Source organism: Balearica regulorum, chromosome 19 (assembly GCF_011004875.1).
Source record: "Balearica regulorum gibbericeps isolate bBalReg1 chromosome 19, bBalReg1.pri, whole genome shotgun sequence".
NCBI classification, from domain to species: Eukaryota; Metazoa; Chordata; class Aves; order Gruiformes; family Gruidae; genus Balearica; species Balearica regulorum.
In genome coordinates this window covers 3491840-3722158 of record NC_046202.1, presented here as the reverse complement: position 1 = coordinate 3722158, position 230319 = coordinate 3491840, and the positions used below count along the sequence as shown (strand labels likewise).

The 230319-nt window shown below is 38.0% G+C and overlaps 8 protein-coding genes and 2 long non-coding RNA genes across 19 annotated transcripts; 5 read left to right on the top strand and 5 right to left on the bottom strand.

The window, feature by feature from the left end:
* Positions 1-7964: 7964 nt before the first annotated feature.
* Positions 7965-15926, bottom strand: TUBD1 (tubulin delta 1). Of its 3 annotated transcripts, none has more exons than XM_075771620.1 (9): positions 15771-15926; positions 14223-14417; positions 13481-13628; positions 12816-13032; positions 12046-12277; positions 11064-11228; positions 10226-10366; positions 9512-9695; positions 7965-8460 (listed from the first exon to the last, which is right to left on the bottom strand). In XM_075771620.1, exons 2-9 carry the CDS (start codon positions 14392-14394, stop codon positions 8358-8360), a joined length of 1362 nt encoding a protein of 453 aa, XP_075627735.1. In that variant the 5' UTR covers positions 14395-14417; positions 15771-15926; the 3' UTR covers positions 7965-8357. The 3 variants fall into 3 exon arrangements, with proteins under 3 accessions (XP_075627735.1, XP_075627736.1, XP_010307714.2); XM_075771621.1 differs by having other exon boundaries at positions 15823-15919; XM_010309412.2 differs by lacking the exon at positions 15771-15926 and having other exon boundaries at positions 14223-14509.
* A 201-nt stretch (positions 15927-16127) lies between these two features.
* RPS6KB1 (ribosomal protein S6 kinase B1) lies at positions 16128-32986 on the top strand. 2 transcript variants are annotated; one of them, XM_075771619.1, is made up of 16 exons: positions 16128-16375; positions 17404-17516; positions 19628-19677; positions 20758-20878; positions 21242-21310; positions 21726-21873; positions 22545-22602; positions 23583-23683; positions 24588-24678; positions 24881-24971; positions 25274-25381; positions 25677-25739; positions 26550-26627; positions 28261-28368; positions 28966-29078; positions 29640-32986. In XM_075771619.1, exons 2-16 carry the CDS (start codon positions 17463-17465, stop codon positions 29875-29877), a joined length of 1491 nt encoding a protein of 496 aa, XP_075627734.1. In that variant the 5' UTR covers positions 16128-16375; positions 17404-17462; the 3' UTR covers positions 29878-32986. The 2 variants fall into 2 exon arrangements, with proteins under 2 accessions (XP_075627734.1, XP_075627733.1); XM_075771618.1 differs by lacking the exon at positions 17404-17516.
* Positions 32987-36643: 3657 nt separating this feature from the next.
* RNFT1 (ring finger protein, transmembrane 1) lies at positions 36644-45989 on the bottom strand. The gene is given in 10 exon segments (XM_075771637.1): positions 36644-37636; positions 37821-37922; positions 38797-38862; positions 39711-39869; positions 41526-41679; positions 42340-42440; positions 43072-43148; positions 43476-43853; positions 43856-43893; positions 45891-45989. Coding segments are annotated over 10 exon segments (1215 nt in total). The 5' UTR covers positions 45896-45989; the 3' UTR covers positions 36644-37501.
* On the top strand, positions 45495-71763 carry LOC142604541 (uncharacterized). 4 transcript variants are annotated; one of them, XR_012838407.1, is made up of 6 exons: positions 45495-45975; positions 46847-46885; positions 47636-47676; positions 63175-63397; positions 66909-69747; positions 71657-71763. It is a non-coding gene; the product is annotated as an uncharacterized LOC142604541 (long non-coding RNA). The 4 variants fall into 4 exon arrangements; XR_012838405.1 differs by lacking the exon at positions 71657-71763 and having other exon boundaries at positions 66909-66966; positions 67188-68882; XR_012838408.1 differs by lacking the exon at positions 71657-71763 and having other exon boundaries at positions 66909-67344; positions 67728-68882.
* On the bottom strand, positions 63312-71773 carry LOC142604542 (uncharacterized). The gene is made up of 3 exons (XR_012838409.1): positions 71648-71773; positions 69000-69108; positions 63312-63536 (listed from the first exon to the last, which is right to left on the bottom strand). It is a non-coding gene; the product is annotated as an uncharacterized LOC142604542 (long non-coding RNA).
* Positions 71774-78990: 7217 nt separating this feature from the next.
* Positions 78991-135163, top strand: MED13 (mediator complex subunit 13). The gene is made up of 30 exons (XM_010309105.2): positions 78991-79209; positions 81172-81406; positions 90936-91104; positions 105401-105546; positions 106619-106816; positions 107755-107949; positions 108891-109053; positions 109361-109471; positions 111476-112159; positions 116060-116276; positions 117213-117297; positions 117655-117776; positions 118949-119039; positions 119211-119425; positions 119861-120057; positions 121258-122174; positions 123583-123750; positions 124864-125087; positions 125616-125805; positions 126322-126787; positions 127463-127682; positions 128320-128511; positions 128655-128878; positions 129333-129475; positions 129701-129859; positions 130047-130232; positions 130427-130575; positions 130819-130992; positions 132193-132293; positions 132971-135163. Exons 1-30 carry the CDS (start codon positions 79144-79146, stop codon positions 133101-133103), a joined length of 6540 nt encoding a protein of 2179 aa, XP_010307407.2. The 5' UTR covers positions 78991-79143; the 3' UTR covers positions 133104-135163.
* Positions 135164-137133: 1970 nt separating this feature from the next.
* On the top strand, positions 137134-155409 carry INTS2 (integrator complex subunit 2). Of its 2 annotated transcripts, none has more exons than XM_075771710.1 (24): positions 137134-137476; positions 137939-138077; positions 138793-138895; positions 139122-139235; positions 139930-140060; positions 140151-140324; positions 140849-141075; positions 141873-141998; positions 142574-142645; positions 142741-142855; positions 143518-143586; positions 144015-144149; positions 144636-144812; positions 145511-145619; positions 146605-146709; positions 147185-147349; positions 147569-147770; positions 148393-148518; positions 150066-150255; positions 151176-151418; positions 152403-152510; positions 153878-153983; positions 154162-154338; positions 155101-155409. In XM_075771710.1, the coding sequence occupies exons 1-24, from the start codon at positions 137169-137171 to the stop codon at positions 155268-155270; spliced, it is 3591 nt and encodes a 1196-aa protein (XP_075627825.1). In that variant the 5' UTR covers positions 137134-137168; the 3' UTR covers positions 155271-155409. The 2 variants fall into 2 exon arrangements, with proteins under 2 accessions (XP_075627825.1, XP_075627824.1); XM_075771709.1 differs by having other exon boundaries at positions 145442-145619.
* A 1832-nt stretch (positions 155410-157241) lies between these two features.
* LOC142604578 (endogenous retrovirus group V member 1 Env polyprotein-like) lies at positions 157242-158480 on the bottom strand. Its single transcript, XM_075771918.1, is given in 1 exon segment — positions 157242-158480. A coding segment is annotated over 1 exon segment (1239 nt).
* A 1055-nt stretch (positions 158481-159535) lies between these two features.
* Positions 159536-160705, bottom strand: LOC142604577 (uncharacterized). The gene has a single exon (XM_075771917.1). It carries the CDS (start codon positions 160703-160705, stop codon positions 159536-159538), a length of 1170 nt encoding a protein of 389 aa, XP_075628032.1.
* A 4920-nt stretch (positions 160706-165625) lies between these two features.
* On the top strand, positions 165626-228320 carry BRIP1 (BRCA1 interacting DNA helicase 1). Of its 3 annotated transcripts, none has more exons than XM_075771141.1 (20): positions 165626-165673; positions 167198-167327; positions 168089-168200; positions 168694-168888; positions 169186-169313; positions 170213-170350; positions 176701-176994; positions 177492-177713; positions 178223-178422; positions 181878-182010; positions 182523-182674; positions 183336-183507; positions 183625-183762; positions 184167-184328; positions 207914-208073; positions 208824-208945; positions 221238-221350; positions 223732-223814; positions 225503-225826; positions 226551-228320. In XM_075771141.1, exons 2-20 carry the CDS (start codon positions 167235-167237, stop codon positions 227420-227422), a joined length of 3813 nt encoding a protein of 1270 aa, XP_075627256.1. In that variant the 5' UTR covers positions 165626-165673; positions 167198-167234; the 3' UTR covers positions 227423-228320. The 3 variants fall into 3 exon arrangements, with proteins under 3 accessions (XP_075627256.1, XP_075627257.1, XP_075627255.1); XM_075771142.1 differs by having other exon boundaries at positions 165665-165803; positions 170216-170350; XM_075771140.1 differs by having other exon boundaries at positions 165665-165803.
* Positions 228321-230319: the final 1999 nt, after the last annotated feature.

Sequence of the window (230319 nt, the reverse complement as noted above, 5' to 3'; positions counted from 1 at the left end):
CTGTTCAGATATGGATAAGTAAGTGTGCTGCGTTCAGGGGAGTTACTCCCAGCTTAATTGTTCTCCTGGTTTCCCAAGAAGCTTAAATGAGTTGCCCAGGCAGCTGGTAATAAGGAAACTAGCTGCTATTTCCTGATGAAAGGCAAGAGATAGGACTTGTCAGCTCAGTGTATTGTTCCCTGCTCTGATAACTGCCCTGCCAGCCGCGCCCTTCTCCCATGGCCTCAGAAACTGCTTTTCTGTCCTTGTAAAAACTGCGAGCTGCTGTCTTTTCTCTTGTGTCTGCTGCGCTGTTCCTGCTTGAGGGGTCCTACAAGGGAATGGCTGTGTGTTTAGTACATGTGATTTAAGGCATAATCCACCGGGTTTGTTTTCTTTAATGCTAATGTGAGAGAGCAGGCCATGCAGGCCTGGTTCTGCCTCCTAAGAGGAGTTGGAGTTTTTTGTTTCCTTGTGGCCTTTGTAGTGTCATTCAGCTGCTTTTTTGCTATAGGGAGTGTTGCACTTATCTCAAAGATATCTCAGATCTAGGCAAATTCTACAAACTACACTGAAGTGTTCGTTAGCCTGGTTTTACACAAGACTGTGACCACAGTTATGATTGATGGCATCAGTCTGTAGGTAGCACCTATTAGCTTACTTACGTCCCAGCTGATCTGCGTGATATTTCTAAGGTCTAAAGCCTTTTCACTGGAAGGTGGCATCAGTTTGGTGGAAGATGTCAGCTAGAGCTCTAAGCTACTTGAGCACAGGCACAACCCATGCTCAGTGTGCCTGGGAAGGTTAAACTCTGCCTTGAACCATTTGACAAAGTATAAGAAATTCTTTAAGAGGTTAGATATATTTCCCAAAGCTTGTTCCATCTGCAAGCAATGACCTTGTGGGTACCTCTATTTTCCTTCCATGTTGTCAGGAAAGAAACTGGCAGTTCTCTTGCAGAAGCTGCTGCTAACTAAACCACATAAATATTTCATTTGAGGTTCACACTTACATGTAGAAACTGTGAATTCTAAGGCCTGTGTGCATCTTTCCTGAGAGTGCAGGTTTCTTAAGCTCTATCTTTGACAAGGCTTGAAAAAGCAGGTTTGTATGCTCAGCATTTCTCTTCTGTCTCTGAAGGAACTGGACCTGTATAAAAAGAAAGTACACATTTAGATTTACAGTATCATACAAATCTAGCCATGTTCACAAAATCTCTTGGGTCTGTTTAGAAACCATGCTTCTCTCAGTGCTTCTCGCTTGCTGCAACTGTTTTCTTGAGAGCTGTAATATTTAGGATATTTTCATAACAACAGATTTCATTCCTCGATTCCTTGATTTTTGTGTCTCACCTCAGTCTAGCTGACCTCTTGTGACATACAGTCGCAGGCATCCACGTGTATTGCATAAGACTCTAGGTGGGGAGCAGCAGGAAGAGAGAAGCTTTTAAGATGCCTGAAGCTCGTATTTAGTTAAGCTCAAAGTAATGGATGCCAAAGAAAAATTTCAAAGCAGTATTTCTACTAGATCTGTGCTAATGCAATTGGTGATTTTAATTCTGTCGCCTCCCTTTTATATAAACCTGTCTTAAGCACTTCTGTGTATGCACAGCCACCACGTGGCAATTCACACTGAAGCATTTGTGCATGAACTGGAATTGTTATGGCTGCCCAGGAGGAGCCTGGTGTTTTTAACTGAAGTGTGGAAATCTGCTGTGCTATCCTTTGGCAAAACATTTCAGCTGTGACTGGGAGTATCGTTCCAATTAAGTGAATAAAGAAAGTGTTTTAAGTGGTGTTTGGCAGACCTGATCCTGAGAGTCCCAGCTTAAAACTGTCGCTGATGTCTCTTCTCCTCTCAGTGCTTCTTGCAGCCCTGTCTGTCCTTGGTGCTTAATGATTTTTGGACATGTTCAGGCCTGTTGACTGGAGTTTTGTTCAGATTGAACAGGACCCCCTGAGTACTAAAGTAAGTTCAGGTTTCTTTTATAATGTCATTGAAGAATAAGCTCCCCTTTGACAGCACACATGAGGTTTATATCTATTTTTTTATAGGAGTAATTCACTGTGAAAATACCGGCTTTATGGAGAAGCCTGACTGAATCTTCACAGAGGAAAATAATGTGAAAACCTGAGTTAATGTCTGGTAGAGAGGGAATGGAAGCTTTTTCTTGGGAGAAGAGTATTTAATTGGATTTATGTTCATCAGTTGCCAAATTTATGTTTTTAACTGTTTTATCAGTTGCATTAGGTTTCTTTACCAAAATTTGGCCTAAGAAGGAGAAATTGCTAGTTTACAACATCAAATAACTACGGAAATACAATTGCTGACTAGATGACTCAGAATCAGGTAGTAATACAGGCTGAAGTTGCCTAAAGTGGGGTTGGGAAGAAATTTCCCAATGTTTTCTTTGCAAGTGGCAGAAATGCATAACAGCCAGCAGCAAGCCGTTGTACATGGAAGTACGTATTCTTGAACTCAGTATTGTTCTGAGCCATCTGGAGAGCAGTAGCTCTGAACTATTGCCCAGCTCTCACCATACTTATTGAGGATATTATAATGAACAGCTACAGCCGCCCTTGCCAACCAAGTACAGAGTCAGTATTTTATTACACCTTCAGCGTGTGGGATAAGGCTGCTTTCCATTTGGCTCCTTCAGCAGTGTTCTGCTTACATGCTCCTGTAAATGATCTATTACATATTGGAGACTGCTGGGCAAAAGTTCAAATTAAATCATGCCATCTGACCACAATTACACCATTCTCAGGCAACTGAAGTGTATTTTTGTGAGCCTTTAAATAAACATTACACTGTACATGTAACCAAATATGTACAATAATCATTTTTGCAGAACGCACCCATTTAAATACAAATATACCATATAAGATGGTATTTATTTCTCATCACATATAACTAGTGAAACAAAAGCTCATAGCTCACTGAAGCTCAAGCAATGTTTATTCGGTTTTTTTTTTTTAATTAACCATGGCTTATTTTAGTTAGTTTCTCTACTTGTTCTAACTTTAAGAATAGGAATCTTGACCTAGAGAGAGTCCTCATTTTACTTATTTGTCTATCTTATGGTGTAGTATTCCATATTTTAAAAATTTTGCTTTTAAGACTAGCAGACAAGTTTTCTGCAACCTGATTCACACAGATAAGTACAGAGGCCTGTGCCTTTGTTTTATACCGCTAAACTCTCTTAGAAGTCATCGTTGAATCTCTCAGGCTTCTGTGAACCACGGGGTTAAGGTTTAGACTTCTTTCATGATCTTTATCATGGAACATATTTATACCTCTAAAAATTGCCTTTAAATTTCCTATTTCTTAATGAGCAGAAGCAGCCTCTCTAATGTCTTACCTCAGGCTATCTTCGCCTTTGCCAGTGTGCTCCCTGTGCTTGGCAATAACCTTTAGCTGAAACACCACCCTCTTCACAGCTGCTGGGGCTTCTGGGAAAGGGTTAAGCAGGTTCTGCTGATTCACTGAGGTAGGTGACTCATTACCCCACCCGGATAAAGGGGAAGTGGCTGTCTAGAGGGAGAGGATTCATACAATGTGAAATCAGAAGGGACCATTGTGAACTTTCAGAGTTTGACTGAAAGAGCCGGAAAGGCTCTATAGTTAAAATTCAGGATTATCAACTCAACATCCAGGCAAGTTAAGAGCTGTCTGAGTGTCCAGGCTGCGCTTTTGGAGCATGGGCAGAGGTGGGGTAGGAAGCCAGAGGCGGGAGGCTTGAGGAAGCCTGCACTGGAATTTGCTGCCTCGGTAAAGCAGTGGAGGGAAGGCAGCAGCTCAATTCCTTTTGGAAGTTTTTTGTACCGTATCAGATCCATGAATCACATTCCTGATGATTCTTGTGCAGTTTTGTAAGTGGTGTCCAGACTTCTTTAAAGTACACTTTGATATTTGAGAATATTTGCTTTTGGATGTTTGGCCCCTCATTTCATAATATTTATACTAAATTTATTAACAAATGGAGAAGGAAATGAATTATTCATTCAATATCCTTTTGTACCTTAATAATTTCCCAGTAGTGCATCAGCTGGTAATTTGAACATAACTTACTTCCTTCTTATTGATAAAATCCTAGTTGTTGTGGAAACCACAGATTTTTGCCCTTAATCTTGAGCTGTTTGGTAAATCTGTGCAGGTAATTCTCTTAAAACCTCCTTATATATTTACACTAAGATTCTATCCTTTCTGTACTGGTAGTCAGACTAACCTTCTAAGCACCAATATATACTTAAGTCCACATACATTTTATCTATAACTACGTTAAACCCCTGTCACTTGCCAAACAGTTACTATGTTTAAAGTATTTGTAACAGGTTCCTGGGGTTTTTTTGTGGCTAAATAAAAGTTACCCTATTCATTAAATATATCTGCTATAGCTAGAGTCCTTGAAGCAACTTCCAAGTGAGCTGCACCTGTCCATTACAAAAAACAATTGTGAGATTTGATGCATTGTTCCTTGGTTTATGGACATCCTGTGGGTAGTTTGCCTAAAACTAGCTAGGTCAAGGCCACCGATTCTATTGTCCCTGCCTCAGTGAGCAACCGGCTTGTGCTGACCTTTGATCTACCTCATTAATTTTAATTTTGAATGAAATAAAGGCCCTCTGCCAGGCTCAGACTATTTACATAATTAATTTTTGCAATAAAATAGAAAATGACTACTCTGCCTTCTAATATAATTGTAGATGATTAAAATTTGATAATAGCTATTAACTTCCTGTCACTTTGACCCTCTCCTCTCCCCATCCTGGGGAAAAAAATGGAGGAGTCCAGCCATAGATCAAAAAATGAAGACTTCGTTTGGGAAAGGGTGTGAGAATTTCAGAACTGAGGTCAGCAGTGAAAAACACTAACAGGAAGAAGGCCAGAGATGCCTAAAACAATTCCTGTCAATCTCTTCTCCAGAGCAATGAACGGGATTATAACAGCTAATACAACAGCTACACTTTTGTCTTCACCTTTTTTTTTTTTTTTTTTTTGTAGTTTTGAGGAATCTGTGTTGTCAAAATTTGGTTGATGGTTGTGATTGCTGCTTTGAAAAACTTTGTTTTCCCATGGAAGTAGGAATGTTTTCCCTGAATCCTAACTGTGAACAAGTTCTTACAGAAGTATCCTTGTTAAGCATAATGAACCTGTTGGCCTAGCTCTGTCTTTGAGCTGCTGAATCTTTCCTCTATGTTTTCATATGCTTTAACTAGGGATTAAATAAGGTAATTTTTATTTTTGCTTAGGGTTATACATCTTAGCTGTGTGCTGTGTTTCCCGAAGTGGCCCAAATTCTGCCATCAAACATAAACAAAGCAAGCCCCCAAATATCCTGTTCCATTAACTAAAAGTGACATAAGCTGTAAATAATAAATGTACTTGTAAAGAATGGATAATGGATCTATGTCATTCATAGCTGCAATAAGCGCCTGCTGTATTTGCTTTATGCTCAGAATTATAAATACATAGAGATAACGTAAGGTTATTTCTGCAATAAAGTTACTTATTGATGTAGCAGTACAGTAACCCATTGCTCTCTTCCTTATTTAAGAGAGGACTTATCTGTCCTTAGCTTTTTAAAAATCTCTTTTAACTGTCCTGTGGAACAATGAGGAAGAGTATGCTTTCCTGGGACTTAGTCATTTTTTCAGACACAGGGTTACCTATTCTCAGTTTTGATACTGGAAGAAGTTCTCAACCTGATGTTTGTTGAAAACACTAGAGAAAATTATTTCTATGTTGCTAAACATCCTGTGGCTGTTGCAGGAGGGAGGATGGAGAACCTCACCATACTGTCTCCTTTCCTGACCCTTTGTTCCTTGCAAACTTGAATTGCCTGTGCTGTTTATCTTAACTGCTTGTGCAATCTTTCCTCCAGTTTCTTCTGTGAAAGTTCCCGAGTTAAAGACAATGGCTGAAACGGACAAAAACACACCAGCAGAAAAGCCCTTTTGATCAGAACAGTCCCCCAGCTCTGAGCTGCCAGGAAGTGATTTAGTGAAAAAAAAAATAAAATTAAATATCACAAATAATATTCTATAACAAAAGTTATATGTAGTTTCAAACTTCCAAACAACTCAAATTCTACTGAGCAGTACAGGGCTTGAAGTATGGCTGGATAGTTGGAACTATGATTATTGTGTCTTCCCCTTTTGAGAGGGAGTTCCTAAAACAGGAATTAGAGCAGCTGCGTGAAAACAGAAAGCAAACCAGAATGAGTTGTTGGATTATGTGCTGTGGTCTGCAAGGAGAGTATTGTCAAAATGTTCTGTCATAAAGGTCAAGTGTCTTTTTAAAGGAAAAGTTATTTGGTATATTTACCCTACCTGCTTTCTCCTCTTTGCCTTCCCTCTTGTGTTCTCCCCACCCATCCCACAAATGATTCTTATTCCCCTGTATATTTAATGATTTAGCTATTGAATTGAAGCACCAATATAGCTCTTAATGTACACAGGTAATTTTTCTGCATGGACTAGGACTAGACTCGACTCTAATGTGGGCTGAGAGTTGCCCTACTACTAGCAGGCAGCTGAAACTTTTAAGGCATGAGAGATTAACATTGCTTGTCTATAAGCTACCGTGAAATTTCTCAGAATCCATTGAGGCTTGCATTGACACAACCACACTGGTGATCAGCTACTACTATGGGTGTACTTGAGCAATTGAGAACTTAGCATCAGTACTTACTTATTTTCTTCAGATTCAATCGTATGGTTACTTGAATCTTGTCAAGAAGTCTGTTTGCCATTCCAGGTGTCGTGTGCCAGAGCTGCTTTGAGAACAGGTGCTCCGGGGTGGATTTTAGTGCTTCTGTACCTGGCCTGAACAAAAGTGAAGAGGTAAATGCAACTAGGAAAAAAGGAAATAGAGTAATACAGAGCGTCTGCTGTGCACTAACTGAAGCCTAGCAGAATTACAAGGTCACTTCTGCATCTACCGCTGTGTTAATTCATTAAAGATTTAAAATCTAAATGAGAATTGCTACTAGGGTAAGATTTCTATGTGGGCATTGTTAGCCATATTGCAAACATCTTTAACATATTTAGCATCATACTATGTGCTTGTTTATCTTTTAGCTCAGAGGCCTGGCACAAAACAGCACTAAAACCTAAAGGGAAATGACGAGATTTGTCCACTTGTCAAGGGAAAAATCCTTGAAACGGATTTTTAAAATTTTTATTTTTGGCATACCTATTTAATAGTGAGTGGGATTATTTCTATGGGAGAACAGTGTGACATGGGGGGAGAAATGGCAAGAATTCCAAAAGCTTTCCCTACCATTAAGTGACAAGCTAAGAAAGGCAGAATAAAGCTCGGTGTTACAACATAATCCTTACACCTCCTGTACTCTTTTATTTTATAAGCATCCAGTCTGTGCCGCCAGGAGCTATGGCAATCCCCTCCTGCCAGGCTGGTGCAGCTGAGCGTTTGCAGGCTGCGGCTTCATAGGGGCACCACCTTGTGGTCGTGTAAAATGTGTGCGAAAAAGAGCCCATTTCTTAAATCGACTTTTGAAATTATGCAATCTCTTTATTCTATTATATTCCAGGCTCTTACATCTGCAATCTACCGCAATTCTCCTCCCAACTCTGTTTAAATAAATAACAAATCAGTTAAAAAGCTACCTGTTTCTAACTTATAGGAAGAAGAGCAAGAGTTGTAGTTTTGCCTAAACCTATGGTTCGCCTGTAACAAATAGCCAAGACCTCTGATGTGCTATAGGGATTTTTTTTTTTCTTCCCCCAGTTGGTAGGTAACACCACTTGAAATGGCCAGAAAAGCATATAATTCATTGTAATCTCTTATAACTTGAGGATGACAGGAAAATGAAGAACCCTACATACCTTTTTTTGAAAGATGGTTCAAAACTTCTGCCATTTTGACAAGGTTAAGGTTCTTAAAATAGAATTTTACTTTGCTTTAAAGGAACTGATGGCACACTGTTGTATCTTGAATGATACCCAGGAATGCCTTACTACTGTAGTCAAGCACACATTTAATTTTTATCACACATTACTTCATGATAGTTTAGATGCTTACAGTTTAGCCTGGAGAAAAATCCTTCTGTATAGACATTCTTTATGAAAAATATCCAAATGCCAAAAATTATGTTCAAAGACTTAGCTACAGCACATAGCAAATGTATTGAAAAATAGCTCTTTATTAGATATCTTAAATATGAATAATACCTGCCCGTATGAATATATTCAGTTCTTACTATTCTAACACATGCACACACTGCTTACAAGACTGAAAAATAGCTACAGTCCAGTAATTGATATACTTCAGGACGTTGATGGAAGGCTTTCCAGTGCTAGGTTCTTTCAGGAAAGTTCTATTTCAGACCATTAAAAAAAAAATTAAAAAAAAAATCAAAGGTTGCTGTAACTGGAGATAACTTGTTCCAGAGCTGTGAAGCTGTCCAGGAAATCTTCCTCTTCAATTCCGAATTTAGTGTACTGGTGAATATAGGCTCTATGTGTGGAAGTCACAGTAGGAAAATAGGTAAGACATTAGAAATCAGTGAAGAATCTGACACATGAAATCAGATTGTACAGTTATTGTAAAAACTTAAATGAAGATCGGTTTCCACCCAATAACCATGCTGGTTAGTTTCTACTGTACTCTTTTGAACTCATTTTGTGATTCATACTCATTGATAAGTCATGACTTGTTTCTAGTAGGTTTTATAATGTAGTGTATTGCTTAAGGATACAAAATTGCAGCTAAGAAAATTGAGCTAACTGGGAAATGGAAGGAAAAGCAATTATTAAATGAGAAAAGTAATTTCATAGAATATCCTCAGTTGAATAGATTTATAGATTTGAGATGCAAAGCCTAAACCTGTGTGTGCAGGATAGCTTGCTTCTCATTGCTTGTGTTTTTGTAACAGGTGGTAAAACTAGGAGCACAGCTAGTGGAAGCACTTTTCCTGCTTTGGCTTTTAATTGCAGAATTTCTGTGCCAGAAACTCATGTTTAACAGACATCTGCTGTGACATGCAGTAACCTTGGCTTCATGATGACCAAAACAAAGAGGCAATTATTTTCTAGATTTCTTGGTTCTAATGAAAAATCAAACTAACAGCATGGGAGCCTTAGTAAACACACAAATCCCCTAAATGCTTCTGCACTGAGCCAGAAACTTGTTTCCCGGACCGTGCAGCATGTCTGTACACACTTTAGAAACTATATGATCAGTAAAAGAGTTTCTATGTGTTATTTTTTAGAATGGTCACATTGGAATGCACTAAATTTGGGGAGGTTTAGTACCTAGAAAATAGTCAAATTGACAGCACTAGAATATGTGGTCTCACTTAGCCACAGAACATAAGCGCTGCTCTGTGTTCCTTACCCTGCCATCATGTTTCAAGCATAAAAATGTTTCCATTAAAGTGTGGGAACAGTCTTCATGCTTATTCACTTATTATTACTTTGCTGAAAGACCAAGCTGTATTTACAACGATTTTGCTACTGAAGATATTGGCAGTTATAAATGAAGTATCAGCATAATTATTTTCACTTACTTGGAAGCAAACATATTCCAAGCTTTTCCTACAACACTGTCAAGAGGTTTCAGCAGGAACTGGCTATTGCTGACCAAAGCAGCAGACTTTTCATACTTGTTAAATGCTCTTGGTGTTTTCCATGCATTAAAAGCGTCCTGAGGGTTTAGCCATGATGTATATAATGAGGGATCTCGGAAACTTCCTGCAGCAGAAATAAGACAGCCCTTTTGACAAATGTAAAGCTACAAGCTCCTATATCTCAATCTCAGTAGTCCTGTGTGACCTAATCAATGCTCAGCAGATCAATTCAGGCCTTGGAAAAAATCTGCAGTGGTCAGCCTGTTGCAAATATAACTGTTTTAAAGAGATTCCTCAGATTATCTAGAAGCATACTCATATTGGTACTTCATCTGCAAGCTATGCTTATTACTCCAGAAGCAGCTCAATATATTTTCAGACAATATAGTCAAGAATCCTATCATATATATGGACTTCAGTCTTCCTCTTCCTCTGAAGTGCTTCTGGAAACACCGAAGTCTCAGTTGTAAACACAACAGCCCTAAGCAATTAGACAACGTGGCCTTGGACATTAAAATGTTTCTAGAGGGAATATTGACCTTACTAGTCAAATATGTGGCCTTGGGGTTTTTTCACTTTCATCAGATATGGTTGCAAAGAAAACAGTGAGATGTGAAACAAGAATCACCAAGGTATTGTGTTTTTCCTTCTTACCTAAGTCTACGCTGTGCGTATCTTTTCCTCGTAGGATAACCAGGTTGGCAATGGAAGTATTGAAATGCAGTGGCTTGTTTGTGGAATGACTGGAGGGGATGGAGGAGCCCAGACATGGTGGTCGTACTTGCCAATCAATACCTTATGAGATTTTTGGCAAAAAAGATAAAAGACAGTTAATGTTTCATGAAATATGGATTCAGACTAGCTGAAGAGTCAGAGGGTAACTAACACTGTGCCCCAAGCTGGCACAGAGTTTGTAGCGTCTGCACGTTAGTTAAGCAGCAATTACAAGATTCTTGGAGGAAAAAGGTGCTAATCCAGCAGTATTTGCCTGGTAGTCACTAGTCTTACCAGAGAAAATGGATACTTCTTTCTATACTTAGCAATTTGCCAGCCCATTCTCTGCATAACTGGAAGCTATACCGAATTCCCGATGTAAATGATACGGGAAAGCTAAGAATTATTTTTATTAGTAGAAGGTGTAAAAAGAAAAAACATAGCAGAACTATCCAAGGAATGTTCCAAATGAATCATGTAAATTAAGTGCACAGCCAAAAACTGTTGGTTTGTTTTGCATATTTTCAATAGTTATAATTAACTGAGATGTCTGGGAGCAAAAACAGGAGCAAGCCAGGAGCTGCTGTGGCAGCTGAGTGAATAGTTAAAGGAGCAGCTGGCTATGTAGAGGCAAATTCCTGCTGTCTGAGGGCAGCAACTCGTTTCTGAACTGACTAAAGCCAGTCAGCGAGCTCCACAAAACAATAAGCTTTATTTAATCTGTAAAAATAAATGCTTAAAGGGTGATGGATACTGAAGATGAGTGAATGCTTTTTACCTTCCTCCATTTTAGCATTAGCAATGAGCATCTGCCTTAAATGTTTGATGAGTCCAGGCCAACTGAATGCGCTATAAGCGAGGAAGCTTTCAGGCATCTGAGGTATGTTACGAAGACCCAACATCTTGAATTCGGGATGTGGAACTAACGTCTCCATTAAGTCTCCTGAAAGAAGAAATTAACACCTGCTCGTTCGATAAAAATATCACATAGGCTAGCTAAAATAGGAAAAGAGAGTGAGGAATTTTACAAAGATTTGGTGATTTAAGGTAAGAAGCAAAGCAGGATATATAAAGTTTTCATTTGACAAATATATGGACATACATCAAAGTAATGCAAATTTGCTACATACTACAGAGTTCTATACAAGTGTGTTAGTAGCTCTTATTTTACAGTTTAGACTTGTCTCTCTTTATAGTCTGGCTCCAAATCTCAAAGACCCTATGCACTGCTAAAGAGGTTGACAGACAGATGTGAAAGTTTAATTTTATAAGCAAAATTCTTGGCAATATGGGTAACTTTCTCTAATCTCTTAAAGATACAAACATCAGCCTGTTGCTAGTTGCTACCAAGTTGTATGCTAGCCTGTATTCTGCCTGAAAAAAACACAAAACTTTCATTTTGTTTCAGTTTATACAAACTTCTAACCTAAGGTGCGATGTAAAACTCCATCCAAAATTACTCTCCACAAATTTCCTCTGAAATGTAAATAGATATAAGGGTGTCTGTAGGCACTTGAAAAAGGAGAAACAGGGTTCTTTTGGTAAAGAATGAAACCAGAAGCTGGGGGATCTGTTTTTGACTCTGCTACAAAATTGGGATTGAACTGCTAATTTAGTCTTTTGCTTCACTTTTTCTATCTTAAAACTTGGGATATATCCGAATACTTGAGTAAGGAGACTGAAGAGCCTAAATTCACAACAGGAATGATTGCAGCAATATGTGTGAGAATGCATTAGGCAGCTATATTGTAGATAGATACCTAATGGGTTTCTGCTGTAGTGTAAGCCACCTTCTGCTGTGTAAGTGGGCTGGAAAACACTCCCCAGCTGATGTGCAATGACTTGATTTACATCCCTGAAGGAGATCTGTTTAATATTCATCAGCTGAGCACAGATCTTGTGGATGACATCATTTTCATGAACAAGAAGAGCATCTGATGACTGATACAGATGTGACAGAGTCAAAACAGAGTTGTAGTTTTGAACAATGACCTGGAAACAAACAAACAAACAATAGACACAAATGAGATCAAACAACTTAATCTCTAGTTTATAATCCTCTGGCTACTGTCATTTCCTCAGTTATGATTTAGGAAGTGATTCATTTTCTTTGCCAAAGTGCAGAATGAGGTCAGGAGCTAGCAGAGCTTTTTCACAGGAAGAGAGCAAGACCTGTGAAAACCATGTTATCCTTCTCAGTTCATACAAACACGCTAGAATAAGATCTGTCTGGGAACGGATTATAATGCTGAGATACTATCCTAACAAGAGATTTCTAGTTAGCTAATAGAGCTTCTCAAGAAACTGCATTATACTTTAGTGCTTACATTTGCAAGAATTTTTTTGGGGGGGTGAAAGGACATGTACCAAATATTAGGCAAACAGTTCATTAGCTCTGTTACTTTCTGTCCCGTTAAACTTTTTAAAAATGTATTTCTCTTCTAGTTTATTTCAGTTGCAAATATTTTATGTTTAAAAGTAAACAGTGATTACAAACTTGCAGAATGTCTCTGGGAAATAGGACATTCACCTCACCAGTGCCGTAGGGCCAGATAACATGGTTTAGTATAAATGAGCTTGGAAAAGCATCTCTTAAGCACTGGGTCACAAATGCTCCCAAGCCAGATCCTGTACCACCAGCCATGCTCATTATTGTGAAAAATCCACCGAGTCGATCACATTTCTCTGCTTCTTTTTGTACCAGATCCATTATTACTTCTTTGTGTTTAGGCCCGTGAACAGAATAACTGTTGAATAAAAGACAAAACAGTGAGACATGGCAGGTTGTATAAAAATAAAAGCAGTCAGGTGAAGCTATTCATAAAGGATACTTTCCTTATTATTATTTATATAACCTGGCATTATGTCACCCATTCTATCTGCAATAAACAATCCTCAGCTGTGACATTTATTTTGCCAAACAGCTGTTTATAAACTGTGCTTACTGTTTCCTGTTCTTAAATATATTCACTCTATTCTAAAATGTTACATTTTCACTGTAATACCAACTTCACCTTGCAAAAAGCACTTTAGAAATTCCACTGCTACATATAAGGCTACTTTAACTTAAAAATAAATCAAGTTAATGTTACATACTCTGTACCTCACACAGCTGCAATAGCAGCACTCCTAGAGTCTAGACAGCTCATTAGCCTCTACAGTTCCCTTGGTGAAGCTTGAACCAATTGTTCATACCCATTTGCCCAGTTGTTCCCAGACCCTTGCTTCTGACAGAAGTGTGACCGACCATCATATTTCCAGTAGCCAGACCTGGCAGCTGTTGATAAGGTTTGGCTGATTACTTTAGGTTCCATGTCAACAAGCACAGCTCGGGCAACAGGTACTGGATAGGAAGAAAAAAAACCAAAACCCTAAGAATAACATGACAATATTAGAACTTTTTTGTTATATAAGACGGACAGACTTGCACCACAGCCCAAATTATATTCCTCCCACCCACAAAAGCTGAACTATTAATTTAATGGGACGGTACAGACAGGTACAGAGAGGAGGACTTGGCAATGCCATGGATTTCTAGAGAACCTTCTTTTATTCCAAAGACAAATATGAATTCTAGAGACCATGGATCTTTCAGGAAAGAAACCACCTAATGCATTTGGTAACACCAAATTCAGATAGTCTGGGTCCTACTCCATGGTATGATCTATCTACAGTAGAAAATGCAGATGTTTGGAAAAAAGATTATTTGTGTACATATGCTCAGTTTCCAGCTGTGTTACTGGCAGGCTTGCTCTGCGGCCTCAGACACTTCACTGCGCTGGGATTGTGCTTCCATGGTTGTTATCGGTATCGTGAAGGCAGAGGGTTGTGACAATTCTTCAAGACTGAAGGTAAAAGACTTTTATTATTTCTGTACTCTTAACTATTAGGCTGGCGACCAGACCCTCTGTGGGAAAGACACACTTATATACTGTACCTTCAGATTCCTCCTCTCTGAAAAAACGTTCTTTGCAAGCATCATGGTAGGATTCATTCTCCTTCTTGGAACACAACCCATGCGTGCCATGGACATCACCGCAGATAGCATTAAACACCTCATGACCAATCTGATTACCACACTGACCAAGCTGGACTGTGACTATTGACATTCTTATTCACTTTGTATTTAAACCTAAAAAAACAGAAGCACGCCTTTAGTAACTGTGGAAAAGAGAGGGGGGAAGAAAGTTCTGCCAAGTAGATTTCTTACCAGTTTTCCAACTTTTGAGAATGTCTAGTGAGAAGGAAAAGGCTATGCTACAACCACTGGTTATTTCTGGGGGAAAACGGACTATCAGCACTTTCTCCTGAATGTCAGAAGAACGCAGATGGCAACTTACAGGAAATCAGTCCGTTTACTGTTGCTATACATTTGAATGGGGCTGAAACCAACAATACAGCAAGTACAGTCTCCATTTTATTACTTCTGCTTAGTAAGGCAGGATAGAAACAAATAATTGTATCTCCAACAAAGTTATAGGATTAGGCTGCAAAAGCATAATAGGCTTAATAAAAAAGTACCATGTGCCTTTACAAATGTGAAGCCTGTTCAAAAATCTAGCTGATTTCCAGTTCTGTACTGCAATGGGCCTGATGCCAAAAATCTGCTGAGGTGACACAAGGATTCCCTGTAGTATTCCCCTTACTTCCACCACAGAGAGCAAAGTTTTTGATTCAGTACCAGTATGTTTTGACATTTTTCCCCCACTCAGCATTTTGCAGTAGCTCCGGTTTCTCCCTTTTACGTTCTCCTTTCACAGAAACAAGGTCATTTTATTTATTTTTTTTTAAAACTCACTTCATTATTTTGGGCTGCTATTTTTCATTATCATCCCAGCTGTGCCGCAGCACTTCTGCAAGAGCATTCTTTGGATAACTGCCCGCGCCTGTAACTCGATCCTGCCGCATTTTGCAGGCAGGTACGTGCTATTTTTGACTCCTGTGCGCTGCTGCCAGTCTGCACCTCACGGCCTAAGGCCAGCTTAGGCGTTGCAGCAAAGCCGCGTTATTCCTTACCGCGGAAAATAAATAAATCTGTAAATGATTTTCAGAAAAGGCTGATGTCCAACCCACGCGCGATACCGACCCTCCCGCGCCTACCACTGGTGGGCTCTGCGCACGTCACGCGGAGCAGGCAGCTGTCGCCTGCGCCCTCCTCCCTGCTGCCCGCCTGCGTGGGGACACCCACTCGGGCTCCGCCGTGCCGACAGGGCCCGGCCAAGGGCCGCTCGCCCGGCGACCTCTCGCCCATCCTCCGGGGCCGCCATGTTGGCGGTGCTGCCCGCTACCCGGCCCTCACGTCGGTCGGCCACCTCCCCGCTCTTCCAGAGCCTTTTTACTCGCTGGCTCCCTCCCACCCGGGCCTCCTCGCCGGTACGGCTGCCCTCCCAGTGAGCTTACTGCCCTCCCGGGGTGCCTGCCCCACGCACGGGCAGCGCCGGCCGCCCTCCGCCCCGCTCGCCACCGGCCCCTCCTCAGGGCTGACCTCGACGCCCCCAGTTGAGGCGCTCAGGCGCCGACGGCGCATGCGCAGCCACCTGATTCCCCGCGATCCCCTTCCCCGCCGGTTCGGACCGAAACGCGCCTTCGAACAGCCCGCTTCGCGCATGCTGAGAAGGGACTCCGGGCAAGACGGGAACAAGCGGCAAGTCCTCTGGGCTTCAGAAACGGTTATGCGCATGCTCCCTCCGAGCGGCTTCGCTGTGCCCTCTGCGCACGCTCTGTGCCAGCAGCAAGGCAGGTGGGCGCGCACTGCGCACGCTCAGACTCAGCCCCACGCCCGTCCGCCGCGCAGTGTCCTCGCCGCGCATGCCCAGTACGGCCCCGGCCAATGCCGGAAGGGTTTGTGCGCCTGCGCGGCGCCCGGAGTCGGGGCGGGGGCGCAGGCGCGCTGAGGCCGGGCGGCCGGTGATGGCGTCCGTGGCGGAGTTGGGGGGTGCGGGCCCATGAGGCGGCCCAGGCCCCGTGCTCCCAGCACAGCCAGGAAGGGGCGGCGGCGCCGCGGCTCACACCCGCGCCATGGCGGGCGTGTTCGACATCGATCTGGACCAGCCTGAGGACGCGGGTTCGGACGAGGAGCTGGAGGAGGGGGTGAGAGGGGGGAACCCGAGCCGGCGCGGCGCGGGGAGGGAGCGGGAGGCCGCAGCGGGGAGCAGCGCCAGGGGCAGGCCCGAGGGGAGGGAGCGGGAGGCGGCCCGCGGGCCCGCGCCGGGAGGCGGGGGGGGGCATCCCGCCGGCGGCCGGCCTGGCAGGGGGCGCGGCGGAGGCGGGCAGGGGCCGCGGTTGCGGCGGGGCGGGAGCCGGGCGAGGCGGAGCGCGGTGGCGGCGGCCGCCGCCCTGGCCCCGCGCAGGTGAGGCGGCCCGGACCGCGCCCTGCCCGGCGAGAGCCCGTCCCCGACAGCTGCGCCGGGGGAGGCAGCGCTGCGGTGGCGGCGGGCTCCGCGCTCGGCCCGGCCTCGTAGCGCCCCGGGAGGCTGCCGGGGAATTACGATCCGCGCGAAGGAAGCGGCGTCGCGCCCTCGGCCCGGAGCGGGTTTTGGGCAGCTGGCGAGCGGGGCTTCCCCGCCCAGGGCGGCCGGCGGTTGCGCTCCGGCTGGGGGGGGGGGGGGGGGGGGCTGCGCCAAACTTGCGGGAGCTTTTTCCCTTGGAAGTTTTGCCTTGGATTTCCTAGCACAAGTGCCGCAGCGGGGTGGTTTGTTTTTTTTTTTTTCTTTTTTTTTTCCCCCCCTGTCTTGTCACATGTTTTAATGTCAGTGCAGAAATGGTAATCTTTCTGGAACTGTATGAAGTCGCTCTAGCGCCAAAATTAAAAGCAAAGCTTAAAAATGCAGTGTTAGACGTCTGTATGGATCAACGTGCATCTCCATCTCACGCTTTCATAAACGGTTCACCCTGTAATCTGTAGTTTGTCATTTTGTAATGGTCGTATAGATTCTGTTAAGGCTTCGGAGGCGGTTTATTACAAGATCTCTGTTTATATCTTCCTAGTGCAACTGTTGTTTTTTTATATTGTTTTGTATATTAAACATTTGCTATTGCTTAAACTGCTACTGCATTTATTTTTTGCTATTTGAATACTAATGACATTCTTTGAGATAACCAGATACTCTGTATCACAGTTGGAATGCCCACACTGCATATAAACTGTAGAGACATTGTTTGACAGCTGAAGGCTTGAATGCTTCTCAACCTGCAGGAAAAAGCACCGTCTGTCATCTCAACAATCAATAAAGTACTTGGCTTAAAAAAATGTCGCTTGCATCACACCGTTAATGTTGCCAAGAACAGGTTTTAAGGGGGGGTGGCAAGAAAGTTGAATTTGTTCTTTCTCATGTTCCAATAATTTGGTCGCAGGGAACAATTTAAAAATTCATTAGTTATTGTGGATTTAAAAAAATTGCTATGACTGAAATTTTTATGGCACAACTGTGGACATGAGTGCGCATTGACGACCTAATTTGGTTCTCAGGAGCCTTTTGGAGGGTGAGAATGGACTTGCAGTTAAAATAGAAGTGAAAAGCGGGGATTATAAGAGCAGGAAAGAAGGGGAAGCGTCAGGAACGTGTAAGGGGGAAAAAAGTTTCATGGAAAATTATCTCTGTAGGTGTTGTGCATGTCTTACAAGGATCAGGAGGACACTACAGTCACAGCAGTTGAGATCATTAAACTGGAAGTGAGCGAGGTGTGAAGTCTGGACTATCTTGTGTAATCTCTGTGGTGCTGGTCCCTGGTACCTCCTGAAAGCTGTGAGCTTTGGTCGTAGCAAGAACAGATCAGCTGTAGCTTTGAATAGGCGCAGTCATTCTAGAAAATCTGAAGAACTGTTTAAATGGAGAGTTTACTCATAAGCCATATGGTTGTTTGCATTAATTATTATGGTGAAAAAACCAGCCTTAATTTTTGTGTTTGTAATAAAGGAAACGTTAAGCATAGGCTGAAGGACTGCTAGCTTTCCAGCCAGAACACCGTTGCATTTCTTGGTTGTGCAAAACGAGAGGAAAACCTGAATATAGCACAATGGTATTCAAAGTGAATTTTGTTCAAGTTAATACTGAGAATGAAAACCATAGTTCACAGGGGCAGGAGGAGCATGCGTAAACTTTGCCGGAACCATGGGGTAACTTGAGAAGTTGTTCTAGGAACATGATGGGTGTGTATTGTCCCTGTTTGTTGAATTTTTTTTAATTTGTTTGTTGGCATCTAACAGTAGGGTCAAGGGCAGTTGTAGTGGGTTTTATTGTGAAACAGATGTCAATAAGCTGGATTTCTCTAATAAATGTTATCAAGAGGACAGGAGCTGGAAACAAACTTGAACTTTTGGACTCCGTAATTGCTTGTGGTGCTAGTAGGTGGAACCAGGCGTTAAATTCCCCTCTAGATCACCCACCAAAATAAACCGACCTCTGTAAACTTTAATGTTTAAATGGTTTGGAAGCCGTTGAAAGTTTCTGATTTTCTTCGGTTAGTGTTTTCACTTACATAATATTTTAAAATGCGCTCCTTGGCTTGGTCTTGGAAGCTTATCCATTAAGTTCTATTTGTATTCATTCCAGCTGTCTGCTTGGTTTGCACTTCTTTTGCCATGTAGAGCCACAATTATAGGGAAGTATTATCTTGCATAAAGGATCAAGTTGAAAATTCGTTGAATAAAATATCTCTTCAAAATTGACCTGCATTCTTTAATGGTGATTAGTTCTGATGTTGAAGTGCTTGAACCTTCTTTAGTAATATTTGCATGCATTAATCTATCTGAATGATTATTGGTCAGAAAAGGTATTTAACATCAGAGTAAAGCTTAATTCTTTCACTGCTATTGGGATTTGATTATTACCAATGTAAAATAATAAAACCTTCTCAGTAGATTATGTGTTTCTAGTGCATATGAATCCCAGTTCATGTATTCACATAATCTTTACTATTGTTCTAATTTGCATAGTACTGTAATAGAATTTTAAAATTTGTATACAGAGCAACTATAAAGAAAAATGCAGTACCTTAAGATTTTTCAAATTTACCTGGGGGTGTGTGAAATTGTTACCTCTAATATTTAAGTGATCGAGTATTGTTACTCAGTCAGGTAAAACAGTGGTTCCCTGTGTCACTGTTTGAGCTGTGTGGAAGTATTGCAAATCTTGCACAGAATTTTGTAGATTTCTTATCTTCTGCTGATAATTTATTATTCCTGACATTTAAACTTGTTTAATTATATGAATTATAATTATAGAATTATTTTTTATATATATATAATTTAAGAAGTTGTAAAACACATCAGTGCATTTATTTTTAACGCTGCTTTTTTTCTTTTGTTATAATTAATCTTCCTTTTACCCCTCCCATCCCCAGGGTCAGTTAAGTGAGAGCATGGACCATGGAGGAGTTGGCCAATATGACCTGTAAGTTGCTGCTAGAAAATGTTCTGTATCATTCATGCCAACTACATATAACTTCTAATTTTGTTACATTGTTAAGTTAAATAGAAAATTCTGTCATTCTTGTTCAGTTTTGAGTTGTTTCTAGTTGTTTCAGTATTTCTTCACGTTAAAATTTGTGAATTGTATCTTGAAATAAAATAATAATAATAAAAAAAATTCTGGCGAAACTTGCTGTTTGTCTTTTAATCCTTGTTTCTCCTAAGATATCTCTTGTACTTGAATAATATTTCTAATACAAATATAATGCACTGTCTGCAGAACATAGCATGTTCTGTTCATTTTACAAAGGCTCCAGTTGCAGATCTGCACAGCAGTCTGAAGCAGATGAGAATTCAGAAGTTCTGATTTGACGTTCAGGAGACAGCTACCTTTAGCGTTACTGCCTTTATAGCCTTCCAGATTGTTTCAGCATACTGTGTTGTGAGAAGAAAGACAGTGATAGTTAAAACAGTTCAGTTACATTTACTTTAGCAGGATCAATCTGTTAGTCTTTTGCAGAACTGTAGCATAATTTATAGAAGCATCACTAAATTATGGATCAGTCTTTTGTGGCATGTTCAGAGTTGTGAGACTTTTTTTTTTTTTTACAGCTTTTTTTGCAAGGTATTGGTGTTATAGAAGTCTCACCATGACTGTTGGGGCTGCTGAATGTGATCTGAAACTTAAACACACCTTACAGCCTTGCCTTTACTTGAGGTCTTGTAGGAATAGCTAAGTCAGTTTGAGGCTTCGGTCTTTTAAACTTAATTCTGGTGCAATACAGAGATTTATTATGCATTAAAATGAAGGAATCTGAAGGAAATCTTGATACTATAAATCCCCAAAATTTGCGGGTAATCTTTTCTGTGCAAGTTGCAGCTTACTGCTTTGCACATGCCTAAATAAAATTTCTGACGCAGAGAATTCTCCAAATCTCCAAAGCAGTCATTTGGTTATGTCAGATACAGTGTATGCTTTTCAGAAAGTAATATGCTTACTTACTTTCATTTGATCGTTTTTGAGTATCAGGTAGTCTTATATTCTTGTTTCGGTTTTATCCAGTGTCATGGAACATTGTGAAAAATTTGAGATTTCAGAGACTAGTGTAAACAGAGGTCCAGAAAAGATCCGACCAGAGTGCTTTGAGTTACTACGCGTGCTTGGCAAAGGTGGCTATGGAAAGGTAAGGAACTCTCTTCTACAGAAGTAAATCCATTACACCAAAGGCAGTTAAAGTGCTCCCTTGCTGCCTTTGGCAAGGTCTAATCTTCCCATCCTGTTTTCTGAAAAGTTTATTCTACCAGAAAGTAACCTTAGGGCTGCCAAGGTTGGTGTAGTGGGAGCGAGGTCACTGGCAGAGCCTCACCGGCTGGTGGCAGTAGAAAATGTCCTAAACTGGTTCTGGTTCAAATCAGTAGCTCTTCTCCCGCAGGCAGCGTTGCAGTTTGTGGATGATCTCATCTCTCTTTCACAAAACTTTGTTGTTTAATTTATGACGGCTAATGCGGTCGTAATACGTGATCGCTTTTGTGTTGGTGTTGTATAGGTGTTTCAAGTACGAAAAGTTACTGGAGCAAACACCGGGAAAATATTTGCCATGAAAGTTCTTAAAAAGGTAACCTGAATGTTCACATTTCATTACTATCTGAATCTAAAAAAAAAAAAAATTATCCCTCCATTTAGCTGTTACAATTATCTAATTATTTAATATACCTAAAAATAAACTTTGTCAGTTTACAGTTGTTATTCAAGTACAGTTGGAAGTAGAATTAAACTTTAAATTGTGCTGTCTGTGTAGTTAGTAGCTAGTTTAAATAGGTCAGGAGGTCCCTTCCGGCTTAAATTATTGTGTACTTCTTTGAAATAAATAAAAACTTAAACTTCCCTAAGAAACCTCTCATGTTATGTATATATTGTGGTGAAATTTTCTTCTTTTGTTATGTTGCTGAGTCATATGTAGTGTTGTGATGAATGTGAGTGCCTGCCTTGTTTAGCATGTTCTTGTGCTCACATATCTCTGCTTTTTGTAGGCAATGATCGTAAGGAATGCAAAGGATACAGCTCATACAAAAGCAGAGCGGAATATACTGGAGGAAGTGAAACATCCCTTCATCGTAGACTTAATTTATGCCTTTCAGACTGGTGGAAAACTCTACCTCATCCTTGAGTATCTCAGTGGTCAGTATATGAAATTTTGTTACCTGCTTCTTGGTATCTCACGTAATCAAGAATTTGAGTTTCTTACTTTACTTATAAAAGGCCAGCTAGCTATTGGCACGGTGTCTTAAAAATGTACAATAGATTAGTATTAAAAATACCTAGAATAACATAAATAAAGCTTCTAATTCAATGCAGTAAAGATGAATGAAACATAAAATAGTTAGTTTTCATGACAGCACAGGAGAGGAGGGGTTTTAATACCTTTTCTGCCATCAGGCTTGGGATTCCTGTATGTTACGCTTAGATTCTCTGCAGTGATACGGAGTACCTGAGGTTTTAGTCTTTGCAGGTTCTTTGTGAAACAGAAAAGTGTTATCTTTATTTCACAGATAGGGAAACAGATTAGAAACAATTCGCTCAAGCTATAACAATAGAAAATACAGGGACAGAAACACTGTTGGTTTTTTTCAGTAGGCTCTTTTGTTTTGTTTTGTTTTTTTTTTTGCATTTCTTTAGGTTGCTAGAATTCTGAGAATAACAGAATAGTAAGTTCTCAGTTGTTTATTGTGAAACAACTTTTTGTAGAGCAGGACAGAATACCTGTTGCTCATAGTTTTTCTAGAAAATAGACTTTTGACTGACTAAAAATGATACTTTCATAGTGTATAATCTCATTTTTCTCATGACAGGAGGAGAACTATTTATGCAGTTAGAGAGAGAAGGGATATTTATGGAAGACACAGCTTGGTAAGTGAAACTATTTTGGTAAATTGATAGTTTTGGGGGTTTTATTGAGTGCTTAAACTGTATGCTCTGACTTGAAAAACTATATATAACTACTCATTCATTTTCACAGTCTAAGGAGCAGTTAACTGGATTTTGGGAAGATGTTTGTGTTGCGTACTTACCAGTTGTGCTGGTGTAACTCCAGTTGTACTACAGAAGCGGGTCCATTGCTGGTTGCTGAATGAGGCTGTATTCCATAGGGTTGTGATAAAGGAGGTGTTTAGGGTGTTGGAGAAAAGACTTGCTGTAAATGTAATTATTTTTCTTTTTTTTTTTTTTTTTTTTTCCTTCATCCACACACAATTTTACCAGCCAGTTACAGCATTTCCAAGTCACTGTAATGGCTGGATTCTAACAATTAGATGTGTGAAGTGATACAGGTAATTATTCTACTGAAGGAGAAAAAGCCTTTTGAGTAGTGGTATTTTATATATAACAAGTTGAAGTTATCCCTTATTGATTACGCTTCACACAACTGGATACAGTTGTATCTTCCCACAGTGCCTGCTGATAATGCCTTAGAAAGGCTTTGATGTACCTATGGGGCTGTAATCCTGTCCTGCAGCTAGACTCTGACTGCTGCTGGTTACCTTCTTAGCTTCATTTTTTTTTTCTTCAGCTTTGCCATCTAGATGTGGTAATACAGATTGAAGCATATTTTAACCAGTAACTGGTTAATTCAGATTTCTCCAAATATATTCATGACAAGATAGCTACTGCAGAGATAAACCTAATGCTAATGGCGTGATTTTGTAGTTCATCTTGGAGTCTGTATGCCTTTTGGCAAACCAACTTCAAAGGCATCGTTTCTGTCATTTATTCTCTCGTACACTTCTAATGATACTTTCAAGGAACTGTTGCTATGTACGTAATACTCTTAGTGCTTAAGATGCTTTGCATGATTGAATATGTCTAATTGTGTGGCATATGTTTCCTTTCAGCTTTTACTTGGCAGAAATCTCAATGGCACTGGGGCACTTGCATCAAAAAGGAATCATCTATCGTGATCTGAAGCCAGAAAATATCATGCTTAATCATCAAGGTAGAAATCCAGTGACAGTTATGCTGCCAGTCATTTGAAAACAATTCTTCAAAGGTCACAACGCTTCGCTCTTACATGGATTTCCTTAGAACAATGGCATGTTCATTATCACTCCTGGTATAATTGAGGAATTGCCAAAGCTAATTGCTTGCCCTTATACATGGCTTCTTCAGCTGTAGGCCACAGCGAGCTCCAAGTTTCATGTCTATAGAAACATGCATTTTTTGAATGGTTGACTTGCTATTTCTGCAGCTTTGAAATCTTTCTTCTACTGGGTCATTGTACATAAAGATCTGTGTCTTCAGTGTAGCATCAGTGACATTTTAGTAATGGGGATGACTGAAGACGTTAGTTAGGAAAGGCAGTTTAGGTAGGATGCCAAATCTTCCGTAGCTGAAATTACTTACCTAGCTGTTACGTTGACTATGTGATACTGATTAGTCTGGCAGTCTGTACCATCCAGTATTTTCATGTTACCTTAAACAACTTATTTACTTAGTAGTCTAAGTCTTTGTACTGAATTATTCAGGGCGCTTTACAATTTGTTGAAGGCTGTTCTCTAAACTTTGAAGCAAGCAGTAAAATTAAATAGCCTACTTTCTTACCTGAATGATGCTCTACAATCTTTATGTTTAAATACATTTGTCTGTGAATAAGTTTTGGTAGTTTGTCTTGTTTCTGTTCACTAAGTGGCAACACTTTCTTATGCAGGTAGAACACAGAGGTTTTATCTGTGATTACCTCATTCTGTTTTACAGCTTTATTGCTTTGTCAGACCACTGAAGAGATCTGGAAGTAGTTCAGAGTTATTGCATATCCATGTTAAAAATTCCTATTTTTTAAATGTTACTTATACAAATGTCAGAATTCTGGCAAGTCTTAAATTTTATATATTTAATTTCAGGTCATGTAAAATTGACTGACTTCGGATTATGTAAAGAATCTATTCACGATGGAACAGTCACGCACACGTTCTGTGGAACAATTGAATACATGTGAGCTGCATGATGAAATAGAAAAGTATTACTCTGGTGTGGGGGTAATGGCTACATTTTGCCTTTTTTAACTGACGGTTCATATGTTCAGTCAGTTACGGAAATTTTACTTGGTAAATGTGGTTTTGTTTGAAAAGTAGTAGTCAGAATTAGTATTAAGCTTGTTAAAATACTTCCATATTTTCAATTTTTCTGATTATAGGGCCCCTGAAATCTTGATGAGGAGTGGGCATAATCGCGCTGTGGACTGGTGGAGTTTGGGGGCATTAATGTATGACATGCTGACTGGAGCAGTAGGTGCACAGTTATAATTGCATGTATTTCTCTTCATAGCTTATGTAGTATTCTAATTCAGATGCATGTATAAATACGTATATATTTGTATATATACAAACTGTGACTAAGAAATATAACTAAAATACAGCTACACTTATGTTGACTACAGTCATGAGCTGCTGTCATCCAAACAGTTATTTGCAAGTCCCATTTGCAGTAATTTTATCTGCTTTATAAATTACTGAAGTGAGTTCTGTGTACACAAGTAAGAGACCTGAACAAGTCCTGTTTTTCCTCCCATTACAATGGTGCTTTCTAGCCTCCTTTCACTGGGGAGAACAGAAAGAAAACAATTGACAAGATTCTCAAGTGTAAACTCAACTTGCCTCCCTACCTCACACAAGAAGCCAGAGATCTGCTTAAAAAGGTAGAATTTTAATGAATGTCAGTACTACATGCGCATGTAGAAAATAGAAATATAACGATACCAGTATGGCTATTCAGTCCAAGCTTGTTTTATTACTAAATAAATTGGTCTTGTTTTGCATGGTACAGAAAGTGATTTTCCTTGGAAATGCAATTGTTTTCTGACGAATGCAGATTTTTCTGATTGTTCTTGTTCATTCTGCATGGTATTCATTCAAATGATGATTCGCGTCAGAACTAGTCTAGTTAAAATGGTATAACTAATTTTTCTTTTTTGGATGTTATTTCTCCTTAAGCTGCTAAAAAGAAATGCTGCCTCACGTCTAGGAGCTGGTCCTGGAGATGCTGGAGAAGTTCAGGTAACATTTGCTTAACTCAGAAATTCTTAAATTACCTCACTGAAAATAAAACAGCTTTGAGGGTACATCAAGGAAGTAGAGTTTGTCTGTCTTGAGCAAAAAGGCAGCCACACTTGACAACCGATGAAAATGTGAATGCTTAAAGCTTAATGAAAGCAGCTGTCTACCTATTTGATAATTTGAGATTTGGAAAATAACTCATTCTTTAGCTCTGTCTTCCAGAAGTTGCACATGCTAATTGTACCATCAGCCACATAAGAGCAATGATACTCTAGCAGTCTGACGAAAAACCTGCTAGCCCTTGCATTTAGTGCAGCTCTTTCAAGGGAAAACGTTGTTAGTTTGCATTCAATGCTGTGCTGTTAAAAGTTAAGGCAGAGGCCTAGTTCCTGTTGCTTCTAGCTTGACTTTTTTTGTGGTGAGATTAACAACGTATAGAGAGTCCTTCTTATGTCACAGTTCTGATAATTTGTCATTAATACAGTGTTTTGACATTATTTTTAGATATCTAACTTTTTAAATTTGAAAGACATAGAGGTATTTTGCATGTCAACTGACTTTTTCTAATACTTTCAAAGAAAACACAATAGGGACATATGTTGTCCGCCTTGGAGGTATGGTATCTATTTTCAGCTCTTCAGCTACTCTGATGTAGTGCTGCAGAAAACATTACTCCAGACCCATGTGTGATTTTGGAAAGAAAGACACTGCAGAGAGGGTCTGAAAAGAACACGCTTATTAATTCCTAAATTTCTGTGATTGATACCTAGAAGGTGGATTATGACTCTGTGCTGTTGCTAACTCTTGTAGGCTCACCCGTTCTTCAGACACATTAACTGGGATGAGCTGTTGGCACGAAAGGTGGAACCTCCTTTTAAACCCTTATTGGTATGTACCCAGAACGTTGTGAGATACTCCTTGTACGCCTTTAGGAAAGTTCTTAAACAATGTGGAATTTAAAAGTTAAAAAAGCTCATTCTTACAAACTGGAGTGCCATTGATTTCTGGTATTTTAAATAGTTAAATGCATCAACTGAGATTACTGGTTCTCAGATTCGCTGTTGTCAAATTAAAGAGAGAAACTACCTGATGCAGATTTTTTTTTTTCCCTGAGAACTGATGCTGTATCAACATTTTAAAAAAAACCCTCTTTACGTCTCCACACAGCATGAAATACCGGCTGTCATGAGTGTGCTGTTCTGTCTTATTAGTCTGTGGTCATGGTACTCATCCATCACTGGAATAGGATCTTGCTTTTTTTTATGTGAGAAGGAGGGAAAAAATCAGCTAAGAGCTAATTTATCCTACTGTTCAGTCTCCTGGAGGAAGAAGGTTCTGCTTCAGTTTTAATTCCTCCTGCTTCTAATCTGTAGGTTAAACAGACTTGCAAGTGCAGGTATCTCTGAATTTCTGCTTTTAAACATTATACAGTAAGTCAGTACTTAGTTGAAACTCAGATGATAAATAGTTACTAAGCAAAAGTAAATGAAGTCACCTAATTACGCATTTTGTATGTTTGCTTATTAATATTTACAATGCATCTTGTGCATTATAGGCAGTAATTAAAGTTTACCTCAAACCAGTGATGTGATGAATAAGCCGCTGTTATCCTACCTTATATTTTGATGGTGTGAGGCATTCATCTTTTTCCCCTCTGGGTACAATTAGCTACAGCAGCAATGGGTATTGTTGCCCCAATAGTTCCTCACTACTAAAAAATCTCACTTTAAACTGACTTAGGCATCACTGACGTTGAGCATACTACAGCATGGGGACTCCAGACTTTTTTTCCCCTCACCCTTTTGAATGAAATTCAGAATGACCCAAGACTGATATTTCCAAACGAATTATCTGAAGATAGTTTTGGGTTTTTCTGTTACTAGCAAATTTTATGGAAGTTAGTTGTACAAACCAGATGGCTTTTGAAAACGTGCTTCCATGGTTGCCATGAAGGCCCGTACAAATGAATAGGTACTGCCTTTTCAGTTACACCTACGAATGAGGGAGGGGATCTTGGAATTAAGTCTGCTGCTCTTTGACCGAATTAAACAATATTTTTCATAGTCATTTATTCCAGAGCTGTCATCTATCCCTCACAATAGAAACGCTTCTGTATCTGCAAAAATAGGATGAAATTATCTGGAGAGACTTCCAAAAACTAATAGTTGCAACTGTTCTATACTGGTTGTGACGAGGGCTAAACTTGCAAGAAACTGGCGTTGTATTTCTAAAAGTTTTTGTTTGTAATTTGAGAATTTTTTTAAAGGCATCTTTTTAATTTGTGTTCCTTTTTGATCCATAATTTTTGCCCCTCCCCCTTGCCTTTATTTCTCAGTGTCAGTGCCCATAGTGACCTCCCACTGGCAGCGACAGGATTCCGACACCACTCCAGGGTTTTACTACAGCAGAGCTCTGCCAAAAACCTATGGAATGAACTCCATCCAGAGGCTACACTCATCACCGCTAAGCCATTTGGTTGATATCTGTAATATAAACCCTTAACCATTTTGTTTTTGCAAAGCAATCTGAAGAGGATGTGAGCCAGTTTGATTCAAAGTTTACACGTCAGACACCTGTTGATAGCCCAGATGACTCTACTCTCAGTGAAAGTGCCAACCAGGTCTTTCTGGTAAGTGAGCCAGGGACGAGCGCGTAATGACTGCGGAGAGGTACGTTGTGTTAATTGGAGACAGCAGGGCATTTCAGACAAAGTACTTCCATTGAATCTTAACACCTGATGCCTGGAGCAAACTGTCATAGTTTTAAACACACGTTCTGCTACAGGTTTGAAATGTTTAAAGGCTTTGAAAATAATTATTTTGATTATTGCTGACGTTTTCTTTATATAGATAAACCAGCCAACAAATGTTGCTTGCTTTCTGAAATGTTAGCATTCTGATTTGTAGTTGCATTATGAACCCTGGACACATGATTGCTTTCACAGTCATGCAGAGAGAATAATGTCCATTCTATAGATCAAAATGAATTAAATTGAGCATGCCTGTGGGAATCTGTGATCTGAGTAGAAATAGCTGGGGTGTGCAGGCACTCGGGTGAGGAACTCCCGAAAGTCCTGCTGTTTGCTTCAGGAAGGGAATAGAAGTTCATATGTCTACTCTCCTTTTTATAATTTTCATTTACTATTTGATGCTAATCATAACTGCACAAGTGCTCATAAATGTAAATTTTGCCTGTAAGTTACAGCACATTCATTCCTGTTTTGCAGGGTTTTACGTATGTGGCTCCATCTGTACTTGAAAGCGTAAAAGAGAAATTTTCTTTTGAACCAAAAATTCGATCACCTCGCAGAGTCATAGGTAGCCCTAGGACACCAGTCAGGTATCTTTTTTTTTTTTTCCTCCTTTTTTTGTAATACGCTTTTTGGCAAGTAGTTGAAATAGATCTGCACTAGAAATTAAACCCGCAGCCTTTCTTCTCAGTAAGCCCATCACTTCCACTAGAGGTACAGCACCGATCCTATTTCACAAACCACATGATTAGAGACAAATCTATGGTGTTTGGCAGCACAAGGAGTACTAATTTGTGTGCTGTTCAACACTGATACAGCCTCACAGTCCGGTGACTTTGGTACCCTGTTCCTCTAGAACTGTTTCAGAACATCCTAAGTACTTATGTGCCGCTAAAGATTCATGGTAGTACAGAAAATTCCTTCTGCAATCATCTAGAAATATATCCTCACTACTCAAATGAGAGAATTTTACTTTATAAGAGACCATGGTAGAAGCTAGACATGGAAACTTTCTCAAACTTCTGGAAGTGGAAGGAAGAATTATAAATGCTTCTCAATAGGCATTTGAGTTCAGCTTCCTGCAGAGTAAAGGACATACCTTGGTACTGTATATATCTTCGTCTCTGATTTTTATATTTCTTGTTTTAAAGCCCTGTAAAGTTTTCCCCTGGGGAATTCTGGGGAAGAGGTGCTTCTGCCAGCGCATCAAATACTCAGACACCTGTGGAATATCCAATGGAGACAAGCGGAATAGAGCAAATGGATGTGACAGTCTGTGGAGAGGCCTCAGCACCACTTCCAATCCGGCAACCAAACTCTGGGCCATATAAAAAACAAGCTTTTCCCATGATTTCCAAACGACCAGAGCACTTGCGCATGAATCTATGACAACACAATTTTTTTAAGCCTTTGAAGGTGGAAAACAAAGAACGGACATAAGCCCCTTTGAAGTTGAAATATGAGGGCTTGTATGGTTTACTTTTAAAAAGTGACAGTATCAAAGAGTCAGTCATTGCACAGAGCGACTTGGAAAGCAAAGAAAAATGGATTTTTTTTTTTTCTGTCAATCAATGGTGCATAAAAAACTTTAGAAAATGGTATTGCAGAACTCTAGGCACATCATCTAACTGATTCGCAGTGACATCTTCTCACCTTATCAAGGATTTTTCAGCTTGATAGCTTGAAACTGACAGTATTAAGGGTCAGGATGTTGCTTCAGAATCACTGGTCTAGTCGTGAATGTGTCAAGGAGGGTTAGCCCTTTCACTAGGCAACGTATGAAATGCCTATATTGCTTGCATCTGAGGAATAATTAGCATGCAAGCTTGATTAAGCTGTTTCCTACAATGGGGTGGAATCAAAGATGAAAGATAAAATTAATTGGTATTTCACATTCGAAACATGAGTTTTTTATATATATAAAAATATATATTTTTCAAATAGATTTTTTGATTCAGCTCATTATGGAAAGTATCCCAAAATTAAAAATGCAAAACAATTGGTTGCTGTGAAGAAAGTAAAGGCTCTAGTTCTGATTCTTCTCCTCATGAAACAACAAATCAGTAAGCGAATCGCTCGATTACCAGCTTGGCAATGTGGGGTGGGAGAGAACTGTTTCACTTGCTTACCCAGCTGAAATACCTGTTCCTGCAAAGACAAACGGATCTAATCAAATGGTAATGCTGCTATGTTCTCGGCTTAACTGGAAGCCATGGGCTCACATACACGTCCTGCTTATTTCATCCTTGTCCTCAGCAGACATTTCACTGGGAAATATCACTTTTGTACAGGCTAGTCCTTAGATGGAGACAGCTGAATATGGTCAGATTCTTACCCATATAAAAGATCAGAAAAAAGTGCATCGGAATACAAGGTCAGTAGAAACACATAGGAAACACCACAGGAAACAGATATAAATTCTACAGAGTATAAGGAAATAAACTTTTTTTCTAACCAGTGGGTAAGAATCTGAGGATTTTTTTTTTTTTAAATAAAATTTTGCTTATGGGAATTCCCTGCCATTATACATTTCTAAATTTCTCAACATTTTTTTCTATGCTGGGGCAATAAATTTGCTGATTGTATGAGAAAAGTGTTAAATGGCCTTTCAGTGAATGTCTTCCACAGTGGGTCAGAACTTTAGCAACTTAATTTAGGAAACATGTTCTAAGGACACTATTTATGTTTTTGAAATTGTCACAATCTGTACAAACGACTTACAGGTACAAAGAATAAAATAAAGGTAACTTTACCTTACTTAAATACTTCCTGCCTTAAAGAAAGCATTTCCATGAACATAGCTGGTGAAAGGGTTAATATCTGCAGAGCTTTACACTAGTTAGAGTGTGTATGGTGTGTGCGTGTGTGTGTATATGATCATGCAACTGCATACAAGTCCTGTCACTTTTTGCCTGCCACACGTTGCATTATCTTTAGTCAAACTGTGCAAAGTCTACTTCTAGCGTTTCACAACAGTAGGGATTTTTTTATAGATTCTGCTTACTCTGTGTATACTGAATCTCTTTGAGCCATAGGATCCAAGCCATAAAACTAAGCATGTTGAATCCAATCAGAGTGCTGTTTTCTAACATTTGCAAGTCAGAAGGATTCATGGATGTCTTGTTGATACTGACAAAGAACCAACAAAAAAGATGGTTATGATTGAGTAAAAATTAGTATTTTTTTCTTCCTGATAAGCCTTTTGTTGGAATTTTTTTTTTTTTTTTTTTTAAGATTTATAAGGAAAATCAAGTTACCTTCTAGTGACATAAATTGTACGGGAAGATTGCCATTTTTCAGTTGGTATTACGGCTACTGGTGGCATGTTTGTGAAACTGAAATCAGAGTGCTCATGTGTGTTTGTATTATGCATATTTGCAAATACACACCACTTCAATCAGTGCCTCTCTGTGCCACTTGTTAACATAGGTTTCCTAACATGTTTACTGAATATAAAGAAACTTAGTTTAAAAAAAAAACAAAACTTTTTTTTTTTTTGAGGCAGATCTCTCTTGGTCCCAGTTACAGCTAACAGTTGCTTTTTGGTTGGCTGGATATAATTGTCCAGTAGAATTGGTTTAATATGGCTGGCAAGAATGGCAAGAGTTGTTTGTCTGAGTTCACTGATTAATTACAGATACAATTAATGGCTTTTAAAATTAAATTTCATGTACTGTCAATGTTTCATCCCATAGATTATAAGTTTAATTCCCTACCATAACTGTGAAACTTCTGGAGTGTGACTCAGACAGCAAGCACACACTATGCAATATGGTTTATCCTGTATTTATTTGTAAAAATATCAGACATAGATCCTCTATATATATATAATAGTATCAAAATTACTAGTTGTGAACTAAGGGGAGTGGAGTTCTAGCTCCTGTCTGGCTATTTCAGATAAATGCAGAATGCATTGAATATTGGAGAGCTTAACAAGTGCTTTCTTTTGTTCATTTAAAAATGTCTTAAATTTTTCATTAGAGTATAGAATCTTATTTTTTTTATTTTGTACAAGCTGCGCTTTTTTAATTATAATCACTGAAAAATTCACTATAATTTGATTTTATAGGATTTTTGTAGCATTACAAAAATATAGTAAAACTGAGGTTAATACCTGTTGTGGCTAACCATATAAAAGTATTAAATCTTAAACTTGAACAAAAGTCATATTTTTTTTTACTAGATGTTAAATAGGGGAATATTTTGTTCTGCAGGTCATTATCACAAAAGGTTTATAGGTCAGCTGTGTTACCAGCAGTTTTTCTTTTCCCATTTGATGCAGAAACTATTCTGGTATAAGATATTCAGAATTTCATAATTTTTCTCTGTGGGAGTGATGCATACATTTGATGCCATTCGTGTACTAAATTGTAATTTTGGGAATGCTGGAATAATTCCTACCAAGACTGTCTTAATTGTGCCATCTGACATTTGAATGTCATCCTGATATTAGCTCATAATAAAAGATAAAAATAAATGAGTCAATTGTTCTTTTGAATATCCCTTTTTTTTGGTCTTGCTATCTAAAAGCTGAACTGCTGGAGAACATTTAATATTTGAGTCCACTCTAACTATACCATGGCTGTTTCCTTTGGGTCTGCTCTCTTCTTAGTATTAACTCCCAACCTGCTCTCACTGTTAATGATTAAGTACATCAAACGTTGAGGGAGACTACTGTTGTTCTTAGGACAGATGCTTGGATTTTGGTTGTTTTGTTGGTTTTTTTTTTTAAATTCTGTCTCTACAGCAGGATAGTTGCTGTTTCATTTTCCTAGTTTAGAGGGAAATCCTTTACCCCTTGGGGTAAAGGAAGAGGAGAAGTTATTAAGAACAAGGCAAATTACTTGAATATTTTTCCTGCAGATCCTTGATGATATACTGTATGCAGTTCCTGTATATGAACTTCTACAGATTGTTCTCTTCTAGATTAACTTGGCTTTGTAGCTGTCTTCAAGAAACAAACTTGAGCTGCCTTAGTAGAAATAAAGGTAATCCCTATTCTGTTTTTCATCTTTCACAGTTTACTGGAACTAAATATACTCAACCGCTGAATAAGATGGATGTGAATAGCAATTAAGTGCAAATTTAAACATATGCTAATCCAAGTGACCTATTTTTATTTTTGTTAAGGAAGTAGGTAGGCCCTAAGTATGACTGTGGAACTAAATCATTGTCTTTCATGACAGCTTTGAGGGGAAAGGGAGGGAGGAGGAATTCCGCTTCGAACTTAAAGGACCTGACAGATGCTAGTTCTGATCGGCCTGTCTTACCAAGGGCTGGTGCGTTCACCTTGGTTCTTGGGCTGTTAGAAAGTGGCTACCGATTGCCATTTGTCATCCTCTGTTCTGTCTCCTGCAGAGTCAGACGTGTGCTGGGTGTCTGTGTGTCTGTGTGTCTGTGTGTGTGGAAAGCAGGGCAGCTACCCTGGCCTGAGTGGGCTTGGTAAGGAAGAGTTGCATCTTAATAGCATGATGCTGACAAGCGGATCAGAGAGGATGTCATTCGTGGATGTAAGTTACTCGCTTTTTTTCCTCTCTGTAACTAAGATGAGAATGACTTGTTTCATTTCTGAAGTGTAAATCTAAACTGATTGATCAAAATCTCTTTTTAGTTCTTGTTTTTTAATAAAATGTGTTTGATAATATTACTGGGTTTGGATAATTTTCACTCATTAAACTCATCAACAGAGAGAATAAAAGACAAATGTTTCCTGGTCCTATCTCTGACCAATATCCACCCTTATTCTAGTAAGGTGGTGCTATTGCTATGTGGTAGACAAAGACCAAAGCATCAACACCAATCCAGGGTTGACCTGAAGCACTGACCCCACGTTTTGTTGTGCTCCATAAACCAGTCTTGGTGAGCTGCACAGGCCAGGTGACACTGTCAAGTTCGTGTGTTTTGGGGTTTTTTTCCCTTAACCACAAGTGTAATACTTGTGCATTAGTTCCGTGCTTTTAGTAATAATGCTGGCCTTGCATACAGTCCTTGATGCCTTAATTCCTCAAGGTCTCAGATACTGAACTACCTGTTGAGGTAAGCAGTTTAGAAATACTTCTATAGCAAAAGAATATTTAGTTCAGGTTAATTTCTTTCAAATTGCCCTGCATACTTTGAATGTATATGTGTAAAGCAGCGTGTTTCTTGGTCTGTAACTACCTTCCTCGTTCATCTTAGGTCTACCAGTCCAAGCTGTTGGTCCTGACGGGCCACTTCAGCTTTGCGCTGTCATAGAATCATAGATGAGTTATAGATGATTCTGTGATTCTATTCTATGATGGAACAGCAAGCATAAACAACAGGGCTGCGATTTACTCATCTTGGGGATAAGACAGTAAGAAAGCATACTTGTTTCTCAGATCGTGTCCCTTCATCAGCAGGGTGGTGGCTCTGCTTTCAGGACAACTGTTTGTATTAAGCAGCTGGTGCATCTCAGAACTGGTACCTTCCCAATTAATATTCCTGGAATGGACTTGGTGATTTAGACCAATTGTTGTAAAAAGATTTTGGAAAGTCTGTCACAGATTATTGGAATGCTGCTGAATGGCTACCTATTACTGGTAGACAATTAATTTCATCAATACTCAGGTATTACGAAGTGCATTTCCTTGCTCTAACATCATGTCCAAGTCTAATGAATTTTAGTTTATAGTTTCTCTGAGAGGATTTTTGAATTAAGAAGTGATTAAGCTGTTGGTATTAGTATTTCAGGAAAAGCTAATCCAGGGTAGGTTACAATTTTTATTTTGCCCAGTATTTTAGAAAGAGTTGGTTATTACATCTGCCCTTATTAACCGTGTACAGGCTTAGTCACACATTTTACACAAGCAAAGCTTTTTTTAAAGGTGCTATTTGTTGACTACAATATAGCACTGATTGTTTACACAGTACTCACACAATACCTGTATGAAGAAAAAGAAAAAAAAAAGCAGCCTTAAAACACTCTTTAGCTAAAGTGTATGTTTATGATGACGTTTGGGAAAGTCTAAATATGATTGTGTAACCAAATGAGCTGCCAAAGTCTCTGTGGGCCCATCAGAGATTCAGAATCCAACCTTAGGTTCCCCCTACTCCTTTTTGTTCCTTGACTGATTCAGTTCTTGTCTCAAGGGAAGTTCCGCTGCAGCAGCAGTCTGAATATCAGCACTGATGAAATTTAAATAACAGACAGTTCTGCTCTTGTATGAACCTCAAATGCAAGCTAAGGCATAGCTAGATCTCTCTGAGGAAACAAAGAGCAGTTTGTTCTACAATACTGGAGGTACAGGCACAAGGCGGTTACAGCAGAACTCTGGCTGTGGCCAAGCTCTAATTCTTCCCTGCCACCCTCAGGATTGCTCTAACACCGTTCAGCTGCACATTCTCCACACTAAATACCTCACCTGCTGGGAAAGGCTTCCATGAGAACCAGTCTCTTCTACTCCCATAAGTTTCCAATTACTGACTTAGAAGCTTTTGCCTGTTTTCTTTAAGCTGGAGTCTTTTTCCCCAGTCACTCAGATACCACGGTGGAACAATCATAGGCCACATTTACTCTCAACTGCAGTAAACTTCAAACAAAAAAATACAATTAGCAAATATACAGCATGCTATCGCAAAACCCAGGTTGAGCATAAAATTATACCTCTTAGCTTGAATCCTCCATCTCATTAGATTTTTACTCAGACTACTAAATTCTACTAGTATTAAACTTTTGGCTGTGCCTTTAAGGACACTCTCCCATCATGCCCTGTCAGCCCTATAAATCTGGCTGTGTCAGCTGCAAGTTTATAGTACTCACTCTGCCTGGTCATTTGAGTTGCTACATCATTCATCAAGTAAGTGTTTAACTTTTTAATTCTGTTTTTTCCCTAATTTAGAAGTTTCCTAAAGGTGTTCAGTTAAGCTTAAGTTAATGGCAACTCAATTTAACTTTGCTGTAACAGAATAATTTGAGTGGGTTTTTTTTAGTCTTATCTGAATAGCAAAAGACAAGCAGGAAAAAAAAAGGTGAGATTGTACATAAGCTAACTCTATAATTAGCATAAAGACTGGTCATGAGTAAGTTGTAGTGTTTGGAAGTTTTTTGTTTTTTAGAGACGTTAGTTTAACAGGACAATTATACCTAGCAGTGAGCTGTTATGTGCTTACATATAAGTTAATACTGAAACAGTAATGAATCTTGTTTCTTTATTCAACATGCACCAAACAAATAGATTTAAATGCATTTATTCTCTCTGATTTTTATGCATACTACAAATTGCAAATATAGTAGTATAAAATAGATTCTCCCCTGTAAGAAAATCTGGTTCCTGTTATGACAAAAATAGAGTATTAAAGATTTGTTTTAAAAATACCAACTTTATAAAATGCTAAGTAAAAAACTAACATCAGTGGTTGGGTTATGTATTAAGCCAGAGATCCACAAGAAGTCTACAAGAACCTAAAGGGGAAATGTCTTATTCTTGTGGCTTACCTCCAGGTACAGTGAGAAATAGTTGCTGTGGTACAGGTACATGAATAAGAAGCTAATTTCTCATCCGTTGGGCAAGCATTAAAGGATCTTTAATGCCAAGTGTGACAAGTAGCTCTAATTCTCACTGTAGTCCAGAGTATAAAATTTGCTCATAATCTTAGTAAAACAGTAGGTTGACCTTTTGGGTTGAGTCATGTTAGAAGGATAAATACAATTTAGTACAGTCTGGAAGTCTACTTAAATTTTTAAATAAAATGTTGAATTAAGAAGCTGCTGCAAGAAGTAGTACAGCATTTTTCAAGGACTTGATTGTTTCCTACAAGAATCACAAGAGAAGCAATGCTGGCTTGTCTGCATTCATTCTGAAAACTTACTTTTCTATATGTAAGAAGGTCAAGTTAACACTTCTGCACTGTTTTAAATACTGAAACATTTCATAGAAGCATGATACCTAGAATTTGGAAACTCTTTCCTTGTGCCACCTACAATTTAATCTGCAGTAAACTGAAAAACCTTAGCTTGAACAAACAAACTGTAAAACAAGCTGTTTGACATGCTTTAGAAAATCTGTAGATGCATAGATGTAGCTCCATCCTTCCACTTGTTAACATGGTCTGAAATAACAGTTCTGCAGAGTGGACACGTTTTTTCTCTATTAAACCATAAAGAGATGCATTCTTCACAAAATGTGTGCTGTAATGAAAAGAATGAGAACTTAGAGCTTCTAAGCTCTTCCATTTATAAGACGGAATATTACTTGCATAGCTTGATTTCTAATAATCAGAAGACATACACTCACTAATCTATATTGTTTTGTTTGCCAGTTGCTTAAAATATTCTTCAGTTTGCAAAAAACAATTCTGATTATGTGCATTACCTGACAGATAAGCAGAATAGGCTTCTGAAATTCAGCTTGGCAGATTGAACAAATATCATCTGATTCGGAACACTGTCTCTTGCTAGCTGTCACCCCGTAGTGCTGTGAAACAAGATATTTTCAGTAGATATTAGTTTGTAGGAAGGGAGGAGCTAAAACAAAACACAAAAATGCCAGGACAGAAAGAAATTGGGAATAAGGGCTGCTATGTCAGGAAGACTATTCAATCCCTAATCCTATGAAATATTGCTAAGTTTTTTTAGTAGTTGTCTTGGGGCCTAAAGCTTATATGCTCCTGCTTACCATGCTGTCCAGTTAGCATCTTCCCCTGATCAGTTACTGGAAAAATCTGTAGCAGTTTTATTTTAACAGTAACCTCTGAGCAAAGCACCATGTGAAGTTTGACCAAGATAGCACTTAGAAAATGAGAAGTGCTTTATTATTCTTTTAGTTCAATGACACTGTGCTCCAAAATGTTCTGTATATTTTACTGCATGAATAACCAACTCTAAACAATACCACTTAGTACTAGAGAAAGATTATCTAGAACCGGGCAGTTGTAACAGAAGTTACTTGCATGTCAATTTGGCAAGCTTCAGTTCTCACTATATTTCAGCATAAAGCTCTGCCTGCATCCAACCAATATTTATTCCAGTTAAAAAGCAGAAAGCAGGACATAAAGGGTATGCTATTTCATCTACATTTATCTGAAGAGACATGGAGAATAGATTTTTTTTGGGGGGGGGGGGTGGTGGTGGTTTGGTTTGTTGGGTTTTTTGTTGTTGTTCAGATGAAAATGTAATCATGTAGCCAAGGAATTCAGACCATGAAATGGGAGACCAAGTATACAGGCTTTACTTTAAAAATGCAGTTGTCTAGTGTTAGAACACTGCAAAGTAATATAGAAATGAGGTATTTAAAGTATTTTCATGTAAATTGGGTTTATAGTTTTGTCATAAGAGAATTCAGTACTCACTGGTCGCGTACAAAATATCCGTAAGACCTGCCTGAAGCTTCTCAATTGTCCAAAAAAGCTCAAAAGCTGAAATGGGAAAGAAAACCCAAGTTATGCTTAGTATTTGTGAATTAAAAAGCTTCCGAGCGCTTGCTCGGATTCCAACACTAGAAGTCTCACTGCTTGTTTGACATTGGCAAGAACATAAGCAAAGCTATACTTCAGACTGACCCTATTTTAGTTGCTTAATATGTAACCAAGCTAAGAATTTAGCCTGAAGTTTTTTCCCCAGTAGGTGTCTGTTCTTTAGAAGAAAAATAGTGTTGAGGTTCTGAAATGAAGCACACAAGTGCAAATACATCAGCATTATTATCATATATGCAATAGTCTTTAGTCTTGTCATAAAGAGAGCATAGCATTATAAAGTATTTGTCATGTTCAAAGCCAAACTTGTACTGAGTCTGGTTATATTTAGGGCAGATTAGCTCTTAGGGGAAGTAGACAGCCAGTATGAACACTTATGTTTATCTTGTTTAACATCACACAGGATACTCTAGCAGAGACAAAATCTAGTTTCCTGGAAAACGCTGATTCTTTTAGCCATGAATTTTACCTTTATTTTTGCAAACTCTTTTTCTCAGTATTTGATAACAGTCTGATCAGTGTCAGATGTGAGGGGACCTATAGGAGCAGTGTTCTTTGCTATGCCACCCCAACCCTTTCCCAGAACAGGTGCAGGAAAAAGAAAAAAGATTTAGTGTCCTGAGCCAGTTTTCCCATCGGTTTTGAAAGGCTGGATCAGTTAAAATGAATCACCAACTTGCAAATCGGTTCAAACACAGGGGAACTTTCAGAAATGTGTTAGTTTGTGTGTGTCTAACCCTCCATTAATAATTACTGCAAAATAGTTTGAGAGGAATATAAAGCTTACATACTTTTAGGATGAGGTAGAGAAGGCCCAGCAATATCCCAAGGGTCCATCCTAGGACACTGTCCAGCTCCCCATAGCCAATAAGATAACGGAACCAAACTGGTATGGGGACAAACATACGGTAATACTGGCAGAGTTCTTCTAACAGCATGTACCAGTAGCCCTAAGCAAGACATGCAAAGGAATCGCTCAAGATTTAAAACACAAAGGATTTTTTTAAAAAATAGAGTAAAGATGTGTTGTTATTCTTTTGAGTAACTTCCTCTCATAATATCTTGAAACAGTTGAAACAGCGTGAAAAAGAATGGAGCCCAGATGATGAGTCTCACCACGAGTGTACAAATAGCAATAACACAATTGATTGCTGTACTGCAGAAAATCAAATTAATAGGCTCAAAGAGGATGGCTTTGTCAGATGCCTACCTACTTAACAATGATATCAGACTTAATGCTTACAAAATTAAAAAAAGAAAATAAACGTTACAGGAAAAAGGAAAACAAGACAAATTTAGTCAGTTTGTCATTAGCAGAGTTGTGTCCTGCATTCAGGATTGAAAAAATGAGAGCAAGGCCCATTCTTTTATTAACAAACATAAGTTGCAAACTGTTTTCCTGTAAACATTATTTCATGCCTGTGTAAGAAGCCTTATCTTGTGATAATTATGGGGTGGTAAGAAATTGGAGGGCCAGGAACAAAGCATAGGGTAACTGGACTGAACAGGTAAACACCCTAAAAATTACTAAATAACAAAGCTCAAGTGTCCTGCACAGAGCACTCTGTGTGTGTCTGCATGTATAATCATAGATATTTAGCTTAGCTCTTACTTTATTTCCTTAAGTTTGTCTTTAAAACTGTATTTGTAATAGGCAAGAAGTACTCTTTCTATAATGTACACTGGATAATGCCATTATTGACCAGATTCCTCCTTTAATTTAGCCACAATTTAGGTCATAGTTGGTGTAATGGAATTTTCGGTAACTATTTTTTTGATGTTATATCACTAGCTGTAGAAAAAAAGAAATAGAGATCTTGATTATAAACTGGTATTTAGAGAAATCCGTTGTACCTGAGAAAAACTTTTTCTGGTATATTTTAAGAGATAAAACCTACCAAAACATCCTATTCAAATGCCACCACATATGAACTGGACTTGTTGTTTGGTTTTTGTGGTGGTTTTTGTTCTGTGGTTTGTTTTTTTTTTTTTTAATCCAGTACTAGTTGTTTGCTATTTTGACATAAAATTTAATTGGTTTTGCCTGTCTCACCTTGGGAAGCAGATAAATACCCCACCAACTAGTGTATGCTTCTGTGAAAATTATTAAACTTCATTGGTTTGATTCATAGCTTAATTCCTCAAATTAATTAATCTGAAGCAAATACTGCTTTATTAACAAAAAGAAAATTCAGATTATTTTTGAAGAGACAGAAAACCCAGCTGTTTACGTGTGCAGATCTTAAAATCATCCCATGTCAGTTACTGTCAAGCATGTAAAAAATTCACTGTGCTTCAGCTGCTCCATACTAACCGCCTGTATACGCATTCTTACATTGCAGCAAATAAAAGGTTTCTTCATCCCCCCCACTTAGAGACAGATGACATAATACAAGCAATTGTTTCAGATCAGACTGTAAACCTTCCCTAGCACCAAGCAGGGAAGAACATGAAATCCACAGGGTTTTTTCACCCATAGTGTAGTGGTGGATTATATACGGACCTTTAATTAAAAAGACTTTTCTCTGGGTAGAATTTAGTAATTAGCTAATTTTACTGTTAAAAGGATCTTCATGAGGAAGGAAAAATACAGATTGTTTCCTTACCTTGGATTTAAAGGACATCATAAAAGAAGGCACCAAGAGAACAAAGCACTTGAAGCCCATGAAGAGGAATTTCAAAATAAAGTCTGTGACTCCCACAATCCAAAGTACCTCCCAGAAGTTCATAAAATCCACAGTAGGGTTTAAAAAGATTAAGCTACAAAAAGAATTAACAGAAGTTACTGGAGCACCCTATTTAGAGGAAAGCATGACCAGAGATTATCATGGCAGGTTTAATTAACAAAGGAAACCTGGTTTACATAAAGGAAAAATATTTGCTAAGAAAATTAACTCTTTATTGCAAACTGATCACTTATGATCTCTGACAACCTTTCAATTTTTGAACCTTCCCTCCTGTATCTTCACCACAACCCCCATCCTCTAGAGACAGGCTTTCTTCCCCATTTTAGCAATACAGCCTTTGACCAATTTACAGCCAGGACTGGAGCTACAGAACAGTAATGGAAAAAAAAAATAAACTGGAGACATAAACTCCACAAAGCCCCAGAATGCTGTATTCGGTATTCCAAAGGCAAGGTGGTAGGGTCAGAGCTACGAATCAAACCCAGGTATGTTTCCTGTGGTACAATAGTGCCTTTAAGTTGAGGATGGGGTCTAATCTTGCAAATTCCAACACACTGTTTTTAAGGACAGTGCCTGTTCAATTTGGCAGAAGAGGAGGAGGAATGGAGATTAAAATGAAAGAGAAACCAATGGCACACTTAAAGAAAAACAGTAGCAGCCCAGATAAAGTGTTCCCAGTTAATATTTAATTTTGAGTAATTTATGATGTGAGTAGAGATGTTCCTCTACTTACCTATAATACAGTGACTGAGAACGAAAGGTGTAGTACAAGAGGAGAGATGATCCAGATAGGTATACTAGTAACCAAGTACATTGCAACTTGGAGCACCGTTCCTGTAAGATAATCATAAAGACATATTACAGTCCTTACCTCAGTATCAATGTCTTAAATATTTTATCTCCAAAGTGCTGTCTGTTGCACCTGAACAGAGTTACTACTAGAGGATTTTATCGTAGTGGTTTTGGGCCAAATAAAATAGAACTCAATGGAAAGGTACAGCTGTAATTTTAATGTTTTCAACATACCAGTTTCTATGTGTATCAAGTTGGGTTTTTTTCTAAAAACACAAGCAAAACCCACCCTACTGAAGAAACAACAGATTTTCCTTTGAGAGTGAACAGAGACAGCTGAAAGTTTAAATCAATTGCTATTTGATTCCACAAATATAGTTAAGAAATTCTTCCATAAATTCCAAAAAGCTTTTATCAGTTGAAGCGATTTCAATATTCGAAGTCGGGGGGGGGGGGGGGGGGGGGGAACCTCTTTTTGAATTTTGCAAACCTTACTTATCTGAGAAGCTCTACGCTGTACAGGAGTATAAAGACTTTACTTCCAACTTAAAACCATAACACCTAATACTATTAGGTAAATAAAACAGTATCTCCATTTACATTTCTTTAAAAAAATTGATGGATAAAGGTCTTGATTAACTTACAGAATTTTGTTGCATAGGGTGATACTTACTCTTAGAAAAACCTGATTTACTATGCTTTTGTTTGCATACATATAAGTTGTTAGCAGCCCAATTCCAAGAGAAATGCCTATTAGGAAAAAAGGGTCAGTTATACACAAGAAAATTAAAAAAAAATTACTGAACTGGGTTAAAAAACTAGTCATTTCTAATATGTCTTTGTAATTACAATTAATAGCTCAGACTATCAAGGCAGAATAATTAAGCACATTGTACATATGCCAGCAAAGGAAACAGAAGCCGCTGAAATGTAGTTTAGTAAATCTCTCTTACTGATGAATAAAGCAAATAAAAATAAAGCTAAAAATAAATTGAATTATATTTCAGGCATGGTTATTAGTATATCTCTTTGGAGGGGAGGGTCTGTTCCCTCAGACCTTATTTTGTTATACTCTACCAATTATATGCTGCATGATCAATTTGACACACAGAATCAAGATATACGGCAGACTTTTGTGCAGCCACTGGAGGAGGTATCTGAGCTCTGAGAGGGAGCTGCTGCTGTGTTCCTCTGAGTCTGGAGTGGAATCGTTGAGCCCCCCTGCTTCGCTGTGGGCATGTCCGTGTGAGCGACTTTGGGAACCTGGTCTCGAATGCTGGGAACTCGTGTTTTCTCTGGCTTCTCCCACAGCAGAGTTTAGCTGTATGCGAACATCTCCACTATGGTGGCACGAGCTCTCTCCTGACAACCTCACTGCGTGGGCACTCTGAGAAGATGAAGAGTCATCACTGCTCCCTTGGATGTTGTGGAGATGACTGCAATTTGGTTGCATGGTGGGTTTTTTTTCTGGTCCAGATTCCTGCTACTTTGTCTCCTATAGCAGGATATAAAAAGTCACAGTTGAAAGAAGAGTATAACTAGTTCAGGGGGGGAAAAAACCAACTAAAACCTCAATGCAAAAATACAATAGATTGTACTGAGTGATTGACTGCATAAGCAAAGGAAAGGTTTTCTTTCTGATAGATACTGTCTGTGTTCTGAAAGCTGCCATGCTGGCTTTGCACCCCGTCTCCATGGGGCAGCTTTCTGTGTGCTATATTAAATTACTTCCTTTCATTCACATGCAGATTCTCTAGCCTGCAGTGAACCTGGCTGCCTTAGTAAAATCTGAAGTTGCTTCAGTGCAAATCAGAACACCAAAGCTGCCGAATAGGAGACCAATACTTGTACAGAAGAGACCTAACTTAGAAGTGCTGCATAACTTCACAGAAATAGTAACAGTAGTAGCCCAAAGAAGGAACAAACAGTGATGGGAAAGAAGCATTTACATGCATCCATAAAACAGTAAGCATTTGCTCAGACAAGTCTAGTGCATGCTCAAAACTGAGGGCTATTATGGGATTAACAAGATTATCCTGTCTGGGTAAGTGAGTAGAACCAGGTTAGTCCATTTTGTAAGAAGCATTTAAAAGCACGTGGACCATCTGGTCTAGGTGAAAAAAGGAAATGCAGCCACCAAGCAGGAACCTAGCAGTGAGACCACCCAAATGAGGTTTTATTTCTTTCCTCTGACATCCTTCTATTGTCTTCCACAGTTTTTTACTTCTGTGTCAGACTTTGCATTGGTGAAGCAGTGTTAAATGTACTTTTCTGGACTGCTCTCATGTGAGAGGAATGATTTTGTAGAATGCTTTGAAGCCGAATTTGACACAATACTTGTCACTATCAAATAACATTATTGAAACATTGGGAATTTGGTTATAATCCTTTTTCAATACTCCAAACTCTTCCAGATTCCTCTTTGAAATTATTTTTTCCAAAGCTTAGCATATATACACAGCTAGTTTCACTGGGGATACAAAAAGATTAAAGCAAAATTGGGTTTGCACTGCAAGAAGTTCTTTATATTTGTACACACCTAGAATTCTTCAGCCTTTAAAGTGCAGGTTAGATTAGAAGAATAAATGGCATGAGTTTAAATAATATCTGAATAGGGGAACTTACTACCATTTAGAAATGCTGCTGCTGCTACTACTGTATTTTTCTTGGCCAAAGATTACATCATACTTCAGTCCAGCCAAAATTCATATTCTGTAATTTTACGCACGTGACTAAAGCCAATAAACTGGCAATAGTATTGACTTGTGTGAACAGCACTACTCTGTGTCTGCAGGATCAGCCACGAATGCTGTTTCTGAAAGGAGGGGGAATAATAAAAAATAAAAGTCTCATTCGCACTCCTCAGTTAGTGGTTTAGGGCCTGCCTCTGCAAAAACTGACAGTCCGGTGTTAAAAGGAGTGAGTGATCCCATTGTTGGAGTAATGCAGCTTCTCCTGGCTCTCTGCCTACCAAACTTTCAAATAACTAAGTTGTTAAATGGGATTTCAAAGCGTAAGACATCCGTAAGCAGCGGACGGCTTCCAGAATTTATTCCCCCCTAATGAGATAAAATAAGCTCTTTGATACAGGCTTTTCTCCCCGAACATTCCCCATCTCTTCCTGGCCGTTGCCTCCCACCGCACTCAGGGAAGCGGCTTCACGCCGCTGCTCGCTCCCGCCGGCCGCTGGGCCGCGGCGGCCTCGCCCGCGCCCCTCACAGGGCCGCGCCGCCGCCGCCGGAACTGCACCGCCAGCCCCCTCGGAGGCGGCGGGAGGGTGTGTGCCGCTGAGGGCAGCGCCGGGGGTCCCGCCGGCCTCCACAGAAGCCCCGGCGTAGGGAGGAGGGTGACCCTTGAGGCGCGTCCCCGCTTCCTTCCCCCTACCCCCCTCCCCGCCCCGGGCTCTGAGGGGGAGCGGCCGCCGGGAGCCCCTTGCCCGCCCTCCCCTGGACGAGCCCGGCGAGGCGCCGACCCGCGGCCCGGCGGCGGTACCTCATCAGGCGGCCGGCGCCTCCCGCCCGGCGCCGCTGCCCAGGCCGCGGCCGCCCATCGCCTCCATCGCCGCCGCCGAGGCCGAGTGGGTGGGAGAGGGCGCGGCGGGGGGAGGAAGAGGAGGAGCCGTGAGGGGAGGAGGAGAAGGAGGAAGGCCCCGAGCTGGGCGTTGCTCTGGCAACGAACGGCCGCGGCTAGTTGAGGCCTTCGCCCCGTCAGGGGACGGGGAGGCGGCTGGGGGGGTTCCGTGTGGGGCAGTGAGGGGGGCCTTGCCTCGGCCTCAGGACCGGGGACAGGCCGCAGTCTGGGCCTGCCAAACGGGTGGGGGTTTAGTGGTTCCTGTTGCTTTTTATTTAAAGCCTCAATTAAAATTAATCTGGGAAGGCAATAATAACGAAGGAAATTAAGAAATATATAAATATATATATGTACTGTGGTATCATTATTTCTCGATAGTGATTAGCACTCACTGCAGGGAAGTCCTGCTGTCTGGAAATTGGCTTTGCCTCCTAGGAAACCTGAGGAAAATGCTGCCCTAGTTAATGCTGCTGTAGCTCTTAGGAGAAGCTTGAAATTAAATAGATACAGGGTTTTCTTTCAAAATATGCTCTTGAATAAATTAGTTTGCATCCAGAAATGGCATCTGTTTTTCTTGGCTCAGATATTTTTCAAAAAGTCTTTAGGTATGCAGCTCACACTGAAACTGGTGCCTAATATCTCAGCAGTTTGAAAATCAGTCCTGTGTTGCTTTGAATTAAAACAGGAATACTGTTTTAATTTGAAATTTTACATACAGAAATACTGTGGGGTCAGTAACCCTGCAAGGTGTAAAGGACGAGCACTTAGACATCAGATCTTATGAGGTGAAAAACTAAGTGTTTAGAAGAGCAAAGTGGCCTGGCGTTTAGTAACACGTAGCATCTAACCATAAACCTTCTCTTTTATATTTGAGGAAGAAGCTGAAAACACTGGACACATCTCTGTTTCTGTTGGAGGTAGGTTTTAAGGAGGCATCTGCAGCAATTCGGTCTACTTTTATGTTGTTTTTGGAATCTGTATCAAGAATTTCTTGACTGGAAATTTCAGCCCTCATATCCTCTGCATTTCACTTGGGCCATGGCTGGTGTATTGGAAGAAGCGTGGGCTAGTTACTAGAGGTACACTTAAGTATTAAGCAAGCCCACAAGCCTCCTGTTCCTGTAGGCCCTCTGAACTAAGATGACCTTCTAATTTGTATAGTACTTCTGCCTAATTATCGCAGTACTGCTCAGTAGCAGCACCAATGTGGATTTCAGATGCTCAGCTGGAAACACTCAAAGAATTATATGGTTATATGCCCATCCTTCCAAGGATAACACAAAACTGTTGTGTTTGACTTATGCTATGCCATATTGTTCATTCTCTTACTCTTTGCTCAGTTAGTCATTTGCGTAGTGTTTGGATTATGAAGGACAATGTGAAAAATCTTAATTTGACTCTCAAATCAGGAAAAGCAATTATAAATCTTTTATTTTTAAATAGTATTTTATGGTTGCAAATTATGCATGCCTTCTGTACATTGCTTGTAAATGTATAAATATAAAAGCCTCGTTCAGCTGTTACTTTTTTGTAATTATAAAATGCATTAATGTACAAATGTAGTTTTAAATCAAAGTTGTTCTCAAACTGTTTCTCATTGTTACATGCCCTGGAAATATGAAATTAATTCATGACAACTTACTAATCAATAATGTTTGCTCATGCAGGTCACTTGCTGATTTATCTCCAATTCACAGCTCATTAGAAGGTATGTAACTCTTCAGTGATGTTGTTATTTAACAGGTATATTTTCATGGTGCTCTTAATGACCTCTGGTTTAGTAACTCTTGACACAAGAAAGATTTCAGAGATTATTAACGTAAAATTGGAAGTCTTTTCCCATGTGTATTGCGCTCATTAAGTCATGTAATACCTACCAATAAATTTACCAATCTGTACTTTGAACTTTCCTCCTAGGATGCCCATAAATTTCATACAGACAGCTGAACTGGTGTCCAGGAATGTTTTCAGGTGTATATACACACTCAGATATAAGTATCCAAGACTTTCTCATCCTCCTGGGTATAGGTGGTACCTCCTTAATTGATGCTATCAGCAGATTTCGTCAGCGTATACCTGCTTTTCCTGTGGTTGTTAAATACATGAGACAATATTGGAACAAACACTGATCCTCGTGGAACTCTGCTGTTGGGTGATGCCCTGGCAGCGCAATACTTACCTTTTCAATACTTACCTTTTCAATACTTACCTTTTCAATACTTACCTTTTCAATACTTACCTTTTCAATACTTACCTTTTCAATACTTACACTGTACTAAAAGTTGCTGGGAGCTGTTTCTATACATAGAAATATTAGAAAAAAGTATTTTGTATCCTAGTTCTAATTCCTGAAGGAGGTCTGCAGAAGTCTTCCTGCATAGAGCAAGTTAAGGGTTTACAATCTTAATCTCTTTTTTCTTCCTTGTAATAAACTGTAATATCAGTATTTTTTCATCAGAAGGTGTGGAAGGAACTAGTCCTTTAAAATTAGATGTAGAGCATACATCTTTGGTGAAATTTAAAGGAACTGATCTCAGATATGTGGAAAGGAATTGTAGTTAATTATATGATAAAAAACTGTTTCCTAGCAGGAGTCTGTAAAATAGCAGAATGTCCTGAATATTCAAAGGCTTTATTGGTTGTCTTCATTCTACACAAAATATTACTTGAGTATGGAAGACTTTTTGCAAAATTAAGAGGATTTAGTTTAAATTATTTGAAGGATTTGAAAGTCTTGCCAAGAGGCTCAAATGACCTTTGAATGCTTCCTGAGCTTTCAATGCTCAATCTTTTTAAAACTAGCCTCTGCAATTATACTACCTTTACTTCAGTTTGAATTTTGAACACAAGAAAGCAACTCCTGTGCTCCCATATTTAGGGCACTGAAGAATAGAGACCAGTTTTGAAAACTCATCACTGGAGTGATGGCAGAGGAGCCAGAATTTCACTGTTGAAGTCTGATCATGTAAGCTTTGTCAAGCGGACTTGCAAAGAATTTGAACAGATATTTTTATAATGCAATGACATCATCTTGTTCCCTGAGGTTTCCAGAAATCTTACTAGCTCTCTGTGTACAGCAGTGTGCTTGTCTCTGTTAAGTCATTCTAAACTGAGAGTAGTTCCACTGAAATGGTGTCATATAATTGCTATAAAACTGGTGAATTAGATCCTGGAGTCTTGGGTTTTGTGTATAGATAGAGCCTTGAATAAAAATTAGATAGCGGAGCCACAAAGGGCAGTTGTAATTTTTACTCACTGCACAGGAGGGTGCTCAGCCTCTGTCTTTATCTGCAAGAAAGAGCGATTCCCATGGTCATTAGAATGAAGTGGAGAAGCTGTTTTCTGAACCGGTCTTTTCTTGTAGTGACATTGAAGGATCTGTTAAATACAATTACTCACAAAATATTCAGCTGTTAAGGAATTTTAGAAGGTGTGTGTTAATTGCTGTTGTAAGACCATTACAAAGGTATTTAGGTCAGAAGATGTACCATAATGATAATCCACTGTGCAAGACGTTGGTATTCTCTAATGGGTGTGCTTAAAGGTGCCAGAATTTTCAATAGAATCTTTGAAGTTTCTCAAAATTATTTTTTTTTTTTCAATCTAATGTGTTAATCTGAATGTGTGAATCGTTCTATTGAATAATGACTTCTCATGTATGCCAAAACCTACCCTGAGTAGATTTACTAGGAAGGAGTAGATAGGTTTCTTAATTTATATTTGATCTGTAGTACTTGCTTATAGTTATATCCTTAATTGTTCTTTGTATTCCTTGGTAAATAGTAATATATTTCAGGTTCAAAAACCAAATTAATGTTCTAACATAACTCATAAACCAGAAATGTTTAAAAGTTATGTTGGTTTATTAATTTAGGTTAGTTTGTGTTTTGTAGTGGGAAAGGGTTTCATTGGGGGCGGGGGGGACTTTTGTGGCACATAGGGGCGAACGCTGTTTTACTGAAGCTGGTTCTGTTGGTACCTCAGGTTGAGGTATTGCTTCCTGTAAGTACTAGTGAAACTGCTCTCTGTGTGTCCTGATTTCGTGGCAGCCTTTAACTCACAGAAGGAAAAAAGTCTACTTTTTGTAATTATTTGTAATAATTCTTTGTAATTATTAAGATTGTCTGCCAGAAAAAGTTTTCTTTGACTGCCTATAGCCTGAACAAATGATGAGATAAAGAATCTTCTGGCATTAGTTACCATGACACGTGTAAGAAAAGTTTAGGTTTACGAGTGGCTGAAATTTGACCAACTTTCTGCTTGCCTTTTTAGAGCTCAGTTAAACTGAGGTCTTGGATATTGTTATCTGGTCAGATTTTAGTGAGTGAGTTAACACATTCTGTCTGAAAACAATTTGTTAAGCCTCTGTCTTGTCCAAGGTCAAAATATTCTGGCCCTCTGAATACATATCCATTTTAGGGAAAAACCATTGTTTTTTAAAAGCATTACCATTGTAGACAGATTGCCAGATATTTCCTTTCAGAACTTTCAGAAAAATACAAACACAGAAATATAGTAGGCAAAATCTTGTTTGTGGTGTTGAACGGGATTTGTCCCATTAACGTCAGCACATAAATATTTGCTTCACTTCAGTCAATATTTACCTCACTGGTCACTAAAACTTGTTTTGCAATTCACAAAGTTAATATTTGCTTACTGTTTTTAGTTTGGTGACAATATATAAAATTCTCTGTTTCTAACAATATGGAGGGCTTTTTTGCTTCTTTTCTAACAAAAAAGATTTTGTATTAACAGATGTGTGTTAGTTTATTAGAAGTCTTATCCATAAGTAAGACTATGTTCATCATGTAATAAAATTATCCAGATTATGCCTATAACGTTTTACAAGTATGGAAAGGATAATTTAAAAAAAAAAAGTAAAATTACTACATATATTATTGAATTTAAAAATAATTGTATAAGACTGTAAAATGTGAATTCCTCATCAGTTATTTTCTGTCCTTGTTTTGTGCCACTCAAGTTCTCTGGTAAAGAAAAATGTGCCATTATTCATTAAATGGTGATTTGGTACTTCAGTTTTTAATGTTCCTTGCATAAGATAAAATAATTAGACTGAAGGAGGACCTCAGAACCAACATGTAGATAGTTAAATTTGGATAAATTGCCAACATGTCTTAAGGAAATGTCATCTAGATCCAGTACATAATTTCTTGCATATCCCAGCTTCCCATGAAAGAACCATAGAACCCTACTGTGGGTTTTGGGTTTGTTGGGGGTTTTTTGGTTGGGATTTTTTTGGTGTTGGCATTTTAAAAATTTGTACTTCATGGTCAAATATATTAAAAGAAGAAAAAGAAACAGGGTGGGGGGAGAGAGAGGGGAAGGAAAAAACTTTAAAGTCGTCTGTGGTAGTTTGCCTTTCCATGAAAAAAAATGTAACACTAAAAGATTTTTTCCAACCCTGGGAAGCCAACATATTCTGCTAGTTATGATTTATAATAATGGGAGGCTCAAGCATTAATAACTGTAAAAAATGGCATTAGAAGAAACTTTCCAACTCTCTGAGGACAAGATAGTCCTCTTCTATGTGTTGATGGGAAAAGCTATCGCTAGATTAGAATAAAAGCAGGCATAGCCTGCTGAATAGGATTTTCGTGGGCCAGACCTACTAACAATGAAGTTGTCTGGCAGTGGCGTACATGAGGAGGCAGCCTGAAAAACAAATGCTGAGTGAAGGTGCTTAACCTAGTCTTAAAAATGAATAAACAAACAAATAAATAAAAAGGCTGACAGGCTTTTAATTCAAGTAATCCATCCATTCAGAAAAGGAGCATATATTAGTGAAGAAATTGGACATGGATTTTCAAATGTAAATATTTGGGGGGGGGGAATTCTTTTTATACAACTTTATTGTATTCATTCACAACAAATATATCTCTAAGACAAATTTCTAGCCATGTCTGACTACTTTCTGTTACAAAGCATTCACTGTAGAATCTTTGTGCCCACCAGAGTTTATAGAAGTGGCAGGAACTATAATATCAGTTATTTCCTGTGCCCCTAGTTACTACAAAATCGGGTATAGACTTCAACAGCTTGGTGAAAAGGCAGCACATTTCTGAACTAAATACTGCATATGAAACTTGTATTGTTTAAGCAGTTGTTCATACTTCCCCATGCTTAACCATGCAAATGATTTGGTTGTAAAAATTAGGATGCAGATGTTAATTCAGAAGGCAAAGGTTTCTGGAATAAAATTAGACTGCTCTTCCTCCTAATTTGAAAAATAATTTTGTTTTGGAAAGCAAGTACAAACTTAGCCATTTTTCAGTTAAGTCAGAGTAGGTACAGTGGTCACACTTATATCGTTTAGGAGTGAATGCATAGATGACCTTTTGATCCTTATAGTTGGCTAATCCACATTTCCAAATGTGACACTTCATTTCCACAGAAGAATTTTTCCGCCATGCATTTCATATATATATATGTATCATACTTGGCTGTATGCTTATTTTTCAGTGGTTTAGTTATATTATAAGTGGATATATGATAGTACAAGGTGTTCGATTTTCAACCTGCCAGAGGCTTTGTCTGCAGCATATGGTTAAGAGATAGTGCCATCTACTTGGAGTCTGGTCAAAGGAGATAACACTGTTGTTTGTTAAGCAAGACACATTTTCTATCTTGCTGTAATGTACGCTTTTCTTCCAGTGCCATACTTAAAACCAGTTCCGAGTAGGTAGAGAAAATTCTGAATGTTTGTACTTAGGTCATGAAACAAAACTAGTGTCTTTTTGCAAGCATCTCCAATTCTGTCCCTTTGAGTGCTGATTTTATGATTTATACAATAAGAGATAAGTGAGGCTATTTAATTAATTTAATTTTATAGTCTGAGTCTTCAGTTGAACTAAAGTCTCTGAACTAAATCACAGCACACCCATACCCCTCAAACTGTCAAATAAAACATCTGTTTATGGTAATGATTATCTTAACAATGAGTTCTAGCTTACTCAGTACCTTTCTTCATTAATAGAATTAATGGAAGACTACTTACAAGTGTACTTACTACTTAACTAAGAACTACTTAGGAAGTAGAGCACTGGTGAAGAAGTATTGGAATTCATCTTAGGCTCATATATAACTTCTTTCAGAAGATGTTATAAGGATTAAGCATGTAAGCTTGCATGATTCAGTCTGGCATTGTCTTCCCTGTTTTCAGTAGAAACTGATGTCTTGTCCATCAGTTTCAGCCAGGTCTCTGACTGCTCATAGATCAAAAGTACAAACAAAAAGTTTGCTGAAGGCCATTCAGGCTCCAGCAAGTTAACAGACTTATTTTTATTGACGCGGCAGCTTAAGTGCCAAAGTTTATAAATGAAAATTGTAGGACTTGATTGCCTGAAGTTAGGCAAGAAATCCGTAGATAAGTACCTAAATAAAAAGCCTTCTTCAAGTGATGCAGAAAGTCCTAGTAACTGGGAGGCCTGAGCATGTCTGGTGAAAAACAGGCTTCCTCATACGTGTAAATAAGGATCTGGATGTGTAACTCCAGGCATTCAAATGTGAAAAGTTTTGTCTACCATTCCGTAATTTCTGCTTTAGATGCAGAGTTCATCACACCACACTGCTTGGGGGTGTGTGTGTTTGTTTTGCAATCATTACAGTTATAATTTTCACAGTAGCTTCCTAAAAAAGACCAAATGGAGATGTCAACTGTGTGAGCAGGGGCTGTGGACAGGGAACATGCGGTTGAGTATATACAGACCAACAAAAGATTCTCTTCAGCCCAGTGAAAGGGAAGAGAGCTAGAGAACAACAGCATGAGGAGAGGCGGACAGATACAGGTAAATTAAGCTCTACGTTAAATATGTCATAGCACTGTTAGGACTTCAGCTATAATCTAATAGATGCCCAAAACTTCTGCGTATGTGTATGGATGTGTGCATACCTAGTTTTCCAAACTTCCCAGTTGTGCATCCCATCTTACAGAACTTCTCTGTACAGAGGATACTTCTTTGTGCCTCTTGTCAGAAAGGGCCTGCAGAATGTCTTCTGCACAGTCTTCACTGAGGCCAACATTGTGTTCGGTGCTTATGGAAAAACAGCTAATTCAAGGCTTGCAGAAGAGTTGGCATGTTTATTTAAATTTCTTAAATGTGTCACAGTGATAACAGCAGCTGAATAGCATTTGTTGTGTGTGTATTTCTGTGTGCAATAGAACGTTTTTTTTTTTCTTTTAACATACAAGAAAATATGAAACACTACAAGAAAATAATATCTGTGAATCATGCCCAGGGTCACTCAGATATCCATCTAACATTTTATGGTACATTCAGGGAAATATATGAAAGCAGATAAAAGACATTAAGCAATGAAATTATGGTCAATGGAAATGTTTTATATTTTTCATTGTTTAGATCCTGATATAGTAATTGTTCTCTATCACGCATTATTGCCACAATTGTTAAAATATAATTGTAAAATTATACTCTTTGATCCATAATTTGAACCTTTATACAGGTCACGTAATTGACTACAAACAGAACTACTTGTCTGTGACTATTTAACAGGTACACATAATTCATGTCTGTTCTTTAAGCTGGTTAAGTTCTGTTGAACTTAACCAAGTTAACCATTTTTCAGCCTCCAGTGCTGCAGTAAAAATGTACTTCCTTAAATCTAGTTTGCTTGCAGACAGTCTGACACAGTAGATTTAGTACAGCTGCAGTATTAACGTTCAAAACTCCCATGCTGCACAGTTTTCCCACATGCTACATAAAAATGCTGTACAGTTTCTTTCTCCAAGGCTCCTCTCTTAGGGCATTAACTGACTGTATGCCTCCCGTTTGGTTAATGTTTTCATTTATATATAATACAGTTTTTCAGATTCACCCAAATTACTATTCATTGCACAATAAGTACGGTAAAATAATAATTTTACCCAATATTGGCTTAACGTTAATTTTCAAACTGTGAAAGTCACTGGAAAATAAATCTGGGAGAGGACTGGTGAAATGAAAGATGCAGAATCATGGAATAAATTACTTGCTAGAGAATTAACTTGTGCTTGTATGTATTAACTAGTTGTAAGAAAATATAATGGAAATATAGTAGGAAGTGGGGAAAAAACCTCAAGAATCTGGGTCATTGCTTTTATCATCTCCCATCACAACCTTGAGTTTTGTTAACTCAATTTCAGCAGGGCTGCTTTTCCATGGTTTTGGTGGTTTTTGAGGAAGGTGTAATGGCTTCAGAATGTACCTGTGAGTTTTTGAAGGTAGGCTTGTAAGTTATGTTTCAAAATGTGGTGGAAGGAAACGTGGGTTTCTTTGAAGGCATGAACTGTAGAACCCAGATGGTTTGGATGTTGATGAGTTTTTGGTCAAGAACAAAATAGACCAAAACAGATTTCAGTCTTTGATCTTTCCTTCTGCTCGTATGTGATAGGACTGTGTGCTTTCACAGCTTGATATCAATTTGGCCTCTACGTCATTTAATCCTTAAAGGCAGTGAATGGCTTCAGTGCCTGTTTACTTTTCCAAAGTTGAGAGTAGTCCACCGCACTGAACAAAGCGTTTGAATTCATGCTTCAAGTTAAATTGCTTGTCTGCAAGGTGTGCATTTGACAGACTGGATTTCATCCAGGAAGATTTTTTGAAATATAAGTCATTGGGTTTATGGAGTAGATGGATTTGAGAGCCCTGTGATAGGTAAATAACAACAGGAGTACAGCCCCCTCCTTTTCTGTTCATGTCAAAAGTTCTAGTATTTTTATATGCTAAAGAAATATTTCTTAATCTTTATTTTACCAAGGGTCCTTTTTAGCAACCAGCTAATTTTTTTGGACCTTGATCAATTTTTCAGTCCAGGTTTGGAAATCACTCCTCCCCTCTTTACTCAGCCTCTAGTGGTCCTTCCCCTCCAGAAAAATCTCAGCTTTGATTTCTTATGAGGTCAGCAGCAGAGGGTAGGGAGCAGTACACCATTCTTGCTGGTGCTGCTGCTGTGTCTCCCAACAGGAGTGCAGAGTCTCACAGCCAGCAGAGCCCTGGAGGAGAAAATAGCATAAGCATTCTTCATAAAGCAGAGAAAATAGGTGCAGGCACATATTTTAAATTGAACTATAATGAAATTATTGTTTATGGCCCAACTTCTCCCTTACATCTAGAATCTGTCATTTAGGTGATTGGGCCAGCAGGTGGCAAATATAATTGAATTCAAGAAAATAAATAAGAAAGTAGGCTGGGGATTGTTTGCTAAAAAGATGACATCTAGTTTACTAATTAGGAGGATTTATAGGATGCTGTACTTAAAAATAGATGATTATTGATAGCTCATCTTAATCACGCTAAGTTTCCGTTTCCTACAACCAACGTGGCTGCCGCAGTCAGCCGTGTGATTACAACGTGCATCGGGAAGCTAACCCCGTGTTAATCCACCTGGCGTGGACAGCAATGTCTCAGAAACTGAGGGCAGGGGTTGTAGACTGTGCTGCAGCTTTAAGAGGTGCAGCCCGAGTGCGTGTGTGCGTTGGGTCACACTTCTTACTGCGATGTAGACATAGGTGTAGAAAAGAAAGAATTGTATCTCGTTCTGTGTTAGCAATACCCAGAAACAAAAGACCCACTGCACTAGACACTGTTATTGTCATCTGGAAACTTTATGAAAGGCTGCACAGAAACAATGCTCTTAATTTAGAGAGGAGGTAGCAACAGATATGGTATATTGCATCTGTCTTTGAATTAGGTAGAAAGAGAAAAGAAGTTGGAATTCTTTTCAATTAATCATAAGAGAGTGTAAAAATCATAGGACAATAGAAAACTAAGATGGAGATTGCTTTTGAAATTCTCACATATCTAAGTAGCAATCTAAAGGTATTTTAAGTGGAAATCAGAAGTAGATATTAAACTAAAATATTTGTCATTGGAGACTGCTGAAGTGGAAGTTAAATTAATTTTTTAAAGGAAGTAGTGGTGATAACACTGGCATTTAGGTGACTATCGTCTCATTAAAGTTGTTTTAATGTTCAAAGCTCTATCATTTACTGGTGAGCTCATCATGGCAGCCATGTATGGATTACACATTTCCCTATGCCCTTATCTAATTCATTTCTCTGTGCGACACTTTGGAATAATTTGAATATGAAGTATATCAGGAAAACAGTGTTGTTTTGTTCTAAGTGGAGAACTCAAGCAGAACTATTGCTCACAAAAAGTAACAAACATCCAGAGTGAATTATCATGAAGGAGATTGCAGCTGAGATTGTAAATATTATTTTGAGAGACTTAGATTTCCTTCCAAAAGGAAAAAGCATTAAGGGATATTTTGATAATGTAGAAGGGGAATAATAACAAAAAAACCCCGTAAGATAAATTTGGCTTACAAGCCTTTTTTCTATTTCGTGTCTAACATTCGTTTTGGAGATAGAACAGTTGTATCAAGCTGAGGCTAGTTTAGTTTTATGTGCCTGTTAAAATGGAGTTGATTCGCAACAATCTGGTCCATTCTCTTCTGTCACCTAATATTTCTATTACTATGTCTGTACATTATTTCAACCAACCAAATACATTTTTTAACAATTCGGAGAAAAAGAAAGCTTCAAAGTAAATATTTTTATATTCATTCTCATTCATTCAGTTGTTCTATAGAGCTTCGTTATTGCATATATCTCCAAGTAATTTGTAGCAATAAAATGTTATGCTGAAGTAAAATAGTTAATTAAAATTTAGATTGGAAATAGATTGGTTTCATTTGGCATTTCAGAGAGTTATGATTTAAGCTTTTCTTGTGCCCAGCAACAAATAAATTAATAGTCAAAGATTATGAAAGCCATGCACTTCAGTGTTGAGGCAAACGCTCATTAGGAGCTATGGAATAAGGGAGTTCTTTAATACAGAAGAGTTGTGCTCTGCATTTGACAGAGCTGTTCTGAGCAGGGGCTTATAATACCCCAGGAGACTGGATTTTACTTGATTTGATAGGAACCAATAGGTCTAGAGATGTCTTGATCTATTTGCCACTCCTCAGTTGCCTCGGGAAGCACACCTTTTTGTTACTGGAACTTTGCTCTGGGTGCAGACTTCTCTCCTAAAAGACTCATCTGTCTCACGGACAATGCAACTTAGTAGAAAAATTATTTTCTTTTATTTATGATTTAAATGCAAAATTATTCAGACTGTGTGTATTTTATAGGTGAGTAATACAAATTTAGACTTTAGTATTTGTGCTACCTGATTTTTGTGTGTTTGTGTTTAATGCAGCTGAAGGATATTATGTAAAATGGGTTAGTTTGAATCTTTAAAGGAACTGCCAACATGCATTTGCCTGAGTTACTTCAGCAGTGGAGAAGAGAGAAAGAATTCCAAACACGTCATGCTGATTTCACAAGTCTGCAGAGATCTCCAAAGTAGACTTACCCATCTGCGTTAGGTAGTAAATAGCACTCTACTTTTGTTACATACAAATGCCTGCATATGCGCACTCCGTCTCTGTACACATGTAATCTGTAGATCTTTATCTGTCTAGACATGTGTACATAACTTTCTGAACTTAAGTCACTAAACACTAAGGATAATTGTGTATAAAGTATCTGAGGGTTTATACAAGTGTACAAGATACAGAGAAAATGAATTATTTTTAATTTTGAAATAATGCAAATAGGGAGTAATGCTTGAGAAAACAAACTTACCGATTAGTTTTTGTTTTAGTTCACCATGTTTTTACATGGCTCTTGAAAACTGATTAGAGGAAGAATGCAGTGATAAATATGGAATGACAATCCATCTTGTTTTCATTAAGTGACCAGTTTCTTACTCCATTGATGAAGTAGATGTCTTTATTTGCATTCAGCTATAAATATTCCTTATTCTCAAAAGTAATTCAGTGTGACGAGTCAGGGTTGCAACTCTTACTAAAGGTGAGCACTATTTTCTAGTATTCAGATGTTAATATGACTTTTGGTCTTAATAGCAATTACTATGCTTATTATCACTATATAACTTTTGACATTTTTAGCAGCATTTCTTAATGATATTGATGGGACTGCAAACTCTGCCTTATTTAGAGTGCCAGTTATCTTTTTTCTCTTTTTTGAGCGTGCAATGTGTTTAGTAGACCCTTTGTAGACCCTGCCTATGTAGATGAATCACCACGGTCTTGGTCCTGTATGCGTGATCTCTGAGCCTTATACCTACAAATAACCACTTCAGTGCATGCATAGGGTGGAGTCAAGCAAACGTGAAGTAGCAGGGTGCAGAGAATGCGCCATGGCTCCAGCTTATGGTTAATGCAGACAGACACAGCTGGAAGGATACCTTGTTTGAGACATCATGTCCCATCGCTAAAATTTAAATGTAGCTACAAATCTGGCATTTTAGAAGGAAAACTATGGGAAAGAATCTCTTTCAGAGATTGTGCATCCACAACTATGTAAACATATTGATAGACCTCAGCAACTAAAATCTCAGATGAACCTGTGTTTCCTGAGCCTGTTCCAGCTGTCATAGTTCCTTCCTGTAATTGAACCGTGCAGTGTACCATCCCAGGCAATAAAGGTGAAACTAGACTTTACATTTAATGATGCTTTCATGTTGAGAGCCCAATTAGTAACTGAATGTTGAAGAGCGTGGCTTTATATAATTTAACCTTTCATTGCACCAGAACTTCATGGTAGAAGTAGTGATCATATTCAGTTCCCTAAGTAGTATTCATCCACCTTAATCATGAAACTTTATCTTCTTTTGTTTTCCTTTTCTATTCATTACACTCTTCTTTTTTTTTTTTTAAATTTATGAACAAATGAAGGCAGTGTGCTATAAATAATTGACTTAATTAGATAACCATGATTTAGTTCCAGTGCATAGCTTGTATTGCAAGGTATATGAAACATGGTGGCCAAATGCTGCATAGTGCAGTACAGCACTGGGTTAAGAGTGTTTGTAAGCGTAGGCAGTTGATGTGATTCCACCACTAGAAGTCATGTTATAATGCCTGTCTTCTGTTGCTTGCATCATGAAGTCATAGTTCATCTGTCTGTCGTCCTCTTATCCTTCCTCGGTGGGTGTAATTCTGTAATTGCTCGATCTGACAAAAAGCATTCTAAGTTGAAATGAGTGACATCTTTCCTTGAACATACAAGAGTTTTCTCTGGCACAGCAGATAATTGTATTTGTATTTACAGTAGTACCTTGGATCTATTTAAGTAGTGGGAAATGTTTCTGTATTTGTACGGTCCTGTACAGTTGGCAAAAATGGACAGTTGAGTTATAATCACCCTGCAAACCCTGGTTGTAGCGCAGGTGCAGAACTTGCCTTCTCTCTAACTTTCCTTCAAAACAGAAAAATTATTGCACGTGAACATTACCAGTTCACTAAATGCTCAGAATACTTAGCTCATAACTATAGGCATTCTTCCCAAAAATCTATTTTTTCCTGTTTTCACCCATCCTGAAGTGACAAAAGGTAGGAGAGAGGGGAAAAAGGAAAGGGAGGCTTGGCTTGCTCAAATCTTGACTTCAGAAATAATGATGAAGAAAGCAACCCTTGTGTCTGGGTTTCAAAACCAAGGCACCAAGATAGCCATCTGGTGATGATTTCTGAGTGACTGTAGTGGATATTGTTCACAATTCTCTGCTTTGACAGTATTTAAACTTTGTTGTTCAATTTTGTGCTTAGATCCACTGTCATCATCCTCATCATGGGAGAGCATTTCCCCTTCTAAAGAGTTTCTGTGGAATCTCCTGCAGCACACAGAAATTGTGCCATACCTTTCAACTGGGTCCTACAAATTAAAGCCTCCTGGTGTAGCAAAAACACATTCTCTTCGTTGTTGTTTCACATTGTGTACCCATGAAGGGTCCTTCTGGACTTAGTTCTAAAGGAATAATTATACTATTTAAATATTAAACATCAAAGTTCTTCTTTTATTGTTAAACCAATATTAAAGTAGGACAAAACTGATTTACAGTTTATGGAATTGCATTCCAGAATTGCTGGCGTTGCAGCTGATGTCCTGTTTCAGCAATATTGGCACTGCCAGGAGGCTCAGAAATGTAGATTTTAATCAAAAACTTTATTTTGAGATACACTTCAGTTAAATGATAAATTAATCTTTCCTTGTGAATGTCCAAGCTGTTAAAAAGGGCAAATGGTTGCAGCTTCCTTTGAAACAGTTCAAAAACCTGCTTTTTGTCAGTATATGATTTCAGTATAATGGAATTGAAAGTTGTGTGCCTTTTTCTCACAGATTGTTATTTAATCACTATATATTAGCTTTCATTGCCCTTTTGATATATTTAAGCTCATAAACTTCTCATTGAATAGATTGAATTTACCATTATGTTGTTACTTTTTATGAATAGAATAAATCAATATCAGATATGTTGGTTTGCACAGAATTGTTTATTTTAAGGGATGTTTAAACTTTACTGAAAGAAAATGGAAAGTCTGATGCCCAGTCCTCCACTTTCAAACTCATTATCTGGTAACACTTTGAGACACAACCTGCCTCAACCAGCAAGTGCTATACATGTTGTCCAGAGATGTGAGGCTAATCAATTTTCCTAACATTCTTTGAAATGTAATATATTTTGCAGTATTTCCAGTCTATAACATTTAAATACTTGCAAGTTGTTTTCTTGTTGTAATAGAAAGCTTTCATTTCATTATTAGGGAAATATTCCTGAGTAAGATCAGTTGTTGTTTTTTCCACTGAAAATACCAACTCTGTGTTGAAAACATCTGTCTGATATCTCCTCATATATCTTATAAAAATCTTCCATAAAACCTAGTCTTTCTCATTCAGAAATCAAATGCAAGCAGGTTAATGTGAACTGCTTTCTAAAATGCATTGCTCAGTTCTTAATATTTATGATACCCACAAAACTTGAAAACATCTGTTCTGCAGAGAAGTAGCTATTAAAATACACTTAAGCAGGAAGAGCTGTCTCTGAATTAAGAGTCAGAACTTTGCTTTACAGGGGTTACTTGAGCAGCCAGGATTCCAAAAAAGTGGTGAACATTTTTACTTCTTTTGATTATGATGAAATAGTAACTTATTTCACTTTAAGGCTGTAGTCCTCAAATAATTTGTACAAACCAGCTGACTTCATCTATGAATTTAAAGCACAGTGTTAAGAAATATCATTGGGTTCATTTTATCATTGAATTTTAGGGATGCTGTTTCTTGCTTTTTGTTGTTTGTTTAATCAATACTTATTATTACTAATCAGGCGAAGTTCCACATAGTTGCAAAAGTATATATAGTGGATATAAAAACTTGAGAATTATTACCTCAGTGTGACCATGTAATAACAGCCCAGGCTTTGTGCTTGACAGAGGTGTTTTATTTAGATCCAGTGTTGCTTCTGCAGTCTTTTCCTCACCAATTATGTATGCATCTTTATTATTGTATTAAGTAGCTAATTAAATCTGGTCAGGTTAACCTTTCTTGATGATTAGAAGTAGGCATCTCATCCGGTGAAAAAGCTAATCATTTTGGGTGGAACATCTTGTTCTTGTTTGAATAATTATCTTTGTTTACATTCACACAGCATTAATCACTTGAACCAGACATCTTTGGGAAAAAAAGGAGGAACCTGCCCATAGCAGGTTTTCAAATGCTGTATGTATAAGTTAGAAAGGAGGAGGTATTTCCCTTCATTCCTCTCTATGAGCAAAATGGGAAGACATTTTGAATTCCTAATCCAGAATAAAAGCTGTATTTGCAAAGTACACAATGAAATCTAATTTGTTTTCAAATAACTTAAAAGCAAGTCCTCCAGGCTGATCAGCTGAACTAAGTTTTGTTTCCTTGGTGAAAATTCTTCAGCAGTAGCATTGCAGTATTTTCCTGGTAGAGTGTTTTTCATTCTTTTCCAATTATTACTGTTATTTTTTATAACTCTATTTATTTGTCTTTGTTCTGTGGTCTGTTCTTTTTTTTCAATGCTAGTGTCCTTCCCCTCAGTTTGATTTTTTCTTTTTTCTCTTTTTTCTTTTTTCTTTTTTCTTTTTTCTTTTTTCTTTTTTCTTTTTTCTTTTTTCTTTTTTCTTTTTTCTTTTTTCTTTTTTCTTTTTTCTTTTTTCTTTTTTCTTTTTTCTTTTTTCTTTTTTCTTTTTTCTTTTTTCTTTTTTCTTTTCTTTTTTTTCTTTTTTCTTTTTTATTTTTTGTTTTTTGTTTTATTTTTTTTTGTTTTTTCTTTTTTCTTTTTTCTTTTCTTTTTTTTTTTTTTATTTAAATTGCAAGATCTTGCCTTGGTACAACTGTTGCCTTCATCATTCATGGGAGGAGTGTGTTCCTAACTAATGATCCATATGTTGTGGCTTCTGTCATCAAGGTTGGAAAGACCTAAAGGAGAGACTGCAAAGCAACCTTCTGGCAGATTTCCTCTGCTCCCTCCACCTTGCACCTGAGGCTCAGGAGCTCTTCTGGTCTTTCTTTGGGAAGGACTCAATAGCTCAGTCGAAAGGTGTTCATATTGAAGACTGTTTTATTTTAATAATGAAATATTGTGATGGTTATAAACTATTGCTTCTTAGTAACAGAACTGTGGGATTATAGGAGATGTGTTAGCTCAATGCTGTGTGGTCCAGAGAGCAAGTAGGATGCTAGGAATTATTAGAAAAGAAATAGAGAAAAAACACGAGAAACTTTTTGATACCACTATAAAACCATCATGTATCTGCATCTTGAGTACTGTGTGTATTAAAAAGGATATGTTAAAACAGCAAAAGCTGTAGAGAAAGGCAACAAATACAATCAAAGATATGGCAGATGTGGTGATTGTGAACCATATTCCTGTGTTCCTTCTACAAAAGGCCTTGAAGTAATTTAAAGATATAGCTTTTATGCTATTCCTTTTCTGATTAAAATTGCCTTCTGTAAGTGATTTTATGATACATATAAATATTATGGTTATCAGTCTTCATGGTTAAAATAAGGCTTTTCTCTTTGGCAAGAGGAAGGCTATACATGCAAATTCAGATTCCTAATGTTTTTCTGCTAACGTTGCCCTTATGTTCCGACAGAATTAGGAAAAAAACTGTATGTTGCATATCTGCTTTATTATCTGTTTCTTTATGTATCTTTTATTCTTTGATTCTCACTTTATTTCTTGTTTCCTTATCTTTCCTGTTCTTTTACTTTTTTGTGGGTACATTTCTGTTTTATTTTTCTCTTTTTATTTACTTCATCTTGAACTTTCTCCCAAATCCTTCAATTTTCCTCTTTTTAGCTAGACCTGAGTGTACACATTGAATTATCATTTTTCTCTCCTTCCATTTCCACTTCCTTTCCTCTTCTACTCCAGTATTTATATTTTCCCCTTTCCTCCCTAATGTTACCATTTTTTCCTCACCATTTGTTGATGTCTCTCTTTCCCATGTACTTCACTGTTGTTTTCTCATTATTTTGTACTTTAGCTCAGAAGGAGAGACTGAACGGGGATTTGGGCTTGGAGGTTTTTTTTAATACTGCAAAACCGAGTAGAAACTACCTTAAAATTTTGGGGGGCAAGGTATCTCCTAACTGACCTGTGGCATGAGGATGACTGAGAGAAAATAAATTCATGTTTAGCAAATTTAACTTCTCCTAAAAATTCAGGCTCCATCCTTCCAGCTGGAAACAAGATAATATAATGAGTTGTTACAAGCTGTTAAAATTTGAGACCAAAGAGGGGAAATAGGCTGAAGTTATTCTATGAATTGTTCCGTTCTTTGTGGGAGGCTGTTAAAATAAAGCAACAATATAAAAGATGAATTATATACAATTTAATGTAAAGCTGTTTGATGTCATTATGATATTTCTTCCTTGATTGTCTAACATTTGTGTACTTTTAAAAAGTTTTACATTTTTTGGTTCTTTCTGAACATTATGAAAATTGTACTGAGAGGAGTAAATTCATCTGCATAAAATTGACTGCAAAGAGCAATTAGTCCTTCATTAATATGCAAATTTGGTCCAGCGCAAATTCATCTATATATGAGGCTTAAATATGCAAGTCAGTGTTGCTGTGCGAGAAGCCCAGATGCTTTTATTTACTTTGAAATTGAGGGATTTGGTTAATGATGTTGTTGACAGGAAAACTTGAATAAATTTGATGATCACCATCTTTCATATTAGACGAGGCTCACGGAAAAAAATTACCAAGTAAAATACCAATTTTATTTGGTAATTTCCTATTACCAATCTAGTAATAAAATGTAAGATACAAAGTAATAGAGTTAGATTTCCTAATGTAGTTATCCTGAGACTTAAACTGTTCCCCAAAGATAAAACCATTTTTCTTAAACTTTGTTTTTCCAGAGGGTAAAGACATCTACATAAGCTGTATGAATAACATACTGCCTAGAGATTTAATATTGGAAAGTTAGCTCTGGTGCTTGTTTCATTAGGAGAGAGTATATAAGCCTGGGAACTAAAAAGCAGGAGCTTTGGAAATGGCCATCATCGTCATTTTTTGTTAATTATCTGTATAGTCTTCTCAAGATTTAGTGTGGAGGCCTTTGCTGTGAATCTATGGAGCCAGACTGGAAGCTGGAACCCATGGCCAATTATATTTGGATCACCTAAGCTAATTAATAAACATTTTCTTATATATCTTTAAATCTTTACAGCCCTCAGTAACATAACTTTCTTACTGCTCTCACTCTACGTGGACTGGCTCAGAGAAGCAGGATTTTTTTCTTTCCAGTAAATCTGAGATGTGATGTGTCTTGCCCCTCTCCTTGCCCCCTCGCTTCTCCCTCAGTGTGCCATGGCTCTTCTGGCACGTCCAGGATTTCCCTGGTTTTGTCCATTAATGTGACAGCAGCCATCACTCAGTCATGTGTGGACAGGGTTCCCTTTGCATTTGTTAGTCTTGGTTCATTTGCAAGGAGAGAGTGCCATACGCTATTCCTCCTTTTTCTTTCTCTGTAGTTCTCTTAGACCTAAATTTAGCTTTGGCTTAAGCAATCTGGTCTTTGACTTCAATCATGCACACTTTTTCCTGGACTAAATTTGGTCTGCTGTCTTGCCTGTGTGGGACATTGACACTTTTAAAATAACAGAGAAATGTAGTTTAAATGGACTGGGGTCTGTGGCAATTTATAAAGCTCTAGTTGTAATTACCCGCAGACAAGTTAATAGATTATGCCATTTGATTCCTCTGACTTCTTGGCACAGCTGTTTGGGATATAAATCCTCACAGTGGTGAACAGTTAGTTTCCAAATCCTTAATGCGCTGTACTAGGCAAAAAGTTTGTAGAACGATGCTAAGGAAAGAAAAAATTTAATGAGATGTGAAAATTGATGTGGTTGCTCACCACATGGTGTAGTCTTGCAGGTGAATCCAAAAGCAGGAAAAGAGACAGAATTGAGTATTTGCGGGGAGCATGGGAGGGGTCTGTTAGTCTTGTAAAGGCTCTGCTTATCCTACAAGGGAATCTGTCCTTTCTTACCACCAGAATTGACACCTGTGACACCACATTGACACCTGTCGGAAGGCATTGTATAGACGCTGTATTTGCAGTCCTTAATAGTTTAGGAGGTTACAAATTGATTAAAAGGTGAAAGTTTAAAAACGCAGCATCTTCTGAAACTTAAACAGCCTTTGCCCTTGAGAACACATAGTTGCTGGATGGTTTCTAGTATCGTTCAATACCATCTACAGCAATCTTGGCTTTCTGATCTAGCTCCCAAAAGAAGGAAAATACTAATTTTCAAATATATAAACAATAGGCATCTCAGTGCAACCTGAGGTTGTCTCCTATCAACTATATAATCTTTATATTCTAGATTAATAAACAGTTCAGCCTTGGAGTTTATTAGTTCAAAATATATTTATTACCTCATAAATTCAAACCCCCTCCAGTTATCATCTAATTAAACTGCAGTACTGTGCATGCTATCTTTGGGGATGTATTAATAATGAAATTATCTTGTGAAACAGTAATTACATACTTTGTGCATTCTTTTCTATGCTTTTTTTTTTTTTCCAGAGTTTATGTGATGACTGGGGCACACAGTGCTCCATTGTTTTCAGCTCCTCCAAACTCTGTAAGTATCCAAGGATAAGCAGATTTTTTTTTTTCCTCTTAGTAAAAGAGGGAGAAAAGTTTGTGCGTTTTTGTACCTGGGAAAGGGAAGGGCCAATACCACTTGGCTAGGAACAGTTATGAAACATGATTGTGCAAATAACTTTAGCTCACGTTTTCTCCTCACTCTTGAGGAGATTGCTCACAGAAATAAAACCTACTTACAGGATCTTTTTTTGTAAGGCAATTCTTACTGCAGTCACCAAAAAGTGAAGATGACCACTTGGTTTGCAAGAGAATACTCATTTACGGGACTTCACTGGTGATGTAGATTTGGAAAAAGGAAAATAGTCTTAAAGCCTTCTTCAGGAGAGAGATTTACTTACAATGTTTTTCAGTGGTAAGTGTACTTACTATATTCTAATTTATATATGTATTGGTTTTATCTGTGCTTGTGCTTTACCAACGTTGTCCTCCCATCTTCTCTTCATATGCTGGATGATTGTGTACTGACAAGATTTCTTTTGCTCTGGTTTGCCTTTTTTTTTTTTTTTTTACTTCAGAATAAGGTATTCTGAATCCTGACTAGTGTGCACTTCCCCTACAGTGAAAGAGGCACAAGAGGCAAAACAGTTTGCACATACCTTCCATGTATTTTTAAGTAGTTTATCTCTCTAGTTCAAGTACCTATGTTGAGCAATAATATGAGCACATGGTTCTTGTTCATATAGACTCCTGCTCTACCTGACCAAAGTGGGGTTTTACTCTCTGTTGTTCTTCCAGATGCTGTAATCCAGAAGTTTGTGTTTTCAGGATCCGTATGTCGGTGGGATGTCCTGCTCTATGACTGCCATTTTGTCTTGTCATTTGTATGGCCTTTTGGTTTTTTCACTGTGATTACTGTGGCTATGCAGGTACCTGCATTTAGAGGAAGGGCATTTCCATCAGTTTCTTTGCTGAATCTTTTAGGTCTTTCCTGCATGAGAAGTGTTTTGCCTTCTCCCTAGTTTTCTGCTCTACAATGTCTGCAGCTTTATTTGAATTACATTGCAAAGTTACACTTTTGTGAAATATGCTAATATTCAGATCATATCCAGTACTTAACAAACATCAATCAATCTTCCAGAAAGTTATTTATTTAAAGACGGCCTTTTTTTGACTAAGTGTGCTAGAACTTTTGATATCTGAACAAATAGAACCCAGTTTTATACTGGTCAGATAATAGAATTCTGGGGGGGGTTGTATGATATTAAGTAGTGGTCATTCACTTCATACAAAGGGATTTGATTCAACTTCCATCTCAAACTCCATCTCCACTCCTATATTGCAATTGCAACTTAATGCTTTACTTGCATTTTGCAGTTAATTTCGGCCAAGTTTTCAAGTCTTCCACATTTGGACTCTTTTCTGTTTCCCTGTAGAATCCCACAAGCCTTCTGCGAACAGAAAGGCCCACTGTGTTTGAAAGCAGATAGCGTTTCTAGTACATGTCTTTTAAACCTGCTTGGTTTTGCGTATCTAACTAATAAGAGTGACTCAAAGCTTTAGCTTCCTGAGCATGTGAAAGCTTAGGACTTCAGAGGAATAATGGGCGTCCTATTAAGCCATTGTTACAGTACTTTCCCTTCTGACCTAGTGATGGGTAGTCAGTCCTTTCTGAGACAAATATGAGTGAATTAGCCAACAAAGACCATAACATAGGTACAGTTATTACTTTCCTGCCTGTTACTGTAAAGCTTTACTTTCACACTCTGTTGTATATTTGACTTCCAGGAGGTTGCAAAACAAGTCACAGAAGATATTCTGATTTCTGTGTTTCCAATAAGATCCTATTTCCTTTATCCAGTAATTTTTATATGCAAGCAATCACAGTGATTTAAATTGGACTGTTTACATGGATGAGTGTTATTCTTTGAAAATAAAGAGTGCATGACAAGCTTCTGTATTTTTGTGAATAGATTATTGTAAACAACAAAATAAAATGTAATTATTATATGACACACCTATATTACAAAATCTCAAATGACTTTTGCAGCCTAATGTCAAGGAATTTACCTTTTGAGATGGAACAGTCTTGTGCTCATCGTCTTCATACAAATGGTGCTTGATACCACTGAGCCAGATGGAAGAAAACATTCTTTCCATTGTATTAAATAGCAAACATCTGTGAAGAATAATTATGTTTATGAGATATTGCTCAAACATACTTTTTATTTATTATTGCTCAGGATTTATTACTGGTTTGATAAAACCTGCTGACTTCAAAACTTTTGGCAGTCTAACATTTCTTGTACCTATTGATGAAAAAGGCAGTCTGTGCATCCAGAAAACGGTAGAATGGTTCAAGGTTGTGTCTTGCCTATGCTGTCACACTAAATTGTTTGTCATTGGTGTCTAATTTGCAAACTTTAAAATTAGACACCTTTCTACTGTGTCTTTCCTGATGTGAATAAATTCACTACAGAATACTCACAGAGAAAGAGATGCTTGTTGTCAAGCAGTTATATCAGATGAAAGATACAGAAAGGTAATATTATAGTCTGAAAATATTTTAGCTAATTTATAGGCATGAAATCTGAAGATGAATTCTGGGAATTTAGGGAAGGGAAAAGACAGTTTTTTGGTTTCCTTAATTTTTTTTTTCCTTCTTGTCCTCTGTATTTTGCAGTAACTGTTTTTAGCCTGTAAGCTTTTGAAAAACATGGCTGAAGGTATAAAGAAGATGACATTAAAGCTTTTGTCCACTTAGGGCAATTACTCTGGAGACAAATACAACTTAGAAGACAAATGTTATGAGCTACCTGTAAGTTCTGGTTCACAAAACAGATAAGGAGCCAGAGATACTTCTGAACCTGCAAATGAAATTTATTCTCAATGTAATGGTTGAACTCATTATCTGCTGCTCTTTCTAAATGTGAAGGAAGGAGTGAAATACTCATATATTCTATATATAACAGCTGCCATGTTTTCTGCGTTCCTCTGTTTGCCTAAAAAGTCATGGATAATCAACTTAATTTAATGCGCAAAGTATAATGGATGGATGAATTCTGATACCTATCACTTGCAATGTCTGTGCTGTTAAGAAAGTCAAAAACTTCCAGAAAAGAAACAGCAATGAAAATCTTCTTGATAATTTTCTCATCAGTTTTTCTCCAAGGACATATCTGTAGGTGGATTCTACAGACAAGGTTTGGGTTGTTTTCCCCCTGAATGGCTGGTTCTGTATGTGTCAGTTATTTTCTCACGGTCTTTCTTGCCGTATTAGGTATCAAACCTACCTTATCACTTCAGGTGTTCAGTCCCTACAATCTTAACCAGGAAAAGCTAACCCAAAACATTTAATTTTCAGGCTTTTTATTATTTAAATGTATGTTTGAAATAATTTAAATTCCCTACATGTATTACAGATAACTCCCCGTGTTATTACTGTTGTGAAGCAGAGCAGGCAGGAACCAGTAGCAGACAAATGTGATTGTAACAGGTTAGCGTTTTATAAGTAATGGCCTGGGTGTAATGAGACTTAATGGTCTTAATTAACACTTCAAATGTTTTTAACACAACTGAAATAAGTAAGTTTAACATCTAATTTACTTGTCCTAAGCCTATCAGTTTACTTTTTGTCTTCCTTATTTTGGATGACAGAAACCAAAATTTTTTCTTATTTTTAGAGAATTTCTCAGAGAATAGAGTATCTATAGGTCTAGCAAAAAGGGACATTTGTATGGGTAAAAAGGATGAGTGATAGTCCTGATCGGGTGGGGAAAAAAGAAATATCTGTGAGATTTGATTTAATTCTATATTAGCCTATTCCTTTCTTGGAAATCTATTCTTTTGCCAGAATATCCATCAGCATTATGTAGACTGACAAAATTTGGTCATAGTATTTTATATAGTTGGTGTATCCTTTTGCTGGAGAGAAACAGCTGGATATTTTCTGTCATAATGTGACCAATCCACCTCTGTTGTTGTCATTTTAATTCCTGTGGCTGTTTTTTTAAGTCCTCTACAGAAGGTCTTTGTAGTGACAAGCAAAGAGTTTACGCTTCATAAGCAAACATAAAGAATGCTGCTGCTAATTGGAGAGGGAGTAATGCAGTTATGATTCCATCAACATTTAAGTTACATTGTTAAAGGACACATTTTGGTCGTGTTTATGTTGCCACATAAAATTTTACTCAGGGTGAATTTGGTGGGGAAGATTTCATAACAGAAAAGACTAATTCTAGGATTAGGGGGAAGGAAGGAAGAGTTAGAAATTAAATTTTTCTGACCCATATATACAGTATTAAAGATCAGCATTTTATTATTCTCTTTTTTATTATAACTCTTAATTGCTGGCTTGTGGAATAGCTTGTCTGTGAAAATGGAAAGACTGTCGCAGCCTCAAAAAAGCTCACTTTACCCTGCCCTGAAGAACTGTAGCCACAGTGTTTCATGTTGAAGAGGACTCTTTGCAAGTCACCAGTTTCCCAAAGGAAGAAGGTTATTATTCAGTAATCTAGTCTTTTGGGTTTTTTCCTAGGTATTCTGCATATTGTATCTGTAGACCTCCCAGCTTCTAAAAGTCTGAAGGACCTTGTTTTAAACCTTCCTGGTTTCATAAATTACATTTCCATGGAATACTTGGCTATGGATCAATAGTTTTACAGTTACATGCCCAAAGTTGTTTCCTGTTAATGCTAATTTACTTTTTTTCTACTTACATCTCTCAGGTGACAGTATGTCTGGAGCCTCATCTTGAATAGCCTCGGGAGGGCCAAAGGTGCTTCCTTTTCCAGTTCATTGGCTAGCTTGTTGGGTTGTAGAAGACAATTTTTTAGCATCTAAACAGGGATGCTATGAGAAGAATCATAGAGATGACAGGGCTTCCCCCCCAGAATACTCTCTGTGTAATTGCTGAAGACATTCCAAGCCACTCTAACGAGAGTACTGTCTGCCAGTCATTATGCTCTTCTTGGAAGGCCATCTGTTGCACTTCAAATATGTAAAGGTCTGCTATCACTTATTGCACCAAACAAATCCGTTTCTTTGTCTGACATGCTGTAACTCGTGAATGTGGACTAAAGGTAGTTTCAGTTGCAAAGCGCAGGATATTCTCTTTTGTTGCATTATAAATGAAAGGTACTCATTCATCTCACATTTCAGAAGACAAACATACTGATTAAGCTAATTTCAATGCTTTTGAATAATTGCAATTTATTTGGCAACAAATTGTTACAACAACAAAAAAATTTTGAAATATATTTTCTCTTAACTCAGCTGGAAACACATTGCAAGATTTTTGCTTCTGGTGAACGAACTTTCCATTGTAGTGGTATCCAGATCTGATATATACTGACATCTAAATTAAAATTATCTTATTTTAACAAAATTCTTTAATTAGCTTATTTTTATCTGAAACTAGTAATTCAAAGAAACTTTCAGTGGTAAAAAATAGAGTCAGCAGCTAGAAATGCTAGACCCTTTCTTCTGATAAGCATGCATCCTTTACAAGGATGTAATACTTGGCTGTACAGCCTTTATTTATAGGACTTAACTAGGATCCTTCCCATGAATAAAAGGTGCAAGATCAGGCATTGAATGATGCTTTGTTTTGTTTTTCCTGCTGCAGATTTAAAGAGTATGTACAGTCATTCATCTCAGACTGGAGAAAATAAGCATTGCATTTTCACAGCAGAGATTTCTAACTAGAGAAATAGATAAAAATTTCTGTCTGATTAGGGAGTGGTCCTATCTTTTCCTCTTTCCCTTCTTCTTACTGCATAGCAGCTAATGTTCTGGTCAGAAGTAATAAGATGTTAGATCTTGAATGTCAGTAGCCCCAGAGATTCTGACAAGACTATTCATGTGCATTCATACGTCTTAACCAAAGCTGACACTAAAGAGAGCAAGAATTCTTATATTCCTCTTTTTATTGCTGTGCATTAAACTCAAATCTTCTCTTGGAGACCTCTGCTAAAAATGACATATTCGCCATTTGAAAAAAGCATTCTTGTGAAATCTAAACAAAGCAGCTGAACATCAATATGGCATAGAGCAGAGTCTCCTGTGAAAACTCTCAGTGCAAATCTAAATTATGTTTTACACCACAATTATGGACACCTTACAAATGCTCTAAGATAAAGACTAACAGGAAATAAAGAGTCCCCCTAATCTTAGCTCTTATGGGGGCTTTGCTATTGTCATTTTTAATTAAAAAGTAAGTGGTCTTCTAATTTCTTGAAACTACATGGCATGCCCTTATAGGAATACTTGGATTCCAGTAACTTGAGCTGCTTGTTTTCCGAGAAACACACACGGTGTAAATACTCTGCTACACCTTTTACTTTGGACATGTTTATATACATACTTGTAGTATGGTGTACAGTACAGGTTTGGGTAACTTTGCAGTGATCTGATGTTCTTGTTGAAGCTGGATAGACATTTCTTTACAGCAGTGATATTTTTAATCTTTTTAAAATTGTTTGGTAGTAGTGACTAATGCAGACTAGGTGGCTCTGGGCATCTAGCCATTTTTAGGTAGTTTAATTTGTTAAAAATTATCTTTCTTCCCACCCAAATCCCCTTGAAACCATTTGGAGAAGAGAACTGTTGAACAGTTGCCAATAATAAGTCCTGCTGAGACCTCTGTATCCTCCTGATAGAACTGTCGGTGCCAACTGGAGACTGACTGGCATGAGTTTGAACTCTATACTACTCGATATATTTGCCTCACATGGACCTATTACAATAATTACCACCTCTGTAGCTGAAGTTTAAGCATTCAGTCTGCACTTCATATCTCAGGTTGTTGGCAATATGCTCAATCCTATAATCTCAGTTTTCTTTGAACTAATTAAGTAGAAAATAAATACTTTGAAAAATTAGGAGATAGTCTGAATGGAAATCGAATGCTAAATAATGTCATTGTTTTTCATGTTGCTATTGCTCTTAAGCTGCATTTCTTTCTTTTTAGTCTTTACTTCTACAAGGTAGCATCTTCTTTTAAGTTCATCTACGGAGATTTGCTAGGAGATGCTGTAGTCCATTGACTTTTTATGTTCAACAGTGGAGTATCTTTTAATGTGAATGAAAAAGCAATATGAAATCCTACTTTTTGTTCTGATGTTTTTGAAAATATAATTATACCTTTCAAAAGAAAGACTTTTGTCTAAAGGGGAAAATCACCCCTCCCTTTCTACTTTTGGCTAAATATTGCATGAGACTATGTGAGAGTGTAAGGATATGATCGCAGGATGAGTGACTAGCGTTAACTGCCCAGTTCCTAACAATTCCATGGGTTTAAATCTGATGCAGTGGGGATCATCTCACCCTGCCCCCACTCCCGTTGTCTTTCCAAAAGACTAGTTAATTTTTAAATTGGATTGGCAGCATTTTTTTTATCAGTTAAAGTTCATATTACAAAGATGAACCTAAGATCCAGCAGAAACTTACTTGACTGTCTTTCCTAATATGAATGCACTGCACAGTGTATATACTAAAATTTATATTAAAATTTCTTCATGCAGTTTCCCTCTAGGGAGAGGAAGAGGGAAGGAAAAGGCTGCATATGACAGATGCTAATTATGCAGCTTAATGCACTTCTGGAAGTTGCAGAGATGAGAACTGTATAAGAACCTATCTAAATGACAAAAAGCATATTTTCAATAACAGTTTTTCCACAATTTTTTTTTTTTTAATCTGCCTCCTCCCCACTTTTTAAGGATACTTTATTTCCCAAATAGCACATGCAGTATGCAAAAGGGCAAGCGATGTCTCAAGTCCAAAATTTACCCAACATGGATGTGACTTATGTTATCCTGTGTGTCTTACTGTTATTCAGTGCTGTACGTGTAACTGGGAAGGCTGGTGGCTTGTAGGTTCTGTAATTTGGATACAAAGCAGGAAGGGAATGACTCAAAAAATCTCTAGTTGATGTGTTAGTTTTCTTTCCTCTTTTGTCAATATTTTATTAATTCTTTAACCTGTATTTTTGTTTTCTGGAAAAATTATGTTCTGCACTTGACTGTGCTGGGATGCTATGTAAGTATTTAGTGTGACTAATATGTAAGTACTAATGAACAGGATTGCAAAATGCCTTTTAGAGATAAGTAAACTGAGACAAAGAAGCTAGGTTCCTCCAAACTGTGAAGTGAATCAATGCCAAAACCAGTGTTAGACACTAGATTAATCCTCTTTTCCAGATGTTGAGCTATGCTGTTTCAGGCAAAAGAAATGGGTTCTCAGCTGGTGAAAATTTGATGTCATCCTGAAATCAGTGGGGAAATGCAAGAGTACATTCGCTGTGCATCAGGCCCACGCTGAGTCATCTTACTGGATTTCCGTTCCCTTTTCCAAAGGATACTTTTTCCTCTTCTGAGGGAAAGCCATACCAGTTCTTGTCTACTAATGCTGAATGCTGCTTTCTTTTATTTCCTTCAAAGCATTGGATTTCTCCTTTGGGAGGCGTGATTTAACATCTCTCCGTGCGGTGAGCTAATTGCTGTAACGACCAAAGCGGTGCACTGAAACTTTGGAGGGCCTTTGCATGCCCCTTCGCGCCCACGGCAGCATGGAGGAGCAGGTTCTGAGCGCCGGCGCAGAGCAAATCCTCCTCACGCCGCGGTCCTCGTCTGCAGTCACCGCAGAGAAAACCATCTGTTCCACTTGGAAAGGGGTTTGGTTCCACACACCCTCCCCCCGCATCCCGGCTCTGTCCCCAGCTGCTGTGTTTCGATGAGCAGTGAGGGAATGAATCTCCTGCGTTAAAAATACTCTGGTTCTATTTAGATAAAAAGAAGAATCTTGCTTGCCTACACTGACATACAAAAATAGTCCTAGTGTGAGTAAATCTTCAAAGTTTCTCCTGGTGAAAATATCTAGCCTCACTTTTTTTTTAACTTATGATATAAATTTATTTATAGAGTGTCCTTCTTTCCTCCTACTCTATCAAGACATTTGCAGAAGGTTGCCACTCGTCTTGTTCATGAGTCCTGAAATAATTTGCAGAGCCTTTGAAACATCATCATGTTGCATAGTTGTGATGCAATGTGCTGCTGTTGCATGAACGTATCATATTTTAATGTGAATGTCACGTTAGCGGAGACATTTGAGTCTCTCTTTAGGCAGTTTACACTGGTTTGTATTTTCACTTTAACTTTGCAGTCAAAAAATTCTGTACATAGTAACTAAAAATTTTACATTCTGCATGCAAACCATTGCACAGAAAACTAATATGTAATATGAGAGGATGAACAAAATGCATATACTTTCCAAACTTCTCTTAAAAATAGCTTTCAATGTCCCTGTAGCATCTTAATTCTGAATAATCTCAAAGTCCTTCTGCAAATCTGTGCATATAGTAACAGAGGAACCACCTACTTCATCCTCACAAACTGCACAATCTGTATGCATGGAAAAAAATAGAATTTTGGAGTACAGTTCTGCTCCAGCATATATATGTCTGCGGGACTACTGAAAGCATTAGTGCTTGTATGAAATATTAACACAAGCTTTCCGAATACTTGCATATCTTTTTAAAAAGGCTTTGAGAACCTTAGCCTTTTTAAAATTTGCTCCATGGTGCAAAGTGCCAACAAGGTATGCCACAGATCTTGGGAAACCTCTGCCAAGAGGTGGAATTTGTGGAACAGGAGCCAGGACAAGCATTTTTGCTGCTGGTGGGACTTTGGCCCCTGGGCTGACCAGCAGTGGTGGGTGCATGAGAAACGCCTCTCGTACAGCCCCGGGGTGATACAGGGGCAGGGGGGCACAGTAGCACCCGGGGGACAGGGAGCTCCAGGCCCCACGGCGGGGCCCAGCAGCCGCGGGCTTGGTGGGGGCGCCGGGACTCGAACACTCGACCGCGCTGCTACTGCGCCCCCGAACCTGCGGCGCAACCCGCTGCGCCACGGCCTAGCGCGGCCGCTAGATGGCGGCCTCCCAACGAGGAAGGCGGGCGGCTCTCTAGCGCCGAGGACGCGCCTGGCGGCCGCTGCACCCTCCTTCCCCCAGCAGCGACGGCGGCCATCGCTGTGCAGGCCCACGTGACGGCGCGCCGGCCAATGAGAGCGCGGCAGGGGGGCCCCGACTCTCGTCCCTGTGGCCGCCATTAAAGAAAAAGGGGCTCGGAATTAAACGGGAGAAGAATCCTCCCCCCCCTCCCCGCTCCGGCCGCGACGCGACATGGGGGAGACTCGCTGAGGGGGAGCTGGCTGGCCAGGATGCCGCGGCCGGGCAGCCGCCGACAGAGGCACCGCTGAGGGGAAACGAGGAGACCCGCCGGCGGGGGCTTCGGGGCACCGACTCCGCCAGCAGCAACAGCATCGGCGGCCGTCGCGTCCCTCTGTCTCGGCGCACGGCGGCGGGGCCGGGAATTGTGGGGTTCCGACCCCTTCCCCCGCGGCCCTTCCGGCTGAGGAGAGCCTGGGGCTCGGCCGCCGCCTCCCCGCCCTCCCGAGGAGACCTCGGGGAGGGGGCCCTCCGCCCACTGCCCCCGCGGGGACGCCGCAGCGGGGCGGCGCGGAGCCTTCCCGCGGCAGCCGCCGGCTCGCCGGCCCTCCCGGAGACCCCTCACCTGAGGAGAGCGGGGGCCCCCACCCCGCCGGGGGGTCTCGAGGCTCGCTCCTCTCCCTCCGCAGAAGAGACCGCTCCGTTTGAAGACTATCATTTTATATTTTTCTCCCCCTCTTCCCCCCCCCCCCTTTTTTTTTTCTTTATTTTTTTAAGGGACCAGCCTCACAGCTGGGCTGGTCCCTCCCCGCCTCACCTCCCCCCCACGCTCGAGGGGGTCTTGCGGGGTTTGGCGCGGTGGAGGGGGCCCTCCCTGCCCCGGATCCCCCCCCTTCCTCCGGCTCTCGGCGGTAACTTGGCGGGGTCCGGGCTCCCCTGAAGAGACCCGCCCAGCCGTGTGGACTTTGTGGGGCTCCCTCGGCCCTGGAGGACAGCTGGCGGGGGGGCGAGCCTCCCTGAAGACACTGCGATTTATCCCTTCCTCCTCCCCCCCGAAAAGACTGGGGATCGGCCTCTGGGAGACTCCTCCATCCTTCCCCGAAGAGACTTCGAGGGTCACCCGCAGTTTCCTCCTTCCACCCCTCTCCCCCTCCCTCCTTTCCCCACGGAAGGATTTTTACCCAACGGAGGATATTTTGGTGTCGCCCTCTCTGCGAAGAGTATTTCGTTTTGGGGAGGGGGGGGTTTCCACAGGGGAATTTAATCCCCCGCTGGGCTGCTAAGGAGACTTCTGCGGCCTTTCTCTCTCAAGGAATACCTTCCCCCCTCCCCTGCCCCCGCAGATGTTTTTTTGGGGTACACCCCAGGAAATTTTTCTTGTCCTGCCTTTACGAATTCTTCAGACTCGCCTTGCTTCTGGCCCCTGAAGTTTGTTTTTATGATTTTAAATTTTAATTTATTTGGAATATTTTTGGAGCAGGGGAGAAGAATCCGACACCCCCCCCAGTTGCCCTCGGACTCTGAAGAGACGAGCCTGGATTTTTCTCTCTCCCACAGCCAATCCTTCCCAGTCATTCCACAATTTGCCCCTTTCTCATCTGATGACTAAAGAAACAGGAGGAAGAGGAGGGAGGTTTCTGGATTAATTGCCCCCACTGGATTATTTATTTTTTCCTACTTCTCTTGCTTGGCATCTGAGAAGAGAAGAAGGAGCGATGTCAACTGATTTTTACCCCTAGCCCCCCTGGATTAATTACCCCATTTTTATTCTCTTGTTGGATCAATTACCCCTTCACCTTACCTCCTCTCCCTCCCCTCCCTATGCGAATGAGAAGACAAGAGGAACAGGGAGGATTTTGATCTTAATCTCCCGTCGTTGGATTACTTACCACCTCCCTCTTTCTGTTCTCCCCTTCCACGGTGGCTTTACACCCCCCCCCACCCCCCCGCTTGATATCCAGAAGAAGAGAAAACGTTCCGAGTTTCTCTTAATTTTTTTTTAATTATTATTATTTTTTAATATATTTTTTTTACCCCCCTCTCCGATACCACTCTCCTCCTGGGTTATTTATCCTGCCACTATTTCGCGTGCGTGTGTGTCTGTATGTAAATCCCTTATTTAATTGTATTATTATTTGTGCGTGTGCAGAGTCCCCCCTCCCCCCTTTCCCTCTCGGTGTCTGTCTCCCTCTCTCTCTCTCTCTCTGTCTGTCTCTTTCTTTCTTGTCGGAGGCTGTGGGATAATGGCGTGTGGGTTGTGGCTGTGAGGATGAGTTCCTGCTTCGTGCCGAACGGGGCCAGCCTGGAGGATTGCCATTCCAACCTCTTCTGCCTGGTAAGTGTCGGCCACCGGCACACACACGCACGATAGACATAGAGTGAAAGAGAGAGGAGGTTTGGGGGAGGGGAGGAAGGGGTAGTGGAAGCAAAGCAGCCATTTTTAGCATAGCTTCTGTTGGATGAGTCCTCAGAGTAGGCCCTGCCTGGAGCCAGCCAACTCTCCCATGCCCCTCTGGTTCCCCCTCCATCGCTGTCTGTCTCGCCTTGCCCCTCCCTCCGCTTTCTTCCTGGATAGTATCCTCCCTGCAACTCGCCTTTTCCTTCGCTTTCCTTCCCTGCAACTTTTCCTCCTTTCTCCCTATCTTCCTATCTCTGCTTCTGAACGTGATCTTTCTCGCAGGAGGTAAGGAGATCTGCTGCTCCTTCTTCTTTCTGCCCCGCATCTCGTGGAACTTTCTTTTCTTCCCCCTTTGTGACATCCCAGGCAAATCTGAGCTGAAACCTTCCTTCTTCCTTGCTTTTAAAGTGGTCTCTTTTACTGCTTGCTTTTATTCTGGAGGTCTGCTTTTGGTGATGTGCTCCCTGTGAAGCGGTGGTATCTTATGTTTTGTTGTGCACCATTTTGTAGTTTGTTTTTTTTTTTTTTAACCCAAGTATGAAGTCGTTCAAATTGTTGATTTTGGTAGCTCCCAAAGTAAATTTGATTTAACTGGACTGTGATGCAATTTTTGGTGGCTGTGCTGAGCTGTTTCAGCTGCTTTTTTAATGCAAATGAGCTAGTCTTAGCTGACTGCCTGATATTTATTATTCTAGACATTGTTGTAAGGAAAAACCTGTGCCAAGCTATGGTACTAATATTTTTGGATGGAGGGGATTCTGGACAGCCTGGATGTGTCTGCAGCCTGCATTAGGCCTGCAGCTCCATAATAGTAGTGTATTTTAAAATTCTAAAGTCTTTTGGAAGTATCAACTGTTGCAGACTCCCTACCTTTCATCTAAATTGCTTCTTCTCCTGAAGGTAGGAAGGCTGCCATGTTAGGTTTAAATGTTGCAGTAATCTTTTGTGTGTTGTCATGTTGGGAAGAAAAAACATTAGTGACTTCTTAGCAAATGCCAGCCTACCTTGTTCTCCCCTTTCAAAGGGAACCAGGGGTAATGCCTCCCCTACGTGCCTTAAGGTGACTGTGCTCAAGTGAAAAAAACTTAGCGCTAAAACTGGGTATGGTATTGTATTGTAGCTAGTCCAGGAATTGTCTGTTTCCCCTTACATATAGTAGTAACTCTTTTACTTCATGAAGCCAAATGAATATTTGCCTAGAAGGGCATTTAGTGGATTATAACCAACGTGGACGCAAGCCTGACATGTAATTTAATGGTAAAAATAGGATTTAAATTCTTAAAATGTGGTGTGAGAAATGAAAAGTGTGATATCTCTAGGTAAAATAAGCATACTTGAGAGGCTTCCTGGGTGAGATATAGAGAATATTTTACAACGGAGGAACTTGTGCGATTTTCCGAAGTAGCAGATGACTGGAAGAATGTATGCTTGAGTTAGATTTACTATATTATCTATTTCCTTAGCGTACTCTTGGAATTAAAAGGTAGTGTATGCATAAGTAAGCAAAAAGAAAGACATTCTTTGCTAAGGCAAATGTTTAATAGATTGGACAGTTGCAGTCTGCAAATAATTACATTATTCACTTGTCTTTCACTTTTTAAATTTTTAAATCAAATCTGACAGTTCACTGTAACCTTAAAGCTGCAGTGAAAATGAACAGCTCTTGTTTTCCTGCAGTTATTAAAGGAAATTTTAAAACAGAGTGCCTGATTATTGCCATTTTATCTTCTAAGGTACATAAAACTTACAAGTATGGTTTCTGTTAAATTTTGTTGGATCAAGCCTTCCTTTCTTCCTTCCACTCGCCTCTTTCTGTGCCATCTTCTTGTTACAGCAGGATGTTTCTGTTGAGGATGTACCTACCCTGGTGTCCGACAGCTGTTCTTTTCCTTCCCTTAGGCTGATCTAACTGGGATTAAATGGAAGCGATATGTATGGCAGGGTCCAACATCTGCCCCAATTCTCTTTCCGGTCACGGAAGAGGACCCTATTTTGAGCAGTTTCAGTCGCTGTCTGAAGGCGGATGTACTCAGTGTTTGGCGCCGAGACCAGAGACCTGGACGCAGGGAGCTATGGATATTTTGGTGGGGTGATGACCCCAACTTTGCTGACCTTATTCATCATGATCTCTCAGGTAGGAGGAAATTAATACCTTCTTTTGGTCAGTGAAAGGATGCTGTTACACAGGGCTGTCTTCTGCCAGCCCTTAGAAAAACTGTACTAGATGGACTGTTGTCTATAGATCAGGTAAATTTATTGCTACAATCTACACCAAATTATTACGGCAGTGCAGTGATCAAACAGCTGCTGTCTGGATTTAGGTCGTCTTGGGCTGCTAGATTTTCAAGAAGCAAGTTTTTGCTCCCCACTTGTTTCTTTTGAAAAAAAGAAAAACAAACCAAAAAAGCCTATGAATTTTGGCAGCTTCTTCACAAGAAAGCTGTGCCTAAAGCTGTGCCTGTGATTCAGAAGTGATGCCTTAAACATGTTTTGATAAGATCCCTTTTGTTGGGCAATTGGAACTTTCAAATTCAAGTAGTAAACCTCATTTAATTATGTGATAAGAATTGTAGAGATCTGGGCAACTCTTGAACCGTATGGAGTTGTTCTGATTGGAAGTCAGATCATCACTGAGAAGCCCTCAAAAGAAGGCATCTGAAACTAGCTTGCTGTTTTGTGCAAGAATCTCTAAACCTTCTATTTTTATGATTTCTCTCTCCCCCTTTCCCAGTGCTCTGAACCTATACCTGCTTTCAAACTTAGGCCTTTGAAATGCTGACAATGTATATACTTCTGAGTAATGTTGTACTTAAATTTGATGCCTTGTTTTGAACATGTTTACTTGTTGATCTCAATTCCCAAAGTAGATGGCTTTCCAGTTGCTTATTAGTAAGGTGATGAAGTTAAGTTTTTAAACTCTGTAAGTCTGGTGGCGAGACTACGCTAATTCTAGGAAAAAACCATCGCATCACTCCAATTTCCTTTCAAATAATGTACAGTATTCAGATTACTGAAGTGTAAAATGAGACCAAGGTTTGGTGACCTGGTAACCAGAAATTGTTAATGCTGTCTGTGTTTGTGGATAAGCTGAAGAACAAATATGAGTTTGAAGTGCCACTGAAGAAGTTGACTTGAAACAATTAATGATATGTGGAATTTTCATACAAAAATAATAGGATCTGAAAAACAATTGATGCACTAAAATGATGTTTATCTCTTTGAATAATTTACTTCAAAGATTGGGATGTTGCTTGTATTCTCATCTGTCCTGGAATCAGAAACTTTGCCATTTAAGATGCACTTACATTGTAAGTTGTTTGATATTTTAGTGTATTTAAGGCTTCCTTATTTTGCCCTATGAATAACTTCAGTCTTGACCTGCAGGGAACATCCTTTGTATGACTGAGATGTAACTTAGACGAAATGCTATTTTTGGCCTGGGCCTGCCCTGAGCAAAGACCAACACTTGTGCGAAAGTATCTATGTAAATTTTGTATGCTGTTAGCTGATGGGATTAAATTGAGACAAATATGTTACATTATTTTGTGAGTAGGAGATCAAATAAAAGTTAAGCCATCTGGAGAGTGCATTTCTGCACTAGCTGGCCATCAAAGTTATTTGCTTGAGCAACTTTCTTGGCATTCTCTCATTAATCTATCTACTAGTGATATAGTGTAGAGGTACCTTTCAAAAATAGTGTTTTGCAGCTGAACTCTTAGATCAGCATGTAATCATGCTTTTATGGAGTTACACTTTTGCGCAGGTAGATAAGCACGTATCTTCCTAGGTACTTACCAACTCTTAACCTCTCTTGGGGTATAAGAGATAGTGGAAGATTAGAGTCTCCCAGCCATGTCTTTGCAGTTGTTTTGGGTATTTGCTATGTTCAGGTCACTTGTGGATGTCTGCATTTTGCTGGAGAGGCTATTCTGTTCGTGTTGCTGTTAGGTATTTTTCTACGTAAATGCTTGTCACTCATGAGACTGTTATCTATGTCTATGTGTAGATGTATCTGATGTCTTGGTTTTTGAAGACATGTTTTTGTCTCCTTTTAATTTAAAAAGGAGACGTTATAATCTCTTAGAGTGCGTTAGTCTGCTTGGCTCTACTGAGCAGAAGTTGATAAAGATATTAATCAGGTAGATTGTAGAGGAGATGGCTGAGGAGTGCCTGCACCTGCATTTTTTTCTCTTACCCGTTACACAAAATCTTAATGGGAACTTCACATAAGAAAGAATTATGGCTGAACTCAAACAATGTTATCTGAACTTTGTTGTAGACCTAATGGATTTCTTTTATTGGTGGACAATTTCTCGTGGTAGTTCACATTGCCCAGTTCTCCCAATGATTGCTTGTTACATTTTCAATGGGAAAGATAAATTACTTCCTAGCAGAGGCTTGTTACCTGCAAAATTGATTGGAAATTGTTTGCTGCTGGTGGTTAAGGTGCTGCCTCATTTAGAACTTTCCTACTCGGTAGGAGATGAATGGTTCTGAAGAATGGGGTGAAGGAGGAAGAGAGGGACTAAGCCGGCTGCTGCTGCTAGCCAGTCCTCTATCCACCGTGGACGGACTTCTCTTGGGGAAGTGTCCTTGAAAGAGCTGTGGTTAGAAATACGCCAGAGCAATGTTAATAAACATTGAATCTGGCTTCTTTTGGTATGAAACTATGCCTGTTAAGGAAAGGTTAATATTTTGACAATTTTTGACTTTTTTTGGTGATTTGTAGTTTCAAGGAACAATGGACATTCGGTGTCCGGAATGCATTTTGGTTATCAGCCCTCGGGGGTTTGAAATATGGTGGCCTTCAAGAATCCTTTTGTCCCCCACAAAGTGCCTTCCCAAGATCACTTCAAGAGGGAATGTAGAGTTTTGTGGGTGTACATCTATGCATATCAGGTTAAAAAAAATAAATCATATCTTTCTCTGTCTTCAGTCTATACATTCTAGAAGTTCCTTCTTTGCCCTGGAGATACATTTGAATGCCTGCTACTGGCTATATCTGAATTCTCGTATCAAGCCTTGGGTAACTGTCTTGTTGATGGTCAGGATTTGTTGTTGCCTGGGGGCATGTCAAAAGGAGACTTGTTCAGAGATGCTGATTGATCAGTAATATTGAGTTCACTCAATCTTTTTTTCTTCCTTCCCCAGGAAGCTAGTTACTGTATGTAATACCAAAAAACTCCATAAGTCTATTTCTACCCCAACATAGCTAGAGGCAGACAGAAGTTAGTGAAATGTTATTTTATCCTCTAACAGCCTCAAAAGGTTATGTTTTTGTTGTGACAGTGAGGCTTGATTATAGTAATTTCTGCAACTCAAACCTTAAAGTAGGGCATTTCTTCACATTTCAGAAGGCAATGGTCTCTCACTGGTCTGATCAGCAGTTATTTTGTCAGTTTCTTTCCTGGTTTAAAGTGGCTACTTATACGCCTGGATTAAAAATTGGCGGTAGATGGTTTCAAACCTCAGAACAGTTGGGTATGAATTATGTACAAGACATAGTCCCAAGGAAATGGTTATAATTTGATTAATGCTTGGAGAGGGGAATGCTTTTATATGCCTTTGACCTTCAAATTGCATCTTTTAAAGGTGAGCTATAAGATGCATCTTTTTCATTCTGGCATCTATTAAATCTTGTTAATTTAATTAAAAAATTAAAGAGTTTTCCTTGTACCTGTCATATATCGGGTTAATCAGTTTTTGTTTGCTGAACAGTCTTCCTCATGCTTCTGCGAGGAATAAATATATAAAAATAATGCTGGTCTTAGCTCCTTGCTGGGTTTGTAGGAGAGCTTGAAAGAATAAAGAGAAAGGTCTGTGTACTGATGCTTGTCTGTTGATACTGTGTGGTAAAACCAGCAACAGTCACGGCAGCAAAGACTTCTGTGTTTTGTGTAGTTCTCAATATATGTGCATTATAGATCAAATCCCTGTCTCCAAACAAATCTATGAATTGGTTTGTGCTGATGTCAGCATTGAGTCTCATTACTTCTAATAGAATGGAACCCAGAGTACGAGCCAGGTATCATACCGAGGGTTCTGCAAAAAAGCCTGCCAGTTGCAAGGAGTTGGCAAAGTGAGCTTTGAAAATAGTTCAGCTAGTGGCTTGCATTTTTTTAAAATACCATTTGCTTCCTCAGACTTTTTAACTCTTACAGAAAAAGAAAAGGATACTTTCTTAAAAATTTTGCCCCTAATGTCACTGTGGTGAATATGTATGTTCCCGTGTATGTAATAAGAAGGCGTTGCAAATATTCCTTGCCGTGTGGTGTGTTGATGCTTTAGTGTTTCTTCAGTCCTCCATGTTAGAGATGTGTCCACTTATGCAAAACTGCTGCTCAGTATCATGCAAAAATTACTGAAGCAGTCTTTGCAAAACTTCTGTGACTTGGTGTAAGCACCAGGTTGAAGGTGATGTTTGACTTTTTTCCTTTTTTCTTTTCTCCTGACTGGCATGCATGTGAAATATCTGTGGAGTAAGGTGAAAAATACTTTGTCACAGTAAATGAGGATTTTGCATCATATTATGTTGGTTGTATGTACAAGGTCATGTGCATAATATACCTGTATAAATAAGAGCAATGACTCCATGGGCACTAAGAGAAAGATTTAACAATATAAGTAAAATATATCTGCATATGGAATTACTTAGAGACAGTGAGGAGGAGGATATTGGAACGTTTAGCTAGAAAGTTTTTCAGCTTTGCTTTTATTGTGGCTGTGCAGACCAGACCAGCCAAACTTACACCCAACAACTAGTGAAGGAAAGCTGTTACCTTGTTATCCTTATGAACAGGCATAGGCTACACACACAAAAAGGTCATACTTTTTAAATATTTAGAAAAATATTCTGCTGGGTAGAGAAAGCATAAAACCTATATATGTGGTGTTGGTAAAGGGCTAGCGTTACAAAAACTAACTAGTAATGGTGCTGAGTATTTTGAGGGTGGTATTTTGCATAGTAACTCGTGTTTTGGATTCCTTCTCAGTTGCTGAAATTTTCCAACTAGTTTGGATATCTAGAGTGTTATATCTAGACTCTTTTCAGTGAATGAAGATACAGATACAACTCTACTAGAAACAAACTTAAGTTGTCTTAGTTAGATTCTTAAGTTGGTATTTTTAAGATGTATTCAGCCCCTATTTTCACACAAAATCTGTTGCTTCTCACTTATTTCATAAGGGATATAGGCCCTCAAAATTATTTTTCAGTAGGTTAACTGGATAATTCTTGCTTTAAGACTAAATAAAATTGCTCAAAGTATTTGAATTTAAAAATCTGTTTTTTAAATGAAAACTTTACTTGAAGTGTTTCCATCGTATTATTACAATGTTGTATACAGCAGCAATTTCACACTACTTTGCTTATTATACTTCCTTTGTAATCTGAAGCTTATATAGGAAGTTTGGTTGTATAAATCAGTTTGGCATCAGTCTATTTCTATAACTGGCATACTGTCAAATGACGACAGAAAGGAGGCCTATGAAGGTAAGCAGTACTTTTAAAAGACGCACCTCAGTCGTGATACTAAGGAATGGATTTTTTTCCTCTGTGTAATTGAAGTAACTGGGGTGAGGGAGTTGTAGTCCAAAGAGGAGGCTTGAGTGTGGTTTAGTTTCTTTGCATAGTTTATTTTAGAGGTTCACTGAGCATAAGGAAGATATTTTTGATGGTATGGTAAACATTTTCAGACTTTTCAAGACTTGATGCTTACTGGTGTTTTGCTGATGATACATTAAGCAAAGATCTGTTTATTTGTTAGCAACCTTTGATTAATACATTTAATAATTTATAATAATAATTTAATAATCAGTAAAAATGAACTGTTTCATGTGAAATGTATGAAGAATGTAAAGTAGAACATAAAAGTATTGAAAGCAAATAGCCTCCTACAGCTGTTTCATTAAAATTGGATGGTGGTAGTATCAAGGAGGTGTTGACTGAGAAAAGTTTGTTATTTATGTGTAGTGTGAAAATTGTTTCCGTTAATTCTTCATTTCCTGGTAGTTTTTGGCTTCATTTAAGGGAAACTCTGTTTAATACATGGTGTATAGAGGAAGGGAACAAAATTCATCGTTGTGGGATGATATGTGTATATGTATTTGTTTAATGGATTGACATCAAAGTATGTCGCAGAGGAGTTGAGTGGTTTGGGCAGCTAAGAGAACTAATAAAAAATAAAATGTTTGTAACCTTCAGGTTGTCAGAGCAATTCAGTGGATAACACTTGTCTGAAGTGAAATTGCGGCTTAACACCTTCTTAAAATGAGTCAGCAACTTATTTTGGTTTATTAGCACTATCAGATTGAACATTTGAAGTTATTGTGTTTAAGAAAGATTAGAAGACAAAAATGCTTCTTCCTCTCCCTCTTTTAAAAAATGGTTTACTTTGTACAATTTCTGTTAAGTAGGAGGATTTTTCTGATGTTGAGAAACAACAATTTGAATGAAGATGAAAATTAGTTGGAAGATGTGAGCACATGTCGTATTTCTCTCCTTCCATCCGCCACTCTAAAAAGGGGGGAGGAGGGGAATGACTAAATAGACTTCAAAAAGACACAGAAAACTTACTGCTATTTTTTTTTTTTCATGAATTTGAATAATGTTCTGAAATGAGGGTATCTTTAACTGTCATCTTATTTAACCTTCCCTTTCTATAGCAAGATGCACTTCAGTTTGAACAGGTGGTCTTATTTTGGGTACCAGACGTTCTTCCTGATCAGTAGGCATGTTTACGGCATGTGCTGTCTTTTCAAATATTAGAGTTTTAACTGTAACTTCCATCCAATGCCTTACATTTTCCCCACATAATATGCTCATCTAAGAGCTCTCTGTTTCAGCAATAAACTAAGAGAGTTAGGAGAGCTCTTAAGAATTACAATCTTGTGGCAAGTTCTTGCATGCAAAGTTTTGTTCATAACTTGGTTGTCAGCACAACTATTAATGTTAAATGAAATACCTTGCACTTTGTAGTGTCTTCAGAGAATTGAAGTGTCTCCTCTGTGTCTATAGTATGACCATCAAAATACAAACTTGAATTAGACTTGTGTATCTTTGAGATTTCAGCATCCATCTTCTCACTGATGCACTAATATGTCAAAACAAAATTAGGCATAAAGGCTGGAAATAGCTCTTTCTACTTCCTCTTATAATAGGTAATTGATGCAGGGGATGTTCATAGAGTGATTTTTTTAAATTATGAGAGCCATATGGAAACAAACTATTTAACCTTTGAAATGGTGTGGAGTTTATTGTGCAGTTAAAGTCCAATATCATTAAGCTTTGTAGTTAATGTTTGCTCTATTGAGCTGCTTGTTTGCCACCAGTGGAGCAGTATGTGCTGAACAGCAAAGCTGCCTGTAGGATAGAGCTGCTCAGTTGTGTACGTCTACAAATCTTTGAGCTGGGGAAAAATGTGTCCTCTTGGCACAAACATTTTATGCCCTTTGACTTTGGACCTTTGTTGCTTTTTGTTACAAGCTCTTGTACAATGTTTCTTTGGCCAGTTACTGTATTATCTTGTAGCTTTATGGTTTTTAAAAACAAGTTTTTGTTGAACTTCAAAACTGGAATAGGGTGATGGGGTGGGAAACTCATGGTGAGGTCTCTTATTTAGGAAATGTGGTTCCTTGCTTTTCCTTGTCTTTACCAGAAAATTATTTCATGTAATGATTCATCTGTAGTGATGCACGCCACCTCATTTATAAATTATGGGGCAGGTCTATTTACTCTTATTCAGTCCCTCAGAGAAGGATACTGGGAGTAATTTTCTTTAACTCACAATAGTGCTCTCAAGTGGAAATGTACTTTTACTTGTGTGGAATCTAGCAATATACAAATATTGCCACCACGTTCTGGTTGCGACAGTATCTTGAAATTCTTTTCTCTGTCATTTTTGTCTTACAGATTATTACAATAAACAATATTTAAGTTTTTTTGTAAGTAAAACTCTTAAGTATCTGGTTTTCTACACGCTGTCTAATTTAAGGATATTGAGACTTCAGTTAATACTATTGCAACCTTTTAAGCTTGTAAGTGGCTTCCATATAAAGGTGAAGGGGCTTATTTCAAAGGGAGATTTAAAATGCAAGGACTTGGCTGTATTACTGAGGTTTTCTGACCATCGAGCAAAGCAGTGGAAAGCTGTTTGAACCAAAATCCTGTGTGAAGGAGAGGTGAACAGACAGGTCGCTATTGTAAGACCTGTTGTACGGGACTAAACCTGAACCCAAGTGTCGTTTCTTGGAGGTGTGCAGAGATGGCATGAGGGGCAATGAATGTGAGAGATGAGCAACCTGTTCTAACTTTGAACTCTGGGTGGGGGATGGAGCAGATGACCTCCCCAGCTCCCTTTCAACCTAAATTATTCCATGACTATCCAGAGACTGCAGTAAAAATACGTCTCCTTATCTATGTCAGACAGTCTTCTAGTCTCTGCTGCTACCTGGAGTATAAAAGCAATGGCATTGTAAGAATAACTATGCTAGGTTGGTCCAAGGTGACCAGTAGCAGATCCTATAGGGATATATGTATGATAGACAAGGAATTGTAGGCATAAAGGTAAGACCTGATGGCTGGTAACTTAAGGACAAGATCTCAAGTTTTCTCATATTGTCCTACAAATTAGTGTGTTGTTGGGAATGAATGATATCGCATATATACTGAGAGATACTAAAGGAACTTTTAAATGTCCCTCATTTGACCTGTGTAACGTAATTGTAATGCCATTGTAATTCTTTGGACCAGTGCTTATATTTCTAGGGCCTGTAAACTATGTTCAAACACTGATCATGAGCCAGAGTGGTTGAAGAGATTACAGCTTCTTGTAATGAGTCTTGCTTTCTGATTTGGCAAATCACCTTGGCTTGTATAAGTTGTATTCCATGACTGTGATTTGTGGGGCGTGTAAGACCTCAGTGTTTCATTTCAGAATCCTGTCACTATGAACTGGGCTTTGTCTTTCCGCTTGCTGTTTTTCTCTTCTGTTCTATGTATAGATCAGAAAGTGGGACTAGCCTGCTTAAATATTTCTTTTTTATTTTGGATTAAAAAGAAAAATTTGGATTAAAAGAAAAATTCTTCTGGGGAGAATCAGATTGCTCTTGACAGTTTTCTGAATCTAGGTTTTGGGGGTTTTTTTTCCCCCCACTTCTAGTAAATTGATGCATATAGAGGGTCAGATGATCAATGATATTTGTGCCCAGCTTTCCTCAGTCAGTGGTGGCTAAAGACACTAGGCTATATTAAAAGTTTGGCTTTAGGCAATTTATTTTTAAGCATAATTGTCAGCTAACTCTTCAGTGTAAGTAATTCATACTACCCAAAACATGAGCCACCTTGCAGACAGATCAGTCTACAGTGATCTTACAGGCTGAAATATGTATTGTATTGGTGCTAGTTGTTTCCTTTTGTGTACAAATAGCTGTTGAATTGTCTTTTCTTGTTGGAGATGAGATATTGTTATAGCTGATTCCTTTTAGCAGTTATACTATTCTAATGTGAGCAGAGTTATTATCTGACTGTAACAGGCTTTTTTTGGTTGCATGTTATTCTGTGACTGTCTTAAAAGCTTGTGGGAGAGAAAAGGATATTGTGATATGTGCATGGAAATAATAGGATGGAATTCAATACTAATTTATTTTTTCCCTTTACCTTATAGAAGAGGAAGATGGTGTTTGGGAGAACGGACTTTCTTATGAATGTCGCACTCTACTTTTCAAAGCTGTTCACAACCTGCTGGAGAGGTGTTTAATGAATCGGAATTTTGTACGCATTGGGAAATGGTTTGTGAAGCCTTACGAGAAAGATGAAAAACCTATAAACAAAAGGTAGGAAGTTTTATTTTGGTTTATTAAAGAAGTTATAGGGTTTATTTAAGCTCCATGCTAGAAGAAACATTTAATTAAGAGCACTGTGTTTATGGTTTGTTTGGGAATCTGGATCTCTGATCTTTCTTGTTTTGCTACCTTTTTGGAGTTCTTCAAAACTTCCTTATGATGAAAGGAAGTAATACTAAAGGTAGTAGGCAGTCTCTTCTGTACTGGTACTTATATACAGAGCATGGATAATAGGGATGTTGGAAAAGAAGCTAGAGTCTTCTGGAAAGGAAGACAAGAATACCTGTGTGAAGAGCTACCTGCTCTGACTTGCCATTATAGTGACTGGGACTAATTCTACTTGTAAATACTAAGACTCATTCTTTGAGCAAGCGGGATCTAGAGAGCTATTTACAGGTACCATGTGAGGTTTGGATAAATCGCATCTTATAGGAGATGTTGAGAAGAGAGTTTGAAATGTCAGCTCCTGGTCAGAAAGAAGGTTGTATCTGGGAACACTGGTGTATAAAGAATACGTGTGGCCCCCACATGGAGGGTGAGGAGGGCGAGAAGAGAAATTTTGATCTAAATTGGAAGGACGACTTCTCATGGTTCTAACGTGGTTTGACACGGTCTATGTTGCCTAGCAATAAATAATGAAATGAATAAAAACTAGGTTAGCTGGAACAAGTTTAATCGCTGTTCCCAAATCAGCTTTTAAAATCCAAAGTAATTTAAAGCTTAGATGATGGATTTTTTTGTGTGTGGGGGGTTGTTTGTGTATGTGTGTGATGTGTTAAATCTTGCACACAGGAAATTTTGAGATCAGTGGCTTTGCTTTTTGGATGTGCTGTTGGCCATTTTTGGCGTCTTCTGCAATAAATTTAAACTTGAAAGAAAATTAGAGCTGGTTTGGAGCAAAAGCAGAAGCACATGTTTGTGTGTGTTTCTGTTAGTAGCTGTGAACTGCTGCTTTTAATTTGTGTATAAACTTATCCTTTAGTTCTAGGCATCTCTTTCTCCACCCTGGTCAGGGCAAATGTTTCCTCTCTGGGGTGTCTTTGTCCATCCATTTCTTCTGTGTGTTGTTGCTATAAATCAATAGTAAAGAGTTTACTTTTAACTATTTAGGCCAATATTGTATTGGCACAGTCTAGGCTTTCCCCATTTGAGGAACTGGTTTTCCAAATTGCCATTTGAAACTAGCATTAGTTACGGCATGGCATCTCTTACAGTAATTCTATAAAGCTCTCTGCAGCAGCTGGAAAAGCTGATGAAAGCTTTTAAAATAAAATAGCAGTGTTTGTTTAATTTGGAGACTCTAATTCTTTTTTTAAAGAAGGTCAGAAGGTCAGCATGCTTGATGAAAATAACTAAAGCAATTGTATGCTTACCCACACAACTACTTCATCGTAAGTAGTCCGGAACTACTGGAAAAATATGTAGAAAGATTAGTCAGATCTGTGTAAGACAACCTCATGGTAGAGAAATATCAATGTGTCCTAACAGATAGTTCAATACCACATGATATTCTGAGTACTGGCTTTTTTGAAATTAGGTGAGGGGAACGGTTAACAGATATGCAAACTCTTGGCATATTTGGCTCATCCCTTCTAGGAATATCTGTAATTTGGATAATCTATGCTCTCTGGAAAGTTAGGCTCTTCAGAGGTATCCGTTCGGGCCTCTACTGCTCCCAGCAACTTCCTGTGGAAGAAACCCAAATGATTGAAATAGGTGCTTTGTGATACCACCTTTGTAGCTAGAAAGTGTGTCACTCTGTGGCCAAAGAGGAAAAGTCAAGTGGAATGGTTTGAGTGGATTTTAGTGTCTTGTATAAATTGGAATACTCTTCTAGTCGAAAGGGGCGTTTCTCTCTTACCAAATGTTAAGCGTGACACCGCAGCAGACTCAACATAAAAGGACTTGCAGCCTGCTTAGAAAACGCTCTGAATCTTGCACCCAGGGTGCTAATGTGTTTCTTACCAGACAACTGGTATTAAGGTTTAGTTTTTGTTAATTCTGGACAACTTTTGTATATTTTTCCTTCCTCAGGATCCATTTAATCAGCAAGACCTATACTAAGTTTATCTTTTTTTTGTAAGTGTGGCTGAATTAAAAACCAATACAAACGACCACCAACCACTCCCCAAACCCATTCTTCTCTCCATGATTATGGATGCACATGTATTAAGAATCAGAACAGTTTTGAAGCTATATTTTTGTCTTTTGGGTATTTTCACCATATTTCAAGTAATAGGAATATTACTATTCCTAATGCTAATCTCAAAAGCGTGTCCTACTAGCCTCTTTAGGAAGAATAGAATCTTTTTCAGAAGACTTTCTGTTTCTTCCTCTGTTAAAAATACACATATCTCCTTGAAAAGTAGTGCTTCTCCTATGTAGACATGGCCACAGATGCCTGTGGCAGGTATTGCATCTGTCATAGGGAGTAAAGCATTTCTGTTCAGGAATATTGTAATTACTTCTCTATATTGCTTGTGTTGATTAAATATATATCTCATTCTTAAGGAAGAAAGAAGTTACTTATGACAGTGTTGATACATTTTTATTCATCCTTTCCTTCTTAGAAAACATTGAATAGTGGGAGAAGTACAGGAAGAAACTGCATGTATCCAAAAATAGGAAGATTTTGCCCCACTCCTCTGGTATCCCTGCATGAGTGTTGTCTTGCTTCGTTTTAGACCTCGTTACAGTTATCTTTAGTGCCTAATTCCATCCCATATTGTTATGTATGCTTTGCTTTCCTTGGGACTGTTCTTTGCATTAACATTCAGAAACCATGAGATAGAATTCATGTGACTGTATAATTTAAAGGCACTTGCTATACTGGGTATATGAAATCTACTACCAGTTTGCTTCAGATCATAGTTTATACTGCCCTGCACTTTGGGGCTCGGCCGGCTGCTAGATAGGCTTGTTCTCTGTGTATTACAACTACAGATTTCGATAAGGTTGGTTGTTCTTCCTGGCAATCTTTAGTTTCAAAGACTTTGATTAGAAACTGAGTAGTCAGTGCTCTTGATGGTGGAGGTAACTTCTTAACATGTGCTTTCTGGAGTTATGGTTGAGTGATGTGTAGTTCTTTAGTCCACTTTTTCACTTTCTTTCTCTTTGAAGGATGTGTGGATAGAGCTATTTCTTTCATTTGAAGCTGATCCCATCTGTTTTTTTTCTGAGTTCTGTTTGAATGCGTGTGGTTCCAGAATATGTGAGATTTTCTGTTATCTGGTCTCCCAACAATAGAAGTCAGTTGTGTTGTGCTTTTCTTATGTCTGTTGCACCACCACATACATAAGGCTGTGATTTCTATTAGGTGTTTGGCTGTGGTGACAGATCCTCAGGCAGCCACGGCTTCCTGTCTGTTGCTCTGTTATTCTTCCTCTTTGTGTAAGGTTATATTAAAAAAAAAAAAAAAGCCATTTCATCATTGTGTTGCATACATTTTAATTTTAAGAGGACAGTCCTTAATGTTCATAAACTGATGCCACTGCGGCATGTGAATAGATGACCAAGAAAATAAGAATTAGATGGTTTTAAGTCTTTGCTGTTTAATTATGTTTAATGATGTGACTGCTAAACCAAACAAACTTATTAAACTAACCTCATATTATTGTTTAATATCTCTTAAAAAATTTCCTGTGGAAAAAGTAAAAAAAACTCAGATGTTTGCATTGTGCTGTCACATGCTGCATGTTGACAAGGCTGCAAGGTAATAACCATGACCTGCTCTTCCCTCCCTCCCCCTGCTTCTTCCCAGCCTAAAACCAGCATTGAGAAAAGTGAGACAGTCATGTATTTGGTGATATTTGATCTGTTAGAACAAGTCATGATTACCATGCCTGAGGAAACTGTCTGAGGTTTTCAAGTATGCTAGTTCCACTTCTGTTTATAGATAGGGCAAGAATGGAGTAGCTAACTCCCTAAAGTGTATGTGGTGGGTTTTTGTTGCTTCTGTCTAAGTAGGCGATTTTCAATTTTCAGGAGTGGGTGATGGGGGTCAACAGGAAAACAACAGTAGAATAAAAGACTAAAGAGAAGGTTTTGCTAATAATCTTAGTTGTAACCAAACAGGAAAAAACCTCATTGCCTTGGTATTTGTCACAACCTTTTTCAATTGCCTAAAGCAAGGTAGATTAGAGAATAGCACCCTATTGTGCTTTTATTGCCACGTTCAGAAATATGGTTGTGTACGCTTTATTCAAAAATCCACCCTATAAATGTATGAGATGGAGATTGTGATCTGCTGCATCCGATCTGCTGTCAACCTTTTCTGGTTCAACTGCTCAAACAGCCGCCTTTGGGTGAGACTTTTCCTCTTGCGACTGGATGCTAAAATAGTAGTGTATACCTGGAATAAATATGATTGGGAAACTTGTCAGAGTAAGCACTATTTTAGATATAATTCCTTAATGAAGATTAAATCTGACGCTGCTAATGAAACAACAGTATGAAGTGCTTATGTGGAGGATATCTCCTGAAGTCTTGGTAATAAGGACAACTTGCTAAACTTTAACATAATTAAAATACCAGTAAGCAAATAATTGAGTAATCCTGATTTTGTGGGAGGATCTGAGAGACAACTGAAAATCTAGTGTACTAAAAGGTACTATATTACTAGTATGGGTGGTTTTTTGTTGTTGTTGGTTTTTCCCCTTGTAAATAGGAAATAATATAACCAATTGCAGTGGGCGGCAAACCAGAACTTGTGCCTGACAAGTTCACTTAAACCACCAAAAAAACCCCCAACCACACACCCAAAACAAACAAACAAAAAATACACCCCAAAAACCCACTTGGAAAATCATAAGTGATAAGCTTATCATAGCTTACAAAATGAAACTTGTTGCACAGGTTTTGCAGGTAATGCTGCTTAATGTTAGTCTGGGTACAGGATTTTATAATGCTGGGTTTGTTTTTTTTTTAATGGAAATACTATTTTATCTACCTGTTGTAAATGAGTATATGGCTTCATGGGAAATGACTGGTGAAAAATATTCTAGATATAAATTTGGTTTTGTTATAAGCCCTTGTACATGTAGTTATCTTGATTTGAAGGTCTGCTTATCATAGTTCAGACTACGTGTATTTTTTTCTCTACCTCATCTTGCTTGGAAGAAGAGGCAAGACTAGCCACGATGGATGCAATTCCTGAGTTTGGTGCAAGTGTGTTGGACAATCTGCAGTCTTGAATGGCCATGGCTGTGGGGAGGGTGGGTTATTTTTTCAATTGGGCCATGGGAATGGTCTTGCTGCCTACCTCAGAAATGTTTGTATTGATAACGTAACAGCGTGAATGAGATCAGCTGTTGTCTGTTTGGTATTCACTGCCCTTAAGACAAAGGGAATGTCTGTGCCTTTGATCCTGAGCCCACATTTCTGCCTTACCCCCCTGTTTGGCTACCTTTTTCCCGTTTCCCATGGGCCCTCTTTCCATGGGAACGGAGCAGTTTGCTTCTTGATCCCTCTAGAATGATACTGTGAATTATTATTAAGGAACAGAATGAGGAGATTGCTGGATGCTAAAGCTCAAAAACCTCTTCGTACTTGAGAGAGTTAACTATGTAAGAACAACATGTAGCCACAGGTTTTGAATTTATTTCTATATATTTAATTATAGCTGAAACTACAGGGCTCTTCCTTGATATTGTTGGAATAATTTCTAGTAAGTCTGCTCAACTCTTTTTGCAGCATAAATTTCCTCCCTATGTTAATCTTTAAATCAAACAATGTCAACATTTTTTTACAACAGCTCTAATGAGGCTGTTCTGGCATCATGTACCGGCAGGAGAGCAGGTGATGTTTTTCCTTTTACTGTAGACAGCTGGAATTGAGAGCTGCTGTAAGTAGGACAGTGCAGGATAAACAGCAGGAGCTGAGAGCATTGATCACATGATTGTCTCTTTGGAATATTGGGTTGCTACAGAGACTACAAGCAGACAAATTTAGCGCTTTACATCACAAAGCAGTTTTCGCTTATTTAGCTTAAGTTACAGTGGTAGTTGGTTCATCAGGACAAAACAAGAAAATGATATGACTCTTGGTTTGTAGCTTTCAACAGTAAATCTATGCTCGTTTTGTACACTGAACAATAAGATAATACAAAAACCATACAGATACTTCAGATTTTGTTAAATGAAAATTTTATAATGCATTTCAATTTTGAACTCTGAAAAAAATCTGGCTTAACAAGATGTTTGTAAATGTTTCAGAATGGGAAAGAGCAATACATTGAAAGCTGTTACAGTGTCTTTGAAATAGAGTAATGTCTAGCTATTATCTGTTTTCCAAATATGTTCTGGATTCTTATTCTTTATAGCACATGTATATTTCATTATGAAAGCTCAAGTTCAGATAATTGAGATTTGCATCCCTCAATAATTAAAGAATGCTAAAATATAAGATGACAGCTTTATTAGTCTCATTTAAGTTCTGATTTACATGAGCAAACTCTTTTTTTAGTATTGCTTGTAATTGTTGTATCTGGAGAAATAGATACTTTTTGTGTGTGTGTATGTATAAAATTCTGGTTGCATTCTGAAAAAATCAGTTTTGCTTCTCTGTAAGATGCCGTGTTATAGTTTTAGTAGTGTACACTACTAAAATCTTTTTGTTTCAACCTTGTTTTTATTGGGATGAAGCTAAGCTCATTAATAATGAAGTTAATTTAAAACATGGAAGTATTTAGGGTGAATATGTCTTATTCTGGAATACAGGTCAATTACTACAGTTGTATTTGGTTTAGTGCATATAACTTGGTTGTGGAATAAATATTTTTAACTCATAGGTCTAACTAAAATCAAAACATCCTCAGCTATGTGAAAAATATTTTGGAGAGCCTTTTGACAGTAGCCATTAGTGATGTGCTTTGAACTGGAAGGTTTTTTCTACTTTGCTATTAGCTATGTTTTTTTTGCTTTGTGTTATCATCAAAATCAGCTTTCTGCTATATTTACCTTCATGACCATAGGGAGTTACTCAGAGATACTTAGAAAAATGCCTGCTGTTCTGTCTTTTTGTCAGTATACAGAGAAACATCTGCGTTTTGAGATCTTATTACTTCATGTTAAGATACAGAACACGTAACTTGCTAGAAAATGTAGATGTGCATTTGTTTAGATTTCTTTGCGCTCTCGTGTTAAGGATATTAATGCCACTGCATCCACTTGAAGCACAGACCTTGTGATAGGGCTGATACAAACTCTGATGTTATAGGGGAACTTCTAGCCAAGGGCAAGAAAGGCATGCTTGTGAATTGATTAATGATGATTCAAACTCCTATCATAAATAGTAGTACGGCAATGTAATGAGTATGTATGATAGCATGTTCTTCCTAGAGAACTAGGAACTAATTTGTCTTATCCTCTTATTCCCCCAGTGCTTAAAAAGCAAAACAGCCCTCCCCCAAATAACTGAAAGAAAACCAAAGAAAGCTTCTGAAGTATTTAATAATTGAAACAATTTGTGTACTTGTCTTGTGGTGGTATTTTTTTTTCTTTCTTTTTCTTTCTCTTCAATTTCTTAAATCAAGAAAACTAAAATTTTTTCCTGGCAATTGTTTTTGGTGCTGTGTTAATATAACAATCTGATTGTAGCATTTTACTTACTTCACATTTGGCTTATTACAGCAAATGCATACTTAATTTCCTGTTCCTTTCTAGTCTGAACTAAGATTGTGGAGTTTTGTAATTCAGGATTATGGATGTTGAGTGGAAATTGAAGATGCCATGTTTAAAATAAGATTGGCTGTTGAAGCAGCATAGGTGTGAAGGGGGCTGCGTAGAAAGCTTCTCTTCATTAGTGCGTTGCACTGTTACGGCTATACCTGAACATGTATATAGTCACAAAGAACTATTCTGAACAAGCACTTACAAAGAAAAGGTGGTAGATGGGTTGTCTTGAGGGAGTTGCTTCTGCTTTTCTTCTGTTAGCTCAGAAAACCTCAAGTGGCTTCGCAGCTTCGCTCTTTCTTCTCCATGATGAAAAGCCCTAGAGGGTTGCCTGACAAAGAACAAAGCGTATAGTGTAATGTATCGTAGAATAGAGATGATATTGAGCATGTGGTCAGGTATGTAATTCCTCAAGACTTATTCTTTGCAGTTATGTTTTGTTTTCTATCCAATGCTGATTGCTATAGTGTTGTGTCTCAACCTGGTTAAAGAAAAAAATCAACAAACAACTGAGTATGAAGGGTCTTAGGGCTTAATGATGTGTGTGTGTCACCTTTAAACTTTTTTTCTATTTAATTTTTCAGTTCCAGAAGAACCTATTTAATTGTAAGACTCTGTCCTTCAGCCCAAGAATTTACTATAGAGAGCAAGTGCACCTTTTAAAAAGGAAATTTTTTGATATTTGGGTTTATTTAAGTGGCATACTGAAATAGTCTGTATTTGAGAATAACTATTTGGAGATGCTTCTATTTGGGCAGCCGTGATGCATCAGCTGGGAACTCTCAGGTCTATTGCTGCTGCTGCTAATTGTTGTCAGCCAGTCATGATATATTGATTCTTGGTCAAAATGCTCCAAAGGATTCTGGGTGCTGGCCAATATGTACCAATTTTTGGCAAACATTTTATAAGAGTCTGAAATAATGATGCATATTAATTAGAGACTTAAAACTGTACCTGATGTGTTTGTCCTCCTAAACAAGGTGTGTTCTACCCCATTGAAAGCGAAATGGTAGAATCCTAATTGTGACAACTGTTAGTTCTGGGACAGTAATTTTACTTTGTAATGTCAGTTTTCCTCATCTAGGAAATGGCAGTAGAAAATACATAGTTTATAAGGATATGGTAAACGTTTTGGTAGGGTTAGCAATGCTTTGGCATAGTAAGCTGCTCTTGGTTCAACTCAGAAGTAATTTATGAAGACAATCTAGGAAAATATGAGATGGTAATTATAAAACAAACAAAATATCTCTCAGTTGAAACATTTGGATACTTTTTTGAATTTACTATTAAATGTGCTATAGGGTTTTTTAGTTGGAGACTGCCTTGTTGCTTCTGATGTTGTCGCAGTCTCCTTGCCTTTCAGCAGTAGCGTGGTGGTGATTTGAAGTATGCAATCTAGTGTAAAGTGTGGATTAGTGAGGTTCTAACGCAGCTAATGTTTGTGAAGCACTTTGAGGATATAAAGCTCTACGTAAGTACTAATGTGGAGGAAAAAACAGACCTAATTACCTTTTTATCAAGGAGGTATTTTCAGATTTACTAATGGAGATGTAGAAATCTCATGTATATGTAAATTTTAGTGTGCTTTCCCTCCTTCTCTTCAGTTTCTCTTACAAAGGCAGATGTAGAAATTGTGTTGAAATTGTCCACATCAGTTTCCATTTGTTTTCACATAGAATCATAATCTTGTGTCTCTGAAACGAAAGCATCTTTATTTCTTATGATTAGAGTGAAGAGGAAGAATGGTGGAATCAAAATTGGTTTTTTTTTATACAAATGTGTTTTAATGGAGTGTAGATAAGGACTGAAGGTTGCTTGAAATAGCATTACTTCCAAAGAGTGTCTCTCTATTTTATTTTTAAAGTTGCTTTCAATATTGGAACTCATTCTGACTGAATTCTGGTGTGTTCAGATCAAAATTGATAAAGAATGCTTGTTCTGATGACACTTCATAGCATCTGTATTCAGAGATCAGTTGGAAACTGGATTATTGATATTCAAGGTCTGTGATTAGGACTTTAATGACATTAAGTTAATTAGAAATATTAATGGAGTTACTTCATATTCAGGGTCAGGTGAGAAAATGAGTTTTTTGGGAGAACTAGGATTTTTTTTTTCTTCAGAATTTTCTGTTAGAATTCTGTCTTCTGCTCTTACATTTTATATATGCACATGTAACAATACCTGATTATAAAAGAACAAAAAAAGGGGGGGAGGAACAACAATAGTAGCTTTAAGACAAGCTTTTTTTTTTTTTTTTTTTTTTTGCTATATCTGCACCTTAAGAACTTCACTGATCCTGCATGCAGGACAAAAGTTGTGAGCATTGAGGTATAGATATTTTTTTCTTATATTTCAGTCATAAGATGCTCTGCACAAATTATCTAATCATCTTCTAAGCTACTTAAAAAAGGTCTGCAAATAAAAGCATAGGATGAACTCTGCATTAGCAGGCAGGAAACCACCAGCTTGCTTTCTGTTATTGTGTCCTTAACTGAATTTTAAAGGTAATTTGCCTATTTGCCCCAAAGTGATAAGTATGTAAATTTTTTGCTTGATTAGGATTTTTGGCTGTGAGGTGAGCTATTGAGAATAGAAGAGGAAGACTTGGAGAAATAGTGGAGATTATATATTTTAATAGGTTATGGTAAGGTTTGAGAAGGTTCCTGTTAAGCTGAGGTTGAGGTGGCATTGTGTACTAGTAATCAGTCTCTGGAAACCTAAGGAATTGGAGAATGTACAACTGTATTAATTTAAAAAAACAATAAAAAAGCATGCACATTTAGAGAGTTTCTTGCTAAGTCCCTAAAACGGTGTATGTAGGGGCATCCAATAACTTAAAGCTGTGGTTCTTTTGTTTTCCTTCCTCCTTTTTTCCGCTCCCCTGCAAAGAGCTTTAGTATGGTTTTGATTTTTCTTTCTTTCTTTTTTTTTTTTTTTAAATTTAGGAGTCTTCATTGTGTTTTTTGTAACTTTTTAACATATATTTATATTTCCTAAAGTTTTGTAACCTAACAGAAATGATGATGATAAATGTGAAGAAACAATTTTTGAGCATGACTAGCTAGGAAGAAGTGTAATGATATGTTTGAGTACCTAAAGTGTTAGTTTTGCCTTTCATGTTAACCTTTAGTTTAAAGTCTTATATTTTCAGGAGATACTGTGTGTACCATGTGAAATTTGTTTCCCTTAACTTGAGTTTAAGGACAGCACTGTTTTTACTATGTATTTCTGCTATGAAACTATATTATCCTATTGTGCATAAAATAACTTCGCTGCACCTCAACCTCTGCAAGTACTGAAACAAAAACCTGAGGTGGTGTGTATCACTTTGCTGTTTAACACTTGAATTTATAACCAGAATTAGTGAATATTTTATAATGCTTGGATTTTCTAGAATGAATCGAACCATAGCAGATCTGCTCTCCCTGCCGTACAAGTAGTGTGCTTGCAGCTTGCATGACAACGCTGGTTGAATGATGTCAGTGACAACAATGGCTACTCTCTTACTTCGTTATTTTGTTGGAAACTTCTCCCCTGCTGAGTTGGGGGAAAAAAGAGTTCTAATTTGGGGGGGGGGAGTGTGTGTGTGGTTTTTTTGGTGTTTTGTTTTGTTTTGGTTTTTTTTAATTTGGCTTTTGCATGATGACCTTGAATTTTCCTTGCTACTTAGGACTAGGTTTGCAGTGTAATGAATTGAACTGCTTCTGTTATCATGCTGATGCTTCTCTTTGTCTTGGTTTATTTGAATTCCATCAGATTATGCGACAATTGTCTGCCCTTCCTCTGTGTAATAATGTGGTATTTACAAGAGACATAGCTTAATTGCATTTAAAGTGTATTTAAAGAATATGTGCTTTTATTTTTAAAATTTTGCCTCACTTATATTAAGCTTCTAAATTGTTACCTGTCACTCAGAACCAAAACCACTATCTACTCTTTCACCTTAAACTATCCAACACAACTTAAAAATAAAATTCAATTTGAAAATCAGTCTTCAACTATTTACATAAGGATTAAAGTTTAATCAGACTTCCATATGGGAATTTAGCGGTGTTTGCTAACCATGTGACTTCACTTGAACTTGAAATCATCAACAAGATGCTTAGCTCCATCATCACTGCATTTTGGAAACTAACTTTACTGGGACTCCTGAGCAGTATGTTATTTCATCTGCAGGGAGTGTTCTGTCTAGAGTTGGATTACCGAAGCAGTTGTGCTATGGAGTTGTCAATGAGTAGTGATAATTGACTCATATATGTGGATCCTGGGGTTTTTTTGTTCCTAAAACACAATTAAAATTGTGCAGACTTGATGAGCCTTAAACTGTTATGTTTCAGTCAGGGCCAGCCACTTAGAGCAGTTCCTCACTGAATTTACTTCATTGCCTGCTTTAAGTTACTGTAATAAAAAATGTGCTGTGTTTCCTGTTCCTCCTTGAACGGTTTGTGGGTTCTCTCATCCTTGAAGTGCTTTAGGTCCCTAATTTTAAATCTGCTGGTAGGCAAAGCCATGTGTTTAACACTGTAGCCTTCTTTCTTCTCATTGTAGTGACTACCCTGGTGGCTGCTCTTTGAGTCTTTGGGGTGAGACTCAGTGAACCAATTTATCTCTGTTTTCATAGATTGAATGGACTGTGCCAGTTCCAGAAACTTTTTTTTCCTTACTGTTTCCTGTCCCACCATGTACCTGCTAGTGGAGGAAAGAAACATCTTGGAGATGACAGTAAAGACATACCCAGTAACTGCATCTGTGGAGGTTGCGTTTTAATAGAGTTACTCAGGTGCTTGGAGTCTGTCAGTTCTTCATGCCCCGGAGTGCTCTTTGTGTCTTTTCAGGAACACAAAACTTGCTTTGCGTTCTCATGCTGTAGAGTAAGAAATGCAAGCATTTCATGAGCTCAAAGAGCATGCACGCCATCCCGGGTGTTAGTTGATGAGGTCTAATTTTTTTTTGGGGGGTGGGGGGGTGGGGGGTGGGAACAACAGTGGTGTTGCATTCATACAGTCATTTTATGCTACAGTAGTTCATGGAGTGTCTTTTCCATTTGACCTTGCACAAAATGCACTAGTATCTGCTATTTTGACTGACTTAATTTAGTCTGTTTCCCTTGACTTGTTTGGGTTTTGTTGTTTTGTTTTTTTTTACCCTGAGACTGATCAGGTGCTTGATGCTACCCTCCTCAGAGAGGATTTATTTTCTGTTCAGTAGTTTATGAAGTGCTTTTTAAGGTTCTCCTTGACTTTCACACTTGTATTACTGAGGTGGTGAGCCTAATTTAATGTCCAATGTGAATAGCATCTTCTTGCTTTTAAACATCTGTTCTTTTCCTATGGGAGTGTATTAGTCTGGCAGACACTTGAGATAACTTGTAGCTAATGTAACTGAAAATTGCTGTGCCTGTACAACTTCTTTAAAAAGAAAAAAAAAAAGTTTTTTCAGATAGAACTGGGTATGAAGATGTACTGCTGCTGCAGTGTCCTGGCAGGGATCTGCTTTTTTTTTTTTTTTTGCCTTCCTGCTCTATTCCTGCCCTTTAATTAAAATTGATAAAATGTATTTCACATAAACCATTGAATCGATTTGGATGCAACATAAAATATTTTGATAATTGTACTTGCAGGGGTTTATCTGTATTTCTGTAACAAAACAACAGCTAGCAGAGCTGCAAAAATTGGGAAGTCTCTGAAGTATGATCTTGGGAGGTAGAAGATTTCATGGAGTTGCTAACTAGTAACTATGTACAGCACTGTGAAAACAGCATTTAATTCAGAGTTATATGAGGCAGATGTTTATTGTTGGGGTGGTTTTAGATGTACAGGATTCTTTCCTTCCTAAAACGCTCTGGATTGAGAGAAGCTATCAGTGAAGCATCTGATATTAAACGTTGATAGTTGCTTTAAAGGCTTTAACAATAACTTAAGTTTTGGGTTGTTTTGGTTTTTTTTTTCCCATTGATTGTATCTTCCCTTTTGTGTGTAGGTATGAGATTTAATTTTTAGTTACTTTTGTGGCTTCAGGAGCATGAAGATAAGATTCAGTTTATCACCACCAAACCAACACTTCTCAAAGCTGTTGCCGTTCTTCTTCCTCCTTTTAAATGAATGACCTGTTGGCTAATATTAAATATGAATTTTAAAATGTGAATTCTACATAGTGAATTTGTGATAGGAGAACCTAGATGTGACCTCATTAAAATTAATCTATGTTCAAAAATATTTTTATAGATTTTAAATAAATATTTAAGCAATAAAAGTATTAAGTTGTAGTTTTCTTTGTCATACAAAAAATTGTGTTTTAAACTTCCTCCAGACCTCAAAATATAAAGCATCAGTCTAAAGAGACTGAAAGCTTAGTGTCTGTTGTTTTCTAAATGATTGATCTTTGGTTTTGTCTCTCATGCTGGAATAGTTTTGTAAATGCTCCAAGGGAACATGTAATTAGTATTGTCTTGCTATTTAGATAAACAGATTTTTGATTACTTCATTAATGAATATTTTGGGAGGAAATGCCTTCAAAGTAGTGAGAAAGCCATCAACTTACTTGAAGTTCTATATTTAGGAGTTTTTCTTTCTCTCCCTTCCAACCCCCTGCACCCTCCCCACTTCTCTCCCCAGCGAGCACTTGTCCTGCTCATTCACCTTCTTCTTACATGGAGACAGCAATGTTTGCACCAGCGTGGAAATCAGTCAACACCAACCTGTGTACCTGCTTAGTGAAGAACACCTCACTCTCGCCCAGCAGTCTAACAGCCCTTTTCAAGGTAGGTTTTGCCAGTCAGTAGGGAGTATTAAAGTGAATCAATTCTTTGTGTTGCTCAGAATGAGGACTTCTGGCAAAGACTGGCGGTGGGAGCAGAGGCATTATCTGTTTTGTGTTGATTACACGTTCTCCCCACATGTCCCCTGTCATGACATAGTCAGAAGCCAGTTGGTGTGTCTCAGCTCTTGTGCAGGTGGATGATTTCCATGTACATCTCTTGGCATGTAGCCAAATAATTGGTCTTAATTTCCAAGTACTGTCCTACTGGTGACATAAATATTTTGCATTTATACAAGCTTTATAACCCCAATGTATCTTCATCAACCCCTCTTTTAGAAATCCATTTCTGACTCACTATACTTAACCTATTCGCTCCCCCTACCTCTTTTTATTTGGTTTTTCCTTGCCTGTAAATTCCTTTGGTTCCACCGGCAGATGCAGGCTATGCTCTTGAAGACAAAGGAGCTATGGGGCCTGAGTCTGGTTAGTGGGCTGTTTGATCGTGCCTGTCTTAGACACACTTGCGTTGCCTGTAGAAATCGGTTCTCCTGCATGACCACACACTGCCCTTGTTTATTAATGCTCAGTGTCCAAACTTGCTTTTTTTTTGAATGCAATTTAACAGCAGCTGTGCTTTCCTAATATGGACAAGAATAAACATGAAAGGGATTATTTCCCTGTATATACATTGTTGTTGTAACTGTACCAACCAGAATGAAAGGATGAGGAAACACCTTAACTCTTGTCAGAATTTGAAATAGAGTTTCTTTATCCCACCTGTATGTTAAAGACTCCTTGCTAGCCAAGATGAAAACTTGCTTGATGCTTGTTTAAATAGATTGATTTGTAATTGTTATTGTGGTACCTTGATTCTTACAATACACATACATTTAACAATCTATACCTATTACCAAAAACTTGTGCAGTATAGTAAAATGTGATTAGGGTGCATTTTAACTTACCGATGCCAAGTTATTTATTTGGTGTAGCTGAAAGAGCAATGCTATTTCAGTGGTAAAGAGTGAATTTTGGCTAGATACTAATCTCCAACATATTTTTATTTCTCTTTTTAGTTATTCTAAGTCCCTTTGGATTAAATGGCACGCTCACAGGCCAGTCATTCAAGCTTTCTGATTCATCAACAAAAAAGCTTATTGGTGAATGGAAACAATTCTATCCTGTCACATCTAACTTGAAGGAGGGATCTGAGGAAAAACAAGAGGAAATGGATTGGGAGGACGATTCTTTAGCTGCTGTTGAAGTCCTTGTTGGTGAGCGCACTGATTACCTTTTAATTACCGAAATAAACTGGCCTGTTAGGCCCGCAAAATTCTAAATGCAAAAGTGACCCCATTTTATTCCTTTTGCAACCATTTGCAACTGCTGTTGGTCTTTTGTTTTTCTGTTTAATGCTCAGGCCTATTTAAAATGAGTTGCTGCTTAAAGTGCGTTTTGCAGACCTGTTAGTAGGAGGTGTTTTTCTTTATGTGCCCTGAGAAGCAAGATCATTTAAAAAAATACGTAAATAAAAAAAGATAATTAAAAAAAACCCAAACCCTAAACTATCACTGTTGACACCTGAGATACATCAAAAGCATGTTGTACTGTTTCAGATTCTGTGCAAATTCAAATGGAACAGACGTGCCTTTCAGGGATGCCTTCAAACCCACAATCCTGGAGAACTTAATGTACTCAGGCACTGCATTTATCTGCTGCTGTTCCTAAAATCTGAGTCTTTGGGATGCAGTAGTTTGTTCCTCTGCTGTGGGCTATTGACCTTTGATTTGCCAGCTAATATAGTCATTTCTCCGTAATGAGTGTTACAAGCTTGTATTGCAGTGATGGCTGGAGACCCTGATGATGATGGGGAGGGGAATATTGTCAGTTTTACATGATACTAAGAAGTATGTTCTCGGTCATCTTTATAAACGAAAATGATAGAAGCAAGCAGTAGCATATGGATGCCAGGGCTGTATCTGCCTGCATATACAAAGCCTTTTTTATTCATTCACCCAAATCTTCTGTATAAAGCAAATCATAAAGTAACAATGAGGGTGACAACAGAGACTTTTTGTCCAAGGATAATGCTGTACTAGGTAGAAAGGATAGGTAAACTTATGAGTGACTGGTAACAGGATTCATTTGTTGATGATTTTTAAACACAAGTTTTTGGTAAACATCTGTAAAATCAACTTGTTCTTTTTTTCAGCTGGTGTGCGAATGGTATACCCAGCATGCTTCGTTCTAGTTCCTCAGACAGACATTCCTGCTCCTAGTACTGTAGGGGCATCTCACTGTTCAACTACTTGCTTGGGTGTCCACCAAGTGCCTGCTTCCACAAGAGATCCTGCCATGTCTTCGGTAACTCTGACTCCGCCGACATCCCCAGAGGAAGTTCAAACAGGTATAATAAAGTCAGCTTCTGCATGTAGGAAATTCTTTGGATGGCTTCTCCTTTAAATCTAGCAGTGTTTGGAGGGGATTCAGATGTTCTCTGTACAGCTGACTGCTTACCAAAAAATCATGTTTCTTTAGTCATACGTCTGTTGTAGTAAAACTGTTTTTTATTGTTCAGTGGTGGGCAAATTAACTTGAATGCTGTTTTAAGTTGCTGAAATGAGGACTGCTTTTGTACCTGATGTTGTTACCCAGTACTTTAAATTACCGTGGTCAAGTTTTTGGCTTTGTTTTTTCCCCTCTCCGCATGTGTGTGCGTGTATGTGTTCTGGCATAGCTTTACAAACATCACTGTGCATCTCAGTCATTAGTGAGCAAGGTGATGTTCTCAGCTTGTCACAGTCCAAGGAAGATTTTCTAGTTAAGTTTCCAGTAAGGCTGCGTGCCCCTGATCTGTGTGTGAGTAGTGGTTATGGTAAATCACTTTAAGTCAACGCGTGTAAGGCTCACTGGCAGTTCAGATGGCTTTACATACAGCTCCTCTTGTGCAGAAGAGGTTTTAGTTGGTTTTTTCCATCCAAGGTCTTCTGTTAACGTAGTTTGACCCCTTTTTTTAATAATACTGTTAAATTTGCTAACAGGTAGCTTTGCTCAAGTAATTTTCTTTTTCAGGTCTATAGTTTCTTGGAAGATAAAAAAGAGCCAGCCCAGTTATAACATAAACACATATGGTGGTGCTTTTTAATTTTTTTATTCCTCTGAGAGGGAATCATGTTATAAAAATTGGCTACTATACCTAAATTTTCTATCTGTTTTTATTTCCTAACATTGAGTTAAGAAAATACTTTTCTTCCTAAGATATTCCTGTGGTGGCTGAATTGGAGTAATAGTGGTTATGAGAGTATCGTCTCATTGCCTAAAACTGTTTCCTCTGGTGCTGCTTTTCAGTTGATGCTCAATCTGCCCAGAAGTGGGTGAAGTTTTCTTCAGTTTCTGATGGATTTATCTCTGACAGTACTAGCCATCATGGTGGCAAAATACCTAGAAAGCTAGCCAATCAAGTGGTGGACAGAGTTTGGCAAGAATGCAATATGAACAGAGCGCAGAACAAGTATGTACTCATTTTGTGAAGCTAAAAATACCCTTGGTATCTTGTGTGTTTGTCTCAGAAAGTAGTTCTGTTAAAGATGCTGTGACTGCTAGTAGAAGGTGCTTTACTCTTAGTAATAAAACATTTTAAAGGAGTTATTTTGTTCCTAACTAGTAGTTTATTTAGTTCTCAGTTTAATAAGTTAGTAAAAGGCTATTTATAATTTCTTTGCTGAATCCTGTGTCACAAAGCTGCTCTTGAGGTTTGACAGAAGATAAGGAAAGAACGTATGTTGATCCCAAATAACTCTCCCGATATTGAATCACAGGAGGAAGTATTCTGCTACGTCAAATGGCTTGTGTGATGAAGAGACAGCTGACAAGGTAGCATCCTGGGATTTTGTTGAAGCCACGCAGAGGACAAATTGCAATTGTTCAAGGTACAGTACTTGGCAAACCCGCAGTCCAACAATGTACACTGAGATTGAAGTACTCAGGAGAGGGCTTGTGATGACTCCTCTAGGAGTAATTAAGCAATAGCTGCTTGTAGGAAAGCTGTAACAAAATTTGTATCTTGTATCCTAAATGTCATTGTAGGTCTTGAAACTCTGCACAATAAGATAATGCAGAGGTTTTAGTCAAATGAATCATCTGAGTGGAGCTACTGGCATTTCAGTGACAATTCCTGAGTCTTGGGCTGGAATTCCTTAGGCCTGTAGATAGGTAGAAACAATCTTATGGACAACTTCTCGGGTTGCAATGGAAAGGGAATCCCTATTTATTTAGGATTGAAGAACCTTTTCTAGGGGGCTGTGGCATTAGCCTTGAAGGGAGAATTCTGTTAATCAACAGCAAGCTCATTATAGCATTGTGTCATGGTGAATATGAAAAAGAAACCCAAATCTGCTTTACTTTTTGGGAAATACAGCATTCCATGGGTGGCTGTGTATAAAACTGCTTTTCTGTGAGTTGATTGCCAGTGTATGTTTTTTATATTAGCTGGGGGGAAAAAAGGATCAAAACACAGGGGGAAAGTCTGAATTTAACTTCCAATTTTTGTTATGACTTTTGTTTTGAAACTATGCAATGGTACAGACTGTTAATACAGGTGTTTAAAATAAATGAAACACTAATTTCAGTGAATTCTCAATTTCTGTACTTATGGTAGAATACTAATCTTTAGGTGACTGAAGTGTTGCAAAGGTTTAAATGCTTTGTCTAGTTTAAATTTTACACTGATTACCTTGCGATGAATATTGGAATCTTAAAAAAAATTAATGTCTGGAGGATGTAGCATTTCGAAAGAAATGCCCCTCTCTTTTTTTTTTCCTTCCTTTATTGAAATGGTTGGCTTAAGATCTGTGGAAATACTTGTGTCCTGAGAAGAGCTGGGAGATGGAGGAGGATTAAATATTCTGGTAAAGGAGAATTGAGATATGATAGCACTAGTTAAGAGAAAACAAGCAATTAACTGTGTGAGGTGTGTATTAGAAATATGCAGTCGCCTAAAGAGAAACTGCAAAGGCTCAAAACCCCTTATTGTCCTCTACAGCGAAACAACGTGTGTATGCGTATGAGAGTTTAAAGTAAAAGTAGCTTTTGATACCTCTTTCTTTTTATTCCTGTCTAATTTTGTTGGTTTTAATACAAGTTGCATACTCCTTAACTTTCCTAATGGAACAGTGACAAAGAATACCCAGGCACTAAGGATGTACATGCAGTTCAATAGCTTAATCATAAACATTTCATTTTAGACTTCAGTATTTCATGTCTCTCATTCTGTCAGGTGATCTAGAAAGTTGGCATTGTGAACCTCAAATGAAATGTTTAAGCTCAAGTGCACTTGTACTGGAAAAAAACTAGCTGTATTAATGCAGTTGAGACATTTGAGGGGTTTTTTTCTCCACGCTTGCTAAATTTGTAGGTAAATAACTACAAAAGCTTCAAAATAGCTTTTGTACGACTGAGCTTGGCTTCTAGATTCTTGATGTTAACTTTCCACTCCTTAACCCGTAGAGACTCGGACAGCACTATTGGTTAGTATTGATGCTTGAATTCAAGAAGTCATTCAGTAATTCATATGTTCTACTGATTCATCAGTGTTGGCAGAAGCTAAAAGTGCCACTGTGTTCATGTGACTATTTCTGATAAAAGCAGTTATAAAATAGTGTCTTCAGTTATGAGGATTATGTGTGTGTTTTGCTTGTAGGACAGCTTTTCCAGGTTTTTAAAATGGTATTCTAAAATCTTGCAATGCCACTCAAGTCATTTAAATTAAGTTATGGTCAGAAAGAGGCAGCTTCACTTCAGAATGGTATCAGTTTCAGACTTCTATAATTGGCTGTTTAATGGCTTAGAAGTGGGTTCTTCTCTAGTGAAAAAGAACATGATAGACATATTTGAAAGATTAATGTGAAGTATTTTTCCCTATGTTAATTCTGCAGGCACAAAAATCTCAAACCAAGGAATTCAGGTCAACAGGGGCAGCCACCACCTGTGGGCCAACAACAGCAAGCAGCTCCAAAGCACAAGACAAATGAGAAGCAAGACAAAGGGGATAAGCCACAGAAACGCCCTTTGACTCCTTTTCATCATCGTGTATCTATCAGTGATGATGTTGCCATGGAGGCAGATTCAGCGAGTCAGAGGCTTGTGATGACTGCACCAGACAGTCAAGTGAGATTTTCAAATATCCGAACTAATGATGTAGCAAAGACTCCTCAGATGCATAATGCTGAAATGGCAAATTCACCTCAGCCACCACCACTTAGTCCTCACCCATGTGATGTAGTTGATGAAGGGGTAGCTAAAGCGCCTTCTACTCCTCAGAGTCAACATTTCTACCAGATGCCAACACCAGACCCCTTGGTTCCCACAAAAACAATGGAAGACAGACTCGATGGCTTGTCTCAGCCTTTTCCAGCTCAATTTCCTGAAGTTATAGAGCCTACAATCTATGTTGGTACTGCAGTGAATTTGGAGGAAGATGAAGCTGATACTACTTGGAAGTATTATAAAGTTCCAAAGAAAAAGGATGTGGAATTCTTACCACCTCAGCTTCCAAATGATAAGTTGAGAGATGATCCAGTAATACCTGCTGGACAGGAAAATGTAACATCAGTTACAGAGTAAGTAGTGCTTAATACTCTAGTAATAACCTGAGAAAGTGAGGAAACTGAAAGGCCAAAGGCAGTAGTTTCTCATTACCACCAAGCTTGTTGCTAAAGCATGATGTTGTTCTCGTCAGCTCAAGCAGTAATGCCGAGTGTGTGAGCGTAACTATCTGTCCGTATACAAGAAGATAATACTTGTGAAACATAAGAGGCACAGTCAAATATGTAGTAAGACTTTCCAGCTTTTTCTCATTAGAACTCTGATTTAGCAGATGGCAATGAAGTGTATATTTCTACTATAAAATTAATCTGTAGCCAAATTATGCTTATTTGGGACTTAGTGGTATGTCCGCCTGTCCGCCCCTTCCTCCCCCCCAAAAAAAAGAAAGAAAATTCTCATTTCAATATTTGCTTTTGACATTATTTGAAGAAAGCATGGACGGTCTCTGTTCTGCTCTTGTCTTTATTGAAAGAACTGGTATTTAAATGGCTGATGGGAACAATGAGGAAGATAATCTGGTTTCCTGGAAGATGTTAACTTTAATGTAGGCTGCAACTGCTTTCTAATATCAGAAATTTCTCTTTGGAATAAGTAACATAAACTGGCGTTCTCGCACAGGGTGCATTCTCTCCGTGGTGGTGTTCAAAAGGCTGAAGGATTCGAGGTTATCCTTCAAAGAAAACAAGTGACTGGTGTGTCTACTGTTACTGTTGGACCTCAGATCATATGGGAAACCCTCGTTCATTAAACAAACCTTGTCTAACTTGAAATATTGAGACAGACTAGATCCTTGTTACAATCTCAGTTGCAGGAAATGCATTTGAGAACACTTATTTATTTATTTTATCATAAACTAGTATTGTCTTGAAATAAAGGATATGTAGTCTATTTAAAAATTTTTGCTGAATAAATAGAATTTATTTCTGAAAGCTAGTGTTACCTAGCACCAGATTTTAAAATGTTCTACTCTGCTGTTGTCTGTTTCAATTGGAATAAAGGAATTGGTCACTTTTTTGATACTGTCCAAGTTTTTATAAATTATGGAGCTTAGAGGCAATGGAAAAAAAGAATAACGCTAGTGGTTTTAGTGCTAAAACTTACATTTGAGCTCCTTTTTACTGCAGAATGAATCAACATGGGTTTTCTTTACCACTTAAAGCAAAAACAAACTCCCCAAAAAAGACTACCACCAAAAAACCCAAACTCACCACTGAACCAAAAACCTGAAACCTTAAGAACAAAAAACCTGAAACAAACCCACTTGGCCTTCTGGGTTGTGTCTCCTTTGCTGTTGTACTGTTTAAGAAATTCTTCCTGTCATCCATCTTTTACAACACTTCCTGCAGGAAAAGGATGGTAAGAGGAAGCAATGGGTGCTGACAGGAATGTTAATAGGCAGTGTAAACTTAATATGACTGGAACCTGGATACAGAGGTGACAAACTTTTGGCTCAGGGTTGTGATCGAGGGATAAAAAAGTGCATCTTGAATGCACCCAGAGTTGCCTCTGTCAGCTCACTTGCTGTTGATTATTTTTGGTCGAAAAAAATTTGTTTTTTCCATGTTCAGGTGAAAGAAGAGTTTTAATGTTACCAGTATCAAATTATTGAGTGGTTGGTTGGGTTTTTTCTTTTCTTTAGGAGATAGCGTATTTAATTTGTGGTAGAAGAGTTGAAGCAGCTACTCACAAGACTGAAATTTTATGTTGATTTTCTGTTTTGTTGCTGGCAGTGTAAAGGCACTGATGGCAGTCACATTGACTTTGGTGTGTAGGAAAGCTGTGAGAAGAAGTAAATATGCTGTAGCTGTTGGTCTGTTCTCATACACATTTTCTTAGCCATATCTTTTGTGCTCACTGTTTAAGAGTTTACATTAGTTAGTGCATGTCTCGGCTCTTTCAAGATGTGCATTTATAGGATTTTTAGTGCTTTTTTTGCCTTGAATTCATTTCAGCCAACCAGACAAAGATAGGCTCTACTTAAAAGTTTTCTATTTTCTGTTTAAGGCATGGTCTTTCCATGTATGGCTTCTAGTTTGATTTAACAACTTATTGAACATATTTTTTTCCCCTAGAGGATCTGGCTATTAACTTCAGTCATCAAAAATACTGGAAACTGCTGCTTGCTTTCACTGTACGTTTTTCCTGGTGTTTTATTTTTTGTTCTTAGAAAGTCGTTCCCATCTTTTCTTCCTCTCTTTTTTCTTTTTTTTTCTTTTTTTCCCCAATGGTAATTTTTTGCAGGATTTAGAAAAGAGGAAATCCTCAACTCCATTGAGTGCTACTCCAGACATAAAAGCCAATGGCGCTTGACACAAAGCCACACTCGTTGCAGTGTTGTCTGGGGCAGTCGTGCTGTGGTGGTCATGCCTGACCATGCTCATTTGATTGAGCATGGATGACCAGCATGGATGGATTTGACAGTGTTGTTGACTGTGAGGTGTTTCTTTGGAAACTTTATTTCTGGGATGTCTTTTGACAAAGTGAAAGTGTTTCTATGTCCTTTCTCATACCACGTAGTTGACGGGGATATACAAAGCAGTGAGGAAGACTCTGAGGAATCGCCATGCCTTTTTGTGTGCAGAATTTCAGGGTTAAACTCTTTGAATTGTTCTGTATCGTGCTTTTCTTCCTTTCTGGCCTGCTGGAGAAATGTAAGCTTATCTTATTCTAAACTCCTGCATCTAGGCTGTCAAAACCAAGCCCTACTAATTGTGAGACACATTAGTTTCTTATGGGATAGCATTTCCTTTTGGATAGAGGCTTGAGAAGGGAGAGAATACGTATGTTGGAACCTGTGTTTGACCTTGAAGTATCCCTCTGTAATCTTCATCTTTGCAATGTCCCTTTTTCATTCCATGCACAAGACTTCTGTAAATGCTTCTCAGTGGTCATTCTGTTGCTGTTTGGGAGGAAAGGGTCTCGGAGCAAGAAGAAATTGTGTACCTACATTAGTCTGATGCTCCTGAAATACTTGTCTTGTTTGAAGGAATATCTTCCTCACATGGTGCCTTTTCTATACCAGGATACATAAAATAAAGAGATACATAAAGTAGAGAGGCCTATGTATAGCTAATGATCATAACATAGTTTTCTGCTTGCCAATATCTGGTTTTGCTGGTGCAGTGTTCTATCTGTGAAACTAATAATCCTGATACAAAAACTTAATATCTGTGTACTTACCAACTCCATTTTTGGCTCCAAAAGAAAAATGCTGACAAAGGCAAATGAGTTTTTATTATTCCTTTTAGTAAATTAAATATTGGTGTGTTGCAAGCTTCATTTGTATTGATATATGTGATAAATGCCACTATGTTTAGTTTGTATGTGTTTTACTAGTGGTAATTGCTTGGGCTCTTTGGCTAGCTGGGCTTTGTGTACCACAGAGCATTGGTCTGTTTGTTCTGTTGGACACAGCTGAGTATTGGGAGAGTTGGCATACTTTCTACATTTAAATGAATTAAATGTTCAGGAATTAGGTTCTTAAACCATGGAAAACTTGGGTTTAATCACTTCTTTCTGATCATTTGTTTGGACATGAATGGAGATTGGCAATGAGTAATTTTTTAACCTGGTGAGTTTCTTTTAGTGCTTATAGATAGTTTAATACACTTGTACTTTATAATAAATGACAGCTACGACCTGGGATAAATTACTAATCTTTATCTGAATTGACAGTGCTTGAGGAGAGATGGGCAGAATGAATCACGCTACTCTATCTGACGCGTGTAAGGAGGTTATATTAAATGACTAATGACTTAATCTTTTTTCCAAAAAGTTTTCTGAAGCTGGGGTGGAAAGGAAGAAAGTGGGAAGGAGGATGAAGTTGTGCTTGTAAAGGCTGTGTGATAGCAAAGATATTTCCACATAATAAATGATAAATAATATTTTCTGATTTTTATTTTTCTTCTGTTCAGATTAATGGTGCAATGTAGGAAACCTTTAAAGGTTTCAGATGAAGTGGTGCAACAGTATCGGAGTAAAAACCAATACCTAGCAGCAGTAGCGACGGAAGCTGACCAGGAACCTGAAATCGATCCTTATGCCTTTGTTGATGGTGATGTGGAATTCTTATTTCCTGATAGTAAAAAAGATAGGCAGAACATTGAGAGGGAAGCCGGGAAGAAACATAAGGTGAGTAAAGGAGTGAGGATACAAATCAGTGGTGAGATTAAAACAAATTGCTTTAGTCACCAAATATAATTTAAATGTATTTAAAAGTACATTAAAAAATGTATTCTAGCAGAAATGATCAATGAAATTATGCAGCATGCCTCTAACTACACCTAAAATTTTTTTGGCACACTGGTGGTGGTATTGCATTAGGGTTTATAGCTTCTACTGGGAAGAACACTGCTAGATCAGGACAAAAATCAATCTGGCTCAGTAGCCTTTCTGTAGAAATGGGTGATAGCAGGTGCTTGGGGAAGAGAGGAGGAATAAGGCAAGTGCTTTGTTCATGTGTGGAAAGGTTTGGGGTTAGGTGAAGTGAACTCTTGGCTAGTTGCCTGGACAGTGAAAATTCCCCCCCCCCCCCCCACTTTAGCCAGTGCCAACTATATAAGGCTTCTACTTAAAACAGAAGTACACTCTCCACAAAAGGAGAAAATAAAACTCTGTTGGGAGCTTGTATATGAAATAAACTTGCTTGTTGGGACTAGTTGTGTGTGTATGTACTCCTAGTATCAAGAGTGTCATTCAATAACTAGTAGAGTTCATGTATAGCACTTGCTATGAAGTGGTTTTCGATAAGGTGTTGTAGCGAGAATCCACAGCTTGCTTTTTAAATTTCTTGCCAACACAAACCCTAAGATTTACATTCTTACCTGCGCTCATCATCTGTGTGTTGCTAGCACATTGTCTATATTCCAAACTTCCTTCTCCCTGAGCAGGGACCTCCCTGACCACTAACCAGACCCCCAGACTCCACTTTGCTGAGCTAGAAGGCTAATGAGAACCTGATACTTCTGATATGTACAGGAATTCCCATAGGAGATAAAATGCTTCTTTCCCTCCCCTTCTCCCCAGTTAATTTAAGCAATTTTTTTTTTTTTTTTTTTTTGGCAATAGGCTGAGGATGGGACATCTAGTGTTACAGTTTTATCCCATGAAGGAGAGGATGCTATGTCTCTATTTAGTCCTTCTGTCAAGCAAGGTAAAGAGACTTTTTTTTTTTCTCTTTTAATTGTGCTATATTAATGATCTCTTAAATAGTCAATATATTCTAATAGGCTACTAAGTTTTTACTTTATGGTTTGTATTTCCCTGTCCTTTCAGAATTAGGAATCTGCTTGGAACACATTTTCTTTGCTGCAGCTTGCAAATAAATGTTGGCTATAAAATCCAAATGTTATAAAATTGAAGGGACCTCACTTACATGTAAGATAGTTGAGTGGAACTGAGTGGAACATACTTTCCCCCACGAGCTGTGGAAATAGTTCTTAAAATGTCTTTATTTTTTTAATGAATACATATTGCTGTTGTTTTTTATAATGTTTATTTTTCTTTATAGATGCCCAACGTATTGCTGCTCATGCTCGCACTGCATCAACTAGCCTGTTCCATGAAACAGACTTGGTGGTCTCTTACACTGACCTTGACAATCTCTTCAATTCTGATGAAGATGAACTAACAGTAAGTGATGTGTAAAAGTAATGGCAGCTGCTAGACAAAAAACTGCAAGGAAAGAGTATATCTTTTTGTGGTTTTGTGTTGTTTTGGGGGAGTGTTTTGGCATTTGTCAGAGAGTTTGCAAAACATATATATAAGCGTCGTGGCTCCTCTATAGCAGATGTAGTGTTCTGGTTGACTCATACGATCATATTTTTGATACAAACAAGCTTTTGATCTTATCCTTACTATCCAGACAGTATATGCTTCTTGAATGTACCTTTAGTTATAATTTTACGGTTTCGACAGTGGTCCTAGTGCTCTTTTCATATGACTAGTCAACAAAGGTAATACTGAAACAAAACCAAAACTTCTGGAAGAGAAGAGGCATTTAAACACACAGACATTCTGCCAACTAAGCTGCTTCACTGCAACAGCTATTGTCTTGAAACAGTTTCTCTTGCACTCTCTGATGGCTCTGAATCCATTATCCTTCTATTTCAATACTGTTTGTAATCAGTTGTCTTTTCTGAACTGTACTTTGCTTCATGCTTAATCCTAAATCCCCTTACCCAGACAAAATGCCCATCAACTTTAATGGGAGCTGTAGCTGAGTAAGGGCTGAGGGATCTTAATAGCCATCAAAGGTCATCATTATGTAAAGCAAGTGTATTTGCTCTTAAACATGAAGACTCTTATTTTCTATAGACTTGAGTACTGTCTAAGCATTGTAAAATATATCTCTTGTTCTTTTAATTTCAACAGCTTTTCTTCGCTGTACCTCTTGTTCCAGGATTTGTGTTTCTCTATCTTTTTTTCTATTCCTGTTCATGTGGTAACATCAGTAATGTTAGCATGGCTTTGGGAGTGTGTATGTTTCTTCTGATAGATTGTGGACAGCCCTATTTAGCTTTTTTTAATATGTCTGCTAACAGGCTGAGAGTTATTTTATAACTGGTCTTTCATTTTAATAGCATTCTGACTTGATGGGATAGCATTCTCTGAGTTACAAGTATTAAGGGAGGACAAGTGTAACCCCAACTACTAGTTTTTGGCTTCTGATTTATTTTCATTTTTCTAAATATTATACAAAGACTCAGCTTTGTATGTCCACTGCACATGAAATTTCCTGTTAGCAGGAAATATGAATGTGTGTTCACGTCTGAAGTGATTTTATTACAATACTTCTTTCTTAGCCTGGATCTAAAAGAACAGTGAATGGCGCTGATGACAAATCCAACTGCAAAGAGGCAAAAGCAGGAAATCTAGACCCACTGTCATGCATAAGTAAGCTTTATTTGTTTTTTCTATATAAAATACTAGCTCTAAACATTGGATTACTAATATGTTGTGGGAATTTGGAAACATAAGCTTCATTTGCCCTACTGAAATTTTAAGACAAAGGAAATACTTCAAAATGTATTCGTGCTCTAAAGCCTACTTCTAATGTGAAATTAGGCACTGCAGATCTCCATAAAATGTATCCAACTCCACCTTCATTGGAACAACATATTATGGGATTTTCTCCAATGAACATGAATAATAAGGAATACGGCAGCATGGACACTACACTTGGAGGAACAGTACTTGAAGGGAATAGCTCCAGTGTGGGAGCTCAGTTCAGAATTGAAGTAGATGAGGGTTTCTGCAGCCCCAAACCTGCTGAAATAAAGGTAGGTAGTGCTGATAATCCTGATAAATGTTTCTGATTATTATTGTGGAGTTTATTACTTAATCCTGAATAGGAATTGTGGGAAATTAAGTACAATTTGTAACTTATGTCCTCCGTTATACTGGGGAAGGTAATGCACGTTCTAGAAAGTAGTATATAGTATTTTACTATTAGGTTTCAAGAAAGAGTAACACATAATTAGCCATTAGTAAGCTGAATGCATTTCAGTAATTGTGGTTCATCGTTTGTTTTGTGTTGGCTTATTGCTTTTTGGAGAACCATGGGTGTGAATGATGTGTGTATAAATCTTTCTCTTTTGTAGCTATATCAGGATTAAAGAACTACTGCTTGAATGTAGTCAGGTTTTTTAAGAAACATTTTAATTGCTGAAGTGATTTAACTTACATGCTGATGCTTTACCATGTCTAACTTCTAGGATTATTCTTATGTTTATAAACCTGAGAATTGTCAAGCTTTAGTGGGATGTTCCATGTTTGCACCACTGAAGACGCTTCCCAGCCAGTGTCTTCCTCCCATCAAACTGCCAGAAGAATGCATTTATCGCCAGAGTTGGACTGTGGGAAAGTTGGATTTACTTCCTCCAGGACCTGCCATGCCATTCATCAAAGATGGGTATGACTTGTGCCGCACATGTTTAAGCTTTGTAAGGTGGTCAGTTATCTGCACTATAGGAAGTACCCCTAAATTTTTTTTAAACTTTGTAAAGACACACTGTGTTTATACAATTGAAAAGAACCTTTAAAAAAAATCATTACGATTTAACCTTACTGCAAGAGACTGTCTTCTTAAATAGCTTCTTAACCGTGCATACATTTTATTTGTTGTCTCATTTAAAGGTTTCTTGGGGAAGCTTAATGGTGCAAGTCCAGTTTTAATAAGTAATGAAGATGGTAACAATCAAGATAAATGTAAACTTGGGACTTGTTTCTGTGGTGGTGTTGTAGGTACTGTAAGGGCGTAGTAGGTGGTGCTTCTGTTGCTTAAATTATTTTCTTAAATAGCAGTAATCTCCACTGTATTGGGACTAGGAAAACATTTCCTTTGATCAGAAGCTATGCCCAGTGTGACATTGCCTGGTAACAGCAGTATTGCAATAGGCATTTCTGTAATCCATATTTGGTAGCGATGGTCTTGCTGGCAGTTACTCTTGAAGAAAATATTCCTCTCTCTCTTTCTCATTAGTAGCTGGTATAAATACGTAGCCTCCTTGTTGCCTAATCCATTTATTGATAAAATTACATGAACATTAAATCTTGGAGGAAATACTGATGGTGCTTCCTTTAGGGTCATTCATAAGCAATATGTTTCTAGGTCTCATTAGCATTATAGGTCTTTGGAGATACTCAGCTGCTTAGAAAGATGATGTTAAACGTTTCCAGGTGATACTTTCCTCATGGATCCAGCTGAATCTACTGTTGGTAGACGAGATATATTTTCTTAGTGTGTGTCAGCACAATGTGTAAATAAAACACGAACAAAAAAGGTGTCCTTTAGGCTCCATACAACCATAGAATTTATAATTTATTCTGACCATACTTGTTTCCTGGAAGCTTTGTGCAACGGAAAAGACAAAAGGAGGCAGGGCAAGTTTCTTTAACAGTGCTGTTTGTGGGAGTCCTGCAGAGTCATTTAGAACAAATGCTCTTGTAAGTTCCTTAGGGAATGAAAAAATCTTGCTGTGGATTATGAAAGACTAGTTTAAAAAAGCAAATTTTAATTAGGAAGAGCCTTCTTTAGAAATTTGAGATTTAAACTTCAAAACCAGTATGTTATGTACTTAAAGTATTTCCTTCTTCTTGTGGCTGCTGTTAGTGATGGAAGCACTATGGATCAAGAGTATGGCCCTGCCTACACACCACAAACTCATACTCCTTTTGGGATGCCACCAAGTAGCGCACCTCCCAGTAACAGTGGAGCTGGAATTCTCCCTTCTCCTTCTACCCCTCGTTTCCCAACTCCTAGAACACCAAGGACTCCTCGAACACCTCGTGGAGCTGGTGGGCCTGCAAGTGCACAGGGTTCAGTCAAATATGAGAACTCTGATTTATACTCACCAGCTTCCACACCATCGACATGTAGGCCGCTTAATTCTGTTGAACCTGCAACTGTGCCTTCCATTCCAGAGGCACACAGTCTTTATGTGAATCTCATCCTCTCAGAGTCTGTAATGAATCTCTTCAAAGACTGTAACTTTGACAGCTGCTGCATATGTGTTTGCAATATGAACATCAAAGGTGCTGATGTTGGAGTTTACATTCCTGATCCAACACAAGAGGCCCAGTATAGGTGTACCTGTGGTTTCAGTGCTGTTATGAATAGAAAATTTGGCAACAGTTCTGGACTGTTTCTTGAAGATGAATTGGATATTCTAGGACGTAATACGGAGTGCGGCAAAGAAGCAGAAAAACGCTTTGAAGCTCTTAGAGCTACTTCTTTCGAACATGGCAGTGGAGGACTGAAAGAACCTGAGAAGCTGCCTGATGAGTTAATACTGTTGCTGCAGGATCAATGCACCAACTTGTTCTCACCATTTGGAGCAGCAGATCAAGATTCCATTCCCAAAGTTGGTGCAGTTAGCAGCTTGGTACGTGTAGAAGAAAGGGATTGTTGCAATGACTGCTACTTAGCCTTGGAACATGGACGGCAGTTCATGGACAATATGTCAGGAGGGAAAGTTGATGAAGCACTTGTGAAAACTACTTGCTTGCACCACTGGTCAAAAAGAAATGGTAAATATTGAAAACAGCTTATTTTCTACTTGTCCATCTATGAATTTTTTTCATTTTTTTGTGGTTTTTCCTTTGTGAGTATTGGATACTTAAGACTGTTTTTCCACCTGCATGCTTGCACAAACTTCTATTCTAACAGTGCTCAGAATAATCATTCCTTTTACATTCTGTGCTGGTATGATACACCAAGCAGAGTGTAGGCCTTGCCTACCATCCGTTGTAAATTCCTAACATAAATTCGAAGTGTAATGTAAGACCACAGTAACTGTCCACAACACTTCACTAGGCTTATTCTTTTAAAGCAGCTTTTGGTGACTGCATCCACAGAGGCTCTGTGGAATGAGTGTACGTAGGAAGTGTAGGTGGTTCCAATGGTGACTGTATTGTCAAGGCTACTGTGGCAGAATTAAACAAAATCTATGATTCAGTTGGCTTCCCCCCTTTCTTTAAGGGGGGGGAGCGGTAGTTTAATACCATGTGTGGCAAATAAAGCATTATTGTAGCCTTCACTGTATGTTGGATCTGCCAGAGATCCTTGGATTTTTCCTTCTTGGGCCTGACTAATGATATACTATCTCATGGAATACCCTTTATTGTGTGTATTTCCATACTTCTCTCAATAATAGTCTTTTCAAGTAGCAACTCTAGCAGGGTGAACAGTGAAATATGAAACTTTGATAGCAGTTAGCTGTGATTCATAGTTTTTAATGAGGATGAGGAGGACTAATATTAAAACACAGCTAGGTTTCTGTGTATCAGTGGGGGATTAAGTTTAAAAGCCCAGGCTATAGATAAATCAATGTTTTCAGGCACCCAGGAGAAGACTCCGTGTTACTGTGACCTTGGTATTTAAGATAAGAAGATGTAAAGATATTTTTAAACAAAGGCTATGAAATGATGTCCATACCAAATTTCATGTCAGTTTTTTATTCTTAAACACGGAACATTAAATGGCATAGTGGTGTTAAAATGGGCTGTGACTGTTTGAGGCTTCCCTCAACTTGCACGAAGTGAGCACTGGGTGGCAGTCTGCCTAACCCTCCTCTGTTTGGAGGGAAAATCCTGTAGTTTAAGGGTTGTACAACTTGCTTGTAATTTTTTTTATTTTAGGGGTTTTTCCCGTAGTTTAAATCATAAGGTGGTAAGGCTTTCAAGGGAAGAAGCTCTACAGAAAAAAAAAAATTCCTTCTGTGTTTCTTATGAGTGGTTGAGAGGGGAAGAGGGAGAACTCTAAATCTGTGCACTTAGCTTTTTATATCGTGGCCTTTGGGTGGCCTGTATGTACATTTCAGAAGAGAGTGACTTTGTGTAAAATCAAGGTGACTTAGGATTCTGGGTTGTTTGTGGAGGGCTTTATTATATCCTGTTGTTGCAGTAGGCCTTGACAATTTTTTTTTTGTCCTTTCAGTTGTGGATGTGAGCATGCAGTGTTCCCAGGACATCCTTCGTATGCTCCTCTCGCTCCAGCCAGTTCTTCAGGATGCAATTCAGAAAAAGCGAACAGTCCGGTCTTGGGGTGTGCAAGGCCCCCTCACGTGGCAGCAGTTTCACAAAATGGCTGGCAGAGGCTCTTATGGTAAACTGCTGTGTAGACTCCTCTCTGTTAACCTCTACTTGATCGGGCCACCAAACCTCAGTGGCCGGGTGCTGTTCAACCTATTGGAATTCTAAACAGCATTTGACCTTTCTTTAAACTAACAAGAGCTAACAGGGGAGAATTCTTCTCTTTAGAAAAACAGAAAACATTTATATTCCTTAAAACAATAAATGAATTAAAGATCTATGTATTTCAAATTAACAGCTTCAGTTGCACTGTTTATATACACCTGACTTTTCCAAGTGAGGAACTGAAATTGCAAAGATGGATTTAACATTAAAAACAGTAATTACTCTGGGTTGGGTTTTTTTACTCAGAAGAATTACTCCACTTTTAATAACTCTGAAAATAGCATAGTTAAAAATATTGGCTTTGAAATGCTTGAAAAAGTGTGCTTTATTGCTCAGTAGTTTCAGAACTATGTTGAAGATCTGAGGTTATCCAGTGTGTTGCCTATGGTAAATATTTGAAGTAGCCAACACATGATGCACACTTACAGATACAAGGTAAATTTTGTGCACTCAAGATTTAAACTGACTTCATTAGCATATGAGATTGATTTACCACTATGTAAAGGAGTGACCTTTCACCAGCAGATCTTTTGTAGCTATATTTAGAACATGGTAATTATATGTTTAAAGTACATGTAAATACATGTTTTTAAGTGTGTTGTTCTTGGTTGTTTGGGGGTTTTTTTCCCCTTCTGTGGTCCTTTACATATCTGCTTAGACTACTTCTGTTTTTTCCCCCCTCTTTTTGATCACTCTGTGGGGAAGTCTTCCTGGACAGTAAAGATCTGTTCCTGATTGTCTGTATGCTTATAGAAATATTAAACAGCTGTGGAACTTCTTGAGGCCCTGGGAGATTTCAAATAAAAATAAATAGCTGATGTTTTTTTGCAGAGGGTGGGATCACACATGCAGGTTTTTCATTTGTATCTGTTAAAATGAGAACTGTTCCATTTATAATCAGGGCTACTTCCTGTTAAATGCTGGGAAGTCTAGTGTTTTTTCTGTTCATGTTTCCTAGAAGCAGGGTGTTAATTTTAAATCTCCTGCTTAATATATTGGATAATGTGTCTTCCTTTTCCAGGAACTGATGAGTCCCCGGAACCACTGCCAATCCCAACATTTTTGTTGGGATATGATTACGATTTTCTGGTGCTGTCTCCATTTGCTTTGCCATATTGGGAGAGGCTGATGTTGGAACCTTACGGATCTCAAAGAGATGTTGCTTATGTTGTGGTGTGCCCTGAGAATGAGGCTCTGCTGAATGGAGCAAAAAGCTTCTTTAGGGATCTGACCGCAATATACGAGGTGTGTTATTTATGGTGGTTAGCAAGGAAATGGATTTTTGAAAGACTGTTTCTAATACATCCTTATAACTACTTATCAGGCTTGTCTCGGACAATATAAACGCTTGCACAGAATGCTGTCTCAGCTGCTAGAAAGGATTTTAGGAAGGGGTACTTGGAAGATAAGGGTTGTTCATGCTGCTCACCATTCCTCTTAGTAATAGCTGTTTTGAGAGTCTTTATCTGATAAACGCCACTCAGTGGTAAAACTCTGTATTGCCACTTTAATTGTTTTAGCTACATTTATTTAATTAATTAAATGCATATATTACTTGGGTTGTGATTAAGATTAGAGTAGATGATGTATCAACCTGTTTTTCTTGCATTTAGGAAAACCTGAAAATAAGCCAGAAAATGACTATTAAATATTTCATACTGGTGTAGTAGTCTAGAATTAAATGTTACTTTGGAACTCTGTGTGTGTGGTATTTAACAGTTTTTAAGGCTTACGAATTCCTTATCTTGTACCTTCTATTTACCTTCTTTGCAGTCATGCAGACTTGGTCAGCACAGACCTATCTGTAAGTTACTACCTGATGGGATCATGAGAGTTGGACCTACTGCTTCGAAGAAACTTTCTGAGAAGTTGGTCACAGAATGGTTCTCACAGACAGCTAATGCCAACAACGAAGCATTTTCCAAACTGAAATTATATGCCCAAGTTTGCAGATATGAGCTGGGTATGAAAAATTTTTTTAGTGTTATTTCATACAATTGCCACTTACTCCATTCCGATAGAGGAGAAGAAATCATTGCATTTATTCATTGAGTCTTACTGTTTGTTGCAACTTTCTGGCTTTAAGCTTGAGGAAGAAATAAATCCAAACTCCCCATATATTTAGATACGTGCTAAAATGGCTTCTTATCTAGCAGTATCTTTAGGGACCAGCAGTGTTGCTGTCTGACAGGGACTTCAGTTGTCTTTTTCTATTGGTGACTTACTTATGTTCTGAAGCAGTGATTTCTAGCAATTCAACATGGCTAAAAAAATTATTTTTAAAATAGATTTCTGGATATTTCTGGAAGAGTCTCATGAGAATACTAGAATTTGAAAATTTACTACAGGTATTTTAGTTTAAGAGGTAAAACTTACGCTAAGGGTTTGCTCTCTGTTTTGTTAAAACTGTAGACTTACATAGATGAAGTATGCTTAAAAACAGATGCAATATAACATTTTCGCTTTTTTCTGGTTTTAGGTCCTTATCTTGCTTCTCAGCCTTTGGACAATTCTTTACTTTCCCAAACCAATCTGGTCCCTCCTTCCAGCCAGCCGGCATCTGCTGTGCCCCCAGTGACAGCTAATGCTGGAAATCCTAACACTCCATCGTCTGCTCCTGCAGCTCCCACCAGTAGTGCTATCACAGCAACATCAAACAGTGCCATGTCTTCTGCAGCTACTACAGCTAATTCAACCTTGACTACCACTGCCCCGTCATCCTCTTCTGCTAATATAGGCAGTGGGATACCAACAAGCAAGCCTTCTTCCTTTCCGCCTTTTAGCAGTATGAACAATACCACTTCTGCCTCCCTGCCCACTCAGGCAGCAGCAGTCCAAAATGGACAAACAGGAGGACAGCAGCCACAGCCAACACTGCAAACAGCAGGGATGTCTGGAGATGCTACTTCAACGCCTGCACAGCCCCATCCAGAGGTTTCTGAAAGGTAATGAACTGCAGAGTCAAACCTCCTTTGGCTAAAAAAAAAAAAAAACCCTCAGCTCAACTAATGTGAACCTATTAACACCGTTCTTATCCCCTCAATAAAAATCACGTTTCTTTTCTAGTGACCAGGCTGCTTTTTAGGGAGAATAAGAGTTCTCCCTAGAGAGATTGGAGCTGAACTTTTTGGTTCCAATCTTAGCTGCAGTACTAATTCCATCTCAGTGTCTGCTGTGGTACAAAAATAAACTTTATCTTTTTTCTTCTCTCTCCAAAGAGGAAAAATGCACCAAACTACCTACTTCTATATTTTAAAGGAGGAAGGGGGGCTAGATAACTGGGACCATCTTAAAGTTCTACTTTCTGTTATCCAAGTTACATTAGTGAAGACAGCTTTTACTGAGAGACTGACCTTGTACCTATCCTTGTTCCCCAGTTGAAGCCATAGAACTATGTGCTGTTGAGCTTCTGTAATAAAGAAGGCTAAAGGAAAGACAAGTGATACTGAGTTGCTGATGAGCTCGCATACAAAAATGAAATTAAAAGACTGGTTTTTACACCACAGTTGACTCAAAGGTCTTTCAGATTAATATTTGACAATTTGATCTTAGTTTTAAAGTAAATATAAGTCATTATAAAACTCAGAGTTTTGTAACTGGTTTCAAAATTTCATTTCCAGCACTATGGATCGTGATAAAGTTGGAGTCCCTACAGATGGAGATTCACATGCTATCACCTATCCACCGGCAATTGTAGTTTACATAATTGATCCTTTCACATATGAAAAAAAGGATGAGAACAGTAGCTCATCTAGTTTGTGGACACTTGGACTTCTGCGCTGCTTTTTAGAGATGGTTCAGGTTCTTCCTCCTAACATCAAGAATATCATTTCTGTGCAGGTGAGCCAACATTTATAGAAACATGCCGAACAAAGTATCTTTGGCTGTGGCTGTGTTTTGGAGGCGATAATGCCCTCATGAGAAAGTTTCATTTGCTTTGTAAACATTACATACGGTTCTACAGCCATTAAATCATTAAGATTATAGTTTTTAGAGCTGGTTGGGTGTTATTAACCAAAGCCAAATCAGTCTTATCTCTGAGGAAACGTAGTGGCCCACTCCGGTGATGAGCAACGTATAGGAAAGCTGCTTGTCCCATCACCAGAATCTGTGCTGTCGGCCTGACCCTGCTGGCCTTTAGTCAGTGCTCCTTCCTGATGGACATCTGCCCATAATGCTGTCAGCAGCTGCAAAACTAGTTAAAACTAGAGGGCATTTTTTTGGAGGAATCATTAAGATTGTCTTCTAAACAAATTTTTTTTTCTTCTCTGAAGAAAATTGCAATGAGAATAATTGCTTGAAGTCCCCCATAGCTTTGGAAGAATTGGCAGGAGATATCCAAGAACCAGAGGAATTTGATTGCAGAGTAAAATTCTAAAAGCAGCATACCCAAATACTATGTCAAAAGCCATTTAATCTGATGATGAAACACTAATTTATTCTTCCCCCCCCCCCCCCCCCCTATAATCTGTTCTAGATTGTCCCATGTCAGTACCTTCTACAACCTGTGAAACATGAAGACCGGCAGATTTATACTCAGCATTTAAAATCTTTGGCATTTTCAGCTTTTACTCAGTGTCGGAGACCTCTTCCAACTTCCACCAATGTGAAAACATTAACTGGTTTTGGCCCAGGTTTAGCCATGGAAACTGCTCTTAAGAGCCCTGATGTGAGTGTTGTTAATGCAGTTGTGCAAATATGCATGTGTCTGTGTTTATTAAATCACTGGTGTCTTTCATGTTAAGTAACTGGAGTTATTCTTAGGAGTAATTGCTTCCTGAAACTTCATTGTCTGTTCTGTCATTTTTATAGAGACCTGAGTGTATTCGCCTATACACCCCTCCTTTCATACTGGCTCCTGTAAAGGACAAGCAAACAGAACTAGGAGAAACTTTTGGAGAAGCTGGCCAGAAGTATAACGTACTTTTTGTAGGCTACTGTTTGTCTCATGATCAAAGATGGCTTCTTGCATCCTGTACAGATCTCTATGGAGAACAGTTAGAAACTTGCATAATTAATATTGATGTACCAAACAGGTAAGAACAAAACTGTTTAATTTTTAGCATGTATGTCGTCTTTCACTCCCCTGAAGAATCAGTTTGTTTATGGTGCTGTAAAAATAACTCTTTTGTAGACTTGCTACATTGCAAAACTAACTAAAACAAATGGATATTTTTCATATTATCTGCGTATTGTTTTGAGTTAAATTTCTAGAAGAACATTATTTGGTTTCATGTGATTCTTGAGTATGTTTATGTGTTCATACTCCCACCTGCCCACACACACTTACTGGCTTTTGATGTCAGTATTAGAATGTGATTAATTAAAAAAACAAACCAAACAAATTGAAGTGGCAACTGATGTACTACAATACTACCATTCTTGAGTCCTGTGAATTTTCAGGTTAATACAAATAAGACATTCCAAATGTGGCAATAAAAAAACCTGTTGCAGATGGGCTCTAGCTTTGTTTTCCTTTCTTAATTCTAGAGCTCGCAGGAAAAAGGGCTCTGCCCGCAGACTTGGTCTTCAGAAACTCTGGGAATGGTGCTTGGGACTTGTGCAGATGAGCTCTTTGCCGTGGAGGGTTGTAATAGGCCGTTTAGGAAGAATAGGACATGGAGAATTAAAAGGTAATATTAGCATTTTTAGAGTCTAAAACTTGGTTAAGCTTTCATTTTTCAGTAATACAAAGCGTCTGTCCCTGTTTCTGGAAGATATAAATAATTTTTAGAGTTACTCTGTGTATTCCAGACTCAACAGACGTGAAGTTTGCACCACACACTATTATATGTAAAATATGTATTCTGCAGCACGCACTGTTCTTCTAGATAAACCTATATCCTTTATATCCTCAGACTGGAGTTGTTTGCTGAGTCGCCGAAACCTGCAGTCCCTTAGTAAGAGACTAAAAGACATGTGCAGAATGTGTGGTATCTCTGCTGCAGACTCTCCCAGCATTCTCAGTGCTTGTTTGGTGGCAATGGAACCACAGGGATCCTTCATTATTATGCCAGGTATCTGAGAAATCTGAGAATCTCTCTCTCTCTCTCTCTCTCTCTCTGAAACTCTCTTTCTCTCTCTCTCTCTCTCTCTGAAACTCTCTCTCTCTTTTTTTTTTTTTTTTTTTTTTCCTTCTATGGCAAGGGAACTAATAGTTTGGGTTTAGCAAAACTAAGGAAATACTTGATTTCTCTTCCAAAGATTCTGTATCGACCGGCTCTGTATTTGGACGCAGCACCACTTTAAATATGCAGACGTCTCAGCTGAATACGCCACAGGACACATCATGCACTCATATACTTGTGTTTCCCACATCTGCATCCGTGCAAGTAGCATCGTCAACTTATACCACTGAAAACTTGGATCTGGCCTTTAACACAAACAACGGTTAGTAGATTGGATTTATTCTTGTTTTAAAAACAAACTAACAAAAAAACCCTTGCCACTTATAATAAGCCTAAGACTGTTTATTCTGATGAATCACAAGATTTATATGGAAAATCACTTGATTTCAGAATGTGTTGTCATATCCTGTAAGTTGGGAAACTATAGAAATTCACTGGTCTTGTTCTTTTTCCAAGATGGAGCAGATGGAATGGGAATCTTTGACTTGTTGGACACTGGAGATGATCTTGATCCTGATATTATAAATATTCTTCCTGCATCCCCTACCGGATCCCCTGTACATTCTCCAGGGTCCCACTACCCCCATGGAGGTGATATGGGCAAGGTAACTATTGGAGTAAATAGAGTTATGTGTGTGCATCTTGTTTGTTTTTCTTCATCTGCTAATTTCCTTTTGTGGAATGAAAGGTTCCTATGGAATGTTTTGAATCAATTGGGTATTGGATTGTCTTTGCAAGATTCATGTAATGCTTGGATATTTCAAAATGCTTTGTGTTTTGAAAGCTACAGATAACTTCTATTAAGTTTGTGCTCTCCTAATATCAAACCTTTGCATGTTGTTTTACAGGGTCAAGGTACAGATCGATTGCTTTCAACAGAATCTCATGATGAAGTAACAAATATACTGCAGCAGCCATTGGCCCTTGGTTATTTTGTGTCAACTGCCAAAGCAGGTCCCTTGCCTGACTGGTTTTGGTCAGCGTGTCCTCAAGCACAAAATCAGTGTCCCTTGTTTCTTAAGGTACTGCAACTTCGGCAGCTGTACAGCTGTCTTCCTGGATGGTCTGTCATAGAAAGTCGGGCAGGGATCTGAATTATGACCATTGTCAAGTTTAAAACAAAATCTGTGCATGTCTTTTGTAATATGTCTGCTTTCTCTTGAAGAGAGGTTGGGTTTTAAATTTTTGAGCTTTGGCTTTTGACGTTTGCCATTTCTAAGGGAAGAAAAATGATTAATGGAAGTAACAAATGTTCTGAAGGGTTATGCTCTTCTGATGGTGTCTTCGTGATAGTCTGGGCTCCCTTCTTTTTCTGGCTTTGTGCTATGGTATTTTGTGAGAATAGGTTGAGTTTCTAGAAGATCTCTGGTTAATGTTTGACTCCCATGGGGACTGGTGATAGAGAGAGAAGTACACAAGTCTAAAGTAATACCTCATTTACACTGGGTAAAAGAAAAATAATAAATAAATCTTTTTGTATTGCACAAAGCATAATAGCTAGGTTTTCCATGTTAGCTGTTGCCAAATGATAATAATTGTGTCATCTGTCTGGATATTGTCTGATTTCCTTATCTTTTTATGTATCAAGACATATGTGGCACATTTAAGGCTATACATTAGTATACAGAGAAACTTTCTGTATATAATATTATTCACTTTTTAACTTAAATTAGCATCTCTAATACCATGCTTTATTTTGTAATGATACAGATATATCTTCTTCAGCCCTATTTGTGTCTGGATTAGCAGTTCCTCTTGGCCTAAGCTCAGCTGTGGCTTTGGTATAAGACTTTTTTTTTTTTTTTTTTTTTTTTTTTAAAGAGAGGATTTATTATGTACCCTAAGCAGCTCTATATATGCAATATAAATAGACAAGTCTTATGGAAAGCAGCTGAACTTCCAAGTCTGTATATTACTAGACATCTTGGGCGACTTGAGTTGCTTTTTTAATAACCACTTAATGTAGCAAAGAGATTAAAAAAAAAATAAATTCCTAAAATATATTACACTACTAGCACTGTGCTTTTAAGAGAGATATGTGTACATTTCCTTTATGTTCTGATAATTCCTGAACTTGTTGATGGCCTAAGGATAAGATTTGTTTTGGCTTGTGTGTCAGAGAATAAAAGTGACTGCAAGGTACAGGTCAACAATAGAGAGGGAGGAAAATACACTGTAGCAGAATCAGACAGTAACTGCTGGCATCTTTCTTCCTTTCTTAGGCCTCTTTGCACCTCCACGTGCCTTCAGTGCAATCAGACGAGCTACTCCACAGTAAACACTCCCATCCACTTGATTCTAATCAAACTTCTGATGTGCTCAGGTATGTATTTTTGATTGATCACTTGCAAAAATATTGTGCATTTCATTTTTAATACTGCTGCAGAGAAGCTATGTATTTGTTTCCTTTTCTTGCTGTCAGTTTTTTCTTTGCACTGCTGATGTCCTTAGTACAGCACAGAGGCAATATAAATTGCGGTGCTTTGATAGCTTTATCACAGAATAGTGCAATTAAAAACATCTCTAAGCCCTTCTTTATCCAATCAGTGTTGTTTACAACTGAAAATACTTGAAAGACAATGAATTCCTCAAGCTAGAAGAGAGTTTGAGGTGTAACACAGAAGACGGTGCCTAAATGAGTGGAAGATAGTTATAGTTAAGCCAGAGTCATGTGGAAATACTGAAATGCTGAAGCACAAGAGTCTAGAGAGACTCATGTAAACATAGGACACTTGTTGAGAAAACGTAAGATTTTTTTCTTCGTGTTTTTTTGCTATGTGCACCTCTTGACATTAAGCATGGACAATTAAAATGACAGTTTTCCACTGAAAAAGTTTAACTTTGAACTGCTTGTAAAAATTCTGAAGGCATGTTATTTCAGAATGTTGGCAACCCTATTTTATGTTTTTAATACCAAAGAAACTGGTTTACATTAGATTAGGACTGTAAAATACTGGTGGGAAGATCCGTTGGCTTGATGGAAGCTTGTTTGCTTTTCAGGTTTGTTCTGGAACAGTACAATGCACTCTCCTGGCTAACCTGTGATCCTGCAACCCAGGACAGACGGTCATGTCTCCCAATTCATTTTGTGGTGCTGAATCAGTTGTATAACTTTATCATGAATATGCTGTGATCTTCATCTGAATTTTGCAAGACAAAAATGAGGAAAAGGGATATTTCACTGCAGGACTAAGTTATAATTCTTCTCAGTGCAAGTTGTTTGTGATGGGTTATGAATCTTGTTACTTCCAGCAAATATTGTTTTGACTTGTGAGAGGGGCACCTATCGCCCCGCTGTCTTTGAGTCATCGACTATGGGGGACGCTTTAGAATGATGATCAGAAAGTGTATTATAACATTTTTAGTAGCAAAATTAACCATTTTTCCCCAGCCACAGTATTTGTGAAGAGTAATGAGCCATAGTACCCAGTCATGGTTAATGAATATTAAAAGCATGGAGATGAGAAGAAACATGAGGAACAATAAGTTTCAACCTATGGCTTCGGAACATCAAGATGTTCTTGTATTGGATTATAGTACCTAGTATTCAAAAATGCCTGCATCTCTTATTTATTGTAAGTTTTTAAATGTATAAATTGTCTTATATTTCTTAACCTCTTTTATAAAAATTTTCCTAGAAGGTTTATACTGCCTTCTTGCTTTAAAGCAATTGGTCTAAAATATATGTAATCGTCTTAATTAAAAGTTGCAGTAGGTTGCTTTTAGAGTATTATTTTTTTGTAAGGGGTGGGTGGGGACAGTAAATTTGTATTGTCTTGATGTACAGTTTAATGGGGATAGAGGGGTTAATGTCCATACCATTGTGTGTGGGGGATTTACAGCTAAGCTGTAGTTGCAGAGTACATGTACAGTAATGAAGTTCACTGTGTTTATATAAATTGAAAAGGTACCGGGTCTTACAGCATTTTATATCACACCTTTACAGAGTAACAATGGCAATATATAAGTGATATTGTAGGTGGTTTAACTTGTAGTGAGAATAAAATGAATAAACTCTTCAATTGAAGTTTGTGTTATGGTTCAGGGCTGTGGCTAGATTCTCAGATCTATTTCCAGTATACAAGTTTTAATATTACAAGAATATCTATTGTGCATTTTTGTTACCTGGATATTCTTGGTACTGTGGTGACTCTGTTAGTTTCTTCCACATTTGTGATAAAACGTGAATCTGATATGGAACACACAGAAAACTCTGATCTTATCCAAAGTCTCCTGTAACACTGAAATTTAGCCCAGCTCTAGCCATTTTACAAATGCAAAAATAGTCAATCTTGACTTTAAGATTGGTGTGTGTTTAACTAAAATGTGGTGTATATAGATTCTCAGTGAATTCTGGTATTCAGATTTTATTCCACTAGTAAAAAAAAACAGCACGAAACCCTGAACATTTTCCTTTTTAATGTATTTTTGGCACTGTGGTGAAGGTCCCAAGTATCAGTGTACGGCCTTCCCCATATCCCCTTTTCAGGCTGTGGCTGGGGCGTGTGCCGAGGAGGCTTAGCCCTCCCCAAGGAAGGGACTGACAAATCACAAGGCTTTCCTAAACGTCTCCCTCTACCTGCAGTCACCATTTCTTCTCCGTAGTTTCCTTCCTTTCTCCTAGCACATGCCAAATGTCTGATGCTGCTCTAAAATAGCCCCTACGGGTGCTGAAGAGCAAGTGCATATGCTTTTTCTGGGTTCCTCATCTGACTGCCAGATTAAAAACTTAACTCCTGCAGCGCTCACGTGAGCCTGTTTGCGATAACCCGTGTCCTGGGTCTTAACACTGTCCGTCTCGCTGGTTTAAACCTTTAAAGGAGCAAGTTTTAAGATCCATTTGTGCACCCGCTGTTAATCCCCTACAAGGAAGAATTCGCTTGCATTTACAAAACTTAATGTGTTAATGAAAAATCATGTTTTGTAAATGGTAAATAGCTGCCTGAGGTAATTTTTCATAGAAACAGTCTCACTGAATCATGTATATACAATATTAGCAACTTTTTTGGTTTTGTATAAAGAAGTTGTACAATTGGTGATGAAAATTTTCAGTCATTTCTTCAAAATAACATGAGTGCAATCAGAAGCTAGCATATTTTGATTAATAGAGTTGAAAATTGGGTCTGTCCATTACTTTATCCTAATAACAGTAGTGCACCACAGATTAAACAGCATAGTTTTGTCTTACAGAAGGATTTTTTTTTCCTCATTTGGCTGAGATTTTTGAAGTGGGAAGGTGCTCTTAAAACTGGAATTACTTTATTTTATTTTTTAAGCTTTGTTGCTAAGTGGTCATTTTTAATCCTGGCTCAGTTAGCCAAGCTCCAAGGTTTTGGTGTGGCTTTCTTTGTGTTAAACCTGACTTGTATTAATGAAGGTAAGTGAATCGATGCCTGAAAATTGGTGTAACTGTATTCTGTTACCTGGACCACAGCCTTCCCTGTGAAATTCCAACTGTGAAAGCCGCCAGTTTCCCGTTCCCCCTGCAAGCACAGTTAAAGTAAATTTTAATACTGTAACCACTAGAAAAGATTAGGAGAGGGCCGTTTCTGGAGCGAGAGTCACAGCTGGCAATGTACGTATCAAACCTGCCAGCACCATGAGCCAGCTGCTACATTGGGCACGCTTTTTTTTGTTAGCTACTTTTATTTAACTATTTTAAGTGCACATAATAGCTGGTTTATAAATAAATTTGTCACAATCCAGTAATTTGGGTTCTTTAGCAAGTACAAGCTTAAATATTTGAAAATTTCAGCTCTAGCTTCTCAAAATGGCCTTGCAAGAAAATACTGTTCCTGGCAGTGCTCTGTTAAGTAGCTGTGGAGGTTTACCTCCTCTTAGTATCCAATGAAAGAAGAATCTGAGATCCTTCCATTATGATTTTAAAAAAAAAAAAAAAAAGTATAAAAGTACTTTAACCTAGCTATTACCATATTTAAGCCATTTAGTCACCTTTGACTCACTGCTATTTGGATTAGATTTCTGAAAACCCTGTCGCCAGACCGGCAGGCTGCCAATTGTACTTGCAAACAACCCTTAGATTTTTAAAGTAGCTGTAACATTTAGATTCTTTCTAACATTGCCTGAAATAATTACAGATAAATGAATTTATATTTAAATCCTCAGCTATGTTCTTACTTAGCTGTCAGTTATGGCGCAGATTATTGTATTTCTATATTTACCTCCATTGGTAATTTTAACTTCATGTGTTGCTATGAAGACTTGCAGATGTCTTTTAATCAAGCACTATTTGTTAATACTGTAATATCAAAATATTATGTTCCATTATTTTAAAGCTTTCAAAAATAAGAGTAAAATGTTTTAAAAATGCTCTTGCACCATATAATTTGCTGCACAACAGGACGGCACAGCATATCACTCTGGTTTGATAGTAATGCTGCATAACCAATGTTTGATCTGGGTTTCTTTTGAGAATTCGTTAATTAGGTGACATTGTATATGGCATTACTGTCTCGACAACCTCCAGCTGGGAAGGTTTGTGTTTGGTGGGGGTTTTTGTTTGGCTTTTTTTAGTAAAGGACCCAGGACTATGCTTCCGACTTAAAGTTTTTTATTACTGTTTGTGGGTGTATTTTTTTTTTTTTGTTTTCAGTGGAGTAAAGTTTAATTTACAGTAGAACTGGATTTGGGACCTACCACAATCCTCAGGGTCACTTTTTCAGGACGTTACTAATCTAGCTTTAGGTTTTTCCGAGTAAACTGGATGTGAGGACCTCGCAGAGCGCTTGGCGTGGGATGACACAGCCTTGTGGCATCATGACTGGACCCGTCACCTGCCCCGCCCCGGCTGGGTCCCTCCGAGGGAGCTGCGGTACCTTCTCCCCCCAGCCGCCACCCGCCGTGGGCCAAATCGTCGTATTTATCGTGACAAAAATAAAAGGAAAAAACTTAAAAAAAAAAAAAAAAAGCGATTAAGGAACAAACACTATTGCTGCCGAATGCCATAAACACTGAGTTGTACAAATTGTGATTGAGGAAATGAAAAAGGTTTATACTTTTTAAAAAAATTTCAAATGGAATAAATTATTCATGAAGCCTTGATTGTGGTGTCCTTATTTACAGGGGAAGGGGCGGGGCCGCCGCCTCCCCCGCCGCCCGCCCATGACCTCACTTCCCCCGCCCTTCCCTCCCGTGACGCGCTCGGCCTGCGCCGGAAGACTGGCGCGACGACGGTTGAATGAGGGGAACCGCTATGGCGGAGTGCTCCGGCCTCCAGTTCGTCAGCCCCTACGCCTTCGAGGCGATGCAGAAGGTGGACGTGGTGCGGCTGGCCGCGCTGAGCGACCCCGAGCTGCGGCTGCTGCTGCCCTGCCTGGTGCGCATGGCCCTCTGCGCCCCCGCCGACCAGAGCCAAAGCTGGGCGCAGGACAAGAAGCTCATCCTGCGGCTCCTCTCGGGCGTTGAGGCCGTCAACTCCATCGTGGCCCTGCTCTCCGTGGATTTCCACGCCTTGGAGCAGGACGCCAGCAAAGAGCAGCAGCTCCGGTAACGCCGAGAACGGCGTTTTCTGTGGCGAAAGCCGCGGTGCGGCGTGGCCAGCCGTTCTGTTCGTTGCTGCCGAAGCGCCGGGTTGACCTGGCCGCTCGTGGCCGTGTCCCTTGATAACGTCCTAGAGAAAAGCCCGGGTTTAACAGAGGGCTCTGAGGTCTGGGGGATCCTGCCCGCCCCCCCCCCGGGCTGGGGGGTGCGTGGTGCCCGTCAGGGAGCGGGCAGGGGGGTGGCTGGCGTGGCCTCCGCGTCTTCACCGACCCTTGTCCCTGCGCCGGGAACAGGGGCCCTTGCTGCTGTCGTACCCACGGAATTCGAGTTCGTGGTGTGCTACAGCGGTGTTTTCGGGTCACACGCGTGGTAGAAGAAATCCCTACGGAATTACGGCCCTCCTTTACCTGATAAAATTGCTGTGTTTGCAGAAACATTTAGTAGTTGTTGGGTTTAATTGTCTGTTAGGCACAAGCTGGGAGGAGGTAGCGGAGAAAGCATCTTGGTGTCGCAGCTTCAGCACGGGCTGACGCTGGAATTTGAACACAGCGATTCACCCCGTCGGCTTCGTCTCGTGCTTAGCGAGTTACTAGCAATTATGAATAAGGTAAATTTCTCCGTACTTGGACACTTGTGAATTTTGTGTGGGTGAAAATGCTCTGTGGATAGGTCGCTGTGCTGTCTGGTTCTGTTCCTGGTGCTGCTGGTGTGTGTGAGTACCCTTCCGTGCTTCACCGAGGCTTAAATTCACAGTCTGATTGAGTAGTGGCTTCTGATTAAACTCCTTGTGAACCCAGCTTCCTAGAGGAAGTCTTTTGTCCTCAGAACAAAGGAGGGTAATCTTTTTTAATGTGATACAGGCTCTGTATATTCTGTAATATGCTGTACTCAAATATAATGAGATTTTTGTGATTCATCAGTGCAGAAATCTTATTTGAAAACGTAATTATGGCTTCTCTCTGTCCAGTTCTTTACTCCTGTTGCAGTATGATATTAGCCACCGTATTTCTCTTATCCGTCCTCCTCTCCCCCCCACCTCCCCCAGCATTTCATTTTCCTTGTGTAAACTTAACGTGGTTTTAGAGTTGTCAGTGAGCTATTTCTCTTTCTTGGGAAAGAAGCAATAATAGCAGCCGTATTGAAGTATTTCCACTAGTAAATATTTCTTACTCTAAATGCTGTTCTTGCCTGTTCTGTGTTTATAGCTGTACATTTTTGACAGTTTTTAATGTATTCAATCTGCTGAATTTAAGGCTGTAAAAGACTGATTAGACAAATTGCTTCGTAAAACCTGTTCAGTGATAATGAATAATGTCTTGTAGGTGTCAGAATCAAATGGTGAGTTTTTTCTGAAATCTTCTGAGCTCTTCGAGAGTCCTGTTTATCTGGAGGAGGCAGCAGATGTTCTCTGCATTTTGCAAGCAGGTGTAGTATTCTATATTTGTAGTGTTTTCTAATCTCTTACAAATGTAACAACTTTTGGAGCCGTTGTGACTGATTTAAGATTTCTCTCGGCTGTCTAGCTCTTTGAAAGAGGAAAGATCACAGATTGATTTATTGACTTGAGCGTGTTACTTAAATGCATATTAAAAACAAGTTTTTACATGGTTCACAGTGAAACACTGACTTTTAAAACTATCTTTTTATCCAGAGCTGCCGTCGCTGTTGCCGATAGTTGATGTGGCTGAAGCTCTGTTGCACGTTAAAAATGGAGCCTGGTTCCTCTGCCTTCTCGTGGCCAATGTTCCCGATAGCTTTAATGAGGGTGAGTTACAGTTTCTCCTTGTCCAGCTTACTTTTTGTAAAGGTTTGAAATTATTTTTAGCAATATAGTTAATTCTGGGCTAAGCCATGTGTCATAAATACTTGAATGGGAGAGCGTTTGGCTTATGAAATAAGAGTTTGAATGCATTTATACCTAGAGATGCTGATGGGCTCCCGTTCTCGTCATGTTGATTCCCCTTTTTTGCAGCCTACATGTAGACTCATGGTGTGGATGTTGCGGCTTTTCATCTGTAGGTCACCGTTACAAAGGCTGACTCGGGCAGGGAATGACTGGGACTGTGAACCCGGCCTAACCTTGCTAATGGTTCTGGTCCCTGAACCGTATTACGAGGTGAAAAATTTGTATTGACATTGCCTGTTTAACATCCCTTACCTCGCAATAAGATTTCAGTCTCCAGGACTGCCAGATGCACAGGTTACATTAGATAGAGCATGAGTAGTAATTGGATGATGCATAAACCTGTAATGACCCTGTAATTTCTCTGAGGAGCAAGACCATTTCCTTATTCTGCTTATGTAGCATAGATCATGAGTTCTTGCTCAGAGAAGATTTGTGTGGCCCAACTGATAAATCACAGGGAGCTGAACAGAGCGGCTTGGCTTTGTGCGTTTATGTTTACTTGGCTTTCTCTTGGAAAGGTCAGATTTACTTACACCTCCTGTTGGATATTTAGTCTGCAGAGGTTTGATTAAGAATGGTGAACGGCAGGATGAGGAAAGTGTTGGAGGTCGTCGTAGAACAGAAGCACTTCGCCACCTGTGCAAAATGAACCCTTCCCAAGCTCTGAGAGTCCGAGGCATGGTGGTAAGTCGGTCATTAGGTTCTCATGAGAATCATAGTTATGATCCTTATTGGAGCTTTAAAAAGATGATTGAGCCTGCGCATTTTATCTAGGTGGAAGAGTGTCATCTACCAGGTCTTGGTGTGGCTTTGACCTTGGATCACACCAAAAATGAAGCTTCAGATGATGGAGTGAGTGACCTGGTGTGTTTTGTGAGTGGTTTGCTACTTGGAACAAACGCAAAGGTTCGAACTTGGTTTGGAACTTTTATCCGAAATGGCCAACAGGTAGGAAAAGCCTTCAATATTCTGCTTTTTAAAAAATATCCTTCTAGTTTGCTGTAAGTCTTCTGGATGGAGCCACCCGTATTTGTCGGCGTATAAATCCTGTTGCAAGTCTTGGAGCAACTTTTACAAGGCAACGTCTTCTTACGGGACCATCAGGTCTATAAATAGTGTCCCCGAAAGCAGCTAGTTGGTTGTTGATTTTTAGGTAGATGATTCAATAGACATGGAAATTGCAAGTTTGTAATGTTTACCTGATGAATACGTTCATCCTCAGTGTTCACAATGGGAAGTTGTTTCTTGACTTGCTTGATTAGTTGAGTTAGTTAAAACTTGGTTTTGATGTAATAAGCTGTTGTGATGTGATCATGTGTTGCCTGTTGCCGTGGTACTGAAAATTGTATTTTAAAAAATTTCCTCCCCCGCCTTCTTTTTTCCCTTGACTTCATCATTGTGGAAGCTTTTATGTAATACATCAATGGGATGAATTTTACACTGGTGTTCTAACCTTTTAACTTGTTACACAGAGAAAAAGAGATAATATCAGTTCCGTGCTTTGGCAAATGAGGAGGCAGCTGCTCCTGGAGCTCATGGGAATCCTTCCCACGGTTCGCAGCACACACATTGTTGAAGAAGCAGATGTTGATACGGAGCCAAACGTGTCTGTGTATTCCGGACTGAAGGAAGAGCACGTCGTGAAAGCCAGCGCATTGTTACGTCTCTATTGCGCTTTGATGGGAATTGCTGGGCTGAAGTAATGAATGTTTTAATGCTCTGTGGTTTTGATTTGCTGTCTGACCATTTAAACAGAGGTTGAGGCGCTTTTAACGTGAGCTGTCTCTAAAGGCTGTTATGTCCTTGAAGCGGTCTTGACAGGACTCGCCAATTTTAGTACTAGAGGACTAGACCCGTCTCATATGCTGAGGGACGGAGTTGTTTCTTTATCTTTATAGTGCAGAGAGCAAATATTCTGTAATACTAAGGTCTGTGGAGACACGTATGGATTTAACTTTACGGTACTATTCTCAGCAGAAACGTTTTTTCATTCTAATGGTACAGATCCATTTGTCAACTTTTCTGATTTTTTTAAATCTAAAATAATGCAAGAAATGTGGTGCTGTCTTTAATGCTGCAAAATCAGTTCGACTGACTTGTTAAAAGAAGTCTAGGCCTCAGTGTGCAGAGTAGAAAGCAGCTGAAAACTCTAGCAACATACGCCACGTGAATTTAGAATTTCTGTTCCTCTGTTTTTACTTTTTAGAGAGTGATAACGAAACATCTTCATGCGCCATTAATTTTAAGTATTTTGTACTAGTAGGCTAGATTATATCCTGGGGAAGTTTTCTCACTGTTGTTATCTCTTAACAGAGATTTTTATGTCTTTAAGTTCAAAGAGAATTGCCAGTTAATCTTGATACTCATTTATTGATGGCAACTTGATAAACAGATTAAGTAACAGAGAAAATTTAATCTTTAACCATTGCGGTGAGATTGGGAATCTCTTCACTTCAATCGGCGGTGTGGGTTTTGTTCTTTTTCTGTCCTCTTCAGGCCAACTGATGAAGAAGCGGAGCAGCTGCTGCAGCTGATGACCAGCCGGCCTCCCGCAACTCCAGCTGGTGTTCGCTTTGTATCTCTTTCCTTCTGTATGCTTCTGGCCTTCTCCACTCTTGTCAGGTACCTCTCAGTAAAGGAGCGGGTTTGTAAAGATGTTACTGTTTTAGCACCAGTAAGGCAATCACCTCCCCAGAGCCACACAGATTTTTCTCTCCTAATTCTTTATACAAATCTCCATATGTTGGTTGAAGGGATTTGTGTCACTGTGTGGTGAGTAAATTGATATTCCACTCTGCTCTCCCTCTTGTTTATAGCAAATCTTTTGAGAGGGGGGCATCGGTATTGGCTTAATTTGGAATGGTTTCTGAAGGCTGAAGTAGCCCTTAGTAGTTCAGTTTTCCATTGAACAAGTTTATAGCTAAATTCTTTAGAGACCCTGTTCAAAGAGTAGCAATATAGGTGTTTAATGGATGTAGCTTTCTGCTGTGTGCATTCAAGACAGGAAATTGCCTCACAATTGGACTGAAGTTTGTGCTAATTATTAGTGCTCATCAGCTGTTTGATGCTGAAGTGAAAGTGACAAAAAGTCTCCTGGCATCGGATTCCTCAAATACTGGCTTTTCTGCTAGTAATTGTTAGTAAAACCAGCTGTAGTTCCTGGGAAAAAAGGTCTTTTACGGATTTTCTTTATGCAGCACGCCGGAACAGGAGCAGCTCATGGTAATGTGGCTTAGTTGGATGATAAAGGAAGAAGCTTACTTTGAAAGGTGAGAGCAGGCTTCTTTTGTTTGTAACGATGCCAGTAATCTGGCGTTTACTTACGTCCTATTGGAAATTAACTCTTCCTCTTTGTTATCGTTAGCATTTCTGGTGTGTCTGCTTCTTTTGGAGAGATGCTTCTCTTGGTAGCCATGTATTTCCACAGCAATCAGCTCAGTGCTATCATTGATTTGGTCTGCTCCACCTTGGGAATGAAGGTAAATCCTAAACTGTTCCTAGCACCTACATTTCTCTGTTAAAATTAACTTTTTACTTTGTATTTATACTCTTGTATTTAGTTTTGATATAAAGAACTTTGCTTTTGCTAATATGCTTAAGGCAAATGTAAAGTTAAAAAATGGGTAACTAACTACATGAGTTCCTCTAGAGAGACGTTAAACTACGCGTACCTCTTGATACAGAGGAGTGTTACGATAAAAGGATCTTCAAAAAGTGTTGACTTGTTGAAATCATTATTTGCAAGAAATGAACTTTTTTAGAAGACTAATTGAAGTAGTTTCCAAACTGAGCTGCAAACTTTTTATTTTAAATAGTTTAAAGAAAAATCTAGATGTGTAACAATTTCTGAAAATTACTGAGGGAGACTTATCTTCAATTCACTGTCATGAAACAGTGTCTCATCAAATGTGAAAGCTAGGTAGGTAGTTTTCAGGATAAGGAAGATGTGGAGTGATGAACTCATGCTATTTAAAAATATTTTTGGTTTACATTTGAAGTATAGATCTGAGTGTTTTCCTGGTATACCAGTGAAGACCAGTTTAAAAAGGTTAAAAGTTAACAGTTTATAAAATAAATTCGCAGTACTTACAAATAAGAAAGCTAGAACTTAAAATTACAAGTACTTTGTTCTTTATTTCAGATTGTTATTAAGCCCAGCTCGCTCAGCAGAATGAAGACAATCTTCACACAGGAGATTTTCACTGAACAGGTAATTTTTTTTTTCTTCTTTTCCTCCTTTTATTTTTCTTTCTCCTGTAATCACTTCAGTTTGACCTACAAGAAGAATCAAAGCCCTGCTGGTACTGAAGAGCCTTGGATCACTCTTTTTGTACTCTGATCTGATTATGCTTTTTAAACACTTGGCTTTTTTAAATAATGGGGAAGCAAAGGAGAAAAATGGTCCACTCTGACACTATTTTTTGTGGTAGCAGGAAACCGTTCACGAATGTGGTACGTGTGCTGCAGTTTTACACATGCTGTATTAAGCTACATCAAAATGTTCTTCAGCTTCCAAACAACCAAAAATAAGTAAATGCAGGAAGAATGGAGCTGTGCAACTTGGTCACTTTGTGCTTATGCATTGTGATAAGTTGAATGTTTGTGGTATTTTTCTTGTTAATTATAACTTTCCTTTAGGTTGTTACCGCTCACGCAGTTCGCGTGCCTGTTACAGGGAATCTCAGTGCCAACATTACTGGGTTTTTACCTATTCACTGCATTTACCAGCTTTTAAAAAGTCGATCATTCACCAAGCACAAAGTATCCATTAAGGTATGACCTTCGTTTCTGTTCACAATTTTGAATGTTGACTAGGTTTTGCAGGCTGTTTTTTTGGTTGAATTACAGGAACAGAATTCTTGATGAATCTTATAGCGTATTACCGTGTAATTTAAGAAGGAACTGTGTACTAAGTTAGGGTACCCAGTTTTAGCTCTGTAATCCAGAGATGACAACTTAGTGAAGTTAAAAATAATAAGAAAGTTAGCTCTCTCCCCCTGTCTGCCCTTAATAAAGTCATAGTCAGAATGCTGTTTCCAGCCAGGACAAGTTTTGTTGGTGGGTCTGTACAGAGCAGAGTCAGAATTACAAGGTTTATGACCAGGCCCAACTCAGAACTGGTGTTACACTTTCCAAAGTCAGAGCCTCACTCAGTTACAGTTTTTTGTAACTAGTTAAAAGGGAATGTAACTGCAGAAAAAAAAATAAAATTGCCTTCCAGCTTTGAAACTAACTGTGTAATGGTATGGTTTTGTCTAGGACTGGATCTATCGGCAGCTCTGTGAAACCACCACTCCACTCCATCCTCAGTTGCTTCCTCTTATTGATGTCTACATTAACTCTATTCTTACTCCTGCATCTAAATCCAACCCAGAGGCCACAAATCAGCCTGTCACGGAGCAGGAGATACTGAATGTTTTTCAAGGACTCTCGGGGGTAAATGATCTGTTCGCTTCTTTCATGCACTTTAATGTGGACATGTGGTTCAGTATTTTGTATATGTGCTTGGTGCAAATTTGTAAGTTGCCTCGCTTTTTGCCTTTAATGCCTGTGTAGTAAACTGCCTCCTGCTACAGTGATGGTCATGTGTTTTGAAGTGAATCCTGTTAGTGCTACTCAGATTTTGAGGCGGATTGCTATTTGTCCCTGTTTTGCCCTTTTCCTTGGGAACTCGTCAACTCATGCTGTTAAAAGTGCAAAGAAAAGCCCTTCATGGATTGAAAAGCACAGGTGTTTATGTAGGCTTTGTATAATTTTTGAACTGACTTGATCTTGTTAGGTAAAGATACTATTTAACTGAAGCGCTCTAGCTGGTTTTGAAAGAAGCGTTTTCATTTTCATAGAAATAAAAGAGTAGTCACTTGGACACATGTAGAATGAGTGGCAAACATTGCCTTACGCTGGAATCATGGGATTACTCCTTATTAGTGTCCCAAGACATTTTATGTTTGAAGTTCATTTAAAAAAAAAAAAAGAAAGAGAAAAAAAATATTCCCCGCTTGGACCTCATATCGCTTGATATTTTTATACAAGGCTTACTGCCCTGTCTTTCTTCATATTTGCAGGTAAATCCAAATGTTTGTTCTCAAGAATCAGGAATGCAACATGACCTTTGTATGTGGTTTTATGTACAGGGAGAAAATACTCGTCTTACTCAACGATACAGCATCACAACACAATTGCTTGTCCTCTACTATGTCCTGTCGTACGAAGAGGCGCTTCTGGCAAACACAAAGATACTAGGTATATGTGAGTGCATCGGTGGAAAACAGATTAACTGAAAATTAGATGCATAGAGAGGAATTCTTACAATAACCAAAATTCATGTTGCTATCAGATTCCAGCACAGCATTAAAATATTTAGATTCCTGTAATAAATACAGCATTGCTGTAGAAATTCAGGAGATAAAGTTTCTGCTAAAACTCTGAGGAATTTGTTTTCCAGATTAAAAAAGGTCCAGGCTGGCCAAAAAGTTGCCAGAAATAGTTTCTGATCATCTAATACAGCAATGATTCACAAAGACTTCTTAATTACTTCAGATCTTCATTTATTCATGTGTCACAGTTGTTTGGGTTGGCAATTTTATGGTTGACAATATTGAATGATCCCTTTTTACCTTTGAGACTTTAAATCAATTCTGAAAGAATGTTATGTAGTTTATTGATGGAGCTTAATTTCAGTGAAAACAGTATTTATATCTGGTGGGTGTTTGTACCTGCCCTTTTTAGGGTGCAAAACTTCCAGCATTCATCAGTGCTATTTTCTTCATGCTAGTCAAGAAAGACTGAAATACTGTAAAATAAATGATAGTTCTTCCTGCAGTTGTACCTTCCACCTCACTACAGGGTGTTGTGTGTGCCAACAGTTTGAATTCCATGTGCCAACCGTTTTTTTTAAGAATAAAACCCTTTGAATAAAGAAAGCGCAGATTTGAGCTATGATGTCAAAATCAGTTGGACTTGGGCAAAGATAGTACGGAGGTCTTGCCAACAAATCTGAATGCCAGGGAAATCTTTAAATAGAAATGTTCACAGAAATGGTTTCCTGAAGAGCCTTAACAGGATATAATACTTTAACAGGAACGAGGTGTGTTACTTGGGATTTTCTCTATTTTACCTGGATAATATAGAGACAAGTGCTTTACATTTTCTTTATTGATTCACTTGGGGAAATATTTTTTTCCAACTGTAACTGTTACATGTGGTTTCTTGTCCCATTCCCTTATAGCTGCCATGCAGAAAAAACCCAAGTCTTACTCATCAGCGTTAATGGATCAGATCCCAATCAAGTACCTCATCCGGCAGGCACAAGGACTGCAGCAGGAGCTGGGAGGTAGATCTGTGTGTGAAAGCCTGACGTGCATGCAGACGGAAGGCGCCACGTGTTTCCGGCCCTGTGGTTATTGTCTGTTTCATAGTGTGTCGTCCTTTTTCTTTTAAAATCTGTCAGTAGTAACTAGTGACATTACGGATATGTATGAAGAGTAATAGTGAAAGTTTGAGGAAGGCAGTTCTTTTTAGAGTAGGTCGTACCTACCTAGAGTAGGTTTTAGAGTAGGGATTGCCTGAGAATTTATGATTATTCCAGACTGAGTTTAAGAGTTACTATAGGGTCCTCCCACCTTTCCAAAAGGTAACTTCTCCTTTCTGTTGGAATTAGAATATCAGGCTATAAACATGCAAGTTCATTGAACTTCTTGGCAGTGATTCAGTTAAGGTCTGTTGTTGAAATAATAAGCACAAATATGTTCAGGTGAAAGATGTCACTACTTAAGTCTAAGATGTATACTTTCTTACTCTCCCTGAAGGCTTGCATTCTGCACTGTTACGCCTTCTTGCAACTAACTATCCACACCTCTGCATCGTGGAAGACTGGATCTGTGAGGAACAGATCACGGGCACTGATGCCTTACTGAGGAGGATGCTTCTGACTAACATTGCAAAGAATCACTCTCCCAAACAGCTCCAGGAAGGTAACTAACTTAATTTGAAGTAAGCAGTGTTCTTTCCAAATTAGTTGGAATGTGGTGGGTTTGGAAGTGTGTAGCCATTTAATTCATTTGATCATACTGCATTTGTATAATGAAGATGTTCTGCTGCAAACTTGTTAATATATGAGTCTTCAGGTCAAGGAGTCAGAAACAATGTCAGAAATCCGGTTTTACCAAGATGCCGTTGTCTTTATTTGATAGCATTTTCCATGCTGCCTGGAAATCACACCCAGCTGATGCAGATCTTAGAACATTTAACACTTCTCTCGGCCGGTGAATTGATCCCATATGCAGAAGTATTGACATCAAATATGAATCGCTTGCTGAATGCTGGAGTCCCTCGGAGGATTCTTCAGACTGTCAATAAACTTTGGATGGTTCTTAACACTGTGATGCCAAGAAGGTAGGTTCAAAATATTGTTTAGTGTGTTGTTGCAGACAGGAGGAATGCCACTTTCTGTTTCAAAAATAATAACATAATGCCTTTGTCTGGGAAATTGGAGGTTGTGACTGAAGAGAACGTGCTGGAGTTGCATTCCTTTTTGTTTTGTTGAAAATATTAACCTTTGTATTTAAAAGGACTTGGCAGTGTTAGGTTAACAGTTGGACTTGGTGATCTTAAAGGTCTTTTCCAACCAAAACAATTCTATGATTCTATTCTATGAGTCTTGTTCTCTGGGGCAAGGAAGTCACCAGTTCACTTAAAATATAGGAGTATGTTTTTGTAGTGTAGATTCCTTATGACAAATTACTGATGAAACATGAACGAACTCAGGTAAGAACATGCCTCATCTGAGGAAATGGATGCTGCGTTGCAGTGAAAACAGTTTGGTTGCTGTAATGCCAGTGAATGTAAGTTAACTGGGTTAAATTCAAGGGCTCAAATGAGTTATGGGTTTTTTGCTCCTTGATAGGCCTAGAACAATAACAGCTAGCTGAGATAAGTGAGTCTCCAGATGGTTATGTGGTCCCTTTTCTCATACAGATTATCTATTAAAAAAATCATAAAAATAATCTCATTTTAGGTTGTGGGTGATGACTGTTAATGCTCTGCAGCCTTCAGCAAAAATAGTCCGACAGCAGAAATACACCCAGAATGATCTGATGATTGATCCTTTGATTGTACTAAGATGCGATCAGAGAGTTCATAGGTAAGCATCTCTCTCCTGTAGCTTTTTATGTTCTGCGGTACTTACATTGATACATGGTGCATGCTAAACATCAAGATGTCTCACAGAAAACTTCTAAAAGCTTTCAGTACTTCAAAACATATTTTCAAACTAATCATCTGAGCTTGTAAATTCCGTCTTTTTTGTATTAAGGTCGTTGGTGGGAGGACTGAGTGATCTGTGCAGGCTGTTTCAGCATGTCATACTGTCCAGCCGAGTGTCTTGTTGGACAACCTTATGCTCAGTTCTATTTCGGAAAATTTGGGATTTGTACATCGATCATCCATTTTAGCTTTGTGTGTGTGAATTTGTTCTAAATAGACATTGCAGCATGCTTAAAATGGCTGCTGCCACAGGGGGAGGTGGCGGGTGAGGATGTAGCTGTAACATCCTTCCACTGCGTGCTGCCTTTTGCCATCCCTCGTGGGCCTGTAAGTATTCCATCTTGTTGGGTAATGGTTTCTGCCAGTGGGTGCGTGATGGATATGACAAAGGTAGATCTGCTTAATTTCCCAAGAAAGTCTTTTAGTAGTACTTAGAAATTAGTTCCTCTAGATGTCAGTGATGACAGAGGAGGATGTGTAATGCTGCTTTATGGCTGCGATGCATAAGAAGCTGAGAATTTTAGTAGTGAAAATGATCGTAACTGATAGCAATGGACCAGCTTTTAAAGAGCATATGAAATAATGCAAATAATAAGTCAGAATTTGTAAATTACAACTTTGTTTTTTCGCAGTAATGAAGAAAATTGCATCTATTATTCTAAAAAAGATATGGTTAATCATTTTAAATGTACTTCAGCCCATAGGTTTATTCCTTGTGTATTCTTTTTCATGTTTTCTGACACTTGCAGTTTATTTTTCCCCTTTTGTATTATCCTTTTGTTCATAATAAATGGCTAATAGTCAGCTTGATTTGTTCTTCATGTTCTTGTTTGTATGCATGTGTCGCTCCTTGCCTTTTAGCAATTGAGCCATGAATCCAATTTTCATTTGAGTTGCTACAACTCTGCTAGACTTCAAGTTTCAGTAGATGACATCTTTAATCCCCAATCCATAGTTGAAATTTATAAATGTATGTCCCTTCAGCCTTGGATACAAATTGAAAATCCTACATTTCTAAAACTGTTAGGGAGATTTTTAATGCAATGGGATTTGAAAACTACCATCTTAGTATTGTGGAAGCAGTTCAGAGCTTGTCTGCCGTTTTTTCCCAGTCATTCAGATAATTGTTTCTCCTTACTTCATGTACAGCTGACACTTTTTGGGTTTCCTTTGTTCCTCAGAAATTAGTCTCTTCAGCAGTTCCTTGGTTTTGTAGAGTGTGCGCGCATCTGTGTGCATGAGAGAAGTAGGACTGCATGGCAGGGCAGCAGGGGGGATTGTCACCTTTAGTACTTTGCTGTGTTAGGGAAAACAGACTACAACCAAATGAGCCTTTGAGGAGTGCTTTTAGTGTCTTCACATTATTACTGTCTTATTGTTCTGCCTACTGAAATGCCTTTATTTTCTCATGTGTTCCCGTATCAGGAGTCCTCCTCTGATGGATATAACTTTGCACATGTTGAACGGCTATCTTCTTGCTTCAAAAGCTTACCTCAATTCTCACCTAAAAGAAACAGCAGAGCAGGACATTAGGCCATCCCAGAACAATGCAATGGGTCCAGAGGCCCCAGAAGTTACAAGGGAAGAATTAAAAAATGCATTGCTTGCTGCTCAGGTAAGGGGGAAGAAATGGATTTTAGATGATGTGAGCAAAGACAGTGATAAAAGAGAAATACAGAAACAGGAAATTAAAAAAGGAGACCTTTTTACTTCTTTTTTTTACCGATTTCGGTTTCCATGATAAAGTAAAGTACCTCTGTATTCAGATTGTTAAATATTTTTGGTCTGTTTTCTAGTCTGAAGCATTGTGTTGGTTAACTGCTTTGGTAGTGTTCTTTTCGGTTAGTTAGAACAGAAGAGTTTTGCTTACTAGCCCTTTTCCTTGTTGCCAGTGTTATCCAGAAGCTCTTTCTGTACTTGGATTTGGAGCAGTAAAACATGAATAAATGTGACAGACGTGGGCGTGAAAGCAGCCAGCATTGTAAAGTGTGGGGCTGAAGAATGGTTAACTTACTTAGCTTGATGTTATGGGAATTCTAGAGTTATCCTGTTTCACAGTCAGTCTCCTCTTCCCTCTGTCTGGAAGAATGTCACATATGTAGTCCCTATTAGAAGATGATTTTTGAACTAATAGGAAGTTTTATATTTAAATGAGTAGCCTAGTCTCCCCTGAATACTGTGAATTACATGGCCCTGTGCATATTTTGTCTGATCTGGATGCTTTAAGGGACCATTGGATATTTATTTTGAAAGAATACGAGATTCTGTTGAATTTAGTGTTCTGATCTGTGATGATGATTATCTGTCGGATTTTTTTCTTTTGAGTCTTGATTCAGATAAAGCCTTGGGTTTTTTAAATGTTCTACAGGATTTGTGACTCTTGAACTGAGGTTTTATTCTATATAAAAAAAATCTACAGCTAGAAGTTCTAGCCACCTGACAGTCTTCCGTTTCTTAAATTGTCATTACTTCGTATTTGATTTCTTTGATTTCATGGGGGTTTTTAGCATGTTCTGTTGCTTATTTTCTTCACAGGATAGTGCTGCTGTGCAGATTCTTCTAGAGATCTGCTTACCCACAGAGGAGGAGAAAGCCCAGAGCAGTAATACCCACAGTTTGCTAAAGAGTGTTCATAGTACCACGGGCCCTGCGAGTCCTGAACTAGAAGAAGAAGATAGCTTGCTGTGTAACCTCCGAGAGGTCCAGTGTCTGATCTGCTGTCTGCTGCATCAGATGTATATAGCTGATCCCAACATAGTCAAACTAGTTCATTTCCAGGTCTGCTTTGCACTATTTTAGTTCTTTCATGGTTTCTCTGGTTAAGAAAGAGCCAAATGAAGTGGTCAGAGGATGTTGAATGCTGCTGTTGTGATCCTCAGAAATTATAATGGCCCACTTCTCTGCTTCCCATCCCACCAAATTTGCAGTACCTACATTTCCTCCATATTTCAGTGCTTGGACTCTGTGTTGCAGCTGAGAAGGGAGCACCTAAACTACGCCTGTTCCTCATCACTAAACACATGCTTGCTTTCTGCCTCTGCCCTTTTTTATTCCAAAAGAGTGTGTCCATTCTAAGCCAAGGAAAACTGGCCTAATCCTCTTGTAATTACTTGTTCCTCATCTTTTGTGGGTTACTTTTTTCTGGCCATGTTTTTAAATTAGTATACCCATTATTCAAAACTGTAATTTGGCTTCAAGTGTAAAGATCTTATCTTTCCTTTTTGTTAGGGCAGAGTTTATCTCTTTAGAGTGGAAGGAGAAAGGTTGCCCCTGCCAAAGCAGCCGTACGCCTTCAAAAAAAGAAGAGGGGAAAGATTAGCAAATTTCTTAATATAAATGTGGTTTTAGTGTGTGTTAAATTGCTCATTGCCAGATGGCAGTCCCTTTAAAAGGAGCTAATTTGCCTTGACCTGGAACTGATTAAGTGACTAAACATGGTGTAGTTGTGAAGTAATCAAGTTGGGGCCCACGGTGAAGTTTGGAACACAGGGGAAAGCCAGAAGGAAAGGGTCAGTGCAACCCGGTTTAGTTTGGGGAGTGGAGGGGGATGTATCTGCAAATAATACCTGGAGTATTGAGCATAAAGAACTGATTCAGACCCTCGGTTTGTCACCTCGGGACACAGGCCTGTTACTTATAATTCTGAACAAAAGAGATTTACAAGTATATTAGTTTGGGGGGGGGGGGGGAAGGCATTAACGCGGATCTGATTTAAAATCTTAATTGAAGCAGAATTTTTAAAACACCTTTGACATCACACAGGGTTATCCATGTGAACTTCTGGCGCTGACAGTGGCGGGGATTCCGTCGATGCACATCTGTCTGGATTTCATACCAGAGCTCATTGCCCAGCCTGAACTTGAAAAACAGGTACTGTGCGGTCATCTGGTTTGAGAGTCGCTGTAAGTAGTATTGGTTAAGGGGAGAAAATAAAAGGATCACTAAAAAAAATCCTGTTCCAACTTGCCTAGGATATTAAGGTAATATCTGTAGCACTTTTACCTAAAATTAAAGGCCTGGCCTTTAAATCCCCTTCAGACAGGGGTTGTGACAACTCCTCTAACGTATCTCTGTACACTTTTTCAGGGAATACTCATGAATTTCAATATTACCTTCAAGAACATGAATAAAAGCACTTTTCAATAATGATTTTCATTCATTCTTTATATATAGTACAAATCAGTTGGGAAAAGTTTTGCCTAGGTAGTTTTTATCTGATACTTTGTAGGTACAGGAATTTCTATGAAGATTTAAATTTTGAAAACCTTTTGTGCAAAGATATTTTGTAGAACAGATGAAGCAGCCTTAAGATTAAAATTTGATTCATTCTCTTGAAAAGTTTGACTACTAAGTTAAATTTCCAGGGAATATTACTCCTGTTTCTTGAAGCAAGCTTGGGACAAGACTGTAAGGTGTAAATTTTTAAATCAATTTAAATTTCTCCTTTGCCAGTTGTCTTACCGGTTCTTTCCCTGGTGTAACTGCCAGAACAAAGCCTGCTGGAATGACATGCGTGGCTTTCCTCAAAGTTATGCTCTTTGAATCTGGAGAGTGGCAGTTTCTTCTTGCCACAGGCTCAGCAGAGGGGGAGTCAAGAGTTTGGTTTTGAAGTGTTTCACCAATATTTTTTAAGGTCTTCTCATGATGGTTATGAAAAACAATGGCAAATAATCAGTTTTTGTTACTTTCTAAAGCAATTCGTAGATCCTGATTTAGTATGCTGTGGCAAGGGGAGATGACATACTTGGCTAGTTGTAGGTGACTGGAATTTGTTGGGCTAACGATTCCTCTGTTTTCTATATCAAGCCAACTTTGTAGTTGCTCTTATTTAATCCTTTCTCAAATACAAAGTTACTGCTGATGAGAAGACACTCAACTGAAGTTAAAACTAGAACACATCAGACCTTAAACAGCTTTTACAAGGGTTATATTGTAAATTGTTGCTTTGTTGTTCATTCTTAATGTCAGAACAAATTGTGTCTGTGGGGGAGATTCTGAAACACTAATGCTGGTACTTTGATTAATGTTAAATATATGTAGGGGTTTTTTTTTTCCTTAATGTCAGCAGAAAAAATTCAGAATAGTATTATCAAGGCTTTGCTGGCTTTAATTTTCTCATTGGTAAAATAGAGAATATTTACTAACTCGTAAGTTACGTGAAGAGCTTTGGATAGAAGGTGCAAAGCAATCTGTAACTTTATTGCTTATTTCTCTTTTGCCTTTCACCTACTGAACAGATATTTGCTATCCAGTTACTTTCATTTTTGTGTATCCAGTACGCACTACCAAAATCTCTCAGCGTGGCTCGTTTAGCTATCAATGTGATGGGAACCCTACTCACAGGTAAGCACTCCAGCAACCCCTAAATACGTTGCTGTGTAAATTAGAATTATTTCTCTAGCTTGAATGAAGTTTTGTCTAAATGGCACTGTGATAATAACGATTGTAAAAATAACAACAGTTCTTGACTGGATTTCTATAATAATTCCTTTTTACTTAACTATTTCCCTTTCCCTGATAGTTTTAACCCAGTCGAAGCGCTATGCTTTTTTTATGCCGACCCTGCCTTGTTTGGTGTCATTCTGCCAAGCCTTTCCTCCTTTGTACGAGGATATTATGTCTCTGCTGATACAAATAGGACAAGTTTGTGCCTCTGATGTTGCTACGCAGACAAGAGACTTCGACCCAATTATTACACGTAAGTAAAGTACCTTGTATTTCAAAAGTAACATCATGGTCCCAGAGAGAAAATAATGTTTCAAAAGTGTGAGTGTGGTTGGAATGCAGTATGAAATCTACTGCTTTTGTCCTGTAAATATAGAAGGAACAGGGATAGGTGGATTTACTGGATTGGAGGAGAGAGTTTAGAGGCTAAAGGGGCTGAAAGTACCCTTTTACTAAACTTTGTACTGCCTTCTTTCTGTTTTATTTCCCTGCTTGTATCATTTCAAGATGTAGTGCATAGAATTTGCCAGTGTAGTCTAAGGATGAAAGACGTGAGCTAAGGCCATTGGCTTTTGAGGACACAAGGACATTTCAGCCCCTCAGCTGAGGCACAACAGCCACATAAATCTTCCTAATCAATGGAAATGCAAAGTCAAATGAGCTACCTGAAGTCTTACACATGACATAGCATGGTTGGATAAATATATAGTGATTGTGTGAACACTGATTAACTGTTTAGCAGTTGATCTTGAGCATGTTTTTGTCTCTTTTTTTTGTCTGAAGACAAATGCTCTGTTCATGCAATACAAGGTTCCTTGATGCTATCTATGCTAGAGGATATTTACGTTAAAAGAAGTAAGAGGGGATATAAAAAACCCTAAAGGTGCATGAAATAGTGATGGCTCAAATTTGCAATTTTGTAGCATACATGTTTGTGTCATGGTTGTAATATCACAATTTTAAAAAATAATTTATTTATTTAGTTGTACTTTTTTTCTTCTACTTAATTTTCTAGGTCTCCAGCAACTAAAGGAGAAACCACATGAAGTTTCAGGACTCTGCAAAGATTCATCCAACAAAAGTTGTTCAAGGGACATTGCAAGCATGGACCCTGATGTTCGGCTATGCCAGTGTGTTGAAAACACTATCATTGAAATAATTAACATGAGCGTAAGTGGAGTTTAGGAAGAACACAAATGAAATTGTACTGTAGCTGGTCCCACAGTCTGTGGTGCCTGAAATTGGAGAAAGCTGCAAAAGTGGATTGAGGAACTGGAGCACAAGAAGTCCGTGTTTTTCATTCATTCCATTCAGTTATGGCTGAAAAGAAAAGAAGTCTTTAAAGAGCCTTATGTTGCTTCCAGTGAAAACTTTTGAGGCTGATGGAGTCGGTAAATAATTTCCAGTAAAACCAAGCGTGATTTTCAGGCTTGCTCAGTTTCTGAAGTGATGCAGCAACACACTCGAAATGGTATTATAACACTGAAAAGTGAATACTTAAATTGTTGAGCAAACAGCAAAATGATGGGTAAGAAAAATTTGAGATTGAAGTGCTTTGCTGAAGTTAAATGAACTACTGTTCCAGAGCCTTGCAGAGCGAGATGAAATAAAATACTCCAAGGAAGACTTGACAAAGTGGTGTAAGTAACTTGCACCAGTACATTGAGCACTAAGAAAATGCTGTAACTTTTTTAAATTTGTGTTTCAAATCATTGGTCAAAGTTTCAGTTCATAAGATCAGGAACTTCATTTAAAGATCAGCCAGCCTTCACTAAAAGTTTGAAACTGGTCTAAAAGTTTCTTTAAAAAAAAGTACTAGTAAAAACGAGATGTATAAATGTGATTTTTAAATTATATGTATTTTTAAAGTAGCTTGGATGATTTAGTTTAAAAGAGATGAGAAAGACTTGAAGAAATAAATGCAAAGATATCTTAAATTGTCATCAGGACAAGATTAAGAAATAAATTAGTGTTGAGGCTGACTTGGACAGAAGCTAAATTTCCCCATAATGAAAGGAATGACAGATTTCAGCCATACCAAAGCAGTTACGAGCAGCTCAGCAGGCAGGAAGGCAGAATCCTTTGTGCTTCAGGCACAAAGCTGGATTTAGCCTCGACAGATGTGTTTTGTGGCATTGCAGGAGGGTGTGTATGGTGCAGTATTTGGGAGTTTCTTGAAGGTTACACAAGCTCTTATGCGAGGCAGCACATGCTTTTGTGGTGCAGAAAGAAAATTAAGGTTTGGCTGTTGTGCCAGAACTGAGTGTACTGCTTCAACTCACATGAATTGCTAAGCTTGTCCATCCAGCACTTGCTCTTTTCTTAAATGGCAGCATTCAGGGGCCTTAAATAAGTAAAGTATTTTTCAATGAAAACCAGTTGAAATTCCAGAAATAACAGTCTGATTCTTCAGTGTGGCCTTGAGAAGGTCTTGCTGCTTGGACGACAATTTAGGAAGGCTGACACTGAATTGCGAAACACACTTGGGTTCGTGTCCCAGGATTACCAGCGTGCTGCAACCATCCATTCACACCACCTGCGATGTGCAGAAGACAGACTCCACAACGCGTAAGGATGTAAAGTAGGTGTGTTTATTCAGCGCTGGGCAGCACGGGGCGTCGCCCCACCACAATCGTGCGCACCTTACAGCAGCTTTTAGCTTCCTTATATGCTACAGAGTATTACATATTCATAATAGTTTTGCAAGATGCCTAGACATATTCATAACCTTTCCCCAAAGGGCGGGTTCTATTCTGAGTTCCAGGAAGTCATTTCCATATGTCCTGCCTTGGTTTCTTCCTCCTTGCACTTGTGCAGTGTGTCTGGGTGGTCGCGGGCCGGGGTCTCAAGGATGAAGTAAGACATCCTCCTCTTCCTGAACTTTTTGGCCTTGTTCCTTGCACATGTGTTCCGGCTTCTTGGCGTTCCTCCAAACCAAAAAGCCAGTTTCCACTGGTTTAACTTGCTTCAGGCTGCAAGTTCTTGTGCTTATCAGGATGCTTCGGGCGGCATGTCTCTACTGTTACCAGGAACTGTCTGCCACCGGCCTCCCCTTACTCTGTGGCTCAAGATTTGTTAATTTTTTTAACCCTTAAGTGTTAGTTCCCTATATCAATCCCCCCTTTTCTAAGAAATTAGTAAATTCTTTTACTGTTCCTAGTTAATGCCTGATTCTTTACCTAGCCTCATTTCAAAATACTCGTTAGATTCGAGTTGTTGCCGCAGTCGATTCTTCTTCCACTCACTGTAAGAGTTACACGTGTTCTGACAACACCATAAAGCACACCAAATTGTCACACACAATACCAGAACCAGAATTATAATCATAATTGTCGTAACAAACGATTGCCTTAATCATGATAAATTTGGCAACCAAGATGTTAACTTGTTCCATAATTCAGAGAACTCCTGTGAAGTATCATCTTTAGTCACTTCGTGGAGAATTCTAGTCTGCTCCCAGATAGCTTCTAAGTCTGTCTCAACTCGTTTCTCCTGGTCTATATAGGAACAGCAGGTTTGATTTATTAGTATGCACACTCCCCCGTCTTTCGCAGTCAGAAGGTCCAGGGCCATGCGGTTTTGTAATGTTACCTTGTTTAAGGATGGTACTTCCGTCTGGAGTCCCTGAAGGGCATCCATCGTCAAGTTTTCAAGCTTTTCTATTGTGGCCGAGATATTTACTATAGCCTTTTCTAATTCATTAACGCCAAGGGGGGGGAATAGCCATCTTACAAAACTGTGAAGGCTTGAAGGCTTTTCTACGAGGGGATTCGATGGAACACTACGTGTTTTTCTCCAGTGAGTTCTAATTATTCCTGGAGGTGGATGAGAGTGATTGAATATGGACTCTTGGGGAATCACATATCCTAAAGTACAAGTTCCATCCCAATAATGAGGTAGGGACTTCCTGGCCTGACCGTCTCCACATAACCACCATAATCCATCGGGTACACAGTCATATGTGTAATTAAGCTGCAGTCCTGTTCTAATTGCGAGAGGACACCCTGAAGAGTTATCACTTTGTCGAGTACACTTAGTTCCATTAATAGTGCTCAGATTAAAATTAAAGTTTCCAACCTTCGGAGCAGTTTTATTTAATCGTTCTATAAAAATTGGTTTTCCCAGAATTTGTAAGTCAAATTTTACAGGGTGGGCAACATGAAGTCCGCAAGAATATTTTAAATCTGTTACATTTTTCTTCGGCAATGGGGATTCATAACCCCAACATATAGATTCTCCAGTAGGGAGCTGAACTTCTTGTTGACCATCTGCACAAGACCCTCCCACTCCCCAGGTTATACTTTCTCCTGTAGGCAAGGAGGATGTAGCTAAATTATCATATGGCCAGCTCCAATTATCATAAGACACCGGTATCCCAAAGAAAGGGAACTTCATCTCACCTCCATCACTTCTGGGAAGAGCAGTGCACACCCAACAATTAGACAGATTTAATGTATTTGTTAGGTTATGGGTAAGCTGTATGAACAAGTTGTCATCCCATCCATATCCTAGAGTTAAGAACGTGAAAAATATAATTTTCCAGGTTGCACCTGTTTTACCCTCCATGGGGTTTTGCAAGATTTCTTCACCCTGGTGTGATGGATCCAGGCGTTCTGTTCTTTAATCTTGATTGCAGGGAGCACTTGAAACAGTCCCTCCCACTGTGGCTCCAAGGTTTTGTCTGCAAGAGACTTAACATATACATAGTCTCCAGGTTGTATGTTATGTACTGGCCTATCCAAACCCCTACTTCAAGTCCCAACCACGTTTCTCAATTTTGCTGAGTTGTTTGCCTAATGCCACCATGTAGGAGGTCATGATTTCATCCCCCGCTTGTGTGGACATCCCTTTCTGTACTCCATAGGGTCGTCTATTTCAAAAGGGCTCAGCCCCTCTTTCGCTCTTGGCCTGGTTCATATGCACAAAAGAGCCAAAGGAAGAGACTGAGGCCAGGCCAAGTTAGTTTCCTGTCCCAATTTCACCATCTGCTGTTTGGTTAAGTGGTTCATTTTTTCTACTTGGCCACTCAACTGAGGGTGATATGGGGTATGAAGTTGCCAATCTATATCCAAATGGCGGCTAATTTCTTGTACTACTTTTGAGATGAAATGTGGTCCTCTGTCAGAGGATATGGTTGCTGGAAGCCCAAAGCGTGGTATTATTTCTCGTATTAATGTTCTGGTTACCTCCCGAGCCTTGGCTGTCCTGGTAGGAAATGCCTCTGGCCAACCTGAAAAGGTATCAGTTAATACCAATAAATATCGATACCCCCCCTTTTCTTGGGAGTTCTGAAAAATCAATCTGCCATTGTTGCCCAGGCCCGTTGCCTTTCCCAACTTGGCCCATTTCTGGTTTGGGGGTATTCTTGGGATTAGTTTGGAGGGAAATATCACACTGTTGAGTTACTTGTCTCACAGTGGTGTATAGATTTCTAGCTACTATTTCTCTAATTAGGTGTTTATATAGGGCCTCTGCCCCCAATGCCTCTTCCTATGTTCTTCCCTTATCAGAGACCATGTTAGATAGGAGGGAATGATTAGTTTCCCTTGTGGGGTGAGAGCCCACCCCTCTTTATTGTATGACCCTTCTAGATCTATGATAAGCTTCTGATCTTCCTTAGTATATTCTGGCTTACCTTCTAGGGAGATTTGCCCGTCAGGGACCAAAGCCCCCTCCATATTTACCTCACCTTTGACTGCCTGTTTTGCCTCTCTGTCTGCCAGCTCATTCCCTCTTTCCAACTCCAAGTTCACTTTCTGATGTGCCTTAATGTGAATGATCGCTACTTTCTCAGGGAGTTGGACTGCCTCCAACAGCTTCAGGATCTCCTCTGCATGCTTGATGTTTTTGCCCTGTGAGTTCAATAATCCTCTCTCCTTCCAGATTGCTCCATGCGCATGTACGACTCCAAAGGCATATTTCGAGTCTGTATAGATATTCACAGCTATGCCTTGGGCCAATTCCAAGGCGCGGGGCAGAGCAATTATTTCTGCCTTCTGTGCAGAGGTATTCATGGGTAAAGGCCCTGACTCTATGATTTCCTGACTGGTGGTAATGGCATATCCAGCATGTCTTTTACCGCTTAGGACATAGCTGCTTCCATCCGTGAACCAGTTTTCTGTGTTTTCCATAGGACTGTCTCTCCGGTCCGGACGGCTCGAATATGTTGCTTCGATGGTCTCCAGACAGTCATGATGCACTGGTTCTCCTGTGTTTCCACTGAGGAAAGAGGCTGGATTGACAATGTTAGTGACTACGATCTCCACATCATCTTGTTCTACCATTATAGCCTGATATTTCAAGAATCTTTGTGGGGAAAGCCAGTGTCCACCTTTCGCATCCAGTACTGCAGATACTGTATGGGACACCAACACAGTCATTTTCTGGCCCAGGGTGAATTTTCGGGCTTCTTGGATGTTTAGTACTAGGGCCGCGACCGCTCGCAAGCATCCAGACCAACCCTTTGCAGCTGCGTCTAATTGTTTCGAGAAGTAGGCAACTGCTCGTCTGTATGGGCACAGTTCTTGTGCTAATATTCCTAAGGCAATCCCCTGCTTCTCGTGGGAGAAAAGGAAAAATGGCTTGCTTACATCTGGGAGTCCTAAGGCTGGGGCCGACATCAGGGCTTTTTTTAGCAGTTCAAAGGCCTGTATGGCCTCTTTGTTCCATTTAAGGGGTTTCTGCTCAGTAGTTGTTACCGCGTACAGGGGCTTAACAAGCAGACCGTAATTATAGATCCACAGTCAGCACCATTCAGTCATCCCCAGGAAAGTTCGTGACTCTTTCACTGTTTGTGGTCTCGGGGTCTGGCATATTGTCTCTTTTCGGGCCTGTCCCAAAGTCCTTTGTCCAGCACTAATTTCACAGCCCAGATAAATCACCTTGCGCTGCATTACTTGGGCCTTTTTCTTGGATATCCAGTATCCCTGGAGCCCCAAAAAATTTAGCAGACTCACCATCCAGGTCATACAAGTGTCCTTTGTCTTGGTGGCAATCAGGATATCATCCACATATTGCAACAGTTTCCCTTCCTCAGGCGGGGCTTCCCAAGACTCAAGGTCTTTTGTGAGTTGATTACCAAATATAGTAGGGCTGTTTTTGAACCCTTGTGGTAACACCGTCCAAGTAAGCTGAGTTTTACGACCGCTTTTAGGATTTTCCCATTCGAATGCAAATATTTTCTGGCTGGCTTTACGGAGAGGGAGGCAAAAGAAGGCATCTTTCAAGTCTAAAACAATAAACCAGGTTAGCTCAGGGGTCAGCATAGTTAGCAAGGGGTATGGATTCACCACTACCGGTTAGAGGTCTTCAGTTATCTTATTTACAGCCCGTAGGTCCTGAACTACCCGGTACGATCTGTCGGGCTTACGGACAGGTAATATGGGAGTGTTAAAATCAGACTCACATTCCTTTAGTAATCCTAGTTGTAGGAAATGTTCCATCACTGGCCGAATTCCTTTCCTGTCCTCCTTCCTCAGGGGATATTGTTTGATTCTTACCGGCTGCCTTCCTTCTTTGAGCCTGACCTCAACAGGTGGGGCATTCTTTGCTCTTTTGGGTACATCAGTGGCCCATACCCCGGGGTATACCTGGTTCGTGATCTCCTCCCCAATTTTTCCTTCTGCGGGAACACTAGCTAGTGATAAACTCATTATTTGGATATATTGTTGATCATTTACCTCCAGAGTAATCCCTCCCTTTTCGAATTTAATTATTGCACCCAATTGCTCTAATAAATCTCTTCCCAAAAGTGCCTTTGGGGAGTTGGGCATATACAGAAATCTGTGAATGCCCCATGGTTTTCCCAGTTTATATCTCAGAGGCTCACAAAAATATGCCTTTTCACTTTGGCCAGTTGCCCCTTTTACCATGATATAGTCATTTCCCAGGGGCATCAAAGCTTGGTTTAAAACCGAATACGTCGCCCCTGTGTCGATCAGAAATTCTATCTTCTTTTGTTCTTTCCCTAGCTTCATTATAACCAGTGGATCCACTAGGGTAGATTCCCCGGGTCCCCATCAGTCCTCCTTCACATGGGCCATTATCCCTCTTTTCTGATTGCTTCGTCCCTTCCCCTTATTTCCCTGCCTTTCCGGACACTCATTTTTCCAATGACCAAATCTTTTGCATAACGCACATTGATCCCTGCCTAATCGAGGCGGTCCTCGTCTGGGTTTTCTTTCTTCTTCCTCCCTGATGACCGCTACCACCCTTCTCTGTTCCCGTTTGTAATCTTCCTCTCTATTGCTGAACACTCTCCATGCCTCATCCAACTATACTTCCAGGTTCCTACCCTCTGTGGGACGCAGCTTTTGGAGCTTGTGTCTAATATCCCCTGTAGACTGGCCCAAAAATAAAGAAACTAGTTGTTGTAATCCTACCTCTGACCCAGGGTCCAGCGGTGTATTACAGCGCATTACGTCCCTCAGTCGATCCAAGAATTCAGATGGTGACTCGGAAGGGCCTTGTTTGATTGCATATAATGCTGACCAGTTTATGGTTTTGGGAATGGCTCTTTCCATTCCTTTTGAAATCCACCCCTGATACGCCTGCAATTTTTCCATATGTGCGGACCTATTTGCATCTCATTTTGGATCCTGGAGGGGGAGGTATTCTTTAATATCTCCTCCCGTGGCTTTATAATAATCTTCAGCCAAATCTCCGGCAGTTTTTAAAATTAACTGTCTTTCCGTCTCAGTCGTATATTCTAATAATAACTGTATGTCATTCCAATCAGGGTTGTGTTGTTTTACTATAAACTGAAAGTGTCTGGTTACACTCACCGGATCATTCCTGTAGGCCTTGGCAACCCTTTTCCATGCCTCTAAATCAGTGGTGGAAAAGGGTACCTTGATCAGCATGGTTCCGCCATCAGGTCCTACCGCCTCCCAGAGAGGTGCCTGCAAAACCATTGGGGCGGACTTCCGTCTAGTACGGGAGGATACAGGGCTGTTCGGGGGAGTGGAGGTTCCGTCCGAGTCCACATCCTGCTCCTGCGATCGAGGGGGAGGCTTAAATAAATCGGTTAGATCTTGTTCTGGTGCCTGGCGGTTTTTGTTTATGTTTGTACATCTTTGTCCAATACTACATGCCGAGCAGCACTGCTTCAGCTTGCCTTTGAGAGCTTTGTTGTTCTCCCGCTCAAGGGCGAGTACCATGGGGTCCTGTGGCAGCATCATCCCACAGTCCCTCTGCCACTCCGGATGATTTCAGAGGGTGAAAACCATATCTGCATATGACACTTCATCCCATTTTCCTTCCCTTCTTAAAAACAACATTAATTGTAAGATCGCGTTATAATCAATTGACCCATTCAACGGCCATTTGGCTCCATCTTCTAGTTTATACAGCGGCCACCACTGATTACAGTACTTAATAAGGGTCTTCCTGCTCTCTGTGCCTCCAGTCCCAGCAATTTCCTTCCAGTGAGCAAGCACACAGCCTAGGGGACTCTTTTTTAGAATGCCTCCCTGGGTATTGCCCATCCTAATAATCTCTTTTCCTATTTCCCAAACTGTTTCCTGCTACCTTCTGTATCCTGTTTTTAATTTCCACGCGAACTTCCTCTTGCAAATCCTCACGGTTCTCTCCCAGTCCTTTTCCCAGACGTTTCAATACTCCCAAGGTTCGAGCCCAAACCACCGAAGGAGTGACTCTCTCCGTCCTGCCACTTTGATGATCAGCCAGGCCTCCAATATTTAGGAGACTGACTAAACACCACAGCAGCCCAACTTACATATATCAAAAACAGATCTTACAAACGTTTCAGACGCTTTGTCTGTCTCTGGCCATGTTCCTCGTGGAATCACGGAACCGCAAATCAGGACTCCCACTCGCTTCACAGCAGCGCTGTGTCTCAAACACACACTCACACACACACACACACACACGTGCTTTTAACATAAAATACCCAGGCGTTTCATAGATAAATCATACAGTTCATGCTCTAGTTGTTATCCCTTCAGCAGCTGCACACTTTGAGGCTCGCTTACCCTTCTCCTGCTTCTTACACAGGCGTGAGCAGGTCCGCCCTGGCTCCCGATGCCGGGATGCAGCGATAGCCTCGGATTCTCTTGATCTACCCCCAAAATCACTAGCAGCCGCTCTATCGGTCAGTGAATCCCCCTTTTTTAACATACAGGATACCCTCCTCCTCCCGTACAGGGCCTATGCTGTACGCCAGACATCTCTGCGCGGTTTACCAGCGGCCCCGGCCAAGCGTGGGCATCCCCTACGACTTACGGGCCCCATCGTTGAACACACCGTTTGTCCGCAGCTTCAGGAGGTCGTTGTCTACTCCCGCCGTGAGCGGCTGGGAGCGGAGGCTCCTCCGAGGAAAGTGCTCGGGGCGCGCCTAGGGGCGTCCGCTCCGCAGTCGATCCCGCAGCCGAGCAGAGTGTTTCCTGCCTGGCTCACCAGAATGACGTGCGGAAAGCAGACTCCGCAACGCGTAAGGATGTAAAGTAGGTGTGTTTATTCAGCGCTGGGCGGCACGGGGCGTCGCCCCACCACAATCGTGCGTGCCTTACAGCAGCTTTTAGCTTCCTTATATGCTACAGAGTATTACATATTCATAATAGTTTTGCAAGATGCCTAGACATATTCATAACCTTTCCCCAAAGGGCGGGTTCTACTATGAGTTCCAAGAAGTCATTTCCATATGTCCTGCCTTGGTTTCTTCTTCCTTGCACTTGTGCAGTGTGTCTGGGTGGTCGCGGGCCGGGGTCTCAAGGATGAAGTAAGACATCCTCCTCTTCCTGAACTTTTTGGCCTTGTTCCTTGCACATGTGTTCTGGCTTCTTGGCGTTCCTCCAAACCAAAAAGCCAGTTTCCACTGGTTTAACTTGCTTCAGGCTGCAAGTTCTTGTGCTTATCAGGATGCTTCGGGCGGCATGTCTCTACTGTTACCAGGAACTGTCTGCCACCGGCCTCCCCTTACTCTGTGGCTCAAGATTTGTTAATTTTTTTAACCCTTAAGTGTTAGTTCCCTATATCACCTGGCTGCCAAGTACACTTTTGTCATCTTGATGTAAAGTATGTAAATAAGTGTATGTATTTTTTTCTCCTCTAAGTGTAATTTTATATGCTGGAGTAGTATTTAAATAAATAAATAAAAACCCTAGTGTATTATTTGGGTCAAGTCACAGCTATTCACGCTTTTAACGTAAAGGGCGATTCCTGTATTGAGTGGGAGCACAGGCCCAGGCTGAGGCCTGCTCCTCCAGGGGCTTTTGTGCCTGGCAATACTGAAAAGCTACGGACTTTACTAAAACCAATTACTCATGTTTTAGTTCCCAATACAGTGTTTTCAGTGCACTATGCTTAAACCAAGGTAAAAAAATAAAATGTATTAAAGTATTTCGCAATACAATCCTGCCCACGGTAAACGCGTGGTTGCCCAGCAACGAATACCACGCGGAAGTCAACAAGGCCTTCCGTAATTGGTTCTAATAGCGCAGAAGTGGAAGGCGGGAGCGGCTCAGTCTGGGATTTGCTGATTGGCGGCTCAGGGCCCTTTCCTGTCAGCTGATTGGCGCCGGGGCGGAGGCGGGAAGGACGGACGCCGAAGAGGGCGGCCAGTGGCTGAGGTGAGTGGCCGCGCGGCGCCGCTCGTTGCCTGCCGCAGGGTGGAGCGTGGCTGTGAGGGGAACGGGCACTCGCGGCGTGGGAGGGAAGGGAGGAAAGTGGCTTTCTGGGGGTCCCTGCCTCTTAAAGAAGGTAAAGGAAACGCCCGGGTGTGTCTGTGTAGGCTGAGGCGGGGCACACGCGCCGTAGAATGACAACAGCTTCTTCAGCGCTCCCTGCCCTCGGCCGCAGAGAGAAAAAAAAAAAAAAAAAAAAAATCTCCTCAGGGCTGAAGCTAGATTAGGGCCACGGTGGCGTCGGGGCATCCCTGAGGAGTGGCCACTGTCTGCCCAGAGGCGCTCCCGGGCGGAGCGGCGCAGACCGGGACGAAGGGTCCCTCCGCGCTCCCGGTGTCCCGGCCTGATGCCGCCTCCTGCCCGCTTTGGTGTTGAATCCTTCCCACCGCCCCGACGGCGGGTTGCTTTTTTGTCCTTGGGCAAAGCTCAACTCGAAGTAACGCTCTTTTAAGCGAACCCCCTCCGCCCCGAATGTGTTAGGGAAAAGCTTTTTGATGGGGTGCGGTTACGGTTTGGGCAGGAGAGGTAGGATGTAAACTCAACGTTAGCGATCTCTTTTTGCTACGATTTCTTTTTCCTGTTGAGAAAGTTGATGATGAAGGTGAATCATGCCATATGTTGCTGGTTTTTTTCATGTACGTGTTTAAAAGTAAGATGAGGACACAGGTTAATGAGTTAATTTGCCACAGGAAATCTGCCAATTTAAAATTGTTCTTTGGTAGATGCTGAAAACCTGTGAGAAAAAAGTTCTCTGTCATTTAAAAAATGTCCTTTTTAAGCCATCTGTGCCTCTTCAGTATTTTTAATTCAATAATTTCAACTTTTTAGCATGGTGATAGGGAAACTGACTTTTATTATCCAGAGTGAGAGAAATGTAAGATAATACTCCCAGAATAATAAAGTGAATGACACCTCATTTCCCATGAATAATTATGATATCACTAGTAAAGGAAAAATGTTGGTTTAAAACGTCTCACTTCTAAAGTTGGTGTTCAGTTCTGTTTTCTCATTGTTATAAAATGAATAGTACGAGCTCCTGTTTTCAGCTATATCTTTGTAGTTTCTAATGCCTTTGAGTTCAAGCTAACGGACCTACAGAATTAAAAAACTGGCAATTTGTTTATTATCCTAAAATACTTTTCCTAAAATACTTCTTTTGGGTTCTTATCCCAACAGTATTCAGTCTGAGAAACAAAATCTGAAATGATGTCTGCAGTTCATCATACTTTTATTTAAATTCCTGATGTTACTCATCAGATGGTGGCAACTTGCTCTCATTTGTAACAAGGACTGAGTCTGAACTGACGGTGTGTAGTAAAAATTCCTATATGCCAATTCTGGTAATATCCTGAACCACTTAGCCCCCTTATCAGGTTAGCAGTTTCTGCTTGTTTTTGTTTGGTGCCATATGTTGTTTCAGGCTTTGCCTGGTTGTTAGTGTTGACTTGTTAATACTATTTTTTATTGCAGTTATAAACCTGAAGTAAACGGGAGGAAAAAAGTGGCAATGTCTTCTGATGTGTCAGAATATACTATTGGGGGAGTGAAGATTATGTTCCCTTGCAAGGCTTACCCTTCACAACTTGCTATGATGAATGCTGTAAGTAGAATTTATATTAACATTTGCTAAACTAATAGCTTATGTTTTCAGAGCCTACAATACCTTGAGAATGTCAGTTGTAACATAACTTACTGTTCTCCGTGCTGTACAATGATATCTGGCCCATGACTAGGGAACGCTGAAGTACATTTTGGATTTGTGAACATTAATGCTAAGAAACAATTTGTGTTATCTACCACATATGATTATTTAATAAGATATACTGTAATAGAAATTTTATATAATTTTGCAAGTGTATAAGGAGGGAATGATTTAGTAAAACATCCGTCTTTTAAAAGAACATAATATTTCAGTAAGTTTTCACTTTTTGGAAAATTTTTTAAAATGAATATACTTTACATTTAACCATTTTTAAACATTTTTTTTTCTCTGTGGGACAAATGGTTTGGTTGTCTGACAGATGTTTTCAATGTTTTGGTTCTGTAAGACTAAAGGAAGCAAGCTAGCCCCATCAGGTATTGCCATTAGCAGGTAAGTATTTCACAGCCCCCGTAAAGCCTCTGAGCATTGCTTATGAGGCAAGTTCCTCTTGAGAGAAATACAGCTAAGCCTTGTGACCTGTTGTTATTATTAAAGGTGATCGGGGGGGGGTGTTTGGTTTTCTTTTCTTTCTTCTTTTTTTTTTTTTTTTTTTTTACAAGACAGCAGGTGTCTTGATCTATTTTTAGACTTTAGCTAAAGATATCTTTGGGGGTTTTTTTCTATTAATTCTGGTTTTGGTCTTGTTATTCTCCTTAAAGATTGTTAAGGGCTTAAATAACAGGCAACACTGTTTGTTGGAGAGCCCTACAGGAAGTGGCAAAAGCTTGGCGTTACTTTGTTCTGCATTATCATGGCAGCAGTCTCTGCATGGTAAGTTGTCTTAGTATCTGTTTGCCCAGTTTTTATTACCAAAATATACTATAATGAGTTGTTGTTGTTGTTTATCAGCCCTTAAACATTTGGTTTCAGGAATCTAACCAGGTCTTTGTCTGCCATTATACGTATTGCCTCATTGACAATATAAACAGTAATGGCCAGTAATACTAAGCTGGATTTAGATATCTGTTATCATAAGGGAATTATATGGCTGTTGGAATTTTGAATCCACAAGTTGTAACTTGTGGATCGTAGTTACGCAGATTGAATTGAAAAAGAGGGGCATTTTTCATTTCTGCAAGTTGTTACAGTTCTTTGCATTGCAGTTCTTCAAAGGGTGATGATAGCTTGTTCAGACTTTGTAGAGACACAAGGTTTTATAACTGGTACCTAAACAAAAGCTTTCATCTTAACTGTTTTGAAAGTCTAGTTCTCATGTTTAGCCTTGAGTAGTTTTTAATGGGTGACAAATTACTGTGTCCTTTAGAGAAATCGCTGCTTACATCGTCATGTGAAAAGGAAGACAGAAAGCCAGAGACATCACCGCCATGTCGCTGTATGTGTCATTCTCAATCTAAGAGCAATGAGGCTTCAACAAGTGTGAATCATGGTGCTTCTTGTTCTTTTAATAATTATGAAACACAAAGTTCCATAAAACCTGGAAGCCCACTAACAAACACAGGTAACTTTATACATAGGCGGCTAAAAAAATCTGTTCTGGAAGTAAAATACATAGCCAGTGATGTCAATTTTTTTGCTTTCAAGTCAGGGAATTTTTTTACCATCATAATAGTAGAGTACTACATGATTCTGCCCTGCACAAAAACCTGTATGGAAATGGTGGTTAATGGGTCTAGAAATGTCTAATACTCTTTGCTACATCATGTGTATTTATAGTAAATTCTATTTTAAAAATGTTGCCCCTATTTAATGCATTCCTAGTAGTGGACATACTTTTCTATTTTATTTTTAATTACAGAATGTAAGGAAAATGAAACGCTAGCTTCGAAATTGTCTGCCAAAAAAAGGTTATCTCTATGTGACAATGAGAATGATGATTTTCAAGTAGACAGGAAAAGGATTCGTCCTTTAGAAACCGAGCAGCAGGTGAGCAGAGTTTATCAGCAGTAAAGTAATCCAGGCATAGCTCAGCAATGCTGTCAAATACCAATCAACGTTTTCAGAGCAGGGCATAGAGAATAGTTGAGTCACGTCACAGTCATAGTTTAGATTGACAGGCTTTTGTTCATTTTTATTGTTACTTGTTACAAAGGAGTCCATTGTTGCACTGAATCGTTCGTAATATCATGTCCTAAATTACATCTTGCCTATTTAAACACCAAATATTCCCAAAATATATTTATCCCCAATTGATCTGTAATAGTAAGTCAAAGTATGAGATTCTAGAATTGAAAGTGCTCTTGCAAACATGTATTAGAAATACAAATAATACTGCAAATGTATTAGAGTTCCATTTTATATCCTGCCAAATGTAGTTATCTCTGGCCCAATATGTGGAGTGCGATATTTTTGTAATGTTTTCATCTGTGTCAGTATTGGTATCACGTGACTTAGTACTTGTATTCAGATGTGCACTGTAAATAGCTTTTACATTGCTTTAGAGTATTGCTCAGATGGTTACTTTTGTTTAAGTTTTTAGATCAATATGGATTTAATTTATTTCTTGTTTTAGTTATGGAAGCTTTCTGCCTATATCTATATAGTATTATAATTTCTATCAGTTCTGTAACAGTGAGAAATTAAAGAAGAGCTCAGCAATAATTACAGATTGTTGTTGTTACTGAATTTTGTAATTAAAACTTTGTAGCTTTTCCCAAATGACTTTTGTGTGGCTTAGATTTAGGTTAAACTGTTAATGAATATTAGTGATGCACTCTGTTACTGAAACAGACTCAGGGGGAAAACAGTTGAAACAAAATCACTGGCTGCCAGTGTAAGCACATACTCCTGTCCAGTGCATTTGAACACAGTGCTTTTTTCCCTAGCAGGTTAGAAAACGTCATTGTTTTGCAAAAGGAGCACAGCTAGTTGATGCTTTAGAAGTTTATCATCAGAAAAAAAATGGAGAGCTGATTGTTCACTCTGAAAAAAGTGTGAAAACCACTACTTTTTCTCCCAAAACAGTAAGTAATATACTAATATCTTTTACATCGGGACTGTTAGTTCAAGAGCAATTTTAAAATATTTTACTGTAAGGAAATTATCCATGAAATACCGCTTGTTAATATAGTTTCAGAAAACACTACCTCTGGCTGCATTACAGCCTAATGTAAATATTCCCAAGTATATGAGTTGCTTTAAAGTAATATATTATCGCTATCAATAGCAAGAGCTGCAGTGGCTTGTACTCCTAATGGTGCTAACCAATGTGCTTGCAAAGTGTAAACTATTTCTGTGAAAGTTGCTCTTCTAAGCAGTGGGTTGAACTCTTTTATACTGTGGCTCCCCAAGAGCACAGAATCTGGCCCAGCAATTCAGCCTGTAAACTTTCAATATGTGACAGCAACTGTACAGCAGATAAAAATCTGTGTGTTCTATTCCAGTTTGGAGTAGATCTGTGACATTATGGAAAAACTTGAAACTAGGACCATGGAAATTAAGTGACATCAGAGCTTGTAGATTTTGTTCAACTTGGCATTTATTGTCTTGTGGCATATGTAGGAAATGAAAGACAGCATTTAACGTTAACGTGTGCCTTTTAGACCTTAAAAAAGTAGTATGGAGAAAGTTGGAGCTGATCACTACAATATATTATAACAAAAAAGGAGCAATAAATATTGCACATGATTAAGAAGAAAAATGCTGTGTGTTACTGTGATAGATCTATGTTTTGAGTTTTTGTGGTTTTGTTTGGTTTTTTTAAATTACCACTTTCCATAGCAGAAATATCACATAAGAAGCTGAGATACAAATATGCAGTTTGTTCTGCAGCTTTCTGCTAGGCAGATTCTGCATTTCTTGGTGTTTGAATCTTACTGATTTTACATAGAAGTTTGTTGAAGCAAAACCAGTAGAAGAAGAAAAAAATCTGAGTCAGTAGAGAGATGAATGTCAGATGCCAAATGACGTTAGTGATGTAGTTCCCATGAATGCTTGTCAAAGGCTGTGACAGAATAGTTCTTGTCAATACTAAAATATAGGAGCACGCCATGAAATCATGAAATTTTATGTTTGAGACAAATAAAAGAAAGGAATGAGTGACCTTCTTTCTTCAGTACAAGAAACCTACTTTCTTCTTTCAACATTCTCCCTTTCCAATATATTTTTTATGTTTTATGGTAATACCCATCTGTAGGTAACTTGACTTCTAAGTGCAGGGGTTTTAATGCATGTTTGGAAATATGTTTGGTTTCAACAAGCATTTAAGTTTTCTTTCCACCTGTCCCAACAGCTTTTGACTCTTTGTATGCCCTAAATTAGCTTCTATTTTAATCAGCATGTTTCAACTTCAAGAGCTGTTTTCCAGTATACTCTGATTTTGTAAACACAAAAGAAGCCAAAAACTTTGGTATTACTCTAAGACACTGGGAGCTAAATCTTTTCTCAACGAAAATGAATCTGTGTTCTAGGTCATTTGGTGGGAAGTAATTTTTATTAGTTTTGGAAAGCTCTGTAGATTTTTGAGTAGGATTTGAAATGCTTTGTGCCACTGAACTTCAATTGGTAGTTTGAAATACAAAGGCCAGTAGAGTGTGCTGTTGATTTTCAAATAAAAACACCTTTCTTCCTTGATTGTAAAATTTGCCTTGGTACTTTGGTCTGGGTATCTGAAAAACTTGATTTACAACTTCTAGAATTTTCATGTAGTGAAGAAAACTGAAGACTTTTAGTATAGATAACTAACTGTTAAATAATAATAAATTGAATGATAGACTGATTTTTCTAAGAAAACTCTTCATTTTCTGTAACGGTAGTTGAGCTGTACTTGTGTGTGTTATAATGTGCTATCCATGGGTCTGATTTTGCAGATAGTACAGTATACTATTCAAAGTTTAAACACTATACTGTTTACTACTTCTTTAGAAAGAAGTAACCTAAGAAGAAATAAAAGTGTTTATTTCATTAAAGTTTCTTTTTAAGAATGAAAGGAGTGTTTATTTCTTTGTTTAAAAAAAAAAAAAGTCTCTTTTTAAGAATGAAAGAATAAGGTATTATTTTCCTGTGGTGAACTTTTACTTTAGCCAACTGAGAACTTGTCTGCTATTGAGACACAATAGTAAGTAAGGCCTTATTTATCATTAGTGGTTCTGTGGCTTAGCTACATTAAGATGTGAAAAGCATCATGGCATAGGCTGTTAGGTATAAAAATGCTTTTCTAGTGTAGCTTATGAAATAGTCAGCTGAGGTTATGTTCAACGTTTATTATAGTGGACTATGTAGGATAATTTAGGATAATACAAGAATAGTGGACTATTTAGGATAATACAAGAATGCAATAAAAATATATTTTAATCAGTGAGATGACCTTGCCTTTGTATAACTTGTGTTTTACTGTAGACAATCCTGTGCTTAAAGCAAATTTAGTTTCTTGTCAAGTCCTTTTTAGAGCCCAAAAGGGTTGGTTGCTGTAAGACCATGAAAGGTACTGCTGAGCATTGCTGCATCAGAACACCTGTAGATCCAGTGGGTGAGGATCTTCTGCCTGAGGTGGCTGCCTGTTCTTAACTGCTTTCAGTCCAGGGCCTGGTAATCCATTTCTGTCCTTCTCCTGTTAATTCTTGCAAGAGAGGGCAGTTTTAGTGTGAGGTTAGATGAGAAATTATACCCTTACAATACTCTCTTGATTACTTCTGTCAAAGCATACGGTCTGAGAAACTGGGGCAGCTGGGTTAAGGAATCCCCATTTATACCAGGTAAAAAAAGTAAACAGTAAATGGAGAGTAGTGTAACAAACACTTGGGGTATCAAAAAACAACTGTGAAAAGAATCTGTCTTAATGTGCTAGCCCATTGCAGTTTAACATATTGCTTACAACCTTCACAATGGAGTTTGAGTGACTTCTGTTACACATTCCAGGAGACTGGCAGCCTGTTACAATCAGGGTCTGGACTCCAGAATAGGCTAATTTACCACGATGGGATGAAGAAAGTTGTGGATTTGTATTACACGCTCTCACCTGACACTGTATCTGATCCTTTTGCTGCTGATTGACATTTTGAATGAGCTCTTTGAAGCAAGTTCCAGCTTAATTAAAACGTTTGCTTGGTTAGCAGTGATCTGTGAAAGCCTGTGATAAATATTGAACTGGGTTCACCTGCTGGTTACTGTGAGAGGATAAACAGCTGCTTTGTGTACTTTAATCAAGAGGCTGCAGCAGCAGCAGAATACCATGCTTTTTGAGAGCTTATAAAGGAATGGTTGAAAAGCTCTGGTAATGTCACTGCTGATATCTTACTAGATTGTGCTTGTGTGATATTTCACACAAGAGGTATTCACTGCTGTATCATTTAGATGGCTTTCTAACCGGGAAATGTAGATGAAGATATGAAGAGCTCCTCTTATCTCTTTGTGTTTCAAAGATCATAGCCTCAGTGTTTGTTTAGCTCTTATTTTACACGTAGGACAGGTTGGTGGACTTGATTATTCCTTTTTTAATCGGACTTCCACGTTTTTGCCATATAAATATTGATGTGATAGGCTGTTTTATCTACCCCCTGACAGAAGTAAAAACAAGCTGGATTAGCCTAAGGTCCATATAGTCTGGTATCTGATCTCTAACAGCATCTGTTACTGGATGTTTATGATTAGATACTGCAGAAAGTAGAGTATCTTTTTTTTTTTTTTTTCCCCCCTCTCCCAAATGAAAATCTCAATTTCAGATTCAAACAGCTGAAAACAGCTTTAGTTCTGAAGCCAGAGAGTATTATGAAATAGTTTTCTGTTGTCCTAATATTAATTATTTCTACTCCACCCCCTCCCTCAATTCTTTCATAAATAAATGGAAACATTTTCTAATTTTATTACAGTATAGCCAGTATCTCTGTGTTATGAGTCTAAAATTTTGTACTTCATGAGGTAACACTGCTATGGAAACTGCCATATTGGAGTTATCGTTCTGTTCAGCTGGAGGGTATTGTCTTTCCTTTTGCTGTAGTAATGGGAGATGAACACCACATTAGATTTTGCTATGTGATATTGATAGTAAATTGTTTTTATAGAAATATAGAATTAAAATAGTTGAGTTTTAATAACATTTAAAGATGACCAAACTGTTTTCTAAATGATAACAAAGAATTCCTGTGCAAATTGACACACTTGGATAATGCGCAAATAACAAGAACTCAACTTTTAAACTATGTTTTAACCATTTTCTTAAAGTTTCTCTTTATTATAAAGGACCTTCTAAAATGTTTTATTTATTTATTTGCATTTTGGGCTAATGGTGTCTGTGGCTGTCAAATGTTATGACTACTGCAGGCAGTTTTGTACTCTTACTAGTTACTATAAAATCAGTCTGAGTTTACAACTTTCTCAATGTTCGAGGGAGATTTTTTGTTTGTTTTTTAAAGTTAAATGTAACATTTTAAAACTGGAATACTGGCTAAAGTGCTTCTTACAGCCACTATTATACCAATTTCAAACCTTTTAAGAACTTTTAGGGTCACCTGTAAAATACTGTAATTTATAAGTGTTAAACATAAGAACACTTAATTCTTTTCATAAAAAAGAAATATAGAGGGGGTTTTTTAAACCCATCATAGAAGAGCCTTCTGTTCATGTTTATGTATATATTTATTTGAACTGTATTTTCCTGTTCTCACAACTTTTGCAAAATAGCTGCCCGATTGGTCCTAATATTTTTCTATTACTTTTATTTGGCAAACTAAATGAGAGGCTTAGCATTAGCAATGAAGTATTAGTGGTGTGGTATCATCTTGGAATTCTGTGTATTCTTTTTACCTCTGAAAACACAAGCTGATTTGAATTAAAATTAAAAGATAAGTGAGTTCTTAAAGGCCCTACACAATAACTGCTTCGGTTATATTAATTGTTAGCATAGTAATGTGTTTTTCATTATTTCAAAGAGCAAAACAAAATATAGATGATAGAAATATCAAGGTACAATTTACATTGCAGTTTTCTGTGTGAGTACAAAAAGAGTTGAGCATTGCCACATATGTAACATATACCATATGTCAGCTGTTTCCTGCTTCACTGTTGACAAAAGCCCCATTCATAACTCTTCTTTTTATCCTTTCAGTGAATAAGTAATTATTCAATATAGAAGGCAGGATATTTGGAACTGGCTATTTAATGTGGCAGCACACCGTAATGAAATCTGCAGTTACTGGCAACCTGAGAGGGGAATGTAACAATTCCAGCATGGGTGTAACTTTATCTGCTTTGAGGGCCTGTTTATTTGGCACATCAGTGAACCTTTTATCCCAGTGAGTGACAGCTCCAGAAGGGTTACATTTACATGCATTCTATCATGTATTGTAATATTTAATGGCGGACAAGGCTGAGTGGGACTAAGGGTAATACGAACTTGCTTTTCCTCGGAGCGGAGGCTAAAAGACAGCTTGATCCCCAGAATTGTGGTGTAACACACGGCATGACTTAGCATTTGTTTATAATGGATAATCTTACTGATTACAATTAAAAGAGGAGGGAGGAGTATTTGAGCAGGCAACTACATGTTGTTACTTGCACTGTCACCTGAAAACCCAATACAAACTCTTTTACACTAAAAGAATTCATTATTTTTTATGGGAGGTGTGTGTGGACATGGTTACTCATGAGTTATTTTGTTTTCCCTGTGTCTTTTCACACTAATTATACAATTTCATGACAGTTGTTCCAGTATTTTATGTTATGAAAGATGGTGCTTCTCAAGGAGAAAAAAAATTGGCTTTTAACAAATATTTTACAGCGTTAGGTTCTATTTAGAATTATTCCCTATTTTGTCTTTTATTCTTGCAGTTATTAGATGGCCTTTGTCATAATGGCATAGCAAACATGTTTCTAATGGAGAGTATGTGATGGAGTCTGTTTTATCTGCAAACAGATTTCTTTAAACTGTCCAGACGACTTCTGCTTGCTTTAAGGAAAAATGTACTCAGTATTTTAATTTGGGTGTCTGGTCCCAAGGTTTCTTCATTTAAGGTGCTGGACACTTCTTGTTCTGTAATAGGAGCATCCTTATGCCGAACCTTAAATGTGAGAAGTTTATTCTATTCACATATATAAATACTACACTGGAATAATGATTTTTTTTTTTTCCTATGACTGTGTTATGATGAAGTTGTATCTAGTGATTGCTAGAAGTTTTTTTTAAGATTTTCAGGCATAAGGACATGGTGTGTATGCTTTAACATTTTTAAACTTTTTGCAGTTTGATGGGCCAGCCTGGTGATTTAACAGGCTGTCTCGAACTGTCGTAGAGGGCATTTTCTAGATAGACCATAAGCAGGTTTAGCATGTTCATCTTACCGGGGGATTTTGTTAATCTTTTTTTTGTTTTGGGTTGCAGTCTTCTGGTCCTTGCACTGAATGTTCCTGTTCTTCTGGAAAAGAAACTGATAAAGATACTAGTAACAGAAAGAAGAAAGAAAATGGAGATCGGTCTTTCATTCCCAAAATATTTTTTGGAACACGAACACATAAGCAAATATCCCAGATTACTAGAGAGTTGAAGAGAACAACGCATTCCAGTGTCCCTATGACAATTCTTTCTAGCCGGGATTATACCTGTATTCATCCGGTGGTATCTAGTAGTGGTAGTAACAGGAATGAAATGTGTGTAGAATTGCTGGAAGGAAAACATGTGAGTAATTTTGTTTCAGAAAATGAGCATTCATTTAAACATATTAAAATGAAAGGTAGTTGAACATTTGGAATGAGTAACATTTTTGACTTCTTTATACTATGTTGGTTAAATGCCTCTGGTAATTTGATTTAAAATAAATATTACTTGTTAGAAAATGTTGATATGCAGTATCAATACTGAAAAAATACATGATGATGGGAATAATATTTATGACTGCTAGGTTAATGTTCTTAGTAAGACTTAAATTATCTTTGGTTTTATAGATGAAGTGTCCTTTATCGATGTGCATCTTAGGAAGAAAACAGGCAAATCCATGTTCCTGACATGATGTGGTTTTCATTATTGTCTTTCATTATTGTCCAACATAAAAAGTAGCTGTTAGAAATGCTTCCAGACAATAAAGTCAAATGCACATAACATCTTGAAGGATTTGAGCTTACTTGTTTTTCATTATTTTTTGTAACCACTAACTACGTGCGCTTTTTTGCTTTTAGGGCAAGTCGTGTCTTTACTATCATGGTGTTCATAAACTCAGTGAACACCATGCCCTACAGTCTGCACATGGGATGTATCAGGCTTGGGACATTGAAGACCTAGTGAGCCTGGGAAAGAAGCTGCGTGCCTGTGCATATTTTGCAGCCAGGGAACTCATGGTCAGCGCAGATATTGTATTTTGTCCTTATAATTATCTCCTAGACCCACAGATACGGGAGAGCGTAAGTATATTTGTAAGAAGATTGCAATAACTGAAGTTAAAGGGAAGTTAGAAACATAATGTTCAGTGGCTGCGGTCAACTGAAATCCAATTCATATCCAAAATACTACCTACAAAAACTCCTGGGTTAAAGAATTTTTTGTCTCCCTCTGCCCCATGAGCATTTCTGTATTCCAAGTAATTCTTCCCCTGGTCCCATACTCCATCTGATCAGTCACATGTTTTCTTCAATAAGTGGAAAAGAAGCCCTTGCAAACTTCACAATTGTTTGGTTTATGGAGAGTGTAGTCGGTTCAGATTATATTCATCTAGCCTGAGATAAGGCTTTTTGTTTGTTTTTCCCTTTCCTGGTTATTTTCTTGGTTACAGAAATTGGATCAAAAAGCTGAAAACTTTCTGTTGCTTACACTGTGATGCAGAATATGCACTTTTTAAACAGGATTCTGTTAGTTGCTGTTTCTCATTAATGTCTTTCGCTCTGTTTTACTAGATAATAATTTTCTTTTTTAGATGGAAATTAACCTAAAAGGCCAAGTAGTCATTTTAGATGAAGCCCATAATATTGAAGACTGTGCACGGGAGTCAGTGAGCTACGGTGTTACAGAAAGTCAACTAAGAGCTGCTCGAGAAGAGCTAGATTTCATGGTCAATAACAACATCAGGCAGAAGGATCATGAGCCCCTACGGGCTGTGTGCTGCTCTTTGACAAAGTAAGGCAGCTCTTTCTAATTCCATTATATCAATTAGTATTTTTAAAAATTACGTTTAGATTCTTTTTGCTGATGAAATTTACTGGTTACTACGTTGCATCAGATAGTTTGAAGTATTCCTCTGTTGAATTCTATGCAGTCACCTGATTTTTGTTGAATGATGTGCTGATCTTTATAGGGCTTACTGTCCTACTTTCATACTTCTGCATGAAAATTTTACCTAAGATAATTTTTATCCTTCACATGCTTCTGTTTGCTTATCTGACAAATAGTAATAGCGTTATTTTGTCAAAATATTAATTAGTTCACATTTATAAAATGCTTTCAGAGCCTTGGACAGGAATTGTTTGGAACAGGTTGAAATCTGGTTTTGGAATCAGATTGGAATCTATTTGGAATAGGTTCTTCAGAGTTGAAAGTGAATTTATAAATCATGCCCTTTGTTTTCTCTGTGAAACAACTTAAACTTGAGTAATGAGATAAGGGGGTACATGCAAATTCTCAGAAGAGACTTGTTGAAGTCTTTAGAGAATTCAGGTAGCAAACTCTTTGAACAGAGCGTGGACTACCCTCTTTGAATTTCTGATTATTCTCAGACAAAAGTTGTCTACGCAGAATTGCTAATCGTTCTTTCTCCCTGGTCTATGTCAATAGAATGTGGTTTCAATTATTTGCTTTCGCACTGAAGTTGAAATCGAGGATGCGCTGAACCTCCTAGTTGCCTGCCTTGTTGGAACACGAGGATCATGGAGTTCAGTGGATAGAGAAATATGGATGATTGAGTGGTTTTAAAAGCAAGAGTTGATCAGTAAGGCAGAAAGAAGTTGAAAACATGGAAAATGTTCTCTTCTTCTCTGCTTTTTTCTGTACTCGTAGAGGAAAAGGTAGTAAGAAGGTAAAACCCAGAAACTATGGACACAGAATTGGAAGGGGAAGAGCTGAGCAGAAGTTGAAAATCATGAGAGGGGATGGAACAGAAGCAAATGGGCTGGGGGCAGAAGCTCAGGAAGGGGGGAAAGAAACAAGGGGCCACGGGCAAAAGTCTTTTTGGGTGGAGTGGAAACATGAGAAAGTTGAAACAATGTCAGAAGAGTCTGTCACCACTACAGAATTTGGAATTGAGCTCTGTAGCCCTTAATTTTTGAACCTTTCTTTTGAGGGATCCAGGGACTGAAAGAGTTCAGAAATGTACTGCTAATGAAACCTTGAACAACAGAGTCAGAAGAATGAAAGTGAATAATGATACAAGTGGCTTTGAAGTTAGCTGAACTCTGATTCAGTGCATGTCAAATTGTCATTTTGTTGCATTAGTGGTTGGTGAAATAGACTTTGGAGAACACTACAGCAAGTAGTTCACCATTTTTCCTATCCTTTTTCTATTCTGAGAATTAATGTTTCTCTGTCACAGAGAGAAGTGACTTTTGTTTTTCTTTTTTTGCAGAAGCTAATTCTCCTACCTTGGCTATTTCAAATGTTAAAATTTAGTAAAAGATGAGAACAGCATGGCTGGAGATTTGATTGCCTCAAGCTTTTTAACCTTATCAGAAAAACTAAGGTTGATTGTCTTGGCAAATCTGCCAACAGCATGAAAAGCAGTTGTTGGAAAGCAGAAGACTGGGTGTAAATAACCAGTAATTGGTAAAATGCTGTTGCATTGTGACATGGCTTTGCCAAATGCATGGGTAATTAGAAAAATCTTATTTCGGTTATAAAGATCCTGGGCCCTCTTTCCAGAAAGCACTTAAGCATGGGCTTAGTGCCACAGAGGTGCTAAAATGACCTTTCTGAGGAATTTGAAGATAGACCAGTAGAGGTATACTGGCAAGCTTTTCCGATGAGATGCAGATTTACCAGGACAAATTAGTTTGTTCAATGGAGTAAGCTGTATTCACAACCAGGTTTTCTGTTAGGGAGGGAAAGAGCAAATATACTTTCTTGAATTGAGGGCATGTTTGTAACACTTGTTTAAATCTTTTCCTGAAAACATTGCATGCACCAATTTTCACTGTAAAACCATAGATATCTTTCTGGGAATCAAGCTAATATATGCTTACTACTTTAAAAAGAAATTAGCAGGTATTTCAAGTAAATGGTTTAACATTAGATTTAATTGGATGGAATTTATTCTAGGATTTGCTTTTTTTTTGTGATATTTTAGTATTGGGAAGGTCGCTGTGTTAAATTTGTATTTGCATTTATAGCATGACCATTTCAAAAGTATGTGATGGTGTTTGAAGTTTATAACGGGGAAACAGAAGTTTTACATTTCCTGCAATATTTTGTCCGTTGTAAATCTGTTTCATTTCTGTCATAGTGGCCTTGTCCTAATTTTAGTTCCAGGTCTTCTTGATGTTACATTTGAGGAAATGAGGCAGAGTACTACACTGGTGAAGTTCTGCCTGTGTTAGTGATCATCATTCCTTAATAAGATAAAGCAAATTATGGACAAAGAAGGGATTGTCATGGTAGTATTGATGGGGTTTTGTTTGTATTTAACCTGGCAAACAGAAAAGGGTTTTTTTAATTGTTCCATTGATCAGATTATTTGCAGTGACAGGACAGGAAATCTGGAACTGAAGCAGTCACTGAGCCTTGTTGCTTTAGTTGATAATGATGAACTGATTTTACAGGTAAATATTTTGAACTGTTGTAGAAATGACAGCTGTCTTTCTGATGCCTCCTGCTGGTTGATGAAACAGACAGCTTCGGCATTTCCTGAGAGGGAGGAAGCCTGCCCGCTTTTCTAGATGGAGCAAAGGTCTTGCAATACTGCAGGGATGATGAAGGACACGTTCAGTTAGAGAAAATTGTAGCTTTGCGGCAAATGAGATAATCTGCATTTTTATATCATGATTTTAGAAAGTCTTATCATATTTTGCATTGTATGTACAGTTACATAATTTTCATTATAATTTTCCAATTGTAGCAGAGTTACAAATATCTGTAGGTTAAAATATGCTCTTTCTATTGCCCCACTTGCCCTTACTGTGTATAAATACTCAAAGTACTAATTTCATGCCTCAAGATTTGTTCTTAATAGGAAGGCCTGCAATTGACAGAGATGATAAGCCAACTTGCATCAGTTAGAGTAATGATGAGTGGCTTTAAAAGTGCAGCAGAAATATTTCTTAAATGAGCCTGACATGTTATATCATAAGATACATTTTAATCTTTTTTCCTTTTTGTAAAGATATTATATGATGATAAAATATAAATGTATAGGAACAAATTTTTCTCTCACTTCAATGAGCTGCATCAAGAGCGGTTCTGCAGAAGTTAGTTCAACAGTGAAAAACTGTCATAAGGAAGAGCAGAATCTCTCTACTTAGATGTTGTAAAATATTTATCATCATCATAGAAGTCTGGTGCAATTTTTGAGGTTTGTTTTGTACCTGCAAAGTATCTCTAAATCTCTAAAACTAATGCTGTAATGATTTCTGATTTCTCTCTTACAGCTGGTTACAGGAGAGCTCTAGTCAACTAGTAGAAAGAGGGTATGAAACTTCCTGTAAGGTTTGGAGTGGAAGAGAAATGCTCACCATTTTGCACAACATGGGAATAACTGGTATTACTTTTCCCATTTTACAGGTAATGTTGTATGCTATATAAATGAGTACCAGAGTGCGTAATACTGATGATGTTAAACATCTTAAAATGTACATAAGTTAAATGCTAATGGATCTTTTAATTTACTGCAATACTGAAAAGCTGTCTGAAAATGATACCTGATGAAAACCAGGAGTAATCCATTTGAGCTACTGGAAGTTGTGGTGAATCAATGTTTTAAAGGATATAACTGATCATGTACAATTATTTAAATTGAACTGTTGAGTCACAGATAGTTTTGTCTGTTCTGTCCAGCTGTATTTTTTTTGGCTGTTGAATGTATTTACACTATTTGCAATCTTCTCTCTTCTTTCTGTGTAAGCCAAATATGTTAAAAGTGTTGTTACTCTTCCTTTCCAATTCTATCTTCAGTCTGACTTCATAGGTATCTTAGTTGAACTCTTAAAACAGTGTGCTGGTAGTCTCTGTATTAGCTTTGTTGTTGAGAAGATACTTAGAATGCTTTTAAAGTGGAATTTGTTTGCCTCTTATAGAAACATCTTGCTACTGTCCTGGAAAAAGAAGAAAAAATATCAGTGCTTGGGAGAGAGGAACTTATTGAGATACCAGTAGTGAGCCCTGCCACTCAGATTGTGCTGAAAGGGTTATTCATGGTTCTTTTATTTCTTTTTAAAGATAAAAGCAGGTCAGTGCAAATACATCGTCTGTGCTGTGGGGTAGTGTTTAACACAACTGCTTTGCCAAACTGCCTCTTTCCTTTGTGAATACCTCAGTTAACGGTGTCTGGCTTCTGAGCAAAACTTACATTTCAGAAAGCTTTGGAAAATCTATTTATGTGGGAAGAATTTAAATACTACCAAATTATTTTTTTTCACTCATTAATGAATTCTAATATTGAATAAATTTATTTGAAGGTTAGGTGTAAATTTTCTTAATGTGTTGCCAAGTTAAATATGCATGGATTTTGTTTTACTACATAGCACTTATCATTTGACTGTCTTGATGATATCTTGACTACTAATGCCAGCAGTTACTAAAAATTTCTGATTTAAACCTTATTTTTAAATATCAATTACTGCAAAGTTTCTTTTTTTTTTTATGAAAGGGAAACTGACAACTGTTGAAATTTTATATCTTGAGCAGAGTTGTCTGTTTCTAGCGAATGCTCTTACACGCTGTATGGTCCACAGCTTTTTTATTTTTAAACAATATACTGTATAAAATTATTTTTATACTTAAATTGTAAATGCATTGTAGCAACACTGTCTTTACTTTTTATGAGCTTAATGCTTACAATTTGATTACTTAATTGTAGGTTTTATTGATATTTATATATCTCTGTATAGGTATGCAGATGACTACAGAGTTGCTCTACAACAAACTTATGCTTGGATGAATGAAAACCAACTTGATGGTTCAGATACAGGTGCCTTCTTTACACGGCCCAAGCATAAAAGGAGTTTGCGGCAGAAAACTGTAGTCCACATGCTTAATTTTTGGTGCTTGAATCCTGCCGTGGTAAGCTGAGTGTGAAGTAGAAGGCCTTAAGTAATTTGAGTGATAACAAACACATGTAAGATATTAAAGTGATTGTATTGATTGTCTAAATGCCTTCTTTTTCTTTCTCCAACCTAGGCTTTTTCAGACTTAAGTGATGTTAGAACAATTGTTCTGACATCTGGTACACTCTCTCCAATGGATTCGTTTTCTTCAGAGCTTGGTGTGAAGTTTTCTATTCAGCTGGAGGCAAATCACGTTATTCGGAACTCACAGGTAAACTTTCACAGCGTTGTTCCCTCCCCTGAGGTGTAATGCTGGCCATTGTAAAAGAAACAATAACTTGCAAATAAAAATGATGACAAACCCATTCTGTAAGTAAAAAGAAATGTACAGAACAGCCTATTGCCTGGATTAATGCAATTGTAAAGTAAATTTTCAAATGAAAAAAGGGGCAATTTTTAGACACCTGGAAAAGTTAAGTCATGCTATTTTGGTAATAGCCATCTTATATCAGTTATTGCACTTTCTCTTCTGTTCTTAAGTACTGGCATTAATTTGTTTAGAAATATCGCAATATTTTCCTTCACACTTAAAATTTCATTATTTAACTTCATGTAATTTAGTACAGTTTTTGTCGCATATTTTAGAATTAACTTTTTTAATGTGAAATACACCAGGTTTGGGTTGGCACCATTGGAGCAGGCCCTAATGGTCGGAAGTTGTGTGCCACGTTCCAGCATACAGAGACCTTTGAGTTCCAAGATGAGGTGGGAGCACTTTTGCTTTCAGTGTGTCAAACAGTTGGCCAAGGAATTTTGTGCTTTTTGCCATCCTATAAGGTAAGAAGATCTTAACTCATATTCTTCCTCTAAAAACCATACACACTCTACTCAAAAAAGTATCATGTAATCTTTTGCTTTATGCGCTGACGTATAACAATGTTTATCAAATAAATGTGTTGTGATAACACATGGTGATTGCATTATATTGTAACTTCTTGGATGTCCTTTTGGCTGGCATATACAAGTTTGTTTTCATGAGAAAACATGTTCTTGTTTGTTTTCAACAGATGTCTATATCTTAGTTAATGACCACAATTGTTTTGATTAGTTTTACAAAAAAAAAAAAAAAAGCCAGACTGATCTGCAGTTTTTTCTTAAATTGTTTCCCTGAATGTTTTGAAATTATTTTAAAAAAATAAAATCTCCTCCATGTAAGCACACATCATGAAAGGAAACTATGTATACAACTCAACAGCAAGAATGTCTTTGCATGTGCTTTGTATGCTATTTGAATGTAGTATTCATCCAGTTAATTTCTTCTTTCCTTGTTTCTTGTTCCATTTCACTGCATTGGAGATTCTAGTATATTTTTCTTGAGTCAGCAGGGAATTGCTCACTGGCTTTGGCTGAAAGGAATCAAATTTCTCCATTTCAAACTATGTAATATCTAATTTCAGTGACAACAGATATCTAATTATGGTTAATCTGTACCTCACAGTACTTCTGCTTTCTTCTGTATTAGTTCTTACTGTTATTTATGGTCAGCTCTGAGGAACAGGAATATAAACCTGCAGTATAATTCTGTAATTCATGCCCATTTCTCTTGTAATGCTTGCAAGAGTGTGACTTTTTTAATTTTAAATCCTCGTTTATGATTTAAAAAAATCCTCTCAACAAACAACCCAAAAAGTCGCAAAAAACAAACCCCCAAAAATCCTACCAAACGAACAAAAAACCCCAGCATAAAGGATTTAAAGGTTTCAGACTGTTTCCTTCATCTCTAAGGTTCCTTAACAGAGAATATTTTTTAAAATGAAATAAAACCGATTTTTTTCTTTTTTTTACAAAACCTTCATATTTTGTTATTTAACTGAAGAGGCTGCAAAGCGAGGGTTTTTTCTTCACTGAGTGTCTATAAAGAATTGCAGTCATCAGTGCAATTACTGACAGTAACCATTAGGTGACCACATTAGACCAGGTAATGTACAGTCACTGAAAAAAGCAGATTACTGACTATAAATTTATTTAACCTAGGTCACAAAACTATGCACTTATATGCAAAGTTAATGATCTGAAAATAAATTTTGCATTCAATTTATTTAAGAATTTAAATGAGAGCATATTTCAGTTTTCAGTATCATCATTATTCTTTTACTAAAGTGTATAATGTTGAGCAGTATGTGATAGTTGATCTTATGTATACAGACCTGACAAATATTTATGAAAGTTTTTATGAAAATAGTAATCTGAATTGAAAGTATAGAGAGACTTTGTAATGACATTTAATAAAGAAGGAAAGAGATTGCTGGACAGCTCTGGTACCCTTCCCCCTCTCCCTGCCCTTATGTTTTACTGAAAGGTCACCTAGCTAAACACGTTGAGTGGTTTGTTTTGTTTTTTTTTTTTTTCCTTTGTGGGAACACTTCCATGATCCTAGCAAAAGTATTGATAAATATAAATTGCAGACAATTGAAGGATGATATTTTAAAATCACATTGCCAATATTTTTCTATGGATGCCCTTTTTCATTCTACTTCTTTTACTCTGGATTGGGTTGCCTTTAAGTCTGAGATTAATATGTTGAAAACACAGAATAATGTAAGCATAGGCATATTAGCACAGGGAAAACAAGGTATTTTTCTTTCATCATCATACAGAATATTGCTTACCTGCACATTTGCATTTCAAAACTGATTTTCAGAGATTTTAGTGGGGAAATTGCTACATCTCTTTAAAAAAACTGCAGCTTTTGAAGAAATTGTTCAAGGCTATCAAGATCTGATTAATATACATGGTCATGTACCTCATTAAATTAACTATTATGAGTTAGGCAGATTTTTTTGAGGGTTCAACATGTTTTATGAAGTTTCAGCTTTGGAATAAGTGAAAAATAAAGTCTTTTTAAATGTCTGGAAGGCTGAGGACAATGCTCTGAATTTTGAGTACGATCTATCCAGGTAATTTGATGGAGCTTGAATTTAGGCATATACATTGGATTTCAGTTTGGTTACACTTTGAGATGCATTTTTCAGTGCAACATTCTCTTAGTTTTAAAAATCCATGGCTCAGCAATGATGTCCTTTGCTCTGCACCTCCGACAGATGCCCTCCTTCTTTGGATGGCTGTTTCAGTACCTCGCTTTCAGCATTCATGCTGCACCTTTTTACCTCTTTGCCTGAAAACCTCTTTGACAATTATCCCTAATTATTCGCTTTGTAAATAAAGTTAATTTTATTTTTCTGCAAAGCCCATTATTCACTTAATTCAGGTAATAAATTGTGTGTTACTTTCCTTGTTTGTATATAAGGAGAGTGCTAGAGACAGAAATTGCATCTTAGTGCACCTTCATTTAGTTCACTTTGAATTTCAGAGACTTTAGTTCACCTTAATAGAATATAGGTACCTGTTCTTTTTTATTGTGAGAATGGTAAATGAACACTTTTTGGCCTCAGTCTATGGGAGTAGAAAGAATGGAAGGTGTAACATCTGCCACAGGAAGCAGAAGTTGAGAACCCTGCCTTGACACAGTTTGTGACGGATGATGATGGGACCCAGAGCAGCTAGCACCCGACAGTGTTCCCTTACTGCTTGTCCTGTTATTCAGAACTTCATTACACGATATTGCAAATAAAATAAGTTTACGATAGAAATAGAATGAATATTACCATTTGAACTTCCCAGTCTGGAATTTAAGGAGGTTTATGCATAATATTTATTTCTCTATATTTTCTCTGGAATTTCAGGTTGCTTTGTATACATTAGAGAAGTACTCTACCAGTACTTGGTGAAAGTGATGACCCCTGTATTCAAGTTAGAGCTGAAGAAACAAACTCTGGCAGAAATCTAATAATTTATTTCAGATTTCTGAAGTGTATAATAGAGAGAAAAAATATCTCATACTCACCTAGAAGAGATATCAACCTACTAGAAAGTTTCCAATGTGCAAATAAATAGAGGGCAAGTAAAATTTCTAAATGTCACCACATTAACCTAATCATAAAATGAGAAAACTGGATGCTGCTTATAGAACATCTGAGGTGAACGTTATAAATGTCAGCAGAGTACATTGCTGCAGGAGCTAGCATTTTAGTGAAATACTCCTTCCAGTGCTAATGTGTGCAAAAAGCATCCGTTAATGGCTTGCATTTTTCTCTATCAGTGTTTCTTCAGGTAGATTATTTCCTGGGAGATTCTAGATTTCTTTGAAGAAGCTGTCCACTGCCAGGAAGAGGCAGTAGTCACTTGTCTATGTTTTGTTCTGGAGTGTCCCTTACAAGATATTTATAATCTGTAGAATGTTATTCAGCTGTTTTGTAAAGAATTTAAAGTCCACAACACTGTAAACTTGCATTCTTTCCTAATCATCAGTTTAAGAAAATAATTTGTCAGGCTGACAAGGTATTTTCCAAAAATCTTTTTACCTAATGTATGAACTGCTGTTACTGTGAAAAAATCTGAATTAAAAATAATTCACCTGTTATCTTCCTCTGTGCCCCTCCATCCTCTGTTTTTGGTTTGGATTTTTTTAATCAAAGCAGCTGTAGCAGAAAGAGCTTAGTGTAGTTTTGTGCGAAAAGTCTTCCATCTGGTTATCTCTGGGTCACTTACAATTACTAGATGTGAATATGAAAAAAGCAATAGCAGAGAAATTCGCCTTTATCTTAATCAGGTATTTGAATAAACATATTTTCATTGAAGAGTCTCTTCAAAATATATGTATGGCAAGTATCCGAAGTTGTTAATGCAATGGAGGAAAATAATGCATGAAAAGAAAACAATGCATCAGATATACATCTCCACATTCGATAGGTGTCTGTTTATGTTATGAACAGCTGTGATGCCATGTTTCAGAAATGGAATAATCTACAATAACATACAAATTTCTGTTGTCATTATCGGAGTTCTGACACATTGACTTTTTTAAAAAAAAGCTTAATCTTAACATTTAATAAATTGAAAATCTAGATAATTTTTAGGGCTACTAAAACTGGTGATACTATGCAACAAAAATGCATTTATGTGAAAATCAGTAGCAACTCCAGCAAAAGCACTCTATAAAAGAGAATATCAGAAGGTGAAAAGATTACTCAGAAATCTAAGATGCTTTTAAACAAGATTAAGATAAGGACCATTAGGGTTCATGTCGCCGACCTGTCTGCATTAAGATATATCTTGCCTGGTGCCTGCATCTTAGATGATTCATTCAATATGTGTCATATCAAAGTCAAGGTATCCAGCAAGGAGAAAAATGCTAATGCTTATAAATTTTAGTGATAATCCATCATGATGAATTAACTGACCTTTCTTTAGTAGCTTTTTTACAAAATAAGCTTTGGACGATAATGTTAGTGTTGGTGTTTTGTTTTTTTGTTTTTCAGTGAGGAATTGTTGGTTAATTTGTATCTGCTAATTGTTGTTAGCAACTAGGAAGTAGAATTTTTAAAATAAGATAGTGTCTCAAAAGTCTTTGCCTGTTTTCATCAGTAAAACTTATGAACTGATAAGTATTCTTCACTTGAGAATCCAAGGTTTGTTTACTACTATTTTCTTTTTCTCCTACACCTTTAAGATCTCTATTGACTCAGATTACAAAGCTTTACCTCTTGAGGTTAAATAGTTTTACTTGGTAGTTGCCGTGTATTTTGCATTATACTGTATCAAATAATTTTGTAGAGGGAAATATCTTAGAAAAACAAAGAAAGTTTCAAGAAATACTAGCCTACAAAGATAGAAATAGTAACTGCTTTGTCATCTGTCTTGTGAACCTCTTAGAAGTGGCTGAATGATCTAAACCTATGTTTAAAAAAATATTTGTTATACTCTCTGAAATATTTGGGTCCAAATGTCTGTAAAATAGATGCTTTTTTCATACCAGTTGTGTTACTGTTTTAACATGCAGGTGACAATTGTTTGAAGCTTACAGCTATGGTGCTATATGAATTTTTACTTCTAATAGGTAGATAATTACAATAGTAGTAAAGCTAATAGAAAAAGAATCAGTGTTAATAAAACATAAGAAAGATTTAAAAGTTCTGCATTCATTTTGTTTTCCATTTCTATCTGTAAAATCCAGCAAATTAATGTTTTTAGCAGAATTTAGTGCGGAATAATGAAAAAGTAGCAAGATTTTCTTACAACTAAACAATATTTACTGGAAAATTGTTGGACTGTCTAGAGCTTTTGCTGTGTACTGCAGTGATTCCAAGGGTTGTTGATGAGTAACTTTAACAAACACTGTGTTGGAACGAAGTGGTCTAAGGCATTTGTTTCCTAGAGCGCTTTTCTTGTGAATGACCTTTTTTTCCACACTTGAATTATTTCTAGTAAGCTTAGTTGGTATATCCTAAAGAAGGTTCTCACGCATCCTATATTAAGGGGTGGGTTTGACTTTTGTTCCTGTTCACCAGCCCTTTGCGGGGAGCTGGAATTGAGGAAAAGAAGAACAGAACAGATAAAAGAAAAGAGGAAACAGGAATTACAAGGCTCCCTGAAAGCACTGCTCCATTATTGAAGCAGCCCTTTTGTAACTAAGGGTATAACTTAAAAACAACCAAAACCATGAGTAAATAATTTTTAGGTCACTTTCTCACAGATGCTATTGAACTTGAGGTTTAACTATAAAGGTAAATATTTGTAATACAGTCAACTCTAACAACAGTTAGTGGTTACTCTTCCATGCAAGTATGTCATGAGTTTTGTGTACAAACTATTCAATATCCAATCTTGAATACATCTGGCAGTCTCAATCCTACTGCTAATGAACAAATACCCTTCATCATAAATTGGCATTGCCATATACTATGGTAGGAAGGCAGAACTATTCATGTGTAGGTACAGACCAATTAATGCTGCATTGCATTTGCTGTTTCCCTTCAGAATTTTGGGGTAAAGTTATAATGATAAGTATATAATAAATTTTGTAACTTGCAAAAAATAAATGCTAGATTTCACATTTGAGTTTCTAGACATCTCATAATTTTAAGAGTTGCTAATTTAATTAAGTTCTGTCAATCTCATCCCTTTTTTCCGTTGTCTTGGCTGACTGTTTTCTTCAGTGAGAACAGACAGGATTGGGTGACAGCAAATCTTCTTGGAGTGGAACACCTCTGTTTGTTGTCTTGGCTCCCTTTCCATGTTTGAGGTATCAACCAAAGCTGTAGCAAAGTTGCAGACAAGTGCTGTTTACCATTCTGCTGACAAACCATGCTTGGCAGTATTACACAACTTTAGGCAAGCAGGGCTTCGCACTATTAACTAACGCTGTGGGTAGCGTAGAGTATGGCAATAGGTCTAACTTGTGCCGTTTTCAAATGGACGGAGAATCTTCAGGTTCAGCCTAGGTAGTTATTTGGAATAAAGAGGAGGGACCTCAGTTTAACCTCTGACTATTGCACTCTTCTGCCATCGCACAGCAGTGTGTCTGCGTTGGTTATGAACCCAAGCCCTTGAATATATGTCTCCTGGCCTGGACATAAATGTGCCACCCCTATATATGACAGGCTGAAGGGCGGATACAGTTTCAGTATTAATTCTGAATGTCTGGCTCTTCTTAGTTTGACAGACCCCTTTTCTTACTGAGATTTGTGTGAGGTTGGTAGAAATTATTTTTTTTTCAAGAAGTTTATATCAGAGAGGCAAAAAATGAATTCATCATAACACTGAAAAAAGAACAGAATATTTTCATTTCCAAAACTTTCTTGAAACACAGTTTTGTAAATAAACCCATTTTTTTTCTGCCATCAATAAAAAAACAAAACCAACGCTGTCTTCAGACAACTTTTACTTATTTAATAAATTACTTCAATAAATTTACAAAAGATGGTAGTCTGTTTAGCCAGGCCTATTAAAAGCATTAAGATTTGAGCACTGGCTGTTAAAATGAGTAAATGGCAATATCACAAAGTTAAACAAATGCCAAAAAACATTTTCCAGAGTACTGGGATTGTAACAATACCATTAATGAGGGCAAAGAGGTTTTAATGCAATTTGCACATTCTAAAGTTTCAAAAAGAGGTTTTGAGTTAGTGCATTATTAATGTTCTGAACATCTGGAACTATGTAAGAGCCATAGACATTGAGCAAGTGCAGGGTTTCCCCACTAGGTCTGATGCTGACTGATTTCCTCCCTAGCGAAAAGCTTGTTTTAAGAAGTTTGAGACAGTAAAATGACAATATCCAGATAAGAGATAAACATTCCACAGTGTCTTTTTGCTTGTAATGTGTATGGAAGAAAAAATGGAACCATTAGGTTTGTGCAGTTAAAAGGTGAATTTGAAATTAAATAGGAAAATAGTTATTTGCACCACAGATGGTTGCTCCGTGGTGCAGTAACACTGATTGCAGAGTACTTATGTGAGGAATTATCTGGTAACATTGGGTAGATTCCATAATATTGTTTAATTTTTTCTATTAGATATATTTAGATATAACATGCAGGGATTAATGCTTTATCGATAGTGATATTCTCCTTGATATTCCTGTTGACAGCTGTAGGAGTACTTAGAGGAAGAGATTTACTCATGTGTGTAAATATTTGCAGGATGTAGGGATCTGTTCACACCAAGTATGCCTTATGACAGAAATTTGTTCTTTGAAGTTACATAAACATTAACTTTCTGCAGAATTTTAATGTTAGAGAATGTAATTTACACTGTTACAGCTTTAAAATGATACAGGAAACAGAACGTTTCAATGTGTCATCTAGTTTTAGATGTTTTAACTGTAGCTAATATCCAACATCACATTCATTGGGATGAAAAGAAAGGAGGTCTTTAAACAGTCTGGCATATCAGGGTAAGTTACGAAATAATTGTAAATTAATAATGATACTCACTTTCTGCACAGCATTTGCTTTCTGCTCTCAAGGGAAAGGCATTCTCTTACTCCAGAAGCCTTATTTGTTTGAGCCAAACAGCTGCAACTGTGCTATTACAGTATGTAAGAAACCCTAAAAACAAGAAAAGACTTTAGGGAATAGAATTCTGTCATCCTTGCTATCTCAAATTATGTGCAAGTACCTAACAATAACAGTAGAGCAAAATGATGGAAGAGTAATTAAACAACATGTGAGAAGCACTCTGTGTCTCTCTCCTGGCACTAATGACTCTACGCAATGCCCCCTGGAAGTCACCGGAGTTTTTTCAGTGGCTGCAGAGGGCTGAGGTAGGGCTCCTGACACTGAAATGACCCTTTAGGGGTTTTTTTTGTTTTTTTGGTTTTTTTGGTTGTTTTTTTTTTTCAAAAGAAAGGCTTATTGCCAGATTCTGAAGCTGTGTCTTTTGCCTTACTCTGATGAAAATCTTAGTACAGTGATTTCTGTCTGATGGAGCATAACTTGGGGAAAATGTGATCTAAAAAAGCTGAGTTCTAATGACTCAAAAACTATGCATTTCAACATTTGTACCTAATAAACATAGATGAAATTTTGTTTTACTTGTCCATTATTGTTTCTTCATTGCTTGTTTTTCACTCTTAGTCTGACAGGTAGTTTTCTTTCTGATCTTTATCTCAACTTCTTCATGTTTTATAGGGATTTTTTGTTCCCATTAATCATATACGATATCTACTTTCAGTTTTATTCTCTATGTTTCTATCACTTAAACATTTAAATGTCTGTAATATAAACTGTCTAGCTATTGGGGCCCTCACATTCATCCAAAAGAACAATTTTCAGGCTTGCTGCATTATCTGAGGTGTCTTCTGAGAGCTCCTGTAAATCTTAATGTGATTTCTGAAGTCTACAGTTTCTGTTTTTCCCATTGACTTACGAAGACATGTCTGTAGAAATTGCTTTGTGTGATGGAAGGTATCAGCCATTCCATCACAACAATCTTTTCTCTGCCTTGGGTACTGAAGGCTTTTGTAGTGCTATTGGCTCAGATAGAGAACAACACTAGCAGAAGGAATACCGAAGTTAGTACAAAAAGAACTACAATAAGAGTTTTTCTATAACCAGGTATATAATCTTTATCCTCAGATTCAGTTGGCAAGCCTCCTTCTTTCATGTCATCAGTTCAATCAAGTTACTCTGCCAAAGTAAATTTGAAGATGGAGCTGGCAGTTCACACCCTGGCAAGATCATTTCTTTGGTAATTATAGAGGCTGCAGCAAACGTTCCTCTTTGAAATGAGGAGAATAGTGCCGAATTATGCTCCAAAGGAATACCTGAAGTTCTCCTAAACTTTTATAGCTGATGTGTTTTATTATGATGATTTATTAAAATGTTTTCACTTAGAACTTTTTAACCTTTTGAGTTGTTTGGGTTTTGGGGTGGTTTTTTCCCCCACTGCCTGGTTACTGATGGCTAATTTTAGTTTTGACCATCCACATGTGTTACTCTCAAAGCAGACAAGAAGAGCGTTGGGCTACATCAAAGAAAAAATTTTATCTTTGGAGGATGATAACTGACAATCTGAATAGTTGTACCACCTTTGTTTTCTTTCTTAAATAGTTTGACAGGATCCTAGATTACTGGTTATGGAGTAACTTTCCTGGTTTCTGGGAAACTAGAGACAATCCAAACATTAGATATGCTTAGAGAAGTTAGAGGAGATGATCCAGCAGCTTGCTGCTGAACAGCAAGGTTCTTCCCCCTTTCCTTGTGATTGTTCTTGTGCTACTCTGAATTTTGTGTCAACTGATTCAGATCTCCAGAACAAAGGAAAAGTTCTTATCTTTTTTTTTTCTTCATGTTAGTTTTCTGCTGGCCTTGTGAACTACATTAGCTCCTCAGGAGGTCGGAGAAGTGTCAGAGAGAGCTCAAGGGAAGAGATGATATTGCACACTCAAGGAAGGGAGCATGATCATCCCTGTTACTGCTAGAGCTCAGTCTCAGCGATGAAACGTTACTGTGCTTTTTTAAAACATGTTTTTCAGTGATTGACCTTAATATGAGAATCTATAAAGATACTCATTTGGAAATTCTGATCTTTTTCTGAAATATGGTTTATGTTATAAAGTTGTTAGTATGAAATTGCAGCATTGTTAACTGAGTCTGCCTTTACCGCATATTAACCAAATAAACTGGAAAGCCACTCAAGTGAATATTCTGGGTGAATGGAAATTGGGGAGAAGTGATACGAAAGGAATGAACTATTCTGACTTCTCATTGTGTGGAAACCCACAGAAACTGTGGCAACGGAGGAGCTGTTTGTTCGTATGTACTACTTACTGCAATCAGACGTTTTACACACGGCCGCTCCTCCAGTACACAACGGCCATTGTGATTGAGTGTTGTAGCGGTTCAGTGCTGTTGGCTCAGGGGAAATTTCTAGGTGTGATTTGGGTCCCACCTTATCTTTTTGAATTACTGGCTGCAAAGAATGAACCAATACACTTTCTGTGGCTTACTGAACTGCTACAGTGACCAGCAAGGGATGTGCAATTATTCAAGTGCCCTGTGGCACTTGCTTTTTGTGTAGAGCACATACACTTTCTGATAGCATCTGCGTGTCCTATAAAATAGAATCTGTAGCGACAGTCTGTGGCAGATTATTGGATATTATGTCTAAAAAAATTATATGCTATACTGGTAGATGAGTGTTTTGCTTGTGAATTTCACACCCTGAGAGCTGTGCAGTTTAATATTTTATTACGCTGTTAGTTTAAATACCCTGAGCATACAGCATCAGGAAAATAAACTAAAAATCTATTATTGTTTCTCACTTCTGAGCTCTGACTTGTCAAAGTGCTGCAAGCTGAATTGTTGTATCTAGTTAACACATGCTCCAATTTCCGTTGTAATTAACACTTTCTGCCTGCATGTTTTTCCTACCATTTGAGCAGTAACTGGATTGAAAATGAGTTTTCACAGTCAAGAAGTTTGCACTCTGTGAATGATAGAGTCCAAATAGTAAATAACAATTACAGTCAACGTGTCTTTTTCCTCAAGAGCTTTTAATGAAGGGGAGAGAGAGCAGGATGGAAAACAGTAGTTATTAATAGAGAACAATATACATAAGCAGTGTTATTTTTAAGAAGGTGTATTTTGCAGAGGTTACTTTGACATTACTGCTGGTCCGAACCATTGCAACCTGCAGAGTGCCATGTCTCTCTTGCATTTCTGAGAGGTTCGCTGCCTGATGTGGTAGAGATGTGACTTCATGTGTGAAAATCACTATAATATATGCTTGTCACTAAATATATGTTTGAAAGCATATATTTAGGTGGCATGTTCTGTATCAGTATATACATATACAAGAATTTGAATATTAACTGCATTGAAAGGGATACTTGGGCTATTTTAAATTCAGGAAAATTCTACTTATTGGAAAGTCGTGAAGCCTATCAAATCATGTCTTAGAAAATCATGCCTTAGACTTAGTTGCTAATTAGGTAAGCAAGCTTCTTGGTGATAAAATTTAATTGGTGAGGTGGTGTATTCTAAAGAGTATTCATTGCATTTTGATTCAGTTCACAGCTTATTAGTGGATTATTTTTGCAAAAATGTTTTAAAACAAGTACCTTGCACAAAACATAAAACTTCTGGTTTTGGCTGCACATATGCCACTTGGCATGTTGGAAGCCAAATTGCAGTGTGTTACATTTCAAACTTTGTTTTCAGCTTTTTCTTTCTATTTTTGATCATGAGGTGAGAAATTATTTTCCTAAGAATCGGATATTCTGTAAAGTCTTTTATTCTCTCTTCCTACATTTTTTTGTGGAGGAGAAGGGAAGGAGGGGGAGACAATACAGTTCTTTGCTTTGAAGTAATATTTACACTAGCTTGTTTTATTTTACTTTTTTCTATTGTGTAGTATGTGTGGTGAAGGTATATCAAGCATTTGCTGTTGGAGAAAAAAGATGGTCCAAATTACATAAGGTCAGATGATTCTTTGTCACTTGAGAAGGAAGGATACTTAATTTAAAAGAGAAATAATCCGAACAACACCCCAAAACAGAAAACCAGCTCCTTACTTAACGTAACAGCACAGTTCCAATGAGGTCAGTGGACTTATGGTAAAGTTTGTATTTAGGGATCCTGCTTTCAGGTGTTCCTCCCCAACATCAGATTCTTTTTGTGGGATAGATAATAGTTTATAATTCATTCTTATTATTTATGCCTTTTTATCTATGGAACCCTATCTTATCTCTTGTTTGCTATAGAAATGTTATATACTTAGTTAACTTTGGCAGATTGCTGTAAAATTTTCGTTCAGTAAAGTCATTGAATAGCTTCTTGCTGTGTGAGATTAGTTGCTTATTGCTTCCTCCTTAATTGCTGCTTACTGAAATGTGTGTTTCTAATACTGGTGACACTGGCGAAAGTCATCATTTGCATCGTCATGATTATGGAAAGTTTTATCACTTTGCATTTCTGTGTTTTAACATTTGCTTCATTCTGACTGAAGTCTGGAATTGTACTGATTTTTCTGTTTAGTGGTCCTGCTTCCCAGATAAGAGGTTTTAGATATTTCTAAGAATCAGAGCTGATATCGTTCCCTGTTGCCATAATTTATCTTTATGTAATCACATATTCAGAGCTCAACGTGGTGCGTATGATACATGGTTGTTGCTGAGAAATTCTCTTAATTCTTTTAGATGCACTGATTTGCTGTATAACAAGGGAAAAATTGCTAACCTTTCTGAGAAAATAAAGATAAGTTTAATCTTTCATGAAATAATATGATAGCTACAGGTATAAAATGCCTTCTATAGATTTAAAAATATTTTCACTGTTAGTGTTAATAGAAGACTAAAAGCTGAAACCTGTTACTCTCCCAGTCTTGGAGTTAGTTCCCCATGATAGGTATCTGCCTGCCCCCATTTACTGTGTGAGCGTTCATGGACTTGGTCGGCCTCGTGCCCAGGACTTCACTGCACATCTGCTTGAATCCGTTTTCCCAGATGATACTGTGCTTCACTGCTGATGTGCCACTAAGACAACCTTGTCTGGTTTTTTTCCTCTTTACTCTGGAAAAAAAGAGGTCAAAGATGACTGAGCTCGGGTTTTGACTGGTGAAGAGGAGGACAGCAGTGTAGGATGCTGACTTCATTCATGAACAGTTAACAATTTTGTCTTTGATTCCGGACCAGGATCTAAACAATCCTTTTAAAAATAAATTTTTCTGGAGAGCTTTCTTTGCTCTCTCACTGGAATGTGAAAGTGTAATCATAGCCTAGGGTGAATGTACAAGCAGTTCTTGTAACACAGAAAGCTGTTGTCTTGGTTAATTTTAAAACCACAAAAGAAACCCTGTTTTGAACCAGGTTGTTTAGAAACAGCTGCAATGGAGCTCAACGACTGAATACTTCAAAGGCTATCCAGATTTTGTGGTAGAACATGTTGGGGTTTTTGGGAAAAGATTTTATATAAAAAAGCTTCTTTAACTGTAGAAGCAACATATTAACCATGTTATTATAGAGTCTTTGGCGTGCAAAACATTTCATTTTTCATTACTGTTGTCGCCGTTCACATATTCCATTATTTAAGGAGGTTATTGAAAAATTGATGGTATGTTGGTACCAGAGAGACATCCTGTAGGCTGCAGTGTTGATTTATGGCACATGGAACACAGTTCAGTGCTTCAGTTTCCTGCTGGTGAGCGGCACTTTGTCATTGTCCCTAAAGAAAAATCATACCAGTGAAATCCCCTGTGTTTCCCCGAAGTTGAGTGATGCATACTTTTTCTTCCAAAATGATTATGAATTATTCACCTTTTATTGTGCTGGAGTGTGCACATGGTGATCAGACTCTTGTTCATAATACAGAGTTTTTCACCATGTTCAGGGTTTAGTTTAATTATGTAGTTGAGTTGCACAGTAGCTTTTATCTATTTTTTTTTCTTCTTTTTTTTCCTCCACTATGTGTCTGTCAAGCCTGTGCAGGCTAGTACAGATTTTACCCCACATTTCCTAGCATATGTAGGTATCTCAGCACATGAGTCTTGGTCCTAAATGTTTGTTTTTCTTTCATATTTGTCTAAAATTTTCCTTGACAAAGTAAGTACTGTATTTCTAAACTTAAAAAGACATTTTTCCACACAAGTTCTTGAAAATCACTGACACACGTTTTTAAAGTTTTATTCTTCAAGATGATTTTCTGTTATGAAGAAATGATAAGAGAGATCTAAGTGAAAAGTCTCTTGAAATAGCACATGTAGTAGTGATACAGCTTGCCACTTGAGGGCAACTTTCTCCTGGGACGTGTTGAGGAAAGACTCCATGATATAGACCACCTGTTAGGAAAATTAAAAGGCTGTATGATTTTTCGTCATAACATAAATGTCAGAATAAATGTGTGACTCAGGTTGAGGTCCCTTCGCAGCTTTCTGCATTCTACCTCTGGACTGTTGAAGGCTTTCCAACAAAATGTAACTTTTCTTAGAGAAGATAACCTGCTGAGCATTGATCAACTTCAGCAATTTTGGTTTATTTTTGGAATCATGACTATCCGTGCAAGCTTAAGTTTTTAAAATCACTTTCCTTTTAACTACTTTTGCTTAAAAGATATGTGCTCTTATTTTATGCACTTGATTTGATTTTTGCTGTAACAGATGGCAAGGATTAGCAATTAAATACACATTAGAAAATCTTCCTCATCAGCTGAAAAAGAGAGGTTCTGAAAAAAAGTGAGGAATGTGTGTTTTCCTCTGGAAGTTACACTTAGATGAGCATACATTCTGGTCTCATTCCTTCACAATGTCTACTTTTATTTCAGGACTTTTCTACCACAGTATAATTCCTCTGTGTTGCCTAGTCTTCATATTCCTTAAAACAAAGAAATCAAAGTCTGAACGTATTATGTTCCCTGTATTTTTTTAATTATTGGCTTTACCACAGAATGCTTTCTTTTTCCTGACAGCAGAAAAAATGTTTAATAATTTTTTTATATATATTTTTTCTGTTTTGCAATTATGGAATGTTTCATTACAGAGGCTCTGTAACACTTTGGGAAAGGAAATCAGACAGAAATTGATCTGGAGTTAGTACTCTGTAAAGCAAGTCTGGTTCAAAAGAACACTTCTTTGCATCGCTGGTCATAGCCCCATGATGATAATAAATAGTTGGGGAAATGTGCAGTAGAAAGGAGGCATAGCCTCTCCTCGATAAGAATAGCATCTTTGTGTGGCCTGTTTCCATTAAAATGCTGCTTTAAATCAGTTTATTTTTGGCACATAAAGAAAAGATTACCTGTGCGTATGTATTTATATGGGCGTTTGGCATTTTTCTCCAGATTCCCATTAACGGTGGGGAATTAACATTCTATTTTGAAAGTAGATGTTACATCACAAATGAAATATTTTGGGCATGGGTATTTTCATGTTCTCTTTAAATGAAATATGTTAGAATTTGAGAAAATGGAATTTAAAGCTTAAAATACTTTTTTTTGTGTGTGAATAGATACATTAGTATTTTGTATCAGCTTACTTATTCAAAAGAATGAATTTTAAATACCTCCTTCTATTATGTTAGATACCTCCCATGAACATGAAGAGGTTTCTGTGAATCAGTCTGTTCCTTAACCTTTCGTGAAAATCTAATTGAGTGCGAACAACTGCTTAAATAATTCAATGGACTAAGTTATTCTTGGCTGGAATAGTCCCAGCCTAGTGCAGCGCAAATGTCTGGGTGTCAAGCAAAAGTGAGGTTTTTTCTTTTCTGGTGAGGAATGTGATTAAGAATAAAATCATCATTGAAGAAGTGTACAGGTTGATTAAGAAGGAAAAAAGATGAAATGTAAATTAGCTCTGCCAATTTGGTAAATTACTTGTGGCTAAAAGGTGCATATTCTTTCAGTTCTTTTGAAATACATACAATATTTTTGGTGATACTGATAAATGTTCTTGGGTTTCATTGCTTTCTTTTCATACATGTGACCTTTTATTAAGGGACATTGTGCTTTTTATAGTACTATTTTTAATAGTTCTGGAGTGGTATTTCCAAATTTATAATAAAGTTTTGAATAATGGACATTAGATTTTATTGGTTAGTTGGCCCAAATATTTTCCCTCCTGTTTTTTTGAGGGAAACTCAGCTTTTTCTTTTCACACAAATCCTTCCAGGCAGTTATCTGTTGTCCCTTCAGTCTTTTATTCCCTTTTCATTACTCTGTTTACTTTCTTCCTTCTACTGTTTCCTTTGTGTTCGCTTTTAACCTCAAAGGACTTTTTTGTTGGTTTTTTGGTTGGCATTTTTTGGTTGGTTTTGGTTTGTTTTGTTGTTTAAACTAAAGGTGGAAATGGAATTAGTTGCTGATCCCATGCCACCACATTGGCTTTGTAATCTGCTGTTTCCCCCAAATTGAAGAGTTCCAATAGTCCTGGAGGTCAGATACCTACAGCATTCCGGGTCATTTAGTGCAGAGGCTTGGCAACCCTTTTAGTTCAGAGAACTGTCAAACAACTTTTGCTAATTCTGTATTTTTCCAAAACATCTTATGTCTTGAATAAGTAGTTTAATATGAGCTTGTAATACCAGTATGTAAGAGTTGTGAAAAAAGTAGGTGGAGTCTGGCCAGATACATTCTCCAGGGTTACTTTGAAATAACATGAACTTAAGGCCACTAGTGTTTAAGCAATGTACTAAATGCATTTATTTAATGACTGAATATATTTTGGGATTATCACTAATATAGAGACAGTTTCATTCTTTCATAATAGAAGTAGAACATTCACCCAGGTAATTAACCACCATGCTGAACAGACTAGAGCTTTGAGACCAGGGGAGAGTGGTTTGAACAAAAAGTTACAGCTGTAGCTAACCAGCTGACTCAGCAAACTGCATCATCCTGGAAGCTTGTTAAAGGTAATGCAATACCTATGGAATTAGATACATTATAAAAACATCTGTGCCTTGAGATCATCAGAGGATTACTTTAGTGGAAAATATGATGTCCTCCATCGTAATAGCTTAAATTTGCAGAAGGATCTGTCAGAGTGTATAGATTTTTTTTTTAATTTTTTTTTACTGAAAGGGGAAGAGGAGGCAGCTGATGCAGATGCAAGTTGAGTTGTCCTGTGATACATAAAGCAACCTGTACTATTTTTTTTGCAGACAGTCCAAATAGTGGGGAACATTCTGTAGTAAGATAACTGCATTTCTTCTTGACGTTCTCTCTGAATGTAAGGATTTTCAGAAAAAAAAATGCAGAAGAAAAAAAGAGGCCTCTTATTTGTTTGGAGTTGACACCTGTTATTTTTCTGTCAAGATACAAGCACTGCATTGAAACAAAAACATTTGATAAAGCTCAATGTATAAATTTGGTATCTGCACTCGTCTGCCTCCTCCGCTCCACTGCCGCCTCCTGTTGCTTAGATGAGATAAAAGCACTCACTGAAGGACTGAGTTACTCGCTGTCTTGAAGCAAAACAGAGTTTATGAGATCAGTGGAAGAGGAGGAGAGGAAAGATATAGAAATTAATGTCTTCTGTTACTGAAGAAGGTATAAATTATATTTACATCTAATATAAAAGTTAAAGAAAAGCTATTTAAAATGTTAGGCACACTGCTGGTGAGGTCTGTCTTAAATCGTATGTTTTTAAGAGACTTTGGTTCATGCACATTCTTAATGATAGATGAAAAAATTTTAATTAAAATTTAAAATTAAAAGTTAATTAAACTTTAATTAAAATTTTGCAAAGAGCAAAAATGACTTAATACTATCAAGTTTTATTGTTAGATGTTTAGAGTATTGTCTCTAAATCAGTTAGCTTTTTTTGGTTACTGAATCACAATATCCATCAACTGCAGATTTGCATCTCCCATGGTCTATTTTGTGATGTATTTGTTCTCTTATAATGTGTTATTGAAATCGAAATGCTGGTAAGACATGAAGTGTTGCATACTTTGGAAAGGTATAAGACCTTATTAGTGTATGTTTAAAATACGCAGGGATACCTGTTTCATTTTAATAAGTTTAAGTATGACTTGGGTGAGAGTGGAAGAAGCACTAGTGTAAAAATTAGAGCACCCTGTGTTGGAAAAAGTTTTCTTTTTCTATTTAAATGAATAGGTTTTAGTTCTGTTGCCTCATCCTAGCTAGATTTCTAGGCAATTGGAATTTCCTTTGGATACATTTTCTTTACTTTGTGGTTGATTTTGTGTACAGGGGGGAATTTATGGCTGTTTTCACAATGTAAGATTGTGAAAGGATTAGAAGAGCACAATTCAGTTCAACAGGTTCTCTTGTCTCTCTCTGAATCTAATTATGGTTGCTGAAACAGTTGTTCATCCTGTATGCAGAGAGAGGTGCAGCTGGATGTGCCTACATCTACAGCTTCTTAGAATGTTTTTGGTATTGCAAAGTTAAAAAAAGAATAAATCTGTAGGACAGTTTCAAAGTTATATAGAAAGAGAAACTGTTTAATCAGATAATCTCTGTAATTTGCCTAGTCTCTGTGCTAGGAAAATAACACAACGTACTTCAGTTTTGTAAATTTAAAAGTATATTCTTCTCCATCTGCTGGAACTTTGGAGATCCCTTTATTCCGTGTTTGAAGTCCCTAATCTACATGTCCGTAGTGTTCTAGTTTAGTCTAGATTCCCTTTGGAAATACTTCCTATAATCTGTTGTAGGTGTTCAGCAGGGAACGGCCCAGGACAGTCTTTTCCATTTGGTGTTTCTCAAGAAACTTCAGGTTTTACAAACCGTAGCTGGCAATGATCTTAAGATGCATATGTCTGTATTACGGGTTTTTTTGTTTAAAAAAACCACCATACTACCACATAACTCAGCCTTGAAATTAAAGGGAAAATGTTTGTTATGAGATTTTAGCTGCTTCTAAAACTAACACTACATATTGTCCTCACTGCATTTCATGTAAATATAGAATTTTAGTGTATGTAGAACGTGCATTAATGAACTGCACTCAAAAGGTGATATCAGAGTACGTCATTATAGCAGCGCTGTATGTCTTTGTGTGTCACTTTTATGTGTTGGTGGATTGGCTGATAACCCTGTTTTGTGCAAGCGACTGCCCTATTAGTCTCAAGCATAGCTTAGCCCTCTTCGTTCTACCAAAATGGAGCCTAGTAGAGTAAGTCCTGTTGCTCAGCCTCTGGGTTGGCAGTAGCTGTCTGTTTTCCATTTCTGAAGTTTTGTGCTGACTGCGTGTAGAACTTCTATTTGACCCTTCAAACACGTTTCCAGACCACTGGAGACACACTTTGATTTGAAGCAGTGCTTATTCAAAAAGAAAATTCTGGTAGCAAACACATGAAGAGCTCTACATGGGAAAAGGCTTTTAGATCAATGTTAGTCCCTTGGGAATCTCTGACTTTTTGCACTAACAGTGGTGCCAATACTGTGATTTTTATTAAGAAAAACCTAATGGCTGTTTCCTTTCTCCCCCCCAGCTACCCTTCATATCTGAATAACAATGAAAAGTGGAACTTCATATCATTAAAAAAAAAATTACATAGAAACAAGATGAAAAAATACCAAAATTTGGAGAAGTGGTCTTTTTAGTGTGTAATGGCAGACAAGATATTTGTGTAATTTTTGTGCACCTTGAAATACATTTTCTTCAGTTATTATATAAATGTATGGATAACAAGACAGCGCATACAGAATATACAATACAATTGTAACTGATAGTTATTATTAAATAATTAATAGTTGTTAAACTAGCCAATAAAGCCAGAGTTATTTTACTCTGCTGTCAGGTGCTGCTTAGGTCATTATCCTTTTTGTCCTGTACTGCTTTTGAACATCCTTTCATATTTTTAAGTGTTCTGTTGCTTGCCCAAGCACTTTTTGATGGAGTGATTATTCCTGGGATGCCTTTTTTATTCTGCTGGCAAGGTGCAATCCATTCATTACATATATCAATGCTAAAATATTTAAGGAATATTCTATGTAAAGAAATTTAGTAGCAGGTGCTTGTAGCAGGAGAAGAGCTAGGGAACTGTAAACCAGAATAAGTAACTCATCATGTTACAGTGTTTTCTGTTAGAACCTCCCTCATCTTGGGTAATTGCTACTTCAGAAATCACTGTCAGGAGGTAACGAATACTGCAAAAATAGTGCATCCCCAGGAACTTGATTGCTGCAAGTTAACTTTTCAACTTTGTTAAGATGCTGGAAATTACAAGGAACTTGCCTTAGGGTAAAATACATTAAACAAATCTTTGGTCTTGCTTCACGACATGGGAAACCCCTAATGCAATTTTTGGCACTGTATAAAACAAAACGGCAAATGGAAAGGGGCAAAGCTTTTCCTTCGTGGACACAAGATGAGAGGGTTTTGCCTAGGAGTGCCACATAATGGCAAGAGATGTTGAGAAAATGGTTTTCCCCATCCCCAAACTTAGAGTGCTTCAAAAGCTGCCTAAAAAGAGGCATGCTGACAAAGACGAATGGAGAATCTAAATCTGATCTCATCGTTTCTATGGATCATAGCTTATAGGTGTCTTTAAATTGCAGAAAGGAGAAAAAAAAAAAGAAAAAGCTATCAAAGTAAACATCCTTCAGTGCATGGGAAGATGACAGATTCTTTCTAACAAGATTTTCTGCTCTCCTGCAGGAAGACCATTTGTTAATAAACCATTTGAGAATCCATTTTTACGGGATTTAATAAAATATACACAGACTGCCTTCCACTGCAGGAACTATTATTCCCTTGGGTAGAAAAAGTGACTGACTGTGGGCATTAATGGTTGCCTTCTGTGATTCCTGGCATTATATCTTGCTCCCATTTGCACTGTTTCAACCCAAAGTGAAATATTTTTTCATGAGAAACCTGCACTTAATTCCTAGCTCTTATGAGACATGTATGTGTTCTATATTTTATTTATTTGTATTCAGTCATGTCCATAATTCTCGTCATTTCAGTGTCTGTGTCTATAGCATGGGGTTTGTGTGTGTGCACATTTTCCTGTGTACAAGAAAGTTTCCAGAGCAAACTCTGTTAAATGGAAGAGGTAAGAGCTTTTGTGTGAATTAAATGAATTGTTCCATTCTTGCCAAAGATTTTAATGAATAAGTCACACATTTCCATCAAAAATTGTAGATTTTCTGTTGTGATGGTTGCTGTCAATTAAACAAGAAGCCTGAACCTATTATGGTCTAATAAATACTTACCTGGAGGGGTTGGGTAAGCCACAAAAGAGAAAAGATGTTTTTTTAAGAGTTTGGAGGAAGATTTTCTACTGCCATCTTTCCAACTGTGAATATAAATTATACTTCTTATACACTCCAATAGCAGTGGAATGGAGGGATTAAGTAATTTTTGTAAGGAATCTTGCCCTTTCTGAGACTACCAACAGACTTTGGTTCTCTTAAGAAACAATTTTTCTGCTAAGAACACCTCGTAAGGATGTGTTTGTGAAAAATGTCAGTTGATTTCAGTAGCTGGGCTGATAGGAGGAGGAGAAAGTCAGGGGCAAGTGATGCTTAGAAGTCAAAGCATGGATAGTTTTATGTATGTAAATGTCAAATTCAGTTATACCCAAATATAGCCTGTCTATATTATCTTACTGGGCTCCTTTTGTCACGCATGGTAAACAGCAGGCAGTGCTAGAAGTGAATTTAGTATAGATTGCTAAGTGGATGCCCAGGCAGACATTAGTTTCACAGAAGGAAGAATGAAATCTGGAAAGCTCATAATATCACAGTCACTGGCAGCTCTGACAGATCCCAAATGGACGTACTTAGAGGCAGAATTTCTTTGATTCTTTTCTTTACTAGAATTATCTCCAAATCATATCCAAGAACTGAAGGCATAGTGGCAGGCTGTGGATGGCAAGATGGACAGTCATTGCTCGGTCACAATATTACAACCTTTTTTTTATAGAAAGAGGTTACAGAGAGGATGCTGCCAGGAAGTGACAGAGCTGGTAGAGAAGAGGACAAACAGTGGGACAAACACATTTAGAAGAGATGATTTATTCTACAGTAACATCTGTGTGTGTAGGAAACTGTTCCTACTGTTCATCACTTAGTCTTTCTGTGCTTGCTTGAGAATCGTCTCATGTCAGTAGAAAGGAAGTGTAATTCCTTGAATAGAGGCTTGAACACAGCTAGTGAAAATACAAGGATAACATCGTATTTATCCCCTCAAAAGGAACCAATCCAGATACTTAATGTCAGAGAACAAGTTCAGATCTTTAATGTTGAGAACATGGAATATACAAGGGTTCTTGTAAACAGTTTCCTATAAATTTGCAAGCATTTTCCCTGTAAACAAAAATGTGACAACAATTAATTACCATCGATTCTGCCTCGCAATACTTCTTAAACTGTGTGTTTGGACATAGGACAGATCAGTTTTGTAACAATCTAACCATTCAAGATCCTGAGATCTTGGCTGGAGTGCATGAGAAAGGCAAGTGGGTTGGAGTTATGGGATGCTGTGGCTTTTTGAGCAGTGAACTGGGGCAAGTGCAGGTTCCAGATGGAGCAGTTTATATAGCCTGAAGCAAAATACGGAGAAATCTTCAGTGAGTGCAGCTGAGGGAAGTACAGACAAATTAAGAGCATAACCTTTCTTACAGAACCTGTGAATTTAAAATCTCTGTACATACAAAGCTCAGTAACGCAACTGCACAATAGTTAGTGACATGCTAATCATCACTGAACAGTAAAAGGAGTCAAATAAAGTATTTACTTCTGTCCGTGGAACGAGATCTACTTGGTTCATTCTAAAATGTGTTGGTTGCCTTGCTCTTGTCTTGAGAGCAGTGCTGTGCACCATCAAACAAACAGGTTGAAGGAGTGACTTTTTTGCTCCTTGTCTTGATAAAATTCTGTCTAGAAATTGATGAAAAAAGGGCATGCGATGACTGTTAACTACTAAATGACCCCCACCCATCTGACTTCAGTTTCTGTGGTAATTTTAGACTTTGGTTTTTGTAATGGAATACATATTTTCATTGCATTTGCACTAAATGTGGAACAAGCTTATTTGCTTGCAAGATTTGAACATGTACTGATTTGGAGTAAAATGTGCACAGTTCAGAATCTGGTAGCTCTAACAAAGCTGACAGGCCCTTCAAGAAGCAGAGGGAGGCTGTTCATACGTCCTACATCAATACCTCCTCCCCCAACTTATCTATGTAAATTTTAAAATATTGAAATATTGTGGGAATTTAAGATATAAAGGCTTGTTTCAAATTAATTTAGAGTTTGCTTCCAGTCTTACTTTTGAATCTCTTGTTTGGTAATCCAAAAACCAGGTAATTTCCATTTTTCTTTGAATGACATTCCTCTTGCTTTGAGAATACCAAAAGGTGCTCTTTAGTGACCACTCTCATAGATTTAGAGAGTTTTGCTTTGATAACTTGAAAATCTGCACTGTTTATAAATAGCCATCACGTTTACAAAGTGTTGCATAGCTGTGGAACCATGTATGGTAGGGAAACTTGTCATAAATACAAAAACTGAATGATTTCACTAAAGTAAGTGTCTTTGTGTGCTTTATTTGAATGGTTCAAGTGATTGATCTTTCATTACAGCTCTTCTGGATTTTTCTGCTTGTTTACAGCTGTTGGACAAATTAAAAGATCGATGGATGCATACCGGCTTATGGAGAAACCTGGAGCTGGTTAAGACAGTCATTGCAGAGCCTCAAGGAGGGGCAAAGAGTGACTTTGATGAACTGCTGAGAATATACTATGATGCAATAAAATGTAAAGGAGAAAAAGGTACATTCTTCAGTCATATGAAATAATTGATAAAGACTCTTCAAGTTTAAAAAAAAAAGGGGGGGGGGAATTCTTAAAGTGCTTAACAATTAGAATAAGATGTAGATAAACAGTTAAATTAACCTCAGCTTATCAAGTTATTGTGATAAATGAGGAAGATTAACTGCTATTTGTATTGTTGCATGAGGATATAGGGAAGCACAAGCGTAATCCCAATAATGATATTCCAAAGGCAGTGAGCTGTGTAAAGATGTGCAGTCACGTGTCCAGCAGGGCACAGAGTGGCTTCTCGAAGAATCAGACTTCTAGTACATTGCATAATTGTGATTTACCATCTTATATTACAGCCACTATAGGATTTCTTCTCAAAATACTTAAGTATTGGTACAGAGAATAAAGAGTGATAGTTTGTCAAAAAATAAATAACATGATTTTTTTGGAGTGCAAAATTTAAGATTTAAAATTTTGTAATACATACATGTGGTTCTTGCGTAATTAGGTACCACTATATCGTATGGTGCAAAATTATCTTGCTAGCTGATATTCAAAATCACAATGTTATTGATGAAAGTGAAGTTAAGCTTATCCCTCTAACAAAGTAGTTTTTTATGCGCTCACCTTTTCCAGATTGGTACACAGTGCTTTATACTATATTATGTTTAACTTTTAAAAAGATGTGGGTGAAGCTTTCTTCTGATCCTCAGTTTATCACTGGGAATGACTTGTATATTCCTCTCTGGCTTGTTCAAGATGGAGCACTCCTTATTGCTGTATGCAGAGGAAAAGTTAGTGAAGGCTTGGATTTCTGTGATGAGAACGCCCGTGCGGTTATAACCATAGGTATTCCGTTTCCAAATGTGAAAGACCTTCAGGTAGGAAGAGAAAGAGTTGTACTTTAGTTTTGTGTCATGTTTAAAACACCAGATATGCACAAATATTTTTTTTCTAAATGTTTATTCTTGGACTCCCCTTAATCTCATTTGAGTTACCTTCTACCCAGGTAGAAGAAGGAACAGTGTAGTGTGTCTTGTGGGCTCATTTGACTTTCTAAATAAATGTATGTCATGCTAGACGTGTTGTAAATTTTTGTTTGACATTGCTAAGGAAGACTATCGCATTGCTAAAATGATCATTAACTTCATATTTTGCCAAGCAACAGTACATGTTTCAGTCTTCACTTGCCTGTCTTCATAAACCAAAACTTATGTCATTTGTATAGAAATGAAGTTACTTACTGTGACAGGGCATTTGGTTGTGAAAGTCTAGGATAAACGCTAGAAAAATACTATTTTAAATAAAGCATTCATATTGATAAAAAAAATCTTTCAGAAAATGGGTAGCAAGATAAAGCTAGCTGTAGTGTAAATAGTAATATAATGAAGGAATGTATTTCACATGCTAGATCATTCACTGTTGCATGTTGCCTTTCTAATCCCTGTTGCCTTCTTCAGTGTAACTGTGTATGACGCTTTCCACTCTAACTGAGAGTGGAATTGTAAACTTTTTCCAAGTTAATGCTGCTTTATTAGCTTGAAATTTTGAGGTATGAAAATATGACGTAACAGAACCTCATCCTGGATACTGAGGACCTTACTTTTTTGATAATTCAAGCTTCATCTAACTTTAGGCAAAAACTTCTAACTGCCTTCTAAAGATAGTATTCTGAAGTGCCTCCAACTAAAGAAATTGGAGACTATTTGTATTTTTCAGCAGGTGGCCAAAGTAGCATCCTGTTGCTTGCACTGCTGTGTGATTACCCACATCAGTACTTCCTTCCTTCCAACTTCAACAGGACTTGTCTAATGGATAGATGATGTTCCATTCGAACAGGCACTTCATGGTTGAAGCCAGGCATTCTTGAAGGAAAAGAAAGCCGATGACTATGGAAAAATGTTTTTCTATACTTTCTTTCTACTTACTGAAAAAGAACATTTATTAGTGACTAGTTAGAAAGACCACTTATTTTTTTAGTGGTCTGTGCATGCCACTTAGGTAGTCACCTGGTTGCTGGCACGCTTCTTTCAGCAATAATAGCCACCATCACAGCTTTATCTTATGTGTACTTTTTAGAGCTTTTTTGGGACTATTTTGTGAAGCTAAGAAACAAAGCGAAGTATCACAGAATAAATAAATACCAGGAACAGCTGGATTCTGGTTATTAGTAATGCCAAATCAAACAAGAAAATCATGGGTTTGCACTGGAAAGCCTGAACTGACTCAGCTTTGGTTTGAGAGATGTGTTCGGAGCTTAAGTGAACAACCAAAGACTTCTTTGTTGTCTACAGCATGTGCCTAATTACAGCCTTGGTGAAAAAAAACCCACATCCTATAAGGACTAGTAAGGTTATGTTAGTGGTGGCTGCCTAGTGCAATGTTCTTTCAATGTTTGCATAACTTCCTTGAAGCATTTATTCAGCCGTAACTTTTTTTGTTGTCTTGCTAAAATATAATACGCTGTACTTTAGTATAAAAACATTTACATTCAAAGAATATTTAGCACTCTAGAGTTAGAAATGCTTTGTTTTAGAAGCATGCACTGAAATGATATTTTGGAAATACTTGGTCTGTAGTATGGCTGGAACTCTTACAATTTATTCCAAATGATTTCCAGAAAGTCAATATTTTTGTGTCCTAAATGATACAGACTTAAATTGAAAAGAATGTGTCAAGGGTAAATTATGTTCACAATGGATTATGTTCCTTAAGATTAAAATAGTGCATTTGATTTTTACTTTCAGTTCAGCCAGATATGTAATATTAATAGAATCACAGGCAGTACATCCCATTACCGATAACTAAATTCCAAAAAATCAGTGTTGTGCTGAACTATTTTTTTTAATTAGACTGAAGAAAACCTCTAAATTTTTAAGTAGGGATAGAAACACTAGCTGCCAAATTGCAAGCAGCTGAAGGTTTGAGTGTGTATATTTAGACATGGTAATGCACAAAGCACTGCAGTGATCAATTCTAGATGAGAGAAGGGCATGCACCAGTCTCTGAGCATCAGATTTGAGGAGCTGTCTGGTGCATGGCAATGCTCCTGGAATAATGCTAGGGGAAAGTGTTTTTATTGTAAACGTGTCTTTTGCTCAAGAACTGAGATTCAAAGTGATATCCAGCTAGCAGTATTTCCCTTTAAATTGAGCAACATTTTGTTTTGTCCAGGGCTTTAGGCTTATCAGATACCCCAAAAAGTTCTGGATTAATGCACGTTTCTTTTAGCAGTTAAGCTCAGATTGTCAGCTGAGTGAGAGAGGATAGCGTGAAGGATAGTCACTCTGTTCAGTGAAGAAGATTAATTAGTGGCTTTGTAGAAATGCATGCATAGATACAAAAGAAATTTGGAAGATTAAGCGTCCTTTTCAGCAGCATTTCAGCTCAGGAAAGGAATTGGAATTATATTTTTGAGGGAAAACTGGCTGTTTTTAGCGAAGATTGGCACAAGTCAGGTTAGACCTATGTGGACATAAAACTGTGAACACAGGTACATCTGTTGCTTTTACATAGCAATGCTTTTACATAGCAATGAAGAAACTGGTAAGATAATTAATAATGACATCCCTTTAAAAATAGGAAATGCAAGTGATTAACAATCCTCTTGGAATATCCATGAATGATATACTGCTGGGATTGGTTTAAATCACTGAAAAGTGTTCCACTTCTACATGAAAATACACTTGCATGTCTGCTTTTTGGGTTAACAAAAGTCCTCTTAAGACTCAATTCTATAACCCCTTACTCCTGCACATAGCTTTTACTTGTGTGAGTAATCCCTTTAATACTTCTAGGACTGTGCACAATCTAAGTGTTTGTAGAATTGTACCTTTGGAGACCAATATTTTATGTTGGCAGTTTGATGTTGGCTCATCTCCACTAATATTACTTGTCTGTGATCAACCTGCTGTCTAAATATATTTTATGATTTGTAACTTGATGCTAATGCCAGTGAACTGTAATATTAGAGAGCATAAATAATGTGACAGAAAAAGATGTGTAATCCCATATACATGTTATCTGATGCTAACATACTATTCATTAACTTCTGTTATATATTTTGAATTGTAGCACTTTGGATCCAGACATCAGTCTTTACTTGGGCAAGAAACTCATTGTCAAGTGCAATGTATAATATCCAATTTTATTTTCTCCATATGTTTGTGCTAAATATATGCCACAACTTCTGGTATTAAATGGCAAGCATTTAGTCTCCTTAAGTAACTGTATGCTTTTATAAGTTACATTATTTTCTGTAGAACCTTTAAAGAGTGTCATTTAGTTTCACTTTAAAATTTTAGGCACATGATATCTTAAGTTCACTCATTTTCACAAAGAGAAGAGTCTAAAACACTTTGTCGGTGTTAGGGAGAAAGACATTCTTAAGGCTCAGAAGCGTACTTGCTAATAAACAATACTGATTTAAGAAAGAGAGGCCAAAACCCTAATTCTGTGTTATTGAAAATGGTTTCGTATTGCTGAAGAATCAGATTGCTAAAGCAAAATATATAAAAGAAATGTTAAAGTATTGCTTAAAGCTATGGTACTCTCAATGGTAGGGTTTGGCTCTAGTAAAGGAGGAAAATTTATTTCAGAGCCAAAAATGACTTCTTTGGCTGTGACCAGGATTTCCTCTGCCCACCTCTGGGACCTGAAACTGGAGGTAGGAAAATCTGATTTTGGAGCCAAGTGTGACTTGTTTAGTTCAAGTCATAATTTACTGTTCTTACCTTGGGGACCTGAAAATAAAGAAACTCGCTATGAAATGTTGATAATGGGCGACTCTGAAGTGCAAGCATTAAGCTAACTTTCCCAGAGAGCATTTCTTCACTTCCACCTTTCCAGATGCTTTTGATCGTAGTACAGTAAGAGTGTACTTAATCATGTAACAGCTAAGAGAACTTTACCAAAACATAGAGGAAAATGCAGTCAAACCCTTTTACATCAATAGATGTGCAAGGAAAATAAACTTGATAAGGCTAGGATTTCTGTGCAGTGACATTACTCGAGAACTGGAGCTGACTTTGCCAGTAATGAGAAGTATTTCCCATAGCTGCTATAGGGTGAATATGAACTACGATGGCAAATACTTTCTTTATTGTTTCCAGCAACATAATTTGGGAAACATGATGGAACACATCATTTCAATTACAATTTTCTGGGGTATACGTAACTTAATGATACAAAGAGTTTGCAGCTATAGGGCTGAAGTTTCTTTCTCCTTTCTCAAGAGCTCAACAAATTAGAGATATTTGTTCCACTTCAGAATAATGGCATTTTTCTGAATATTTAAGTTAATTTCTAGTCCTTATGGCAATTTTTAAGCCTATATGATTTTTCTTCATTGAAAGGCAAAAGAATCTTAGGCTAGATAAGTGGTTGCTGAAATAAGTCATTTCTTGCATACTATATTCTCGGAAAAGAAAAATTTCTAAGAAAATGGTTGTTATTTTAGATGCTTAACCTGAGTTGAGAAACATACCATGAACATACCACATCATACCATGATGTGAATGCCATCATAGCTTTGAATCATTTGAAAAATATTTCCACTTATCTAAAATAAATTATTGTTTTAAAATATGGGCATACTGATGCAGAAAATTACATTTTATGGGAAGATCATTGTTGTGTTTATCTTTAGTAGAATTTGAAAATTTCCTGTGAAGTTAAGAATTTTTTTAAAGATATGAGACTGACTGTTCTGTTATTGATGTGATTGTTTTAAGCAGGCTGAATGTTTCTGAGCAACTTTCCCACAACTTCCCAGTCAAATCTGTCTCAAGTGCAATGACTGTCACTGTATGTGTGATCATTTTCGGGTGACCTGACATCAGTATGATTAAAATATTTGTAAAAAGTGATCAATTTTGTTTGTCTATTTTAATGGCTGTCTGAACTTGAGCCACTTTTGCTTTCTTCTTCATTCCATTACTTGGAAAAAATTAGAAATATAAATTGGGGAGCAGAAAAACATTTATGGAACTTTCACAGGAAAGCCAAACATGATGGTATGTTATTTATTTATTGAATGCTCTTAGAGGGAAATACTGAATAGGGTCAAAGTGCGATGTGTGTATATGTTTATGTGTGTGTGTGTATATATATATATGCATATACACTTGTCTGTCTTCCATGCCCCACTTCATACGCAAAGTAGCTTTTTGAAACAATCAAGGATATAAATAAGAAATATACTTACATCATTGAAATGTACAATGTTACGCAGCAAGCCTCTAGATGTTAAATGACAATTATCTAGACAATATACTTCTAAATTTTGTAAAAAGAGCATGCTTTCAGATTATTCAGCCAGCATTGTTCTTGTCTTGCAGCAGTGTGCTGTAAATTATTGCAATCTGCTGTGATACTGCTTACTAAGGGGTAATGCAGTGTGCGGAATCACATCATAACAAGATGACTGGCTGGGTATTGCAGATCTCCATCACTTTTTTTTCCCCCTTCTCCCCAAAGGAAAACGTCAGGTGGTATAGCTACCTGTGTTACAAAAAGAAAAACAAGCAATGCATTAAGTATGTGGTGGTGTGGTAATTTCTTACATCAGTTTGAAACAGTAATGTATCTCAAAAGCCTTTCACTTCCCACTTTTCCAGAAATAAGAATGGTTGCGAAAAGCTGAAGCCATCCACACTCTTCTTACATCCAACAGAAATTGTGCTAATTAAGAAAAAAAATATGGGTGGCAGTGGCTTAATTTGTGGGAGTAGCTGTAAAAGCTACAGGAATGATGTATTTCATAGGTTAAGAAAGGTACCATTCAAGTTCAACTTAACATGTAGGACTAGTGGATGGCATTTCTCTTCTGCTGGTGCAAGGCTAATGTCAATATGTTGGCACAGATCACCGAAGTCATCTGTGAATATATCTGGAAGTTAAGCCTTTGGATAAATAATACAGCAAATCAAAACTTTTTCTTTAATAGTTTACTTTTCTGATCCATAAAAAATTTCAAAGTGATTTTCTTGTGTTTATCTTGTCCTTAGCAAGTAGTGTTGACCTTTAAGTTTTTACTTTACTGTCAAAGTATGTTGAAAGCTTTAAAAGTGAAGCTATCACCTTGGGGATTTGTAAGGATGACTGACACTTACCACTTCACCTTAGACGCAATGGCACTGAGCGTATGCAGCAGCGTTGTACCTCAAGGGAAGCTGTTTGATTTTTTTCACTTCTGCTTCACTGGAAACGGATTGAATTTTCTCTTCAGAGGAGAGTTTTGGTTGCATTAGATTTTAATCAAGTCACTTGTTCGCAGTCCCTCAAAGCTTACAAGACTGAGATGAGTAGATGGGCCTGGGGTGAATGTGCTACAAGATTTGTCAAACCGTAAAACTTCCAGATCTCTGAGATGCCACATGGTGTAGTTGACAATACTAAAAGTGTTCAGCGGTTACAACATTACATAAGCTTCCCATCTCTCTAACACTGGGATTAAGAGTGAGAATACTGAGGAAGCATTTAGTCATAAAAGACCTTGTGAATTCAAAATAAGAGAAATATGGCTTTGCATGAAGTGGTAGTACTGTTTTTCTGCCCCAGAAGATAGTACTGGCCAGTTAGTAGACTTAATAGACAGTACTTTACTGTGGGATCATTTGGCTTTACTTTTTGAAGTCATATTTAAGTTTTTGGGCTATGGGGAAAACAAACTAGCAGTGTTTTTCTGTATAAAGTTTCTTTCTTGCCACCTTCATGGGGGTTTTTTCCAGTTTCAGTACCTTTTCCTAGTTTTGATTGTATCTTCATTCAGGCAACAAACGTTTAAATCCCATGGATGCCCATTATCTTTTCAGGTGAGCTGCTTGGGTGCAACAGTCTGCAAGTTATAGCTAGTCTGAGATCTAGATCTGCAGAGATGTTATTTCCTTATTTTATTCAGTATTATCTAAGAAAGGCAATTTTTTAAGCACACATAGAAATTTTCAAGCAGAAAAGGTCACCTGAACTATTTTTAAGCTTATGTGGCTTTGATGCATGAACTATTGATTTGAGCAGATATCCTCTGTAAGGGGCAGCCGCTGGACGGCAGTAGGTGCAGAGTTCGGCCTTGCAGTGATTAATCTGCTGAAGAGACTCTTACAGGATGGAGCTGTGTGACAGAGCATCTTGAAGACAATTGAGCAGTCCAAAATATTGATCACATCTCTAGCTGACCATATCTTATTCACAGCATATATGGTATCACCATGCTCACAGTTGTGGGGTTTTCTTGTTGTTTTTTTAAAAAATGCCATATTTGTGTGTGAAAGCAGAAGAGTGTTATATTTATGTGTCTGGTGACCATCTTTAGGTATACAAGATGGTTAGAATGACCTTAATAAATTATTGTCATATACAGAATCTAGTTTGATAAATTATAGTTAATAAGCATTTACTTATTTCATACTGGTTTATATGTATTAACACTGCACTTGGAATGCTTGCAGCATTTAAAGATAACATCCTGCCATAATATCTTTTTTCCTGCAGGCTAATAAATTGAGATGTTGTGTTTAGATACAGCTTTTAGTAGGTCTACTGAGGAGTGAGGATGTTTGAAGCATATTCTATGACTCACCCAGGTCTTTACACATGCATTATTTAGTCTCAGATCTCACAGACTTTGTTACTGCTTTTGAAGTGAGGGGGGAAAAGTTAAATGCTGCACTATTTAATGCTACTTCCATTTAAGGATTTTCAGATGTAAAAGAAAAGAAATGGGTTTTCAGGTCTTTTACTTTCCCTCACTTAGAAACTTTTATGATTACTTGGCATTCGTCAGGAGGAAAGTAGATGGCAAGTATGTTCTTGAAGAATTCTAATTATTGCTATTTCAGGTGGAATAGAGACTCTAACTGGACACATGAGAGTTCTAGGACGGTAGATTTGCTTAAAAACCATTTTTATGTCTCTTTTTTGGGATGAAAGCAGGGAATGACCACCTGGTATTTTTTGCTTGTTTGTTTTTAGGAGGTGGGGAATTAGTAGATGTTAAACATGAAGGTGTCTTTTAAAGTGTTTTGGATGATACGAGCAATGGTCTTTGTTTTCATTACTATTTTTCCTCTCATAAAACCAGAGAAACAAGTCAGTGGAATGCCAGAAAACATTTATATCCTTTTTCTGACTTTTATTTCCATGGAGAATAGATGGAGGAGAGTGCTGGGGAGTGCCGGGCGTGAGTTTACACATGTGTGTAGATGTACCTACTAACACTTGTGTGCATGTATTGACACAGTTCCAAGCTTATTTGCCTTTTTCCGTTAAGCAGTTGTCTCTTTCTTTAACCTGGGCTGTCTCGACACTGCGAAGTGCTGATGTAGAGAGAAGTGCAGGTTTAGATGAGTGCTCTTCAGCTGCTCACAATAGTGTCATTGTATTCATGAATTTCTGTCTTGTCTTTAGACTTCTGGGTAGCTAGTGTATAATCCCACAGGTTACAAACTGGACATCATTCTTAATCTACCAGGGAAAATAGGAGACAGTTGAAGATGTTTGTGAAGTGATGTCTTGTCAAAGAACAGGCCTGGCTTGGTAACTGTTAGTAACAGCTTAAGATTTTTTGTTTGTTTTTAGAAAGCAAAGTATAGCACTCTATTTGGTTAAATAGAGTAATGCATTTAAAAAAATATCGAAACTTTGCCAGATGAAGTAAAATGAAACACAGTTTATTTTGCCAATTTAAGTCACACAAAATAAATTGTATACTGCGGCTTAGCCCATTCAACCTTCATATTGTGGTACTGGCTCTGATAAATAGGTTTACAGAACTCTGATTATGAATGGTAAGTACCCCAAATGCACATTCTTCAGTCCTGCTAGGCTTTGCTATTAACTCTTTAGATCTAAGGTCCTGTTCTTTGACTGAGATAAGATGACTCTGAAAGAGTGTCTGCTGGATCATCTGCTTGGTGTTACTGCAGTAACATTTAAAAAAAGTAATTAGTAGTGTAGCACAGTAGGTTTTTATTCTTTGCAAGTTAAATGCTTTCTCCTTAAAACTTCATCACAGGTAAATTAGCATGACGCAGACATTTAGCTGAAGATATCTAAAATATACAGAAATTGTGTTTCAGATTTCCTTATCTCAGTTGTAATTATGACCACAAAACAAGGAGAAGCTTTTTACAGAACTTTATATTTACAGAAAGATCTCAATATAAAGGTGAAAATGGGCTTTAATTTTATTGTCCAACCATAGATTTTTCTGTAGAAACAATTAGCTCATCATAGATTGCTAATTGTATACCTTGCTGTTAAATATAGCCCTCTTTTTGTTAATTTTGAATAAATCTGGTTCAGCCTGGCATGTAGCTAAAGGGCACGTTGCAGATTTCTGTATCTGAATTTGCAGGTTATTTTGGGGTTCAAAAACAAGTGCTAATTTTTAGAGCTAATCTTCTGTGCTTTGTGTCATAAGCTAACTGATATTGTCCATGGTCATCACAATATAAATCTACTTTATGCACTTATATATCACTCATATCCTGCATAAGTCATGAGTTTCTTTGTGTGAAGCAATGTTACCGCAGGTAACTTTTTTTGTGGTTTATCAAACGCTTAAAATCTAATATAATGAATGATGTTTAATGTTGTTGTTGTCATTGAAGAAAAACTTGTATTGCTAATTTTGATTGAAAAATACACTTGAAAATTCTTTAGAATTGTAGCAGAAACCATCTCAAAATATTTTTCCAAGTCATAAAAATAAATCTGTTCATGGCATTTATTTTTTGTTGATATTTCTCAGTTAATATTCCATAGTGAAAGATGTCGAACTAATTAAGCATTAAAAGAAGGAGCGGTTAGCAGGTATAACGTTGTTAGACTTCAGTTAATGTGAATGTGACCATGACCTCCCAGATAGATCAAAGACTAATCTGTCTGACAGCTACAAGATGGCAGAGCTTGCCATGGGCCTTCTGCTGCTGCTTGCTGAAGCTATTTGTCTGTAAAGCATGCCTGATAGCTAAGAGTATATTTTTAAGGATGAACAGGTAAAAGTAAAAGGCTGTCTTTTGACATTTTAACTAATCCCTTCTAGCCTGTGGTTTACTGCACATTTAGGATATTTGCTAGCAGGAGAGACTGGCTTTTTCACATATGTAACATGTCATTTTGAATTGGGCGTTGATTTGATGCTTGATAATGTAAGAGTTATACAATGAAATAGATTCTGATTGCATTAAAATGACATGCCCTGGCCTTTTACCTTTAGTAGACTTATAATGAAAACTGAACTCTGAGCAATGTAAGTTGTCGTCTCATGCTGACACATGATCGTTTAAGTGAGAAAACAGAATGTTTATTTTCTGTTAACTCATTTTTTAATTAAGATGGAAAAGATAGGGTTTTTAAGATACATTACACATTTAGACCAAGGGAATATGGATTTTTATATAATTTGGAAATGAAACGTCATTGTTGATGTGCAGTATAAGCAATACAGATCTGCATAATGCTAAAATGTGTTAGAGGAATGTGGAAGTAATATATTCACAGGGTAATACAAGGCAGAGGATCTGACTGCTTTGTGTTCTGCTGTTGCTTTTGTGGTTTTAGGCACACAATTTAAAATGTCGTAATTTTTGTTAATGTAAGAAACATGACTAGTTATTCTAATACTGTTTTGGATAATCTGCTAGCGGAGTAAGAAACTGGAGTAAAGCTACATTTGGTACAATTGGCCAAAATCTTACTGATAACAGAAATTTTTCAAAAGAGGAAGATGTTAGACAACTCACAAGGACTAGAAGACAAATGCAAAGTATGTACAGGAGTATATTGTCATTGGTTACGTTTCAAAGACTTCAATGAAATTTTCCAACATCATACCTCATTTTAAATGATGAGGAATAGCCTTTTGTTTCTCCAGGTAGTATTTCCATTTGTAGAAATGCACAGATATGCTTAAGTTCCTTTTTAAGGAATGGTTTTAATGTTCATAAAATGTTCGGAATAAATCATCTTCTGTTTTGAAAATTACAAAGGAAACCTCACATGCCAGTCAATAAATTCTGAGAGACTGGAACAAATATTAAATCTGTGAAATCAAACTGAATTTACTTTCTGGCTGTAAAGATTGAATTTGTAAATTTGACAGGCAATTTAAAGGGCATAAGTACATAAAATAAAATTTCTTATCCAAATGCAACTTGAAAGTTACCTGTCAGAAGAGGTTAGAAGTCTGCTGTTTTCTCTCCTGAAGCGTGTCCTTTCACTTGTCAGTTTAGAAAGGTTAATACTGTACAAAAGAGCAATGGAAAGACCCTTTTTGCTGTAGTTTTGTTTGCTTATTTAAAAAAAAAATAAAAATCAGTCCCCCCCTTCCCAATAATAATAAATTCTTTTGATATATGTTGGACCTGCGTATAATGTCCAAATACAAATTCTTGTTCAAATGCAGATCAGGTATTGTATGGCTAGTTTTCCATATGATTAGAAAGGGGAGGCAGGGGATTTCTTTTGCAGTTGATATCAGAACTGCTGTTGAAGCAGCTAGGAGAGAGCTTTTTTAAAAACAGAGGAGCGTGCTCTCTTCTGCCTTATGCTAGCCCATGGGCCTGCAAACCTTTGCTGCCGCCTTTGCTTCCCGTTTAGCCAGTGAAACGTTTGTTTCCAAACCACAGAAGGTGGTGCCAAGCTAGGAATTAGAGTTGGTGTTGCTGACTTCTGGGACTTTGGCGAGGCCACTCTGTCTCTAAAGTACTTTCTTACCTTCTTTAGAAGAAGAGGTTATATTTGCTTAACCCTCACTTGAGGAAAGTATGGTCTGGTCCCAGCAATAGATTAGGAGTCAGTGTTTGTGATAAAGGAAAGGATAAAGATCTCCGTTGTATCATTTACTTCCAGATAAGCAAATAAAACTGTGGTCTAGTTAGTCCATTTACTTGTATCTGGGGTTTTTGCCTGTGTAAACAGCTTATCCTTCTCTTGCTGGCACAGAGATTTGGATAAGCGCGTGATTGTTGTGCCATTACATATAAATTATTGGAATAGATCTATTGTTAAGAATAACTTTAGAAGGGTAAAAGCCATAATTGGTTAGTATGCAAAATACAGAGTTGAAACATTGAAGCACACTTTAGATATTCACTTATTTAATAAATGTTTTCTTGTTTTCCAATTTTAGAATATTTTTGACATCACAATATTTTGTGATTTCTTTCCTAGGTTGAATTAAAGAGGAAGTACAATGACCAGCACAAAAATTCAAGAGGCCTTTTGCCAGGGAGTCAGTGGTATGAAATTCAAGCTTATAGGGCTCTGAACCAAGCCCTGGGAAGGTGAGATAAACTGAACATAATTAAATATATATATATAATTTGTAGAACTATTTTTGCAACATCTTTAAGGATTAATTCCTTACTGTTAATACAAAGGGGATAAATCAGGCCAAAAAACCTCCTATTGCAGAAATCAGGTATTTAGCTGTTCTGTACTGGCAACTGCCTGGTTTTCAGCCTGTTGTGCATTTGAGCGTTGTTAGAATTCAGAGGTTTTGTTTTACATTCACAATCCACTTTAGTTTGGTTGCAGGCTCTTTTTGCTTGTGGTCCAGATATGCATAAAGGAAAACATTTGCAGAGACAAATTGTTCTTGAGCTTATAAACCAAATGAAAATTCTTAGGTCTTCTCAAATGTACTAATTGTTCACACTGTTGGTGGGCTTGAAACTGTTGTTTGATGTTTAGCCTACAAGTATTTTTGAAAGGGAGAAAAAGCAGAGGTTTCTCTCAGACCTTTGCAAAAGGTCAATTCAATTATTGTGCTCACTGATCTCTTTCCAGGTTTAGAAGAAGTGGTATAGCTTACTTTCTCAAATGAAAAAATTCCTCCCAAATTTTATTAACAGGATAGAATTAATTCATCCTTCTCCAACAAAATTCATCATATACATAGATAGATATAGCTGTCTGTCATCCATATCTATCATAGGTGCCATAATTTTGTCATAGATATATGGAGGTACAGACACTGATTTATAGATAAGAAGAGAAAGATCAGCTGGAAGACTCTTGTTATTTGAATTAGACCTAATCCAAGTGTGATGACATAAATGAAGGTTTAGAAAGAAAATTGAGACAAAATAGTCTACATTAGTAAAATCTCATTGTAAATTCTTGTTGTTACAGGTCTGATTTCTTAGATTCCTCTTTGAAGAGTAAGAGCATTAGTTAAAATTTGTTAAGAAAAATCTAAGAAAGTTGTGGAATGCTAATAGTAAGAAATGAATTTGAAGTTTTGTCACTGTGAAATAAGTTTTAACTTAAATCTAGTTTTAGTGAAAATTGCTTATTGTATAGTTTATCATTTGAATGAAATTATGCTAGTCTAAACTTAAATGGAGAAAATAGACTTCCATTCTGACATAAATGTATAAATTGTGTATAATGTCATCAGACTAAGCTGTTAACTAAATTGAGATTTGGCAAAAAATGACAGCGTATGATGACTGTATAAAACCAGAGTAGCCTACTAAGTTGATACTAGGCTATATAGTCAATAGGCAAGCTTCTTAGTGCAAAGATGCCTGCAGGGATAGAAGTGAGCAGAAGCATGATAGTCTTCAGTCTGGCACTTTTCTCTTAATTTAGTGCTGTTACATTATATGAAGTAACACAAGTCCACGAAATGAAATAGCAGCCTTTGGGAATATAACAGATGGTGCGTATGGCCAGGTGACAATCATGCTATGAATTCCTTGCAGTGCTACTTTTTCTAAAAGTGTGGGATATGTCTCCAGGGGGCATAATTCATTTAAACAATGAGTTAAATTTATAATAAATGAGTTTCATTTATTAAAGCAATGAAAAAATGAGAAGTTGGAAGAAATCTGTTTCTTGAAGATGTTTTGGTAGCTTTTCTTATCACGAAGAGATGTCAGATATAAATAAATAATATTTTTTTGGAGAGCCAGCCTTGTGGCTCCTGTTTTAAGCCCTGACTCTGATACACTTGTGGCTTTATGTACATTTGTAATCATCATCTTCAAAAGTTGTACTCTTATATGACGGGAATAATAATCCTAAACTATTACTGACAGTTTCTTTTCATTTATCTTATCGCTGTTCTTTTATAATGTTTTTCTGGCAGGCAGTGTAGAAATCCAAATAATGTTAAAAATTATGTCAATGCATGTAAAGTGACTATTGGATTATTTCTGAAGGCCTCTAACAACTGAATTGTCGACTCAACAGTATCACTCACAGCTGTGATCAGTGACATTATTCATTTCATTAGCAAAGAGAGTTAAGAATAACATGCAGTTTAGAAACAAAAAAGTGCATCCTTATTTAAAAAAAGTTGTTTGCAGTTGCATCAGTCCATTTTCTTCTCTCTTACACTTTTACATGTTCTTCTTTCAATATTTATGCTACCCAGTGGAAAACAAATTATGTGGTTTGATTAGCTGCTGAATATTTGTGTGGGTTGTTTTCTTTTAAATTTACCTGGTTGTGTATAGTAAATTCAAGAACTGAAGGAAAATTAAAGCTTCTGTGACAACAGTAACAATTTTTGGTACAAGACAATAGGAAAGCACTTCCTGTTTAATTGTGCATATTCTAGCTGACTCATTACAATCCTTGGTGTCTGATCCCCACAGGTTTTTTTACTATATGCACTTTAATTATATATACACTCTTTTTTGTTGCTCACTTACAGGTGTATAAGACATAGGAATGACTGGGGTGCTCTTATTTTAGTTGACGACCGCTTCCGAAATAACCCTAATAAGTACATAACCGGTAAGCTGTAAAAATGTTTCTGGGAAAGTTTCTAATATTAACAAATAGTGAAAAATCAAGATTACAGAAATATGGTTATACAGATCCAGCTGAGTAGGAAAAGTCATCATGAAAGATATCCATTGAACCCAAATTGTGCAGTTGAAAGTGAAAACTCTAAAACTGTACTCTGGTGTATTGCTAGTTCATTAAATACACTGAAACACATTGGTACCAATGTTGAGTCAATTTAATTTCTTTCTCCTTTTCGATATACACATAATTATATAGACATTTCCATGTGCAGAGCTTGAGAATTCTTTTTTACAATGAGGTCTATAAAACCTTAAGGACTCTTAATCTTTGCATATTAAATATATGTAATGTACGTATACATATGTGTGTGTCTATATATGTGCATGTATGAAAAAATAGTTACTGGATTTTTATTTGGACTTTGGATAAGTCTCTAGTGGATGTATACTTTCTGCCTATAGGGAGCTTTAATGATCAGGGTTAGCAGTCTGAATTTAACATTCTGGCTTTTTGGGTAAGAACAGGTAAAGATTCTGCCATTTGGAACCACCAAATGCTCAATACGCAAAAAGTATTTTCTCTTTGTAGTTTTATACTGACTAGAAATACATGCATATCATGTACACTACCTTAATAAATAAATAAATATGGAGAAAAAAATTAAAAGAAATTGCTTAGGAATGCATTATGTATCTTTGTTCCTGCCCTGTTTAGAAGAGATGGGCAAAAAGATGATGTAAACAGATAATGTTGCAGTCTAGTCAGCAGGTGGAGCTCAGCTGCTGTGGTAAAAGTCAAACTGCTTTTCTGACATGCCTGTTTGTACTAAAAATACATTTAAATTATCGAAGTAGACAGAAGTAATTCGTATAGTAATACAAATAATCTTTATCTTCAAAACTTGATAATATTAGTACTTTTTCTACCAACTAAAAACTTCGCAGAAGAATCAAGTTCTCTGGGTTTTTCTTTATTATTATTTATATTAAAAGAATATTTAAATGGGTTTAAAAACACTTTTCAAAAATCAAGAACGTTAGTTTTTACTTGATTCTTGTGTATTCCAACATCATCTAAACAGCTATTATGCTCAAGACGTCTGGTATCTGAGAATTTTAAAATGATTGCTGTAAAAGAGCATATTGTGTTATATTTTAGCTATTGGACAGTTGTGATTCTTTCTGAATATCTGAGTTACTGTTACTTAATCTGAAATACAGTGTTAAAGCTTCATTATATTCTAATTTTTGTCAGACCCTGTCAGTATGATAATAAATAGCTGTGCTCTATGTAAGTTGCTGTTTAATAATTCATGATAACAAACAAAATTAACACCCAGGCATAAGAGAAATATAATGATGTTTTGGTAATGACACAGTTTGAATCAGAAAAAGTATTAATGAAAAAGGCAAGGGTCTTTTAATAAAAAATAATTATATTTTTAGTATTACTCAGCAAAAAACTACCATTGATTAAATGAAGTTCCCAGCCCTGGAAAGGAAAACTACATTATCTTACTTTCATGAGTAACTTCTTGAAATCTTTATGAATCTGTCTATACATATGTAGAAGTATTTGCAATATTAGGGGTGCTATCTACTGATATGAAATACCTGCTATAGATGATGTAGTTTTGTAGTAACACTCTGGTTTTGTTTTTTTCTTTTTCTTAGGATTATCAAAATGGATACGTCAACAAATCCAGCACCATGAAAATTTTGGTAGTGCACTTGAATCCTTGCATGCATTTGCTATAAGAAATCAGAAAAGCATTGGTTGTTCATCAGAGTGCAGCACTGAACTTCTCCATGTACCTTCAAATTCAAAAGTCCTGTCGCAAGCATCTCAACAGGAGGCAACTATTCATCTGTCACCAGATGTTCCTGCTAAAAGTGAGGAACAAAATTTGGTTTCAGAAATTAATTTTGCTACAACCATCAGCTCAGCTAATCCTACAGCATCAAATCAGCCAGGTATCATGGCAACAATGAAACAAAGTATGTTCTTTTCCTGTGGGAAAAACTTCAATAACAATTTGAAATGTGAAGTTGCATCTTTTTTGGAAGAAACAAATGTTTTTTAAAATTCTAGAACTGCTATGGTGCAAAATTACACGAATGTGTGTGAGCTGTGCCCAACAGACTGAAATTAATTGTCATTCCATCTGGTTGTCTTAAAACAATTGATAATGTTGGATAAGTTCATAGTAGAATCAAAAATGTTTTCACTTAAATTTCTTTTTCCATTGAAAACTATGAAGATAAAATATATTTGAAACATGTAAAGATTAACATTATTGCAAGATAAGTGCCTTGGTTCAAGCTACATCTGTTGTTTAGACATTGCTGTGATACACCTTACATATAATATCTTCTGGTACCAGCTTTACAAGTAAATATCCATTCCTAAATTTTAGGAAAGCTTATGACTTCATTTCAGGCAAGAAAGATGTAAATAACATAAGAGCACAATAATAAAAAATTGCAAATTTAAAATCCAGTCATACTTTACATATGCCAGTTAATCTATTGATTTAATTAAGACAATTCATGTGCAAAGATAGTTGTAACATCTGGGCTTTTGTTTCTATTGGTTCTTAATGAGTATTATCAAATAACTGTAAACCTAATAAAACAGTGGTAATTTTGATGTGGTAAACATGCTGTAAATCAGTGGGGGGAAGGCCTATACAATTAATTAATGTTTTGTGATTTTTCACAGGTGGCCAGAAAGCTGATGTAGAGTGTCATTCTCACCATGTAACACAAAGAAGAAAACATATGGACTCCACGCCCCAAATGCCAGCAACTAAAATAGAGAGAGAAAAAAAGAACGGTTGGACTAATGCTGGTATTATGAAAGAACATTGCTGCGTTAAACCACTGACTTCAACACCTTTGCCTGTAGCCAAGAACTGCACGTCCACAGCTAGTAGCAAACAAAAGAATGTGAATAAGGCTAGTGAACTTATTGATAGTGTAAATCAATGCCAGTCGTCATTAATTTCAGAACATAAACCAAGTGGACCAGAATCATGTTTGGAAACAACTAATTTTTCAGTTAAAAATACTGAGGCTTCAGTTACTGAAGAGCATCCTGATAAGCTACAGCTTCAAGATGAGCCCTGCAGTGAGTTTCCTTCAGCAGGAGGGAAATCTGAACTTTCAATGTTAAACGTATCTGCAGAAGCTGAAGATGAGGATGAGAGTATCTACTTCACACCGGAACTCTATGATGATGTAGAATCAGAGGAACAGAAAATTGGACCCCTGTTTCCAACCTGTAATGCAAATGAGGATCAGATTGAATGTGGAAACTCCACGGTCGCTGATGATCTTTTTGCAATCAACACCTCAGAAACACTAAGTGTGACTAAAAAAATGATTGATGATGATGGCAGAAGCACAAGGTTACATGGAATACTGCAAAATGAGGAGAGTAAGAATAGTGCAGTTAATGTAGAGATGACTAGTGAAATAGAAGCAGAGCAGATAACATCTCAAGAGATGGACACCAAAAAACAGAAAATCAGTCTTTCCAGATCACGACATAAAGGTGTGTCATCTTTTCTATTGAACAATACTGGCACATAGTGACACCTTCTGTAGGAAACATAGTGAGCAGTCTTTACAGCGTAGCCTCACTATAGAGCAGTGGTGGCTTTCTGCTTCTCATTTCATATATGCTACAATCAGACTTGGGTTTTCATTATACTTTTTTGGTTTTCACTGTGAAAGTTATGCAACATGCGGTTTTCTATAGATATAATTAAGATTCTTCATCCTACCTGTGTGGCAAAAGGACATCATGTATGGAAATTCTAAATGGAAGCCCAAGTAGCATTTGACTTATAATTGCAAGCTGAGGAGGTTTGTCTATTACAGATTTAATTAATCTGCCATTAAATACGATCAAACAATTGGGTTTTTCTCAGAAACAAAACACCCATATGATCAAATTACGGTTTTCTCCATTTGTTAGGACTTTTTTTTTTTTTCTTTCCTTAATTAAATATGTTGTAGAACAGCATCTTTGAAGATCAGGTAACATGATAGATTGAGCCTACATACTGAAACAGGTGTATTCTTCAGTACTTCGTTTCCCTCAAATTTCTTTTGTCAAAATGTCTATCAGAAGCTGCGTAGTGGTAGTATAGTAGTATTTGAACATTTTGATATTTGATGATGATGAGAGGCTTCTTCAGAGGTCTTTATTTGTTTTATATAAAAGTTCAAGTTGCTTGAAAATTTTCTTTTGTGAGAGGATCTAATTTCTTTTGGTCAGATTCTGTATGTATTCGTATTGAAATGTGTACTCATTTGTATGCCCTACAAACACGTTTTCTATGCCATATATAACAATGTAAATTGGAACATAAAGGTCTTTAAATCTTTCTCAGTCTACTTTTTTTGGAAGTATTTTAAACATGTCTTTAATTTATTGCAATCGAAACAGCCAGGATTTTGCTGTAATAAAACATACTATGCCTGATTTTTCAAGAAAAGATCGTTCATTTCCATCATATATTAATATGAAGATGCAGAATTTTTACAATCTTAAGATTGGTTCATGGATATTTATATATTTTGACTGAAAGCAGGGATGAAATTGTTAACTGGTCATTGCCCATGGAAATTAATCTAAATAACATTCTGATGTCCCACTCTACAGAGCTGTGAATGTGTTCATATCAAAAGGCTTTAAATTGTATCCTTTCTTTACACAATAAATGCATCTTTAGAAAATTAGATACTCTTATATTGATACATCTTATATTGATGCCATGTAAGGATCATGTTTTCTTGGTTTAGGTTCCCTGGTATTCACTTAATCATGGGATGCTGATGGTTTTGAACTAGTTGATAGGGCAGAAGCAAGCTCTTATATTGACAGCAATTTAAACATATGACACATCTAAAGATAAAAATACTTAATTTAGATTTAAGTAATTGATTGAATATCAGCACTTAGTAGGGTAGGTATGGTTCTGTTTGTAACTGGCTTCTGGACTATACCTGCCCCCTATCCCACAGCAAATGCTGAGGCAGCCTGTGGCCGGTCGCTGTGTAGCTACACTCCCGGGAGTTCATCAGCTTGATCCTCCTGAGTCTCTAATGGCTCAGTTTTCTTCAAACAAGGCTTCTGTACCAAACCACTTTTTATTTTGATGTATATCCAAATAGATTATAGAAATCACTTAAGCTTTGTGGCTTGTCTGCTCATCTCATAGACCACTATCCCTTGTTAGTCTTTCAGAAGATTTGTCTGTCTTTAAATCCATAACATTAAAAGAAAAACAGAAAATCCATCTTCCTTTCCTTATCTGGAGCAGATTGTTCCTTTCTTGATCTTGTGTATTACTTTGAGTAGAAATCCTTTAAGACATGACCACCTTCATGTCAAATATTTTGCATTAATTTATGATGTCTACATTTTATGTAAAATCACTCCTCAACCATTATTTTTTAAAATATGTATTGAAATATTAGCATTTGGCCTACTAGATACTAGATTTTTCTTGAAAAATCTCTCTCCACAAATTCACTAAACTCAAATCCTGACCATAGGTGTGTTGCTTGGGACAACTGATGGATAATAATCCTTTGTATTACTGATGGGTTTTGGGGAATAAGGGGTGGATAGTTTCTTTTGGTGTAAAACCTGTTTAAATTCAATCTTAACTTGTCTTTATATCTAACCAACTATGGTATTTAATATGTTAGTGGTAATAATATGTTTTATTTCTATAGTTAATATATTTAAGGTGATTGCCGGTATTAAATTAAATACTCTGCTGCCCAGCCTGCAAATAGAAGGGAAGTGAAGTCAATGTACCAACTTTTCTTGAAGTATTTGTTGGTCTTCCCAAATCTATAAAAGCTAAATTATGGACAATTCCTCTTATTCTTTGATATAATAGCTAAGTATGATCTCTCCTGTCTAAAATAATCATAAAATCTTGACTTTATTAAAGGATTGAAAGTTCAGAGACAATGCAGACGAAGAAAAGCTACAGTTAGGCAAAGTACCTACACCTGTAAAAGAAAGGTACCACGTAGATAGAATAAAGTACCTATTTTAAGTGGCTACTGTTGAATGTTAACGTGCAAGGGAAATAAGAACCATTTAATATATAATCTTTTAAGTGAAATAATACAGACTAAATAGTTTATTCATGATCTGTGTGGTTTGCTCTAGATCTTTATGATTTACACACTCAGTAGATACCTTTATTTCTCATGGGAAACAAAAGGCTGAGTGTTTTCGAGTCCTGTTAACACGGGCAGAAGCTGCAGATATGGACTGCTACGGAGTCCAGCTCATAACTCGTTACAAATGTGATTCCTGTTTCAATATAAGCAGTGCGTCCGATTTCTGGTTAGCATGTAATTTTTAGGGCTGGATTTGCAAAGTGTAAGAACATAATCGCACTGAAAGTCAACAAGAGTTGGGCAGCAGTCTTCCTAGGCTCCTTTGCAAAATTCCAAAT

Coding starts and splice junctions, on each gene's coding strand:
- BRIP1 (XM_075771141.1), top strand. CDS start 167,235: ATGTCTTCTGATGTGTCAGAATATACTATTGGGGGAGTGAAGATTATG. Junction 182,675..183,335: donor CTTTTTAAAGATAAAAGCAG/GTCAGTGCAAAT, acceptor ATCTCTGTATAG/GTATGCAGATGACTACAGAG. Junction 208,074..208,823: donor AAAATGTAAAGGAGAAAAAG/GTACATTCTTCA, acceptor GGCTTGTTCAAG/ATGGAGCACTCCTTATTGCT.
- RPS6KB1 (XM_075771618.1), top strand. CDS start 16,304: ATGGCGGGCGTGTTCGACATCGATCTGGACCAGCCTGAGGACGCGGGT. Junction 21,874..22,544: donor CATCCTTGAGTATCTCAGTG/GTCAGTATATGA, acceptor TTCTCATGACAG/GAGGAGAACTATTTATGCAG. Junction 25,382..25,676: donor CCAGAGATCTGCTTAAAAAG/GTAGAATTTTAA, acceptor TTTCTCCTTAAG/CTGCTAAAAAGAAATGCTGC.
- INTS2 (XM_075771709.1), top strand. CDS start 137,169: ATGAGGGGAACCGCTATGGCGGAGTGCTCCGGCCTCCAGTTCGTCAGC. Junction 147,771..148,392: donor AACACTGTGATGCCAAGAAG/GTAGGTTCAAAA, acceptor ATCTCATTTTAG/GTTGTGGGTGATGACTGTTA. Junction 154,339..155,100: donor CTTCGACCCAATTATTACAC/GTAAGTAAAGTA, acceptor TTAATTTTCTAG/GTCTCCAGCAACTAAAGGAG.
- LOC142604577 (XM_075771917.1), bottom strand. CDS start 160,705: ATGTCGGCCCCAGCCTTAGGACTCCCAGATGTAAGCAAGCCATTTTTC.
- TUBD1 (XM_075771620.1), bottom strand. CDS start 14,394: ATGTCAATAGTCACAGTCCAGCTTGGTCAGTGTGGTAATCAGATTGGT. Junction 11,229..12,045: donor CTACAGCAGAAACCCATTAG/GTATCTATCTAC, acceptor TTCTTCTTTCAG/GAGACTTAATGGAGACGTTA. Junction 10,367..11,063: donor TAATGCTAAAATGGAGGAAG/GTAAAAAGCATT, acceptor AAATCTCATAAG/GTATTGATTGGCAAGTACGA.
- MED13 (XM_010309105.2), top strand. CDS start 79,144: ATGAGTTCCTGCTTCGTGCCGAACGGGGCCAGCCTGGAGGATTGCCAT. Junction 81,407..90,935: donor TATTCATCATGATCTCTCAG/GTAGGAGGAAAT, acceptor TTTACCTTATAG/AAGAGGAAGATGGTGTTTGG. Junction 130,576..130,818: donor ATGGAGGTGATATGGGCAAG/GTAACTATTGGA, acceptor GTTGTTTTACAG/GGTCAAGGTACAGATCGATT.